The sequence below is a fragment of the Aquarana catesbeiana genome, linkage group LG02, assembly GCF_042186555.1.
Source record: "Aquarana catesbeiana isolate 2022-GZ linkage group LG02, ASM4218655v1, whole genome shotgun sequence".
NCBI classification, from domain to species: Eukaryota; Metazoa; Chordata; class Amphibia; order Anura; family Ranidae; genus Aquarana; species Aquarana catesbeiana.
The window spans coordinates 769,902,962-770,170,316 of record NC_133325.1 but is presented as its reverse complement, the minus strand read 5'-3'; the positions used below and the strand labels follow the sequence as shown (position 1 = coordinate 770,170,316).

At 44.4% G+C, this 267,355-nt stretch overlaps 4 protein-coding genes across 6 annotated transcripts; 2 read left to right on the top strand and 2 right to left on the bottom strand.

The window, feature by feature from the left end:
- The first annotated feature begins 16,423 nt into the window (after positions 1 to 16,423).
- Positions 16,424 to 66,889, top strand: PDZK1 (PDZ domain containing 1). 3 transcript variants are annotated; one of them, XM_073617309.1, is made up of 9 exons: positions 16,424 to 16,564; positions 40,173 to 40,384; positions 43,684 to 43,957; positions 51,318 to 51,454; positions 55,300 to 55,495; positions 57,086 to 57,282; positions 59,618 to 59,878; positions 62,522 to 63,181; positions 66,359 to 66,889. In XM_073617309.1, the coding sequence occupies exons 2-9, from the start codon at positions 40,175 to 40,177 to the stop codon at positions 66,419 to 66,421; spliced, it is 1,998 nt and encodes a 665-aa protein (XP_073473410.1). In that variant the 5' UTR covers positions 16,424 to 16,564; positions 40,173 to 40,174; the 3' UTR covers positions 66,422 to 66,889. The 3 variants fall into 3 exon arrangements, with proteins under 3 accessions (XP_073473410.1, XP_073473409.1, XP_073473411.1); XM_073617308.1 differs by having other exon boundaries at positions 16,445 to 16,623; XM_073617310.1 differs by lacking the exon at positions 16,424 to 16,564 and adding an exon at positions 17,231 to 17,252.
- A 19,307-nt stretch (positions 66,890 to 86,196) lies between these two features.
- Positions 86,197 to 184,303, bottom strand: GPR89B (G protein-coupled receptor 89B). Its single transcript, XM_073617306.1, has 15 exons — positions 184,168 to 184,303; positions 182,375 to 182,539; positions 181,300 to 181,359; positions 178,032 to 178,135; positions 168,994 to 169,100; positions 166,809 to 166,910; positions 165,266 to 165,386; positions 156,275 to 156,355; positions 112,982 to 113,091; positions 110,366 to 110,454; positions 109,433 to 109,525; positions 107,632 to 107,727; positions 107,088 to 107,177; positions 97,677 to 97,742; positions 86,197 to 86,781 (listed from the first exon to the last, which is right to left on the bottom strand). The coding sequence occupies exons 2-15, from the start codon at positions 182,414 to 182,416 to the stop codon at positions 86,575 to 86,577; spliced, it is 1,368 nt and encodes a 455-aa protein (XP_073473407.1). The 5' UTR covers positions 182,417 to 182,539; positions 184,168 to 184,303; the 3' UTR covers positions 86,197 to 86,574.
- Positions 184,304 to 184,869: 566 nt separating this feature from the next.
- On the top strand, positions 184,870 to 206,236 carry GTPBP8 (GTP binding protein 8). Its single transcript, XM_073617307.1, has 7 exons — positions 184,870 to 185,153; positions 186,457 to 186,790; positions 190,466 to 190,564; positions 193,152 to 193,282; positions 193,819 to 193,918; positions 197,927 to 198,045; positions 203,741 to 206,236. Exons 2-7 carry the CDS (start codon positions 186,464 to 186,466, stop codon positions 203,817 to 203,819), a joined length of 855 nt encoding a protein of 284 aa, XP_073473408.1. The 5' UTR covers positions 184,870 to 185,153; positions 186,457 to 186,463; the 3' UTR covers positions 203,820 to 206,236.
- A 44-nt stretch (positions 206,237 to 206,280) lies between these two features.
- LOC141129333 (aquaporin-3-like) lies at positions 206,281 to 228,781 on the bottom strand. The gene is made up of 6 exons (XM_073617305.1): positions 228,659 to 228,781; positions 224,283 to 224,409; positions 221,310 to 221,447; positions 220,392 to 220,510; positions 217,867 to 218,084; positions 206,281 to 206,594 (listed from the first exon to the last, which is right to left on the bottom strand). Exons 1-6 carry the CDS (start codon positions 228,758 to 228,760, stop codon positions 206,411 to 206,413), a joined length of 888 nt encoding a protein of 295 aa, XP_073473406.1. The 5' UTR covers positions 228,761 to 228,781; the 3' UTR covers positions 206,281 to 206,410.
- Positions 228,782 to 267,355: the final 38,574 nt, after the last annotated feature.

The window sequence follows — 267,355 nt, the reverse complement described above, 5'->3', positions numbered from 1 at the left end:
TACATTGGTGGTCAGTGGGAAGAATGTTCCTTACATTGGTGGTCAGTGGGAAGAATGTTCCTTACATTGGTGGTCAGTGGGAAGAATGTTCCTTACATTGGTGGTCAGTGAGAAGAATGTTTCTATACATTGGTGGTCAGTGGGAAGAATGTTCCTTACATTGGTGGTCAGTGAGAAGAATGTTTCTATACATTGGTGGTCAGTGGGAAGAATGTTCCTTACATTGGTGGTCAGTGGGAAGAATGTTCCTTACATTGGTGGTCAGTGGGAAGAACGTTCCTTACATTGGTGATCAGTGAGAAGAATGTTCCTTACATTGGTGGTCAGTGAGAAGAATGTTTCTATACATTGGTGGTCAGTGGGAAGAATGTTCCTTACATTGGTGGTCAGTGGGAAGAATGTTCCTTACATTGGTGGTCAGTGAGAAGAATGTTTCTATACATTGGAGGTCAGTGAGAAGAATGTTCCTTACATTGGTGGTCAGTGAGAAGAATGTTCCTTACATTGGTGGTCAGTGAGAAGAATGTTTCTATACATTGGTGGTCAGTGGGAAGAATGTTCCTTACATTGGTGGTCAGTGGGAAGAATGTTCCTTACATTGGTGGTCAGTGGGAAGAATGTTCCTTACATTGGTGGTCAGTGGGAAGAATGTTCCTTACATTGGTGGTCAGTGAGAAGAATGTTTCTATACATTGGATGTCAGTGAGAAGAATGTTCCTTACATTGGTGGTCAGTGGGAAGAATGTTCCTTACATTGGTGGTCAGTGGGAAGAATGTTCCTTACATTGGTGGTCAGTGGGAAGAATGTTCCTTACATTGGTGGTCAGTGAGAAGAATGTTTCTATACATTGGTGATCAGTGGGAAGAATGTTCCTTACATTGGTGGTCAGTGAGAAGAATGTTCCTTACATTGGTGGTCAGTGAGAAGAATGTTTCTATACATTGGTGATCAGTGGGAAGAATGCTCCTTACATTGGTGATCAGTGGGAAGAATGCTCCTTACATTGGTGATCAGTGAAAATGATATAAAGTTAATAAAAATAATAAAAAAAAAAATGTAAAGCAACCCAATGATCCCCACACATGCTCTATATGAAAAGCTTTATGTAGGATGAGCACATGTATGTAAACGTGTCTATAGACGCAAATGCTGGACACGGGAGCCCACCTGCAAGGTAACCCCACCCCCGGGAGAGCGCTTCTCCTAGGGAGTTATCTGATGTGGGGAGGAGCCGCAAGAGCCACTCCCAGATGTCAAGGTTCGGGGCCATTCTGTGCAAAACGAGCTGCACAGTGGAAGCAAGTATGATATGTTTGTTATTTAAAAAAAAAAAAAAAAAAAGAGCCTTTACAATCACTTTAATTTTGGAAAGGTACCATTGTTGCACTTTCTTTAATGTAATTCTGTGACGAACGCATGTAGTGTGGGCAGTGCAAAATGTAGGTGGGGATTTGTGTGGGTGTGGCTTGAGTGTGGGTGGGAACACATGAGCGGGGACAGGGGGCCCCAGGATCTCCTATTGCCCGGGGGCCCCATGAGTTGTCAGTCCGCCCCTGACGCTGCGTGTCTTTTCAGTAATAAATGCTTCTTACCTGTGTGTAGCCCTCACCCCTGAAAGGGCCAGATGGGTTGGTCCAAGATTCTTTCCCCAGCAGATGCACTAGCAGCCATGCATACAGTCTCAGTCACTCTTACAGCTCAATGATCAGTCTAGGGCAGTGATGGCGAACCTTGGCACCCCAGATGGTTTGGAACTACATTTCCCATGATGCTCATGCACTCTGCAGTGTAGATGAGCAGCATGGGAAATGTAGTTCCAAAACATCTGAGGTGCCAAGGTTCACCATCACTTGTCTAGGGGTATTCTTTTTGATGCTTTATTGAAAAAACTTGAACTTGAGGATCGGGGATCTCACAAACCAGTCTATAGTGACTAATATCCTTGGATAGTTGGATGCCTCCTTCCAATATCAGCCAGACACATCAGTGAATTCTTCAGACCAGATCCCAAAAAGAAGTCCCTCAGTTAGCTAAAGCAGAGTTCACTAGAACAGCTAGTACAGCTGTGACCTCGTACAGCAAAATAAAAAAGCACAGCTTGGACTGGCCAGAAGGGCATTAGCCCTTCAGGCTGGGACCTCCTCCTCCTGGACAAGAACAGGACAGCTCCAGGCTTCAGACTATTTATGCTCATTCCAAGCCACCAATTGGGCACCCTCCCCCAGGGATTGGCTGGGGCCACATAAATATCCATACTGTAGATTTAACTCTCCTAGCCCACTACTTTCCAGAACCATCCAGAAAACAGGGGGAAGCAGCTACACCCATAGCCCATGAAACTCAGATTAGACTTGAGCAAGCATCAGCAGCTCTACTGATTACAGGAGAGATAAACACTAAATTTACCTAACCTAGCACCTATCTAGGAGGGTCCTACATCAAGTTTCTTCAGATTGTACAATGAATCAATGAATTGCACATGCTCAACGCAGTGTACATTCTCAACATGCCTCGGGTGCCTAAATGAATTGACGCTTGCTCAGAAGTTAGAACATACTGGCCGGACTGTAGGCAGGTGCAGTTAGTCTTCCCTCCTGTAGGTGGTCTTGTGCCATTGCTGCATGGAAAGAGGAGATTTTGTAGGGGAATTGGTCCCTTAGAGATTCCATCTAATGCCTCGAGGGGAGAAGTTGTCCCACTGGACACAGAACTCTTGGGAAGCTGGCGACCACTTTGAGTGAGGGAGACTTTAAAATAATGGAACTCACATAATGTTGGTGCACTTTAGGAGAGTGGTTGGACACAGGCAGGAACCTGCTTGTCGGGGACAATGTTTAGCGCAGAAAACAAGTAAAAATTTGCGCTGAACTGTAAAAAGCAAGCGGCCAGCAAAGTTCGTAGATAACAAACAAAAAGTGACATGCATAAAAATTATTGCGGCACTGAAGAGTTCAAAATGAAATTGAAGAGTGGGAGGAATCCAATCACCAAATATATTGTGCAGATGTAGAAAGAGTCACTCGTCACCACGTGGTAATGTAGTCTGCTTACCAGAAGGTGTTAAGGATTAGGCATAGATGATAAATTCTCAATAGCATCCAACAAATCCAGCCCACTGGAACCCCTCATCAGACCACAACATCCGTGGGATTTCCTTCACATATAAACATCTCCCAATGGTCAAGTTGAAGCTTAAAACAGCATGCATCAATGATAGGAACAAACGGCTGCAGCAATCAGCGTAAGGATGTCAGCCTCCTTACATGTTTCATCATAACAGATGTCTTCAGAGGCATGAATGTTTAGCGCAGGGAGAGGTTCCAGTCGAGTAAGGAAAGCTCAGAGAAGGCTGCCTTTTTATAACTCCTCTCTGGTGTCTGGCCCAGTTGCATGGAGCTAGTGTAGTTTGCTCAAATTACTCCTACGGTTTTCCGCCAAGGAACACTACTCCCTGTAACTGCAGATGTCTTCTGGTTACATGTTTTGAAATATGATGAGACTGATTATTCAATGATGTGTTGTACAAAGAAGACTACTCAGGATTTATTTAACCAGTTACCAACCGGCCCATAGCCGAATGACGGCTGCAGGGCGGTTGGATAACTCTGGGAGGACGTACTATGACGTCCTCCCAGAATTTCCCTCTCGCGCGCCCCCTGGGGCGCGCACCCGAACACATCCGTGACCCGCTGATCGCGGCCGTTTACCATGTGATCGCGCCGTCAAATGACGGCGCGATCACATGTAAACAGACCGGCGTCATCTGATGACGCCGGTTCCTCTCCTGCCCTCCTGTGTACCGATCGGTACACAGTGAGCAGGGAGGGGGATGGATGGATGTCTGCAGCGCTGTGGGCTGTATGTGTAGTGCCCACAGAGCTGCACAGAGACATCCATCCATCCATCCATGCTCAGCCATCCCTCACTACTATGCAATGCTGTGCAATACTCTGCAATACCCCCACAATACTCTGCAATACCCCCACAATACTCTGCAATGCTGTGCAATACTCTGCAATACCCCCACAATACTCTGCAATACCCCCACAATACTCTGCAATGCTGTGCAATACTCTGCAATACCCCCACAATACTCTGCAATACCCCCACAATACTCTGCAATGCTGTGCAATACTCTGCAATACCCCCACAATACTCTGCAATGCTGTGCAATACTCTGCAATACCCCCACAATACTCTGCAATGCTGTGCAATACTCTGCAATGCTGTGCAATACTCTGCAATACTGTGCAATACTCTGCAATGCCCCCACAATACTCTGCAATGCTGTGCAATACTCTGCAATGCCCCCACAATACTCTGCAATGCCCCCACAATACTCTGCAATGCTGTGCAATACTCTGCAATGCCCCCGCCATACTCTACAATGCCCCCCGCCATACTCTGCAATGCCCCCCGCCATACTCTGCAATGCCCCCCGCCATACTCTGCCATGCCCCCGCCATAATCTGCCATGCCCCCGCCATACCCCGCCATACTCCGCAATACCCCGCCATACTCCGCCATACCCCGCCATACCCCGCCATACTCCGCCATACCCCGCAATACCCTGCCATACCCCGCCATACTCCGCAATACCCCGCCATACCCTGCCATGCTGAGCCATGCTCAGCTGTACTCGCCCTCTGTATGTGACCAGGCTGTGGAAGTCTCACACATGTGGTATCGCCGTACTCAGGAGGAGCAGGAGAATCTATTTTGGGGTGTCATTTTTGGTATGTACATGTTATGTGGTAGAAATATTGTATAAATGGACAACTTTGTGTTAAAAAAAAAAAAAGCGTTTTAACCACTTCCCGCCCGCCGGCCGTCATACAACATCCTTGACTTTGTGCGGAGATATCTGAATGGTGGTTGCAGCTACAGGCATCATTCAGATATCAGCTTTTTCAGCCGGCGATTCCCTACACCATGAGAATGATCATAGCGGCTGTTCCACTGCTTGATCGTTCTTACGGGAGGCGAGAGGGGATGACCCCCCCTCCCGCGCTTCTACCGACTCACCGCTACGATCGAAGCCAGGATCGTTTTTTTTTTTTTTTTAATTTCAGGCTTCCCAGCCTAGAGGTGAGATGTGGGGTCTTATTGACCCCATATCTCACTGTAAAGAGGACCTGTCATGCCATATTCCTATTACAAGGATGTTTATATTCCTTGTAATAGGAATAAAAGTGGTCAAAAATTTTTTTTTTTTTGGAAAAAAGCATCAAACTAAAATAAATAAAGTAAAATTAACAATAAAAAAAAAAAAAAATTTTAAAGCGCCCCTGTCCCTGTGTGCTCGCATGCAGAAGCGAACGCATATGTAAGTCCCGCCCACATATGAAAACGGTGTTCAAACCACACATGTGAGGTATCGCTGCGATCGGTAGAGTGAGAGCAATAGTTTTGGCCCTAGACCTCCTCTGTAACTCAAAACATGTAACCAGTAAAAAATTTTAAAGTGTCTCCTATGGGGATTTTTGAGTAGCAAAGTTTGGCGCCATTCCACAAGCGCGTGCAATTTTGAAAGGTGACATGTTGGGTATCTATTTACTCGGCGTAACTTCATCTTTCACATTATGCAAAAACATTAGGCTAACTTTACTGTTTTGGTTTTTGTAAAGCACAAAACTTTTTTTTTTCCCAAAAAAACGCGTTAAAAAAATTGCTGCGCAAATACCGTGCGAGATAAAAAGTTGCAACGACCGCCATTGTATTCTCTAGGGTCTTTGCTAAAAAAACATATATAATGTTTTGGGGTTCTATGTAATTTTCTAGCTAATAAATGATGATTTTTACATGTAGGAGAGAAATGTCAGAATTGGCCTGGGTGCTCCAGAACGCCTGAAGGTGCTCCCCTGCATGTTGGGTCTCTGTATGTGGCCACGCTGTGTAAAAGTCTCACACATGTGGTATCGCCGTACTCGGGAGTAATAGTAGAATGTGTTTTGGGGTGTAATTTGTGGTATGCATATGCGGTGTGTGAGAAATAACCTGCTAATATGACAATTTTGTGGGAAAAAAAAAAGTAAAAAAAAAACCTTGATTTTGCAAAGAATTGTGGGAAAAAATGACAACTTCAAAAAACTCACCATGCATCTTTCTAAATACCTTGGAATGTCTTCTTTCCAAATAGGGGTCATTTGGGGGGTATTTGTACTTTTCTGGAATGTTAGGGTCTCAAGAAATTAGATAGGCCGTCAGTACTTCAGGTGTGATCAATTTTCAGATATTCGCACTATAGCTTTTGGACTCTATAGCTTTCACAAAGACCAAATAATATCCACGGATTTGGGTTCATTTTACCAAAGATATGTAGCGGTATAAATTTTGGCCAAAATATATGAAGAAAAATTACTAATTTGCAAAATATTATAACAGAAATGAAGAAAAATTTATTTTTTTACAGATTTTTCGGACTTTTTTCTTTTACGGCGCAAAAAATAAAGAACCCAGCGGTGATTAAATACCACCAAAAGAAAGCTCCATTTGTGTGAAAAAAAGGACAAAAATTTCATATAGATACAGTGTTGCATGACTGAGTAATTGTCATTCAAAATGTGAGCGCACCAAAAGCTGAAAATTGGTCTGGTTAGGAAGGGGGTTTAAGTGCCCAGTTGTCAAGTGGTTAAAAATACCTCAGTGCATCACATTGTGTGTGTGTTTCCTACCAGACAAGGTACTGAACTGAGACCCTACCTACAGGACAATCAAGATGGCTGAAGACACCAAAATCAGAAAAAAATTGGACAAAGATTTCAGTGGCAAGCAAATATCTGGCAGACATTGCATTGCTAGAATGAAGGTAAGAGCGTTTTATAGACATGTACCTTTCAGTCTTTGTAACTTCTGAACAAGGGCAGCATACTTTTGCCCTACTCTATAGCACCGGGCTGGTGACCCCTTTGCAAAAGGTATCAAACTTACAGAGCAAGATGAGATTGAGGAGGACCAGCTCTTATAAGGCCCAATTCACAAAGCCTTAAAGCAGAAGTAAACTCCACAATTACCTTCCCTTCCAACAATCTGACATCCGTGAAGCGTGTTCTCCTGAATGCAGGGTCTTCGGCCAACTTGATTGCCAGGCACAGGATAATGTAGCTCTGCTGCATTCACAGGAGTTTATTCAACACATGGGCATAGCTCATGTCCCTGATTTCGAGGGACTGTCCCTGATTTGGAGCAATGTCCCTCATTCCTCCTCATTTGTCCCTCATTTTGGTCTGATCTATATAAATGTATAGAAAATGCACTTTTTATCTTTCAAAAAGTGTTTTTCAGTGCTAAACCTTCCATCTGATTTCTAAATTGGTGCAAATGTAAATTCCAAAAAGCCAATATAAAGGAATAGTAGTGGTAAAAAAAGCACTTGTGGGTTTAACCAATCTTGTTTGTCTGTACAATTATCCTTTAAGGGGGCATGGCAGGGGGTGTGTCCTATGCCTGCATACTTTTGCTGATGAGTGTCCCTCATTCCCATCTCAAAAAGTTGGGAGGTATGCATGGGCACCATGCTGAGAATGTACCCTGAGCTGCACATATGTACATTTTAAACAAGACTGCAAACAGGCAGGTACATTTTTTTATTGCAGAAGAGACAAAGCATGTTTCTTTTACAATAAAGATCCTGCCTGTTCTCAATGGGTTATTTTTTAATAGGTTTAGCTCTGCTTTAAGACAAGGATATTTATTTTTAGCCATGTGACCATAATTTTCAAATGTTTTGGCTTTAACATGAAAATAGCTGTCATTTTTAAAAATAAGGAACCTTATCCTGGTGTGTTAGCTTCATAATTTGAGCCTATAGTTTGTGGCCAGTACACAATAGGCTTCATTAGCAAAGCTTTAGGAGCTTCTGAGAACGTCCCCTGGGACGTAACGCGTAAAGCTGGTAAGTGGAGCGTCGCAAGTCACCTTTCAGGAGGACAATGTTAACCACTGGCTGATGAATCCAGTGTGGCTGCCAGCTGCTTCCCTTACATGCTTTGTTTTCAAGTTGACAAAATGTGAGTATAATTCTGTGTTTTACAATAAATAACAATATACTGTGTACAGAGAGCACTAGATATTCCTTCTGTTTATTTGTGAGTGTTTATGAACTATCTGAAAGAAAGTCAGGAGGAGGTGGACTTACCATAAGGAAGGGATCGCTGTTTTTTCCGCCAGTGAGTTGGCACCAATAAGGACAGATGATGTTATCCTATGTGGGCTTTATTTAAGAGGTCAACATCTGAGGCTAAGCAACCATTTGCTACACAAGGGTTCTGATGGAGGACACAAAAAGTTGGTGATTGCCTAAAAAGAACACCTGACTATCACTAATATATCACTGTATATATTTTTTTATGAGAAATTGGTGTATGGTTTGTGTTTGGATTGATGGGCTTTTCACAATAAGCATATTGTTCATTTGTTTAATGCTCCTATTGATGATCATGGACTGCACTGTAGTGCAGTATTGGACATTTTTGTAAATAATTATGTATGATTGTTAAGTAATTTATATTTTATTTGTAATATATTATCAAGTATTTGTGTGCATAGCTGTACATTGCACTTTTTAATGTTTTTTAATTTTAATTTGCAAAGCTAATGCACCAGGACAAGTATTCCTTTTTTATTAATTACAGTTATTTACTATTAGGATCCAGTGAGGTTTGAAAATTCATGCCGTTGCTGCAAAAACAGGAAAAGACCTAATCCCTGTGTTAACTTTGGTTCACACCTATGTGTTTTTTTTAGCGTGTTTTGCATTTTGCAGAAACGCACTAAAAGTCAATTTAACGTGGTTTCCTATGGGACACGTTCTCTTTTTTGGGGGGGGGGGGGGGGGGCGTGCACATGACACCAAATGGTGATGTCACTGACTGCCCATCATGCTGATGAGATCATTTATGGATGTGTTTTTGGCACCAATAGTGGATATATATAGGGCTCAGGAAGTGTGGGCCTGCAGATGGTGGTGTGTTGCCGTAGAGGTGTTTTGAGGTAGGTTTTTTACCACAGTTTAAAGAGCAAGTGCTGCATCCATAGTATGTGGGGATCTAGATGCTAGTGTGGCTTTTTTTTTGATTTTAGGAGGCCCGGTGTGTGGAACTGGGTGGTTTTTCATGCCTGTTGAGATTGAGGGTGCACTTTGCAGCTGTTCCGGTGGAGCAGATTGACAGATGTGCATCAGGTATAAACTGGAATGGGACTCTGTAATAAGGCTCTATCATATATCACTTGATATACTTTCTTGTAAAGCCTAATGGTTTTACTGTGTCTTTTGCAGCTAATATCCATAATCTGGACTGGCTGTAAAACTAATATCATTTGCAGGTAACCTTGCTGGGATTGATCAGTTAAACAGTTTTTGCTGATTATATGATGTAGTATGGATCTTATGATTTTGTTACTATTCTAGATGGGAACTGCATATTAGCCCAGACTGATGTGAAGCATTTCCCTGCATTGAATATGGTTTGCCCCCATATCAGAGATTGTTCATCAGAGATTGTTAGAAGTAAGTAATGTAATTTATGCTGGGCTTGGTTTTTATCAATGCTTACCAATACCCTGTTCTTACACACGATCCTTCCCTCTTGCTTCCCTTTGCAGTGTAGACAAGGTCAGCTATTCAAAATCCAGAGGTGTGTCAATACCTGTTGAATTTAGACTGTGGTTGATGTTATTATAAATTTGTTAGCAACCTTTTCTTCTCACCAAGTTTTTAGGGTGGATATCTCCATGTCTTTGGGGACCAAAGAGTTCAAGTGGGGGGGGGGGGATGTAGCCAAGGTCAGCTATTATGCTTTTAAATTAGAGACATTTTCTGTGTTGTTAATGTGGGGTTGGCTCCCTCTAGTGTTTGCTGGACTCTATGTGTGAATTTCTTCTTTTCCTGTGTGAGGACCCAGCGCAAAGCATCATGGAACGTGTAGTTCAGAATGCTAAAGTGACACTGCCAGCAGGACTGATCTGAACTACAAGGAACAGAATGCTGAGTGCACAGAAAAGACTGCTGGGAGAGGATATAAAAAGGGCTGGCGCAGCCTAGATCAGTCTGTGTGACAGGGGGTTGCTGACGATTTGTGGCCTACACAGCGGGGAGCCGGACAGCTTTACCCAGAGGGATCTCTGCGGACAGCATCACTTCTTCAGTGCAGTGGACCAGTGAGTGTTTCAGGTCATCGAGGGGCACCTGCAATTCAGATTCCAGTGAGCTACAGCGTTGAGCGGCGGCCACCATTTTCCAGAGCAAAGACAGAGAGAGAGAGTTCTGGCTGGAGTCTTCTCATCATCTGGACTGTTATCTAATCCACCTGAGACTTGGAGTGGTGAGCTGGCATAGCCCTTGTTATAGTTAAGGACACTCCTGTTAAACAACACTCACACAGTTTAGCTGGTGGTACTTGTAGTCCCATGGAAGTTAAACTCTCTGTTATAACGGACACAGCCAGTAGATGCCTATGCTCAGTACACATTACTGATTTCAGTAGCCATATCAGATGAAATCTTTAGGATTATAAAAATAAGGAAGCTATACTACTACCAGGATAAATCACAGCTTTGCAAACTTTGCTACACCTTGCCTTTTTGGATTACTTTATTTACAACTTAAAAGAGGCTAGCTGAAGACATCTGGATTTCAAGGAATACCCTTTCTCACCTTTTTTATAATTTTCTCTCCTCATCTGCTCAAATTGCATTGAACTGCTAAAGGGAGCCATTCTATTGAATATAATATTGTTTATACTGTTTTCAATATTGTGCAGGATTGCTGGCCTGTGAGTTGAGGAGGCAGAAGGGAGAGATCTGACACATAAGATATTGCGCCAGGTGTCTAATCTCCTGTTAACCTGTTCACATAGGTCCCTGTATTGAGTTAATATTTGTGTTCATTCACAGTTCTGGGAACTTTACGCCAATATATTGTGTTTACTAGATAAGCTTGAGATAAAGGGCGGTGTATACAGGAGTGTTTCCATTATTGACCAAAGTTGATATACATATGCATCTTGTGTTTTGATACTACAGTAAACATATTTGAACTTTTTTGTTTAATATTGTGTGAGTCTCTATTTTCTACCACAGCTGGTGACATGATGGTACCAGGGTGTCAGAGGTAAGGTAGGATTTGTAGAGTCGAGGTAATCAGTGGGGTACAGAGTCTATTAGCAGCCCTTACGGGGGTACCGCTACAGGAGTGTACTCAGATATCTACCATCTACTACCTTTATAATCAAGAACCACCAATAATACTGTGTATGGCCGCCCTACTGACCACGTAGGTGCAATGCTGATATCCACCATTGAGTCTCCTTCTCTATGCTGGGCTTTCTGAAAGCGATGTGTAAGTGGCACAGATGATAGTCTATGATGTTGAAAATGTTGTCATGCTAGCAGAGAAATACACTATATTGTCAAAAGTATTGGGACACCTGCCTTTACACGCACATGAACTTTAATGGCATCCCAGTCTTAGTCCGTAGGGTTCAATATTGAGTTGGCCCACCCTTTGCAGCTATAACAGCTTCAACTCTTCTGGGAAGGCTGTCCACAAGGTTTAGGAGGGTGTCTATGGGAATGTTTGACCATTCTTCCAGAAGTGCATTTGTGAGGGCAGGCACTGATGTTGGACCAGAAGGCCTGGCTCGAAGTTTCCGCTCTAATTTACCCCAAAGATGTTCTATTGGGTTGAGGTCAGGACTCTGTGCAGGCCGGTCAAGTTCCTTCCAAACTCGCTTATCCATGTCTTCATAGACCTTGCTTTGTGCACTGGTGCACAGTCATGTTGGAACAGGAAGGGGCCATCCCCAAACTGTTCCCACAAAGTTGGGAGCATGAAATTGTCCAAAATGTCTTGGTTTGCTGACGCCTTAAGAGTTCCCTTCACTGGAACTAAGGGGCCAAGCCCAATCCCTGAAAAGCAACCCCACGCCATAATCCCCCCTCCACCAAATGAGTTGGACCAGTGAACTGGTGGACTAAGACTGGGATGCCATTAAAGTTCATGTGCGTGTAAAGGCAGGTGTCCCAATACTTTTGACAATATATTGTATATTTATTTCATATGTTTTTTCAGTTAGGCAATTTTTCTTTGTCATCAAGATTTAAAGGTCCTCAGGAAGTTAATTGACGTGAAACACGTTGACCTCTTGGGATACTTCAGCATACTATATATGGTCTATATCGTCTTGAAGGGATCCTAATCCCGTGTTATTTAAACATGTTTTTAAGCTTTGTGATACAATTGTTTGTCATTTTTATATATTCATGTGTCTGTCCTCTTTGGTACCAGCAAAGTCCGACATATATGGTTTTTTGAGGTTGTAATAACATTGGATGTGACACATTACAAATAGCCAATTTACTCTCTTTTTCCTTTTTTTCATATAGTTTACATCTGTGCGTTTTTTCAGCCACTGCATTTTTGGAAAGGGTCAGGGACTTTTTTTCCCCAGCAGGCTGCATTTTGCGTGTAACAGACTTTAATGCACCCGCACCAAAAACCCAAGTTACATTTTTGACGCATTTTTTAGCCTAAGGGCTAGGGTTAGGATTAAGGGCTTGGGTTAGGGTTAGACATAGGGTTAGGGTAATAGATATAGTTAAGGTTAGAGTTAATGTTAGGGTAAGAGATAGATTTAGGGTTAGAGATAGGGTTAAGGTTAGAGATAGAGTTAGGGTTAGAGATAAAGTTAGGGTTAGGCTAAGAGATAGAGTTAGGGTAAGGGATAGGGTTAGGGTACAGAGATAAAGTTAGGCTTAGAAATAGGGTTAGGTTTAGAGGTAGAGTTAGAGGTAGAGTTTGGGTTAGAGAGAGGGTTAGGGTAAGAAATAGAGTTAGGGTTAGGGTTAGAGGTGGGGTAAGGGTAAGAGATAAGGTTGGGGTAAGAGATAGAGTTAGGGTTAGAGATAGGGTTAGGATTAGAGATAGAGTTAGGGTTGTAGATAGGGATAGGGTTAGAGATAGAGTTAGGGTTAGAGATAGGGTTAGGGTAAGAGATAGGGTTAGGGTTAGAGTTAGGGTTAGAGATAGGGTTAGAGATAGAGTTACGGTTAGAGAAAGGGTTAGGGTAAGAGATAGAGTTAGGGTTGGAGATAGGGTTAGGGAAAGAAATAGAGTAAGAGATAGGGTTAGGGTAAGAGGTATAGTTAGGATTAGCAATAGGGTTAGGGTTAGAGATAGAGTTAAGGTTAGAGCTAGGGTTAGGGCAAGAGATAGAGTTAGGGTTAGAGATAGAGTTAGGATTAGGGTCTTTCAAAACCCTCAGATCAAGCTAGCCACGATCGGTCATACACTCAGTTCCAACAGATAAAAGGTTTGTTCCTATTTATTTGATCTTTAATCCACTTAATCTACAAAAAGGAACTCCTCCTTATTAATTTGAATATTCAACTGAATTGTCATGACAAATGACCTTCTAATTGTAATGTAAAATTAATATAATTTATTATTTTTAAATTCTACCTACTTAAATAATTATTTGATATATTTTTTGATATCTCAATCTTTCCATACAAAAATATAGACTTTATTTTTACCAACACTTTATCATTCCGTAGGGCTCACTTGTAGCTGTGTTGAGGTGGTCATTCGGTGGGGACCCTTGTGTGGGCTGCTTCAAGCAAGGACGGGGTTTATCGGCTTTGATAGAAGGAGGAATACAGAGGAGCCAATTTCTTGTACCCCAGAGTGGGAAGAGCATGATTTGACCCGGGTTGACAGGTCAAATGTGGAGGGGAGCGCAATTTTGAACGTCGGCACTGTTATAACTTATCATGGATTGGCACAAAGTGTGGACTTTACCAATTTATGAACTATATCACTATTTGGAGTAAAAAGGACACTTGAAGAGTTCTTATATGTTTTTTTATTTATCATTTTTTCATATGTTTTTTTCTTATTTTTATATGTGGTTTTGATGTGATCAATATAAGTTATATATACATTGTAAAGTATACAAATAAGGACACAAGGAAGGGTTGGAATATATGGTTTATTCACATCACAGGAGAATTCAACACATATGCACATTTAAGGGGTAGGCGCACTAACAGTTACAGTGGAACCTTGGATTACGAGCATAATCCGTTCCAGGAGAATGCTTGTAGTCCAAAGCACTCGCATATCAAAGCGAGTTTTCCCCACAGAAGTCAATGGAAACAAAGATAATTTGTTCCGCATTGACTTCTATTGCATGCAATACCGCATGTGGCCAGAGGTAGGGGGGGTGCCGGAAAGCTTCAGAAATACTCAGGGAGAGCTCGGCTGAACTCGTAAACCCTCGGAAAGGCTTAGAAACACTCGGGAATGGAGTATTTCCGAGTATTTCTGAACGGCTCCGAACCGTTCCGAGTGTCACCAGCGCCCCTGCACCTTTGGCCAAATGCGGTACTGCACATCACATTAACTTGAATTCTGCTTGTTTTGCGAGACAACACTCAGTCAGGATTTTTTCTTTTTAAAGTTGCTCGTCTTTCAAAACGCTCGTTAACCAAGGTGATTGCCAATATTGTGGGAACACAATTTTGTTGCTCGCAGCCACCTATTCGATTTATATTGTATACACAGATAGCATAGGAAGTGCGGGATAGCACTCACCTTTTATAATGAAACCACATATGTAACAAAAAAAGGTGCATTGTAAAAAAAGGATGGATGGTACTACCTTATGAGAGGTGTATTTGTTGTTGTTTTTATTAATTTTTTAGAACAGACAAACATTTATTACATAACAATCAAACATCTCGACATACAAAAAATACATAACTAGTTGCATAACATTCACAAATCATAATAAACATGATATATGACATTCCTAAGGGTATATAAATCATACAGTATTCCCCTTTCCCAAGTGTGGACATACAATTCTGAGGTCCCCCCTTCCATAGTTTTGTGTTCTCATACCCCCCAAAAAAATATATATTTAATTTGGGGGTGGGTCTAGAGATGGCTGCACAAAGGCCCCCACCCTAGTTCCACCCGAATTCCGTGCACCTTTTCCCACCCCTCTTTCCTTCCCCAATTCTATTTATACCCCCTTCTCCCCCCCCCCCAACCCTTTAAACTCCACTCTTCCAGTGCAGAAAAAAAATGAGAGGTGTACTTGATAAATGTAGCTATTAACCCCTTGCTTACCAGCGCATGATGACATACGTCGGCACAATGGCACGGCTGGCCAAATGGCCCTTTTAAATCGCGGCATAGTGGGCACACGCGTGCCAACGGCGGGGCGTGCATGCCGCGTACTCCGTGAACGTGCCTACGGGTCCCGCAGACTCGATGTCCACCGGGGGCCCGCGATCGTGTCACGGAGAAAAAAATGAAAGGTGTATTTGATAAAAATAGCTATTAACCCCTTGCTGACCAGCGCATGACGATATACTTCGGCACAATGGCACGGCTGGGCAAATGGGCGTACAGGTACATCCCCTTTAAATTGCAGCATAGTGGGTGCACGGCTGCCAACGGCGGGGCGTGCGCGCCGCGTACTCCGTGAGCATGCCCGCGGGTCCCGCAGACTCGATGTCCGACGTGGGCCCGCGATCGTGTCACGGAGCGGCAGAACGGGGAGATGCCTATGTAAACAAGGCATTTCCCTGTTCTGCCTAGTGACATGACAGAGATCATCGCTCCCTGTCATCGGGAGCAGTGATCGCTGTCATGTTGTAGTAAGTCCATCCCCCCCACAGTTAGAATCACTCCTTAGGACACACTTAACCCCTTGATCGCCCCCTAGTGTTTAACCCCTTTCCTGCCAGTGTCATTTACGCAGTAATCAGTGCATTTTTATAGCACTGATCGCTGTATAAATGACAATGGTCCCAAAATAGTGTCAAAAGTGATAGTGTCCGATGTGTCCGCCATAATGTCGCAGTCATGATAAAAATCGCAGATCGCCGCCATTACTAATAAAAAATAAAAAAAATAAAAATGCCATAAATCTATCCCCTATTTTGTAGACGCTATAACTTTTGCGCAAACCAATCAATATACGCTTATTGCGATTTTTTTTAACCAAAAATATGTAGAATAATACATATCGGCCTAAACTGAGAAAGAAATTTGTTTTTTTTGTTATATTTTTGGGGGATATTTATTATAGCAAAAAGTAAAACATATTGCTTTTTTTTTTTTTAATTGACGCTCTTTTTTTGTTTATGGCGCAAAAAATAAAATCCGCAGAGCTGATCAAATACCACCATAAGGAAGCTCTATTTGTGGGAATAAAAGGACGTCAATTTTGTTTGGGTGCAGCGTCGCACGACCGCGCAATTGTCAGTTAAAGCGACGCAGTGCCGAATCGCAAAAGTGCTCTGGTCAGGAAGTGGGTAAATCCTTCCGGGGCTGAAGTGGTTAAAATCCAGGGGAGCGGCTTTGTAACAACGTCACCTATAAAATCATAAATAGCGAATGCTTTTTAAAGTATAACAGAAAAGAAAAATGTAGCATGATCAGATCCACAGTGGATATAAATTGCAGGTTATCCACTAGAGTAGAGTTAAATAGATCATCTTTTAAATCAACCTTTGACCAACCAAAGTCCAAGTGATCGGTGCCAACTCAAGGTAAGACTTCTCTTCGTCTCTAAGAGAGCTCAGCCAGCCTCCCCCCGGACATCTGAAAGGTAAGTCTGATTTTCTGCTCAGCTTATGCAGAGAGGGGATAGAATTTGTTTTTTTTTTAGTTTTGCATATTGAGTAATTATAATTTGCAGATCATTAAACTGAGTGCAGTGTTTTGTTATTACACAATAAGAGCATTAAAAACCAAAGAGCTATAAAATAGAGCAAAGCTATAATGCACATGTTGAGGATTTTTTAGAAATATCAAATATTCATATTTAATGTATTTATACTAATGGACTATTTATATTGTGCTTTGTATGTTTCTAACATTGTACCTTTTTTTTATATTGTTAACTGACAAAATAACCCCTTTCATCAGGTCAGCTCTACTCCAAAGCATTTATGTGTTCAGTACAATACTAAGGTTAGAGTCCAGTAAAAAAACAACTGAGATGACCTGTCACCCTTTTTCAGTTGTTGCATCCAAGAGTTCTATATTGCTGTCTTCAGTGCTAAAATTACTGGTGAATTCTTGTATGATGCCTTTTGAAAAAAAATTAAGCTTGCCCTGTTGTAAAACTATACTATCCAGGGGCGGAATGACCACTGAGCCACTCGGCACTGCCTGAGGGCCCTGGGCCACTAGGGGGCCCCATCAGGGTTGCCAGCCTCCTTAAAACCAGGGACAGTATGTATAAATCTGTGTTTTGTTACATCTGTCTGTGTATACATGTATGTGTATGTGTATACTGTGTGATTGTATACTGTGTGTGTGTGTGTATACTGTGTGGCCCCATAATCTCTGATTGCCCGGGGGCCCCATAATCTCCTATTGCCCAGGGGCCCCATGAGTTATCAGTCCGCCCCTGATACTATCCCTCTAGAAACCACATATTGAAGATGTATCTTAACATGAATGTAAAAACATTTAAATATAGACCGTGAATATTTTCGAATGTACACTATATTACCAAAAGTATTGTGACGCCTGCCTTTACACTCACATGAACTTTAATGGCATACCAGTCTTAGTCCGTAGGGTTCAATATTGAGTTGGCCCACCCTTTGCAGATATAACAGCTTCAACTCTTCTGGGAAGGCTGTCCACAAGGTTTAGGAGTGTGTCTATGGCAATGTTTGACCATTCTTCCAGAAGAACATTTGTGAGGTCAGGCGCTGATGTTGGACGAGAAGGCCTGGCTCACAGTCTTTGCTCTAAGTCATCCCAAAGGTGTTCTATCAGGTTGACTCTCTACAGGTCAGTCAAGTTCCTCCACCCCAAACTCACTCATCCATGTCTTTTTGAACACAGGAAGTACCGACGCAGAAGTGATGTTAGTGGTTAGCGAGAGTGACAACCAAAGCCCGCCTCAACGCGTTTTGCCAGTTGGCATCCTCAGGAAGCTTCCTGAGGATGCCGATTGGCAAAATGCATTGAGAAAACCAGTGCGCTCCAAACACAGGAAGCATTGGCCCAGATTTGACATCAGTGGTTACCGAAAGTGACGGCCAATGCCCACCTCAACACTTTTCTCCAATTAGCATCCTCAGGAAGCTTCCTGTCTCAATGTGTTTCACCAATCAGCATCCTCAGAAGCTTCCTGAGGATGCCGATTGGTGAAACACGTCGAGGCGGACTTTGGTCGTCACTTCCAGTAAGCACTGGTGTCATGTGCAGGGTGGTACTTCCTGTATTTGGATCGCATGCAGACTCCAGTGGGAGCGGAGCGGCATGGCCTCCTATTACTGACTATATATTTTTAGTGCCCTTATCGGCTTCAATACATGTAAGTGTTATAAATGCTGCTTTCAACTGGATTTTTATGGTAATAAAGAATATTACACTATGAGTATTTCTCCTGTTTGGTATCTCCTTTGAGCTGTGGAGGAGCGATGGAGGTTTATACTGGGCAACCTTTACTGGGAATCCAATGGGAAGAGCATGTAACCAGAGCACTGGAAATTCTTCTGTTGTCATATAAAGCGCCTATTGACCTTCCTGGGTTCAGGGGTCAACATTTTCTGGTGAATGAGCACTTCACACTTTATGTGGTGGCACCAGCGGCTGGTTTTAAGTGAAAAATTGTCACAAGAATTCCTTCCATCCAGGTGTTGGGGAATCACCAACTCTTTGCTATGGACTTTTCTTTATCTACGGACTATTGCATTTGATTGTTGAGCACGCATATTGTTGTCAATGTATAATTTGAAAATTGCAGGTGCCTACTTTATATATTTTCTGGGCAGCGGAAAATGACTTGTTTTTTTTTGATTCCTTGACACTCAGTACTACATTGGTTTTGTTTCTGTGATAGCGCCTTACTTTTCTTCTTTAATTACGTTGCAACATTATTATTAGATGTATTTATGAATGACAGCTGCTGTTGCTTGTTGGCTATTATCACACACGGTCTGTGCTCATTATACTCAAAGCAGGACACGTATATCATTCTTAAGTTGGCCATGCACTATACAATTTGATTGCATAATTTAATTTAGACTCCCGTAATATGACAAACTAAACAATCTATTCAAATAGCAGGAAAACGCTGGCCACACAGTACACCGCTGTAGCGCACCCCCTAAGGAGACGCAAGCGTAAAGGGATCCCCATCCGGCACTGCCAGGCACACTGCATCTTCACAGCACACTTGAGTCCGAAGAACAGTCCAGTGCTTTGTTTTTTTTATGTTTTATTGAGGGGAATAAACTTGGATATGGGGTATTTTGGGATGCCCACTTGACTTTTAGCAAAATAACTCTTCAGGGACACAACTATATACAGTCCATATATACACATCTCCTCTGCCTCCTGCACAAATCTTGATTGCAGCACTACAACTCCCAGAACCAGCTGACACATTGTTAGAAGATCTGACTATAGGGCTCAGTCAGATTAATAGCAAAGGCCCTTTACAGGCAGGGACCACGGGCCCCTTGTTTGTGTAGCAAAGTCCTAGTGCCCAGCTGTCCTCCTGTGGCTACCGCTCCCAGTACCACCTCTTCAGGCACTGCCAGCCCACCTGGCTGCAGCTGCCCCTTTCACTAGCCCTCCTGGCTACTCTTCCACAGTCCTCCCAGCCTGACTCAGTCCTCTCAGGATACCTTTCCGTCCTCCCAATTGTCTCACTCACCAGCCACCCGGCTGTCTTCCTCCCTGGAGATTTGCCCGGCAGCGTTCTCCTCCTGCTGTCCTTCTCTTGCTCCCGTGCCTCTGATCAGGACATCCCTGTGTGACATAAAAAGAGGGTCCCTTCTGCAACAGAGTCCAGGCCCAAGGTCACCCCCCAGACTAGGGGGTTACCCTCAAGAGCCACCGACAGCCTAACACTCCATCTCCAGCTTCTACCCGAACTCCACTGCCCTAGCTGGGCTGACCCTGGGTATTTGGGGGGGCCTGCCCCCTGTCAGCCCATCTGTTGGGGATTGGTCAGTGCCCTCAAAATACTACAGACAGCTCCTCCTCACCTTCATTCCTATTCTTCTGGAAGTTTCCAGCAAATTCCAGAAGTGGGGGGAGATCTCGGAGATGCTGCCTGTGAGTCATCCAGCCCTCCCTGAGTCACTCTCCCAACCCAGATGACAGCCAAGCCTAACAATTTACATACACTACAGAAAAATCCTATTCTAGCACACTAGAGGGTGCTGCACTCCTCTTGCCACTCTTTATTGTTACACACTGTGTTCCCAACATATAACCAATAAAGAGTGATAGGAGGAGTGTACCATGTGCCCAGCTTTTTTCTGCTATTAACTATATGGAGAGTTGAACATCCCAGCTTGTGCACCTGGCTTCAGCATCTACATTTCAGGTATAAGCAGTTGAGCTTAGGTGTTTTCTTTCTGTGCAAATCTATTCAAATAGTACCAGGTCAGAAAGACCGTTCCACTACAGTGATGGTAGACCTAAAGGAGATTGTTCAATCAGATTGTATAGTGTATGAATCATCAGGAACCGGCCAAGATTCCAAGATTCAAACCATATATGGGCAGGCTGAATATACCTAAGTTGATCGATTTGGTTGAGAAAGCAAGAGCTGTTTGAGGTGAATGGGAGCTGATGGTGGAAAGGGGGAGATGGGAGTTTAATGGGAGTTGATGGTGGTGGAGCACTGGCTTAGGATAATGGCAGTGGCGGCTGGTGCTCAATATTTTGGGGGGATGGCAAACCAACGCCAACCCCAACCCCCCCTCCATGTGGGAGACAAACGGGAATGCAGTGAATATCCCCCCCTTCAGGGAAACGGACGGGAATGCGGCGACCCCCCCCCCCCGCTGGAGACGGACGGGAATGCGGCGGCGATCAGAGGCCTCATTACCTTAGGAAGGAGGCAGATATGGATCTGGGCTGCAGCTCCTCGCTTCGGGGCCGTCGCTTCTCCTCCAGGCCGAACAGGAAGTGGGTCCTGACTGAGACCCGATTGGCTGTGAGAGCTAAGACTCCCTGACCAATCGGGTCTCAGGAATTGCTTCCTGATTGGCCGGGAGGAGAATCAGGAAGACAATAGCAAATATGAATTCGCTATTGTCACACAAGTGGGTGGTCCACCCTTTTTTTAAGCCAATTAGAGCCTCAGGCTCTAATCACGTGCTTAAAAAATAATCCCATTGGAATCCATGCGTCTGGCACCCCACATGTAGATTAGGGGGCTGGACGCATGCATGGGGGGGGGCGTGCACCCTGCATGAGCGGCCACCACTGGATGATGGTAATAGGGTGTTAGGAACAGGAGCTGACACTGGAAGAGGGGATGGGAGTTATAGGTCATAATATTTGGTGGAAAGGGGGAGATGGGAGGCATCCATGAGTGCAACAGATATTTGGGATTTTTGTTATGCTGACAAGCCCTTATCTTGTTTAACGAATCTTTAGGTAAAGGGTGTTTGTAGTTGGTGCACAAGAGACATGGCCAACTGGAGAGTTGATTATACTACCTATTCCCTTGCAGGGGAGTGCTGGTTTGGTTTCTTTGGGGACATGACAGGGTCTCTTTATAAGGTACAGTATTAACTACTAGGTAACTATATGGAAATCATGTTATCTTTAGATAACTCTAGTATATTGATAACACTTAGTAACTGATTAATAATACTTGTATAGAGAGGCAACTAATTAACTAGTTATGGTTAATCTATAGGCTTAATTCACTTACAGTAGCCATAACTTATGTTAGCAGTCTGTGTTGGCTGATATTTGCAGCACACGTTTGCTGTCAGTTTTTTAATGAGGGTCAAGTAACGATCATTATTGTTCAATACATTCGGCCTTATATCTGCAAATTTTTCAAGCACTTTAGACTTTGTAGTGAGCTATGATAAGCTGCATATTTTTTGCCGAAGTGTCACTTTCAAGCCTAGGATTATATAAAGGCCAAAGATCAGGCACATCGAAACTTGCGTGATTCTTCTTATGTAAGTCTTAAAGGAAAATTCTAATGGAAAGCAGAATATGGTTTTAGAATGACAATTCTGAAGCAAAACAAAAAATAAGTTGCACTTCCATCTCTCTTTATCGTGAAGGTGAATGAAGTGAACCCATGTGTGAACAGATGATGTGGGATCCCCCTCCAGGGTGCAAAGTTTAAAGTGGTTGTAAACCCTTACATATACCCAGTGAAGTGACTGGCCTTGGGTGATACACAAAGATGAAACAAATCCTGCTACATAAGTTGTGCCTGTGTATCTGCAGCCTTCTCTTCTCTACTAGGACAGGACCAAAATATATGGAAGAAAATGCCATCAGAGGAATGACAACGGGTGTTGAGAAAACTTGTCAGAAATGACTCATGCAGATCGAAGAGGAAGGAGGCAGCAGACAGAAATTACACTTAGTGCATTGGATTGAGACAAGTAAAAAACTATAGAGGGATATGATATGATATGTGAAAATGTAGGGCTAATGGTGAAAAAACAGTGATGATAAACAACTGTGCAATACTCAAATAAATAACGTTCTGAGTCCCAACTATGTGTGAATAAGAGAACAAAAAATAAGTCCCAGGTGGGTCAATCCAAACAGAAGGTGAGATTCACCCCGGCCGAATAGTTGTTCTCATAGGGAAGCAGGTGAATGGGTTGACTATGTACAACATCCAAAGAAACGTGACATCCAAAGAAAGATAAGATTGGTTACTCTTACCAGAACCAGTGGACCTGGATGTCAGCGACACCAGGTCAGTCAGGCATGGATATCCAGACCAACGGATCCACAGGAATGATCCAAGGGGTCCAGGGAGGTCCAAATCCACAGATCCAAAGGAGCAATCCAAGAGGTCCAGGGGGGTCCAGGGATCTTTCGATGTGGTCTTGATGGTAACGACAACCACTGAGCTGTTGGTGACCGGTTTGAAAGGCCAAACAAACTCACATCCCAGAAGGTATGCAAAGAAAAGAAGGGGGCTTCCAATGGTGCAGGTCAAAAAAGGTTGTTTTTTTATTCTTAAAAAACAGCATACACAGAAAAATGTGATCACAAGTAAAAGCAATATGAGGAGCAGTGAAACCAAGCCCGATGCGTTTCGTCCTACTAGGAAGCCCCCTTCTTTTCTTTTCTTTCTTACCATCGAGACCCTATCGAAAGATCTCTGAACCCCCCTGGACCTCTTAGGTTTGCTCCTTTGGATCTGTGGATCTGGACCTCCCTGGACCCCTTGGATCGTTCCCTTTGGATCCGTTGATCTGGATATACATGCCTGACTGACCTGGTGTCGCTGACATCCAGGTCCACTGGTTCTGGTAAGAGTAACCAATCTTATCTTTCTTTGGATGTCACATTTATTTGGATGTTGTACATAGTCAACCCATTCACCTGCCTCCCTATGGGAACAACTATTCGGCCGGGGTGAATCTCGCCTTCTGTTTGTGACCCACCTGGGACTTTTTTTTTTTTCTCTTATTCACACATAGTTGGGACTCAGAATGTTATTTATTTGAGTATTGCACAGTTGTTTATCATCACTGTTTTTTAACCATTAGTGCTACATTTTCACATATCCTAACTTTATGAATTTTTGTCACATTCTTATGTAGCTGCTCACCATTTTCTTTTTTAGGTTAGCACAATAATTATTTGCACTTTATATAGAGGGATATGTTTTGTTCATATTTCATGTCTGGGGTTTAAAACCACTTTAAGGGGCGAGTCAGTGTTTTATTAGGAACACGCAGGTTTGGACTCAGCTGTGTGCTGACCCCAGAACACGAACCTTGGATTTACCCTGCACTAACATGTGGATTCAAACTCACACTTTCAAAAGCAGAAGAGCGCAGGGGCATCTAGTGGCAGGTGGTTTCTACCAATGATCATAAGCACATTGTACACCAGAATGTCCAGAAAGTTTAGAATCATCTGCCCAACTTGTTCCCTGGGAGAACATGGGAGTGCTAGAAATGAAAAGTGGCAGAATCAGGTTGGGAGGAATCTTAGGTTGCGGGTTGAAGTGACTCTTTGAAGCATCAATGTCAAAGGACAGACCATCAGCAGACCAAAAGCTAATGTCAAAATGAAATCTGGCAAAGAAGAGTGCCCATTCAACCACCAAGCTGATTGCAGATAATAAGATTTTATTAGTAGATATCACAATTCTTGCAAGTCAAGTTTAATAGCCAAAAGTCTCAGTCCCCAATGGGGTGGTTTCTCTTAGCATCCGAAAACTTTTGAGAGAGAAACGCACAGAGCTGGGAAAAGGCATTTCTCCAAACTGGCATAGAGATTGTTGCCGCAAAGCCATGGTAGGACAATTTTCAAATAAAGACAATGGGTGCACAGGTCTGGGGAGAAGACAACACTTTCATCTAAGTATGCTATAACACAAATATACAGGAGGTCATGGTAGACCTCAGTGATAAAGTTCCAAAAACACTATCAGTGTATAGCAAAACCCGAAGAACATCACAAGGTACTTGTAATTTCCATCCCTGGTGTTGAAGGCCATTTTATGCATGTCACCTTCCTAGATGCTAATTAGATTAAATGCACCTCTCCTCTAACTTCTAGACTGACAAAATTTGATCACCCCAGAATCTGTTGAAGAGTTCCAAAATGAGAGACGAGGATAGGAGAGAGATGGGGGATATTGTGGATATCATAGTACTCTGTAATGAATGCAAGGCCAGAGTGAACCATTTTTTTCTCTACAAAGAAAAAGCCCAGCTCCATCGTGTGAACTGGAAACCCTTTCTTCAACTCCTAGGTTCATCCTGCTTTATCGTGTGGAGATTAACCTGCACTTGTAGAAGGAAATAAGTAGTACAAGGGAGTTCTAGTGGCAGCTGTGGAGAAGGGAACTGTGCTTTGGAGAGAGACTTAAAACTGCAGAGCACTCTAGAGTGTGCTGTATCATGGAACAGAAGAGTAGAGGAGGAAACAGAGAACCAGACCAGGCAAGCAGGACTGCTGAACTCAAGTCAGGAATATACTGAATGAATGACAAATTGGACCAAGGAGTGGGACTGTGGACCCCAGCACAGTAGTGCACCATGTGAACAGCATATACATTGTTGCAATAAATGCACATTTCCCTATGTTTGATTACAGACAAAAAAAAAAAAAAAACACCCATAGATCCTGACAGATTCTGAAGATCCTGAGCTTCTGTAGTAAACTGACAACTGCCTCAGTTCTCCTCAATGGACAATAGTTTTTGTTGCTGTGACCTACTTCAGTCCTCAAATTCAAAGTGTCACCAGATGTCATAAAGAGCAAAATGAAACAATTATTTGCCACTACCATAGTGCAAAGTATAACGTTTCAGGGCCTCTAAAGCTCCCTTGCTCACGTTACAGTGACGCCTCCTGTTTTTTACTTTATGGAGTGCTTGTGGGTGGGTGCAGCGTAGTGGGGCGGCAATACCACACACACAGTCCCAGTGCAGATAGTAGAACCTGTATTGAAGTAAAGACAAACAGTTCACAGCCAACCCGGTGGTAGAAGGCCCAACCTAGAACACTCACAGATGGCAACAGCGTGTAGCGGAGCAGGTATCAGCCGAACGGACAGCATCTGTCTGCAGGGGCGGAATCCAGCCTGGCCGTTATATGCCCAAATGGGAAGATGTATAAGAAAATTGTGGAGTCCTAAGCATTCCCTACTCACCTGGAACCTTTCCCTGCTACTAATGCTGTCCCTGACAGACGAGTGACCTACCCACACATGAATGCATGCCAAATCCAGGGTCTTAAATAAACTCTTCTACACCTAAGATGGCCGCCAGAGTCACATGGGCAACCAGCATCCAATCGGATTACTGCCCCAGTGACTCGGGAAACCATAGAGGAACCATGTTCTTCAAGATTTTTCTCTCCCTCTGCATTGCCACTGCGGTTGAGCACCATCTGCAGTGGAAACAACAGACTGCACCTGCCTACATGCTGGTAACACTTTAAATTCTGCACTTTTTGATAAGCATCTTTTATGTTTACTTATAGCACCCATGTTTATTTAGGTTCTATACTGTAAGGTGTGCACTGGATTCAGTAGACTTTTTATTTCAATCCTCTTCCAGATTTGTGAAAGGATGGAGGTAGCACAAATGTGTTCAAGGCTTTCTTTCTTTTCTCTATTAAAAACAGAACGTTCATATTAGAATATGTCTTTGTGCAATAACAATTGCTTGATTTTATTAAGTCATCTATGAGCAGCCAAAAGGTTAAAGCCACTGCAGGAAATCTAAAACTGAAGAGTCTCTTTAAACACACCCCAGCTTTTAATTTGTGCATTGCCATTTCTGAACTCCTTCTAAAACTGCTTGCTACCTATTTGCTTTTAAAGCTCCGAGTTGATGATCCGAAAACAAGAATGCATTAAGGCACATATAACAGATGATAGATGTGTGCCTAGGTGTGCCTTATTCTTGGTCAGTGATGTAGAATAGACCAGCACATATTCCAGGCAAGTAGCATTTTTAGAAGGAGAGATCAACAATGGCAAACAGCTCAGGCTTCCATTAATAGCACTTTAACATAGACACTTCCTGTGGTCTTTCTATGTATATTTATTTAAAGGGACCCTATCCTAATAGTAACATTTTTAAATTAAGCCGAACCTGTAGAAGAAGACAGTGAATATTTCCTGAGTGAGCATTCCTCTTGCTTCAATCCTGAGAAATCTTCTGTTGAAGTCTGCAAGCAAACTGACACTTCCACAAGTGTCAATTGTCTGGGTCACCAACAGGTCTGGATGGTGCCTCCTGCTGACCTCTACATCATTACTCTCTTCTGTAGTGACATAGACATCAGCAGGAGGAACCTGTGAGGGTTGGAGGGTCCCAGGAGGTCAACACTCCCAGATGTCCTGTGGACTTACAAAATTTCTCTAAGAATGATGCTTAGCGGCACAGGCAGCAGGTAAGTTAAGTATTTACCAGGCTTCTTTTATAGGTATTGCTTCATTAACTATGTAAATTGTTATTATATGGACAGTAAATCTGTCATGTTACTCTATCAGAGGTTTTGTAATTAGAGTGGCTGTCAGAAACCATGAAATCAGACCGAGACAGAAGTACGGTTACATCACACTTGTTTAATAATAAAAGTAAATAGAACAAACATAGTCAAAACATAGCCAAAGTTCAGGAACCGGAACGAATAGTCAGACAAGTCAAACGTCAGGTGGCCGGAGGTGAGCATAGTAAAACAGCAAACAGGATCTGGAGCCAGAAGGGATGTCAGCCAAGCAAGTCTTTTAACAAGATTGCAGGAGAGCGTCTCTGTGATGTTGACCAAGGCGAAGGCAGAGATCCTCTGGGCTGGACAGCTTAAGTAGGCAGGACTGAAGAGCAGGATATCATCAACAGCTGAGTACCTGTTCACGACTGCACTGGGACAGACCTCACGTGAGGGGAGGGGTCGGATGCGGAAGTCGGGCTGACCTCATCCTCTCGCTCTGGGATGCCGGGTTTCTCCTTCCTCCCCATGGTCGGCGGTGGGGTGACGCTGACCACGGCTCCCGTATCTCTGGTGCGGGCGGCCGCCCCCTAGCTCCGTATACCCGAGATTAGCCGCGGGACTTAGGTCCCTGTAAGAACGCGGCTGCAGCTCTCCCTCCCCCCCCGTTGCGCCCCCCCTCCCCCCTGCCGCGTCTGTGTTGGATATCCCCCCCGCCGCGTCTGTGATGGATATACCTCCCGGAGCCTGAGTAGAGCAGGGACCGAGGAGGTGAGAGGAGAAACAGCAAGCAGGGGAGCCCTGAGACAGCATCGTAAAGCACTGACACAAGCCCATGGAGTGTGGCAAACAGATAGAGCGACTGACAGACAGCAAGTGTCACAGAAGCTGCTGAAGAAAGGAGAGACAGGCAACCCTCAGATAAGTGTTATGGTCTTTTGAATAGACGGCCAGAGAGGGTAAGTGCCTTTTACACATCAACATGGTGGGAGCCCCCAATGTGAAATCCGTATTGTCATTTGAGAGATAAAGGTGAAAGTTAAAGTCCTAGCGGTATAGGCACGGACTTGGATGTATATATCACTATTCAGATTTTTCCTAGTGCAATGTACCATTGAAAGTGTTTTCCATTTAAAGGAGAAGACGCGTTGGTTTGTATTCAGAATCAGACCCCCTTTCTTGTATTCGTTTCTCTCTAGAGTAGCTGAAGCCCATATGGAGATCTGGTATATACAATAAGTGAACTATCGCGAGTACCTCCGCTAGAAGGGTTTGTGAAGGGACTGTTTGGTTTTGAAGTCTGCTGAATCAAACGGCTATATTAATATTTGGAATGACTTAACCCTCTTCTGGAGAACTTTTGAAAGTGGCTCTATGTGTATATAATCTATATGTAAAAATCTAATTATCCGCCGCCCTGGGATTCTGGGATAAGATCTAAGATAAGGGCTGTACTTCATTTTCCCAGGGATAATGTAATGTACTGACAATAAGAACAACTTCACCCGTTACTTGCCTAAGTGAAGATACCCATCCAGTGTCTGGAGAAATATCTAAACAATAAAGGATTAGATTAGTTTAAATAGACAAGTAAGGACGTCACGGGGGGTACAGGCCCTGAAAAACCCCAAGATAAGTGTAGCAAGTCTAGCTTTTTGGTCCCTCATTAAGGGGGGGGGGGTGCTGACATATTGGTGGCTTAACCTCAGTTGTTGGTGGAGTAAAATAAAGTCAAGGGGGTGAAAAGATAATAAGAATGAGAGGGAAAACAAGCAGGGGGGGAACAACAACGAACCCAACTGGGGCACCCGCCAGATTAAGTGCAAGTCCAGGAACGATAAGGAAATATATGGTACAGGAGAACATTACAAGTCCGGGCAAGGGTCCGGGAGCTAAAGGCAAAATCTCGGACGGTCCGCCCAAAGTTAATACAAGGAGGCAGGCTGCAGAAGAATCCCTAGGTCTAAATGCAGCGACGTTGGCAACCTTAGATGAAGTTCCAATGGAGAGTCAAAGGGAAGGAGTTATGCCAACAAAGAATGATATAGCGGAGATGTTCGCCAGGCTGGAAACTTTCATTAGAGCGGAAACAGAGGCCATAAGAGGGGATATGGGCCACATTTTGAGAAGAGTGGAAGAGGCCGAGTTGGCAGTGGAGAGCCAGAGAACTGAAATAGGAACACTGAGATCCCAGTTAGAGGAGATGCAGCGGGAACAAAGGGACTTAAGATATAAATTGGAAGATCAGGAAAACCGAAGTAGACGAAAAAACTTGAGAATTAGAGGCCTCCCAGAACCACAAGGGGAGGGTGAAGACCTACAGGAAAAGATGGATCAAATATTTGGAGGCCTAATCAATCTGGAGGACAAGCCCGTTAAACTAGATAGAGTGCACAGGCTTAGGAAACCTGCTCAGATCAGCAGGGAAACGCCTCGTGATGTGATAGTGAGGTTTCATAACTATCAAGACAAAGAAAGAATCAGGGCAAGTCTGAGAAACAATCATTCAGTGAAATACGGGGAATCCAGTCTACAAATTTACCCAGATCTGGCGAATGAGACACGGTCAAGAAAAAGAGTCCTCAGACCTCTACTGGATCTACTCAAAGCGCGAGAAGTGCACTACTCTTGGGGCTTCCCAGCATGTTTGATTGGGAAAAAAGATGGGCGTTCAGCGACATTAAGGTTCCCAGAGGAGACCCAAAACTTCTGCCGCAAGTTGGACATTCCACTCATAGAAATCCCGGGATGGTGGGAGAGAGGGGGAGGCCAAAATGTTGCTGAAGACACACAAAATTGGAAGCCTGTGTACAATAGGAGGGGGGTATAGGGGTGAAGTTGTAGCTAGTTATCCCTTGTCTAGTAGGTCAGATTCTTGTGCGGTTGGGGGGTGAGGGGGGGGGGGGACGGGGGGCAATGGGCTAAGGGCCCGGAGTCTTGGGGGGGGGGGAGCTCTGGGGGGGTGATGGGGAATGGGGGGGAGGGGGGGGCCGGATAGTTCCTGGGGCGGGATGGGAGATGCATGGCTCTCGCACTGGGCTCAACCCTTGAGGGGCCATCCATAGGGCTGGGTGGAGAAGGCGAGGCCACGGTCAGTAGGGCTATAGGGAGATGGGGTGCTCCTAAGTGTGGGGGGGGAGGGAGGGTGGGGGGGTGTGGTGGAGGGGGGGAGGGGGGGCAAGGGAGGGGTGAGACCAGTACAACCTTATTTGTATCCTGTGGTAGCTGCGATGGGGTATTGAAAAGAAAATAAATGGCTGGAATCAATTTGATAACTTATAATGTGAGGGGGCTCAACTCGCCCATAAAATGCGCGAATGTGATGAGTGAGCTGAGAGCCAATAAAGCTGAGGTGGTCTTCCTCCAGGAGACACACCTATACCTGGGGAGAAACCAGAGGATTCTGTCGAGGGACTACCCGTTGTGGTTCTATAGCGATTCCCCGATAAGGGGCGCAAAAGGGGTAGCGATCGGCTTTGCTAGGGAAACCCGTTTCCAGATAGAAGAGAGAATGTCTGACCCTGAGGGCCGATTACTATTCTTGAGGGGAAAATTAAATGGTGAGTTATATACATTAGCTAACATCTACTGCCCTAATAACAATCCAAGTAAATATCTAATCGGAGCCTTACTAAAGCTAGAGGGTTTCAGGAGAGGGAGGACGGTCTTAGCAGGAGATCTGAATCTATGCCTTGAGCCGGGCAGGGATAGTGCGTCGCGTGCTCGGGGGACAGGAGGAGTTTGGTTGAATAAACTTAAAAAAAAACTACATCAGCTTCAACTAGTCGATGTTTGGAGGATGCAACACCAAAAAATATTGGATTTTACATACTACTCCCCCGTGCACGCGACGTACTCAAGACTTGACTATTTCTTCATAGACCACAGGGGTCTAGAGGAGGTCGATAGTACAAATATTGGCTCCATAACATTCTCGGACCACGCCCCGGTGACATTACGGATAAAGCAAAACAAGCAATTTCCCCCGTTCCATAATTGGAGACTAAATGAAGATCTCCTTCACGATAAGGAAATAGACAAATTAATAAATGAAGAACTGGAATTTTATTTTAGAACCAACTCCTCCGAAGAATTATCAGAAGCAATGGTATGGGAGGCCCACAAGGCATATATTAGGGGGATAATAATAAAGGCGGGAGTGGAGAAAGAGAGAAGGCAGAAAAAAACCTTGAGCACTCTCCAGGAAGAAGTCAAAAAACTAGAAAGGCAGCATAAGGATACGGGGGAAGGAGGGACCTTGGGAAAATTATATGGGGCTAGGGAGGCCTTGAGACAGCAGATTGAGGCAGAAAACCGTAAGAAATAAAATCTAGTCAAGAAAGAAAGATATGTATCTGGGAATAAACCAGGCCGGGTGCTGGCTAGGGCATTGTGTAGAAAGAAAAACAAAAACTACATCGACAAGATAAAGACGAAATCAGGAGAATACAATTATAATGATAAGGATATAGCAAAAACCTTCCAGGAGTTCTATGGGGAACTCTACTCAATAAATATAAAGGACAATGATAAAACGAGAGAGCAAAAGCGAGAAAAAATAAACAACTACCTAAAAAATACTGGGATGAGTAAGATAACAAAAGAGGAGAGTCTCGTGCTAGATGCCCCCATTACAGAGGCTGAGGTAAGGAAAGCTATTAAGGAGACCCAGACAGGAAAGAGCCCTGGTCCGGACGGACTGACGGTATTATATTATAAGAAATATCAGGAGCAGTTAGTACCAAAATTATGTACTTATATAAATGAGATAGGAACGAGAGGGGAAATGAGTAGAGATGCATTGGCAGCTACTATAGTGCTCATTCATAAGGAGGGTAAGGACAAAACATTATGCTCTAGTTTCAGGCCTATATCCCTTTTAAACAATGACACAAAAATCTTTGCAAAAGTTATTGCGGGTAGAGTAAAGCAAATAATTAAAAACATTATCCATCCTGATCAGGTGGGATTCATACCAGGTAGGCAAGGAAGGGACAATAGTATCAAGACGCTACTGATAACCCAGGAAATTAAAAAGAGTGGGGTCCCAGGTCTACTGCTATCCATAGATGCTGAAAAAGCATTTGATAGAGTAGACTGGGACTTCATGATGGAAACACTCAAACAAGTAGGTTATGGGGAGAGGATCTGTAGCTGGATAAAGGCGCTTTATACAAAACCATCAGCGAGAGTAAAAATAAACGGGATCTTGTCCGAGCCTTTCAGTATGTACAATGGCACAAGACAGGGGTGTCCAATCTCCCCAATGCTCTTCCTGATGGTTCTGGAGCCCCTCCTTGTCAGGATAAGACAGAACCCGGACATTGGTGGGGTCAATATAGGGGGAATTGAGTACAAGCTGGCTGCTTTTGCGGACGATATTCTCCTTTATATAACCAATCCAAGAATCTCTCTTCCGAACGTCCTAGCTACATTAGAAGAGTACGGGAAACTGTCTAATTTTAAAGTAAACACCACCAAATCAGAAGTACTAGACATCAACCCAAATAAGACAAGTGATTTCGCTTATCAAAAACATTTTCCTTTTAGGTGGGAGAGGGAAGCCTTAAACTATCTAGGAATCAAAATCACAACCTCAGTAGAAGAGCTATTCCAGGCCAATTTCATCCCGCTTCTGAATGAGGTTAAAGTAGGACTAAAGAGATTACAGCAGGGGCAACTGTCGTGGTCGGGTAGAATTAGCTCACTTAAAATGGTTTTATTACCAAAAATTACATATACATTGCAAATGCTCCCAGTGGCTCTTCCGCCTGGCTATCTTAAGAGGTTGCACTCAATGATATTAAAATTCATATGGAAAGGGAAAACCCCACGGATAAAATATGACCAATTAATAAACACTAAAAACAAAGGGGGATGGGAAGCACCTGATATTAGTAAATATTATGAAGCTATTGCACTGGGGAGGGTAATAGATTGGTTTAAAAATAAAGGTAAACAATGGGTAGAAATTGAAAATAATATCAGTAAGATAAAACTTCACAAAATAATATGGTACGCACCAAAATTAAGAAAACAAGACACAAAAATGCACGAAATCACTAGACATGCACTTGGAGTATGGGATCGGGTCCACAAAAGGGAACACTGGCAATACAACTCACCACTAATGTCATTGAAGGAAGTAGATTACTTCCCACCGGGAAAGGAAGAGTGGTTTGGGAAATGGCTTTTAGACGAGAATTTGCAGTTAAGGGATGTAATGGACCGGGGGAAAATCTGTTCATTGCAGGAGCTCAAGAAAAGAGGAGATAGGATGATTATTAACCCATGGCGTTACGCTCAGTTAAAACACTTCGTAGCATCTTTGCCGCAACCTATTAGAACAATGAATAGCCTACTCCCATTGGAAAAAATATGCATAGAACGGAACGAAAAAAGTGGTTTCTCTAGAATATATAAAATATTAGTTGAGCTGAAGAGGGTAGACACCCTGTCCTTTATAAGTAAATGGGAGAAGGAGTTGGGTTTAACATTTGCAGAGACAGAAGTGGACCTGATAGTAAAGCGTCTTTTGACCACGTCAGTTAATTATAAAGTCCTAGAGTTAAATTACAAGTGTTTAACTAGAATGTACATGACCCCGGATAAGATGCATAAAATCGATAAGGATAAATCTCGGCTTTGTTGGAGGGGATGTGGCGAAATTGGGACGATGGCCCATGTGTGGTGGTTGTGTCCTGAGATAGTGATTTTCTGGGATGAGATCAGAAATATATCAAAGAGATTACTAAATATGATTTGCCAAGGGATCCCAGGGTCCTTCTGTTCCACCTGAGTGAGATGCATACTAAGACCTACCTCAGATCACTCCTTCCTCACCTTATTGACGCAGCTAAGAGCCTAATCCCCAATAACTGGAATAGAAAAGAAAGGCCAACCATGAGGGAATGGTTCAATAAAATAAATGAGACACAGGACATGGAATATCTAAGATTCAGTGAGGGGATGAAAATGGAGGTGTTTAGGTCCAAGTGGGGAGAATGGGAAAGATTTAGAAATTCTATTAAAGCAGCTGAGATATGGTTGTCGTGAAGGGCTTCCTATAGAACATAATAGAACACAATATTAGATATAATTATATTATAATAAAAAAAAAAAAAAAAAACAGGAGACATGAGGGAGTATGGTCTCGGGGGGGGGGGGGGGGGGATAGGGGGGGTGGTGAGGGGTGGTGGAGGGTGGTTAGTAAGGAATTAATGGCTTATGTTGGAATAGCGGAGGGAGTTGTAAGTATGGATTAGGTATGTTAAGTAATCCCCCAATCAATGCAATACTTTAAAGCCATAATGATGTGACGGAAAAAGGGAGGTATTTTTCTTGATCGTCAACTTGAAAAAAAGCTACTCCCATGGTGCATCCTTTCGCTGATGTGGCAAAAAAAAAAAAAAACAGCTGAGTACCTGTGGAGAGATAGGAGCTGGCAATTAGCCGACAGCTGAGCGGCCAGCTCAGAGAAGGAAGGGCTGAGCCCAGCCCTGACAGTGGCTCATGTAGGTATAAAAGCAAAGTTGAAAGTCCTGACTTGATACGAATAAGTTGCTATTGCACTTTGTTCCATTAAAGGGGTTGTAAAGGTAAAATTTTTTTCACCTTAATGCATTCTATGCATTAAGGTGAAAAAACTACTAACAATACCGCCGCCCCCAGCCCCACCGTTTTACTTACCTGACGCCTCGAATCTTCGCTGCTCGTTCTCGTCATCTTCATTGCAGCTCAGCCTGGTCGCTGATTGGCTGCAGTGGATGGATTGAAAGCAGCGCAGCCATTGGCTCGCGCTGCTATCAATCACATCCGATGATGCGGCGCGCCGGGGGGCGGGGCCGAGTGATACAGCGAGCGGCTATAGCCGCCGGCTGTATCACGGGAGCGCGCCCGCAAGCACTCACCACCATGCGAGGGAGCTCGCATTAAGGTGGTTAATGCTTGCGGGGAGGAGCTGAAACAGCCGCCGAGGGACCCCAGAAGACCAGGTTCGGGGCCACTCTGTGCAGAACGAGCTGCACAGTGAAGGTAAGTATAACATATTTGTTATTTAAAAAAAAAAAAAAATTTACCTTTACAACCCCTTTAATGCCAAGACAACAAAGAGTACCATTTAAATACAAATGTAGCACTACCCCCCGCTGGAGGGCTGCTGGTAACTGGTTCCCCTACTCCTGCACAGTCAGGCAACAGGCATTTTTCACTTCCATCCAGACACAAGAAACAGTCTCTAAACTTGGTTTTGTTGTTTTATTAGGGGTAATAACTTGGATAGGGAATAGGAATTATGGGATGCCCAACTTGACCGAAACAATAAACGGGGACAACTTCCTTCCTATGTACAAGATCCTGAACTGTTCTCCTTCCTGGACACTGACAGTCTTTAGTAATCAAAAGCAAAAGCCCCTTGAGGATTAGGAACCCTCAGTCCCTTTAGTAAATAGCACAGTATGTTGTGAACTGCATACAGGAGTATCAACTCTCCTCTGCAGACACTGCTTTCCAGCTCTGCTGCCTGCAGGCAATACCAGACCTCCTGGCTGCTTGTCCACCAGCCCACCTAGATGCTCCGAAGATCTCCCAGGGCAAGGAATAGGAAGGGTTAAGCACAGCTACATATTGCAGTCTCTCCCCTTGTGAATCCCTGGGTGTGTTGATGTACTCACACTGTCCTCTTTGCTCCCTAGGCAAGATTCCTCCTAAAACCGAGATGCTGATATTCCCAAGCCCAGCCTCAGGGTTCCCCTCCTAGGCCACCAACAGTCTCCTCAGCGCTCCATCTTCCCCAGACTCTCCTGCTAGCATGGCTAAACCATATTTATGGGCTGACTCAGCCACCCTGCCAGGACTTTCTGCCTGGGGATTGGCCAAGTTCCCTCAATTATGCAGATCAGGTCTTCCTAGTCTCCATCCACTAACTTCTAGAAGTTTCTCCAAACATCTAGGAGGAGGTACCAGAGACCTGCCTCTATACTGCATTTTTCGATGTGGTGGCTGCATTTGCTTTCATTTTTTCAGAATGTTTTCAGCAAGTACAGAAAATTCCTGTGTAACCTAGCCGGAAATGCTGTGTCTGTGTCTCTTCTTGTGAGCCGAAAAAGATAATGATAAAAATAATCCTAATCTTTATTATGTAAACTACTTTTCCCATAAACCAACCACATAGCTCCCAACTGTCCCTGATTTTGAGGGACTGTCCCTGATTTGGAGCAATGTCCCTCTGTCCCTCTGTCCCTCTGTCCCTCTTTGTCCCTCATTTTGGTCTGATCTATATAGATGTATATAAAATGCACTTTTTATCTTTCAAAAAGTGTTTCCCAGTGCCAAACCTTTCATCCGACTTCTAAATTGCCGCCTTTGTACATTTTAAAAGCCAATATAAAGTTATAGTAGAGGTAAAAAAAAAGTCCTTGTGGATTTAATTAACCATTTTTTGGTTAATCCTCTTTTAAGGGGGTGTGGCAGGGGGCGTGTCCTAAGCCTACATACATTTGTTAGTAGGTGTCCCTAATTTCCATCTCAAAATGTTGGGAGGTATGCAACCATGCAATGGTGATGAACAAATGGAGACAGTTTGAAGCCCAGGGTGTGTAGCAGCCATGGCTTCCTCGATAGATACAGTGGAAATAAGTGTAGCCATAAAGCCAGACAGGAAGTGTGTTGTTTGCAGGATCACCAGATAAAAACAAAGGGCAAAAAAGCCTGAAAATAAGAAAATTTAATGCAGCCACCACATCTGAGGACTGGAAATATGATAGATATTGCATTGTTGTTTTTGGGTTTAGATATGCTTGTAAGTGTCTCTATAGCCAACACATTTTGTTGTTGTTGTTGTTTTGTAATCATTACACCAAGTTTGGGGTTACCCCAGAGCAGGACCCTGATATAGGACTATGCACTAAATCCTATTACCTACTATTTTCGTAAATCAGCTTATATAAAAGTTATGGATTCCACAGCACAGCCTTTCAGAATTTAAAAGTGTAAACCTTCACGATTACCTTCTGGATGGTGAAGATCAGTGGCGGCTGGTGCTGCATTTTTTGGGGGGGCCGGCAAACAAACAAAAAAAGGCCACTTTAATCACTGACAGTACTTGTCCTGGCCGGCCAAGACCCGTTTTTTACCTTCTTCCAACACTGGCTCTACACTACCCTACAGTGATTAGACACAAGAGGCGGGATTTATGTTTTCTCCAATCACAAGCAGGGAGCGAGGGTTGTGCCTCTCTGGCATTCCCGGCCAGGTCAAGTACTGTCAGTGAGTAAAACGGCATGTGGCAGCCTTTTCTGGGGGCATGTCAGTTTCAGGGGTGGTTGTGTCAGTTTCATTCTGGGAAGCTGTATTGTCCTGGAATGAAGGTGGTCGGGACTGACCTGCAAAATGCGGGACTATCCCGGGCAATCCAGGACACGTGGTCACCCTACTTTAAAGCCCTATCAAATTGTTTTTTTTTTCTGCCTGTGTGCCACTGGGAAAATTTGCTGTTCTGCTCAACTTTCATGTATTTTTCTGTATTGTATTGAACTTCATTAGGTTATTTCTCTGTAGTATGCTGACATCTAGTGGCAGTTTTGGGCCACTGCAATTTGTTTACTATTGTGATATTGGTTTCTCTCTCTATCCACCCCTCCTGTTTGGTGCTAGTTAGTTTAGTCCTAGCTGGACCCTACCCACATCTCCCATGTTCCCTCAGTCAGTGTCAGTTCTTCTTAGAGACAGGGCTTAAGAAAGTCATTGTCTTCTTACACTTCAAAGGACTGGAAAAACATCTTCTGTACTGCAATTAGCTGAAGTAAAAATGTGTTGAATTCAACTTCTGTGTCTTATTGAAGAGTTAATAAATCAAAAACCTTTTTGTGCTCACTCCTCAAAATGTGAAATAATATTAAAAACTAAAATCGACACTCAAAATCAACCACACACAATCAAGCTGCAGCATCAAAGGTGTCCAACCTCCACATTTTATACACTATATTACCAAAAGTATTGGGATGCCCGCCTTTACATGCACATGAACTTCAATGACATCCCAGTCTTAGTCCGTAGGGTTCAATATTGGGTTGGCCCACCCTTTGCAGCTATAACCATGTTGTAAAGCGCTGCGCAAACTGTTGGCGCTATATAAATCCTGTATAATAATAATAATAATAATAATAAATAACAGCTTCAACTCTTCTGGGAAGGCTGTCCACAAGGTTTAGGAGTGTGTCTATGGGAATGTTTGACCATTCTTCCAGAAGCGCATTTGTAAGATCAGGCACTGATGTTGGACGAGAAGGCCTAGCTCGCAGTTTCCGCTCCAGTTCATCCCAAAGGTGTTCTATCAGGTTGAGGTCAGGACTCTGTGCAGTCAAGTTCCTCCACCCTAAACTCGCTCATCCATGTCTTTATGGACCTTGCTTTGTGCACTGGTCCAAATCATTTGGTGGAGGGGGGATTATGGTGTGGGGTTGTTTTTCAAGGGTCGAGCTTGGCCCAGTGAAGGGAACTCTTAACTGCATGCCGACCAGCCACCACAGTATAATATATACTGCAATACAATATATATATATATATATATATATATATATACAATATATATACTGCAGCAACATGACTCAGCTGCGCGAATTGCCGTCATGGTACGTCGGTACCATAGACGGCAACTAGGGGGCGCCTGCTTGCCCACAGAGCCGATGTGAGTGCCCGGCGGTCTCAATCACCGCTGGGCTCCGGCGATCGCTCGGAGCACATGGAGAACCAGGATCACACACAGTTTCCGGTTCTCTGAGGGGAGAACAGACAGATTGTCTGTTTATACAGAGTATGAACACCGATCTGTCATCTCCCCTACACAGTCCCCTCCCCCCTTCAGTTAGAACACACACTAGAACACACTAACAACCCCTTCACTGCCCCCTAGTGGTTAACCCCTTCACTGTCAGTGACATTTTTACAGTAATCAATGCCAGTGGTCCCAAAAATGTGCCAAAATTGTCCAGCGTGTCCGCCATAATGTCGCAATCCCGATAAAAATCACAGATCACCACCATTACTAGTAAAAAAAAAAATAATAATAAAAAAGCCATAAAACTATCTCCTATTTTGTAGATGCTATAACTTTTTCGCAAACCAATCAATAAACATTTATTGAAATGTATTTTTACCAAAAATATGTAGAAGAATACTTATCAGTCTAAACTGAGGAAAAAAATGTTTTTTTATATATTTTTGGGGGGATATTTAATCTAGCAAAAAAGTAAAAAATATTGCGTTTTTTTCAAAATTGTCGCTCTTTTTTTGTTTAAAGCGCAAAAAATAAAAATAGCAGAGGTGATCAAATACCACCAAAAGCAAGCTCTATTTGTGGGAAAAAAAGGACGTCAATTTTGTTTGGGTGCAACGTCACACGACCGCACAATTGTCAGTTAAAGCGACGCAATGCCGAATCGCAAAAAGTGCTCTGGTCTTTGACCAGCCAAATGGTCCGGGTATTAAGTGGTTAAGGCGTCAGCAAATCAAGACATTTTTGGGCAAGTTCATGTTCCCAACTATGTGGGAACAGTTTGGGGATGGCCCCTTCCTGTGTCCAACATGACTGCACACCAGTGCACAAAGCAACGTCCATAGGGACATGGATGAGTGAGTTTGGGGTGGAGGAACTTGACTGGCTTGCACAACCCAAGTCAGCAGGTGATCATACTGTCCAGCTAGACTTAGTGTAAGGTGGTATGTCAAAGCATAAAAAACATTTTATTTCCTGTCCTGGAGACTCAATAAATGAGAGAAAATCTGTGCAGAATTTTCACCTTAGAGAGTTGTTATATAATATAAACAGGTTTCTGCAATAGAAGATATTTCCTTATTTCTTGCTCTGACAACATTTTTGAAATTTTCCATCACTTTCTGTTCTGGTGACAATGGTCAATGGGGAAACAGACAGCAATAAAAACCTGATAAAGGGTCTAACCCGTCTCGTACTGTATACAAAATTAAATAATACATTTTTGCCTGTTTGTACACTTCAATGACTTGATGGGTTGGTGAACGTTCACTGGAATAAGGAAGATAGAAGGTGAGAGAGAAGAAATGAAAGTTGAAAAGATGAAACAGAACTAAAAAAAACAAAGATAGAAACTATTTGGACTCCACAGATTTTTCAGGTTAACTGGGCTGTAACTTGATAGGGGTGTATTTGAAAACATTTTCTTACCTCTAGTTTTGACATTTATTGTAGAAATGGCCTCCACCGTCCAGCCTCGGGAATGTACCGTAAACAAAGTAGAAGGAAAGGGCTATGGATTTTTCCTACGCGTTGAACAAGGTGAACAAGGCCACCTTGTCCGGTCAATTGAAAAGGGGAGTGCTGCAGACAAAGCTGGGCTAAAAGACGGAGACAGAGTAATGAAGGTCAACGGAGTATTCGTAGATGACAAAGAACACCCTGAGGTAATTTCATTGCTAATTTGGATGATTACAGTGAACAAATGGATAGGCTGCATTGCCAGTGCTTTTACTGGTATCTAGTGATTGGATAGGCTGCATTCTCAGTGATGTCACCGGTCTCTAGTGAATGGATAGGCTGCATTCTCAATGATGTCACTGGTCTCTAGTGAATGGATAGGCTGTATTCTCTGTGATGTCACCGGTCTCTAGTGAATGGATAGGCTGTATTCTCTGTGATGTCACCGGTATCTAGTGAATGGATAGGCTGCATTCTCAGTGATGTCACCGCTTTCTAGTGAATGGATAGGCTGCATTCTCAGTGATGTCACCGGTATCTAGTGAATGGATAGGCTGCATTCTCAGTGATGTCACCGGTCTCTAGTGAATGGATAGGCTACATTCTCAGTGATGTCCCCGGTCTCTAGTGAATGGATAGGCTGCATTCTCAGTGATGTCACCGGTCTCTAGTGAATGGATAGGCTGCATTCTCAGTGATGTCACCGGTCTCTAGTGAATGGATAGGCTGCATTCTCAGTGATGTCACTGGTCTCTAGTGAATGGATAGGCTGCATTCTCAGTGATGTCAATGGTCTCTAGTGAATGGATAGGCTGCATTCTCAGTGATGTCACCAGTCTCTAGTGAATGGATAGGCTGCATTCTCAGTGATGTCACCAGTCTCTAGTGAATGGATAGGCTGCATTCTCAGTGATGTCACCACTCTCTAGTGAATGGATAGGCTGCATTCTCAGTGATGTCACCGCTCTCTAGTGAATGAATAGGCTGCATTCTCAGTGATGTCACCAGTCTCTAGTGAATTGATAGGCTGCATTCTCAGTGATGTCACCACTCTCTAGTGAATGGATAGGCTGCATTCTCAGTGATGTCACCGGTATCTAATGAATGGATAGGCTGCATTCTCAGTGATGTCACCGCTCTCTAGTGAATGGATAGGCTGCATTCTCAGTGATGTCACCAGTCTCTAGTGAATGGATAGGCTGCATTCTCAGTGATGTCACCGGTCTCAATTGAATGGATAGGCTACATTCTCAGTGATGTCACTGGTCTCTAGTGAATGGATAGGCTGCATTCTCAGTGATGTCACTGGTCTCAAGTGAATGGATAGGCTGCATTCTCAGTGATGTCACTGGTCTCTGGTGAATGGATAAGCTGCATTCTCAGTGATGTCACCGGTATCTAATGAATGGATAGGCTGCATTCTCAGTGATGTCACCGCTCTCTAGTGAATGGATAGGCTGCATTCTCAGTGATGTCACCAGTCTCTAGTGAATGGATAGGCTGCATTCTCAGTGATGTCACCACTCTCTAGTGAATGGATAGGCTGCATTCTCAGTGATGTCACCGGTATCTAGTGAATGGATAGGCTGCATTCTCAGTGATGTCACCGCTCTCTAGTGAATGGATAGGCTGCATTCTCAGTGATGTCACCGGTCTCTAGTAAATGGATAGGCTACATTCTCAGTGATGTCACCGGTATCTAGTGAATGGATAGGCTGTATTCTCAGTGATGTCACCGCTCTCTAGTGAATGGATAGGCTACATTCTCAGTGATGTCACCACTCTCTAGTGAATGGATAGGCTAAATTCTCAGTGATGTCACCGCTCTCTAGTGAATGGATAGGCTACATTCTCAGTGATGTCACCGGTATCTAGTGAATGGATAGGCTGCATTCTCCGTGATGTCACTGGTCTCTAGTGAATGGATAGGCTGCATTCTCAGTGATGTCACTGGTCTCTAGTGAATGGATAGGCTGCATTCTCAGTGACGTCACCGGTATCTAGTGAATGGATAGGCTGCATTCTCAGTGATGTTACTGGTCTCTGGTGAATGGATAGGCTACATTCTCAGTGATGTCACTGGTCTCTAGTGAATGGATAGGCTGCATTCTCAGTGATGTCACTGGTCTCTGGTGAATGGATAGGCTACATTCTCAGTGATGTCACTGGTCTCAAGTGAATGGATAGGCTGCATTCTCAGTGATGTCACTGGTCTCTGGTGAATGGATAGGCTACATTCTCAGTGATGTCACTGGTCTCTAGTGAATGGATAGGCTGCATTCTCAGTGATGTCACTGGTCTCTGGTGAATGGATAGGCTACATTCTCAGTGATGTCACTGGTCTCTAGTGAATGGATAGGCTGCATTCTCAGTGATGTCACTGGTCTCTGGTGAATGGATAGGCTACATTCTCAGTGATGTCACCGGTCTCAAGTGAATGGATAGGCTACATTCTCAGTGATGCCACTGGTCCCTGGTGAATGGATAGGCTGCATTCTCAGTGATGTCACTGGTCTCAAGTGAATGGATAGGCTGCATTCTCAGTGATGTCACTGGTCTCAAGTGAATGGATAGGCTACATTCTCAGTGATGTCACTGGTCTCTAGTGAATGGATAGGCTACATTCTCAGTGATGTCAGCGGTCTCTAGTGAATGGATAGGCTGCATTCTCAGTGATGTCAGCAGTCTCTAGTGAATGGATAGGCTGCATTCTCAGTGATGTCACCGGTATCTAGTGAATGGATAGGCTGCATTCTCAGTGATGTCACTGGTCTCTAGTGAATGGATAGGCTGCATTCTCAGTGACGTCACTGGTCTCTAGTGAATGGATAGGCTGCATTCTCAGTGACATCACCGGTTTCTAATGAATGGATAGGCTGCATTCTCAGTGATGTCACTGGTCTCTGGTGAATGGATAGGCTACATTCTCAGTGATGTCACCGGTCTCAATTGAATGGATAGGCTACATTCTCAGTGATGTCACTGGTCTCTAGTGAATGGATAGGCTGCATTCTCAGTGATGTCACTGGTCTCAAGTGAATGGATAGGCTGCATTCTCAGTGATGTCACTGGTCTCTGGTGAATGGATAAGCTGCATTCTCAGTGATGTCACTGGTCTCTGGTGAATGGATAAGCTGCATTCTCAGTGATGTCACTGGTCTCAAGTGAATGGATAGGCTGCATTCTCAGTGATGTCACTGGTCTCTAGTGAATGGATAGGCTGCATTCTCAGTGATGTCACTGGTCTCTAGTGAATGGATAGGCTACATTCTCAGTGATGTCACTGGTCTCTAGTGAATGGATAGGCTACATTCTCAGTGATGTCAGCGGTCTCTAGTGAATGGATAGGCTGCATCTCAGTGACGTCAGCAGTCTCTAGTGAATGGATAGGCTGCATTCTCAGTGATGTCACTGGTCTCTAGTGAATGGATAGGCTGCATTCTCAGTGATGTCACCGGTCTCTAGTGAATACTGATTTTTATTTTTTTCTTATTTTGACCAACAGGTTGTAGAACTTATTAAGGCCAGTGGAAATTCAGTCAGCTTGTCAGTTCTAGATAAAGATTCCTACAAGAAGTCGAAGCAAAATAGTGTGGAGCATTTTGATGGTAAACCACCTTCATACGAATCTGTTTCTTCAAAACCAAGTGAATCCTCCACAACAAAACCCAGTGAATCCTCTACACCAAAACCCAGCGAATCCTCTACACTAAAGCCTAGACTATGCTATTTGGTGAAAGACAATGGATCCTTTGGATTTTCCCTAAAGTGCATAAAAGGTAGGGAAAAATCCAAATCTGAACTGTGAGTTGGCAAGTTCCAAGTTCTTAGTCTGAGGGTCAGAGGTATGGAAAAAAACTGGAAGTTTTAGGGACAGAGTTAGGAAACGTAATTCTTATGTGTCTTATGTGCAGTGAAGAATCTAAAATCCAAAGATTTTTTAAAAAAGGAAGTGACCTAAATACACACACACACAAAATGTGCTTTTAGTTTACTGCCAACACAACAGATCTATTACAATAACATGGCCGAAAAATGACATTGACACAATATGGCCATGCGCCCATACTAGGTAAATGATGTCACAGGAATAACCACCCCCTTGTGTACATAAGCTGCGGGGCAGGGAATCTCATACCCACAGCTCATTGCCCCAGCAATGACAGCTAACTTCCAGGTTTGGAGGACATTGGGTTTGGACTAGACATGTACAGGTCGGATAAAATTGTTTTGTTTCATTTCGGATATATTCGTTATGTCACTAATTTCATTTCGTTATGGAATTTGTTTAGTTTAGTTTCCATTAAATTTAGTTTAATTTATTAATTTTCTAACAAACTCCAACTTTTCAAAACGATTAGAATTCGGATCGGTCGAAAAACGATCAACCAAATCGAATTCTGTGTGAAGAAATAGCTGGTTGTTAAGCAGCGGGCCGGGAAGCCGGCCATCCGTTTCGACAACAACCATGAGTCAACCATGATGCTTCCCCACTGACAGATGAATGTAGAAATACAGAATTCGGCAATTGCTCGGCAATAGATACATGTTAAAAAAAACACGGCGTAGGGCTCCCCCCCCACCCCCACCCCCAGTCCATACCAGGCCCTTCGGGTCTGGTATGGTTTTTGAAGGGGAACCCTATGCCAAAATGTAAAAAAAAAACGGCGTGTGGCTCCCCCCAAAATCCATACCAGACCCTTATCCAAGCATGCAGCCTGGCAGGTCAGGAAAGGGGGGGGACAAGCGAGTGCCCCCCCCTGAACCATACCAGGCCAGATGCCCTCAACATGGGGGGGTCAGTGCTTAGGGGCAGGGGGGCTGTGCTCCCACCACCCCAAATCACCTTGTGCTGTGGTTGTTGGGGTCTGCAGGTGGGGGGCTTATCGGAATCTGGAAGCCCCCAGATCCCGACCCCCCCCCCCCATGTGAATGGGTATTGAGTACAGGGTACCCATTCACCCACCCATTCAAGACAGGAAACAGTTTATGCAAAGACCTTAATTAAAATAAAAAAATTACCCACAGACCGTGACACCCACAACCACAGCCCAGGGTTGTCGGTAAGAGGCCCTTGTCTGCAACATGCAGAGCCCCCCCATGCCCCAAAGCCTCCACACCCATCCATGTTAAGGGCATGTAGCCTGATATGGTTCAGGAGGTGCTCGCTCGCACCCCCCCCCCCCCCCACACGCTTTCCTGACCTGCCAGGCTGCGTGCTTGGATAAGGGTCTGGTATGGATTTTGAGGGGGGACCCTACGCCGTTTTTTTTACATCTTTCTTCTTTATCTTTACATTCATCTGTCAGTGTTGAAGCCCGCTGACAGATGATGACTCATGGTTGTTAAGGATGCGGGCAACCGGCTTCCCACACAGAATTCAAATTGGTCGGTCGTTTTTTAACTGATCCGAATTCTAATTGTTCTGAAAAGTTGGAATTCATTAGAAAACTAATAATTTTGATTAATTTTAACAGATTTCAACTAAATTCATTACTATTTGTTTCTATTTCATTCAGAGATTCGGATACATCAGAATCCCTGAATAACCAAAAATTTGTATTCGGACAGAAACAAATTGCACGTGTCTAGTTTGGACTTAACCCAAGCCTGAACCAAAGCTTGAACCCAAGCTCATTGCAACACATGGTATCATTCAGAAGAAATTCAGGATAAAAGATTTTTTTCTTATGGGAAGGCTTAGGCATGATTACCATTTCTAGATACCATACATTGCCAAAATTATTGGAACACCTGTCTTTAAGTGCACGTGAAAGTTAATGGAATCCCATTCTTAGTCCGTAGGGTTCAATAATGAGTTGACCCACCCTTTGCAGCTATAACAGCTTCAACTCTTCTGGGAAGGCTGTCCACAAGGTTTAGGAATATGTCTATGGGAATGTTTGACCATTCTTCCAGAAGCGCAATTGTGAGGTCAGGCACTGATGTTGGACAAGAAGGCCTGGCTCACAGTCTCCGCTCTAATTCATTCCAAAGGTGTTCTATCGGGTTGAGGTCAGGACTCTTTGCAGGCCAGTCAAGTTCCTCCACCCCAAACTCACTCATCCATGTCTTTATGGACCTTGCTTTGTGCACTGGGCCAAATCATTTGGTGGAGGGGGGATTATGGTGTAGGGTTGTTTTTCAGGGGTTGGGCTTGTCCCCTTAGTTCCAGTGAAGGGAACTCTTAAGGTGTCAGTATACCAAGACATTTTGTACAATTTCATGTTTCCAACTCTGTGGGAACAGTTTGGGGATGGCCCCTTCCTGTTCCAACATGACTGCGCACCAATAAATTTAGATGAATTAGAGTGGAGACTACGAGCCAGGCCTTCTCGTCAACATAAGTGCCTGACCTCACAAATGCGCTTCTGGATGAATGGTCAAACATTCCCATAGACACACTCCTAAACCTTGTGGACAGCCTTGCCAGAAGAGTTGAAGTTGTTATAGCTGCAAAGGGTGGGCCAACTCAATATTGAACCCTACGGACTAAGACTGGGATGCCATTAAATTTCATGTGCGTTTGAAGGCGGGTGTCCCAATACTTTTGCCAATATAGTGTATAGGCAAATCTTCACATTTAGAATTTACTGCAAGTCTCTTGTGTCTGAAAAAAGTCAACATCTTATAGGAACAAATGTGATGCCGCGTACACACGAGCGGTTTTGCCGTCGGAATAAACTCTGAAGGTTTCTCCGACAGAATTTGAACGGAATTCCGCTCAAGCTGTCTTGCATACACACGGTCACACCAAAGTTCGACCGTCAAGAATGCGGTGACGTATAACACGTACGACGGAACTAGAAAAAGGAAGTGCAATAGCCAGTGCGCCACCCTTTGGGCTCCTTCTGCTAATCTCGTCGGAACAGAATACAGACGAGCGTTTTTTCCGATAGTAATTAGTTCCGTCGGAAAAATATAGAACATGTTCTCTGTATCTAAGTCCGCCTGAATTTTCGACGGAAAAAGTCCAATGGGGCATACACATGGTCGGAATATATGATGAAAAGCTCCCATCGGACTTTTTCTGATGGAAATTCCACTCATGTGTACGCGGCATAAGAAGCTTTCACTATGGCCTTAGTCATCAAAGGTTAAATGTGACCGACAGCTTACATTATGAAATTTCCCTTAGGGTAACGTGTGATGATCATATGTTGTGCAGCAATAGGAACATCTTTCTGTCATGAAATCCTTAATGCACATGGTGAAAAACCTTAAACCCTTGGCGCCGACTGTACACAATAATGCAGGCCTCTCTGCGCCTGGTCCTTAGCGCTGAAGGGCCGCATATTTGTATGAATTGCTGGCAATACACCAGCGCTGTGCGCTCCCGGCACAGTTACCGTCACCTAACTGAAAGCTCCCGATTGATCCTTGCAATCAGGAGTTTCTCGGTCACGTGATCTTAAGGCGCGCCCCGCCTTCTGGCATCATAAACCTCTTAAAGGGCCGGGAGGCGCCGGCACTAAGAGGTTAGAGTGGTTGTAAAGGCAGCAGGTTTTTTTTTTATCTTAATGCATTCTAGAGATAGGGGGTGGGGCCGAACCGCAGCTACTTATAGGGTTGCCACCCGTCCAGGATTCACCTGTGCAGTCCGGGTTTTGAAGTGTGTTTCTAGGCTTGAAACCTGGACACAATATTCAGAATGGACAGTGGCTCCTAGACATGTGCAATTCGTTTCGTAATGAATGGAAATTCAGCCGAATTTTGCATCTTTCGGATGTATCCGAATAAAAAATTAACGAATTTCAACTAATACGAAAGAAATTAAAGCGAATATAACAAATGAATTCGACATGATTCAGTAGTTCGTTAAAGATCTAATGAAACAAAAGGTCAACTCAAAGTAAATCTTACAGTCCAATTAGCTGATTAATTTTGTGCTGGAGTTTGGATTACTGGCAAAGTGCATTCCTGAGAACTGAGTGAGAAGGGTGTTGTATTGTATTTGAGCAGAGGAGAAGAGATATTGTCATTGTGTGTGTTAAAAGGTTCAATAAACAAACGACTTTCCAAACTACAAATCATTATCACAAATCAATATACATACATAAATATCCAATTTCAACTAATACGAACGTAATTATAGCGGATATAACGAATGAATTCGACATGATTCGAGATTCAGTATAACAAATATCGACACTCTACGAATAATAACGAATTATCCGAAAACAAATTAACGTAACATAATATTTTACGAACGACAACAAACCAAAACTAAACAAAATTTCCCGTTGTGCACAAGTCTAGAGACTCCCAAGTAACCAAGTACCACAACCACCGGGTGCATAGGTGTGCGCACGGGCCCCATCCCCATACACAGACAGGAGAGGAGAGAGGGCTTGATATGCTCCTCCTCTTCCCACCCCTACCCCTCTGTCTGCCCACACTCCAATCTGCAGCATTCTGTGCCTAAGCAAACGGATGTGTGGGTGGAAATTTGAAGCTCAGCAACCAGCAGATACTTTGTGGCTGAAAGGTGTTGATGCCTGTGCCTCCATCCTTGGGTGAGTGAGCTCACCACCCAATGTCTGTGACCGAAATCTCCTCCCTTCCTTCTCACTCCTGCCTCCAAGTGAGTAAGTACACTAAGATAATGGGTACCCTGTGGACTCTGATGTAAGGGGGGGCTTTGGGAACCCTAATTTAATGGAGAATGCTGGGAACTCTGATGTAAGTGGTAGGTTTGGTGAGCAGAAACCCCCTTATATCATAGTTCACCTTTACACCAGTGTTCCACCTAAAAAAAAAAAAAAAAATTTGCTGTGCGCCGCTAAAGTGTTTGGGTTTGGCTTGAAGAAAAGGTGGCAACCCTAGCTCCGTGTCTGATCGGACACACAGAGCTGCAGGCCAGCTTGGGTGATCCCCGTAGCAAGCTGCTGGCTGTAGGGCACTTGACAGGAGGGAGGAGCCAGGATCACCTAAGAGGGACCCGAGAAGAGGAGGATCGGGGCATCTCTGTGCAAAACCAACCGCACAGGGCAGGTGAGTATAACATGTTTGTTATTTTTAAAGAAAAAAAAAAAAACAAGACTTTAGTATCACTTTAAGGCTTTAGAACCAATTTAATTAAAATGACAGCTGAGGCTGTGTGCAGGAAAAATGTCTCCTGATCACAGCCTCAGCCAATGTAAACAAAGAGAACTGAGGACTGTGATCTGTACACAACCTCAGAACAAGTTAAATGAGGGCTGAGGCTGTGTTCAGAGAGAAGCTCCCAATCACAGTCTCAGCAATTCCCAAATAGATTAGCAACAAGATTTCAGATATTGCTGGAATGGGAGTTAAAAATTGTCATATTATCATTATTTTTATTTTTATACAGGATTTGCATGGAGTCAACAGTTTTCACAGTGCTTTACAAAATAAAGGGTGTGAGTACAGCTACAGTACAAGAGTTCTAAGTGCATAAGAGCTTACAATACCCCCACCCTCCATCCCTATTACCATGATCACATTGCAATCTTTATTGCTCTTCAAACCTTACATTACTATAGCTCCATGCTTCACATGCATTCAAGAGCTGCACTAGTTACTTAACAGAACATTATCAGGGTTTGCCATAGAAGGCTGCAATTGTGATTTATAAACCTTTACACACATACTAGCCAATTAACCCACCATCATGTCTTGGGGGGTAACCCACATAAATATAGTTGCATAGTAGGTGAGGTTGAAAAAAGACACAAGTCCATCAAGTCCAACCTATGTGTGTGATTATGTGTCAGTATTACATTATATATCCCTGTATGTTGCGGTCGTTCAGGTGTCTAATAGTTTCTTGAAGCTATCAATGCTCCCCGCTGAGACCACCGCCTGTGGAAGGGAATTCCACATCCGTGCTGCTCTTACAGTAAAGAACCCCCTACGTAGTTTAAGGTTACACCTCTTTTCTTCTAATTTTAATGAGTGGCCACGAGTCTTGTTAAACTCCCTTCCGCAAAAAAGTTTTGTCCCTATTGTGGGGTCACCAGTACAGTATTTATAAATTGAAATCATATCCCCTCTCAAGCGTTTCTTCTCCAGAGAGAATAAGTTCAGTGCTCGCAACCTTTCCTCGTAACTAAGATCCTCCAGACCCTTTATTAAAGTGGAGTTCCACCCACTTTTACAAATCTTCAGCATCCCTCACTAAACTGTGCACTGTAAACAAATTGGATATTTTTAATTTTTTTTTCTTAGCACCTACTGTATATCTGCTGTATTCATTTTTCACTTTCTCCTCCCTGGCCGCGGCCCATCGCATCATTTCCTGTTTGCAATGCATTCTGGGAAGGGGCGGCACCTTCCTCTGAAACTGCTGTTGCTATGGAAACCTGACCTGAAACCTATTACACTGCTTGTGCTGCACTGAGCATGTGCGAGATCTGCAAGGATGAGATCCAGGAAGAAATACAGTCTGGCTTCAGATGCCCACACTTAAGATGGCCACGGCCTGCTGTAAATGTATAAAATAACAAACTACTGCTATAAACTAACAAAACAGCCCTTAGTTTACAGACTAACTTTACTAGAATACATTAAGATTGTGTATTATAGGAGTATTTTTATTTAAAAAGTATCATTTCGGCCGGAACACCACTTTAACTTTGTTGCCCTTCTTTGTACTCGCTCCATTTCCAGTACATCTTTCCTCAGGACTGGTGCCCAGAACTGGACAGCATACTCCAGGTGCGGCCGGACCAGAGTCTTGTAGAGCAGGAGAATTATCATTTTATTTCTGGAGTTGATCCCCCTTTTTAATGTCAATATTCTGTTTGCTTTGTTAGCAGTAGCTTGGCATTGCATGCCATTGCTGAGCCTATCATCTACTAGGACCCCCAGGTACTTTTCCATCCTAGATTCCCCCAGAGGTTCTCCCCCCAGTGTATAGATTGCATTCATATTTTTGCCACCAAAATGCATTATTTTACATTTTTTTACATTAAACCTCATTTAGACACAGGGAGAACATGCAAACTCCATGCAGATCCTGGCCAGGAAACCAAAGAACCCCATTGTTGCTGTAAGGATTAAACATTGAGCCACTGTGCTGCCCTATTCAAATGTTTTTGGATGTGAATTGAACTAATAATGCGTATAAATACACCGTCTCTCACCACCAATGTTCATCTGTTTTTACCTTTCAAGGCACCACTGGTGTATTCCTGGATAACCTGGCACCTAGTGGACCTGCTGTAAAGGCCGGAGTCCAAACAGGCGACCGAATAATTGAAATAAATGGCAAGAACGTGATTAGTGACTCCTATGATCAGATTGTCAAATTGGTAAGTCCTAGTTGTCTGATCCGCCCGTCAATGTACAGACGTTGGAGAAGTTTCTAGTGAGCTCTATTGTGGTCACACCAATTCACACTTTGTCATTAAAGGAAAACTTAAAGCGTAACTCCAGGCAAAGTGGAAAGGAGTGACATACCAAGCGTATACCAAGTGTATATGTGTATACCAAGCGTATACCAAGTGTATATGTGTATACCAAGCGTATACCAAGTGTATATGTGTATACCAAGCGTATACCAAGTGTATATGTGTATACCAAGCGTATACCAAGTGTATATGTGTATACCAAGCGTATACCAAGTGTATATGTGTATACCAAGCGTATACCAAGTGTATATGTGTATACCAAGCAAAAAATGTCTAATGGAGAAGTAAAAACCCAACAGGGTTTTTTATTCTTTACTATTCTATCTGAAACTAAAAACTAAGAAAAAAAGTTTTTGCCTTTACATACATAAAAAAATTGGGGAGATTTAAAAAAAAAAAAATGGAAAAATTGGGGAGATTTTCACTCCCTACTTGTACACTGGGGATACCCTGCCATAAGCCGACATGGAGGGCAACCTATTATAATGAATGGGCTGCCCTTAATGTGACTTGCAAAATCGTGCAAAAACATGTAGGCACATAGATGTAGAGTTTAAAGCTTAAAGTGATTGTAAAGGTTTTTTTTTTTTTTGTTTTTTTAACCACTTCAGCCCCGGAAGATTTTACCCCCTTCCCGACCAGAGCACTTTTTTGCGATTCGGCACTGCGTCCATTTCACTGACAATTGCGCGGTCGTGCGACGTTGCACCCAAACAAAATTGACGTCCTTTTTTTCACACAAATAGAGCTTTCTTTTGGTGGTATTTGATCACCTCTGCGGTTTTTATTTTTTGCGCTATAAACAAAAAAAGAGCTACAATTTTGCAAAAAAACGCAATATTTTGAAATTTTTGCTATAATAAATACCCCCAAAAATATAAAAAAACGATTTTTTTCCTCAGTTCAGGCCGATATGTATTATGCTACATATTTTTGGAAAAAAAAATCGCAATAAGCGTATATTGATTGGTTTGCGCAAAAGTTATAGCCTCTACAAAATCGGGGATAGATTTATGGCATTTTTATTATTATTATTTTTTTATTAGTAATGGCGGCGATCTGTGATTTTTATCAGGACTGCGACATCATGGCGGACACATCGGACACTTTTGACACTATTTTGGGACCATTGTCATTTATACAGCGATCAGTGCTATAAAAATGCATTGATTACTGTGTAAATCACACTGGCAGTAAAGGGGTTAATCACTAAGGGACGATGAAGGGGTTAAGTGTGTCCTAGGGAGTGATTCTAACTGTGGGGAGGGGGTGGGCTACTAGTCACATGACAGCGATCACTGCTCTCGATGACAGGGAGCAGTGATCTCTGTCATGTCACAAGCCAGAACGGGGAAATGCCATGTTTACATAGGTACTTCCCCATTCTGAGGCTCCGTGATACGATCACCGGGAGAGAGGCGGACATCGAGTCCTCCGGTCCCGCGGGCACGGTCACGCTGCGCGCGGTGGGCATGTGCGCGCCTACTACCCCTGCCTCTTAAAGGGGGCGTACAGGTACGCCCATTTGCCGACCGCTGCCATTGTGCCGACGTATATTGGCGTGCGGCGGTCGGCAAGTGGTTAAATAACAAACATGTTATACTTACCTGCTCTGTGCAAGAGTGTGCAAGAGAGTTTTGCACAGAGTGGCCCCGATCCTCTTTTTCTGGGGTCCCCTGGCGGCGCTCCTCCTCTTCATTGAGTGCCCCCACGGAGAGCCGATTTCCATGGCGGCACTGTGTGGGCGCACTCCCGAGTCCTGCTGCTGCGTCTATTGACACAGACAGCGGGACTCAGCCCCGCCCTCTGGCTCCCGTGTCACTGGATTTGATTGACAGCAGCGAGAGCCAATGGCTCCTGCTGCTATCAATCTATCCAACGAGGACCCGAGACAGCGACTGGAGCTGCCGTGCTTGTCCCTATTGCTGGAACGATCGGGCTCAGGTAAGAAAAAGGGGGGCTCTGGGGGGCAGCTGCAGCACAGAAGGTTTTTCACCTTAAAATAGAACTATAGGCAAAACTTTTTTTTTTTTCATTTTGGATAGAGCAAGGAAGGGTTATAAACCCTGTGAGGTTTATTTTTGCCATCTGTGCCCCATTGCAGAGATGTCCCTTGATTTCATGTCCCATAGCCAAACAGGAAGTGAGAGGAAATTAAGGGAATTTCTTGGGGACCCCAGGTCACCAGAACTAGTGTCCCCATTGGAAGATTTCCCCTCTATTACTTTTCTGGGGACAACCCAAAATGTGGGATTTCCTTTCACTTTCACTGATAATGGTAAACAGGACATATAAACAGGGCAAATCTCCCTAACAGGGGCACAGACAGCAATAAAAACTGACAGTGAAGTGAAGTCTCACACTGGATTACTGCACAGATCCGGGAAGAAATACACAAAGCACACCAAGATTAAATGATTGTAGTGCATACCCCTGCAGGAGCCACTGGTGATGATGGGTCCTCTGTTCTGCCATGACTCTTAAGGCTGCTCTGTCCCCACTGACATATTCGGTTATAGGTAGAGGGCCGCTCACACCTGGTAAATGTTAGTAAACTATCACTCTAGAATAATGCACAGAAATTAGGCCACAGACTACCAAATGGTAGTTCAAGTAAATGTATGATATCAAGGCAGGTAAACAGTGCATGAATTAACAAACAACCACTAGAAAATTTTAATTTGCAGAACTAGGTAAAGTGAACAGTGGCCTATAACAGGATGATTTAATTGAACTGTGGAAATGTTAAATCAAGTTTTATCTGAGGTAACTAATAATGAGCAGAATCAGTCAACACAATGTTCATGTTTTTCAGTGCACTCTATACTTATACCCCAGATGTAGGTATGTGTGAGTGCGTGAATGTTCCTGAACAGGGTACCCCTAGAAAATGTTTGCAAAGTACCTGGCACCTTGATGTTAGTGCTGGCTGGCTTGTGGTGGGGCCCTTCTATAAGTGGTCCACATGAAGCTGTCCCTTTAAGAGTATGTAATGGATAGCTGAAGGGCTGCTACGTAAAGAGTAATCTCTCTGTAAGAGTAATCTCTGTTGCACTGTGTACAGTGAGGAAGAGTAAGGGATAGTGAGGGAGGGAGTTGTATCTTCGCTCATCACTCCTGACAGGCAACAGGTCTGATTGCATACACTTGGCGGTCAGCAGTTTCAGATGTCAAATCCCCGCCGCTCTGTCCCTCGGCTCTGGTGCACACAACCAAGCAGGGGAGTCCACACAGAAGCAATCCAGCTTATACAGCAGCCCAGCTGGGGGGGGGGGGGGGGGGGGGGGGGTAGCGTGCAGGGGCAGAAGATTACACAGCCGGCGGCATCCAGCCCCATGAAATGTTTTTATCCTTAAGTTCAGCTTTAATGCAATTTTGCTGCATTTTTAAAAAGTATCAATAAAAATAAAAATATCTTCACAAAATTGGAGAACAAAGCCACCAGCAGAATTTTAAATGTGACACACACCCAGTTGCCTGCCTAGTAATGTAGGGTATGCATAGAATCATAGTTCGCACCTGGGGAAAATTCTGCTGGAAATTTCGCTCTGCCAGATTCCAAAAAAAAGACAATTAACTTTTGCGGGGTCCCTGCAGATCCAACATAGACATGCAGAAAAGTTTTTAAAAAATTGGCAGCCAAGTTTGGCCTCTTCTGAACTTCAATGCACTTCATGTCAATGGTGACAGCACAGGCACAGAGTAACACATACACACTTCTATGTCTTGTTCTCCATGGCCTCTAGGTGAGGGAATCGGGAGATTCGGTAATGTACCTGGTAGTAGACGAAGCTACGTACAAACACTTTCGGGAGAACAAAAACCGCATCACAGCAGATCAGGCCACGACCAGCCTCCTGCCCCATCTTCCCCGGATCGTGGAGCTGACCAAGGGACCAGATGGATATGGGTTCTATCTCAGGCAAGAGAAAAATCGCAAAGGTAATAATAAGATTCCTAAAAAAAGTTCAATGATCATCTAACTGTATAACACAGGCAGTGCGTTACCAAAGTTCACTGCGAATGAATCCTAATATCCTTGTTGGCCCATTTACGCTTGTTGTTATGTGTTGTGGTAACGCGCCCATTGACCACAACACATGGCAAAGCCTGTTTGTGAGCAAGGTGCAGCGTGGTGTGTAGGGTTGCCACCTGTCCGGAATTCACCCGGACAGTCCCGGTTTTGAATCTTGTGTCCGGGTTTCCGGTGGACTGAATTTTGGTCTGCAAATGAAGTAAAGTTTCAAGGAACCTGGTCAAGTGAAAAAATATATTTTTTTTAGTTTTTATTAAATTGTTGCTCTGTTTAAACCCTTATTATCCCTTAATTTACTTTAATCAGCCTTATTAAAGTGGAGGGCTACCCTAAAATACAAAATGTGCATCAATATTTTTTTAAAAATTAAAAAAAAAAAACATTTGAAAAAAAAAAAAATTCTAACTTACCTGAAACCCCTGTTGCTAGGCAGTCTTCCTAATCTGCCTCTTCCTATTCCGTGGCCCTTCCTCCTCTTCGGCGAGCGGCCCCGTTGCCTTCTGTGACATGTGCGTGTCCCAGAAACCAACGGGGCCATTCACAGAGCGCCGCTCGACTCGCGCATGCGCAGTAGGAAACTGGCAGTGAAGCCGCCAGGCCCCACTGCCTGTTTCCCTTAGTTAGGATGGCGGCGCCAGCAGCCGTTTCGATAGACAGATCGGCCTCGAGGGGCTGACATCGCGGGCTCGCTGGACAGGTAAGTGTTCTTATTAAAAGTCAGCAGCTACAGTGTTTGTAGCTGCTGACTTTAAAAAAAAAAAAAAACGGCCGAGACACCCCTTTAACTCCTTATTCTCCTTCTCCATTTAATTAGTATTTTCCTGCTGATTTTTTATTTACTTCTATGTTATAAACTTTTTTTTTTATTTGCTTTGTTCATTAATATTTTTACACCATATATTTACACATTTCACATTGAAAAAAGCGCAAAATGAAAAAAAAATACATTTATTTAATTTGTAAAATAACTTTTCAATGCTTTGTACCATTGCCGACAGCTGAAGTGTAAACAAAAAAGTTGCAGTAGGTATCGGTAATTGGTATCGGCGAGTACTAAAAAAAAAAGACCCTAATATAACTTAATGGTAATTTATTTATTAACACATTACATTATTTTTCATTACATTTCCTTTAAATTTGATTCAAGCAAAGAGTTTTATGTTTTGGTTTATGGCCATCTTGTTTGATTGAAGCAATGAGTATTGGGTCTTATTTTATGGCCACCTTGTTTGATTGAAGCAATGAGTATTATCTCTTATTTTATTGCCATCTTGTTTTATAACCTCATGTTCAGGGGTTGTAAATCTTTAAAATAAAAAATTTCTTCAGAATCGTGATCTTTATTCCAAGCAAAATTGTGATTCTCATTTTATCCAGAATCGTGCACCTCTAGTTTGGGTGATGTCCTGCATATTTTCCTAAGCAAGACTTATTTATAGTATAATGATCCTGAGCCTTTTTTATCAAATAATAAAGTTTTTGTCTGATGCCCACAGGTCACTACATTGTGGAAATTGACCCACAAAGTCCAGCTGATAAAGCCAAGCTGAAAGACTTTGACCGCGTTGTGGCTGTTAATGGACAAAGTGTGGAGCAGATGCAGCATGAACAGGTGGTGGAGACCATCCGGAAGGGAGGAGATAAGACCATGCTGCTGATATCTGACAAGACGGTTGATGATCTGTACTCTAAGGTGAGGGTTAGCAACAAGACCACAAGGTACAACTACACTGTTTTTTTTTTTTTGGGGGGGGGGTTTACACAGTGTTCCACAACACACATATGAGCATTGCAATGCTCTACAAGTACATTGTACTGCACTGCCCAAGCGTGTTGGGTTGCCATTTAAAATTCATGTCACCTCATTGCCTTGCATTTTGTATCCAAACCCAAAACCAAAAACTTTACATTTTGCAACTTACCAGACACTAGATGTAATGGCTGTATTAGTTTTTGTTTCTGTGATGGACCTCCTGGCACCCTGCCTGGGTGACGTCGCCAAACAGTGCCTCCTGCCCTCCAAACCCTTCCAGCCGACGGATAGCGAATACCAGCCCTTAACCACAAGCATCATACACAGACAAGATGTTGAGGTAAAAACCAAAGGAACGACTTTTTATTAAATCTCAGACACATACTTTATACCCCCCCCCCCCCCCATTAGCATGACAATGCAAACTTCAAACAGCAATCCAATTAACAGCTAACAACTAATAATGATCTTAATTAAACAGTAAGCAAGTCACCTAGACCAGTGGTTCTCAACCCTGTCCTCGAGTACCCCCAACAGGCCATGTTTGCAGCTTTTCCTTTATCTTGCACAGGTGCTTTAAATCAGAGTCAATGGCTTGGTTTTTTGGACAGCTATTTTATCTAAGAGAAATTCCCCAAACATGGCCTGTTGGGGATACTTGAGGACAGGGTTGAGAACCACTGACCTAGACAAGCCTAGGTGACTCACCCAGACCGTTCGGCACCAGTTCCCCAGAAAGAAGACCCAGGGCTATCCAAATATCATTACCAGCTTTCATTTGTGTAATCTGTTCACTAGAAAAGTCATCATAAGACAAAACTCATACAATGTTCCAGCAGTCTTGAAAAAAGTGGAATTAAAGTGGTTGCAAAGGCACAAGATTTTTTACCTTCATGCATTCTATGCGTGAAGGTAAAAAACCTTCTGTGTGCAGTAGTCCCCTGAGTCCCCTCTCGATCCAGCAATGTCCATGACAGCTTTGTCTCTCCTGGGACTTGCACTCCTGATTGGCTTTTGGCAACAGTGGGAGCCTCTCCGGGGCTCCATGTGTGAATGGACACACAGAACCGCTGCTTGGGAGTTTACCTGCTTGGGTGCCCCCCTTGCAAGCTGCTTGCTGTGCGGACACCCGGCAGGAGGGAGGAGCCAGGAGTACGGTAAGGGACCCGAGAAGAGGAGGATCCGGGTTGCTCAGTGCAAAACCGCTGGACAGAGCAGGTAAGTATGACATGTTTGTTATCTTTTTTTTAAAATGAGACTTTAAAATCACTTTAATTTATCTTCAGAGATTTCTTGAGGAAGATTGTTGATAAATATTTCTGTCCCAAGTGGAGGAGCTTCTCCCGGCCAGTCTGCAGAACGGCCACCACATTCTCTCTGTCCATTAACCTGTACAAGATTAATATTTAACCTTTCCATCCACTCCAGAACAGAAGCCTTATTGTCTTTATTCAGAGAAGTAATCCAAGCCTCGCTCTCAGTGTTCATCATGTTGTTGTCCATCATTAGAGAATGATCTGCTCTCTCCAAGGGATCAGAGGCTGAACTGAGGTCTTCACCACGCTCTGACCAGGAAAAGCAGACAAAATCCCTGGTCTCCTCCATGGGCCATAAGCAGTGGGTAGGAGGCTTCCCCCTAGTCCCCTCCAAAAACCCCTGTCCAGGTTGGGTCTGTCACAGTTTCCGTTATTTATATGTGGTGATTCTGTCGGTTAACACATTACCAGTCTTAGGATAATTTTTTCTTGCCCTTTTCTATTAGAACAACAGAAACAAGATAGGACCACAGTTTGACCCTCTTCTACTGCCCTTAATAGAGAGGGGCCTAGTTCTCCAGTTCTAAGAGAATCATGTCATTGATATGAGTCTACACAGAGCACAGGAAGTTCGTAGCAAGATTAACTGGTATTTTTTTAACTTATCAGATAAGTTATGCTTTTGATTGTATATTTAACAGAAGACACACAATAATTGAAGTTCATTGTTAGGATTTACATACGGTAGATCATATCCCTCAAGGGGTACAAAGAAACAGTGAGGGTCTGGGTAGAAGGAACCCATATATTGACATCTACTGAGTCCATGACATTTAAAGGACCTTGAAAGTCTGATGGAAGGCCAAAGCCAGACAGAGGCAAGCCTAACTGAAGACCGCTTTGCCTTGAGCCTGTAGAATCCACATTTCATAAGCTGAACCTTGAGTGTCAACAAAGAATGAACAGGAAGCATGGAATAAAGATGCTCACATTTTTTTTCTTTTTAATTCTTTATTCAGGCTGGACTCTCTCCATTTGTGTATCTAAAAGAAACTAAGACACCTTCACCAGCAAAGACAGAAACTTCAAAACCAGTGGAAAAGCCAAAACCAGTGGAAACTCCATTGACCAAACCAGCTCCTGCTCCACAGCCCGCTGCCTCCACCCCCACCCCGGACCCCAAACAAAAACCCAGACTCTGCAGAGTGCAGAAAGGGGACAAGGGATTTGGATTCAACCTGAATGCGATTAAGGATGTACCGGGCCAGTATATCAAGCAGGTAAATACAGAGTGACTCTGGAGTAAGGGAAAGAAAGTAGAAATGATTGAATGTTACTGTAAAGGTTTAAAAGGTTTACTACAAATATTGACTGCAAGACCTGGGGTACCCTTGGTCATGAGACTTGTTCATGTGGGTGTCCATCAGAGCAGCTGCACATCCTCTGTTAGCGGAATAGTTGATCAAAAAGAATAGAAAATGTATCTCCGTTGCTATTGTTGCCTTTCTGTAGGTTCTCAACCCCATACCCTCCCCAAACCTGTAAGCTGAGCCTACAGAATTGACCACATGCTTAGCAGATGGCTGTAATATTCTCTAGGCTAGGGGTGTCAAACTCAGTTTCATCGTGGGCTGCATCAGCATTATGGTTGCCCTCTGTGAGGCTAAAAAAAGTGTCTACTCTTTATCATATTAAATCATTTTGATTATTACTGGTTTTAGTAAAAACTTAAGGCTTAACGTGGTAGTAAATCCCTCTTAACTGACTTGTACCTACCCTACAAGTAAGCCTATGATAAGGCTTACCTGTAGGTAGAGTAAATATTTTCTAAACGTGCACTGTTTAGGAGATATTTACTATAGTAGCAGCTGGTGACGTCACCGGCGCATGTGCACTGCGCTGCAGCCATGACTCCCGGGTGCAACCACGGGAGTGATGTCATCACTGCTTGGCCAGTCAGCCCGCGAACCCGGAAAGGAAGACCGAGTAAAGATGAAAGTGCCAAAGAGAGTTGACTGTGCACCGCTGGAGGGCTTTGATGCATACCAGCACATTATGCTATTATCCTGCAGGGGCCCAATTTTTTTAATTTTTATTTGCCGTTTACTAACGCTTTAAGCTGTGAAGGGCAGGTGCAGACCGGCACAGAATACGCATCTTCACTTCAAGAGGGAAGTTTCAGGAAACAAACATAAATTTTAAATAAAGAACTGTGAAGCAAAATAAGGGTCAGTGCCCATCTGCAACCCCACCGTTGCCATGAATGCAGCACTACCGTTGCCATGAATGCAGCCCCACCACTGCCATGAATGCAGCCCCACCGTTGCACTGAATGCAGCCCCACAGTTGCACTGAATGCAGCCCCACCGCTCCATTGAATGCAGCCCCACCATTGCATTGAATGCAGCCCCACCTTTGCATTGAATGAAGCCCCACCTTTGCATTGAATGCAGCCTTACCATTGCCATGAATGCAGCACCACCATTGCAGCACCCCCATTGCCATGAATGCAGCACCCCCATTGCCATGAATGCAGCACCACCATTGCAGCACCCCCCTTGCCATGAATGCAGCACCACCATTGCAGAACCCCCATTGCCATGAATGCAGCACCCCCATTGCCATGAATGCAGCACCACCATTGCAGCACCCCCATTGCCATGAATGCAGCCCCCCCATTGCCATGAATTCAGCCCCACCATTGCTATTAATGCAGCCCCACCATTGCATTGAATGCAGCCCCACTGTTGCATTGAATGCAGCCTTACTCTTGCCATGAATGCAGCCTTACCCTTGCCATGAATGCAGCACCACCATTGCCATGAATGCAGCACCACCATTGCAGCACCCCATTGCCATGAATGCAGCACCACCATTGCAGCACCCCCATTGCCATGAATGCAGCCCCACTGTTGCCATGAATGCAGCCCTGCCATTGCCATGAATGCAGCCCCACAGTTGCATGGAATGCAGCTCCACTGTTGCATTGAATGCAGCCCCACCGTTGCACTGAATGCAGCCCCACCGTTGCATTGAATGCAGCCCCACCGTTGCTTTTAAATGCAGCCCCATTGTTGCATTGAATGCAGCCCCACCATTGCCATGAATGCAGCCCCACCATTGCCATGAATGCAACCCCACCGTTGCATTGAATGCAGCCCCACCATTGCCATGAATGCAGCCCCACCATTGCCATGAATGCAGCCTCACCATCGCCATGAATGCAACCCCACCGTTGCATTGAATGCAGCCCCAACATTGCTTTGAATGCAGCCCCACCATAGCATTGAATGCAGCCCCACCACTGCATTGAATGCAGCCTTACCCTTGCCATGAATGCAGCCTTACCATTGCCATGAATGCAGCACCACCATTGCAGCACCCCATTGCCATGAATGTAGCACTACCATTGCAACACCCCCATTGCCATGAATGCAGACTCACCATTGTCATTGCCCATCTGCAGCCTGGGAGGGGGCAGGACGAGTGCCGTACACACAGGAGTATTTCCTGTTTATGAGGCAGCCTCTTTAATACAAAGTCCCACCTCCTATGATGGACAGAACAGTCGTCCAATGGCAGGGCAGGAGATGGGACTTCCTATTACAGAGGCCGCCTCGTAAACAGGAAATACTCCTGTGTGTACGGCACTTGTCCCGCCCCCTCCCTGTCCCCTCCAAGGCAGCCAGCATATATATCTTTTGTGGCCCCCGGCGCTCGGGGATTCTTAGGGGGCCACAAAGGATATACATGTCCAAATTACCAGGAGTGCCATTCGAAACCAGAAGAAAAAAAACAAACAACAAACAAAAGTTTGAATCTCTCCCCACTCTATCCAAAACTAAATAAAACATGGTGGTTGGTTTTTGACCTTAAGGAAAATGGTTTGGCTTTTTGACCAATCTAACTATTGACTTTGTTAGGTGTTGGCGGGTGGCCCAGGAGACAAGGCGGGAATTAAAGAAGATGACGTGTTGGTGGAAGTGAATGGTGTCAACGTAGAGAAGGAAAGCTATGATGAAGTCATAGTGAGAATCAAAAATGCAGGAGCGTCCGTTACACTTCTGGTGGTTTCCAAAGAAGGCAGCGAATACTACAAATCCCAGAAGATCCAGATCACAGCATCCTTGGCAGACCCACTGACCGAAAATAAAAACACACCTGACAACAAAACTAAACCAACACCTGACGACAAAACTAAACCAACACCTGACGACAAAACTAAACCAACACCTGACGACAAAACTAAACCAACACCTGACGACAAAACTAAACCAACACCTGATGACAAAACTAAACCTACACCTGACGACAAAACTAAACCTACACCTGACGACAAAACTAAACCCACACCTGACGACAAAATTCAACCTACACCTGAAGACAAATCTAAACCCACACCTGAAGACAAAACTAAACCCACACCTGAAGACAAAACTAAACCCACACCTGACGAAAAAACGAAACCCACACCTGAAGACAAAACTAAACCCACACCTGAAGACAAAACTAAAAACACACCGGATGACAGCCAAAAGACACCTCCAAGCAAAGCAAGATCAGCTCCTGAACCTATTGAACTGGTAAGTCAACCTCCTAAAGTTGAATTTATTGAAAACACCAACAGGTAGCAGATGCTCACCTTCTTTTGTGACCAATAGGGAACAAATTTTGAACTTGCTGAAATTTGACAATACATATTAGAAGAAAATGTATAAAAAAAGAGCAGTGGGATTTTTAGGGTGCCATAATTAACATTAACAAAATTTTTTTATATAAAAGATCAAATTTTATTATAATATATAAATGTTAAAAACAACAATTTGATAAAAATCATCACCGAAAATCCATGTGGTCATAGCATGTATGCAGTAAATGCAGCTCAACATGTTTTGCCAATGATTGGCTTCCTCAGGAGACTTCTAAATATGCAGTAAATGCAGCTCAACATGTTTCGCCAATGATTGACTTCCTCAGGAGACTTCTAAATATGCAGTAAATGCAGCTCAACATATTTGGGCAATGATTGACTTCCTCAGGAGACTTCTAAAGTACTATGCCACTATAGATAGAAACATAGTATTATAAGTAAACAATACATACATGTAACACAACATAGATTATCAAAGCAGTATCAACATAGTGCCACTATACATATTCAAACATAAACATACAATATACAATAGGTGTCGGTCAGCTGAAGGACATCTGGCAGATTAGTATATTGTTTCTATACATTTTACAAAGAGATTGTACAACCTACAATAATTCACCTAAAGTGTATAACACAATGGTCACCTAAACATGGTCGGCGATAATCTGATGTTTTTCAGATTAACGTTGATCCCCCAGTTCTTCCATATAAGTGCAGAACCATTGTGCCCACGGAGAACCGCATATGTATGTACTGCCCTCTGCAAATCTGCACACACATATTGAGAAGAACTAGGTTCATGCTAGCTTGCACGATAAAACAGAACCTTTTACTGTGTGCGCCAGTGATAGTACTGGCTCCAGCAGAGAGCAGTGTGTTGCCTGTTTCAGCTCATCGCACAGCTTACTTATTTTTTTTTCTTAACTTTATTGTGTCGCTTCATTCATTTCAGTACACAGCAGCGCAATGCGTTGCAACTGCTGTGTGATAACATACGGTGCCCTCTGGTGTACAGCGGAAAAAATGCATATATGCTGCAGCTCACCAATGTTTATGTGCGCATGGAGCACATAGAAAACAATTGGTGTCTATAGGCCCTAGTGGTCACCGCTGATAGTCATACTGTATGCAGTGAAGTTAATTTTTCCTCACTGCATCAATACAGGTCACTGCAAGGATACATTGAAAACAATTTCTATGTACCTCATTGACACCACAATATTGTTTACATGTACATTTCATTAATATGCAATCTGTCTGCATTTTAACGTATTGCAGGCAAGTGCAATGCAATTGAAAGTAAAGATAAAAAAAAAAGAAATTGTTAGTGTTTTGACCCTTCCAAGGACCTGTCATTTCAAAACGGATTACATAAAACACGTATGCCAATGCACATAAAAACGCAAAGTAATGCAATGCAATTAGAAATAAATCTGCCCCAAGCTCAACTGCTGTATTGGAAGTGACCGGTGCTATGGCTAGGGCGTTCATTTTGCACAACATAATGATGTTAGCCGGGATGCTTCGTAATATAAATTCTTTATTGGTTACAAAATAGCTGACAAGATTCTAACACGTTTCGGCCCACAAAACCTTCCTCATAGCATCAGGAGGAAGGCTTTGTGGGACGAAACACGTTAGCATCTTGTTTTTTTCTATCAGCCGTTATGCATTAGCATCTTGTTTTCTGTATCAGCTGTTATCTAACCAATAAAGAATAACCAATAAAGAATTTATATTAAGAAGCAATAATGCAATACAACGCACGTGAAAATACATGCTAAACACGCATCAATATTTAAGCATGAAACCCCCACTCTCTATAGCTGAACCTGGTGTAAATGTATAAAACAATCAATGAATAATAATTTTTGATGTATTGTGTTGGGTTTTTATATGTATGGTGTGAAAGGACCCACAAGGCTGTGACCTGCATTTTTCCACATTGGATAAATACAAGGGATCACTAAGACACATAGACAACAATTGTTCCCCGTTCACACCACAACACTTATATGGTTTGCTGTGTGTTGCACTGTGGAAAAATATTGCATGTGTGTAATTTTTCTGCACTGCACTGGATGGCATTGTATGTAACCAAACAGTAGCGTGATGCACCACTTTGCTGTGCAATGACATGAATGTAGTGTACACTTCAAATAAAGTTTAAAAAAAAAAGAAATGTGCATCACACTGCTCACTACTGCAACCAACAGTGCACTGGCCTTCATGATAGGGCTCGGTTCACACTGCCGCGACCTGAAATTTGCTCGACTTTGCCAGGCGACTTCAGCGTGATTTTGGGAGCACCTCCTCCCAGGTCTCTTCTGCTCTCTGGATTCAGCTTGTGACATCCCAGGCTGAGTTGACAGGAGTAGTGATCGTGCTGTCACTATGCTGTCACTACTCATGTAAGTTTGTAGTGGCAGGAACTCTCGGCATGGTGCCCCCAACCACACACAATGCCAGCACCAGGGGAAGCCCCCCTCCTCCATCCTGGCCCTGCTGTTATGCATGCGATTGTTACGTTTATTTTCTTCAGGATTTTCCGGGTCATACGTAGCATGCGCGGTCTTTCGCATCTGAATTTTGTCGTACGAAAACAGTAGACACTTAATGAAAATCATTAGTTCTGTTCACGTACGAGGAAAATTTTGGCGTTTGCCATTTCAGAATTTTTCATTTGGATAGTCTGAATCAGATGTGGAAAGTTGTGTACATACTATATCAGTGATGGCGAACCTCGGCACCACAGATGTTTTTGAACTACATTTCCCATGATGCTCAACCACACTGCAGGGTGCATGAGCATCATGGGAAATGTAGTTCCAAAACATCTGGGGTGCCAAGGTTCACCATCACTGTACTATATGAATATCGAATGATCATGCCCCGTACGGAATTACACTTCTGATTTTTCATAGTGTGAACCCAGCTTTAGAGGTAGCCTTGGACAGATGCAGCATCGGGTCAATGGTGCATCCACCTAGGTGAGTATGTAGGTTTGTTTTTTTTTAAACCCCATACTGCTCTTTTAACCAGCTATGCCCCATCCCTATGAATAATTACCCCCTCCCACAAATAACTGTATTTTCACCTTCTCCAGGATAATCAGACAAAGGAAGAGGTGAAAGCACAACCAAAGGACGATGATGACACGGCACTGTAAGCTGAGGGAACCACCATCACTCTTTGGCCAAGTTTCCGACACATGGATTAAATTATAAAGACTGGAACATGGCACGAGACAATTCAGCCAATCCCATTCTGTGGAAATTGTGATACTCTTATAATTGAACTGGATACCGCCATGAAATGGATCACCTGTAGGATTAGGCTCTGACGGAGGCAGCCATTGACTAACTTGTGGTGCCACCTTCTAGTTCTAGGGTGGGCAGGATTCAGGAAGGTGGAACATCTCTGCCACAAAGCTAGCATGAAGTACCTCGGGAGTTGGAAAAGGAATGCTTCCATCACAGCCTAATCTCACAGGTACTGCACTTTGTGACCGATTCCCTTTCATCCTGGAGTTTGCAGGTTACTGATTATCTACTAACTGTGAAATGAGATGATTGTGTGATAATTAACTCCGCACTCTTCATTCCTAGGTAGACCTGCAATAAAATATTTAACTTTATGGCTTGTTTACATCCTTGAGTTTGCCATGAGCTTCAACCCAGGCATTCTTATCAATCACTTATCAGCCCATTAGGGAAATTGATGGCGCTGTATAAAGTGTAATTCCTGGGCATGACGCCATTTGTCACCCATGTTTTTGAATTATATAATGGTATGTCCAAATGGCAAATTCAACAGTTACTCACACTCCCCGTGTCTGCTAGAGCAGTGGTCTCCAAACTGCGGCCCTTTGCTTGTTTTTATCTGGCCCTTGGGGCACTGTTTTCATCCACTGATACCAACAATGGAACATAATTCCCCCAATGACACCAATGATGGGGCACAATGACACCAATGATGGGGCACAATTCCTCCCGATGACACCAACCATGGGGCACAATTCCTCCACAATGACACCAATGATGGGTCCCAATGACACCAATGACGGGGCACAATTCCTCCCGATAACACTAATGATGGGGCACATTTCCTCCCACTGACACCAACAATGGGGCCCAATGACACCAACGAAGGGGCACAATTCCTCCCAATGACAGTAATGATGGGGCACATTTCCTCCCACTGACACCAACGATGGGGCCCAATGACACCAATGAAGGGGCACCATTCCTCCCAATGACACCAATGATGGGGCCCAATGACACTAACAAAGGGGCACAATTCCTCCCAATGATGGGTCCCAATGACACCAATGATGGGGCACAATTCCTCCCGATGACACCAACCATGGTGCACAATTCCTCCCAATGACACCAATGATGGGTCCCAATAACACCAATGATGGGGCACATTTCCTCCCACTGATACCAACAATAGGGCCCAATGACACCAACGAAGGGGCACAATTCCTCCCAATGACACCAACCATGGGGCACAATTCCTCCCAATGACACCAATGATGGGGCCCAATGACACCAACAAAGGGGCACATTTCCTACCACTGACACCAACGATGGGGCTCAATGACATCAACAAAGGGGCACAATTCCTCCCGATGACACCAATGATGGAACCTAATGACACCAATGATGGGGCACAATTCCTCCCGATGACACCAACTATGGGGCACAATTCCTCCCAATGACACCAATGATGGGTCCCAATGACACCAACAGAGGGGCACAATTGCTCCCAATTCCACTGCCAATGGCCACAGTCCAGCCCGCCTTAAGTCTAAAGGACAGTAAACCGGCCCTTTGGTTAGAAAGTTTGGAGACCCCTGTGCTAGAGGATGACTAAAGAATTCAACCCAAAATGTTGATGTATTAATTATTAACATTAATTATTGATATTATTATTAAGCACTTCAGGTCAGGAAGGTTTTACCCCCTTCATGACTAGGGCATTTTTTTTTGCTACTCAGCACTGTGCTACTATAACTGGGAATTGTGCGGTCTTGCAACACTATACCCAAATTAAATTTACGTATATAATTTTTTTCACACAAATAGAGCATTCTTTTGGTGATATTTAATCACCACTGGGTTTTTTTATTTTTTGCGCTATAAACAGAAAAACCCAACATTTTGAAAAAAAAAAAAAAAAAATTCTACTTTCTTGTATAAAACATATGCAATAAAAAAAAATCTAATTTCATACATTTTGGCCAAAATGTATTCTGCTACATTTCTTTGGTAAAAAAAAAAAAAAAATTCCAATAAGTGAATATTGATTGGTTTGCATGAAAGTTATACAAACTATGGGATATATACTGGAATTGTATTTAATTTTTTTATACCAGGAATAGTGGTGATCAGTGACTTATAATTGGACTGCTATAGTGCAGCGGGCAATCTGACCCTGACGCTGGGGGGGGGGGGGGCATCACCAGTGACACTAATACAGTGATTAGTGATAATAATATACAATGTATTGTACTAATGACACTGGCTGGGAAGGGGTTAAATGTGTGCCTACCAATGGTTAGTGTGTGTACTGTGTGATGATTTTGCTAGGCTATGTGAAAATAAACGGCACATCGATTCTGTCTGTAGAGAGCCCTGTGTTGTTAGGGCTCTTTTCTGTCATTCGCTCAACCAATCAGCGGGTCCCGGCCATTGGTCAGGCTTGTGCTGCAGCGAATGTCAGTACGGTCTTTTCGGGTCCGCGCGCATGCGGACCCGGAAGAGAGCCACGGTGTAAGGGTACGTGACTGTGCCTGTACGAGCCGACTTGGGTGCAGGATATGTACAGTGGCAGGTCCACAATCAATATTGATAACAATGTTTGAGGCATTGCTGTTTTAATGATTGGTGCAAGAGCTGCTTAACCCTTGACACCATAGGTGAACAAGTCCTCAACACATTGTTAGAAAACGACTTCCTGAAGAGTACTGTCTACTCTATGCCAACAAAGTAACAGCAACATAATATGGTACTCAAAGCTGAACTCCAGGCAAACAGATGAAACACTGTGTGTGTATATATATATATATATATATATATATATATATATATATATATACAGGGCTTTTTTGCAGGGGGAACTTGGTGGAACTCAGTTCCACCACCTCTGGCTCAGACCCTTTGGTGTCTGCTCACCACAATCACTTGTAAACATAGAAGTCTGGTTTCTGTGTTTACAAGTGACAGCTCTGCACTCTGTATGTAATACAATCCTGGTATTTAATGCCCCTTTAAGACTCTCCTACTATTTTCGTGAAATTTGAGTGACCACACCCACTATTTGATGTGATTTGGAGGGTGTGTGTAGGGGGAGGGGTTTTGTGGGGCCATGGTTAAGTTCCAGCGCCTATTGTTTGAGAAAAAAAAGCCCTGTGTAAATATATATATATATATACACACAGCGAAACCTTGGTTTACGAGTAACGTGGTTACCCAGCATTTTGAAAGACGAGCAACCTTTTTAAAAAAATCCTGACTCGGTTTGCGAGTGTTGTCTCGCAAAACTAGCAGAATTCAAGCTAATGGGGTGTGCAGTACCGCAGTTGGCCAGAGGTGCGGGGACGCCGGGGGAAACTCAGAACAGTTCTGAGACTTTCGGAAATACTCGGAATCACTCGGAAATACTCGGAAACACTCGGAAGTACTCCGTTCCCGAGTGTTTCCGAGACTTTCCGAGTTCAGCCGAGCTGTCACCGAGTATTTCCGAGGCTCTTCTGCGCCCCCTCACCTCTGGCCACATGCCATTGCAGAACGAATTATCTTCGTTTCTATTGACTTCTATGGGGAAACGCACTTTGATATGCGAGTGCTTTGGATTACAAGCATTCTCCTGGAACGGATTATGCTCGTAATCCAAGGTTCCACTACATATATATATAGAGAGAGAGAGAGAGAGAGAGAGAGAGGGAGAGGGAGAGGGAGAGAGAGAGAGAGAGAGAGAGAGAGAGAGAGAGAGAGAGAGAGAGAGAGAGAGAGAGAGAGAGAGAGAGAGAGAGAGAGAGAGAGAGAGAGAGAGAGAGAGAGCTGTTTTACCTAATAAAGGATTTGTATTTCTGTCCATCCAGTCCTTAGATTTATACAGCTGCCTGGCAGGGAGGGAGACCTAATTTGTTACTGCCGTTTTGTAACACTTACAGGTCTTGTCCCTCCCCCAGTCTGTGATTGGACAGTGAAAGGAGAAGCAGCAGCAGACTGAGGAACTCATCTCTCTGCTCTCTCCTCCAATCGGCATGTTCTTTGTAAGCATATGAGCACTGTAGCACACCTGATTGGCTCTTTGGCTCTTCTCCCTCCAGGTTGCTGATACCAGGAAAAATGTTTTGGTACTTACAGACAATATATTCTTTTTAATGAACACGGAGCATCATTCATTTTTGTCTTTTAAATTTAGTTCATGCCAATATCCTAGGCTACTTCAAAATCTGCAGCTGGTTGGTTTTGCTCCACTGTGATAAAATCTTATGTCAATGGTATATATATTATTTATTTTTTGGTAGGACTTTGTCTTATTTAGAAATAGTCTCTGTAGCAAGGTCTCTGGCCTTGCCCAGTCTAATGAGAACTTTCCAAACACACTTCTTGGATGTTAAAGAGGTTTTATTTCTCTTAACAGTCCTTTTTGTATTTTTGGGAGGAAGAGGGTTAGGGCCAGGGCATCTTAAGTAGTTGTAGATTCAATTGGCAGACTCCGAGACTTCATCAGGAGGACAGCCGTGCAGGGAAAGACCCAGTGGTGTATTTAGGTTTTGTGCTGCCCTAGGCCTGACTAAACGCATGCACCCCCCTAATTTAAATACGACCCACCCCATCCTGCCGAGGCCACACCCCTTCCTGTTTAAAACCCACCCTATCATCTGTAAACACCACCCCTTCCTCTTTAGGCTCATTTGGCACCTTTCAGGGGGGAACGGGTACCTGTTTCTGACAGGTACCCTTCCCCACTTCCGGGAGACTGCGCTGTCCCCTCTGAAGTTTGCCCCCCTCCTCCTTCCTCCGCTGGGCCATTCAGAAAGTGCAACGCGCTTCGCACATGTGCAGTAGGGAACCGGTCGGTTTCCCTTACCATGAATGATAGTGGCAAAACCCGAGAGCCAATCCGAAAATCGGCTGAGGTGTCGACATCGCTGAATCCCTGGACAGGTAAGTGTCCTACTATTAAAAGTCAGCAGCTACAGTATTTTTAGCTGCTGAGTTTTAATGCTATCACGGGGGGGGGGGGGTGTGTCTCACTGTGCCCCATCAAACGCAGTCACTGTGCCCATCAAATGCAGCCACTGTGCCCCATCAAACGCAGCCACTGCCCCATCAAACGTAGCCATTGTGCCATCAAACATAGCCATTATGCCCTCAAACGCAGCCACTGTGCCCTCAAACGCAGCCACTGTGCCCCAAACGTAGCCATTGTGCCATCAAACATAGCCATTGTGCCCTCAAACGCAGCCACTGTGCCCATCAAATGCTGCCACTGTGCCCATCAAACGCAGCCACTGTGCCATCAAACGCAGCCACTGTGCCCATCAAACGCAGCCACTGTGCCATCAAACGCAGCCACTGTGCCCTCAAACGCAGCCACTGTGCCCTCAAACGCAGCCACTGTGCCCATCAAATGCTGCCACTGTGCCCATCAATTGCAGCCACTGTGCCCATCAAACGTAGCCATTGTGCCATCAAACGTAGCCACTGTGCCCTCAAACGCAGCCACTGTGCCCATCAAATGCTGCCACTGTGCCCATCAAACGCAGCCACTGTGCCATCAAACGCAGCCACTGTGCCATCAAACGCAGCCACTGTGCCCTCAAACGCAGCCACTGTGCCCTCAAACGCAGCCACTGTGCCCATCAAATTCTGCCAGTGCCCATCAAATGCTGCCAGTGCCCATCAAATGCTGCCAGTGCCCATAATACTGATATACTTTATCATTGTACCTGCTGTCCTGGGGGTTTCCCTCGTGCTCCTCTCTCTCCTCCTGACGTCACAGCCCCAGGGCCGAGGAGACGATTCACTGCAGGAAAGCAGTGCAGGGGAGGGTAGTCGGAGCTTAAGGCTCCACCTGTCACTTATGGGGGGCGCGAGTGACACACGCCGCCCCCCCCGCATGAGAGAAAGCCCCCCCACCCGTCTGACTGATTCCCGGCTCCCGCTGCCGCCTCCCGCACACTTGCAGCCCACGGCGGCCGGCTTTCTGTAGCGGCGCCGCTGTGTATGGGCGTGCTTGTCAGAGAGTAGGGGGCGTGAGATACACGCCCTCACCCCCCTGCCAAGCACGCCCATACACAGCGGCGCCGCTACAGAAAGCCGGCCGCCGTGGGCTGCAAGTGTGCGGGAGGCGGCAGCGGGAGCCGGGGAATCAGTCAGACGGGTGGGGGGCTTTCTCTCATGCGGGGGGGCGGCCTATTTTGCCGCCCCCCGCAAAGTGCCGCCCTAGGCCTAGGCCTTGTTGGCCTAGGCCAAAACACAGCCCTGGAAAGACCCCAGCGAGGTGCCACATCTGCACATGCAGGAATGCTGTCTCCTATGGCTACAGTCTTTAACAGTTCCTAACTGAAATGTAACAGTTCCTTCATCTTCACTACAACTGCCTCTTGTAGTTTTTCAATACTGAGCTCCCGGTCTCTCACTAGACTCTCTGATTTACTGACTCTGAACCCTTGAGCTCCTCCAAGGTTTGCAGTGGTATCTTCCTCAAGCATCACCCCGATTCCCTGCTGGATCCCTAGCTTGGCACTCCAGATACTTCTCAAGCTTCACCACTGCTGACCGGCTCAGTCCCTGGCTTGACACACAAGGTTGCTCTGCAAGCGTCACCTCCGCTGGCTGGGTCCCTGACTTGATCAACGCCTGAAGTTTCCAGATTCTCCTCCGTGCCCGTTCGGTGAGAATACTGCTCCGGTATTTGCTTCAGTTACTCACTGTGGTCCCTGGTAACAAGGTGGTCGGTCCCTTTGTGGCGACAGCTTCCCCCCAACTTCTGACCACGGCAGGTTCTCCGGCCGGCAGAACCGTCCACATTTGGTTGGATTGCCAGCCGCAATCCCAACCCTGTGCTGCTCTCCTGCTTCTGGATAGGCCCTCAGACAGCCTAGCAGCCAGATGCCCCTGGGATAGCCCCAATCTCTGGCCTAGCAGCCTGGGGCAGACAACACATGTCCACCCAGACAGCCGTCCGGGTGGCACAGAACACAGATCACCTGACTCCACCCAAATATATAGGTTCTCCCAGCAGGCCAAGGGATTCAAGAAAATCCCTGCCCATTGGCTGAGATACCCCACATACCCATAACCTGACCTTGGGTTGCCCTTCTCATATCTAATACCACCAAGTACCCGGCCACCTAGTGGTAGAAGAGAAAAGTGCAACAAGGCCGAACTTAGGGAGAAATCAATGGATCTCTATCAATCAACCAGGATAACTACTCCTGGCAATTTGTGAGTAGCTCCCTGCCTAAGCTACAGGGTGCTACAGTCTTTATTGCTTGTTTCACTCAATAATGACTCTTCTGAATAGGACAGGAAGAAGAAAGAGAGGCCTAAAACTCTATTTAAAGTAGAACTATAGTCAATTTTTTTTCCCTTTTGAATAGAGTAAGGGAGGGTTATAACACCTGTCAGTTTATTTTCGCTATCTTTGTTCTATTGCGGAGATTTCCCTTCACTTCCTGTCCCTCCAATATAAGGGAAACCGTTGGAGCACCCCCTCTCTCAGGTCTCCAGAACTAGTGTCCTCATTGGAAGATTTTCCCTTTATTACTTTTCTAGGGACAACTCAAAATTTGGCATTTTCTTTTACTTTCTCTTTCAATGATAACGGTAAACAGGACAAATAGGGAGGGTGACTGTCCCTAATAGGGACACAGACAGCAAAAAATAAAACTGACAGGTGTTCTAATCACCCCTCTCCACTGTATCCAAAACAAAAAGAAAAGTTTTGCCTTTAGTTATACTTTAACCTAGTTAGTAAAAATAGGTATCTATAGAAATGACAGATGTTACATAGTCGGTAAGGATGAAAAAAGACAATAGTCAATCCAGGTCAACCTGTGTAGGTGCATGTATCAGTGTCTATAATGATTTCCCATATCCCTGTATGTTGTGTCCTTTAAGATGGACAGTGGGGACGGAAAGTATTCAGACCCCCTTAAATTTTTCACTCTTTGTTATATTGCAGCCATTTGCTAAAATCATTTCAGTTCATTTTTTTCCTCATTAATGTACACACAGCACCCCATATTGACAGAAAAACACAGAATTGTTGACATTTTTGCAGATTTATTAAAAAAAAAAAAACTGAAATATCACATGGTCCTAAGTATTCAGACCCTTTGCTGTGACACTCATATATTTAACTCAGGTGCTGTCCATTTCTTCTGATCATCCTTGAGATGGTTCTACACCTTCATTTGAGTCCAGCTGTGTTTGATTATACTGATTGGACTTGATTAGTAAAGCCACACACCTGTCTATATAAGACCTTACAGCTCACAGTGCATGTCAGAGCAAATGAGAATCATGAGGTCAAAGGAGCTGCCTGAAGAGCTCAGAGACAGAATTGTGGCAAGGCACAGATCTGGCCAAGGTTACAAAAAAAATTCTGCTGCACTTAAGGTTCCTAAGAGCACAGTGGCCTCCATAATCCTTAAATGGAAGACGTTTGGGACAACCAGAACCCTTCCTAGAGCTGGCCGTTCGGCCAAACTGAGCTATCGAGGGAGAAGAGCCTTGGTGAGAGAGGTAAAGAAGAACCCAAAGATCACTGTGGCTGAGCTCCAGAGATGCAGTTGGGAGATGGGAGAAAGTTGTAGAAAGTCAACCATCACTGCAGCCCTCCACCAGTCGGGGCTTTATGGCAGAGTGGCCCGACGGAAGCCTCTCCTCAGTACAGGACACATGAAAGCCCGCATGGAGTTTGCTAAAAAAACACCTGAAGGACTCCAAGATGGTGAGAAATAAGATTCTCTGGTCTGATGAGAGCAAGATAGAACTTTTTGGCCTTAATTCTAAGCGGTATGTGTGGAATAAAACAGGCACTGCTCATCACCTGTCCAATACAGTCCCAACAGTGAAGCATGGTGGTGGCAGCATCATGCTGTGGGGGTGTTTTTCACCTGCAGGGACAGGACGACTGGTTGCAATCGAGGGAAAGATGAATGCGGCCAAGTACAGGTATATCCTGACGAAAACCTTCTCCAGAGTGCTCGGGACCTCAGACTGGGCCAAAGGTTTACCTTCCAACAAGACAATGACCCTAAGCACACAGCTAAAATAACGAAGGAGTGGCTTCACAACAACTCTGTGACTGTTCTTGAATGGCCCAGCCAGAGCCCTGACTTAAACCCAATTGAGCATCTCTGGAGAGACCTAAAAATGGCTGTCCACCAATGTTTACCATCCAACCTGACAGAACTGGAGAGGATCTGCAAGGAGGAATGGCAGAGGATCCCCAAATCCAGGTGTGAAAAACTTGTTGCATCTTTCCCAAAAAGACTCATGGCTGTATTAGATCAAAAGGGTGCTTCTACTAAATACTGAGCAAAGGGTCTGAATACTTAGGACCATGTGATATTTCAGTTTTTCTTTTTTAATAAATCTGAAAAAATGTCAACAATTCTGTGTTTTTCTGTCAATATGGGGTGCTGTGTGTACATTGATGAGGAAAAAAATGAACTTAAATGATTTTAGCAAATGGCTGCAATATAACAAAGAGTGAAAAATTTAAGGGGGTCTGAATACTTTCTGTCCCCACTGTATATCTAAAGCCCCGTACACATGATTAGATTTTCCGACAGGAGATGTTGGATGTCAGGCTGTTGGCGGAAAAGTCGCTCCATCGGACAATTGTTGTTGGCTAGCATGTTCTCAAATTTTCCGCCAACAAATGTGTTTTGTCGGACATTCCGATCGCGTGTACACAAGACCGTCGGACAAAGGTCCAAAGTACAAACACGCATGCTCGGAATCAAGGATGAGCCGGAAGCACTCGGTCTTGCAAAACTAGCGTTGGTAATGGAGACATCACATCGGCTCGCCGTACGTCTTGTACGTCACTATGTTCGTAAATGTTGGCCAACATTTGTGTTACCGTGTGTATGCAAGACAAGTTGGAGCCAACACCCTTTGAACAAAATTCTACGGTTTTGTTGTCGGAAAGTCCGATTGTGTGTACGAGGCATAAGAGTCTTCCAAAGATATCCATACTCCCTGCAGCCACCACCATTGTGGCAGAGAATTCCACATCTTTATTGCCCTGACAGTAATGCTGTTTAAGGTTAAACCGCTTCTTCCCCAGTCTCATTGTGTGGCCTTGTGTCCTTTTACACTCCCAAGGACTGAATAGTTTATTTCCTATGCTGGGATCTCCATTGAGATATTTGTAGATCTCTATCATGTCCCCTCTCAAGCGTCTTTTCTCCAGCGAGAAGAAATTTAGTGTTTGCAGCCGTTCTTCATAATTGAGGTCCTCTAGTCCCCTTATTAGTTTTGTTGCCCTTCTTTGAACTCTCTCCAGCTCCAGCACATCCCTTCGGAGGACTAATGACCAGAACTGAACGGAAAACTCCAGATGAGGCCTAACCAGAGTTTTATAAAGTGTCAGAATTATAGTTTTGTCCCTGGAGTGTATCCCCTTTTTTATGCATACTAACATTCTGCCTGCTTTGGTAGCTGCAGCTTTGCACTGCATGCTGTTGCTCAAACTGCCATCTATTAGCACCCCTAGATCCTTCTCCATCCTTGATTCTACCAGCTGTTCTCCACCTAGTGTATATTTTGCATTTGTTTTTTGACCCCAAGTGTATTACTTTACATTACTCCACAAACCTCATTTGCCATGTTCACCAGCTTGATCTGGGATTTTTTAATGTTCGTAGGATTTCCCTGAAGCCTGATAGCCAAGTCTGCTCTGGGGAAGTATTAACTGAGGTTCTCCCCCAGCACTTTCCATATGCAAAAACACAAGTTCACCCAATGCAAACTTGCATATCTATACAATAATCATTTAGTGGCCATATTGCCCAAGCATTACCTTCGACCTACCTAGCACCAGTAAGTGCTTTGAAACTTTTGATTTATCACAGCCCACAAATTCCTTGATAAAGTCCCGCAATCCGTATAATACAACATAGGTCAAATGTTTTAGTAGCCTATGCAGCCTCAACAAAGAACATATAGGGATTGTGAAACCATTATTTGGGTTTTTATTTGACATAGCAGTTGGGTGGAAATGGAAATTGTGATGGAGCCTCTGAGATATAGAAAGCTTGCATGACAGTCAACTTGCAAGAAACCAGGCACAATGAAAATATTGGCTTTGGGTGGAACAATCCAGCACAGTTTGTATGGACAGCTGCAACTGCATCTGTATCAAAATCCAATGCCATAAAATTATTTTTGAGCCTTAGTTCCTACAATGTTTAATATACAAGTATTACAAGTTAAAATTCTTTATTAAAACTCCATGGGAACCAACTGCATGGAATACTTAGTCCTGTTCTGCAGTTGTCAAGCAGCATGGTCGGACAGCTGCCCCCCTCCACTGCTGTCCGATCACACTGCGAGCAAGGAGACAAATATCTAATTAGGTGTTAGTAACAGTGCAGAAGGAGAGGGGGAGGTGTTTACATCACATTGGGGTGGATTTACTATCTATGCAAACAGACTGTGCCCTTTGCAAGTGTAGTTGTGTCAAGTACAAGTAACCTATGGAGGAGGCGGTGCTGTACTTTGGCCTAGGCTGACAAGGCCCAGGCCTAGGGCAGCACTTTGTAGGGGGCGGCAAAAAAGCCACCCCTGCCTCTACCTGAGACTCTATTGGACACTGGTTGCTAGAGCCGCCTGGCGTCTAGCAACCAGTGATGTCATGGGTGTGAATCCCTGGCCCTGCCCATAATTCAAAGAGGAGGAGGATTTAACTTCCATCTCCTCCTCCTCCGCACCTAGTGCTCATGGGACCCAAAGAGTCCCGCTGGTCCGGTGAGTGCGGGGTGCAGGGAAGTGGAGTAAAGTCCACCAATCTGATGCCAACAGCAGCGTCTGCACAGAGTGAGCGGGTGGCTGGCGACCCCCCGAAGGCTGGCTAGAACCGAGAGCCTGGGAGAGAGAAGACCTCCACTGCCACGGCGCCACCCTGTCCTAAGCAGCAGCGGGCACAGCATGCCTGGAGCCTCCCAGAGCCTGCACTCCTTCTCCAACCTCCTCTCCGCTCCCAGCTGGGACATCAACAGGTAGACAGGCTGACCAAGGACCCAGAGGATGGGGACGGGCAAGAGGTAGGTGCATCACACACACCTACTCACAGACAGGGGGGCTTAGGAGGGACTGCGGGCAGGGCTAGGGGGTCTCCCACCCCCCTCTCTCCCTCCTCCCACCCCCTCGCTCTGTCTCTCTCTCTCCCATCCCCCCTCTCTCTCTCCCACCCCTTCTCTCTCTCCCAAATCCCTCTCTTTCTCTCACCCCACACCCTCTCACCACCCCCTCCCCCTCTCAACCCCCCTCTTGTGAGATCTCAGGGGTTTATGCTAGGACTTGTAGTCCTTCAATTTTGGAGGGAGTCACATCCATTAAACAGGAAGGGGAGGGGCACATTTACATAGGTGGGCACATTTACATAGGAGGGGGAGCACCCAATTTAAGCCATTGCCTAGGGCAGCACAAAACCATAATACACCACTGGGAGGAGGGCCAGCCTTGGTTGGAGCTCATGCACTCTCACAACGCCCCCTCTGCCCTGGGAAGAGATTCCAAGGCTTTATTCCAGCAGTTGTGTACCCTGTGCATGCATGCTCTTCTAGGGATGGGTGATTGGGCTGTCTCTTTCTCCAAGACTTGGTAAGTCCCATTTAGAAGGAGAAGAAACTATAAAAGGGGGCTGCAGCAAGTCATCACAAAAGGACAGGGTTGGCAGCCCTCTGGGATGGATAGGCGCGGGGATTCTAGCTGTGTTCTGGTGACATTCTGGCTGCAGCAGCTGATGGCAGAGAAGAGACTTGCACTTGAGAATGTGCTGCTGAAGGTCCCTTTTCAGCCAAAAGCATGTGTTCCATTTATTTTTATGCACAGCCTGGGGAAGGCACACATCATACCACCCAGTGACTTAAAATCCCTGTTCTGTTTAGTGCTTGTCTGTGTGTGCAAGACTTGCAGTAGAGTAGTAGATGAAGGACATGCATATGTTATATGTATGAGGAGCATCTCTGCACTATTTACTTGGGGGAACTTCACAGCAAGGAAAGGAGGCAGTGACTACATTGCTGTGGTTTACCTCCCCCATAGGAACACCCAGAATTTGGGCTCCAGTCTGGGGCTGAGCTACAGCACAGAACAAACACATTTATATAGTTAGTCTGGTTTGACTAGCATGATCCAAATTGCTCCAGCAGGGGAAAAAAACTCCTTCCTGTTCCTCCAAGAGGCAATCGGATATTCCCTGGATCTACTTTACCTATACATGTTAGTATCCAGTTATATTATGTCCATTTTGGAAAGAATCCAGACCTTTTTTAAACACTAAACCACCGCCAACCGTCATATGACGGCAGAACGAGGCATCTCTCGTTCTTGGCGGACGTCATATGACGTGATTGCCCTCCTGAGCCACTAGGGGGCGCGCACGCGTGCCCGCTGCATCGCTCGGGACCCAGTGCGCATGCCTGGCGGCCGCGATGTCCGCCAGGCACCCGCGATTGGCGGGTAACAGAGCAGGACCATGGATCTGTGCATGTAAGCACAGATCTACGTCCTGTCAGAGAGGAGAGGAGACCAATGGTGTGTCCCTTGTACATAGGGGCACCGATTGGTCACCTCCCCCAGTCAGTCCCCTCCCCCCACAGTTAGAATCACCTCCCTAGGTCATACATTAACCCCTCGATCACCCCCTAGTGTTAACCCCTTCCCTGCCAGTCACATTTACACAGTAATCAATGCATTTTTATAGCACTGATCGCTGTATAAATGTGAATGGTCCCAAAAATATGTCAAAAGTGTCCGATATGTCCGCTGCAATAAATAAAAATGTTATAAATCTATCCCCTATTTTGTAGACGCTATAACTTTTGCGCAAACCAATCAATATACACTTATTGCGATTTTTTTTTACCAAAAATATGTAGAAGAATACATATCGGCCTAAACTGAGGAAAAAATTTGTTAAATAAAAAAAATAAATAAATAAATTGGATATTTATTATAGCAAAAAGTAAAAAATATTGTGTTTTTTCAAAATTGTCTTTCTTCTTTTGTTTATAGCGCAATAAATAAAAACCACAGAGGTGATCAAATACCACCAAAAGAAAGCTCTATTTGTGGGGAAAAAAATGATAAAAATTTCATTAGGGTGCAGTGTAACATGACTGCGCAATTGTCATTCAAAGTGCGACAGCGCTGAAAACTGAAAAATGGCCTGGGCAGGAAGGGGGTGAAAGTGCCCGGTATTGAGGTGGTTAAAGCAATCTACTGAGCTGGACAGAACCACCTCTGGAGGGAGTCTATTCCACATTTTCACAGCTCTTACTGTGAAGAAGCCTTTCCGTATTTGGAGATTAAATCTATTTTCCTCCAGACGTTAAGAGTGCCCCCTTGTCCTCTGTGATGACCCTTATGTATTTGTACATGGTGATCATATCCCCCCTTAATCTCCTCTTCTCAAGAGAGAATAAATTTGGTTCCTCTAATCTTTCCTCATAGCTGAGCTCCTCCATGCCTCTTATCAGTTTGGTTGCCCTTCTCTGCACTTTCTCCAGTTCCCCGATATCCTTTTTTGAGAACTGGAGCCCAAAACTGAACTGCATATTCCAGATGAGGTCTTACTAATGATTTGTACAGGGGGGCAAAATGATACCTCTATCTCTGGAGTCCATACCTCTCTTAAAACAAGAAAAGACTTTGCTCGCTTTTGAAACAGCAGCTTGGCACTGCATGCTAGTATTAAGCCTATGATCCACCAGATCCTTCTCCACCATAGATCCCCCCCCCCAGTTGTACTCCCCCTAGTATGTATGATGCATGCATATTCTTAGCCCCCAAGTGCATAACTTTATATTTATCAACATTAAACCTCATTTGCCACATAGTTGCTCAATTAGACATTCCATTGAGGTCGGCTTTTAAGTTGGAGACATCCTGTAAGGACGTTATTCCACTGCATAGACAGAAATGGTACTTTTAATCCCAGACCCAATATCATTTATAAAGATATTAAAAAGTAAGGGTCCCAGCACTGAACCTTGGGGTACACCACTGATAACCTTAGACCACTCAGAGTAAGAATCATTGACTCCTACTCTCTGAATTCAGTTTTCTATCCTGTGGTGTAGTGGGTAGCACTTTCACCTAGCAGCAAAAGGGTCGCTGGCTCGAATCCCGACCATGACACTACCTGCTTGGAGTTTGCATGTTCTCCCTGTGCCTGCGTGGGTTTCCTCCGGGTACTCCGGTTTCCTCCCACAATCCAAAGACATGCTGGTAGGTTAATCAGGTCTTGTCTAAATTGGCCCTAGTATATGTATATATGAAAGTGAGTTAGGCACCTTAGATTGTAAGCTCCTTGGGTGCAGGGACTGATGTGAATGTACAATGTATATGTAAAGCGCTGCGTAAATTGATGGCGCTATATACAGTATCTCACAAAAGGGAGTACACCCCTCACATTTTTGGAAATATTTTATTCTATCTTTTCATGTGACAACACTGAAGAAATGACACTTTGCTACAATGTAAAGTAGTGAGTGTACAGCTTGTATAACAGTGTAAATTTGCTGTCCCCTCAAAATAACTCAACACACAGACATTAATGTCTAAACTGCTGCCAACAAGAGTACACACCTAAGTGAAAATGTCCAAATTGGGCCCAAAGTTTCAATATTTTGTGTGGCCACCATTATTTTCCAGCACTGCCTTAACCCCCATGGGCATGGAGCTCACCAGAGCATTGCAGGTTGCCACTGGAGTCCTCTTCCACTCCTCCATGATGACATCACGGAGCTGGTGGATGTTAGAGACCTTGCGCTCCTCCACCTTCCAGTTGAGGATGCCCCACAGATGCTCAATAGGGTTTAGGTCTGGAGACATGCTTGACCAGTCCATCACCTTTATCCTCAGCTTCTTTAGCAAGGCAGTAGTAATTTGGAGGTGTGTTTGGGGTCGTTATCATGTTGAAATACTGCCCTGCGGCCCAATCTCCATAGGGAGGGGATCATGCTCTGCTTCTGTATGTCACAGTACATGTTGACATTCATGGTTCCCTCAATGATCTGTAGCTCCCCAGTGCCGGCAGCACTCATGCAGCCCCAGACCATGACACTCCCACCACCATGCTTGACTGTAGGCAAGAAACACTTGTCTTTGTACTCCTCACCTGGTTGCCGCCACACGCGCTTGACACCATCTGAACCAAATATGTTTATCTTGGTCTCATCAGACCACAGGACATGGTTCCAGTAATCCATGTCCTTAGTCTGCTTGTCTTCAGCAAACTGTTTGCAGGCTTTCTTGTACATCATCTTTAGAAGAGGCTTCCTTCTGGGACGACAGCCATGCAGATCAATTTGATGCAGTGTGCAGTGTATAGTCTGAGCACTGACAGGCTGACCCCCCACCCCTTCAACCTCTGCAGCAATGCTGGCAGCACTCATACGTCTATTTCCCAAAGACAACCTCTGGATATGATGCTGAGCACGTGCACTCAACTTCTTTGGTCGACCATGGCGAGGCCTGTTCTGAGTGGAACCTGTCCTGTTAAACCACTGTATGGTCTTGGCCACCATGCTGAAGCTCTGATTCAGGGTCTTGCCAATCTTCTTATAGCCTAGGCCATCTTTATGTAGAGCAACATTTCTTTTTCTCAGATCCTCAGAGAGTTCTTTGCCATGAGGTGCCATGTTGAACTTCCAGTGACCAGTATGAGAGAGTGAGAGCGATAACACCAAATTTAACACACCTGCTCCCCATTCACACCTGGGACCTTGTAACACTAATGAGTCACATGACACCAGGGAGGAAAAATGGCTTATTGGCCCCAATTCGGACATTTTTACTTAGGGGTGTACTCACTTTTGTTGCCAGCAGTTTAGACATTAATGGCTGTGTGTTGAGTTATTTTGAGGGGACAGCAAATTTACACTGTTATACAAGCTGTACACTCACTACTTTACATTGTAGCAAAGTGTCATTTCTTCAGTGTTGTCACATGAAAATATATAATAAAATATTTACAAAAATGTGAGGGGTGTACTCACTTTTGTTAGATACTGAAGGTACCTGAAATAAATACATTTACAAACTGATTTTTCCAAGTCTGTAGACTTTATCTTACACATCAGCCATGTGTGAAGAACAGAAAAGATGTGCTTTTATCCCATGCCATGGATCAGATTGGGACCAAGTATTACAAGCAGTTGGCCCCCTGAGGGATTCAGCAACAATTTCTAATTTCTGTTAATAAGTAGACAATTTTGCACACTTTTATGATGGACCTCAATGAACGTAGTCTGGATCGTAACAATGGCCATGTAATCAATCAAGGGTAAGCTGTGCTGCGGTTTTCTTCACCAACATTAACCCACCTCTCCGGGCATCTATGTATGGCAACCTAAACTGGTCCCCTTTCTTTTTTAGGTCTGTCCTACTGGGACTGTGAGCCCTACCTGCTCAGGACAGCCCATATTTTGGGTTGGAGTTCTGCATTGGAGTGTGCCTGCAAAATAATAATCTACCCCTCCCTAGTAGCATGTACCTACCTTATTGTTGCTCAATTGCCTCTTTATGCAGCTGCTAGGAGTAGAAGACAGACTTGTGTAAGGTAAAAAATTACTAAAGGTGTAGCTTACACAAGGCTATGAACTGATATTGCTGATTGGCCCAAAACTATCACATGGGGTTAGTCACATGTTCCTCAATACCAGGCGGTACCAGATATTTGCTCCCAGCTCTAAAGGGATTAGCATAGGAGTGAAGGATATGCAAGTATATGGCACTTTTAATTGTTATTAACTCCTTCTATCAAATAATATAATAATATAATATATAAAATAATACAGGTTGCAGACCTCAGCACTTACTATGGTCGCTGTGTGCTTTCCTTTTGAAGACTATCACTGCTTGACATTCTGGGGGAGATTTACTAAAACTGGTGCACATGGAATCTGGTGCAGCTGTGCAAAGTAACCAATCAGCTTCTAATTTCAGCTTGTTCAATTAAGCTTTGACAATAAAACATGGAAGCTGATTGGTCACTATGCACAGCTGCACCAGATTCCATTTGGACCAGTGTCTGAAAATCCTCTCTCTTCCAGGGTTCCATCGTAGCCATCCTCGACAGGGACCACAGCCAGACCTCCCAACTTTACGTGTGTGCACTGACATGCACAGATACACTATATTGTCAAAAGTATTGGGACGCCTGCCCTTACACGCACATGAACTTTAATGGCATCCCAGTCTTAGTCCGTAGGGTTCAGTATTGAGTTGGCCCACCCTTTGCAGCTATAACAGCTTTAACTCTTCTGGGAAGGCCGCCCACAAGGTTTAGCAGTGTGTCTATGGGAATGTTTGACCATTCTTCCAGAAGTGCATTTGTGAGGTCATGCACTGATGTTGGACGAGAAGGCCTGGCTTGCAGTCTACACTCAAATTCATCCCAAAGGTGTTCAATCGGGGTCTGGCCTAGAGGAAGTGACGGATTGTGGTACTTAGCTAATAGGAACTCACGATCTGTCACTCCTCTCAGAACAGAACAGGGATTTGTGTGTTTACACACACTCGTCCCTGTTCTGCCTCTTGTGGCCGGCGGTCATCGCGATCGTCGTCTACGAGCATCGGCACCCCCGCTGTGCAGCAGGCCTGCTATCCCAATCCCGCGAGCCAGCGTATCTATACGGGATTGTGCCGACCTGCCGCAGTAAGATGACGGCGGCTGGTCTGCAATCGGTTAATCTCCGTGAATCATCTGAGGCTGTTCACTTCACTGGGTATATGTGAGGGTTTACATGCACTTTAAACAAATCCTCCAGCATAACTTGTACCTATTGCTCTGCATGTTCTCTTCTCTGTATCTGTTAAAAATCCAGAATTAAAAAAACTTGTCTGAGCTTTCATAAAATAAAAAAAAGGGGGCGGAGAGCTGAAGTCGCACTCTGCAGAGCTCAGGGAGGAGAGTTCTGTGGGCTGATGGGAGGGAAGGGACACAAAGCTTCACACAGCACACAGGAACAGCACTGAGGCTTTCAATCACAGGCTGTGTGTTGGAGGCCCCTCCCCTGTCACCTTTTTTGTCTTGGTGTGAGGAAAACTTGTCAGAATTGATTCATACTGATAGCAGAGGAATGAAGCATCAGCCAGAAATGGCACTTAGTGCTCTGGACTAAGACGAGTACACACTATAGAGGGATATGCTTTGTTCATATTTCATGTCTGAGGTTTACAACCGCTTTAAATCAGCTCAATACATCACAGGTGCAGCCAAAGAAAAGGTGCAAAGTCTTATAGTTTTTTTTTTTTTATTTCCAGATGCAGCCACAGCCTAAAAAAAAAACATGTGTCCCCAGCCAGCATGCTGCAGAGAAGGATCCTTGCTATCTGTGTGTAGGCCGTAGTTTGTCTGCAGAGGTCAGGGAAAGAGCTCTCTCCATTCAGCAGGGAGCATGAGCTTTGCTGAAACCTTTAGATCTGATTAGCAGGGAGGGTCATATCTCTATAGAGAGATCGCTTCGTCTACACTGTGAGCAAGGTTCCTTATTTACAGAATGCTGGCAGGGGACAGACTTTTTTTTTTCCATAGGCTCTGGCTGCTTTGTAAAGAAAATAAACTACTGCAAGACCTTTAGCACCTTTGCTTCACATTATTTGGTGTTTAGCTGATTTAAACTGAAAGTGCAATTGTGCTTTAATGTTAAAATAAAAAAAAAAGGCTTTAAAATCCTTATTTGCCCAACTTCTAGGGCATCCGTTCGTAAAATTAAAACTTTTATTAGAAGAAAAAAAAACTGGTGTTGATGGCTTTCACATAAAACCTTGACAGTGCAGACATCCATTCAAGACCTAAAAGTTTATAAAAATAACTAAACACAAGTGTTGAAGGTCTTTACTAGAAGCTCTGTCATTGTAATGGTCAAGGTTCAGAATCTCTTCTTCGGTCACAGTGGACAACAGAGGTACAGAAGACGTAATGCCTATTGGGTTAGGTGGTTCCATCAAATTATTTCCCAAGTTCACCTTGACTGGAAAGAACCTCCGCCCGGCCTCTCAATGTCAATCACGCCATGAAACAAAATGAGGTATCTTTAGGCAGCCGTTGTTATAAGGCCATGTGCTTCTCCGGGGCCTGCTTGTGTGCCAAGTACAGGAAGAGGATGCTGGACAAGGCGCTGACCAAGAAGATGACGTCAAACCAACGGTGGTAGAAGTTAAATTGAAGCTCCCCCAAGACCTCAGTGATGATGGTGCGATATTCCAAAGGCATACTCATCCGGATGAGGAGTACTGAGGACACAAAGTACATGCCCTGCAACAACAAGGGAGATGGGTCAATTGTGTTGAGTGCCAACATACTGTGTACATTGCTGGAGTTTATGGTGCCTTTTATTATGTAGGCCAGGAGCCTCTAAACTAGGGCCTGTGGGCCACATCCAGCCCACTACAAAATGTTATCTGGCCTACAGCTAGGGTCAGTGGTGTATCCACAGTGTGTAGACTGGCGATTCAGGTCAGCAGAGGGTGCTTATGGTCTCTGCTTCTTGCCCCTTCTCCCTCGTCCTCCATCCCCCCACCCTGAAGTCTCCAACACAGCTTCCTGCCAGCATCTTAGTAACCAATGACGTACTTGCCCTAGCACTTATGGTAGAACGCACCTTACTCTGTCCAGACCTGCTCTGCCTCCCAGCTTCCCTTTGCTGCTGTAGCATACTGTAAGCCTTACAGTGGTAAGGGGGACTCTGATGGGGACCCTGATGAAGGGGGGGTTCTGATGGGGACCCTGATGAAGGGGGTAGGATTCTGATGGGAACCCTGATGTGTGGGAGGATTCTGATGGGGACCCAGATATAAGGGGGAATTCCGATAGGTACCCTGATGTAAGGGGGGAATTCGGATAGGGACCCCGATGTGGGAGGGGATTCTGATGGGGACCCTGATGTAAGGGGGGGGATTCTGATAGGGACCCTCAAATAAGAGGGGATTCTGATGGGGACCCTGATGTATGGGGCGCTCTGATGTAAGAATGACTCTGATGAGCACCCTAATGTGGGGGGTTGGGACCCTGATGTAGATCCCAAATCCACAAAGACAGTATCTAACTTTTCCTAATTTTTTTCATTGTTGCCAACTGAAGACTAGTTTTCTGAATAATTAAATTCAACACATACTTCAGCTTTAAAGTGATTCACTATGCAATGCAGGTAGATCACGGCTGATAGGAGGGGCCAGCAGGGACTGTACATATCGACTTGAAAACATCACAGCACCCTGCCTCAGTACTCCTCTCCAGAGTCCTCAGCCAGTATGCAAGCAGTGGGCTGGCTCTAGAGAGGAGCTAGGCAAATATCTAAATACCTTGATGGGTGGATGTCAGTGTGCAGAAGTGGGCATTCTAAGGCAGCCTGTATCTGCATGCAGACCACGCTAGGCAATACCTACATGTGATGCTGAGCCTCCATGATTGAAAGTTCTTACATCCAATGAATGAAAGCGGCAGGCCAGTGACAATCAGGCTGGGGAGGAAAAAGGTAGATGATGCTGGATGTCTTCCATCCAGGAAATGAGGCGGGCTCTATCGGACTTGTTGTGGCTTCTAATGCACATTGTGAGAAGCTCATAGTGTGCAGTGAAATCAGCGTACACAATTTCAGTACAGGAGAGGACACCCCTGACGATGTCACCATAAGACAGATCGCGTTGGGTGGAGTAACGTGACGTCATCATGCTTAGGACTGTGCCCATCTTGTTGGCAATTTGTTTGGGATCTTATGATATGCATATCAGTTCTACTACAATGTGAGTTTATTTATTTTTAATAAATGTTGGGTTTTTATACTGCACCAGGGGGCTGTTTTTTTTGCATGAGTGGATTATACATGGGAGCCTTTAGATCGCTAGTGAGAAACAAAATGTGAAAGGAATCCAGCTAAATCTGTGTAGATGGATGAGGTCTGGCGGAGGCTGTGCAACCTTGAATGTGATGCTGGACATCTATAAATAACAAGTGCTATAGAACCGATCGTTCTATAGAATGTCAATATATTTCGGTAAGAGGCTTTATGTGCTCACCAGTGGTGGATGGTGTGGAAAGCCAACACTGAAGTCTATCACTTTCTGGGCAAGGAGGTGATCCTGATTTCTGGACTTTATATTGGGACTCTTTGAATTTAGACACCATTTTTATATTTATTTATTTAAAGCACTGCGCCTTATTGCTTATATGTTTATGTTTATGTTTATATGTGTATGTTTATGTTTATGCTTATGAGTTTGTAGTCAACAAATTGTGTAAAGCCCCATTCATACTTGTGCGACTTTGGACCCCAAAGGACTTGTCAAAAAGTCGTATAGTGTCTTTACTCACTTTTTATACTTTTGTGGTGAATGGGTAGGGGTAAAAAGTACCCCATACTCATTCACATGGGGGGGGGCAGGATCTGGGAGCCTCTTTGTCAAAGGGGGCTTCCAGATTCCGATAAGCCCCCAGTCTGCAGACTAGGGTTGTGGAGAAGAGGCCCTTGTCCCCATCAACATGGGCAAGGTGCTTTGGTGAGGGGGGGGCCGAGACCCTCGGCCCCAAGCCCCCCCCATGTTGAAGGCATGTGGCCTGGTATGGTTCAGGGGGGGGGGGAAGCACTCGCTCATCCCCTCCTTTCTCGACCTGCTGGGCTGCATGCTTGGATAAGGGTCTGGTATGGATAATAGGGGGGAACCCACACCGTTTTTTAATTTGTTTAAAAAAATTTTGCCATGGGGTTCCCCTTAACCCCTTGCCGCACAGAGAAGTACGTCGGCAGAATAGCACAGGCAGGCAAATGGGCAAACAGGTACGTCCCTTTAAATTTGCCGCCTTTCGGGCGCGAGCGTCCGCCGCACGAGCGTGCCTGCAGGTCCCGGGAACTCGATGTTCTCCGGCGGCCCGCGATTGTGGTGTGGAGAGGTAGAACGGGGAGATGTAAACAAGGCATTTCCCCGTTCTGCCTTGTGTTATCACAGAAATCTACTGCTCCCTGTGATCAGCAGCAGTGATCGCTGTCATGTCTTAGGTAGCCCCTCCCCCCCCAGTTAGAATCACTCCCTAGGACACACTTAACCCCTTCATCACCCCTTAGTGGTTAACCCCTTCCCTGCCAGTGTCATTTACACAGTAATCAATGCATTTTTATAGCACTGATCGCTGTATAAGTGACAATGGTCCCAAAATTGTGTCAAAAGTGTCTGATGTGTCCGTCATAATGTCGCAGTCACGATAAAAAATTTGCAGATCGCCGCCATTACTAATAGAAAAAAATTAATAATAAAAATGCCATAAATCTATCCCCTATTTTGTAGACGGTATAACTTTTGCGCAAACCAATCAATATACGCTTATTGCGATTTTTTTTACCAAAAATATGTAGAAGAATACATATCTGCCTAAACTGAGGAAAAATTTTTTTTTTTAATATATATTTTTGGGGGATATTTATTATAGCAAAAAGTAAAAAATAATGCGTTTTCTTCAAAATTGTTGCTCTTTTTTTGTTTATAGCGCAAAAAATAAAAACCACAGAGGTGATCAAATACCACCAAAAGAAAGCTCTATTTGTGGGAAAAAAAGGACATCAATTTTGTTTGGGTACAACATCGCACGACTGCGCAATTGTCAATTAAAGCGACGCAGTGCCGAATCGCAAAATGTGCTCTGGTCAGGAAGGGGGTAAAATCTTCCGGGGCTGAAGTGGTTAAAATCCATACCAGATCCAAAGGGCCTGGTAAGGATTGGGGGGGACCCCACGCTGTTTTTTTTTTCTGTGCCGCCATTCTTTTTTTTTACATTTAGCTGTCAGTGGGGAAACCCGCTGACAGCCGATGAGTCATTGGTCGTTAAGGACGCGGTGGTCAGCTTCCCGGTCAGCTCCTTAACAACCAGCACAGAATTCGAATTGGTCGATCAATTTTCGAATTCGAATCGTTCTGGAAATTTGGAATTCGTTAGAAAATAAAGAAACCAGAGGAAACTAAATGAATTTTTCCATTCTGCACATGTCTAGTGACTTTGTTGAGCGCAAACAAAATGATCACATTTTATCAAAGCCAAAGTCGTAACAACATCGCTCACTTACTCAAAATCGCATCAAGTCGTATATGAAATTGCACGATTTTTAAGTCACACAGGTGTGAATGGACCCTAAGCTGCTACCCTGTTTCCTCGAAAATAAGACCTAGCCGTGATTGTCGGTGATGGCTGCAATATAAGCCCTACCCCCCAAATAAGCCCTAGTTAAAGTCCTTGTAGGTCTTATTTTCAGGGTAGGGCTTATTTGGGGGGTAGGGCTTATATTGCAGCCAACGCCGACAATCACGCTAGGTCTTATTTTCGGGGGAAACAGGATATCAGAATTTTACAGAACCAAGGGTGTGTGATTAGGAATTTTTCCATTGCAGGAGATGAGCCTGTACAACTGTGCGAGACTTGGGTTTAGATATGATCCACTAATACAGGGGGGTACACAGCCGCAGCAAAGTGTGTGGCAAATTTGGGAAACAGGAGATGGCAGGATGAAGGGTATAACTCACCGACATTACACAATCTATGCAATTTCACGGAATTCTGACCTAAAGGGCACTCCATAATAAAGTCCAGGTATTGGACTCCCCACCAAGATGGATTAAAGGGCTCAATGTGCGGCATTTCTAGTCTGTAGCCTACAAGAACATCACAACAAGAAGATAACTGCAGGATGCATCTGCTGAAAACGGGCATTCCAGGTCTCAGGGTACATAGTGCTGATCCGGTGGGACGGGAGACTCGCAATCAAAGTCAATCATTAACGGGAACTGTGCTGATTATCAAGGCAAAGTACAGCACATATCTACAGAGCAGAGAGCTGGGATATTATCACATGACAGAAGAGTGTGGAACATCACAACATCATCATAATGACGGGCTAAGTGGCCAAGCTGACATACACTATATCACCAAAAGTATTGGGACACCTGCCTTTACACGCACATGAACTTTAATTGCATCCCAGTCTTGGCCTGTAGGGTTCAATATTGACTTGGCCCAACCTTTGCAGCTATAACAGCTTCAACTCTTCTGGGAAGGCTGTCCACAAGGTTTAGGAGTGTGTCTATGGGAATGTTTGATCATTCTTCCAAAAGCGCATTTGTGAGGTCAGGCAATGATGTTGGACGAGAAGGCCCGTCTCGCAGTCTTCACTCTTATTCATCCAAAAGGTGTTCTGTCAGGTTGAGGTCAGGACTCTGTGCAGGCCAGTTAAGTTCCTCCACCCCAAACTCGCTCATCCATGTCTTTATGGACCTTGCTTTGTGCACTGGTGCAAATCATTTGGTGGAGGGGGGTTGGGTTGGGCTAGGCCCCTTTGTTCCAGTGAAGGGAACACTAATGCCGAAAAATCTTGGATGGTTTTTCCAATGGAATTCCGCTCAAGCTTGCCTTTTATACACATGGTCACACAAAAGTTCGCTGAACTTTCGACCGTCAAGAATGCGGTGATGTACAACACTACGATGAGCCGAGAAAATGAAGTTCAATGCTTCCGAGCATGCGTAGGAATTTTGCGCGTCGGAATTGCTGCAGACGATCGGAATTTCCGATCAGAACTTCTCCCGCGAAAAATTGAGAACCTGCTCTCAATCTTTTGCTGGCTGGAATTCGGCCAGCAAAAGTCCGATGGAGCATACACACGGTCGCATTTTCCGACTAAAAGCTCTTATTGGTCTTTTGCTGGCCGAATTTCCGATCGTGTGTACGCGGCATTAAGGCGTCAGCATACCAAGACATTTTGGACAATTTCATGCTCCAAACTTTGTGGGAACAGTTTGGGGATGGCCCCTTCCTGTTCCAACATGACTGCGCACCAGTGCACAAAGCAAGGTCCATAAAGACATGGATGAGTGAGTTTGGGGTGGAGGAACTTGACTGGCCTGCACAGAGTCCTGACCTCAACCCGATAAAACACCTTTGGGGTGAATTAGAGCGGAGACTGCGAGCCAGGCCTTCTCATCCAACATCAGTGCCTGACCTCACAAATGTGCTTCTGGAAGAATGGTCAAACATTCCCATAGACACACTCCTAAACCTTGTGGACAGCCTTCCCAGAAGAGTTGAAGCTGTTATATAGGATGGGCCAACTCAATATTGAACCCTACAGAATAAGACTAGGATGCCATTAAAGTTCATGTGCGTGTAAAGGCAGGCGCCCCAATATTTTTGACAATATATGTGTGTCTGGCCCATTCTCCAAAGTCGCTCTGTAAAGTTAATACATCCATCCTACCACTAGAGGGCGCCTTCTGAAGGCTTATATCTGCCCCTACAGTCTGATCCTTGTTCCTCACTTAAAGTAGAATTCCTGCTTTGATTTCAATTTAAATAGTTGATTTGCAAAAAATAAAAAATAAATTGTTCATTTGGGCCAAGGTGGCAGAAAAATATTAATTCCATGATATCACTTTGAGGTCACTGTATATACTGTATCATACTCTTGCAGCACTAGCTACATACAGTAGGGGGTGCTGTGTTCCAGCAGCAGTATGGGTGACTTCCCGCTTGCTGCCGGAACAAAACAGAGTCGGCTTGAGTGCCATTCAGGAGAAGCCTTGTATTTTTTTCAATGAATACAAAGCTTCCTCTGATTGGCCAAGATGGAGAGGTGGCTGGATGACGTCACGATTTCCACCTTGGCCAATCAGAAATAGGCTTGTATTCACTGATAAATAGACAAGGCTTTTCCTGAATGGTGGAGAATGATTCAGCCCGACTCTCTTTTAATTTCGGCAGCAAATGATATGGTATGATGCAGCACACACAACAGCCGCATAGTTGGATACTTCTGGTAATGGAATGGAAATAGTCACCTTGGCGCTAATGAACTATTTAAATTCAAATGAAAGCTGAAATTCTACTTTAAGGTCTTATTTATGAACACAATGAAGGTAAATTCCAGATACAAAGAAAAATGTTCATAACGCTGCAGCACAACATACTGCAGGACTAGGAAAGCAGATCAAAAAGCTATAGCTGAGAACAGACCGCATGGGCCAGTTCATACCTGTGCATTGTATTAATGCATTATAAAATGGGCATTTTATTCAGGCCTGGATACCGGGGGTGCGCTGCTCCCCACCCCCCTCCCGACAGCTTTCTGGGAGTGCGTCCACTGATCCATAATCCAGTATGATGGGGGTCAACTGATGTAAGGGGGAATTCCAATGAGGACAATTATTGTAAGGGAGCACTCTGATGGGGACAATTGATGTAAGGCGGCACTCTGATGGGGACAATTGATCAGGGGAGTACTCTGATGTGGACAATTGATGTAAGGCGGCACTCTGATGGGGACAATTGATGTAAGACGGCACTCTGATGGGGACAATTGATGTAAGGCGGCACTCTGATGGGGACAATTGATGTAAGGCGGCACTCTGATGGGGACAATTGATGTAAGGCGGCACTCTGATGTGGACAATTGATGTAAGGCGGCACTCTGATGGGGACAATTGATCAGGGGAGTACTCTGATGTGGACAATTGATGTAAGGCGGCACTCTGATGGGGACAATTGATGTAAGGCGGCACTCTGATGGGGACAATTGATGTAAGGCGGCACTCTGATAGGGACAATTGATGTAAGGCGGCACTCTGATGGGGACAATTGATGTAAGGCGGCACTCTGATGGGGACAATTGATGTAGGGCGGCACTCTGATGGGGACAATTGATGTAAGGCGGCACTCTGATAGGGACAATTGGTGTAAGGCGGCACTCTGATGGGGACACTTGATGTAAGACGGCACTCTGATGGAGACAATTGATGTAAGGCGGCACTCTGATGGGGACACTTGATGTAAGGTGGCACTCTGATGGGGACAATTGATGTAAGGCGGCACTCTGATGGGGACACTTGATCAGGGGAGTACTCTGATGTGGACAATTGATGTAAGGTGGCATTCTGATGGGGACAATTGATGTAAGGCGGCACTCTGATGGGGACAATTGATGTAGGGCGGCACTCTGATGGGGACAATTGATGTAGGGCGGCACTCTGATGGGGACAATTGATGTAAGGTGGCACTCTGATGGGGACAATTGATGTAAGACGGCACTCTGATGGGGACAATTGATGTAAGGCGGCACTCTGATGGGGACAATTGATGTAAGGCGGCACTCTGATGGGGACAATTGATGTAAGGCGGCACTCTGATGTGGACAATTGATGTAAGGCGGCACTCTGATGGGGACAATTGATCAGGGGAGTACTCTGATGTGGACAATTGATGTAAGGCGGCACTCTGATGGGGACAATTGATGTAAGGCGGCACTCTGATGGGGACAATTGATGTAAGGCGGCACTCTGATAGGGACAATTGATGTAAGGCGGCACTCTGATGGGGACAATTGATGTAGGGCGGCACTCTGATGGGGACAATTGATGTAGGGCAGCACTCTGATGGGGACAATTGATGTAAGGCGGCACTCTGATAGGGACAATTGGTGTAAGGCGGCACTCTGATGGGGACACTTGATGTAAGACGGCACTCTGATGGGGACACTTGATGTAAGGTGGCACTCTGATGGAGACAATTGATGTAAGGCGGCACTCTGATGGGGACACTTGATGTAAGGTGGCACTCTGATGGGGACAATTGATGTAAGGCGGCACTCTGATGGGGACACTTGATCAGGGGAGTACTCTGATGTGGACAATTGATGTAAGGTGGCATTCTGATGGGGACAATTGATATAAGGCGGCACTCTGATGGGGACAATTGATGTAGGGCGGCACTCTGATGGGGACAATTGATGTAGGGCGGCACTCTGATGGGGACAATTGATGTAAGGTGGCACTCTGATGGGGACAATTGATGTAAGGCGGCACTCTGATGGGGACAATTGATGTAAGGCGGCACTCTGATGTGGACAATTGATGTAAGGCGGCACTCTGATGGGGACAATTGATCAGGGGAGTACTCTGATGTGGACAATTGATGTAAGGCGGCACTCTGATGGGGACAATTGATGTAAGGCGGCACTCTGATAGGGACAATTGATGTAGGGCGGCACTCTGATGGGGACAATTGATGTAAGGCAGCACTCTGATAGGGACAATTGATGTAAGGCGGCACTCTGATGGGGACAATTGATGTAGGGCGGCACTCTGATGGGGACAATTGATGTAGGGCAGCACTCTGATGGGGACAATTGATGTAAGGCGGCACTCTGATAGGGACAATTGGTGTAAGGCGGCACTCTGATGGGGACACTTGATGTAAGACGGCACTCTGATGGGGACACTTGATGTAAGGTGGCACTCTGAAGGAGACAATTGATGTAAGGCGGCACTCTGATGGGGACACTTGATGTAAGGTGGCACTCTGATGGGGACAATTGATGTAAGGCGGCACTCTGATGGGGACACTTGATCAGGGGAGTACTCTGATGTGGACAACTGATGTAAGGTGGCATTCTGATGGGGACAATTGATGTAAGGCGGCACTCTGATGGGGACAATTGATGTAGGGCGGCACTCTGATGGGGACAATTGATGTAAGGCGGCACTCTGATGGGGACAATTGATGTAGGGCGGCACTCTGATGGGGACAATTGATGTAGGGCAGCACTCTGATAGGGACAATTGGTGTAAGGCGGCACTCTGATGGGGACACTTGATGTAAGACGGCACTCTGATGGGGACACTTGATGTAAGGTGGCACTCTGATGGAGACAATTGATGTAAGGCGGCACTCTGATGGGGACACTTGATGTAAGGTGGCACTCTGATGGGGACAATTGATGTAAGGCGGCACTCTGATGGGGACACTTGATCAGGGGAGTACTCTGATGTGGACAATTGATGTAAGGTGGCATTCTGATGGGGACAATTGATGTAAGGCGGCACTCTGATGGGGACAATTGATGTAGGGCGGCACTCTGATGGGGACAATTGATGTAAGGCGGCACTCTGATAGGGACAATTGATGTAAGGCGGCACTCTGATGGGGACAATTGATGTAGGGCGGCACTCTGATGGGGACAATTGATGTAGGGCGGCACTCTGATGGGGACAATTGATGTAAGGCGGCACTCTGATGGGGACAATTGATGTAAGGCGGCACTCTGATGGGGACACTTGATGTAAGGTGGCACTCTGATGGGGACACTTGATGTAAGACGGCACTCTGATGGGGACACTTGATGTAAGGTGGCACTCTGATGGAGACAATTGGTGTAAGGCGGCACTCTGATGGGGACAATTGGTGTAAGGCGGCACTCTGATGGGGACAATTGATGTAAGGGGGCACTCTGATGGGGACAATTGATGTAAGGCGGCACTCTGATGGGGACAATTGATGTAAGGGGGCACTCTGATGGGGACAATTGATGTAAGGCGGCACTCTGATGGGGACAATTGGTGTAAGGTGGCACTCTATTGGGGACAATTGACGTAACATGGGGACAAATGACAATTGTTACATGAGGACAATTGATGTGGGGGGGGGGCATTCTGATGGGGACAATTGATGTAGGGGGGCACTCTGATGGGGACAATTGATAAACTGATATATGATGTAACAGGGACTTTGATGGGGATATCTGATGTAAGGGGACTCTGGTGGGGACCCTGTTGCGAACTCTGATGAGGCCTTCTAATGTGAGGGGGACTTTGATAGGGACATCTATCCAGTTTGTGACTCATAATACAAGTGCACAGGGAATACTGCATCTCTGTGACACCGTGTGACAGACTGTCATTGAGTCTCATACTTTGTTGACACTGCCTACTGACTTTTTATTTTTATTTTACTGCAATTCCATATCAAGAAGGGTTTAATCCAACCCTGAGTTTACCACTTATTACCACAAACACACAGCAACGTGTGTACTGCAGTGCAAGGTGTTGTCATTCATTTTGAATAGCACCCCAAACACACAACACTGCAATGCCTGTGCACTGTAACACACCATGGTGTACAGATGTGGGTGATCTGTGTATTGCAGTGCCTTGGCTTAGGAAAAAAGTGGTGTACAGCATCCTTGTGATCCATTCAAAATGAACAGGCCTCTTAAAACATAATGCATGATAGGGCTCAGTACTGCATGTGCTTAAAAGCAACACACAGGTATGAATGGGCCCCCCTTTTTTAAGCATTCAGTGTCAATACATGGCCAACAGATGGCGCACACTCAGACTACTCACCATAATCTGAGCCAGAAGCAGGACGATGACATTGGAGGACTTACTGCTGGAGATAGCATAGAAAAACTGCAACGAAAACAAAAAGCTGTGGGTCTTAAAGCATATAGAGAAACGTTAAGTCATGTAGGTACAGAAAGATGGGGACAGATGGCATCTTCTGGGGAACAAGTAGACACTTCCAATACCAGAGATCACCATGTTTATTTCATACCTGTAACTTATCTGTTAAGCTTTCATCGTTGTATTGTGAGATAAATACAGTATCTCACAAAAGTGAGTACACCCCTCACATTTTTTGTAAATATTATATTATATCTTTTCATGTGACAACACTGAAGAAATGACACTTTGCTACAATGTAAAGTAGTGAGTGTACAGCTTGTATAACAGTGTAAATGTGCTGTCCCCTCAAAATAACTCAACACACAGCCATTAATGTCCAAATTGGGCCTAATTAGCCATTTTCCCTCCCCGATGTCATGTGACTCGTTAGTGTTACAAGGTCTCAGGTGTGAATGGGGAGCAGGTGTGTTAAATTTGGTGTTATCGCTCTCACATACTGGTCACTGGGAGTTCAACATGGCACCTCATGGCAAAGAACTCTCTGACGATCCGAAAAAAAGAATGGTTTTTCTACTTAAAGATGGCCTAGGCTATAAGAAGATTGCCAAGACCCTGAAACTGTGTTGCAGCACGGTGGCCAAGACCATACAGCGGTTTAACAAGACAGGTTCCACTCAGAACAGGCCTCGGCATCAAAGTAGTTCAGTGCACTTGCTCAGCGTCATATCCAGAGGTTGTCTTTGGGAAATAGACATATGAGGGCTGCCAGCATTGCTGCAGAGGTTGAAGGGGTGGGGGGTCAGCCTGTCAGTGCTCAGACCATACGCCGCACACTGCATCAAATTGGTCTGTATGGCTGTTGTCCCACAAGGAAGCCTCTTCTAAAGATGATGCGCAAGAAAGTCTGCAAACAGTTTGCTGAAGACAAGCAGACTAAGGACACCGGAACCATGTCCTGTGGTCTGAAGAGACCAAGATAAACGTATTTGGTTCAGATGGTGTCAAGCATGTGCGGTGGCAACCAGAGTACAAAAACAAGCATGGTGGTGGGAGTGTTATGGTCTGGGGCTACATGAGTGCTGCCGGCACTGGGGAGCTACAGTTCATTGAGGGAACCATGAATGCCAACATGTACTGTGACATACTGAAGCAGAGCATGATCCCCTCCCTTCGGAGATTGGGCCGCAGGGCAGTATTCCAACATGATAACGACCCCAAACACACCTCCAAGACGACCACTGCCATGCTAAAGAGGCTGAGGGTAAAGGTGATGGACTGGCCAAGCATGTCTCCAGACCTAAACCCTATTGAGCACCTGTGGGGCATCCTCAAACGGAAGGTGAAGGAGCGCAAGGTCTCTAACATCCACCAGCTCTGTGATGTCATCATGGTGAAGTGAGGTGAAGTAAGTGACTAATATTGATTATCTCAGGCAGCAAGTGAAAGTGATGTGTTGAAAGAAGAAAAAAACGGGCAAGCGTAAGGGTTTGATCAACTTTGACAAGGGCCAAATATAATGTAAAGGGTCAGAGCAACTCAAAACTGCAGCTTTTGTGGGATGTTCCCAGTCTGCAGTGATCAGGACCAACCAAAAGTGGTCCAAGGAAGGAAAACTGGCAACAGGGTCATGGGAGGCAATGGCTCAATAATGCTTGTGTCGAGTGAAGGCTGGTCTGTGTAGTCCGATCCATAAGAAGAGCTCCTGGAGCTCAAATTGCTGAAAAAGTTAATGTGGGTTCTGATAGAAAGGTGTCAGAACACACAGAGCACCACAGTTTGTTGTGTATGGGGCTGCGTAGCCGCAGACCAGTCAGTTTGCCCATGCTGACCCGTGTCCAAAGCCAAAAGCACCTACATCTACACAGAGTATCAGAACTGGACCACAGAGCAATGGAAGAAGATGACCTGGTCTGAAGAATTCAAGAATGATTTAAGGAACACGAGCGTGAGTGGTGACTTGACCCCAAAATTCTCCAGATCTCAGTCCAATCAAGCATCTGTGGAATGTGCTGGAAAAACAAGTCTGATCATGGAAGCCCCACCTCACAGCTTACAGGATTTAATGGATCTTCTACTGACAACTTGGTGCCAGATACCACCGCATACCTTCAGAGATCTAGTGGAGTCTATGCCTCGATGTGTCAGGGCTGTTTTAGCATCAAGAGGGAGACATACTCAATGGTAGGTGGGTGGTCATAAAGGTGTGGCTGATCGGTGTGTGTATATATGTATTTTTTATTTGGTCCGCATCATTTTTTCAGGTAGTGACAGGGTCACTTTAAAGTCAAGTACTGAGCCCAATATTTATTTCCAGCAGAGGTTACATAATACTATCTCTAATACACAATCAGTATGAGTGTCTGCTTGAACAGCTGTGACAAACATCAGCTAGGTTACGCAGTCTATCACAAGCCATAAATGATAAAGCTGTATCTGAGAATGGTGGCCTTGATAGGACTTTTCCATCACTGGCGGCAATAAAGATAATGAGGTTCACAGTTTCCCTTAAACTATGACGTGTAGCTGTCACTCATCTATAGGGGAGACTAAGAGGTAATTATATACAGCATCAACTCTTCAGGAAGAAGTGACCTCACCATTTGAGAAATCGAAAGGATTAGAGCGCTATGGAACTAGCATGAGTCCAGTAGGCCTTTATTGAGCATGACAACAGATAAAATACAACACGTTTTGGAAGATCAAATCTCCCTTCATCAGGGCTCAAAATGCTGGCAGTGATCCTGATTAAAACTGGTCAAAAATATCTTTTTGCGTAAAAGCATGTGTGTCTTAGCAGCTTCTGGTCACTGTTTAGGCAGTTGGCTGCCGGCTAAAGATTATATCATAAGCTCTCAGGAGCAGGGCCCTCCAAACCCTCTTGTGTTGAAGCCGTACTGTCTTCCTTTATATTGTAAAGCGATGCACAAACTGTTGGCGTTATATAACGCCTGTATTATAATAATAAAATACATATGTTCTTACTTACAAAGAAAATAGGATTTTTTCGTCATACTTACCTATAAAATCCTTTTCTTTGAGTACATCATAGGACACAGAGTTAGGCTAATATTCATTACCTGCTGGGTTATACTTCATCTCCAGGTGAATGGGCACTGGTAGACCAAAGGTCTTTAGACAGGAAGTGATCCCCTATATAACCCCTCCCATACAGGAAGTACTTCAATTTTGTAGCAAGCACTGAATCCTTAAAAAGAGGGGAGGGACCTCTGTGTCCCATGATGTACTCAAAGAAAAGGATTTTACATTTAAGTATGACGAAAAAATCCTATTTTCTTTTTCTTACATCATGGGACACAGTGTTAGGCTAATATTCGTTACCTGCTGGGATGTCCTAGAGCAAAGATGTCCCAGAGATGTCCCTTGAGGGGAGGGAGACACCCTGCCAAACAATAGCCATCAGACCTTATACGCAGTGGTGTATTTAGGTTTTGTGCTGCCCTAGGCCTGACTAAACGCATGCACCCCCCTAATTTAAATACGACCCACCCCATCCTGCCGAGGCCACACCCCTTCCTGTTTAAGACCCACCCTATCATCTGTAAACAACACCCCTTCCTCTTTAGGCTTATTTGGCACCTTTCAGGGGGGAACGGGTACCTGTTTCTGACAGGTACCCTTCCCCATTTCCGGGAGACTGCGCTGTCCCCTCTGAAGTTTGCCCCCCTCCTCCTTCCTCCACTGGGCCATTCAGAAAGTGCAACGCGCTTCGCACATGTGCAGTAGGGAACCGGTCAGTTTCCCTTACCATGAATGATAGTGGCAAAACCCGAGAGCCAATCCGAAAATCGGCTGAGGGTTCGACATCGCTGGATCCCTGGACAGGTAAGTGTCCTAATATTAAAAGTCAGCAGCTACAGTATTTTTAGCTGCTGAGTTTTAATGCTATCACGGGGGGGGTCTCACTGTGCCCATCAATTGCAGCCTCACTGTGCCCCATCAAAGCAGTCACTGTGCCCATCAAATGCAGCCACTGTGCCCATCAAATGCTGCCACTGTGCCCTCAAACGCAGCCACTGTGCCCATCAAATGCTGCCACTGTGCTATCAAACGCTGCCACTGTGCTATCAAATGCAGCCACTGTGCCCTCAAATGCAGTCACTGTGCCCATCAAATGCAGCCACTGTGCCCTCAAACGCAGCCACTGTGCCCATCAAATGCTGCCACTGTGCTATCAAACGCAGTCACTGTGCCCATCAAATGCAGCTACTGTGCCCTCAAACGCAGCCACTGTGCCCATCAAATGCTGCCACTGTGCTATCAAACGCAGCCCCTGTGCCCATCAATTGCAGCCACTGTGCCTCATCATGGCAGCCACTGTGCCCATCAAACGCAGCCACTGTGCCCATCAAACGCAGCCACTGTGCCCATCAATCGCAGCCACTGTGCCCCATCAAACGCAGCCACTGTGCCATCAAACGTAGCCATTGTGCCATCAAACGTAGCCATTGTGCCCTCAAACGCAGCCACTGTGCCCATCAATTGCAGCCACTGTGCCCCATCAAACGCTGCCACTGTGCCCCATCAAACGCTGCCACTGTGCCCCATCAAACGCTGCCACTGTGCCATAAAATGCAGCCACTGTGCCATCAAATGCTCCCACTGTGCCCATCAAATGCTGCCACTGTGCCCATCAAATTCTGCCAGTGCCCATCAAATGCTGCCACTGTGCCCATCAAATTCTGCCAGTGCCCATAACACTGATATACTTTATTTAATCATTGTACCTGCTGTCCTGGGGGTTTCTCTCGTGCTCCTCTCTCTCCTCCTCACAGCTAGATCCTGCCCCAGGGCCGAGGAGAAGATTCACTGCAGGAAAGCAGTGCAGGGGAGGGTAGGCGGAGCTTAAGGCTCCACCTGTCACCGCTGCTTATGGGGGCGCGAGTGACACACGCCGCCCCCCCGCATGAGATAAAGCCCCCCCACGCGTCTTGCCGATACCAGATAGGAGCAGCGGCTCAGATTGCCCGAAAGCCTCTGGTCCTTCAGGGGATACAACACTAGGGATACGACTAGGTTCATCAGGAAGTACTGATGACATAGGTGTGCCCCTCCCTGTATAGTGTTAGTCTCGCTCCTCTTTTTTGAAGACATTTACTAGCCAAAAAAAGAGAGTACCTGGGTGTAATATTAACACACCTCAGAAGGGAGACGGTTTAATAGGGCTCACCAAGCCCCTATGCAACAATCCTGCTAAGCACCTTTAGCCTGCAAAGTAATACCTGGTGACTCACGTGACAAGGGTAAAAAGAACTGTACTGCTGCAAATGCCTGGTTCAGAGCCTGCTCTGTGTCCCACAGCTGCCTTTCGGAAGCACTGCATGCTTGGCATACACAGCTTAAATAAGCTGGCTGTGCACCAGAACATTCTGTGCATGTATTCACGTATGACGCAAATCTTTGTACATCCAGATAAAGGCTATGGCGCATGTGCGGTGAAGCCGCATGCGTCATGGCCGGCAAACAAACTGCTAAGCCCAGCGGCGCTCTTGCGAACACACGTGCACCATGGCGAACCAAGGTGAAATGGCGCACCGTTGTGCGCCATCATACAGGTTAAAAGAAACCGCCAGACACAAGCAAAAAAAAGGTACGCTTTGCAAACACCCACAGCTAGCCAAAAACGACCCCGTATGGTCACCGCACACAGGTGTCCAGCCTCTAGCTAGCTTGACTGATTGTTACAATCACTGGGGCACCCCACAATAAGTAAATAAAGGGGTTTCACTTAGGCACGGGACAGCTTAGAAACTAAAAGCCCAATCTTCACCCTTCACAGTGGGTTCCTGTCAACTGAGGACCTTCAAGGACTGGGTACCCTTTTCATGTTTAGGGTCCACTCCCTTGGACCTGTACAGCACCCTGCCGGAATGCCTTAGCGATGTGGTGTCCAGGATTCTACTTTGCGGGGTCCAGCGCCCCGAAGGCCGCATTACAGGCAAAACCTCACAGGATCTTGAGTCTTCTTTGCGAGGTCTCAGGTACCATTTATCTAAGCATATAAATCCTGTGTCAGATGGATCCGATCGGTCAATCTCTTGATTCATTTAGGAACCGTTTGTGGGACTAGAGACCTGAAGCTCAGAGAGCTCAAACAACCGTGCCATCCACCTTGCAGACACTGGTAAAAAACTGAAGTACTTCCTGTATGTATAGGAGGGGTTATATAGGGGATTACTTCTTGTCTAAAGACCTTTGGTCTACCAGTGTCCATTCACCTGGAGATGAAGTATAACCCAGCAGGTAATGAATATTAGCCTAACTCTGTGTCCCGTGATATATGAAAAAGAAATGTATGTCCTGTTTTATTTTTAGTCACTGCTGGCACCTTATGCCTGGATGAAGGGAGCTTTGATCCCCTGAAATATGTTGGATTTTTTCTGTTGTCATGCCCAATAAAAATAACCTACTGGACTCATACTGGTTCCAAAGAACTTCCATCCATTTTACATGTCTCAGACTGTTCTGGGGACCATAAAGGATATCCTAATTAACAAAGAGTTGACCTTTAAGGTTTGAGTTGAAGCCTTAACCTATTTCAAGCCTCTAACACGTTTAATGTATCACTGAGGCACACTGAACCTCCTATATGGAGCAGCAACCATTTTGCCTCCATATGTTTCCATTTTTAATCCAATTTAAAAATGAAAAGCAAAAGATGACTGATACAAGTACTCTAGCCAGGATAACATATAAGATCAGGTTATGTGCACAAGGCACTTCCTTGTTGTAGCAGTAATTCTACTAATGGTAATAAATCAGTTCCTTGCAGCTGAGGGAAGTTTTTAATCAACACATTCAGCGAACAAGTGAAAGCCAAAAACTGCTTTGTGTGTCATGACTTGCTGAAGTCCAGACCCTTTAGAACTAAAGCAACTTAAAGCGTTTGTTAACCCAAAAAAAATGGATTCTGCTCCTTTAAAGCATGCTATATGACACAGTGCATGTCCTGTGTTATTTGGCCCCCTGTAACATCTAAAAAAACCTGACTGATCCTGCCAGTTTGTCCCAACTCCTCTATAAACTGACCACGGTGTATCATGGCTGCTCAGACCAGACACCGTGGTCAGTTTATGTGCCTCCATCTTCAGCAGCCTGCTATCTGTTCTCCTCTCTGCTCCTGTGTCCCCCCTATGTCTGTGTGTGAGCTGCCCCTCCCCCCTCATACTGCTCTCATAACACTAACCTGTATACACCATCAGCACTGCCTCCTATTGCAGTGTCCCCCTCTGTGTGTGATTTATAAATATAAATGCTGTAAATACCTCATTTAAGAAGCGATATTGCGATTACATGACCATCCAGCTCTCTCCACCTCCCTTCCTCCTCCCCTCCAGACTGACGTCAGCAGAGGAATCTCAGCCCCGCCCACTGCATCTCTCAGAGGAGAAAAGGAGAAAGCTGGCCAGTCATGTGATCGCAATCTTGCCAGTGAGATGAGGTATTTGCAGCATTAATTTTAATAAATCACACACAGAAGGGGATACTTCTATAGGAGGCAGTGCTGATGGTGTATACAGGTTAGAATGGCTTACCAACCACTTTAAAAAGTGGCCACAGATAGCTGTGTGTTTGGTGAAATTATCCTTAGGCGATAGATCACAGACTTAATACCAGCATAAAATGCCAACAGCGAGCAAATTATGGTACTTTCTTGTCTAGACAAAGGGGGCGCTGCTCCTGAAACACTTAGTCAGGCCCATTTACCCTCCTGGAGTGTGTGACATCATGAGGCCTCCCTGTTGTACTTGGCTATAATGTGTGATCTGCTTTCTGGTAAAGGCGAGCCCCTTCAGCAAATAGTGGTGTCACTTCTGGCGGACAGTTTGAAATGGAGTGGCGTCCTCACCGTTGATGGATTTTTTTATGCTTACTTGGCTTTTAAATCATTTCAGTGGTCATTTGGATGTATTATTATACTTGTTAAAAGTTTCTCATTTACTGCACTTAGTCTATGCAGAGGATCAGCAACCAGTAGATCGCGGCCAGATGACTGGTAGATCGCGGTCTGGTCTTGCTGACCCGCCATCCCAGAGCATCAGAGTGCAATGCAGAGGGACTACTTGTAAAGTTGGAGCTGTAGTAGAAAGCAAGAGCTGCAAGAGCTGCATAAGCCGATGCCTCCTCCGTAGTGCTGGCTCCTGTCCTATGCGGAAGTGATACCAACTGCACTCCACCTCTTATCCCGGCTTGCGGTCTCCAGAGTGGTGCCAGCAGCGGGAAAGAAGAGATCTTCAGGTCAGTGTGAAGCAATATACTGAGCATAATAGTATAGGGCTGCTTTCACACTGATGCGCTGTGGTTTACCCACACTGTGGGTTTGCTGAGCTTAGCCATAGACTTCTATTACAGTATATCCTGTGGGTTTGGTGCACTTTCTGAATGCAGGAAATTTGTTGCACTTTCAGAAGGTGCAGCATACCTGCAGGATATAATAGAAGTCTATGGCAAAGCACAGCTAAACCAGGGAAGTTGCAGATGCACAGTGTTGCACCCGAGGTGAAGGTTAAACGCAGCACATCAGTGTGAAAGTAGCCTTATAGGGGACTTAGAAACAGTAAGTGTTTATGTACTGTAGTTTGGAGGGTGGCAAATCTCCATAGTGAAGATGTGTTTTTACCACCCCTGCCCCAACTGCACCCCCTTTAGCTGCAGTAGCCAGGAGTGTACACATGTCAAGGCGCAGCAGGAGTTATGGTTGGTGGGTGTAGCATTTAGTAAGCATGACCTATTCAAGTGAATGAGGCTGTTCTCAAAAGCCCTGCAACATTGTGCAGTTCAGCAAGCAAGGGGTTAAAGCAGGCAGCATTGTGTTGCTTTAACCCCTTGGACCCCGCAGAGGCATGCAGTTGTGGGACGCTTGCAGAGTTGAATGGGTCGTGATTGGCCAGCGGTAGCACTCACCAAAAGCAACAATGCGCCCTGCTGCAGCATGTGTACACCTTTGGCTACTGCTACAGCAGCTAATGGGGGGGTGGGGACTGAGGGCAGTAAATGCACAACCCAACTGCAGGGTTTTACCACCCCCAAACGTTACATGTGAATGAGCCCAAAGGGTGCCGCTGCCGAATGCAACTAAGGGCTCATTCACAAGTGCAGCAGGCACTGAAAAGCAATCTGAGTGTGTGTGACAGGTGGTGAAGAGGCGATATGTTGTCTCCTCACCACCTGATTTAAACCCATGATTGTCGTGCAATGCACACGATTGCGATAAGGTAGTACGACAATTAGAGGTTTAGATTTGACTATGGAACTTTTTACTGACCCCCAATTTCCTCATATTTCCCAATAGAAGATACATTGTGGGAGGCATAGAGCCTATAGCGGTACCTTGGTGAGTGTGATAAGCAGCCCTCTGATTGAGGTGACAATGATGATTCCCACCAAAATGAAGGAGATGTGCTGGGACCAGAACTTCACCTGAGCAAGACACAGAACAAAAAAGATAGATAAAGTATATAATGAATTCAGTTATATAGCACCTAAACATGTTATTGGCCATCTTAAAGTGGAATTAACCCATCAATTTAACGGTTTCCAGTGACATTCAAGGCATGCTGTGAATGATAACTGTCACAACTGCTTATTCTTTCAATTAAACCGTCAAGCCATAAAATGGCTAGTGTCACATGTTCAGCACCATGTCAACTGCAGATCAAACAGAGGCTAAGATGGCAGCTTCGTTGGCTGTAAAGTATAGGAGCGTTTAGATCCCCTTTAAGACATGAAGCAGAAGTCTACATCCACATGAGCGTAAATGTTGGAGCTGCTGACCAATCCTGCTACCTAAAGGTAGTGGGATCACACATGCATGTCTGGCCACCTTTTTAAGTCTTTGGGGGCATTTACTGTTTAAAGACAAGAAACATCTTACATCAAATTGAATGCCCAGGTAGTTCACAGTGATCTCGATCCCTCTGGTCACAGGGTCAGTCTTTCCAACTCTGTCAAATACGATGTTGATTGTAGCCTGCAATTGCATGAAGAAAAGACAGAATTTTATGAAGAGCAAATCCAGGAAAAGCTTGATGCAAAGCTTAGGTGACCCAAAGACACGAGACAATGCTCGCTGGATCTGTGAATGCTAATAACTTTCATGAACAAGTGGGGTGAAGCTATGGAAGGTAAGCACAGGCTCCATAAAACGCATGCTATCCAGAAAATAAATTACATTCCTTGAGTGGTACAGAATCTAAATTTGTTGGTAAAAAAGCATCTTCCATCATACTTGATTTGATTGTAGCCGTATTAGTGCAATTGTGACAGAGAAAATTGAGTACTGTCCGTGATACTTTTTTTATTTGCACTAACATACAATTTTTCAGGGCAAGCTTTCGGGGTATGTCCCCTTCTTCAAGGTCCAAGCAGTACTGATTCACAAATTTTTAAGCAGAATGTTAAAGAAGAAGAAAAAAAAAAAAAAAAAAGAGAAAACCAAACACATACAAATCAATGGTAATAAAGATAGCAGCAGAGTTAGTGAGATAAGACAGAGGGAGAGCTAGGGGGGAATGCAGGGGGGGATACTAGTCACAGAGCGGTCGTAAAACTTTAGCATAATGTGTAAGGAAACCAATATCTAAATTCAGGCCATTATTCTTCGTGTCAAAAAGAAGTATCATTCTTAGTTCAAAAGTTTTCCTTTCCTGGATAGTTCTGAAATTCCCTTTAAGAACTAAGACATTGAGGTCTTCTATAGTGTGGTCTGATTGTGAGAAATCACCTGTGGGACATCATTTCTCACAATCAGACCACACTATAGAAGACCTCAATGTCTTAGTTCTTAAAGGGAATTTCAGAACTATCCAGGAAAGGAAAACTTTTGAACTAAGAATGATACTTCTTTTTGACACGAAGAATAATGGCCTGAATTTAGATATTGGTTTCCTTACACATTATGCTAAAGTTTTACGACCGCTCTGTGACTAGTATCCCCCCCCTGCATCCCCCCCTAGCTCTCCCTCTGTCTTATCTTACTAACTCTGCTGCTATCTTTATTACCATTGATTTGTATGTGTTTGGTTTTCTCTTTTTTTTTTTCTTCTTCTTTAACATTCTGCTTAAAAATTTGTGAATCAGTACTGCTTGGACCTTGAAGAAGGGGACATACCCCGAAAGCTTGTCCTGAAAAATTGTATGTTAGTGCAAATAAAAAAAAGTATCACGGACAGTACTCAATTTTCTTTGGTAAAAAAGAGAAGAGTTATGAAACGTACCAGTCGTGCCCCCAGTGACTCCGCTTTTCACCCTCTTGCAGAGCTACAAAGGCTGAACAATCTTCAGCATCCAACACTTCCAGGTGTGTCTGTTGCTTGCATCTCCTACTATGTGACTGTTGTGTCCTCTGCAGAGCCAAAGTGCTATAGAAGCCAGTGGAGGGGCAACAACAACTTGTGGTGGAGAATGTGGGCAACACTTCCAGACATGGAGGCTGAAGATTCCTCAGAAGGTGTCACTCTGCAAGCGCACAAAGATTGGAGTCATCAGGGGTGGGACTGGTAAGCATTATCTCTCATTAGAAATCTCACATATGTGGGGACTGATATGGCAATCTTCAGACATTAAAATCTATATAAAGCAAAAAATGGGATTTGCATCGATACTTTGATTAAAAAGAGGATAAAAACTGTTCAGACAATGTTATATGAAGGGCAACACTGACCAAATCCACTTACCATAAATATCTTCCAAACGCAGTAAATAGAGAAAAAGTAACCCAGGAAATTGAAGTATTTGCCTTGGAAGGTTTTAGAATATTCAATTCTCTCCTAGAACAGAGACATGAATGAACACGCATTAAAGACCTCCAGGACATCCTCCAAACCAGAACAGAGCCAGATATCACATGGGTCGGGATGACAAATGAGGTTAAACAATAGGCCTCTGGGGTTTGCATATTTTTAAAGACATTTATTCACCAGGTTCTGTTACAATCATATGTATTTAAAACAATATAAATAAAATATAGATACAATATGATGATCTTGGCATCCAACTGTAAAACTCATACAAAAGTTGACTTACTTTTTAAACACAAACTCCAGCCTTCCTTTAGCATTCAATAGATCTATTAGGAATCAGAACTTCTGTCAACATTTTATTGCTGCCTGTATTCTCCTTGGGGAGATTTCCCCTCACTTCCTGTCTCTAAGGCACCAGTACAGGAAATAAGGGGGTGTGGGTGCCACTGGGACAAGAAGATACAGAGAGCAATACAAAACCCAGATGTTCTAACCTCTTGTCACCCTTTTTAAGTAAAAGTGCTGTTGTTGCTCTCTCTGTCCCTATAAGAGAGATATCCCATCACTTCCTGTCCAGGGAGGTCACTTGTGATAGCCTATTATTAAAGACAGGAAGCAGGAGTTAATCTCCTTAATGGGGGCCCAGTAGCAATAAAAACCCTACAAAAGTTTTAAATCTTACCACCTCTGTGCAAAACTTTAAAAACCTTTTTGGGCACAGTTTGGCTTTACTTTATAAGACAGGAAAGTGGCATGTTGTTGAAATGTAAAGGGCTTCCATTTAGGACGTTCCACAATAGTACAACAAAGGTGTTGGATATAATTGGATTGTTCCTGTGTTGGCGTGTTTCTCGGGGATCTTCTCACCTTAGTGGCATAAAGGTCCACAGTCTCCAAAAAGAGTTGCCGGCTCAGTTCCTCCAGAGCGTCCACCTCCTGTTGGATCTGAGAGAGGTCTATGGACAGAGTTAAGGAAGCAGTAACACAACAGGACTCGGGAACTTTCGGATTTGTCCTCCAACAATCAACAAGATTCAAACATTCACTCTCCAGCTGCCACTTTCCAGAGCAAGTTCAATCTAGTAACTATTTAGGTTAGCTTAGATCCATGGTGCCCAACCTACAGCCCAAGGGCCACATGAAACCCCCCTTTTCTCCTTGTTGTGTGGCCCTTGGAGCCTAGCAGTTAGTTATGGGATCATTTATTTGTAAAGGGGTAATAGCAGTGATCTTTACAAGCTTCATGCATCCAAACCTGTAGCATGTACCCAGTCTCTGACCAACATTCTGCTAGTATGTCTGCACTCTATGACCATCATTCTTCTAGTAAGTGTGCAGCCTCTGACCATTTCCTCTAGTATGTTAGCAATCTCTGACCATCGTTTCCGCTAGTATTTTTGCAATCTCTGGCCTTCATTCCTCTAGGATGTCCCCAGTCTCTGGCCATCATTTCCTCTATGTCCCCAGTCTCTGGCCATTGTTTCCTCTAGTATGTTAGCAATCTCTGGCCATCATTCCTCTAGTATGTCTGCAGTCTCTAACCATCATTTCCTCTATTGTCCACACTCTCTAACCATCATTACCTCTAGTATGTCTGCAGTCTCTTGCCGTAATTTCCTCTAACGTTCATAATCTCTGACCATCCTTTCCTCTAGTATGTTCAAAATCTTTGACCTCCATTTCCTCTAGTTTGCCTGCAGTTTCTGACCATCATTTCCTCTGGTATGTCTGTAGTTTCTGATCATCTTTTCTTTTAAGTATGTCTGCATTGTCTGACCATTATCTCCTCTAGTATGTCTGGAGTTTGTAACACTTATTTTCTCTAGTATGTTCACACTCTTTGACTACCCTTTCTTCTAGTTGTACACACTCTCTGACTATCCTTTCCTCTACTATGTCCCCAATCTTTAGCACATAAATTGACAATCACTGGTTTGGAGAGTAGCTTAGACAGTCCCTATTTCATAAACTTTGAAAGGCAACCTTGTATATTTCACTTTTGGGTGGGTGTAAAAGTATACAGAAAGCATCATGTAAATTATTGAAAAAAAAAAAAAAACCTGAGCAGTTGCTGGATACTATTTGTAGCTCAATGGTTGTTTTCATTGGTTACCTAAAATCTGAGGTCATTAAAAATTAGAGTTGCAACTGTACCATTTTTTTTTTACCGGTGACCGATACTTTAGTTCAAGTATTCGCTAAAATTGACTACAGATACCTTTGCAGTGTGATTTGAGCCCATACAATATGAATGGCCTCAAACTGCAATGCAAAGAATCATATATGCGATTTGAACAGGATTCCTGTCCGAATCGCATGAGGTTTCCCGCACCAATCCTGTGTGAACACAGATCGAAATCACTATGACAAGCCTGAGTGGTTCGGGAAACCGCATGCGATTTGGACAGGAATCGCACCACATTCCTGTTCAAATTGTATGCGATTCTTTGCAGTGTGATTTGAGCCCATTCGTTTTGTATGGGCTCAAATTGTATGGCAAAGGTATCAGTTTTGGGTATCGGAACATTTACTTGGTATCGGCACCGGTACCAGTGTCGGTGCAATCTTAATAAAAATAAGTTTAGCTGAATTTAATTACCCCTAGAAAAAAAGAGGTTTAATACTTTCCTTTAATGGGCATTGAGTCAAATGGTCACTTTTTCTAAGAGCTGCACACACATCTGGTGTTCACAACTTCTGAGTGTGTAGGATAGTGCACCTCCCCCCACTGGGTTCTGAGGTTCCTCCCACTTGGTCACTACTGTGTGGTATAACAGCCAGCAGGAGAAACTACAGCGCACAGTAATGGACCAGGTATCCATTACCCTAAAGTGTTGGATACCAATGGGGCCTGTAATACTCGAGAGCGAAGATCTGACTCTCTACCCAGTGGAAAGGTAAGAGATTCTGTTAAGGAAAAAATCCTGGACAAAGGTGCCCTGCAATAGAAGAGGTACTACACTCAACTCTCTAGTTGGACAGTGTCTCCTACTTTCACTCCACTGCAGGTTCTGTCACACTATATTTAGCATTCAACACTTCCAGGAAAGTTGGATGCCTATGTCCCCCTGCTGTGCACCATGGTTCCATCCTCTGGCCTCCATGATTTTACAGAGTCTTGACCTAGGGGTTGGAGGAAGGAACCACTATGTGGCAGGGGTCAAAGGAATCCGAAACTGCCAAAAGTGTTGAACGCTGAAGAGACAGACAGAGGCTGCAGTTCTGTAATGGAGAGAATGTAAAAAACAGGGGCTGCTGGAGAGGGGGCAATGATACCTCTTCTCTTGCTGTGCAACTTTTTTTTTGTACCTTTTGCTACCCTGACAGGGTTACTTTAAACATCTTTTTTTTTATATGGTGGTTATAATTTAATTCTTTTACCCTAGTGATAGGGTTACAGGATTTACATTATTGTTGCCATATATTAGATGTCTTGGCCACCTCCCAGATACAACCAGACAGACGAAGAGCGGCTTAGGATACTTTCACTGCCAGGAGCCGAAGACGTGACACTCTTTATCATCCCCCAGAATCCACCAGGGCGGCTTTGTACCTCTCCCTTCTGGAACATATTCCTTCGTACCGTTGCTATCCTATAAAGACAGATAACATTCTCATACAAACATAAATTGACAGCCCCTGTTACAGTGATTCTATGGTGTTCAAAAAAGTCCACTGAGTACCGTCTGTCTGCAGGTACACTGGCCACACACCCACCCTATACATCATTTTGGAAGACTAACTTTCCTAAAAATGTTTAGTGTCTTCTGGATATATTCCAGGTGCATCATAACAAAAGGTGTGCAAATTCTTACATTTTGTTTTCTTTATAAAGCAGCCATGGCCTAAGTAGAAAAGCCTGTCCCTTGCCAGCATAATGTAGAGAAAGACCCTTGCTCTGTGTGTGGAAACAGTGGTCTCTGACCCCTACTGACTCACGTCTAGACCTCCCGAATAAGTATATCTGGCCATAAATGGATCAAAATTCAGCCGGTTCAGCAGGAACCGGACAAATTTGAATCCATCAATGGGCAGGCTGGGTGTACTGATGTCAATCTATCTGTCAGGTTTTTCTCATTAGATCTCTATCTGCGTCCATAGCCATCAGCGGTGATCATTGTATCCCTCCCGCTGCCAGAACACAATAGTGCAGCGAGAGGGAATCCCCCCTTCAACACTGATGGGAGAATCAAGCGATTTCCTTTCCTTCAACCCATTGATTTAGCAAGAGAGTCTTGTTTCCAGGTCTATACACATGCTGGGCCTATTATGAGAGATTTCTACCATCCCATACTGGAGAGCACACAAAACTTCCAAAACTTCTGAAAAGAGTCAGAAACCATGAGAGAGAGAGAGAGATCTCAGAAATGGACACCCCAACAGACACAGGAAAGGAGCAGGTCATTAAATACACTATACTGTACCTACACAAAATGGCCAAAAATATGTGAACACCTGACCATCACACCCCTATGAGCTTGTTGGACATCCCATTCCAAAACCATGGACGGTAATATGGAGTTAGCCTTCCTTTATGGCTTTAACCGATTCCACTCTTCTGGAAAGGCTTTCCACAAGATTTTGGATTGTGTCTTTGGAGTGTGAAGATTTGTGTCCATTCAGTCAAATATTTGTGAGGTGAGGTACTGATGTTGGGTGAGAAGATTTAATGGATAGTGATCAGTAGGGTTGAGGTAAAGACTCTGTGAAGGCTACCGAGGTTCCTCCACACCAAACCCATCAAACCATGTCTTTATGGATGGTGATCAGTAGGCTGAGGTCAGGGCTCTGTGAAGGCCACCCAAGTTCCTCCACACCAAACTCATCAAACCATGTATTTATGGATGGTGTTCAGTAGGGTTTAGACCAGGGCTCTGTGAAGGCCACCAAAGTCCCTTCACATCAAACTCATCAAACAATGTGTTTATGGATGGTGATCAGTAGGGTTGAGGTCAGGGCTCTATGAATGCCACCCAAGTTCCTCCACACCAAATTCATCAAACTATGTCTTTATGGATGATGATCAGTAGGGTTGAGGTGAGGGCTCTGCGAAGGCCACCCAAGTTCCTCCACACCAAACTCATTAAACCATGTCTTTATGGATGGTGATTAGTAGGGTTGAGGTCAGGGCTCTGTGAAGGCCACCCAAGTTCTTCCACACCGAACTCATTAAACCAGGTCTTTTTGGTGGTGATCAGTGCGGTTGAAGCCAGGGCTCTGTGAAGGCCACCTAAGTTCCTCCACACCAATCTCATCAAACCATGTCTTTATGGATGGTGATCAGTAAGGTTGAGGTCAGGGCTCTGTAAAGGCCACCCAAGTTCTTCCACACCAAACTCATTAAACCATGTCTTTATGGATCTGACTTTGTACAGAGGGGCACAGCCATGCTGGAAGAGAAAACGACCTTCACCAAACTGTTACCGCAAGGTTGGAAAAATACTATTGTCTGTGTATGTTGTAGTATTAACAGAACCCTTCACTGGAAACACCTGAACTCAATCATTTTGAGAGGTGTTCCCATACTTTTGGCTAAATAGGTAGGTGTGATGGTCCACAATCCTTGGGCTGTATAGTGTATATAAAAAAAAAAGTATCATCCCTTTTGGGTGGACTGCCCCCCTTAAACTGCTTCATATTGTGGGAAACAGGAACTAGGGTTTGGCATATTGCCTAAAAACTATATAATCAACTTGAAATAAATGAGATAAACATTGCGGGAAAATGAAAATGAAATATATAACTCCATCTAATGAATTAATCATGGAAAAGGGAAGCAGAGAACAATGAGATTGCATTATGAGGGAAACAATCGATAAGTGGATTATTAATAGCAGCAGCTGCAACTTAGTAAGTGACACATGGTAGGACGGAGGCAGAGCGCCAACACTGCCCACAGGATTCACTCAGGGCCCCAGGGCAGATGGTAGAACCCCCCCCCCCCCCTCAAGCACCCATCTAAACAAAGACATTCTGCAGCAAAAATGAAACTCATGACGCATTTAGCAGGCAGTAGTGACGCTGATGGGGCTGCTCCACACCGCCCTGCAATAGGTGCGGCGCAATGGTTTGGCCTTTTTTGGGGTTAAAAAAGGCAGTGAGGAGGGGATATATCCCCTCCTCAATTCCTGTCAACTGCCCTCTGTAAAGCAATCCACCATGAATCAAGGGGAGACAGGTGCTGAGAAAGCCCTTAAGGTGGGACTCTGACTGACAGCATGATGTGTGCCAGAAATACAAGCGGCAAAAACCAGAAACAACACTTTTTATGATGTTCCATTCAACTTCCTGTAATAAAGACCGGTCACTGCTGCTCTCTCTCACTGTGCAGGGTGACTGGTCTCGTCTCCGCCCCTTCTGTAGTTTTCTGCAGGAAACTTGTAGTAGGTGGAGCCTGCTGGGCCCCTCCCACAGCTCTGCTCCCTGCAAAGGCAATGTACAGCATGGTGATGATGTCATTGCTATTTTTACAAGGTAATATCTTGGTGTACATCGAAAAAGAAAAGAAAAAAGGAAACACACATCCACATAGCTACCTCTTCAGAAAATGTATTAGTATAAAGAACATACAAGTAAAAATATTGCAGCACAGGTCCCGCCGTCCATACTCCACCCCCTGGACCCCCAAGCCACCAGACCAATACCAGCTCCTCTGAAGGATAAACATCTCATATGAAGGAGGTCAGTTTGCTGGATAAAGTTCAGGACATGAACCACAGTCTCTACAGTACTGAGCTCATTCTACAAATACACCCCTCTGAAAAAGTGCTAGTGCGTATACAGTGAGGGAAAAAAGTATTTGATCCCCTGCTGATTTTGTACAATTCCCCACTGACAAAGAAATGATCAGTCTATTATTTTAATAGTCGGTTTATTTTAACAGTGAGAGACAGAATAACAACAAAAGTATAAAGAAAAACGCATTTCAAAAAAGTTATATATTGATTTTCATTTTAATGAGTGAAATAAGTATTTGATCCCCTATCAATAAGCAAGATTTCTGGCTCCCAGGTGTCTTTTATACAGGTAACGAGCTGAGATTGGGACCATTCTCTTAAAGGGAGTGCTCCTAATCTCAGCTTGTTACCTGTATAAAAGACCCCTGTCCACAGAAGCAATTAATCAGATTCCAATCTCTCCACCATGGCCGGGACCAAAGAGCTGTCCAAGGATGTCAGGGACAAGATAGTAGACCTACACAAGGCTGGAATGGGCTACAAGACAATCGCCAAGAAGCTTGGTGAGAGGGTGACAACAGTTGGTGCGATTATTCGCAAATGGAAGAAATACAAAATAACTGTCAATCTCCCTCGGTTGGAGCTCCATGCAAGATCTCATCTCGTGGAGTTTCAATGATCATGAGAACGGTGAGGAATCAGCCCAGAACTACACGGGAGAATCTTGTCAATGATCTCAAGGCAGCTGGGACCATAGTCACCAAGAAAACAATTGGTAACACGCTACGCCGTGAAGGACTGAAATCCTGCAGCGCCCGCAAGGTCCCCCTGCTCAAGGATGCACATGTACAGGCCTGTCTGAAGTTTGCCAATTAACATCTGAATGATTTAGAGAACAGGGTTGTGGTCAGATGAGACCAAAATCAAGCTCTTTGGCATCAACTGATCTCACCATGTTTGTAGGAGGAAGAATGCTGCCTATGACCCTAAGAATACCATCCCCACCGTCAAACAAGGAGGTGGAAACATTATGCTTTGGGGGTGTTGCAGGACAACTTCACTGCATCAAAGGGGCGATGGACGGGGCCATGTACAATCAAATCCTGGGTGAGAACCTCCTTCCCTCAGCCAGAACATTGAAAATGGGCCATTAATGAGTATTCCAGCATGACAATGACCCAAAACACACGGCCAAGGCAACAAAGGAGTGGCTCAAGAAGAAGCACATTAAGGTCCTGAAGTGGCCAAGCCAGTCTCCTGACCTTAATCCCATAGAAAATATGTGGTGGGAGCTGAAGGTTTGAGTTACCATACATCAGCCTCGAAACTTTAAAGCGGAGTTCCACCCACTTTCTGAAGTCCTCTGCATCCCATGCCACTGTGTGTGCTGAAAACGATTTGGCATATCTATTTTCTTTTTTTAAAACTCACTGTTATAATTAAGATTGAAATCTTCACTTCCTCCTCTCGGCCGCGGCCAACCACTTCATTTCCTGTCTGCAATGCCTCCTGGGAGATGTTTGTCATCAATCCCAGGAGCCAATAGGCATAGCTGGGCCGTAGCATCGCGTTATTTCAAAACCGGAAATGACGCAATGCAAGGCGGTGGCCAGCATCATTTTTAAAAAGGGGTAACCAGGCTTTTGTTGCGATGGTCACCAAAGCTTCTTATACACAGTGATGGGCAGTGGGGGAGGCGGCTGGAACATCTTAGCTCTGATTACATACAGAGCCCGGGGGACAGCACAGCCTCTACTAATCATTTATAAAAGAGTACTATGATGGGGCAAATTTGATTAGGGCAGTATGATGGGGCAATTTTGATGGTGGCAATTTTGATGGGGCAATTTTGATGATGGCAGTATGATGGGGCAGTATGATGGGGGCATTTTTATGGGGGGCAGTATTAAGGGGCAATTTTGATGGGGGAAGTTTTGATGGGGCAATTTTGATGGGGGCAGTATGATGGGGCAATTTGATGGGGCAGTATGATGAGGCAATTTTGATGGTGGCAGTATGATGGGGGCAATTTGATGGGGGCAGTATGATTGTGCAATTTTGATAGGGCAATTTTGATGGTGGCAGTATGATGGGGCAATTTTAATGGGGGCAGTATGATGGGGCAGTTTTGATGGGGCAATTTTGACAGGTGGCAATTTTGATGGGGCAGTATGATGGGGGCAATTTGATGGGGCAGTTTTGATGGGGCAGTTTTGATGGGGGCAGTATGAAGGGGTAATTTTTACGGGGGAAGTTTTGATGGGGCAATCTTGATGGGGGCAGTATGATGGGGCAATTTGATGGTGGTAGCATGATGGGGGCAGTTTTGATGGGGCAATTTTGATGTGGCAATTTGGGGCAGCACCTGCAAAAGGTAATTACTTTTTAAAAGATGCTAATTGTAAATGATATCCCTTGTTTCTGTGCATATATATATATATATATATATATATATATATATATATATATATATATATATGCACAGCAGTGTAATAAGTTGTAGGTTGGGTTTCCATAGCAACAGCAGTGTCAAAGGAAGTTGCCTCCCCTTAGCTATGGGAACCTCTCCTCCCCCTCCAGGAACCAGAAAGATTATCTACATTTACAAAGATTATAAAAGATGGTAATTGTAAATGGTATACCTTTTTATATATACGGTATATATATATATATCAAGGGATACCATTTACAATTACCATCTTTTATAATCTTTGTAAATGTAGATAATCTTTCTGGTTCCTGGAGGGGGAGGAGAGGTTCCCATAGCTAAGGGGAGGCAACTTCCTTTGACACTGCTGTTGCTATGGAAACCCGACCTACAACCTATTACACTGCTCGTGCTGTTCTGAGCATGTGCAAGATCTGGAGGTGCATGCTGGGTAACCAGCATGCATGGAATACAGGAAGAGATACTGTCTGGCTCACAGATGAGATGGCCGCGGGCTGCTGGGACTTACAAAAGTAAGAAAACAATGGTGCAAAAATACAAAACGGACCTTAGTTTACAGCATACCTTTACTAGAATACATTAAGCAGGGGGATTTTTATCTAAAAAGTAAAATTTTGGCCAAAACACCGCTTTAACCACTTCAATACCGGGCACTTATACACCTTCCTTCCTGCCCCGACCAATTTTCGGCTTTCAGCGCTGTCGCACTTTGAATGACAATTGAGCGGTCATACAACACTGTACACAAAGTAATTTTTTTTTTCGTTTTGTTCCCACAAATAGAGCTTTCTTTTGGTGGTATTTGGTCACCTCTGCTGGGTTTTTATTTTCTGCTAAACAAATAAAAAAAAAGACTGAAAATTCTGAAAAAAAAAAAAAAATTTTTTTTTTGTTTCTGTTACAAAAATTTGTAAATAAGTAAGTTTTCTCCTTCACTGATGGGCACTGATAAAGCGGCACTGATGAGCACCGATGAGGTGGCACCAATGGGCACTAATATGCGGCACTGATAAGCAGTACTGATGGGCACTGATAGGTGGCACTGATATGCAGCACTGATGGGTATACATAGGTGGCACAGATGGGCACTGATAGGTGGCATGGATGGGCACTGATAGGCGGCAAGGATGTACACTAATAGATGGTACTGATGGATGCCAATCAATAATGCCTGCCAATCAGTGATGCCCATTGTGGGCACTGATTGGCATCCATTGTGGGCACTGATTGGCATCCCTGGTGGTCTAGGGTGGCATACCTGGTGGTGACATCCCTGGTGGTCCAATGCAGGCATCCTCGGGGGGGGGGGCTGCTCTGATAAACACTCAGCACAGACCCCCCCCTGTCAGGAGAGCAGCTGTTCGGCTCTCCTCTACTCATGTCTGTCAGACGCGAGCGAGGAAAAGCCGATCAACGGCTCTTCCTGTTTACATCGTGATCAGCCGTGATTGGACACGGCTGGTCATGTGGTAAAGAGTCTCCGTCAGAGACTCTTTACCTAGATCGGAGTTGTGGTGTGTCAGACTGACACACCGCCACAACGATCGCTGCAATGCGCGCCCCCCGGGGGTGCGCATCGGCTCGATATCCTGGCGACGTAATATGACGTCCGGTCAGGATATCAGAACCACTTTGCCAACGTCATTTTGCTATATGGCGGGCGGCAATTGGTTAATGACTTGGAGAGGATCTGCAAAGAGGAGTGGGGCAAATTCCCTCCTGAGTAGGGATGAGCTCCGGCGTGTTCGCACAGCCCACATGCAGAGCCCGCCAGGAAGTCGGCAAGGCGCTGCGCTAATCACAAGCAGTGAGACATTTTCCTGATGTGCGGCTGTAGAGATCGTGAAATGTCTCACTGCCTGTGATTAGCGCAGTGCCGTGCCGACTTCCTGGCGGGCTCGGTACATGGAGTGTGCAAACACGCCGGAGCTCATCCCTACTCCTGAGATTCGTGCAAACCTGGTGGCCAACTACAAGAAACGTCTGACCTCTGTGATTGCCAACAAGGGTTTTACCACCAAGTCATGTTTTGTGAAGGGGTCAAATACTTATTTCACTCATTAAAATGCAAATCAATTGATAACTTTTTTTGAAATGCGTTTTTATGGATATTTTTGTTGTGATTCTGTCTCTCACTGTTAAAATAGAACGACCATTAAAATTATAGACGGATCGTTTCTTTGTCAGCGGGCAAACGTACAAAATCAGCAGGGGATCAAATACTTTTTTCCCTCACTGTACCCCCTGTCAGTCCAAACAAGTAAAACTCCTATCACATCAGACTACAGATGGACGTTTTAATAAAACATGAATAATATAAGGATGGATGGATGGGCATCCCTGGGCATATGATACACATCAGTGGGTGAAGCTGGAAATTCTGCTAAATCAATAGGCTATGATCATAAAGAAATAAAGGATAAACTCCTCAGCCCAAGTATGATGCAATGCAAATGGACAAGTCGTTCCCAAATTCTGGATGGATAAATGGGCTGCAGTCAAGCCGTGGATGGGAAAGTGAGTAGTTGTGTTTTACATTCTATCCAAAAACTTAAAAAAAAAAAAAAAAAAAAAAAAAAAAAAAACACTTTGGCTTCACAATGACTGTTTTAATATTTTCATTAACCCCGTGCCGACCAGCACAGGACGGTATACGTCGGCACAATGACACGGCTGGGCAAATGGGCGTACAGGTACGTCCCCTTTAAGATGCGGCATTGTGGGCGCCGTGACCGCGGACTCGATGTCCGCTGGGTGCCCGCGATCCTGTCATGGAGCCGCAGAACGGAGAGATGCCTATGTAAACAAGGAATTTCCCCGTTCTGCCTAGTCACAAGACAGAGATCACCTCTCCCTGTCATCGGGAGCAGTGATCGCTGTCATGTGAGTGGAAGCCCCCCCCCCCCCCCCCCCCACAGTTAGAATCACTCCCTAGGACTCCCTTAACCCCTCAATCGCCCCTTTGTGTTTAACCCTTTCTCTGCCAGTGTCATTTACACAGTAATCAATGCATTTTTATAGCACTGATCACTGTATAAATGATAATGGTCCCAAAATAGTGTTAGATGTGTCCGCCATAATGTCGCAGTCACGATAAAAATCGCAGATCGCCGCCATTACTAATAAAAAACAATTATAATAAAAATGCCATAAATCTATCCCCTATTTTGTAGACGCTATAACTTTTGCGCAAACCAATCAATATACGCTTACTGCGATTTTTTTTTACCAAAAATATGTAGTATCGGCCTAAACTGAGAAAGAAAATATTTTTTTTTAAATATATTTTTGGGGGATATTTATTATAGCAAAAAGTAAAAAAATATTGCTTTTTTTTTTCAAAATTGTCGCATTTTTTTGTTTATAGCGCAAAAAATAGAAACCACAGAGGTGATCAAATACCACCAAAAGAAAGCTCTATTTGTGGGGAAAAAAGGATTTGGTTTGGGTGCAACATCGGACGACCGCGCAATTGTCCCTTAAAGCGACGCAGTGCCAAATCGCAAAAAGTGCTCTGGTCAGGAAGGGGGTAAAATCTTCTGGGGCTGAAGTGGTTAAAGTTTCAAGAATCAGGAATCATAGCATGCCGTGGTTTGCCCACACAGGGGCATCTTCAGACAAGCATGTGAAGAAACAGCGTATGAACGTGTAATGCGTAACATAACGAAAAACTGTTACAAGGACCATAGAGGACCAAGTTAGGTATTGGGTGGACATCACAGGCTAAAAGAGAATAGTAATCTGTAGTGATAGTCTTCATATTAAGAATGAAGGGAAAAAAGGAGGAAACAGAGAAAGAGAAGAAAAGAGAGAGAAAAGAGAGAGAAAGAAAAGAGAAAAGGAGAGCGCCCCCAGGAGAGGGCGAGCACCACGGACGCGGCTTTACATACAATTTAGAACTTCAACAAGGCTGGTTATTATAAGATATGCTTCCTCCCAGTCCTCAATCTTCTGCAGGGATGAACAGTGCCCTCATCTGCACAGCTATGGAACTGCAGTCTCTCTCTCTACCCCCTCCTCCTCCCCTCTGGGTTTTCTCCTGTTAAATTGTTCAGATTTAGAAATTTCGACCTATCAGAAGTAAACTCTTCTTTAAGATACGGATCTATAAGGCGTAATATAACTGTTATGCACTAAAAGTAAAATTTACCAAGGTGGTTTCCCTTTTTTTTAACCACTTGCCGACCAGCCGCCGTCATTATACTGCGGCAAGGTGGCCTGATACGGCCAATCGCCGTAGGTGTACGTCGGCTCGTGCACCCGCTTTTGTGGGCGTGCACGTGCGCTCCCATAAGCCAGCGGGGGGTACCAATCAGCGGGTGGGGGCAGGCCCGATGTCCGCCCAGTCACACGCGATCATTCCCCGCAGTGACAGAACGAGGATCTGCCTGCTTAACCACTTGCCACCAGCCCACCGTCAATTGATGGCGGGATGGTGCGGCTCTCGTTCTGGGTGGACGTCATATGGCGGAGCACCTGAACTGACCCTACTGCGCGCCCGCGAGGGAGCGTAGCGCGGCGATCGCGCCGTGTTGCTAGGACACGGCGAGACCCTGATCTCTGTAAAGAGCTTACGCGGCTCTTTAATTATGTGATCGGCTGTGTCCAATGTCCCGGTAATCGTCTCTCCTCGCCTCACACTGACAGAGTGTGTGGTGAGGAGAGCCGATCAGCGGCATTTCCTCGCAGGGAACAGTGAGAGATGTAATCAGGGCACTGATCAGTGCCCTGATTACATTAGAGGGCCACAAGTGCCAGCAACCCATGCTAACCAGTGCCAACCAGTGCCAGCAATCAATGCCCTCTAGTGCCAACAATCAGTGCCCACCACAGCCAGAAATCAGTGTCCATTAGTGATGCCAGTCAGTGCTGGCTTTCAGTGCCACCTATCAGTGATTCCCATCAATGCCCATCAGTAAAATACATCAATGCCCATCAGTGCCACCCATTAATGCCCATCAGTGCCGTCTATCAGGGCCTGTCAGTGCCACCTATTAGTGCCAACCAGTGCCACTCATCAGTGCTGCCTATCAGTGCCCATAAGTGCAGAATATTAGTGCCTCCTCATCAGTGCCACCTAATCAGTACCCATCAGTGCAGCCTATTAGTGCCCATCAGTGCCGCCTGATCAGCACACATTGAAGGAGAAAATTACTTATATACAAAATTTACTGACAAAAACTAAGAAAAACTTTTTTTTTTTTCAACATTTTCGGTCTTTTTTTTTTTCTTTTAGGAAAAAAATTAAAATCCCAGCAGTGATTAAAAACCACCAAAAGAAAGCTCTATTTGTGTGAAGAAAATGATAAAAGATTTCACATTGTTACAGTGTAGTATGACCGCGCAATTGTCATTCAAAGTGTGACAGCGCTGAAAGCTGAAAAATGGCCTGGGCAGGAAGGGGGTGAAAGTTCCCTGTAGATAAGTGGTTAAACAAGGTAAATTACCGTTCTGACAGGGGAGATTCACACAGATCCTGTCTTTTTGCTATGCAAGACGACGAATCTGTGCGTTTCCCACGGCAGCCCATCCCCCCATACAGTTAGAAAACACAAACAGGGAAGACACTTAACCCCTTGATCGCCCCTAATATTAACCCCTTCCCTGCCAGCGTCATTAGTACAATAACAATAACATATTTTAGCACTGATCACTGTAGTAATGTTGCTGGTTCCCCCAAAAAAATTTCAAAAATGTGCGTTAGGTGTCCGATCTGTCGCAGTCCCACTAAAAATCACTGACCATTACTAGTAAAAAATAACTAAAAAAAAATGCCATAAATCTATCCCATAGTTTGTAGACACGATAACTTTTGCACAAACCAATCAATATACGCTTATTGCAATTTATTTTTAACAAAAATATGAAGAATGAATGAAGAAATTAGATTTTTTTAATTTTTTTTATTGAATATGTTTTATAGCAGAATGTAAAATATATTGGTTTATTTTTGTTTCAAAATTGTTGCTCTTTTTTTGTTTATGGCGCAAAAAATAAAGACCGCAGAGGTGATCAAATACCACCAAAAGAAAGCTCTATTTGCGGGGGGAAAAAAAAGGACGTCAATTTTGTTTGGGTACAATGTCGCAGAACCGCGCAATTGTCAGTTAACCACTTAAGGACCGAGCCTCTTTCTGAGATTTGTTGTTTACAAGTTAAAAACATTTTTTTTTTGCTTAGAATCCCTAAACATTATACATTTTTTTCTAACACCCTAGAGAATAAAATGGCGGTCGTTGCAATACTTTCTGTCAGCAGCAGTCTTACAAGCGCATTTTAAAAAAAAAAATATCATTTTTTTAATGTAAAAAAAATAAGACAACAGTAAAGTTAGCTCAATTATTTTTTTAAAGTGTGAAAGATAATGTTACGCCGAGTAAATTGATACCCAACATGTCACGCTTCAAAATTGCGCCCGATCGTGGAATGGTGACAAACTTTCACCCTTAAAAATCTCCATAGACGACGTTTAAAAAATTCTACAGGTTGCATGTTTTAAGCTACAGAGGAGGTCTAGTGCTAGAATTATTGCTCTCGCTCTAACGATCACGGTTATACCTCACATGTGTGATTTGAACACAGTTTTCATATGCGGGCGCTACTCGCATATGCGTTCACTTCTGCACGCGAGCTCGGCAAGACGGGGAGCATTTAAAAATATTTATTTATTTTTCTTATTTATTTTACCTTTTATTTTTACACTGTTCTTTTAAAAAAAATAAAAAATGTGTCACTTTTATTCCTATTACAAGGAATGCAAACACCCCTTGTAATAGAAAAAAAGCATGACAGGTCCTCTTAATTATGATATCTGGGGCAAAAAGACCTCAAGACCTCAGATCTCATATTTACACTTGGGATACAATATATACTAGAGAGAAGTGGAGATACAACTCGCCTCTAGTCCCGATTAAGGATAAGGTCTTCCAAGGACATAGTGGAACATACAGCCTTTTCTCAAGAATAGAAACAGATCCTTCCAATCCCGAGTCTCCCTTCTGATGCTGCAGCGGGCGGATCGGTTGGATCAGCTCGAAGTTGGCGGTGCACGCTAACAGGACCTGGACACTAACATTCCATCTGTCCCCGCAGAGGGTTATATCTGCAGGCCCGTATGACCTCGCTATAGAGGAGGTCCAACGAATGGGGTAAGGGCACATCCATTACTCCTCTCCTGCAATCAATGGTGGTTTGGAAGCGTTTTTGCATCTTTTCACTTCTCTGCTTCTGATGTGATACACCGAAGGAACGTCTCCCTTTCTCCTTTTCACTTGGCTTCATGGACTGAATGTGGTGTTCTTTAAAGGATTGAGTGATCAATCGTACCTTCAGAACTTTCACCTCTTTTTAATTTTTATATATATATATATTTTTTCACTTTCATTTTTCATTGAGACATGATGTAATGCACTCGTTTGTTATTTACTGTTCTTGTATTTTTATGCTGGGTTTCAAGCATATTGTGGCTCTAGATATCATCTCTAGGAGCTTCTGTATTGTATCACTTCACTATATTTTGCTAGCGCACAAAATTTTAATTTATATTTAATTTATAAACCGATTAAGGATACGGATTATTTTCCCCCCGGGGAGGGAGGACATGGCTGGGAGATGGATTTTGAGTGAAGAGGTCCAGCTTAAAGATATCACCAGTCAGGGAACATTGCGTACCTACCAGGAACTCAAGGCAAAAGATAATTGGTTTGTTTTGGATAATTGGAAATACAGGCAATTGAAACACTTTGTAGAATCCCTCCCGCAGCCAATCAGGTCGATGGAAGACCTCTACCCCCTTGAAAAAGTTTGTATAAAGAAAAATAGGAGAGGAGGAATGTCCAGGATCTATAGAACTTTGATAGGAATGGGAGAGGCCGAGCGCCCAGGATTTCTCAAGAAATGGGAGGAGGAAATAAGATCAGTGACAATGAGGTGAAGAGGGTCCTGAGCAGAGTAAACGCTACATCAGTAAACTACAAGATAGCGGAAATGAATTTTAGAATCCTGGCCAGAATGTACGTCACCCCGGATCTAGCGCATAAAATTCAGGATGAGACCTCACAGTATTGCTGGAGGGGGTGCGGGGAAATAGGGACAATGTTGCACATTTGGTGGACGTGTCCGGTAATGAAAACATTTTGGGAGGAGATAAGGAGGACCACATATCTGATTACTAACAAGATTGTACCAGATGATCCCTGGGTATGTCTGCACCACGGCAGCAACGTCCCCTCCAAGCGTTATCGGAAAATATTGCTACCGCACCTCCTCAATGCAGCTAAGAGTCTCATCCCCAGACACTGGCGGGACACTAGGAGGCCTTCAATGCGGGAGTGGTTCGGCAAAATAGATGAAATTTACTGCATGGAATACCTAAGATACAGTGAAGGGTTGGAGATGGAGGAGTACGAGGAGACATGGAGAGATTGGGTTAGGTTCAAAACCTCCAACCAGTTGGCGGAGGTGTGGGAGGAAGAGTCAGACAACTCGCCTTAAATAAAATATTAAAATATAAAAATGTATAAAATATAAAAATTTATAAAAATTTAAAATCGAGTTAGGCACCTAAACAGGCTTCAGGAATAGTTGGTAGACAAGGAGAGGCGACGTTGGGACTCTCGGGGGAGGTGCGGGGGTGGGGGGGCGGAGATGGGTGGGTTGGGGGATCATGGATGAGGGGGAGGGGGATGGGGGGGGAGGGATATAGAGGTATTGTAATGAGGAATCAGTAATGGTAGAGGGTAATATTTTTATATCTTATATTATTTGGAAAATAAAGATTATGTGCAAAAAGAAAAGGCCACAATGATGTGAAAGTATTGAGGGATAAGGTTGACTGGAAAGTTGATACATTTTCCCACGAATTGTACTTGGCTGAAGTGGCAGAAAAAAAAAAAAAAGATCTCATATTTACACTTATGCCGCGTACACACGGTCGGACTTTCCGGCATACTTGGTCCGGCGGACCAGAGTGTGCCGGACAATCCGCCCGTGTGTGGGCGGCGGCGGACTTTTCCGGCGGACTTCTTCCCAAAAGCCCGCCGGACCTAGATTTGAAACAAGTTTTAAATCTTTCCGTAGGACTCAGTTTCGGGCGGAAAGTCCGCTCGTGTGTGTGCTGGTCCGACGGAAAGCCCGCTCGTGTGTAGGCTGGTCCTACGGACCAGATACGACGCGAGGGCAGGGTATTGCATCTCGCGCTCTCTGCAATAGGAAAAACAAATTTTCCTATTGCGGTGAGCGCGGTGCATGCCAGGCCCTTAGGTCTGGTATGGATTATAAAGGGAACCCCGCTACGCCGAAAAAACGGCGTGGGGTCCCCCCTAAAATCCATACCAGACCCCCGATCCGAGCACGCAGCCTGGCCGGTCAGGAAAGGGGGTGGGGACGAGCGAGCGTCCCCCCCCCCTCCTGAACCGTACCAGGCCGCATGCCCTCAACATGGGGGGTGGGTACTTTGGGGGAGGGGGGGGCCCCGCGGGGCCCCCCCCTCCCCCAAAGCACCTTGTCCCCATGTTGATGAGGACAAGGGCCTCTTCCCGACAACCCTGGCCGTTGGTTGTCGGGGTCTGTGGGCGGGGGGCTTATCGGAATCCGAGAGCCCCTTTTAATAAGGGGGCCCCCAGATCCCGGCCCCCCACCCTATGTGAATGAGTATGGGGTACATGGTACCCCTACCCATTCACCTAGGGAAAAAGTGTAAGTAATAAAACACACTACACAGGTTTTTAAAATATTTTATTAAACAGCTCCGGGGGGGATCTTCCTCCGGCTTCGGGGGTCTTCTTCCGGCTTCGGGGGTCCCTCCGCTTCATCTTCTCCCGGCGTCCGGTTGGTTCTTCTCCGCTCTCTTCTCCCGGTGTTCCTGTTCTTCGGCCGGCTCCTCTGCTATCTTCAAGTAGCTCTCTTGCCAGCAGAGGTCCGGACTTCTGGGCTTCTGGGCTTCTCTTCCCCAGATGTTGACACGACGCTCTCTCCTGCTGGACTGCTCTCCGAGGGCTGCGTTGTGACTTATATAGGCGGAGACCCCGCCCCCTTTTGATGTCACAGTCCCTGGGCATGCTGGGACTGTGACGTTTTAGGGGGCGTGGTCAACATCACCCAGTGACCACGCCCCCTAAAACGTCACAGTCCCAGCATGCCCAGGGACTGTGACATCAAAAGGGGGCGGGGTCTCCGCCTATATAAGTCACAACGCAGCCCTCGGAGAGCAGTCCAGCAGGAGAGAGCGTCGTGTCAACATCTGGGGAAGAGAAGACAAGAAGCCCAGAAGCCCAGAAGTCCGGACCTCTGCTGGCAAGAGAGCTACTTGAAGACAGCAGAGGAGCCGGCCGAAGAACAGGAACACCGGGAGAAGAGAGCGGAGAAGAACCAACCGGACGCCGGGAGAAGATGAAGCGGAGGGACCCCCGAAGCCGGAAGAAGACCCCCGAAGCCGGAGGAAGATCCCCCCCCCGGAGCTGTTTAATAAAATATTTTAAAAACCTGTGTAGTGTGTTTTATTACTTACACTTTTTCCCTAGGTGAATGGGTAGGGGTACCATGTACCCCATACTCATTCACATAGGGTGGGGGGCCGGGATCTGGGGGCCCCCTTATTAAAGGGGGCTCCCAGATTCCGATAAGCCCCCGCCCGCAGACCCCGACAACCAACGGCCAGGGTTGTCGGGAAGAGGCCCTTGTCCTCATCAACATGGGGACAAGGTGCTTTGGGGTGGGGGGGCCCCGCAGGGCGCCCCCCTCCCCCAAAGCACCCACCCCCCATGTTGAGGGCATGCGGCCTGGTACGGTTCAGGAGGGGGGGGGCGCTCGCTCGTCCCCACCCCCTTTCCTGACCGGCCAGGCTGCGTGCTCGGATCGGGGTCTGGTATGGATTTTAGGGGGGACCCCACGCCGTTTTTTCGGCGTAGGGGGTTCCCTTTATAATCCATACCAGACCTAAGGGCCTGGTATGCCCCGCGACGGGGCTCGCAAGGTGTCAATCTCGCCGATAAAAGCGGCAAGATTGACATCCTTTTCTAGTCCCGTCGCACCTGAGTCACGTTCAAAATGAACGGACTTGTCCGTGTGTGGGCAAGTCCGTTCATTCTGAAAGTCCGCCGGAACTCCGGCGAAAGTCCGTCGGAAAGACGGGCGGACTTAGCCTGCCGGAAAGTCCGGGTGTGTGTGGGCAAGTCCGTCCGTTTTAAAGTCCGGCGCACCTGGCGGACAAAGTCCGTCGGAAAGTGTGCCGGACCAAGTAGGATAGAAAGTCCGACCGTGTGTACGCGGCATAAGAGACCTTTCACACTGGGGCGGTTTGCAGACGCCATTACGCTATTGCGCCAATAACAGCACCTGCAAACCGACCCGAAACAGCCGCTGCTGTGTCTCCGGTGTGAAAGCCCCGAGGGCTTTCACACTGGAGCGGTGCGCTAGCAGGACGGGAAAAAAAAGTCCTGCTAGCAGCATCTTCGGAGTGGTGAAGGAGCGGAGTATATACACCGCTCCTGCCCATTGAAATCAATGGGACAGCGCGGCTATACCGCCGGCAAAGCGCCTCCACAGAGGCGCTTTGCGGTGGTTTTTAACCCTTTCTCGGCCGCTAGTGGGGGGTAAAACAATAGCGGCGCTTTACCGCCGACGTCAATCCCACCCCAGTGTGAAAGGGGCCTAAAATGCAATAAAAAAAAATGTAAAAAAAAATGTAAAAAAAAAATGTTGTCATTTGAAAAAAAAATTAAATAAAAAAAAATGTCCCTTTAAGAGCTATGGGCGGAAGTGACGTTGTGACGTCGCTTCCGCCCTGAAATGATATGGAGACGGGTGGGGGCCATCTTCCCTTCACTCATCTCCATACCCAGGAAGGACAAGGATCTGATCACCTCCGCAGCTGCCGACGGCTCCGGTAAATGGCGGAGGGCACCAGAGAGTGAAAGGAGGGCCCCTCTCCCGCCGCCGATAAAAGTGATCTCGCGGTGAATCCGCTGCAGAGACCACTAATATTGGACACTGGCCCGCCCGCTGAAGAAGAGGATACCGGGGTTATGGCAGCTAGCTGCTGCCATATTGAAGATATCCCTCTTCAAAGTTAGGACGTATATCGGCGTGCGGCGGTCCAGAAGTGGTTAAAGCGACGCAGTGCCGTATCGCAAAAAATGACCTGGTCATGAAGGGGGGGGTAAATCCTTCTGGGCTGAGGTGGTTAATGTTATGTCCTGAGTGTTCCTTCTATAAGGTCAGAGCCTGGAAATTTGGTGAGAACGCTTATCTCTGTCAGAGAATGATTAAGAAGGAGAAAGATAAGATACTAAATGGTAACCTTTGCAATGGAGATATCAGTATCTCAAACTCCAATACCAAAGTTCAAACAGAAAGGTACAAAATAGAAAGGAAAGACGACAGCACAAGACCGGACTTTATATATATTTATAATAAAACTTAATCCTGTGGTTCTTCTGAGCATGCATTTGGAATTATTCCAGTGTTAACTATAAAAGTATATAATGATGTTACATTCTTTACAAGATTGTGCATTTATATATATAGTTTAGTATTAAATAGAAAGAGCTGTGGATTGGCCACTAGATGGCGATCTGTATTTGACTTCATTTAGTATCCCAGTTTTAAAGCGTAACTCCACTTTTGTTAAAAAAAAAACATTTCCCTCTGGGTGATCGATGTACATTGCAAGGATTATAACATCCTTTGTTGCAAATTCCTACCTTTTGTTATTCTGAAGAAATCCCTGTGTGTTTCTCTGTGCCTCTGTGGGAAAGTGAGTCTAATGGGAGTGGTTTCATAATTATCAATCAGCTGTGCAGCTGCAGAGCTCTAATGAGGAAATCTGCTGGGCCTGCATCCCTTTAGACGTTATTTCCTATTGGGAGTATCTCGGCAAAAAGAACATTTTTTTGTTGCAGGGGATGTCTGAAATCTGACTTGTACCTTAGTGCAGACTTCTGGGAAAAGCAGTAAGCCAATCACATAGCTCCCAACTGTCCCTGATTTGTAGCAATGTATCTCTGTCCCTCATTCCTCCTCCTTTGTCCCTCATTTTGGTCTGATCTATATAGTTGTATATAAAATGCAATTTTTATCTATCAAAAAGTGTTTTCCAGAGCTAAACCTTTCATCTGATTTCTAAATTGCTGCATTTGTAAATTCCAAAAGCCAATATAAAGGAATAGTAGTGGTAAAAAAAAGCACTTGTGGGTTTAACAAATCTTGTTTTTTTGTACAATTCCCCTTTAAGGAGGCGTGGCAAGGGGTGTGTCCTATGCCTGCATACTTTTGCTGATAGGTTTCCCTCATTCCCATCTCAAAAAGTTGGGAGGTATGTAATCACACAAGCAGGAAATGACATATCTGGGGAGGAGGGGCTCTGTATACCATGTACAGAACACCTCCAGGTAGCCATATTGGATTGCATTTTCAGAAAATTGCAGCAGCTGCAGATTGAAAAGGAAAGGTAATTTTTAATAACATTCAATTACAATATGACTTTTGTCGCAACTGTATACGCTATATTATTATTTTTTTCTTTATTTGCTGTTTTTTTTTTTCCCCCATGAAAGTGGAGTTACTGTTTAACAACTTCAACCCCAGAAGATTTCACCCCCTTCCTGACCAGAGCATTTTTTGCAATACGGCACTGCGTCAATTTAACTGACAATTACGCTGTCATACGATGCTGTAGCCAAGTAAAATTGACGTAATTTTTTCCCACAAATAGAGCTTTCTTTTGGTGGTATTTCACCTCTGCAGACTTTATTTTTTTTTTTCGTGCTATAAACAAAAAAAGACAGACAATTCTGAAAAAAAAAGTATATATATATATATATATATATATATATATATATATATATATATATATATATACTTTTTTTTTACTAGCAATGGCGGCGATTAACAATTTTTATCGGGACTGCGCAATTGCGGCAGATAAATCTGACACTAAGTGACACTTTTTGGGGACCAGTGACACCAATACAGTGATCAGTGCTAAAAAAAAGTGCACTGTCACTGTATAAATGACACTGGCAAAGAAGGGGATTAACATCAGGGGCGATCAAAGGGTTAAAGTGGTTGTATACCCCCCCCCCCCCACTGTGGAAGTTGTGCCTAGAATAAGGCTTACCTATAGGTACTGTAAATATCTCCTAAACGTGCGCCGTTTAGGAGATATCTACCTTGAAGTGCGATGCATACTAGCCCATTATGCTTTTATTTTGCGGGGGGGGGGGAGAGAACGTAAAACCCATCAGGGCTTACTTCCTCTTTAAGTGTGCTCCTAGAGAGGGATTTCGAACTGAGTGGGGGGGACAGAGATCTGTGTTTCTGCTTAGCAATATATATATATATATATAGATATATATATATATATATCTATATATATATATATATATATATGAATATATAAATAAATATATATATCTATCTATATATATATATATATATATATATATATATATATATATATATAGATATACATACGGTATATAAATAAGAGAGAGAGATTTATATATATATATATATATATATATATATATATATATATATATATATATATATATATATATATATATATATATTTTTTTTTTTTTTATTTAGATTTATTTACTTTTTAACAATACATTTTTATTGAAAGTTGCTTTACATATATATTGTACATTTACATCAGTTCCTGCCTTCAAGGAACTTAAAATTCCAAAGTCCCTAACATCCATTCATATAAATACTAGGTCTAATATAGACAGGAACCAATTAACCTCCCAGTACTGTATGTATTTGGAGTGTTGGAGGAAACTGGAGTACCCAGAGAAAACCCGCACAGGCCCAGGGAGACCATTATACAGTATATATATATATATATATATATATATATATATATATATATATATACTGTTTATACATTCAGTACATCTCTGCAATACATGCACATTTCCCCTTAAAATACTGCAAACACAATAAAAACACCTGTTGATCCTGCCAGAAATTGCGACATGGTGTGCTGACATGTTTTTGTGTAAAGTGCTGCATAAATAAATGCATTTAAGCAATGCAGACCCAACACACGTATATGGGGTGAAGAGGGTACAAAGAGAACAATTGTATTCTCTATTCTCCGTGTCCTCGCTTTAAGCCTACATTGGTCAATGTTGATCCAAGCAGCTCTATGCACCCGCCATGAATGGAGCCCAACTAACCTCACCTTATATGTCAGCAAGGAAGCCTAATCTAATTTCTGCCAATCCACCTCCTTCAAGGGAAAGCTGGGGCTCTGATCTCTCTGACAGGTTGACTTAACTGCATCCCCTTCGACAGGTGGGCCGCATATTTGCATGCATTAGTGCAAATAGCGCTGTGCGTTCCTGCGCCAGTTACCGGCGGCTAACAGAAAACCCCCAATCACTGCTTGCGATCGGGAGCTTTCCGATTATGTGACAGCCAATCGCGGCGGTCACATGACCTTAAGCCCCGCCCAACTTCCCGGCATTCTAAATACCTTAAGGGACCAGCAGGTGCCGACTCCAAGGGGTTAAGAAAAACCCCAAAAATTCAAGTTTTGTTACGTCAATAAACGTGCAAAAACGTGTCGTTCAAAAATGCGCCAAAGTCAGTTTAAGGCCTCATTCACCCCTGAGCGTAGCAGAAAATGCGCTTTTTTGCTCCGCTCAGAAAACGCAGAACTCGCGCAACTAAAATGCAGAACTAGAGCTTGGATACCATTCATTCTTAACGGGCACCCCAACCACGCACAGCAAAGCATGGAATACATGTTTGGGTGCCATGCATACTTAATGGCACCCCAAACATACTTAATACAAAACAAACAAAAGAAAAAAAAAAAAAAAGGGGGCGTTTTGTTGTGTGACAAAATACGCAAAAAATGCCCAAAAACCTGCTGTACAAAAAAGCGCAAAAGTCAGCTTCAGACCTCGTTTACCCCTGGTGTTTCGCTCTGCTCAAAAAACACCACTAAACGCAGAACGTGTGCTTGGAGGCCATTCATTCCTAATGGCACCCCAACAGGCTGTTCAAAAATGCGCAAAAGTCAGCTTCAGGCCTTACTCACCTCTGAGCGTAACGGAAACCCACATTTTCACTCCGCTCAAAAAAAAGGCGACTAAAGACAGAATTGCGCGCTTGGATGCCATTCATCCTTAGGCCTCATGCACACAGGACGTTTTTGGACGTTTTTTACAGCAGCTGTTTTTGGCTGTAGACATTTTTTTCTACAGTCATTAAACTCTCCATCATGTTATCCTATGTGTCCCATGCACACACAGGCTGTTATCAGCAGTTTTGGGCAGTGGTGTTTTTGAGCAGAAAAAAAACCCCCCAAAACTAGCGGGTTCTGAGAGACGTTTTTCAGCTGTAAAAACGCTCCAATGCTGATAAACATCGATAAACACTCAAAAACGTCGCTAACCAGCGTTTTTTTTAACGTTTTTGATCCGCTGAAAGGCTCCATGCACACCGGAGCTCAAAAAAGATTTTTCTGGATGCCAGATTGCTGGCAGAAAAACAAGCTTTTAACTACTTCCCACCCAGCCACTGTACATAAACGGCCGGGTGGGCTATCTCTCCTTCTGAGTGGACGTTCAGGAACGTCCCTCAGAAGGAGGGGGATCGCAAGCGCAGCGGCGAGATTCCGATGCGTTCGTGTCACCCGGACACGGCGCATCTCCGATCGGCAGGAGGGCTCTGTGATTGGCCCTCCTGATCACATGACGGCTGTGTCCAATCACAGGCGTCATGTGATGTAAATACAGAGCCAGTTGCTAGGCAATTGGCTCTCCTCTTCCTTATGCGGAAGTTGTCAGTGAGGAGAGGAGAGCGGATCTCTGCAGCCGGCTGGTGATCAGTGAGTATGAGGTGTTTTTTACAGCTTTTTATTCACTAATCACCAGTCTAGTGTCCCCACAGTGTAAACACACAAAGTTAACACACATGTCCCCAAAACACGTCCCCAAAACACATGTCCCCACATAGTAAAAACACCTGTCCCTCACATAAGTAACAGTAAAAGTAAAATGTCCCAATGATTATCCGCACACACATGTCCATGATCACATGCGCACATCTGTACATGATCATTTGCGTACATCTGTCCGTGATCACACGAACCAATTATTAAACACTTAACGGGACTTTTTTTTACCAAAAATATGTAACAGAATACATTTTGGCTTAAATTTATGACAAAATTCGATTTTATTGGATATCTTTTACAATAGAAAGAAGAAAATATTGTTTTTTTTTCCAAATTTCCGCTCTTTTTTCGCTTATATCGCAAAAAATAAAAAACGGAGTCGTGAATAAATACCACCAAAAGAAAGCTCTATTTGTGTGAACAAAATGATAAAAATTTCATTTGGGTACAGCGTAGCATGACCACGCAATTGTCATTGAAAGTGCGAGAGCGCTGAAAGCTGAAAAATTGGTTTGGGAAGGAAAGGGGGTGAAAGTGCCCGGTATTGATGTGGTTAACAGCGTTTTGTACTAGCACATTTTTTAGAGTTAGCGTTTATGGGCGTTTTTAATAGAAATACACAGAGGACACTCCAAAAATCCCACAATGCATTCCCAAACTCCCACAATGCATTGAAAAAATAGAATGCCGAAGGCTAATTAAAGCACATTTACCGGCGCTTGGCGTTTTTTGTGGTCAGAAAAACGGCACTTTGAACGCGATTTTATGGCGTTCAGAGAACAGCCCATAAACTCCACTGCTGATAAAAGCTAAAAAACGTCCATGTGTGCATGGGCACATAGGATAACATAGAGTGGAGTCCATGTGTGCATGGGCACATAGGATAACATAGAGTGGAGTCCATGTGTGCATGGGCACATAGGATAACATAGAGTGGAGTTTATGGGCTGTTAAAAAAAATGTCCAAACTCCAGAAAAATGGTTGTTTATGAGCTCCAGTGTGCATGGAGCCAAAAAAAAAAAATTTTATTAAAAAACAAAACAAAAAAACCCCGCTAAAATGCTAACGTAGAAAAACACTAAAAACCGCTAATAAACGCTAAAACCGATATTGCAAAAACATTGAAAAAAGTTGAAAAACTCACTGCAAAGCTACTGACGTTTTTATAACTTTATTTTAACGTCCAGTGTGCAGGAGGCCTAAATGGCACCCCAACCGTGCACAGCAAAACATGGAATACATGTTTGGGTGCCATTCATTCTTAATGGCACCCCATACATACTTAAAAAAAAAAAACAGGAGTTTTGCTGTATTACAAAATACACAAAAAACACGCAAAAACCTGCTGTTCAAAAATGCTCCAGAGTCAGCTTCGGGCCTTATTCACTGAGCGTAGCGGAAACGCACATTTTCGCTCTGCTCAAAAAAAACGCAATAAACGCAGAACGTGTGTTTGGGTGCCATTCATTCTTAACGGCACCCCAACATTCTGTTCAAAAATGCTCCAAAGTAGCTTCAGACCCCGTTCATGCCTGAGTGTAGAGAAACCGCGTGTTTCTGTAATGCTCAAAATCATGGAATGTGTGTTTGGGTGTCATTCATTGTTAATGGCACCCCAGATGCAGTAAAAAAAAACAAAAAAAAAAAACAAAAAAAAAAAACCAGCTTTTTTAATGTAAAAAAGTGCAAAAACATGCTGTTTTTAAAAAGTCAGCTCCAAAAAAAGTGTACAGGAGCTACTTTGGCACATTTTTTTTTAATGTGTAGGACAGCCCAATCAAAAAAAAAAATGAATAAAAACAAAAAAAAAACGCAGCAAGAAAAAACGCATGCGAGTTCTCGCTATGTGAAGTGTGAATGCGGCCTTGTATAGATTTCATTGGTGTAATTAGGGGTCTGCCGGCGGTTCAGATTTAAGGTTATATAAGACTCCATTATTGGGCTCATTCACTCGGCTAACACACAGATTGAAAAAAAAAAAATCTGTGATTCAATGCAGCTAAAAATATCTTCTATTCAAAAAAACTGTCAGTTATTTTGAATAGGAGTTACTTTTAGCTGCATTCAATCCTTGTGCTAAAACTGTAAATTACACCCACAGCCTACAGCACATCATTTTATATTGATGTAGCTTAAATAATCCTAGACTGATATCTATTAATTAGGGAGAAGAGATAAGGAAATAAAAAGGAAATGAAGATAAATGTATAACATTTAATTTCCTATGATAATAAAAGCCATGTAATATTCCCTATATGGTGTAATGTCATCTGTGTGCAGTTAGGCAGCCTCTTTCTGGGAGCATTTTCAAACCAGCCAATGAGGATGCAGCACACAGCTAGTCATGTGATCTGTGATGTCATAGTGGGTGGAGCTTGTATAAACAGTGCTGTCACTCTAGTGTTACACAGAACAGTTGTATCAGTGCACTGTACAGGTGTTCAGCGTTTCCATATTAAATATGGGATTACACGCATTCTACCCGAAATACGCGATTATTTTTCTTCTTACCGTGACATCATTTGTACAGCCTTCCTATGGGAGACCAAGTAAGATTTTTTTTTTTATTCTAATTTTATTATTAAACTCTCTATATCCAACATTATAAATTATGTTCTACGATCTTCATAAAGGTTTTCTATGGCGCATAATGTAAAGTCATATAGATTTTATAGTATTGTTACTGTTTCTATAAAATCAATATGAAATGCCATAGAAAAGCATTATGAAGCATTAATAAACCCAATTATAAAGTTGGGATCATGATTGTCTTTAGTTGAGTTGGTAGAATCAGGAATATGAATTTAGATCACAGAGCTACAATTTCATGATAAAGATTTTAATTAAAAAAAAAAAACAGACACCCCCCCTCCCCCCACCCTCTTCTTGCATACACTTCTCTCTAGCTTGACCTTTCTTTAGCTGAGCAACTGCCATTTGTTTAATCCTCTCTCCCCCCACTGGTTGCTAGGTTACCAACTGCCACCTGCTATAGCTGCCCATGTTGGTGGATTGCAGGTGTTGTTTGCAGTCCCATACAAGTCTATAGGAAAGCAAAACCCGCTTTACCACCTCAATACTCATCTGTTACACCCCCCCCCCCCCCCCTTCCTATCCAGGCCATTTTCCAGGGCTGTGATTGTTTGACTGACAGTTATTCCATCATGCAAAACTGTATCCAAAATGTATTTTATATAATCTATTTGTTTGTTTTTTTTAATTGGGGAAAAATTCCCTTACTTGCCAGGAAACACACCCAAAATACCCCCCCCCCAGCAAAACTATATCCAAAATGTATTTTATATCATTTTATGAATTGCACATGTCCAATGGCCGCAGCTGAGCGTGAATACCTGGCCATACCCGCCGCAGAAATACGCCGATCTAGGCAGTGCAGGGCAATGAACGGTCATGTGAACGAGCCAGTCAATAAATAAATAAGAATTTAATGTATGATAGCAAACCGTACTGTAGGAACTCTAATGTTATTGACATTTTTTTTTTTCTATTTAGTTCCTGGTCTACCATTGGAAGAGCAAACTCATGATGGCTTTAGAAAAACCGAGGATGACTATGGCTGGGGCTTTACACCCCAAGAGCCAAGACCAATGGAAGCCGATGTCTATGCTTCCTGGGGCGTTACACCCCAAGAGGAGCTAACAACACCAATAGCAGACGTCTACGCTTCCTGGGGTGTTACACCCCAAGAAGACCTAAAACCAACAGAAGCAGTTGTCTCCACCACAAATGGTAAGGGTATTGTTTGTTTCTCTTTATTCTACTTTCTATTCCTTTAAGGGCCCATTTACACGAGGAACTACATGCGAATCATACAGGAACGCTGTGCGGTTCATATGCAGTTTCTGTGCACTGCGATTTTAGCCCCATTCATTTTTGAATGAGCGAAATGGCACCGCACCAAAAGTAGTGTAAGCACTACTTTTTTTAAACGCGTTGCAACCGCGATCCGGTATGGGCCGGCGCAGACAAATGCACCGTGTTTGGTAATTGCAACCTGAATTTGGGGTGTCATTAGATTTGCACTGACACCCGCTACAGATTGGGCAGTGCCACTGGAATGTGGTGCGGGGAAACCACATGGGAACGCGGCTTTTCCGCACCGTATTCTAGTTAGAACCGGCCCTAAAAGAGAAGTTTGGGGTTCTTAAAGTGACACTAAAGGTTGTTTCTTTTTTGTTTGTTTTTTTAAATAACAAACATATCATACTTACCTGCACTGTGCAAAACGGAGTGGCCCTGATCCTTGACTTCTGGGGTCCCCCGGGGGCTCTCGCGGCTCCTCCCCTCAGCAGATAACCCCCCTAGGAGAAGCGTTCTCCCGGGGGGTTACTTTGCGGGCGCTCCTGAGTCCAGCATTTGGCGTTAATAGAGGCGGAATGCAGGACTCGGCCCCGCCTCCCGGCGCTCGCATCATTTGATTTGATTGAGAGCAGCGGGAGCCAATGGCTGCGCTGCTATCAATCTATCCAATCAACAGCTGAGAACCCCGGGCAGAGAGGCAGCGCGTCCCCGTCGGTCAAGTTCGAGGGTTCAGGTAAGTAAAACGTGGGGGCTGGGGGGCCGGTCACTGACAGATCTTTTTTCACCTTAATGCATAGGATGCATTAAGGTGAAAAAACGCAAAGCTTTACAACCCCTTTTAAAAAAAAAAAAAAAAAAAAAAAGATTCTGCTCACCTAGCGGGTGCAGCATCGATCAGCTTCCAAGACTGAGAACTGAGCAATCAAAGACCGATTGTTCCACTGAGCAGAGAACGGTGACTGTTAGTCAATGGCTCTCTGCTCTGCCCCTCCCACAGGTGGGAGCGGCTGGCTCAGGCTCTCAGCAGCTCACTGAGAGGCGGAGCCAGCTGCCATTCCAGGCATCTGGGTGGACCCCGACTTTAACCACTTACGGACTGCCCGCCGTCGTTATACGTCGGCTGCTTGACGTTGCATACCCATGTTATGGCAGCAGATAGCTGTTATAACCCCGGGATTTTTTAAAACAGCGGAGGTCCGCTTTCAGATAAAAGTGGTCTCTGTGGCAGGTTCGCCACAAGATCCCTTTTATTGGCGGTGGGAGAGGTGACCCCACCCCCCTTTCTGCCGCTCCCCAGTGGTCTCCATCACTTACTGGAGCCGCTGGTAGGGGTGGTGACGATCGGGTCCTTTCTCCTGTGAGGCATGGAGTCGAATGAGGGAAAGATGGCCCCCACTCAGTTCCATAACATTGGATGATGGAAGCGACGTCAAATGTCACTTCCACCCAATGGTCTTAAAAGAAATTTTTTTTTTTTATTGAAAAAAAAAAAAACACTTTGTTTATTGCGGTAAGTGTAAATATGAGATCTGAGGTCTTTTTGATCCCAGATCTGCCATTAAAGAGGTCCTGTCATGCTTTTTTTTCTATTACAAGGGATGGTTACATTCCTTGTAATAGGAATAAAAGTGACCCAAATATTTTTTTTTTTAAGTGGACAGTGTAAAGATAAAAAGTAAAATAAATAATTAAAAAAAAAAAATGTAAAGCGCCCTGTCCCGCCGAGCAAACGCGCATAAGCGAACGCATACAGAAATCGCACCCACATATGAAAATGATGTTGAAACCACACATGTGAGGTATCGCCGCGATCGTTGGAGCGAGAGCAAGAATTCTAGCCCTAGACCTCCTCTGTAACTCAAAACTGGTAACCTGTAGAAAATTTTAAACATCGCAGATGGAGATTTTTAAGTTTGTCGCGGTTCCACGAGCGGGCGCAAATTTGAAGCATGACATGTTGGGTATACGTTTACTCGGCGTAACATTATTTTTCACAATATGAAAAAAAATTGGGCTAACTTTACTGTTGTCTTATTTTTATTTCCAAAAATTTGCGCTTGTAAGACCGCTGCGCAAATTCGGTGTGGTTGAGTATTGCAACGACAACCATTTTATTTTCTAGGGTGTCTGAAAAAAAAATGTGTATATATATATATATATATATATATATATATATATATATATATATAAATAAAATGTTTGCGGGTTCTAAGTAATTTTCTAGCAAAAAAAACCAAACCTGATTTTAACTTGTAAACAACAGAGCTCAAAAAGAGGCTCAGTCCTTAAGTGGTTAAAGTCGGGATCAATCCAGAGCCTGGACCGGCTAGGTGACGGAGCAGAGGGCTGAAAATGGGGGTCACATTAGTGCAGAACTAACTGCACTCTCGTGATCCATAGGGGAAGTACAGCTAAAAAAGCTTTGGCCTTTCTTCTCCTTTAAAGTGCTCCTCAAAACGCAAAAGAAGCCATGCCTGTAAAAGAAGAGGCTATGTATTTACCTCTCCCATGGTGGGTGTGTTGAGACCCCATCATGTTGCTGATCCTTAGCCGTTAGGTCAAATGCTTGCCCCCCCACCCTTCCCCACCTCATGCAGAGGTTCTATTCGCCGGCATGTCTGTCCTGTAATAAAATACAAACTGGCAATAGAAACCACAATATACAACAGAAGTGGCAGGTATTCATCCATTTATTTATACAGGCCTCTGGCAGAAGCCGAAGGAACACACTTGGCCGTACATGCCGCAGTTTTGGGTGATGTACCGCAATGTGAATGAGCCCTTACATGATAAAAAAAAAAAATAGAAAGATATAAATTTAGCAAATGACTGTAAAATGTACTTTAATACTAATGCCATCTTTTCCTATTTAGTTGGCTTTGATGCCTTCAGAGCTCTGCTTAGACCCAAAGTCCGTGACGAGGACGAAGATGAGGACGAAGATGACTACAACGGCAATGGTAAGGAGATTGTTTCTTTTTGTTATACTTTCCATTTCTTTCAAGTGCTCCCCAAAACTCAAAAAAATCCATGCCTGTAAAAGAGGCTATAGACTTACCTTTTCCGTGGTGGGTGTGTTGAAACCCCACCGTGTTGCTGATCCATAACCCCTGGGTCAAATGCTTGCCCCCCACCCCACGCCGTGGTTCTTTCCGCCGGCATGTATTTCCTGTATTAAAATCTGAGCTGGTGGGAGAAACCGCAGCATGTGGCAGGAGGAGCGGGTATTCATACACCCAGCATTGATTTATACAGGCTTCTGGCAGCACCTGAATATAAACACCTGGCCGTACCTAACTATTCTGGAATATGCAATTCAGTTTTGGGCACCAGTTCTCAAAAAGGTTATCAGGGAACTGGAGAAAGTGCAGAGAAGGGCAACCAAACTGATAAGAGGCATGGAGGAGCTCAGCTATGAGGAAAGATTAGAGGAACTGAATTTATTCTCTCTTGAGAAGTGGAGATTAAAGGGGAATATGATCAACATGTACAAATATATAAGGGGTCCATATAGTGAACTTGGTGTTGAGTTATTCACTTTATGGTCAACACAAAGGACAAGGGGGCACTCTTTACATCTAGAGGAAAAGAGATTTCACCTCCAACTACAGAAAGGTTTCTTCACAGTAAGAGCTGTGAAAATGTGGAATAGACTCCCTCCAGAGGTGGTTCTGGCCAGCTCAGTAGATTGCTTTAAGAAAGGCCTGGATACTTTCCTAAATGTACATAATCTAACTGGGTACTGACATTTATATTTAAAGTTGATCCAGGGAAAATCCTCTCGGGGGATCAGGAAGGAATTTTTTCCCCTTTTGTAGCAAATTGGAGCATGCTCTGCTGGGGTTTTTTGCCTTCCTCTGGATCAACAGCGGGTATAGAATTGGGTATATTGGATTGTACGATATTTTTTATTTTATTTATTTATTTTTTTATGGTTGAACTAGATGGACTTGTGTCTTTTTTCAACCTGACTAACTACGTAACCTGCCGCAAAAATACATTGTTGTGGGCGGTGTATGGCCATGCGTAACTTAAAGGGGTTATAAACCTTCATGGTTTTTTCACCTTAATGCATCCTATGTATTAAGGTGAAAAAACACCTGGCAGTGACTGGCCCCCATCCCCCCCCCCCCCTGTCTTACTTACCTGAACCCTGGAACTTGACCCACGGGGACGCGCTGTCTCTCTGCCCGGAGTTCTCGGCTCTTGATTGGATAGACTGATAGCAGCGCAGCCATTGGCTCCTGCTGCTGTCAATCAAATCCAATGACGCGGGCGCCGGTGGGGGGCGGGGCCGAGTCCTGCATTTGGCCTATATGGACGGCGAATGCTGGACTCGGGAGTGCACCCACAAGGTAACCCCCCCGGGAGAGCGCTTCTCCTAGGGGGTTATCTGATGTGGGGAGGAGCCGGGAGAGCCGCCAAGGGACCCCACAAGAGCAGGTTCGGGGGCCACTCTGTGCAAAATGAGCTGCACAGTGGAGGTAATAGTAAGTATGATATGTTGTTTATTTATTTTTTAAAACGAACCCTTACAATCACTTTAAAAGGTAATAAATGAAAAGACACTAATTTAGCGTATGATTGCAAAATGTACTATAATACTAATGGCATTTTTTTTTTTCTCTTTAGAACCCAAAAACCCCTTTGGGATGCTTCGTTCGCTTGGAGGAGATGAGAACGGGGAAAATACTTTATCCGGACGAGACACAGATGGTAAGATTATTATTTCTCTTTATTCTACTTTCTATTTCTTTAAAGCGGCCCTCAAAAGTTAAAGCGGAGCTCCAGTCTGAAAAAAAAAATTAAAAGTCAGCAGCTACAGATACCCATGTAATGTCCAGGAATCCCGCGATGTCGGCACCCCAAGCTGATTCGTCGATTGGCTTTGGGTGCAGGCGCAGGATTGTAAGTAAGGGAAACCGGCAGTGAAGGCTTCAGGCTTCATAGCCGGTTTCCTACTGGGCATTGGCGGGTCACGCTGCACTTTCTGAATGGTCCCGGTGTCTTCTAGGACCCTTGTGTGTCCCAGAAGGCAGCGGGGGGGAAGGAGGAGGGGCCAGACATGTTGTAGTTTGCTGATTTTACCCGGAAGTGGGAGCAGGGGGCCTGTCAAAATCAGGTACCCCCCACCACCACAAAAAAATCCAAATGCCACAGTGGAGGGGGTAGAATGCAAACAAGCAAAGCTTCCCCTTTTGGGTGGAGCTCCGCTTTAACCACTTCAGCCCCAGGACCATTTGGCTGCCCAAAGACCAGAGCATTTTTTGCGATTCGGCACTGCGTCGCTTTAACTGACAATTGCGCGGTCGTGCTCGCAAACAAAATTGACGTTCTTTTTTCCCCACAGATAGAGCTTTCTTTTGGTGGTATTTCTTGCGCTATAAACAAAAAAAGAGCGAGAATTTTGAAAAAAAAGCAATATTTTTTACTTTTTGCTATAATAAACATCCCCAAAAATATATAAAAAAAACTATTTTTCCTCAGTTTAGGCCGATACGTATTCTTCTACATATTTTTGGTAAAAAAGAAAAAAAAAAAATCGCAATAAACTTTTATTGATTGGTTTGCGCAAAAGTTATAGCGTCTACAAAATTGGGGATAGTTTTATGGCATTTTTTAAATAATTTTTTTTTTTTTTACTAGTAATGGCGGTGATCGCGATATTTATTGTGCGACATTATGGCGGACATATCGGACAATTTTGACGCCATTTTGGGACCATTGTCATTTATACAGCGATCAGTGCTATACATTGCACCTATTACTGTAAAAATGACACTGGCAGTGAAGGGGTTAACCAGTAGCGGGGCGGTTAAGTGTGTCCTAGGGATGTGTTCTAACTGTGGGGGGGATGGGCTACGTGTGACATGACACTGATCACTGCTCCAGGAAGCTGTGATCAGTGTCCTGTCACTAGGCAGAATGGAGAATTCCTTGTTTACATCAGCATTTCCCCGTTCTTCCTCTCCGTGAGACGATCGCGGGACTCCTGGCGGACATCGAGTCTGCGGGACTCGCGGTCACACTCACGGAGCTCGCGCCGGGCACGCCCCCACAATGGCACGTCTTAAAGGCGAGGTACCCGTATGTTGATATGCCCAGCCGTGCCATTCTGCCAATGTATATCGGCGTGACACGGTCCTTAAGTGGTTAAGGAAGTTATGTAAAAGAAGAGGCTATATACTTACTTTTCCTGTGGGGCATGTGTTGAAACCCCACCACATTACCGATTCCTAGCCTCTGGGTCAAATGCATGAACCCCCCCCCAACGCTGTGGTATCATTCACCGGCATCTGTATTAAAGTGATTCTAAAGGCAGAAGCTTTTTTTACCTTAGAGCCCTTTCACGCTGGGGCGGTTTGCAGGCGCTATTGCGCTAATAATAGCGGCTGCAAACCGAACCGAAAGTGCCGCTGCTGTGTATCCAGTGTGAAAGCCCCGAGGGCTTTCACACTGGAGCGATGCGCTGGCAGGACGGTAAAAAAAGTCCTGCCAGCAGCATCTTCGGAGCGGTGAAGGAGCGGTGTGTATACCGCTCCCTTACCGCTCCTGCCCATTGAAATCAATTGGACGGCGCGGCTATACCGCCGGCAAAGCGCCTCTGCAGATGCGCTTTGCGGTGGTATTTAACCCTTTCTCGGCCGCTAGCGGGGGGTAAAACCGCCCCGCTAGCGGCCGCATACCGGCGGTAAAACGCCGCTAATAATAGCGGCGTTTTACCGCCGCCGCCGCCCCCGCCCTAGTGTGAAAGGGCTCTTACTGCAGTCTCTGCATTAAGATAAAAAACCTTCTATGTGCAACTCCTCCTAAATACATACCTGAGCCCGATCCCGATCCAGCTATGTGAATGAGAGCCAAGGCTCTGGCTCCTCACTGGCTCAGATGCATCAAGCAGGAGCCGCTGGGTTCTGCTGCTGTGAATCAAAACCAGTGACGAGGGGGGCGGGGCCGAGTCTCGGGAGCGAGCGCGCATGAGTGCCACCTATAGCAAGTGCATATGAGCCCTTAAAAGTTAATAAATAAAATTATACTAGTTTAGCATATACAAGCAAAATGTACAGCAATACTAATGGTATATTCTTCTATTTAGCTAAAAATAGATACCTGGAAGAGGTGCTCCGTTCTATTGAAGAAGCCAGACACAACGAACACTTGGCTGGTACAGTCCTGGCAGAGCTGAAACCAGCTAATACCGCCACCACTCCCGAAAAGGATTATGGTAAGGATAATATTTCTCTTTATTTTACTTTTCTCAAAACTCAAAGAAGCCATGCCTTGTAAAAGAAGAGGTTATGGATTTACCTTTCTGGTGGTCCCAAGCCGCTGGGTCAGATGCTGTGGTTCCATAAGCCCGCATGTATTTCCTGTAGTGAAGTACGAGCGAGAGAAACCATAACATGTGATGGGAGGAGAAAGTATTCATACACCTAGCGGTGTTCATACACATAGGCCACCGGAAAGGTAAGTATATACAGCCGCTTCTTTTACAGGAATGACTTCTGACCCTGTAGTGGCAGAGCGACTATAACACGCTCCCACACCAGTGGTGATGTATCTACACTGCCACGCGTTCCACCAGTATGACTCTACATCTCTAACTTACTAGATTAAAGAATAGTGATTATAACGAGAGTAAACCACCACTATGGGGCAATACCAAACCCCTCCAGGCTCATGCGCATTGATTCTGCTCACTTCTAGAGTGGCCAAAAAAACTGATGTTTCATCATTCAAATGTTACCAGCTCACATTCGGCGGGTTACCGAGCACCGTGATCCGCTGTGACCGGTCACAGGATCCCACCACTGCATGCCCAAGGGCACACCAGTGCGCATGTACTGAGCGATGTACCAGTGTGTCATTTAGCCTGCAGCTGCCGCCCACCACCCACATTAAATGTACTGTAAGCGGGCAGCAAGTGGTTGATGGGAAAGCTGAGTTCTGATCTAACGGTGCGGTGACCGGCACGGTTCTGCACTGGAAGAACACCAGCCGCCGATAAAACCCACAGAAACCAATTGTCTGTGTCCTACACCGTGCTGCAGCCGAAATGCAGACATCCTGTATTTTAGCACAGCACACTGAACAGGATCGCATGTCACTGTACAGAACCGTACAGTGACATTAAAGATCTATCACTTTTGTACACTTCGAATAAAGTTTTTAAAGAAAAAAGGAACTGAGTGATGTGATGAATTGTGCACCACACCACCCCCTTCTGCCAGCTCATTGCAACTGCAATGGACAGCTGCGGTTTACTGTGTAGCAGCTGTCCATTTATATGTTAAAGGGCCCTTAGAAAGGCTTTATATATATATATATATATATATATATATATATATATATAGATAGATAGATAGATAGATAGATAGATAGATAGATAGATAGATAGATAGATAGATAGGTAGATAGATAGTTAGATATAGAGAGAGAGAGAGAGAGAGAGAGAGAGAGATAGATAGATAGATCGATCGATCTATATACACGTTATCTCACAAAAGTAAGTACACCCCTCACATTTTTGTAAATATTTTATTCTATCTTTTCGTGTGACAACACTGAAGAAATGACACTTTGCTACAATGTAAAGTAGTGAGTGTACAGCTTGTATAACAGTGTAAATTTGTTGTCCCATCAAAATAACTCAACACACAGCCATTCATGTCTAAACCACTGGCAACAAAAGTGAGTACACCCCTAAGTGAAAATGTCCAAATTGGGCCCAAAGTGTCAATACTTTGTGTGGCCACCATTATTTTCCAGCACTGCCTTAACCCTCTTGGGCATGGAGTTCACCAGAACTTCACAGGTTGCCACTGGATTCCTCTTCCACTCCTCCATGATGACATCACAGAGCTGGTGGATGTTAGAGACCTTGCACTCCTCCACCTTCCATTTGAGGATGCCCCACAGATGCTCCATAGGGTTCAGGTCTGGAGACATACTTGGCCAGTCCATCACCTTTACCCTCAGCTTCTTTAGCAAGGCAGTGGTCATCTTTGAGGTGTGTTTGGGGTCGTTATCATGTTGGAATAATGCCCTGCTGCCCAGTCTCTGAAGGGAGGGGATCATGCTCTGCTTCAGTATGTCACAGTACATGTTGGTATTCATGGTTCCCTCAATGAACTGTAGCTCCCCAGTGTCGGCAGCCCCAGACCATGACACTCCCACCACCATGCTTCACTGTAGGCAAGACACACTTGTCTTTGTACTCCTCACCTGGTTGACACCACACACGCTTGACACCATCAGAGCCAAATAAGTTTATCTTGGTCTCATAAGACCACAGGACATGGTTCCAGTAATCCATGTCCTTAGTCTGCTTGTCTTCAGCAAACTGTTTGTGGACTTTCCTGTGCATCATCTTTAGAAGAGGCTTCCTTCTGGGACGACAGCCATGCAGACCAATTTCATACAGTGTGTGGCGTATGGTCTGAGCCTTTCAAAGTCAGAAGGACAACTCTACTTCCCAGTGCCTTGTGTCTCTGCATTGGGTGGCTTATGTGATGCCAAGGTATAAAGTTGTAGCATTAGGGGTTTATTTACTAAAGCTAGAGAGGGCAAAATTCTGCAGAGAAACCAATCAGCTTCGAACCTCAGCTAGTTAAATTAAGCTTTAGCAATAAAACCTGGAAGGTGATTGGTTTCTTTGCAGAATTGTGACTAATTTTGCACTTTCTAGTAAATAAACCCCTTTGTTAGGAATAAAGTGTGAATTGCCTGGCCTATAAGGGGTCGGGTAAGTGTCTTCATCCTCTGCCTCACCCAATACGGTGGGTTGGGGGGTGGTTGGTAGGCAGCTCACTGCTTGAAATAAAGACACGTTGGGGGGAGATTTACTAAAACTGGTGCACACAGAATCTTTTGCAGCTGTCCACAGTAACCAATCAGCTTCTAAAATGTATTGCCAAAGCGTAAAGGAACAAGATGAAGTTAGAATCTGATTGGCTACTATGCACAGCTGCAGCAGTTTTCGTAAATCCCCACCGCAGTGTTCACTATGACTAATACTAGATAATTAAAACTGACAATTCAAATGTAATTCTTTCGTATGGTCTAACATCTGTTCTTTTTCTTTTCTTTTATAGAGACAACGACACGAACACCCCGGAGCCCTGAAGAACGGAGGGTGCGTGAAAAAAGTAAGAATAAAATTCCAAATTGAATTTAATATATCATTGCATGTCTGGTTGTTGATGCCACAATGGAGATTTCTATAGTTAAACACGTAACACTTGGGGGTAGGAATTGGATTGGAGATAACTGACCTGCTGGGGAGAAAAAAAATTTGTATAAATTAAAAAGTTGCTCCCTTGTTGGCCAAAATGTGGCAGAGTCTCGCCTGCAGGTGGCCACGGAGCGACACTTTGCTGGTTCTGTTAGTAAGATAGCGGCACCATAGGAGCAGGTGAGCTCTATTAGGGGTCTTGTGGCTGTCAAGTTGCTGACAGGATAGCAAGTCCAGGATGGTCATTGAAAAGTTAGGAGATTTTAGTAAAAGTCATCATGTTACACTTTGGGGTTGATTTACTAAAACTGGAGAGTGCAAAATCTGATGCAGAAGTGCATGTCAGCCAATCAGCTTCTAACTTCAGCTTGTTCAATTAAGCTTTGACAATAAAACTTGGAAGCTGATTGGTTTCTATGCAGAGCTGCACCAGGATTTGCACTCTCTAGTTTTAATAAAATCTCCCCCCATTGGCTTCCTTACTAGAAAAGCTTGCCTAATCTTCTCCATCAGAGATTTTCCCTGGATCGGTGCTCTGCTCCCAGCTTTTTTTTTAATCTCCCATTCATTTTTTATTTTTTGCTCACACAAAACAGCAATGCACATTTGTGAAGCACTGCTTTTCATAAATGTGTAGAATGATTTTATTAAAGCCCCACTCTGAAATAAAAATTTCAGTCGGGCTGCACTGCAAGGGTTAAATGATCGGTCATGTCTGGGGGGGGTGGGGAAGCAGTTTTACTCACCCTTCCTCCGCTACCCTGGTAGACGGCGCTCCACTATGCTCCGGCGGTGGACTGACACCCGGCATTCTTAGGCCCCATTCACACTTGGCAAATTAAAGTCACAGGCGGAATCACCCACGATTCCAAATCGCATCACTCTAAATGGCACCCCCCCCCAAAACAGCAGTGCGACGGGCGGAATCACCCCGATTCCAAATCGCATCACTCTAAATGGCACCCCCCCCCCCAAAACAGCAGTGCGACGGGCGGAATCACCCCGATTCCAAATCGCATCACTCTAAATGGCACCCCCCCCCAAAACGGCAGTGCGACGGGCGGAATCACCCCGATTCCAAATCGCATCACTCTAAATGGCACCCCCCCCCAAAACGGCAGTGCGACGGGCGGACTCACCCCGATTCCAAATCGCATCACTCTAAATGGCGCCCCCCCCAAAACGGCAGTGCGACGGGCAGACTCACCCCGATTCCAAATCGCATCACTCTAAATGGCGCCCCCCCCAAAACGGCAGTGCGACGGGCGTACTCACCCTGATTCCAAATCGCATCACTCTAAATGGCGCCCCCCCCCCCCAAAATGGCAGTGCGATTGCAATTGTGTCTCAACTGAATCGCGCTGCGATTGTCTCACAACAGAATAACGCTGAGATTGCGGCCAAACGTGCCTTTAAAAATGGCGTGAAGCTTGTCGCCTAAAAAGGAGCAGGAGCTTCTTTAGGGCGGCAAACGCGCCCATTGAAGTGAATGCGTCACATGTGGAATCACGTGAAAATTGTCCACACAATTTGGAAGGGCAGCATCCACAGAGGATGCTGCCCTGGACAATTTTCCCGTGATTCCACATGTGACGCATTCACTTCAATGGGCGCGTTTGCTGCCCTAAAGAAGCTCCTGCGAGTGGGAAAGCTAGTTCACGCTACGTGAAGTGTGAATGGAGCCTTAAAGCAGATGAATGGCTGTGGCAAAGCTGATGTAGAGGAAGGGGCCGTTCGCACCAGAACGCGGTGTGGGAAATCCACGTTCTGCGCGCGTTTCCCAAACCGCGTACAAAAAAAGCACTGCGCTTATGATATGCAGCGGGTGTCAATGCAATGCTAATGATACCCCAAATGTAGGATGCGTTTGCCTGCACCTGGTTACATGGTATAGAAGTGCAATGCAACAAAGTTTCAGTGCGTTTCCAAAAGCGGTGCGTGTCTGTTTCAAATGAGCGGGCTGAAAAAGCACTGCACTCAAATCTCGTAGGAATCGCATAGCATACCTGTGCGATTCCTGGTGTGAACCGGCCTGACAGCAAGCTATAGAGTGATGATAAATTCATATCAATCTTCTTACAAAGCCGTTTTCTCATCATTTTTTTTCCCCTGTTCTTCTACAGAAGCAAGATTTCTCTCCAAAATCAAAAAATTCTTTTCCCAGGAGTCGGAAGAAACAGAGAACTCGGATTCATTGGAGCCCCAATTTGAAAATATAGAGCCAGGTAAGATGCGCAAAATCAGATTTGTATAAATTTCTCTCTTTTCTTACTTCATTTTTCTTGTACATCTGTCTATATAGATCTCAATGATTGTATTCATTTTATTTTCTCTATCTGTTCCACAGTGCGACCCGCAAGACCTCCCAATGAGGATACTTCACTAACAGGTAAGTTGTATCGGATTTCCTTTATAAATACAGAAATGTATTTCTATCCATTCATTCCCTTTTTCTTTCATTTCATGTTTTATCAAATTTGATGAATAAGCTGGACGTTGCCAAAAAATATTCCTGTTTCGTTCATAAAATTTTCGATTCCTTGTCTAGCTAAAAACTTTCTTTCCAATTTTGGACAGAATGGGGAAAGATTAGATCCCCTGTCAAGTTTTTACTATTATCGGAGATGCCCCCTCCCCCTCCCTTCTTGTCCCGCTGACAATGGATTCCCCAGACAGGAAGTGATGGAAATCTCTCCCTTCCATTCCTCTCTACAATGCATTTTCTAGTTCAGTTAGAAATAATTTGTTATTAGGTGATTCTAACGTGTCTTTTTTTTCTCTTCTTCTTTAGATGAGCTCAAGCGTGGCTTGGTTTTGAAGGAAGAAATATTTTCAAAACAGATCTCATCCAACATTCAAGTTGCACTTGCTATGACTGGGACATTCGTTATGATCGTCATCATCATCGTAGTGCTTCTCCTCTACCGCTTTGTAAGTATTGGCATCTACAGTGTGGGGTCTGTTTATAAAAAGGAGGGTGATTATTACATGCGTTCACCCAACCATCACAAATTATGGCCATATTTTGCCTAATTCCGTATGATCGCCAGCGCCATCTAGTGGTCATAATGCTGTATTTTCCTCATTAAAATATCTCAGGAAAAAAAAAAAACGCATTATGACCACTAAATGGAACTGATGATCACAGGGGCATCAACATACAGGGGCTGATTTACTAAAGTGCAGTTGCTCCAGAGCTTAGTAAATGAGGTAAAGCCTCACTTTGTAAAGAATACCCAATCACATCAAAGAAAATAAATAAACAGCAGTTTTGCTCGCACATGATTAGGTGATGGAAGTGAGCAGAACTCCCCTCATATACTAAAGCTCTGGAACAGGGGTAGGCAGCGTCGGCCCTCCAGCTGTGGTGAAACTACAAATCCCATCATGCCTCTGCCTCGAGGAGTCATGCCTGTGATGGTCAGGGTCTTGCAATGTCTCATGGGACTTGTAGTTTCACCACAGCTGGAGGGCCGAGGTTGCCTACCCCTGCTCTGGAGTAACTGCACTTTGCAAAGTGCACAGTCTATTTGCCTTTAGTAAATCAACCCCCCATGTATTGGGCATAATATGGTCAGAATTCTTGTTGGCCGGACGAATGCTTGTGACGTTCATCCAAATATTTTTTTTATTTCAGAAATAGACCTCCTATATATGATTTACTTATTTTCGTAAAAGAACGACTTTTAATATTGTTTCTATTTTTTTAATTTTATCAGAGAAAAAAGCTGATCCCGAAAGAGATTGATGTGGAAAAGGGCGAAGGAGAGTATTCGGGAGGACAGGAGTGGACTGATCCGGAACAGCCATATGCTGATAACGCAGAAGGGATCTATTCGGGAGGACAGGAGTGGACTGATCCGGAACAGCCTGATGCGGAATATGGAAGCGATTCAGGAGCAGCAGGAATAACTCCTCCAGAACAGCCTGCTGCAAATGACCAGAAAGCAAGCCAGCCCGGGGAAAGCAGCGGCTCCAGTCCAGGGAAAGTGGCATCTCCAGTCCAGGGAAAGCAGCGGCTCCAGTCCGGGGAAAGCAGCGGCTCCAGTCCAGGAAAGCGGCATCTCCAGTCCAGGGAAAGCAGGGGCTCCAGTCCAGGGAAAGCGGCATCTCCAGTCCAGGGAAAGCAGCGGCGCCAGTCCAGGGAAAGTGGCATCTCCAGTCCAGGGAAAGCAGCGGCGCCAGTCCAGGGAAAGCGGCATCTCCAGTCCAGGGAAAGCAGCGGCGCCAGTCCAGGGAAAGCAGCGGCGCCAGTCCAGGGAAAGCAGCATCTCCAGTCCAGGGAAAGCAGCATCTCCAGTCCGGGGAAAGCAGCGGCACCAGTCCAGGGAAAGCAGCGGCGCCGGTCCAGGGAAAGCAGCGGCGCCAGTCCGGGGAAAGCAGTGGCTCCAGTCCAGGGAAAGCGGCATCTCCAGTCCAGGGAAAGCAGCGGCGCCAGTCCAGGAAAGCGGCATCTCCAGTCCAGGGAAAGCAGCGGCGCCAGTCCAAGGAAAGCGGCATCTCCAGTCCAGGGAAAGCAGCGGCGCCAGTCCAGGGAAAGCGGCATCTCCAGTCCAGGAAAGCAGCGGCTCCAGTCCAGGGAAAGCAGCGGCTCCAGTCCGGGAAAGCAGCGGCTCCAGTCCGGGGAAAGCAGCGGCTCCAGTCCGGGGAAAGCAGCGGCTCCAGTCCGGGGAAAGCAGCGGCTCCAGTCCGGGGAAAGCAGCGGCGCCAGTCCAGGAAAAGCAGCGGCGCCAGACCAGGGAAAGCAGCGGCTCCAGCGACCAAAGCTGGCATTCGGCACAATAAGTGTTGAAAGACCAAACACTGCTTCTGATTGGATGCGGGACCCAGCGGAGGTTCCCACCATTAGCTGCAAGAGGCAGCCCCATAAAACAACCAATGGGAGACTGCAGGTTCTTGGAGCTAATCGTGGCCACTTGCATGTAATCGTTCATGCTGCGGGGAAGGATCATTCATGCAGCGATCGGCCAAGGCCAATCAATCAAATATGATCCTTGCATGGGCAATTACATGCGAGTAGCCACAATTACCTGCGAAAGCCGACAGTCTCCCATTGCTTTCAATGAGGCTGCCTCTCACAGCTAATTCAGAGAACCCCCGGGGGGAGGGGGTTCCGGCATCCCATCGGAGGCGGGTGTGAATGCACCCTAATGCAGAATGTTATACTATCCAGGCCACGTATTCCACCTGGTAAGCATGGAAAGACAAGCCTTGTAAACAGGTCTCATATCCAGGGTGTATACCGACTGCCACATTTGGAGTCAGGAAGGAATTTTTTTCCCCTTTTGGACATTGCTGACTAGCATGTTTTAGGGGTTTTTCGCCTTCCTCTGGATATCTGCATAGCGGCACCTGGTGCAGCATGAAAGCAGTCTAAGGGTGCATTCACACCTGCCTCCAATTAGATTGGGGGCCTAGGGGGGGGGGTACCAGCATCTCAGTAGAGGCGGGTGTGAATGCACCCTAAAGCAGATTGCTATACTATCCAGGCCATGTACATACTTACCAACATTCTCAAAACATTTTCATTAGTGACAGGCATTCATTTGTAGGGTGTGGTCTAGTAGATGAAAGAGGGATGGAGGGAGGGGGAGAGATAAAAAGGGGTAGCGAGGAGAGAGAGGGAGAAAGAGAGAGAGGGGGGGAGAGAGAGAGAGAGAGGGAGAGAGAGAGAGAGAGGGAGAGAGAGAGAGAGAGGAGAGAGAGAGAGGGGGGGGGAGAGGGGGATAGAGAGAGGAGGGAGAGAGGGGGAGAGAGAGAGGAGGGAGAGAGGGGGGAGAGAGAGAGATGGGAGAGAGAGAGATGGGAGAGAGAGAGAGGGGAGAGAGAGGGGGGGAGAGGGAGAGAGAGGGGGGAGGGAGGGAGGGAGAGAGGGGGGGAGAGAGAGAGAGAGAGAGAGAGAGAGAGAGAGAGAGAGAGAGAGAGAGAGAGAGAGAGAGAGAGAGAGAGAGAGAGAGAGAGGGGGGAGGAGGGAGAGAGGGGAGAGAGAGGGGAGAGAGAGAGAGGGGAGAGAGGGGGGGGTGGAGAGGGGGAGAGAGAGGGGGGAGGGGGGGAGAGAGAGGGGGAGAGAGAGAGAGGGGAGAGAGAGGGGGGAGGGAGGGAGAGAGAGAGAGAGAGGGAGAGAGGGAGAGAGAGAGAGAGAGAGAGAGAGAGAGAGAGAGAGAGAGAGAGAGAGAGAGAGAGAGAGAGAGAGAGAGAGAGAAGAAAAATGGATGGAGGGACAGCAGTGTGAATAAAGTGCAATCCTATTATCTCTATTAAAGGGATGGTAAACATTGCCTTGTAAAACAACCCATTCAGTTTAAAATACAAATGATATAGCTATAAAAAAAAGGTGTTTTAAAAGGTATTTAGCAGTTTTTTTATTTACTAAATTGATTGCATTTCATCATGTCCTGTGTATTTTGGGGGACCAGATATAGTGAATGCAGGGTCCTGGGTTTAGTAACCCTCCTCCTGTTAAGGAGCATCAGCCCTGCTCCTTAACAACCGGCTTGGGCACAGCTGAGATCTCTTAAAGTTGGCATTGGAATCGCATCTGACAAACAGAAATCGCTCTGCAGGTGTCCACAAATTTGGCCATATAGCGTGACTTTTTGTATGGCTAACATTAGTAATGAGCTGGAATGGACGGTTTAAAACACTGTGTGCTGCTGCCCTCTAGAGGACATTTTGTATTACCTCTTCTTCTTGCTGACAATCATGTCCATCGTTTGCAGCAATCTTCGCTCTAGGGCCTGAATGTCTGCTTCTGTCACATTCCTTCAAACAAAAACAAAAATGAAACAGAATTAGAGTAAATCTTGTAGTTCTGCCTAAATATTTTATTTTAAGGTAGAGCTAAAGGTAAAGGTTTTTTATTGTGTATAGAGTAAGGGAGGGTTATAACCCCTGACATTTTTTTTTGCCAACTGTGTCCTATTGGGAGATATCACTTCACTTTCTGTCCCATAGACAAAATAGGAAGATGAGAGGAAATCCCTCCAAAGTGAGGGAAACCCTGGTTGTCACCAGAATGAGTGTCTCCATTGGAAGGTATTCCTGTTCTGGGGATGATAACAGTAAACAGAAGAAATAGAGAGGGGTGAATCGCCTTAATGGGGCACAGACAGCAATAAAAAAAATCTGACAGGTGCTCTAATCCCTCTCCACTCTATCCAAAACGAAAAAAAAAAAAAAAAAAAAAAAAAGTTTATAATAGTTATAATATAAAAGTTATCATTTTTTTAAAATTTTGTTTTTATTTCTTAACCGGTTCCCGACCGGCGCACGCCGATGTACGTCGGCAGGATGGCACGGCTGGGCAAATGGGGCGTACCGGTACGTCCATTTGAATTCCCCGCCGTGCCATTGCGCGCGCGCCGGCCGGGAACTCCGTGAGTCGGGTCGCGGGTCCCGCGGACTCTATCGCTCTGGGGATACCCGCGATCGGCTCACGGAGAGGACGAACGGGGAGATGCTGATGTAAACAAGCATCTCCCCGTTCTGCCTAGTGACAAGTGTCACTGATCACTGCTCCCTGTCATCGGGAGCAGAGATCAGAATAATGACACTGCTAGCCCATCCCCCTACAGTTAGCAATCACTCCCCTAGGACACACTTAACCCCTCCCCGCCCCCTAGTGGTTAACCCCTTCACTGCCAGTGTCATGTACACAGTAATCAGTGCATTTTTAATCGCACTGATCGCTGTATAAATGACAATGGTCCAAAAATGTGTCAAAAATGTCGGTCATGTCCGCCATAACGTCGCAGTCACAATAAAAATCGCTGATCGCCGCCATTACTAGTAAAAAAAAAAAATATTAATAAAAATGCCATAAAACTATCCCCTATTTAGTAAACGCTATAACTTTTGCGCAAACCAATCAATAAACGCTCATTGCGATTTTTTAGCAAAATCTAAAAAGTAATGCGTTTTTTTCAAAATTGTCGCTATTATTTTGTTTATAGTGCAAAAAATAAAAATCGCAGAGGCGATCAAATACCACCAAAAGAAAGCTCTATTTGTGGGAAAAAAAGGACGTCAATTTTGTTTGGGAGCCACGTCACACGACCACGCAATTGTCAGTTAAAGCGACGCAGTTGCGAATCGCAAAAAACGCTCTGGTCAGGAAGGGGGTAAAATCTTCCGGGGCTGAAGCGGTTAATTATATATTTTTTCTTAACACACTGTGACCAGAGCAATATAATTTTACCATAGAAACACTGTACTGCTCTGAGTAAGGGATCAGGATCTTTTTACACAATATTTTTGCTTATAGCAATGTATTACATTGCTATAAGCAAGCATTTTACTGAATGTAACCGATTCATTCAGTCTGTTTTGTTGTGATTAGCTGTGATTGATCACAGCCAATCACATGGTACAGATGGGCTGTGATTGGCCTGTCTGTACCATGTGATCAAATTGACCAATCACAGCTAGCAACACCTTTCTACACATTAGATGGCTTGAAAGGAAGCCATCTATTGTGTCCAACTGTCATGTGACCTGCTGTGATTCCTCACGGCGGTCACATGGTACCGTGAACGCGGTCGGTGACTGATCGCGCTGCTGATTGGCGCATCCTGACAGGACATCATATGACATCCAGTCAGGATGGGAAAGCACCCGCCCGGCCGTCAATCTGCTATTGGCCGGGTGGGAACTAGTTAAAAACTTTTATTCACTCACTTTTATTGCTGTCACAAAGAATGTAAACATACCTTGTGACAGTAATAGGCAGTGACAGGTCCTCTTTATGGAGAGATCTGAGGTCTTTGAGACCCCAAATCCCTCCTCTGCCCCTATAAGCATTCAAAACACCAAGATCGATGTTTCCAAATGCTTTTGATTTTTGAAAATGGCACCGTTGACCAGTGTTAATGTTAGTCTTAGGACTAAAATGGCATTTTAGTTTTAGTCCCATTTTAGTCTTCTGCAATTGTTTTAGTTTTAGTTTTAGTCGTATTTAGTAGACTAAATCTCCAGTATATTTCAGTAATTGCAATTTAGTTGTAGTCAAAGTCTTTTGACTAAAATGGCTTTTAGTTTTAGTCGTATTTTAGTCATCTTAATTGTTTTAGTCGTATTTTAGTCATCTCAATTGTTTTAGTTGTATTTTAGTCGACTAAAATAGTATTTATTTAGTCGACTAAAATGTTTTAGTCATTTTAGTCGACTAAATTAACACTGCCGTTGACATCCGGGTAAACCGGAAGCGATATCAGGTCATCGCTTCCGAGTTACCATAGCGGAGAGCTGTTTAAAGCTGATCCGGGCTTTGCTCTCTGATCAGACCGGTCACTCGAGTGGCCCGGTGGGACGGGAGAGCCAGAGAAAGCCGCGGAAGGTGGCAGGAGGAGGGGGTGGGTATGTCCCTTCCCGCTGCTTGTAAAAGCGATCCAGCAGCTAGTTGGCTGTTAGGATTGCTTTTACAAAATGACTGTCAGCTCTGAAAAACGGCAGCTGCAGGAATCATTCCAGTATGACCACTATATGGGTACATCACTGGTCCGCACAGGGCCATCTTTAATATTGATTGGACCCTGGGCAAACATTTTCTTGGGCCCTCCCACTTGTCAACTATTTTCAGGCAGTGTAGGCTCAAGGGGCAGCTGCTTTGGGCTCCACAACAATGACTGGGCCCGGGGCAGCTGCCCCTTTTGCCCTGCCTTAAAGACGGCTCTGGGTCCGCAACTGGTTAACTCCGCTCTCCACTACCCTAGGAAAAAACAAGCAGTTAACCCGTGCAGTGCATGGGAAAAATACAATTTTGCCTGGAATTCAGCTTTTTTCCCCCTTTAGTTTCATCTGGTGATCCTGCCAGTAAGGCTTTGTTCACACGGGCATATTTAAGCCTACACCCGTGCAAAGGGCTTTGTGTGCCCACACTGGGATGCATAGGAGTTCTGTGCATCTGCATATAGGCAGCCCCAGTGAATGTCATTTGGGATGCAGCGACATAGCCACTGCTCCCCATCTGACATCCGTGTGGGTGCGGGTGCATGCAGGCATGTGTCCCTGAATGCAGACAGGAGGAGTTCGGGCACAAGCACCCTCACCCACACAACGTTCTAACTGGGAGCAGCTGCTGTACTTATTATACAGCTGAAATAAATGTAGAACCTAAACAACTAAATCGATTAATTGACAACTAAACGATTATGAAAATAGTTGTCAACTATTTTCATAATCGATTAAACATTCAGCCGATTAGTCGGCCTGCATACAGAATGCATTATTTGTTTACATATCAGGAAATACAGTGCAGCACACATACAGCTCAGTACACCGTCCATACATGTCAGGAAGTGCCTGAGAACCTGCGAATGTGTGAGGAGCAATGCCTCATGGGACATGTAGTCCTGGGCAGGAAGTGAGTGGTTCTAAAGGCAGAAGTTTTCTTTACCTTGCTATAGGGGCGCGCTATACTATACTTTGCAGCTTGCAACTGGGGCACTCTGAGGGCAGGAGGAGCCAGAAGTGTCAGTGGGGGACCCCAGAAGAGGAGGATCGGGGCTGCTCTGTGCAAAACCATTACACAGAGCCAGCAAGTATAACATGTTTGTTATTTAGAAAAAAAAAAAATCACTTTAAAGACTCTGTGCAGGGAAGATCAGCTTCTGAACCCAGAGAAGGTGGAAGCTGATAGACTGGAGGTAATAGAAGGGATTACAATTATATTTAAAGTTTACCAGTATTGTGCATTATATTCAAAATGATCATATCCATGAAAAAAAAAAGTCTCAGCTTTTAATACTACTTTAACCACTTCAGCCCCGGAAGAATTTACCCCCTTCCCGACCAGGTCATTTTTTGGAATACGGCACTGCGTCGCTTTAACTGACAATGCTGTACCCAAACAAAATTTAAGTCCTTTTTTCCCCCACAAATAGAGCTTTCTTTTGGTGGTATTTGATCACCTCTGCGGTTTTAATTTTTTTGCACTATAAACAAAAGAGCAACAATTTTGAAAAAAAAAAAACACAATATTTTGTACTTTTTGCTATAATAAATAGAATTTTAATTAAAAAAAAAACACAAATTTTTTCCTCAGTTTAGGCCGATATGTATTCTTCTACATATTTTTATTAAAAAAAAAATAAAAAATTGCAATAAGCGCATATTGAGTGGTTTGTGCAAAAGTTATAGCGTCTACAAAACAGGGGATAGATTTTAGGCATTTATTTTTTTACTAGTAATGGCGGCGATCAGCTATTTTTATCGGGACTGCAATATTGCGGCAGACAAATCAGACACTTTTTTAGGACTATTGACATTTATATAGCGAACAGAGCTAAAAATAGCCACTGATTACTGTATAAATGTCACTGGCAGGGAATGGGTTAACACTAGGGGGCGATCAAGGGGTTAACTGTGTTCCCTAGGTTTGTTCTAACTGTGAGGGGTTGGGACTGACTTACTAGTAACACACAATCTGTTTCTTCTCTCCTGACAGGACAGGGATTTGTGCGTTTACACACAAAAATCCCCGTTCCTGCTCTCATTCCCACAATCGCGGGTGGCCGGCGGGGATCATGCCCACCGGCCACGTGCCTGCTACGGCTCTTAAAGCAGCTGCATTATATATACGGCGATTCGTTCAGCAGAGCCATTCTGCCACCGTATATATATATATATATATATATATATATATATATATATATATATACACACACACACACGAGCCGGTCGGCAAGAGGATATTATAACAGATTTCTATCTCTCTTCCACCCTTCATATAGCTTCATGTCTGATTACTAGTTATAATGCCCATATATCCTACTTCTGGGTGTATTTATTATAAATATATATATATATGATATAATATATATTATTACTGTAACTGTTTGACAGTATAAATTAATCCCTCTAAAAAAAGAGCATATATGCCAAAGCATAGGGGCAGGGGTGGAGGGGCAATTTGCCCCTAACATTAGGGGCGGATTGCCCCCATGCTTCGGCATATATTTTTTAGGCATAGATTGCGTTAAAAAATGTTTTATTTTTACTATGTTTTATTGTATTTGCTTGGCAGGTATGATATGTCTTACTGTCATACTGTAATTTTACTTTGTTTTATTGTTAACCATCATTTACTTAGCAGGTACGCCATTAAGCTGCAGCACGGATTCATTTATCTTGACAGCAACAGCATTTGCTCCCACTATACGTAAATCAGCAACTCCAGCGCTGTAGGAGGTGATTTCACCACCACAGTAAAAAAAAAATGGTGCACGTATGCCCATCATTAGAAGTGGGTGGATGAAGGGCGGTATGCTAATGTTGGGCATACCCACCGATCAATCTCTTTTTTTCCTTCGTAAATGCCCAACAAGGACCAGCAACGTACTGGTATGTTGCTGGACTTTAATGCCTGCAGGTTTAGATATCATCTTGGTATCATTCTGTTCAGCCAGCGAACGGCCTTCATGTAAAAGCAATCCTAGCGGCTAATTAGCCTCTAGACTGCTTTTACAAGCAGTGGGAGGGAACGCCCCCCCCCCCCACACCATCCTATCCTAACAGGGAACCCGAGAATGCAGCCAGTGGTTCCGCCAGCTGACCATAGAGCTGATCAGAAACCAGAATGGCCCCAATCATCTCCATCGCCTAAGAAACCGGAAGCTACGAGCATTTCATGACTTAGGTTTTGCCGGATATAAACAGCGCCGTTGGGAAATTGGCAAAGCATTTTATCACACCGATCTTGGTGTGGTCAGATGCTTTGAGGGCAGAGGAGAGATCTAGGGTCTATTAGACCCCAATTTTTTCATAAAAAGAGTACTTGTCACTATCTATTGCTATCATATCATAGGGGATATTGACATTCCCTGAGATAACAATAAAAATGATTAAAAAAAAAAATGAAAGGAACAGTTTAAAAATATAATAAAAAGCAAAATAAATATTTAAAAAAAAGCACCAACGCGCAAAGGTGAACGCAAGCATCGGTCTGGTGTCATATGTAAACAGCAATTGCACCATGCATGTGAGGTAGCACCGCGAAGGTCAGATCGAGGACAGTCATTTTAGCAGTAGACCTCCTCTGTAAATCTAAAGTGGTAACCTGTAATGGCTGTTAAAGGCTTTTAAAAATGTATTTAGTTTGTTGCCGCTGCACGTTTGTGCGCAATTTTAAAGCATGTCGTGTTTGGTATCCATGTACTCGGCATAAGAACGTCTTTTTTATTTCATCAAACATTTGGGCAGTATAGTTTTGCTCCCTCCAGTCATCTGCCCTTCATCTATTCATTAGAATACATGTGCTCCCACTGTGGAGACTCTTCAAAGTTAGATCTAGGGTCTGCAGGATACAGGGTGCCTTGCCGTGGCCTGCAGCTTACGCATGTATTTGCAAATGTGTGCAACTAAACCCCTGTTTTTAAGGCATACTGTTAGATGGGTTAATTTGGTTGGTCGCAGGCTGGTTGGTAAGTTGAGCTTGGAAATTCTTTGGTTTTATTTGACATGCGTTTGCCCTTCCAGTGCTCCTTGCTATGAAGACCAGTTATAGGAGGGGGCAGTGACCTTTTTTTGTATTGTTGACATATTGGTCAGGCAACGCACTGACACCTTTGTTGCCATTGTGCAATTTGCTGGGTGTTCAGTGTGTTCCTGCACCTTTAAGGAGGGTTGGGCTCCCTCCAGTCATCTGCCCTTCATCTATCCATTAGAATACATGTGCTCCCAATGTGGAGACTCTTCAAAGTTAGAGTTAGGGTCTGCAGGATACAGGGTGCCTTGCCGTGGCCTGCAGCTTATGCATGCATTTGCAAATGTGTGCAACTAAACCCCTGTTTTTAACGCATACTATTAGACAGGTTAAATCGGTTGGTCGCAGGCTGGTTGGTAAGTTGAGCTTGGAAATTCTTTGGTTTTGTTTGACACGCAAATGCCTATCAGCAAATAGCTTGGGGTGTCTACGTTCCAAAATGGGGTCATTTTGGGGGGGGGGGGGGGTTCTATCTTGGCATTTTATGGCCTCCGAAACTGTTATAGGTAGTGAGGAGTAAAATCAAAAATTTACGCCCTTAGAAATCCTGAAGGCGGTGATTGGTTTTCGGGGTGCTGTACCCGGCTAGGCTTCCAAAAAGTCCCACACATGTGGTATCCCCGTACTCAGGAGAAGCAGCAGAATGTATTTTGGGGTGTAATTCCACATATAACATGTGTGAGCAATATATCATTTAGTGACAACTATGTGTAATTTTTTTTTTTTTGTAATTTTCAATCACTTGTGACAAAAAAAATAAATATTCAATGGGCTCAACATGCCTCTCAGCAATTTCCTTGGGGTGTCTACTTTCCAAAATGGGGTCATTTGGGGGGTTGTACTGCCCTGCCATTTTAGCACCTCAAGAAATGACATGGGCAGTCATAAACTAAAAGCGGCGTAAATTCCAGAAAATGTACCCTAGTTTGTAGACGCTAAAACTTTTACGCAAACCAATAGATATACGCTTATTGACATTTTTTTTTACAAAAGTCATGTGGCTGAGTACATTTTGGCCTAAATGTATGACTAAAATTGAGTTTATTAAAACTATTTTATAACAAAAAGTAGAAAATATAATTTTTTTCAAAATTTTCGGTCTTTTTCCGTTTATAATCACAAAAAAAAAAAAATCGCAGAGGCAATCAAATACCATCAAAAGAAAGCTCTATTTGTGGGAAGAAAAGGACGCAAATTTCGTTCGGGTACAACATTGCATGACCGCGCAATTAGCAGTTAAAGCAGCGCAGAGCCAAATTGTAAAAAGTGCTCTGGTCACTGAACAGCCAAATCCTCCGGGGCTGGTTAATGAATGTAATTTCTGAACGAAAACCACATACATGGTCTGAAAATTCCTTTCACCAAGAAGTTTTCTATTCGGCTCCTTCAAGTTTTCCCATCACTGTGGTTGAAAATGAACGTCGATTTAACCTAACGATTAGAAAATCGAATGAACATTCTTGAAATTAATTGTTTTTGTATGGCCAGCACTAGTGGCAGCAGGCGCAGGTAGCTTTTATCATCTGCCTATGACAAGGTAGTCTGTCATACATACTCTTTTAGAGTTCTGTCCGAAAAAAAGCAAAACAGTCTTTCATTTTTTTTGCTTTAAATAAAAGTTAATCCTCTGCATTGTGTAAAAAGACTGCTTGATCCTGTCTTCTTTGATCTTCCCCTTCTTCCACTGTCCCCTAATTTCCTGATAACACAGAGTCTATGGAGTCAGGCTGCACATGCTCAGTTTGGTGTGTATTGCTAGAGAGGTTTTTTTTTTTTCTTGGGAGGGTGCATGTGGTCAGCTCAGGGCCAATCAACACAGTCCAGACAGAGGGCCAGGGGTCCTGCAGTCTCATAGGACAGTGAGAAAACTCCTCCTACAAGCTTTAACCAGACACTGATAGAAGTCACAAGACTGCTATATACTGCTGATGAGAAAAGGTATTTAGCGGTTTATATTTACTAAAATATTTGCATTTCCATGTTCTGTGTACTGTTGGAGACCAGATATAGTGAATGCAGGGTCCTGGGTTTAGTAACACATTAATTGTTCAGACTAAACAGAAGTCAGGTAGCAGGACACTGACTGTCCACTGAGCCCAATAAAGCAGTGATTAAGCAAAGCTCAGAAAGTATGACAAAAAGCTCAGAAGAATCAGACTTGGACTGGCAATATCATAGGGACAACAACGTACCTTAAGAAGTAAGACATATAGGTGTAAGGACAATTCACAGCACCAAAACCAGACAGTAAGGCCATCAGTGTCACCCCAATGACTCCCACCCGGCTGATCAGCTGCTCAATGGAAAGGATTCCTGCGGAGAAAAGTCACAATCTAAGTACAGCTCTGAAACCCATCTATAGCCATGTTATACAAGTGAAGTGTTATCAGTGCAAAGACCCCAAATCAACAAAATATAAACACTAAATATCTAAATAAAATAGATGTGTATATATATATATATATCTATATATCTATATATATATATATCTATATATATATATATATATATATATATCTATATATATATATAGATATAGATAGATAGATAGGCAGGCAGACAGACAGACACACACAGTATCTCACAAAAGTGAGTACACCCCTCACATTTTTGTAAATATTTTATTCTATCTTTTCATGTGACAACACTGAAGAAATGACACTTTGCTACAATGTAAAGTAGTGAGTGTACAACTTGTATAACAGTGTTAATTTGCTGTCCCCTCAAAATAACTCAACACACAGCCATTAATGTCTAAACCACTAGCAACAAAAGTGAGTACACCCCTAAGTGAAAATGTCCAAATTGGGCCCAATTAGCCATTTTCCCTCCTCGGTGTCATGTGACTCGTTAGTGTTACAAGGTCTCAGGTGTGAATCGGGAGCAGGTGTATTAAATTTGGTCACTGTAAGTCCAACATGGCACCTCATGGCAAAGAACTCTCTGAGGATCTGAAAAAAAGAATTGTTGCTCTACATAAAGATGGCCTAGGCTATAAGAAGATTGCCAAGACCCTGAAACTGAGCTGCAGCACGGTGGCCAAGACCATACAGAGGTTTAACAGGACAGGTTCCACTCAGAACAGGCCTCGCCATGGTCCACCAAAGAAGTTGAGTGCACACGCTCAGCATCATATCCAGAGGTTGTCTTTGGGAAATAGACGTATGAGTGCTGCCAGCATTGCTACAGAGGTTGAAGGGGTGGGGGGGTCAGCCTGTCAGTGCTCAGACCATACGCCGCACACTGCATCAAATTGGTCTGCATGGCTGTCATCCCAGAAGATAGCTTCTTCTAAAGATGATGCACAAGAAAGTCCACCAGCAAAGTGATGTCATCATGGAGGAGTGGAAGAGGACTCCAGTGACAACCTGTGAAGCTCTGGTGAACTCCATGCCCAAGAGGGTTAAGGCAGTGCTGGAAAATAATGGTGGCCACACAAAATATTGATACTTTGGGCCCAATTTGGACATTTTCACTTTTGTTGCCAGCGGTTTAGACATTAATGGCTGTGTGTTGAGTTATTTTGAGGGGACAGCAAATTTACACTGTTATACAAGATGTACACTCACTACTTTACATTGTAGCAAAGTGTCATTTCTTCAGTGTTGTCACATGAAAAGATAGAATAAAATATTTACAAAAATGTGAGGGGTGTACTCACTTTTGTGAGATACTGTATATATATTTTTTTCACTGAATGTAATTAGTAAGGACATAAAATATATAAATAGATACCGTGCTTTGGGCTGAGAATGGGGAAGGGGTCCCCCAGTTTCCAGAAGAAGTACATAAACGTCAACCACACGACACAGGCGAAGAGTAACCTCTGCCGATGCACTGCAGAGAGGGAGAGAAGGGGTTAACAGCGGGCACTCAACATATTACACGGAATGGCTCCAATTGAACAAGAATAAAACAGAAAAATAATCAAAAAACATTCCGAACCCTCCACCTAAACCCATCTGCAGATTTCAGACAAATCTTATAGTGTAATGAAGTACAATAAAGTACCACACTGGCAATTAGTATTTTTATTTCTTTTTAATTTCATTTTGTGTTTCTATAGCGCTTTTTCTTTCCCTGGAGACGAACCCTTACAATCACTTTAATGAAAATGCTGCTTATGTAAAAGTAATATAAGATTAATATTTGCTACCATTTAAACCAATAATGAATTTTATTAAGCAATAACGTGACACAAAATGATATTCTTGTTCTCACATATCCACTTCTTTATAGCTCTGTAATCTATTTTTCATGAAATAATTTCTTACTTATTACAATTTCTTCCTTAGGCCTCATATATACAGACATTTAAAAAAAACAAGCTGTTAAGCTAGTACTGACACCAGGAAAAAAACGGTGTTAAAAACTTGATTTTATCAGCGTTTTGCATTGGCGTCAATGCTCGTTTAGCAGCGCTAGCTCTCAGCTGCATTTCTCTACTTCTATTCAAAATCAATGGTTTCCTATGGGAGTCCATTGCTTTGAATAGAAGTCGCACCAGAAGTCAGATCAAGATAATCCAACTTGCGGTGCGACTTGTGTGCTGAGAATCTTGAAGGGGAAATCCTCCAAAATGTGGTCTGGTATGGATCTCAAAAGTATGGCATGGGCGCCCCGCCCCAAGATCCATATCAGACCCTTATCCGAGCACACAGCCCAGCAGGTCAGGAAAGGGGGGGGGGGGGACGAGTTAGCGCCCCCCTCCCCCCCTGGACCATACCAGGCCACATGCCCTCTCTGCACCCCCCACCCCAAAGCACCTTGTCCCCATGTTGATAAGGACAAGGGCCTCTTCCCGACAACCCTTGCCGTTGGTTGTCGGTGTCTGCGGGCGGGGCTTATCGGAATCTGGAAGCCCCTATAACGAGGGGGCCCCTAGATTCCGGCCCCCCACCCTAGGTGAATGAGTATGGGGTACATCGTACCCCTACCCATTCACCTAAAAAAAAGTGTCAAAAATAAACACATTACACAGGTTTTTAACATATTTTATTAAGGCAGTTCAGGCTCTACTCCCTCTTCTGGAGATGTCTTCTCCCCTCTTCGGTTCTTCTCCTCTCTGCGCTGTCTTCTTGCTCTTTTGCTGAGTCTTCTCCGACTGCTCTTCTTCCGATGTTGACTCGACGCGATCTCCCAGTGTAATGCTGGGTGCAGAGAGGAGAAGGACCGGAGAGGGGAAAAGGACCAAAAAGGGGAGGAGGACCGGCGAGGGAGAAGACGTCACCAGAAGAGGGAGAAGAGCCGGAACTGCCTTAATAAAATATGTTAAAAACCTGTGTAGTGTGTTTATTTTTGACACTTTTCTTTAGGTGATTGGGTAAGGGTATGATGTACCCCGTACTCATTCACCTGGGGTGGGGGGGCCGATATCTGGGGGCCCCCTTGTTAAAGGAGGTTTCCAGATTCTGATAAGCCCCCGCCCGCAGACCTCGACGACCTTTTTGTCGGGGTCCCCCTTCAAGATTCTCAGCACACAAGTCGCACCGCAAGTCTGATCATCTTAATCCGATTTCTGGTGCAACTTCTATTCAAATCAATGGGCTTCCATAGGGAACCATTGATTTTGAATAGGGGCAGAGAAACGGCGGACAAGGTTTAATGCTCTGTATACAGCGCTAAGCCTTGTTAAACCGCGTTTAACACCTTTTACTGATGTCTGGCATTTTTACAGCTCTAGCGCTGGAGCCTCAGAACGCGCTGGTCCTGTTTTTTTTTTTGGAGCTTAAAAAAGCCATGGTGTGTATGAGGCCACTGAATAACGTGGAGTGGCGTTTTCAAGCTGCAAAAAAAGCTCAAAAACGCCACTGTAAAAAAGTCCGTGTGTATGAGGCCTTAAGATACTGTAAATAAGAACACTCTTATCATATGGTCATCATTTCTATGAATTTAGGGCATTTAGTAGCTTTGTACTCACACAGTCGAATATTGCTCACCACAAAGTAGCCAATGTAAAATGGGACCACAAAGACCAGGACCAATAGGATCACACAGAGATTGAGCTTCCAGTGGAAGTATCTGGAGCTGGAACACAATCATTAATACATAATAAGTTAATAAAAACACTCCAATCCATAGACAAAAACACTCCAATCCATAGACATCCTCTCCCTGCTACACACTAAGTAATAAGCTTATAAATAATGCAGGACTGAGATCAAAAATCAGGATGGATATAAATCAATGATTTAATAAAAAAAAAAAAAAATCAAAGAAATCAGATTTTTTATTGTATTTACCGTATATACTTGAGTATAAGCTGAGTTTCTCAGCACATTTTTTTGTGCTGAAAGTGCCCCCCTCGGCTTATACTCGAGTCACTGCCATCTCTGCCTACCTGATCAGCCCGGGTCATGCAGTCAGACGACAGACGACCAGTGTACAGAAGCCACACCTCCTCCTTGTCCTCGTTCGTGATAGGGGAACACTCAGTTTCCCAGCAGTCAGTGTTTAGTGTTCCACCTATCACGGACGTCCTCTCGTCCTCATCCCACAGACGAGGATGAGAGGACGTCCGTGATAGGCGGAACACTAAACACTGACTGCTGGGAAACTGAGTGTTCAGCCTATCACGAACGAGGACAAGGAGGAGGCGCGGCTTTTGTACACTGGATGGCCGCCGTCTGACTGCATGACACGGGCTGATCAGGTAGGCAGATCGTCACAGGGGAGGCTGCAATGTAATGGACACAGGGAAGTTCTGATATCGCTGTTTTACTAACCTGACAGCTTATTATTCTAAAAAGGAAACCTTCATTTTGTTTTCAAATATTAAAGATTCTAACTACCAGCAAGAATAAGTCCTTACATTTAAAGAGCACCTGTCATTTCAGATCCATCATGGCAGCGCCTGTTAGCGGCATCCACTCACTTGCTACCGCCACATCCCTCACCTTGTTGTGTCACTGCCACATCACCAGCCCTCCCATTAAAGTGAATGGGACTATCGGTGAGTCAACAGCGGATCAGAGGAGGAGCCTCTCCGGGACAGAGATGACAGCTGCCCTTTAAAAATTATGATTTGAATCAAATCCACCCTGTCAATAATAGTATGAAAAGTGCAGCAATCCACAGCCAGCGCTTGGATTTCAGTTTTCTGGAGCAGTAAAGCCGAGGTGCAACTTCCCCCCTCTCTGTACTTTAACCACTTCAATACGGGGCACTTATACACCTTCCTGCCCAGGCCAATTTTCAGCTTTCAGCACTGTCGCAATTTGAATCACAATTGCGCGGTCATGCAACACTGTACCCAAACAAATTTTTTATCATTCTGTTCCCACAAATAGAGCTTTCTTTTGGTGGTATTTGATCACTTCTGCGATTTTTATTTTTTGCACAACAAATAAAAAAAAAAAACGAAATAAAAAAAAAAAAAAAAAAAAAGTTTCTCTTTGTTTCTGTTAAAAATTTTTGTAAATAAGTACATTTTCTTCTTCAATGATGTGCACTGATAAGGCGGCACTGATGGGCACCGATGAGGTGACACTGGTATGCGGCACTGATGGGCACTCATGGGTACTTATGGGTGGCACTGATAGGTGGCACGGATGGGCACTGATAGGTGGGCACAGATGGGCACTGATAGGTGGGCACAGATGGGTGGCACTGTTGACACAGATGGGTGGCACTGATGACACTGATAGGTGGCACTGATGACACTGATGGGTGGCATTGCTGGGCACCACTGATTTTATTTGTGCTATAGAGGTGCCAGTCAGTGCCCATTTGTGGGCACTGATTGGCATATGATGGGCATTAATTTGCACAAGTGGATGGCCATGGGGGATGTACCTGGCCATCCACATGTTAGGTGCTTCCCTGGTGATCCTGGTGGCTTCCCTGGTGGTCCAGTGTGGGCATCCGAGGGGGGGCTGCGCTGATAAACAATCAGCACAGACCCCCCCTTTTAGGAGAGCCGCTGATCGGCTCTCCTCTACTCATGTCTTTCAGACGCGAGTGAGGAAAAGCCGATCAACGGCTCCTCCTGTTTACATTGTGGTCAGCCGTGATTGGACACGGCTGATCACGTGGTAAACAGCCTCCATCGGAGGCTCTTTACTGAGATCGGTGTAGTGGTGTGTCAGACTCACACACCGCACCACCGATCGCCGCGATGTGTGCCCCCACGGGCGCGCGGCGGCTGTTATCCTGAAGGACGTCATATGACGCCCAGTCAGGATAATTGAACCACCTCCCAGGCGTCATTCTGCTATAGGCCTGGCGGGAAGTGGTTAAAGGGCTTGTAAAGGTTTGTGTTTTTTCACCTTAATGCATAGTATGCATTAAGGTGAAAAAACACCTGGCAGTGACTGGCCCCCCAGCCCCCCGTTTTAGTTACCCGAGCCCCGAATTTCCGCTGGCGCGTCCCCGCCATCCCTCTCTCCATGGGTTCCCGGATCTTGATTGGATAGATTGATAGCAGTGCAGCCATTGGCTCCCGCTGCTGCCAATCAAATCCAATGACACGAGCGCCGGGGGGCGGGGCCGAGTCCTGCATTCGGCCTCTATGGATGCAAATGCTGGACTCGAGAGTGCACCCCCAATGTAACCCTATTGGGAGAGCGCTTCTCCTAGGGGGTTATCTGATGCGGGGAGGAGCCGCCGAGGGACCCCAGAAATGGATGTTCAGGGCCACTCTGTGCAAAACCAACTGCACAGTGGAGGTAAGTATGACATGTTTGTTATAAAAAAAAAAAAAAAAAAAAAGATCCTTTAGTATCACTTTAAAGAGTTACTAAACCCTCGTTGTTATTTAAAAAAAAAAAATAACGAGGATTTAGTAACCCTTTAAAGTGATACTAAAGGATTTTTTTTTTAATAACAAACATGTCATACTTACCTCGATTGTGCAGTTGGTTTTTGCACCGATCCTCGACTTCTGGGGTCCCTCAGCGGCGCTCCTGGCTCCTCCTCTTCTCGAGTGCCCTGTCGGAGAAGCGCTCTACTCCGGGACACCCGTGAGGGCGTACTCCCGTGTCCTGCTTTGCATTGATTGACACAGAAAGCAGGACACGGCCCCGCCTCCCGTGTCATTGGATTTGATTGACAGCAGCGGGAGCCAATGGCTGCGCTGCTATCAATCCATCCAATCTGGACACGAGACACCAGCCAGGTAAGTAAAATGGGGGGGGGAGTCTGGTGGGCAGCAGCATGAGAGAAGGTGAAAAACCACGAGGGTTTACAACCCCTTTAAAACATTTCAGTATACACACTTTACACACTTCAATACCGGGCACTTTTCCCTCCTTCCTGCCCAGACCAATTTTCAGCTTTCACCGCTGTTACATTTTGAATGACAGTTGTGTGGTCATACAACACTATAACCAAACTACATTTTTAAACCTTTTTTTTTTTTTTAAACAGATAGAGCTTTTCATTTGATGGTATTTTATCACCACTGAGTTTTTTATTTTTTGCTAAACAAATTAACCACATGCCGATCGGGCCATAGCCGAAAGACGGCTACAGCGAGGTCGGCTTATTCTGGGTGGGCCCACCTGCGGCGCGCACCCGGGAACATCCGTGACCACGGATGACGGTAAATGGCCACTGATAGCGGCCATTTACCATGTGATTGCTCCGTCAAATGACGGAGCATCACTTGTAAACAAACCGGCGTCATATCAAATTTTAACAGTCTTTTTTGATTTATAGAGCAAAAAATAGAAAACCCAGCTGTGATTAAATACCACCAAAAGAAAGCTCTATTTGTGTGAAAAAGAGGACAAAAATTTCATATGGGTACAGTGTTGCATGACTGAGTAATTGTCATTCAAAGTGTGAGAGCACCGAAAGCTGAAAATTGGTCTGGTTAGATAGGGGGTTTAAGTGCCCAGTGGTCAAGTGGTTAAAAAAGACCGAAAAAAAAAAAAAGTTATTGTGTTATAAAATTTTAGCCGCATAGTCGCCCAATTAGACAGAGCCTTGAGGTCGGCTTGTAAATTGGAGACATCCTGTAAGGACGTTATTCCACTGCATAGCTTGGTGTCATCTGTAAACACTGAAATTGTACTTTTAATTTCCAGACCCTATATAATTTATAAAGATAATTAAGAGTCCCAACACTGAACCTTGACCACTGATGACTTTAGACCATTCAGAGTAATAATCATTAACCACTACTCTCTGAATTCTGTCATCTAGCCAGTCTTCTATTTTACAAACTGATCTTTCCAGGCCTGTAGGGGTGGTGGGGTCCTCTTCTCCAGCACCAGGGATGGGCGGTTCTCACTCCTGGATAGAACAGTGGCGTGTGAGTTCTGTTCCATGCAGCACCCAGCTTCACAATGACGCACCTCCAGGGGGGTGTAAACATTACACCCTGGGCTCACAAGTGGTTGAATGAAACTGGGCATAATGGGACATCATCAAAGAGAAGGCCAGTATTGCAGTGAATGCAAAAAGGAACACAGGGTGAAAAATGGCCCTTTAAGAGCTATGGGCGGAAGTAACGTTTTGACGTCACTTCTGCCCTGCAATGTCATGGAGACGGGTGGGGGCCATCTTCCCCTCACTCGTCTCCATACCAAGGAAGGAGCAACATCCGATCGCCTCCGCCGGCGGCTCCGGTAAGCGGAGAGGGGGAGGAGTGCAACGAGAGGAACGAGAGGGGGAGGCCCTCCCCCACCGCCGGTTAAAGTGATCTCGCGGCGAATTCGTCGCAGAGACCACTCTTATCGGAAAGCGAACCGCCGGCTGAAGTAGAGGATACCGGGGTTATGGCAGCTAGCTGCTGCCATAACGATATTCCTCTTCAAAGTTATGCCCCGTACACACGATTTTTTTTTTTTGGACGGATGTTGGCTCAAACTTGTCTTGCGTACACACGGTCACACAAAGTTGGTCGGACACTCCGAACGTCAAGAACGCGTGTACAACGAGCCGAGAAAAATGAATTTCAATAGCCAGTGCGGCTCTTCTGCTTGATTCCGAGCATGTGTGGAACTTTGTGCGTCGGAATTGTGTACACACGATCGGAATTTCCGACAACGGATTTTGGTCGGAAAATTTGAGATCCAGATCTCAAAATTTGTGTGACGGAAATTCCGATGGAAAATGTCCGACGGAGCCCACACACGGTCGGAATTTCCGACAACACGCTCCCATCGAACATTTTCCATCGGAAAATCCGACCGTGTGTACGGGGCATCAGGATGTATATCAGCGTGCGGCGGTCCGTAAGTGGTTAAAAAGCCAGATGAAAACTCACAGAAATATAAAAGATGATTTGCAGCCAGGCCACAGTGGATGGAAGCCGTCCACCGGAAGAGCCGCTTGGGACAGCAAACCGCATGTTGTCAGTGAGGAAACCAATTCCAGTGTTCCAGGAAGTGAGGAGAACCACTGTGGGACACAGGGCAGGATGTGACGTCATACCCGGGGCGGGCTGGCTGCTATGGTAAGGCAATTCTAAACTCCTATTGGCGCCTTTCTTAAGCCACTGAAATATTGGAATGGGTTTCCTCACCGACACCACACGATTTGCTGTCACAAGCTTCTCTTCTGATGGACGGCTTCCATCCAATGTGGCAAGGGTGCAGATAAGCTCTTTAATTTTATATTTTGATATGAGTTTGTATTTGGCTTTTTAACCATAATAAGCCTGTTGATGCTGCACTTAGCTGGTGCCCCCTTGTGTTCCTTTTAGCATTCACCTATTTTACACGGGTGGATGTCATATGTTGTCCTGGACTTTAAGTGGTGATATCTGGATGATGGGTGCAGCTACAGGCATTATCCAGATATCTTTTTTTTTCAGCCTGTGATTCCCTACAGTGTTAAAGCCATCTTAGCAGCTGTTTAGCCTCTTGATTACTTTTACAGGCGGCAGGAGGGGACGTCCGCCCCCCCACCCTCCGGTGCTCCTCCGGTCTCTCTCGTGCGATCAGGGAGCCGGAGAATAGATCCGGCGGTGTACCATAGAGCTGGCCGGGGACCATCTGGTCCCTGGCCAGCTCTATGACCCTTGGAGGCCAGAAGCGATGTCATGACGTCACTTCAGATGTAAACACTACCATTTTTTGTTTGCTGGAAAGCCTGAGATTGTTTTTTTGTTTGTTTTTTTTTTTTTGGCTCTCAGGCTTTCCAGCATAGTGGAGTGATATGGGGTCTTACATGCAGAAGTGAACACATAGGTAGGTCCCGCCTGCATATGTAAACGTTGTTTAAACCAGGCATGTGAGGTATCGCTATGATTGTTAGCATGAGAGCAATATTTCTAGTGCTAGACCTCCTCTTTAACCACTTCAGGCCCGGAAGGATTTACCCCCTTCCTGATCAGAGCACTTTTTGCGATACGGCACTGCGTCGCTTTAACTGACAATTGCGCGGTCGTGCGACGTTGCACCCAAACAAAATTCACGTCCTATTTTTCCCACAAATAGAGCTTTCTTTTGGTGGTCTTTGATCACCTTTGCGGTTTTTATTTTTTGCGCTATAAACATAAAACAAAAAAAGAGCGACAATTTTGAAAAATAAAAAAGCAATATTTTTTGTTATAATAAATATCCCCAAAAATATATATAAAAAAACAAAATTTCTTTCTCAGTTTAGGCCGATATGTATTCTTCTACACATTTTTGGTAAAAAAAAAAAAAAATCGCAATAAGTGTATATTGATTGGTTTGCGCAAAAGTTAACGTCTAGAAACTGTGGAAAAGATTTATGGCATTTTTTAAAATTTTTTTTACTAGTAATGGCGGTGATCTGTGATTTTTAGCAGCACTGCGACACTGCGGTGGACAGATTGGACACTTTTGACACATTTTGGAACCACTGACATCTATACAGTGATCAGTGCTACAAAAATGCACTGATTACTGTGTAAATGTCAGTGGCAGGGAAGGGGATAACACTAGGTGGCGATCAAGGGGTTAAATGTGTGTTCCCTGGGTGTGTTCTAACTGTATGGGGATGGGACTGACTGGGGGAGAAGACAGATCGTTGTTCCTACTTAGTAGGAACAAACGATCTGTCTCCTCTTCCCTGACAAAACAGGGATAATTAGCCACTCAAATCTCTTCTGCCTTACTGGGAATCACCGGTTGAAAAGATCATCCTGGTATAACTACAGAAATCCGAGGACGTCCTATGGGAGGCAATAAAAGAGACATGGTCATCTTGCCCATATAGGGCAAATTTACTGTCCCTGGAAAGGACTTCCTTCACTGCTTCACCATGGTCATTGGCCCTTTTTCACCTCTGACATTACTAGTTTACACTCCTATGGTCACATAACATTTATCTAATTCCACACAATTTAGAGGTCCTTATAACCATGAAGATTTCCTATACATCATGCACCCTTTTTAGGATTGCAAGTGTGCTCTCGGCTTCTCCACTGGGTCTCTTTCCTTTAGCTAACGGGACAGACATGTTTGGCCAGCCCTTTTTTGCGGTACCACATTGTCATGATTCCAGCTGACACGTGAGTATTTTCAAGCATGGCCGGCCATTTTATTCTACCCTATTTTCCCTATGTTTGGTTGTTACATTAGATCACGCTGGTTATTTATATCCCTTTTCCAGATTATCGATGTATCCGCTACTGATGAGTGGATTGAGTCCATGAAACGCGTCGAGCCTATTCAGATGCACTCATTCACACCAAAATTTTTAGATGGTTTAACCATCTTTATTAAACCATATCCTGCAAATCCATATAATTTTGTTCACCTCACAACATGGGGGGGGGGCTAATATGTACATCTCATATTGCAATGTGCCATGCTGTCATCACCTTTTTACACTTTTTAATTTTATATTGTCATTCTTTTTTTAACATGTATGTAATACTGTATATGTCATGCCATTTATTGGTTTAGAAATAAACATACAGATTTTTTTCATACTCATACGAATTCTCTTGGTTTCGCTATACACACTTCTTTTAAAGTCCCCCATCCCCCCTTGTTGCATAGAAGCTGATTAATGGGTGAATGTATTGCTGCGCCCTGCATGAACTGAGCACAGGTTCACTTCAAAAGCTGAATTTCAGGAATTTAGCTCCTTTGTAAAAAGTGAAGTCCAATGAGGTGCATAACATCTCCTGGACGTATCTCTATTATTTACAGTATCTCACAAAAGTGAGTACACCCCTCACATTTTTGTAAATATTTCATTATATCTTGACACTTTGCTACAATGTAAAGTAGTGAACACTTTCACAAAATACAAAGGCTTCTGTGAATAGGCAGCAGAGGGGACAGGCAGGCAAAGCTGTTCTGTGTGCTTCTATCCTCTTAGATCCCAGAGTGTCTCTCCAGCAAAGCAATAAACCGGTCAGATATAAATAATAGGAATATGTCCAGGAGGTGTCATGCACCTTGGACTTAACTCTTATAACCCGTACACACGGTCGGATTTTCCGATGGAAAATGTCCGATCGGAGCGTGTTGTCGGATATTCCGACCGTGTGTGGGCTCCATCGGACATTTTCCATCGGATTTTCCGACACACAAAGTTGGAGAGCAGGAGATAAAATTTTCCGACAACAAAATCCGTTGTCGGAAATTCCGATCGTGTGTACACAAATCCGACGGACAAAGTGCCACGCATGCTCAGAATAAATAAAGAGATGAAAGCTATTGGCCACTGCCCCGTTTATAGTCCCGACGTACGTGTTTTACGTCACCGCGTTTAGAACGATCGGATTTTCCGACAACTTTGTGTGACCGTGTGTATGCAAGACAAGTTTGAGCCAACATCCGTCAGAAAAAATCCTAGGATTTTGTTGTCGGAATGTCCGAACAAAGTCCGACCGTGTGTACGGGGCATTAGTGTGCCGTCACTTTTTACAATGTGAATGAATTCCTAGAATTTAGTGAAAACTTTACTAAACCCAAAACGACATGTGAATCAGTCAGGTATAAGATTGCGGGAACAATACATGAAAAACATAAAAAGAAATCTCTAACAGGCCAGGGATTTTTTTGTAGGTTGATGATTTTTACTCACCTGCTACTTAACAGTCCCAGGATCTCAAAAATAATCAGTTCAAACATAGTGCAGGAGAAAGCGAAAGTCACAGAGAAGACGACTTGAACGACATACTGCCGCACCTAAAGAGAGAACAGAAATCGATTGGTCACCGCCATGACTGTACACCCAGAAGGCTTTCTCTATGATTATCATAAGGCAGGACAGGGCAGAACGATGCCATAGCTGGTCACACACAATACAAAGTTAATCTGTGCTACTGTTAGATTTACCAACAGCAATATAGCATGAGGGCCTGTCTATCTATCTATCTACAGTGAGGGAAAAAAGTATTTGATCCCCTGCTGATTTTGTACGTTTGCCCGCTGACAAAGAAATGATCAGTCTATAATTTTAATGGTCGGTTTATTTTAACAGTGAGAGACAAAATAACAACAACAATATCCAAAAAAATGCATTTCAAAAAAGTTATAAATTGATTTGCATTTTAATGAGTGAAATAAGTACATGACTTAGTACTTGGTGGCAAAACCTTTGTTGGCAATCACAGAGGTCAGACGTTTCTTGTTTGCACACATCTCAGGAGGGATTTCGTCCCACTCCTCTTTGCAGATCCTCTCCAAGTCATTAAGGTTTGGAGGCTGACTCGTTTGATAGCTCGAAACTTCAGCTCCCTCCACATATTTTCTATGGGATTGGCTAGGCCACTCCAGGACCTTAATGTGCTTATTCTTGAGCCACTCCTTTGTTGCCTTGGTCGTGTGTTTTGGGTCATTGTCATGCTGGAATACCTATCCACGACCCATTTTCAATGCCCTGGCATCCAGGGAAGTAGGTCTTTACCCAAGATTTGATGGTACATGGCCCTGTCCATTGTCCCTTTGATGCAGGGAAGTTGTCCTGTCCCCTTAGCAGAAAAACACCCCCAAAGCATAAATGTTTCCACCTCCATGTTTGACGATGGGGATGGTGTTCTTGGGGTCACAGGCAGCATTCCTCCTCCTCCTCCTCCAAACTCGGCGAGTTGAGTTGATGCCAAAGAGCTTGATTTTGGTCTCATCTGATCACAACACTTTCACCCAGTTTTCTTCTGAATCATTCAGATGTTCATTAGCGAACTTCAGACAGGCCTGTACATGTGCTTTCTTGAGCAGGGGGACCTTGCGGGCGCTGCAGGATTTCAGTCCTTCACGGCGTAGTGTGTCACCAATTGTTTTCTTGGTGACTATGGTCCCAGCTGCCTTGAGATCAATGACAAGATTCTCCTGTGTAGTTCTGGGCTGATTCCTCACCGTTCTCATGATCATTGAAACTCCACGAGGTGAGATCTTGCATGGAGCCCCAGACCGAGGGAGATTAATAGTTATTTTGTGTTTCTTTCATTTGCGAATAATCGCAACTGTTGTCACCCTCTCACCAAGCTTCTTAGCGATGGTCTTGTAGCCCATTCCAGCCTTGTGTAGGTCTACTATCTTGTCCCTGACATCCTTGGACAACTCTTTGGTCTTGGCCATGGTGGAGAGATTGGAATCTCCAATCACATAGGTTGGACTTGATGGACTTGTGTCTTTTTTCAACCTCACCTACTATGTAACTATGTAATCTGATTGATTGATTCTGTGGACAGGTGCCTTATATACAGGTAACAAGAAGAGATTAGGAGCAGGAGAGAGTGCTCCTAATCTCAGCTTGTTACCTGTATATAAGGCACCTGGGAGCCAGAAATCTTGCTGATTGATAGGGGATCAAATACTTATTTCACTCATTAAAATGCTAATCAACTTTTTTGAAATGCGTTTTTAGTTGTGATTCTGTCTCTCACTGTTAAAATAAACCTACCATTAAAATAATAGACTGATCATTACTTTGTCAGTGGGCAAATATACGAAAACAGCAAGGGATGAAATACTTTTTTCCCCTCACTGTATCGATCTAATATATCTATCCTATCAGATAGACCCTCATACTTAGAGGGTACTAGTACAGTTAGATGGGAACTTATTTGGCAATCCTGAACCAATCTTATCACCTTACTTCATACAAAAAATCCTCCAATCATGCCCCCCCCCCCATTTCCACTGGGAAACCAACTCGTCCAAAAGTTTCAGGAGCCCAGGAGATTGCTACTCCTAGAAGTGTCAGTCTCCTGGCAGACCGGCGATTTTACAGCTTCAGATCAGCGTTTGCACCTTCCCCGTTTGTTCTTCTTGCAATTTAACATTCGATTTCCCTATCTGAGTGTCAGGGCTGGGCTCAGCCCTTCCTTCTCAGAGCTGGCCGCTCAGCTGTCGGCTAATTGCCAGCTCTTATCTCTCCAACAGTTACTCAGCTGTTGATGATATCCTGCTCGTCAGTCCTGCCTACTTAAGCCGTTCAGCCCAGTGGAGCTCTGCCTTCGCCTTGGTCAACATCACAAGAGACATCTCCTGCTTTCCTGTTTAAAGACTTGCTTTGCTAATATGCCTTCTGGCTGCAGATCCTGCTTGCTGTTCCACTACATTGATCCCTGACTTCTGGCTTGGCTGACTATCCGTTCTGGTTACTGAACTTTGGCTATGTTTTGACTACGTTTGTTCTTTTTACTTTTATTATTAAACAAGTGTGATTTAACTGTACTTCTGTCTCGGCCTGATTTCATGGTTTCTGACACTGAGGAGGGTTGCATTTACCAAACATTGGGGTTGTTTATGGGTGTGTTGCCTGTTAAGCCTTATCTCTCTGTGGAAGACCTCTGAGCGCTGGGTGTGACTGTTTTTTTTTCTTGTGTTTACCAGTATGACTGACTTTGATTCATATTTCTGATATAGTCACCAGCTACTCTAGAAAAAGAGGATTACCTAGGAATGCTCCAAAGAAGGCAAGTCTGTAGATGGGCTAAGAGAAGTCTTACTCCAAGGCAGAAAGTCACTTTGTGCCCTGGAGTGAGAGAAAACCCACATAGGCCTTAAAATAGAGGAGGAGGAGGAATCAGATTCTGCATAAGGAATGAATAAATATGGCTGATCCCATGTACATATACAGGAATTGTGCAATCATTTTACAACCATATACATCATCCCTGTCTGGTCAATTGGGAAGGATAGAGACACAGAACCCGGAGGGCCGAGAGAAGATGGCAGCATAGGGAAGAGACTGACAAGGGGGAGCTCAGACCTCACATTGCTGGGGGAGGGTACCTTCGGAGTTAAAAGAAGTTCTATGGTCCCATCACTTTCATTTGATAACATCAGCATTGTAGTTTACCCTCTTCAAGGATCGCTACACAATTCTCTATGGAGGAACTCACCTCGTAGTCTTTGAAGAGTTGCCGCATGAAAAACAGCCAACCAAAGCCAAAGAACAGCAGCTGGGAGGACACAAAAAAAAGAGAGACATGGCGATGTTAAGGTGTTGGGAGAAACATGAAAGCTACAGAGAGTATAAAGAAGAACGGCTGCACTCTGATGTCATCGCTCATTTAGGAAAGAAAAACATTTTTCTAGGTCCATAATGCAGTAGTCTGTAACCATAGCCACACCACCGACGCGTTTAACCCTGGTTGGGCTTAGTAGTGGAAAGTGACTAAGTCCAATCAGGGCGAAGCGCATCAGTGGGGTGTGGCTATAGGCAGGGACCGTTGTTGTTGTTTTTTTTTTTTTTTTTTCAAACGACGAGCAACATCAGACTGCGGCCAATCGCACATAACCTCTAAGGCAACAGAGGACTGACACTGGGGAGTCTGAAATCTGGAGCAGTGCTAAACAGAGCGGACATCAGCCTACAGAACATGGGAAGCACAGTCACTAAGTGGTCAGCACCGGGGTCATCGGTTCCAAACCCAATCACAACTACCTGCATGGAGTTTGCATGTTCTCCCTGTGTGGGTTTCCTCCACACTCCAAAGACATGCTGATAGGGTAATTGGCTCCTGTCTAAATTGGCCCCAGTATGTGTGTATGTATGTATGCGAGTTCATACAACCTTAGGGACTGATGTGTATGCACAATATATACACTATATTACCAAAAGTATTGGGACGCCTGCCTTTACACGCACATGAACTTTAATGGTATCCCAGTCTTAGTCCGTAGGGTTCAATATTGAGTTGGCCTATCCTTTGCAGCTATAACAGCTTCAACTGTTCTGGGAAGGCTGTCCACAAGGTTTAGGAGTGTGTCTATGGAAATGTTTATGGACCTTGCTTTGTGCACTGGTGCGCAGTCATGTTGGAACAGGAAGGGGCCGTCCCCCAAACTGTTCCCACAAAGTCTAAAGTCTTAGGGTGACAACGCTTACTGTACTGTGTCTATGGAGGAGCAGCGTTGTCACCTTAGGAGAGGACTACAGAAAACCCCTCCAAATAACCTATTCCAGAGCCTCACCTGAGAAATGACCATAAGGATGGAGTCGAAGAGGAAGCTCATGGTTGATTGGTATGCAAGTCCGTTGATTGTCCTGATTGTAGAGACCCCACAGTCCAGGGGGACCTTCAGTAGAGGAAGAGGTGGGCGGGACCTTCACATGCCGCGTCCAATCCTTGCATGGCACTGTGGAAGTAAAGTACACATTATGAGTGGATTCAATTAAAGCAATCCTGCACTGAAATCTACCCAACCTTCCCAATATAGACTACATCTCTCCCTAATATATATATATACACACACACACACATTATATATATATATATATATATATATACAGTACTAACTTTTCCTTACAAATCAGAGCTCTGAGCCCCATCCAATGCTGGTTACTAATTATGTTATATTATTATTATTCAGTATTTATATAGCGTCAACAGTTTGCTCAGCGCTTTACAACTTGAGGGCAGACAGTACAAATACAATACACTTTAATACAGTAGGGATCAGAGGGCCCTGCTCCTTAGAGCTTACAATCTAAGAGGGAAGGTCAAGAGAAACAAGGAGGTAATAACTGTGTGTTCTGTTTTAAATGGCATCGACACACCTCCTCAGATCCGGGTCTGTCACAGATATTATTATGGTCACCGGCTGACTCGGCACCATCCACAGGCAGCTCAACTCTTCAATAAAGTCACAGAAGTTGAATCCAAAACAAGATTTTATTTCAGCTGATCGCAGTACATTGAATTCAGTTTTTTTTTTTTTTTGGGGGGGTGGGGGGGGAGTCTAGCTAGGACTGAACTAAGTAGCACTAAACGGAAGCGGAGGATAGAGGAAAACACCAAAATCACATAGTAAACAATGAAGAATGACGGGGTGCAAGGAGAGGACAGCTCCCCAAACGGAGTCTCCGAAGCCGGGATGAGGAGCAAGGGGGGGGGGGAATTCTTGTGATTTATCCGAAGTCTTATCTGTCCTGGGTACCGAGTCCATTTTTTTTCCTTCATCCCCTTCCCCGCTCCGGAGACTCCGTTTGGGGAACAGTCTTCTTGCACCCCATCATTCTTCATTGTTTGTTGGATGATGGAACCCCTTATGATCTCTTAAATCACGTTTAATTGGGAGGTTACCTCACTATATTCACATAGTAAACAGGTTGTAGAGGGCCCAAGCCAAATGGCCATATTAGGGCAATGATGTCATAAAGTGACCTTAGATTGTAAGCTCCTTGAGGGTAGGGACTGATGTGAATGTACAATGTATATGTAAAGCACTGCGTAAATTGACGGCGCTATATAAGTACCTTAAATAATAATAAGCATTGTATAGATGGGGGGATTCCCAGAGCTGCGACTGATTGAGCACTGATTTGGCAGAAGTGACAGATTGCTTCCAGGTTAAGTAGAGACCACGCCCCCTGCTTATCCCTAGAGAGCCAATCAGGTCTGTGGCGGTGCACCTCATCAATTTGCTGCTTCTCCTTTACCGTCCAATCACAGGCTTGGGGGGGGGGGGAGGGACAAGCCCTGTAAATGTTACTGAAGTTTTGCAGAAAAAAAAAAATCAATCAGGGCTCCTGTCCTGCCAAGCAGGGTTGTGCACTGTGGGGCGGAGCAGTGTAAATCTCAGGACTGGATGGAGAGGAATACAACCCCGCCCCCCCCATGTATGTATTCCATGGAAGTATTCAGCTGTCTGGAGTTCAGACATTTTAATAAATCAGACCCTCTGTGGGCCCCTCAGTCCCAGAAATCAATGCCCCCCCCCCCAGTACACTGTTACAATGTATCCAATGTATCCTCAGCACTCACCTGATCCACACTGTCACTTCTACCCTTCCTCTCCCAACAACCACATCATCCTCCTCAGGAGAAAGAGATCAGCACACAAGACAGACACAAAGGTGTCCTCATTTCCTGCACCGAGTGGTAATGATCTGGGCAGAACCTCGGAGCCCTCCGCGTCCATTGAACGTAATGAAGATTGAGCTAAAGAAAAATGGCCGCAATATGGAGACGTACAATAAAAGGAACTCTTTGTTCTCTAGTGTTTGTGCTGTTCTTGGTTTTGGATTGGCTGGCGGGAGAAACGTCTTCACATCAGATGTTTCGTCAGATTTCGCGACCCGTCAGAATGGGCAACGGAAGTGACGTTTCGTCGCCGCCATCTAGCTACACCCCGCATTCCTCCACAGTAAGGCTACAGCGAGAAGGTGGGAAAGCGGACATGTTGTTACACCCACCGGAGTTTTGCATTTTACACTTATTTTTAACAGTAAAGTGAGTTTATATAGTGAAATACAGTACTTAGAACTCCGTCTGACTGGTTAGATGTTAAATTTTAAAAGCAGCAAATTTCAGTCAAATTAGCAAACCTGTGAGATGAGCAGGGTTGCCGCTGCTTTTGAAATTCAACATCTAACTAGTCAGACGGAGTTCTAAGTACTGTATTTCACTATATAAACTCACTTTACTGTTATAAATAAGTGTAAAATGCAAAATTCCGCTGGGTGCAACAAGATGTCCGCTTTCCCCCTCCTCACTGTATCCTTACTGAGGACGAGTGTGGGGTGTAGCAAGATGGCGGCAACGTGACGTCACTTCCGTTACACGTTCTGACGGGTCGCCTAATCTGACGCAACATCGGTTTGGGAAGTACGGTATGACTAGTAGCCAATCAGCGTGGGACATTACAAAGGAGGCCATTGATTGGGTAAAAAAAGAAGGATGGGCATTTCATATAGAGGCTTGGGACGCAGCCATGTGCAGCGAATGAGGAAGGGACACTGGAGATAGAGGTGAGTGCTGCTAGGTGTGTGATATATGGGGGATTAAAGGGAAGGCAGTGGATGGGAATTTCCCCAGACATTCCCTAGAAGTGAACCAATTCGTTGTCATTTAAAACACATGAACCAGGAGGATTCACATGCAGTGAATGTTGGTTGAATGTCGGAGTGACTGCTTTATAAATGTGCTGACCTCCTGAAAATGCCGGTTGCCTGGCTGTCCCGGGCTTCAATACATTGTACCACCGACCTGGAGATCAGAAAAGCCAAAGTCGTAAAAAATTGACTGGAACAACCAGGAAATCGGCATTTTCCTGGCTGCTCTGGTGACATTTTATAACAGCCAATTTCCTGAAAATGCTAATTTTCTGGCTGTTCTGGTGAAAGGGGTTTTTTTTTCATGACTTTTTGGCTTTTCTGATCTCCAGGTTGGTGTTACAAGGTATTGAAGCCAGAGACAGCCAGGCAATCAGCACTTTCAGATTCCTCCCGTCTTTATTTCTCTTCCATTATAGGTTTAATGAATGGGTCACTCCGCCCTAAAGTCATCTCCTAAAAAAGTAGAACTTCTTCCCTTTTTTTTTTTTTGGACAGAGTACATATAACACGGCTAAACGTGTGTCAACATTGTATACAGCGTTTAACCGCGTCAAGTGTTTTTAAGCTGTAGTAATTGGATTTGGGAGTGGAAAATAGAAGAGGGCAGAGAAACGCGGCTAAACGTGCACTGACACCAATGCAAAACACTTCTAAAAGTGCGTTTTTTTTAGCTGCGTTTTTTTTTTTTTTTACGCTCTGCATGCATAGTTAAAATTCAGGGGTTTTTTGGTTTTATTTTTATTTATTTTTTTAGTTTAGCCTAAACATATTTTTTTTAAAAAATGCTGGATTTCAGCAATATTTTGTTTCCATAATACAGAAAAGAAAAATAATTATCTCTAATATTTATTATTATTATTTAGCTGTGACTATAATAAACAAGCTGGTTTTCTATTATAATTTTTTTTTGTTTTCTTGACGATAAAAAAAAAAGAAGAAAAAGTTGACTTTCAGGCTATAAATGTGTGTGTAAATAAAAAAAAAAAAAAAAAAAAAGTGTGTGTGTGTGTGTGTGTGTGTATGTGTGTGTGTGTGTGTGTATATATATATATATATATATATATATATATATATATATATATATATATATATATATATATATATATATATATATATATATATATATATATATGTATATTCTACATTTTTTTTTTTTTTATTTCTTTTTTCCTCTGTATAATAATTGTTCCACTTCCAATCTTTTATTCTCCGGTAGCTGAGCTATGAGGACCATACTACAGAGGAGCGGGGGGTTGTTCAGCAGACATTTTCCAGCATGCGGGTCGTGTAGGAATGGCGGGAGCCATGCTTCCTTCCAGGAGGTGTCCAGGCTGCAGGAGAAGAAGATGAAGAGTATTTTGTATCCGGTGACAGATCTGGAGAGGGTAGCCAGTCCCAGTGTGGACCGGAATAATTTTAGGCTGTTTGATCCTCCCATCGAGGAAATCTCCGCGGCAGAGAGCGTGTTCAGATCGTCTGGAAAGCACGTGATTGATTATGTCTCATCAGCTGTCAGAATGGATCACACACCGGACCTGCAGCAGCCTGAGGTTGGTAATGGCAAGTTAAAGGGAACTGCATTTTAATGGGGAAAAAAAATGCTAATAAAAAAAAAAAAACAACAATAATAATCCCCTTCCCGCCGAGCGTACGCGATGTGCGGTCTCGGCTTTCGGGGGTTATACCGGGATGATGCCCGCAGACGCGGGCATCATCCCGGTACCGTTTTTTAGTGCCGTTGATCGGCTTTCCAGGGATAACAACCGATGTGCCTAAAAGCCGCTTGGCTGTTATCCCGAAAACGGCGATCTGAATACTTTGAAGTGCAAAGGAGGGATCGGGGGACCCCCGATCCCTCCATAAAGAGTACCTGTCACCACCTATTACTGTCACAAGGGATGTTTACATTCCTTGTGACAGCAATAAAAGTCATCAAATTTTTTTTTTTTTTTTTTTTTAAATGCAATTTATTTATATAAAAATAAATAAGAAAAAAAAAATTTTTAAAGCACCCCCTGTCCCCGCGAGCTCGCGCAGCAAAGGAAGCGCATGCGGAAGTCGCACCCGCATATGTATACGGTGTTCAAATCACACATGTTGGGTATCGCCGCGATCGTCAGAGCGAGAGCAATAATTCTAGCACTAGACCTCCTCTGTAACTCTAACCTGGTAACCATAAAAAAAAAAAAAAAATTTAAAGCGTCGCCTATGGAGATTTTTAGGTACCGTAGTTTGTCGCCATTCCACGAGTGCGTGCAATGATAAAACGTGACATGTTTGGTGTCTATTTACTCGGTGTGACATCATCTTTCACATTATATAAAAAAAAATTGGGCTAACTTTACTGTTTTTTTTTTTTGTTTTTTTTTTAAATTCAAGAAAGTGTCCCTTTTCCCAAAAAGTTGCGTTTAAAACACCGCTGCACAAATACCGTGTGATATAAAATATTGCAACAATCGCCATTTTATTCTCTAGATTCTCTGCTAAAAAAAAAAAATGATATATATATATATATATTTTTTAGCAGAGAATCTAGAGAATAAAATGGCGATTGTTGGAATATTTTATATCGCACATATACATATGTATGTGTGTGTGTGTGTGTGTGTTCTAAGTAATTTTCTAGCAAAACATACAGATTTTAACTTGTAAACACCAAATGTCAGAAATGGGCTTAGTCACGAAAGGGATAATATAGTGTATGCAATTGCGTCACAATTTTAATTGAGTGTAATTAAAAATGACCTTTCCTTTTCAAGCTGTAGCATTGAAACTGTAAAATGCAATATGGCAACCTGGAGGGGTTCTGTACACAGATGGTATACAGAATGCCCCCACTAACCCCCCAACCCCCCCAGAAACCTAATTTCCCGCTTGTGTGATTGGCTCACTGATTTTTCCCAAAAGTCTACACTAAGATACAAGTCAGATCTGGGGCATGGCCTGCAACAAAAATTTGTCATTTTTTTTTGTGAGGTACTCCTTAAAGGAAAATCGCATCTAAAGGAACACAGTCCCTGCCACTTTCCTCATTCGAGCCCTGCAGGTGCAGCAGCTGATTGATAATTCTAAAACCACTCCTATACAGATTCACTCCACACATGGACACAGACAAACAAACGGCTATTTATTTAGAATAACAAAAGGTAGGAATCTGCAACAAAGTTTGTTTTTTTTTTTTTTTTTTTTTTTTTCCTCACCAAATTGGAGTTACACTTTTAAGCAATAATAATTATATTCATATACAGTAAAACCTTGGTTTGAGAGCGTTTTGCAAGACAAGCAACATTTTTAAATAAATTGTGACTTGATATGCAAGTAGCCTCATGTCACAACTGACTATAAAAGAGAAGAGAGGAGCCTCTAAGTGTAGAAATATAGTTACATTTAACCCCTTCAGATCTGTGCTATAGCCGAATGACGGCTACAGCGCAGATCTACTTTGCCGGGAGGCCATCAATAGATGTCCTCCCCATTGCACAGGCCTGCGGCGTGCGCTGTGATCACCGAGTCACTGAGAATTGGGGTGATCAGAGTAGGGGGTCGATCCCGGCCCCTTACCACGTGATCAGCTGTCAGCCAATGACAGCTGATCATGTGATGTAAACAGAAGATCGGTAATCGTGTTGGTTTTTTTTTTTTTTTTTTCTCGCGCTAACAGCATGAGGAGAAAAAGAAGCTGATCACTGGCTTCTGTTGAAGGGACATCAGTCCTGAAGAGGAAGAGGCACAGTCACCTCATCTGTGCTCACCAGTACTGCCTGCCAGTGCCACGAATCCGTGCCCACCTGTACATAACAGTGCTAGCAATCAGTGCTACCTATCAATGCCCACGTGTGCCACTTATCAATGCCCACCGGTAGTGCCACCTAGCAGTGCTGCCATCCACCAATGCCACCTTATCAGTGGCCATCAGTGCAGCCTCATCAGCGTACATCAATGAAGGAGAAAAATGACCTGTTTGCAATATTTTTAACAAAATATAAAACGGTTTTCTACTTTTTTTTTTTTTTTTTTTTTTTTTTTTAATTTTGGTCTTTAATTTTTTTCTTTTTTTTACAAAAAATAAAAAACCCAGAGGTGATCAAATACCACCAAAAGAAAGTTGTATTTGTGGGGTATGACCGCGCAGTTGTCGTTCAAAGAGTGACAGCACTAAAAGCTGAAAATTGGTCTGGGCAGGAGGGGGGGGGGGGGGGGGGTTCTAGGTGCCCAGTAAGCAAGTGGTTAATGAAGGTACAACATTTAGCAACTTACATGGTTGATGATTAATAGAGGCACATCTAAGTATGCAGGCATCCGGGGCAAAGCTGTCCACATAGACCATCCCCCGCACCGCCATCAACGTCATCCCTTCCATGCTCCCTGGGAGCTTCAAGCCTCACTTTCAGATCGCTCTACTGCAGGGTAGTCTTGCCGGTCACGATTGCTCCACCGATTCTCACTGCTGTAAGGGGATGGAGGGAGATGACAGGAAGCGTTTGAGGGGATGGAGGGAGAGGGCAGGGAGGGGTTGACGGGGTGGAGGGAGAGGGCAGGGAGGGGTTGACGGGGTGGAGGGAGAGGGCAGGGAGGGGTTGACGGGGTGGAGGGAGAGGGCAGGGAGGGGTTGACGGGGTGGAGGGAGAGGGCAGGGAGGGGTTAACGGGGTGGAGGGAGAGGGCAGGGAGGGGTTGAGGGGATGGAGGGAGAGGGCAGGGAGGGGTTGAGGGGATGGAGGGAGAGGGCAGGGAGGGGTTGAGGGGGTGGAGGGAGAGGGCAGGGAGGGGTTGAGGGGGTGGAGGGAGAGGGCAGGGAGGGGTTGAGGGGATGGAGGGAGAGGGCAGGGAGGGGTTGAGGGGATGGAGGGAGAGGGCAGGGAGGGGTTGAGGGGGTGGAGGGAGAGGGCAGGGAGGGGTTGAGGGGGTGGAGGGAGAGGGCAGGGAGGGGTTGAGGGGATGGAGGGAGAGGGCAGGAAGGGGTTGATCTTTTCCCGGTGGTGAGCTTTACATTTAATATTTTAGATGAGGACAAAGGTCCTTCTGTACTATAGATGCCTCGGTCTTCATCATACTTATTTGCCTATACAGTACCCTGTTGATTAATATTGGTTGATATCTACACTGAAATGTGTAAATGTGATATTAAAAAAAAAACACAATCGGGCAGAACTGACAGCAGTAAGTGTGACTTTGTACTTGGTAAATCATGCTTTGGTTTCTGATAAAGTGTTTGTCTCTTCGTAGGTTTGTTTCATAGGAAGAAGCAATGTGGGAAAATCTTCGCTCATCAAGTCGCTGTTTGCGCTGGTCCCTGGAATTGATGTGCGCATCTCCAAAACACCAGTATGTGATCACAGGGACCCCAGTATGTTTTTAAAGGATACCAGAATGTCATTACAGGGACAACCAGTGTGTCTTTGATCCCTTGATCTCATCTGGCTGGATCCATATTGGATGTGCAAAGTCTGTAAGAGAATTAAAGTGTACCTAAACCCCAACAATGGATAATTTTCTCCATTTTGGTCTGTTAACTATTTCAGCTCCGGGAGGTTTACCCCCCCCCGCATGACCAGGCCATTTTTTGTGATACTGTACCTGAATAAAATTTGTCTCCCCCCCCCCCTCCCCCCCCACACAAATAGAGCTTTCTTTTGGTGGTATTTAATCACCTCAGCGTTTTTTGTTTTTATATATATATATATATATATATATATATATATACACACACACACCGACAATTTTGGAAAAAAAAAATTTTTACTACAAACTATGGTATATATTTATTTTATTTTTACCAGTAATGGTGACGATCAGCGACTTATAGTAGGACAGCGATATTGCGGTGGACACATCGGACACCTAACTGACACTTTGCGGGAACCCGTGACACTAATAGACATCTGCAGTTCGTTTCATTCCGAATTATTTTTTTTATTTTTTTTTTTTTATTTCGACAAACTAAAACCTGTTTGATTAATTTTTCTGAATATTTGGAAATGAAAAAATTTGGAAACATGAACATTTGAAAATCTGAAATAACTAACTATTAAATTATAGGTATTGGAATGTCCTTTCAAATATGGCTGTTTGTGAACGTAACAAATACGAATTTACCTGAAGTTACGAATTATCCGAAATGACGAATGCCGCATCTAAACTAATGGAACGTAACAAATTAATAATAATAAATAATAACGTTTTATTATTAATTAGTTCTGTTGCATTTGTTTAGATGCGGCATTATTTTTTTCAAATTTTCTTTCTTTTTGAATTTTCAAATTCAAACAAATTATATGTTTCTTCTTCCTTGACAGCACAGGGATTTGTGCGTTTACACACACAAATCCCTGTGCAGGCAATCGTGCATGGCCGGCGGCGATTGTGCCCGCCGGCCATGCGCATCGGGTCCCCCCGCCGTGCAGCTGGCGTGCCCTCTGGTGGCTGAAAAGCGGAAGGACGTGCCCGTAAGGAGTTTCGCCCAGGAGAGCCATTCTGCCGCAGTATATCTGCGTGAGCTGGTTGGGAACCGGCTAGACACTAATACAGTCATCAGTGCTAAAAATATACGCTGTCACTGTACTAATGACACTGGCTGGGAAGGGGTTAACATCAGGGGCGATCAAAGGGTTAAATGTGTTCCCTAGGAGTGCTTGCTAACTGTAGGGGAGGAGTGCCTTGACTGGGGGAATGTAAAGATCCGTGTTCCTGCTTAGCAGGAACACAGGATCAGCACATTCCCCTCTCACAGAACGGTGGTCTGCCCATGTCCAACATCAGTGCCTGACCTCACAAATGCTCTTCTGGAAGAATGGTCAAACATTCCCATAGACACACTCCTAAACCTTGTGGACGGCCTTCCCAGAAGAGTTGAAGCTGTTATAGCTGCAAAGGGTGGGCCAACTCAATATTGAACCCTACAGACTAAGACTGGGATACCATTAAAGTTCACATGCGTGTAAAGGCAGGCGTCCCAATACTTTTGACAATCTAGTGTATAATACAGACATTAAATGTAATTATTTTTGTAGATAAGAACATTTTGTCAACATGCGCGAGAGGTGTGGGTCCTGAAAAGCGGAGTTCCACCCATTGGATTCCTCCCCCCCTCTGGTGGCACAATTGGCACCTTTCAGGGGGGAGGGGGGTGCAGATACCTGTATAATACAGGTATCTGCACCCACTTCTGGGAATAGCTAGCCCCAGATGCGCGCCCCCCCCCCCCCCCCGTTCTGTTCTGGGAAACACACAGTTTGCACAGCACAACGGGGACCAGTGAAGAGGCGCAGCGCATCATGCGCAGTAGGTAACCTGGGCAGTGAACCTGCAACGCTTCACTTCCTGATTCCCTGACCGAGGATGGCGGTGGGGGCAGCTGAGAAACGAGCGATTGCTCGTCATCTGCTGCCAACATCGCGGGCACCCTGGACAGGTAAGTGGCCATCTATTAAAAGTCAGCAGCTGCAGTATTTGTAGCTGCTGGCTTTTAATTTTTTTTTTTTTTTTTTTTTTTTTTTTTTTTAAGGTGGAGCTCCTCTTGAAGGAGCGAATCTTTCACGAAACGCATTGATTTTTAAAATGCCAATTGCTATATGGATATTGGACTATTTGTGCATGCGACATATGCAATTTGGTGTTTTTTTTTGTTTTTTATTGTATTTTAACTCTAATAAATATCTATGGTATTTTTATATTATATGTACTCTTTTTGGTGGCAAATTGTAAAATCTCAAATTATCCCGATGGGGGGCTGGGGGAGAATTTTCTGCTCTCTACAATTTAGGAATGATGCCCCAGAGAGCTAATAAGTGTTTTATAATTGGAGGGTCCCACCATCAGTTTTATCTTGAACCACTTCAAATCGAATCTTTCAGTGACTTAGCTCATTGTATTACTCCAGTGTTCATTATGCCTCTTCCTCTCTCTCCCTGAGGGCCACACGAAGAAAATGAACTTTTTCAAAGTGGGAAAAGCCTTCACCCTGGTGGACATGCCGGGCTATGGGTACAGAGCGCCCGAGGACTTTGCTGAAATGGTGGAAACCTACATACAGGAGAGACGCAAGTATGTTCCCTGGACCAGCGGCTTTGTAATCCATAAGGGCTGTGTACATACTAAAGACAGATGTTACTTATGGATAGATACTTCTGGGGTAAGCTGTACACTGGCTTGTTAGATCACTTTGGCGCTCAGGTCTTGAATCTTCTTGAAGCAAGAAGTTGATCTGGACAGCCAAGGAATGGCCATTTTTATAAGGAGAGCAATAGTAAACTCCATATTTCAAGCACAACAAATTAAAAAAAAAAAGTGTGTGTGTGTGTGTATGTATGTATGTATGTATGTATATATATATAATTCTAAACATTGCAAGGGGACATAAACATATATTTTCCAAGGGTCTTCTGACCAGTCAAATGATCTCTTCTTAAACAAAGATGCAGCTGGTGTCCGTAGCTGCTAATGAGGTTACACACAAAAAAAAAAATGAACCTTTTGGATAGGATTGCTCCAATTTTGCAGTATTTTTATTTTACTATATTTTTGATGTTATCCTTCTAGTACTCTTACCTTGTATAAATTTTTTTTTTTTTTTTTTTTAGTTTGAAAAGGACATTTCTATTGGTGGACAGTTCCATCGGAATTCAGCAGGCGGATCGGATCGCGGTAGAAATGTGCGAGGAGTTAGGAATTCCTTACGTTGTAAGTCTGTCCCAACACAAGCATCATCTGTGTTTTATAGTAGTAGTAGTCATAAAGTAACTGCCTCAGAACTCAGCACCTATGGCTTAAAAAAAATATGAAAAATAATTTATTGCAATATGCCATACAGTATCATATGCGAAATGTGTATATACTGAATATATTTGTGTATGTGTATCTATATATATATATATATATATATATATATATATATATATATATATATATATATATATATATATATATATATAATTATAATCTATATATCTATATCGTATTTAATCGGCGTATAACACGCACTTTTTTCCCCTTAAAATCAGGGGAAAGTCGCAGGTGCGTGTTATACGCCGATCCCCTGCGATCCCGAGCTGTCACAATTTTAAAATCGCCGACTGCGATTTGAAAATGGCGCCGCCGGCGCCGAAATACACCGAGCCGGTCCTCGGCTCTTTCCGGCGGCTCTCGTTTACTTTCGGCTCCACTCGTAGTCCCGAGCGGAGCTATCCGAACCTACTCGGCTAGGTTCGGATAGCTCCGCTCGGGACTACGAGTGGAGCCGAAAGTAAACGAGAGCCGCCGGAAAGAGCCGAGGACCGGCTCGGTGTATTTCGGCGCCGGCGGCGCCATTTTCAAATCGCGGTCGGCGATTTTAAAATTGTGACAGGGGATCGAAGGCTGCACTGGGGAAGGCTGCACTGACATGGCTGCACTGACCGGCATTTAAATGTAAGTTTTTTTTTTCCTTCAACTTCCCTCCTAAAAGTTTTTTTTTCCTTAAAATTCCCTCCGAAATTGGGGTGCGTGTTATACGCCGATAAATACGGTATATATTTTCTCTCTCTATTCAGCATTCTTGCTAGGAACAGACACAAATAGATGGGAGTACAGGTGATACTCGAAAAATTAGAATATTGTGCAAAAGTTCATTTATTTCACTAATATGCAACTTAAAAGGTGAAACTAATATATGAGATAGACTCATTACATGCAAAGCAAGATAGTTCAAGCCGTGATTTGTCATAATTGTGATTATGGCTTACAGCTCATGAAAACCCCAAATCCACAATCTCAGGAAATTAGAATATTACATGCAATCAATAAAACAAGGATTGTACATAGAACAATATCGGACCTCTGAAAAGTATAAGCATGCATATGTACTCAGTACTTGGTTTGGGCCCCTTTTGGTTTGGCGTGGCACGGAAGCTATCAGCCTGTGGCACTGCTGAGGTGTTATGGAAGGCCAGGATGTTTCAATAGCGGTCTTCAGCTCCTCTGCATTGTTCGGTCTCATGTCTCATCTTTCTCTTGGCAACGCCCCATAGATTCTCTATGGGGTTCAGGTCAGGCAAGTTTGCTGGCCAATCAAGCACAGTAATCCCACGGTCATTGAACCAGGTTTTGGTGATTTTAGCAGTGTGGGCAGGTGCCAAGTCCTGCTGGAAAATGAAGTCAGCATCCCCATAGAGCTAGTCTGTGGAAGGAAGCATGAAGTGCTCCAAAATCTCCTTGTAGACGGCTGTGTTGACCCTGGAATTAATGAAGCACAGTGGACCAACACCAGCAGATGACATGGCTCCCCAAATCAACACAGACTGTGGAAACTTCTCACTGGACTTCAAGCATCTTGCAGTGTGTGCCTCTCCATTCTTCCTCCATACTCTGAGTCCTTGGTTTCCAAATGAGATGCAAAATTTGCTCTCATCAGAAAAGAGGACTTTGGACCACTGAGCAACAGACCAGGTCTGTTTTTTGTTAGCCCAGGAAAGACGCTTCTGACGTTGTTTGTTGTTCAGGAGTGGCTTGACAAGAGGAATACGACATTTGAAGCCCATGTCCAGGATCCGTCTGTGTGTGGTGCCTCTTCAGTCCACTCCTTGTGAAAGTCCCCAACACTTTTGAATGGCCTTTTCCTGACAATCCTCTCCAAGCTGCGGTCATCCCTGCTGCTTGTGCACCTTTTTCTTCCACACTTTTCCCTTCCACATAACTTTCTATTAATGTGCTTTGATACAGCACTTTGGGGACATCCACCTTCTTTTGCAATTACCTTTTTGAGGCTTTCCCTTCCTTATGGAGGGTGTCAATGATGGTTTTCTGCACAACTGTCAGGTCAGCAGTCTTTCCCATGATTGTGATTCCTACTGAACAAGACTGAGAGACCATTTAAAGGCTCAGGAACCCTTTGCAGGTGTTATGGCTTAATTAGCTGATTAGAGTGGGACACTTTGAGCCTAGAATATTGCACCTTTTCACAATATTCTTATTTTCTGAGATTGTGGATTTGGGGTTTTCATGAGCTGTAAGCCATAATCATCACAATTATGACAAATCACGGCTTGAACTATCTTGTTTTGCATGTAATGAGTCTATCTCATATATTAGTTTCACCTTTTTAAGTTGCATTAGTGAAATAAATGAACTTTTGTGCGATATTACTTTTTCAACATATTTGAACTGGAAAACATTTATTTCTTCATTCAAACAGTGCCAACAGAAAGGTGATTTACTTGAACAAATTACAATTTCTAAAAAATTTTATTTTCATAGTGGTCTTTCACAGTGGTCTCCAAACTGCAGCCAGCGGGCCAGAAGCAGCCCTTTGCATGCCTTTATCCGGCCCTTGGGGCACTGTTCCTACCACCGATTCGAGGCTCTGTTATTCCACTGACACCAGTGATAGGGCACTGTTCCTTCCTTCTACTGACGCCAAGTATAGGGCACTATTCCTTCTACTGACGCCAACGATGGGGCGCTGTTCCTTCCTTCCACTGACGCTAACTATAGGGCACTATTCCTTCCACTGATGCCAGTGATAGGGCACTATTCCTCCACCTGCTGACCACCAGGTCTGAGACATTGTCTACTTCCACAGGCGTTGGGGCATTTTCTACCCTCACTTGCTGCAGTCAAGCCCTCCTAAAGTCTAAGGGACAGTAATCTGGCCCATATATATGTAAAGTTTGGAGACCTCTGGTCTATATTAATAAAAAGCCAGATTTGTCATATGGGAAAAGCAAGTACCACCCTACATTTCCCACCTCTTCAGATCCATGAAAATAGAACTCAATGTTCCAAATTTAGGTGTCATTGATTAGAACCTCCCTAGGGAGTATGCAGGTGGAACCTGTCTTATATTAACTTTAGATATCTTTATTATTAATATCTAGGGTCTGGTGTTCTCTTTGCTATGGATGTGTGTGTGGGGTGTCATCATTCCAAGATTTATAAAGCTCTCGAAGTCCTTCAGAAATTACGTTGTGGAGTCTAGCAAGGGATTTAAAAAAGATCACCAAATTATTTGAAATCAATCATTTCACTGTAAGGAAATTAATCTACAAGTGGCATAAATTTCAGTCACCTAATTTGTTGTTTCAAGACTGGCTTGCTGATCACATTGCACCCAAGAGCTGACCATCTAATGCTATCTGGCCATCTGATGCTATAACAAGTTTACAAGAACCCCAAATTTCCTGTGTTGTTCAGGTTACTCTAGCAAAAGTTGATGTTAAAGTAAATACATCTACAACCAGGAGGAGATTGCACCAAATTGACCTGCATGTGAGGTGTGTTAAGAAAAAGCATTTGGAGTCCAAAAAGATCATTAGAGTAGGACTACAGTTTGTTATTGAACATATTGGCAGGGACCAGGTCTTGTGGAACAATGTACCAGAGATTGATCAGTCAAAGTTGGACGGTAGACGTGTTTGCTGCAAAACAAAGAAGGAACTTCGGGAGAAGAATACCAACTGTGAAGCATGGTGGTGAAAATGTTATGGTTTGGGGTTGTTGCTTCAGCCTGGATAGCTTGCAGTCCTTGAGTCAACTAGGAATTTTGCATTATATCAGTGTTTTCAAATAAAAGGTGTTGCACTGTTTATAAAATTAAATCTCATCAAGAAACTTAACTATAAAAAAAAAAAAACAAAAACAGATTAATGTAAATATCAAGAATGCAGTGCAGCATTACTTACTTTTTTGTTAACTTGTTGAAATTATTTTCTGTAGTTTGTGATGACAAAGATCGACCGGTCTCGGGCCGCTGTGCTGCTGATGCAGTTCCTGCAGCTACAGGAATTTATAAAGGCCAAGACAATGGGGTGCTTCCCTCAGCCCTTCCTGGCCAGGTAATGTGCTCTACTGCGGATGAAACTGGTAACTTCCTGTTGGAATATAGAGCATAGAAATATTCTCCAGCAGGCTGGAATAACACCATAAGTAGTTAAAGCGGAAGAAAAGCCTCACTGTAATTCTTAAAAATGTGCGAATTCTGGGAGCCATAACATCACCCATGGCCCAGTCTTAGCTCCTTCTCCCCTGCAGCAGCCACTTACTGATACCGATACAGGGGAGCCGGAGCTGTGAGATTACATGACTGGACCGGAGCGGATTAAAAAGTGGTTGAAAAGGCAGAAGGTTATTACCTGATTGCATTCTATGCATTAAGGTAAAAAAAAAAAAAAATAAAACTTCTGCATGCGCCCCCCCCCCTCGTGATGTGAATGAGTATGGGGTACAATGTATTCATTCACCTAAAAAAAAAAAAAAAAAAAAAAATAAAAAGTGTCAGAAATAAAACACAGTACACAGATTTTTAAACTAATTATTAGGCAGCTCCGGGGTCTCTTCGGACGTCTTCTCCCTCTTCTGGCAAAATCTTCTACCTGCGCCGCTGATGTCTTCTGCCAGTTCTTCTCCCCTCTCCGGGTCTTCCCTGCTCTCCTCTGATGTCTTCTAGCCCTCTCTGGTTCTTCTCCCCCTGTCCGCTCTCTTCTGCCTCTGCCGGGTCTTCTCCGCTGCCTTCTCTTTTGCCCGGTCTTCTCCCTCTGTTCTTTTTCCGATGTTGACTCCACGCTTTCTCCCGCTCCAATGCTGGGTGCGCGGTGTGCTTATAGTGGCATGGGGTGGAGTCACCGGAGGCCTGCCCCTTATGACATAACCGCCCATCATGCCCCGGGCGGTGATGTCATAAGGGGCGGGCCTCTGGATGACGTCACCCAGTGACCCTGCCCCATTCCAATATAAGTAGTGCCGCACCCAGCATTAGAGCAGGAGAGAGTCAACATCGGAAGAACAGACCGAGGAGATAGCGGAGAAGACCGGGCAAAAGAGCGAGGAGACAGCGGATAAGAACCGGCAGAGGAGACCGAAGAGCTGGAGAGGGGAGAAGAAGTCGGAAGAGATGCCGGAGTTGCTTAATTAATTACTTTAAAAACCTGTGTTTTATTTTTGACACTTTTTTTTTTTATTTGGTGAATGGCTAGGGGTACCCCCTACTCATTCACATAGAGTGGGGGCCCCTTGTTAAAGGGGGGGCTACCAGATTCCGATAAGCTCCCCACCCGCAGACCCCGACAACCAACGGCCAGGGTTGTCGGGAAGAGGCCCTTGTCCTCATCAACATGGGGACAAGGTGCCTTGGGCATGCATGGTCCCACCCGGGGGCGCTTGCTCGTCCCCACCCCCTTTCCTGACCTGCCAAGCTGTGTGCTTGGATAAGGGTCTGGAATGGATTGGGGGGGGGGGGACCCCCCAAGTTTTTTTGTTTGTTTGTTTTTTTTTGTGGCGTGGGGTCCCCTTACGGTGATCCAAATTTAGTGATATTCAATGGGCTGAAGTAGGATCAGAGTAGTGCAGGGACTACTTTGAAGTCGTACTAATATAAATGGTAGTCATTGGAAATCATGGGGAACGACTTATCATTTGACTTTGCAGTCCCAAATCGTAGGACAAGTTGTACAAGTGTGAAACAGGCCTAAGACTCAATAAACTACCACAATGCTCAACAGTGCCCAGTGTTAGTTCATTGAGAACTACAAGCCATCAGCCGCAGAGGCTGTTGGTGCTTGTAGTTCTTCCATTCACAGAATTCTTCTTTTTAAATTGTGACAGCGAGTGCGGGGTGAAGATCCCCGGCCCGCTGTCACAACAGGGGATGGGAGGGTTTTTTGTTGTTTTATATCTGCAGTGCTTTTTAAAGGAATAACGTGCCATATATCATAGAAATGTACTGGATATGTTTTTTTTGCACTGACATACAATTTTGAAACAGGGACTTTAGTCCCCTTTCATTTGGCTCCCCGCCATCCCCTCCACTTCAGTATTTCTGGCACATGTGCAGAAACCGGAAGAGGGGCTCAGAGACAAGAATGTCCTCCTTGTCTAGGCGAGAGAAAATACAAAAAAAAAAGAAGGGGAGAGGAAGCAGTGCAAAATTATTTTAGAGTGAAGGTCCGCTTTTAACCACCAAAGTATTGGCCCGCAGTGCTGCATCTTAATGCATTCTATGATTAATAAAAACCTTCTGTGTGTAGCAGCCTCCCCAGCACCGCCCTAATTGCCTACCTGAGCCCCTTTTCTTTCTCTCTTCAGCGATGTCCACGATCCACTCAGGCATCCAGTACACTCCTCCTGATTGGCTGAGACAGAGCAGCAGCGCCATTGGCTCCCACGGCTGTCAATCATATTCAGTGAGCCAATCAGGGGAGAGAGAGCGTGAGACCAGGGCCAGGTCGGGGCTCTGTGTCTGAATGGATACACGGAGCTGTGACTCGGCTTGGGTGCCCCCTGTAGCTGGCTGAGGGACACTCAAAGGAGGGAGGGGCTAGGAGCAGCAAAGAGGGACCTGAGAAGAGGAGGATCCGGGCTGCTCTGTGCAAAACCAACTGCACAGAGGGAAGTATAACATCATTGTTATTTAAAAAAAAAAAAAAAAGCCTTTACGATCACTTTAAGTTTGTGAGGACATGCCAGGTGTCAGCTGACATACATAAATAGGCAGTTGGGGGGGAAATTATTTGCAGATAATCAAGTTAAGAGGACCTTTGTACGTTTTGAAGTGTCTAGGACAACATTGCATATTTTATGGTTTTTTTGTTTTTTTTTTTTTTGTTTTGTTTTGTTTTTTTTTTTTTGTTTTGTTTTGTTTTTTTTTCCCCTTTTTATGAGGAATTCATGTCTATTTGCTCATGGGATGGTGATTGTAGCTGTTGGCAGACCTTGCACACTGCTCATCTACCGGTCTGGAATGGAAATTTGGAAGGGGGAAGATTGTCTCCCTGGCCACTCCAGTGTTTTTTTTTTTTTTTTTTTTTTTTTTTTAAATCACCCCCCCCTGTGAAATTATGGATTAACAGTCAGCATATGCTGCATCTGTCTAAGTCAGGGATCCTCAAACTATGGCCCTCCAGCTGTTGCAGAACTACACATCCCATGAGGCATTGTAAAACGCTGACATTCACAGACATGAGTAGGCATGATGGGAATTGTAGTTCCTGAACAACTGGAGGGCCATAGTTTGAAGACCCCTGGTCTAAGTTTTCGAGTGTTAGTAAAAGTATTGGTACTTACTATACCCTCCTGATCCAACAAGCGTCCACCCTGAGTTTTGGCATCTGAAGCCCACTAGGAGTCTCTTCCGGGATTAGGTGCTGCTGGCTACCCAGCAAACACCTCCCGATCTCGCACATGTGCAGTGGAAACTTCTCACAGCCCACTATATGTATAGCAGGTTTGGAAATAATGTGATGCTAGCAGTGGAGGATGCCCATTGACTCCTGGGATTGATTACACTGGTATCCCAGGAGCCAAGGCAAAAAAAAAAAAAAGGATAGGACGTACCTCGCTGCAGAGCATTTTCAAACAAAAAAGAACGGTGTAGTGATTGGCAGCAAATGCGGACGAGCATTCAAATTAGGGTGGAACTCCGCTCGCTTTAAAGTGAATCCGAAGAGAAGTTACAAGGAGATCACAGGCTATACTGACGTCTAATCCTTTGCCCTCTGCCGGCCTTTTTTTTTTTTTGGGCACAGCTTCCAGAGTACAGATCCCCTTTATTAGGGAAGAACCCTGCATAATGTGTTGTACATTTTAACTACTCTGAATTGTTTTTTGGAAAATGTATTTCATGCTGTTTAATGAACAGGCACACTTATGCCAGGGTGTTAAAGTGGTAGTAAAGTCCACTTTGCAACTTTTATCTACAGGCAAGCTTGTAGCACAAGGCTTACAGTGTATTGAAAAGTATTCATACCCCTTTGAAATTTTCCATATTTTGTCATGTTACAACTAAAAACGTAAATGTATTTTATGTGATAGACCAACACAAAGTGGCACATAATTGTGAAGTGGAAGGAAAATTATTTCAAATTTTTTTTTTTTTTTTACAAATATCTGAAAAGTGTGGGGTACATTTGTATTCAGAACATGAAACATGTTGGTGGCATCATGTTGTGGGGATGCTTTTCTTCAGCAGGGACAGCAAAGCTGGTCAGAGTTGATTGATGGAGCCAAATACAGGGCAATCTTATAAGAAAACCTGTTAGAGTCTGCAAAAGACTTGAGACTGGGGTGGAGATTCACCTTCTAGCAGGAGAACGACCCCAAACATACAGCCAGCCAAATGGTTTAGATCAAAGAATTTTCATGTGTTAGAATGGCCCAGTCAGTCAAAGTCCAGACCTAAATCCAATTGAGATTCTGTGGCAAGACTTGAGAAATTGCTATTCAGACGCTCTCCATCCAGTCTGACAGAGCTTTAGATATTTTGCAAAGAAGAATGGGCAAAAATGTCTCTCTAGATGTGCAAAGTTAGAAGTGATATCCCCAAAAAGACTTGCAGATATAATTGCAGCAAAAGGTGGTTCTACAATGTATTGACTCAGGGGGGCTGAATACAAATGTACCCCACACTTTTCACATATTTGTAAAAAATAAAATTTGAAAACCATTTTTCTTCCACTTCACAATTATGTGCCACTTTGTGTTGGTCGAACACAAAAAAGTGGAAATTTTCAAAGCACTGTACCTGCAGGTAAAATGAATATCTACTAAACATGCAGTTTAGGAGATAGTCACTACTTCTGCAGCCATTGACATCACCAGGGCATGCCCACTGTCCTCTGAAGGGACAGTATACCGGGTATGCTTCCATGTTCATGCATGGGAGTGATGTCATTCTAGCTTGGCGCTTCAAACAGTCGGAGCCCATAAACTTAGAAGGAAGACTGGTTGAAGATTGAAGCCTTCGTCTCAAAAGGCAAGTCTGTCATAATGTGGTAGTATTCGATGTGTACTACCACATTATGCCATTACCTTGGCAGGATTTACTGCCACTTTAAAATGGAAACTTGGACCTGCTTAGTCATCAGATCACTTTTATGCAGTGCCTGGGACAACACCGTGGCTTAGTGGATAGCATTTCTGCCTTGCAGCACTGGGGTCCTCAGTTTTGAATCCCAACCAGGACACTACCTGCAGAAGTCTGCATGTTCTCCCTGTGCTTGCATGGATTTGCTCCCATACTCAAAATGATAGGAGCTCATTAACCTGCCAACATGTCTAAATTGGCATGCGTGTTACGATTTGGACTTTAGATATGTCCCTGCCCTCAAGGAGGAGAAAATAAATAATCTTTAATTGTATACGACAATTTTTTGATTTGAAGGTAAAGGGATGTATTTGTAAGAAAAAAAAATTGCATATCAATTTGCACCGTGAACGTGCATATACCTTGTTCAGTGTGAAGGAGCAAAAAAAAAAAAAACCCAAATATTGTTAGGCTATTTCCTGTGCTGGACAAATGTTTTTCATCGAATTAAAAATGGAAAATAAGGCATTTGGGCGCCAAATATCATTGAATAATCCTGATTGCTCCATCTACTGGCCAAATGCAGTATTCATCTGGCACAGAAAATAGAACAAATGTACATGCACCATCATTGGCTGAATTGCTATATGAAATTTCATAAATATACCCCATTTTAATAAAAAAAAGAAAAAAAAATTGTATTTTAAACAGTGACCTTTTTCTTCCTTTTACAGCTCTCTGAATTTCTCAGGAATACACCTCCTCCGATGCTTCATAGTTCATGTAACAGGAACCCTGCCTAAAATCAGATGACCACCGCTCCCCACAATCATGTGAAGTTCTGTAGCCCTTTACTAAAAGACGTGGTCGGTACATTTGTTTTATGGACCTCCCAAGCGGGCTCAAAAAGTGTGGGCCTACACCAATGGACAATGTATTATTGAGGGGGATGTTGGAGTGGAGCTGGAGCTGAGACCCCCCCATTCCTATTATACCAAATGCTAGGTCACCATTTGTTCCGTTTCAAAATGTGGCACTACTCAAATCAAGATCAGACTCTCAGATGTTCAGTTTTATAGTTGGCAGGCCTTTTTCCCCTGCTTAACCCAATGGATTCCTATTCAACGGACCCAGTAAAAGAAATGCTTAGATCAATGAATCGAATGTTTGCTGCAGACAATTGTTGAGTGCCAGGTGCTTACCTACATGGCATCTTTTCCATGATAAAACATGTGTTGTGACGGCAGCATCGTTTGTTGTCCATCTGCAATCCCTGTGTATTACTTCAACTGAAAAGGTGGCTGGCAAAAAAAGTGGACCTTCTGCACCTTGGGTGGCCTCACAGACACAGATTCCGATGATCAGAGAAAAAAAAAAAAAAGATTCTTCTCCTGTGCCAAGACATTCCATCTGTTCCCCATTAGGAGGTCCACCAGGTGCAGCTACTATACCAAATTCTCAATAAGGACTGTAGAGCAATCAAGGAAAAACGAGGGAAGTGATTCTTGTATTGGGACGCAACATAAAAGAAATACAATGTTCATACACCAGTCACAAAGTGTGTAGTCTGTCATTCCGATCCATCCATCCTTGCTATGTGGCTGCTGGCTAATCCTCCAGATCCAGACTGAAAAGAGTCAGAGTAGGTTTACAAATTTGTCTCCTCCGGGTCAGTCTTTTCAGTCTGCATCTGGAGGATTAGACAGCAACCACATAGCAAGGATGGATCAGAAAGAAAGACTAAACACTTAGACAGGTGTGTACATTGTATTTCTTTTATGTTGTGGCCTCAATACAGGAAGCTTTTACACCAAGGGAGCGCTTCCCTTGCTACAGATTCTGATGAAACCGAGACTCTAGGGCAGTGATGGCGAACTTTGGCACCCCAGATGTTTTGGAACTACATTTCCCATGATGCTCATGCACTCTGCAGTGTAGTTGGGAATCATGGGAAATGTACTTCCAAAATATCTGGGGTGTCAAGGTTCGCCATCACTGCTCTAGGGCAGGAGTCTTCAAACTATGGCCCTCCAGTTGCTTAGGAACTAAAATTCCCGTCATGTCTGAATGTCAGTTTTACAATGTCTCATGGGACATGTAGTTCCGCAACAGCTGGAGGTCCGTAGTTTGAAGATCCCTGCTCTAGGGTCTCCTAGTACAACCTCAGCCAACTTAGATTCCATGTCCAGATGAAAGAATACCTTAAGCCCTTAATCTCACCAGTGAGATTTGACAGTTCAGCTGATCACATGCACTCTGCCAGGAAAAAAAAAAAAAAAAACAAAAAAAAAAAACACAACCTCTAGCAACAAACACCAAACTGAGGATGTGCAACCTGACTGCAGTAACTCTTGTCTTATCCGGACATGTTTTGATGAATGTGTAAACAGTTCCGAATCGCATGACAAGTCTCGTCACATTGCCGGCCATGAAATGGTTCATGTTGCAGCATTTAAAAAATTAAAAAAAAAAAAAAAAAAGAAGAAGGGAGGAGGAGGTTCTTGCACTACTTTACGATTTCATTGCAACTTGGTCTTTTAAATGAAATTGCAAGCCATAGTTAAATCAGCAGTGCAAATTGCAAACACTGATCTGCGGGTTTGAAATAGTGCTAAAATAGTGAACTCTGCCCTTAGCAAGCTGGGTGCCTTGGTAAAATTGCCCAAAAATTGTATGCAAGCCAATGGGTAGATCTACCCTGGTGTCTGCACCTTTGTCTCCACGCCCCTCTGTGCTGGCCCCTGCCGCTTACGTTCCCCCAACTCTCCTTTGGAAAGTTCCCGGACTACACAAACTTTGGCACACATTGTCATTTTGACTTTATTTGACCCGATAAATACAAAAAAAGCTAAAAATTAAACTGCAAGGCTTGGTACAGCCTTGGGAATGACTACAAATACAATTTATTCTGTACATTAATCCAGATATTACAAATTTACAAACTTTTAGACAATTAAAAAACTAAAATCTCTCATTAGGACATCAAAAAAGGTGTAACGATTCCTTTTCAGTAAACTTCTTGGATTAAAAAAAAAAAAAAGCACATAGGAGCAATATCTACAAACAAGGATTTCCAAGACCCAGCGAGTCAGATGTCAACTTACTGGGGTCAGACTAAACACCATTTCTGGATTGGCTGCTGTAGATTACAGCCTCTTGTACATTGCTGTTGGCTCTGCTTGTTAGAAGACCTAAAAGGTCAAGGCCATTTTTTTCTGGTTGGGCCCCCCCCCCCCCCCCCCCAAGGCAAAAAAAAAAAAAAAAAAAATTCTGGTTGCTGGACAAAATGCTTACAAAACTTTAACAGTTGTTGGGTAAAGTCATATATGGCTTCTAGGGCAAAGTACGGCTTTTAGACACAGACCTTGATATCTGGTCAAGTTTGGTGAAACTAGATGTCCAAGTTAAGCATGAGACTGAACCAATTCATACTGTGGGGCGTGGTTCTCCTCACCATCCTCTTCAGGCTCATCCTTCTTGTGAAGCACAGGGTGGTGAATTCCAACCAGCAGTTCATAAGTAAACGTCCCCACCACTGCCCCTACCATTGGTCCCAGCACTGGCACCCACCACCAGTGCCCACCCGCCCTGCAAGAAAAAGAAATTTGTTTAAGGTCATGTGCAATACAGGCTTAGCATTAGAGTATTATAGTAGTTAAGATCAAGCTAAACTCCAGGCAAACTACTAAAATATACACAGTGATATGTAAAAAAACAAAAAAAAAAAAAAAAAAAAACACCCCTTCTGCCTTTAGAACCAGGAGGTGAAAGGTTTATAGATTAAAAAAAATAAATAAAATACAACACCTTTTTTCAACCCTTTATTATAAGGGATCATATACCCTTTGTTCTCAGCTGCATAAGGTGCTCAGAAAGCTGGGGAGAAAAACGGCACACTGATCTTCCCAGGGAATGGCTGTGTTGGTGGTGGAGGGAGGGGTGTCAGGACAAGTCTAATCATTGGAGGAGAGCACACAGTTCCCAGCACTGTGAGAAAACCAACCATGATGTGCTCTCATGCTTAGTGTGGTTAGTTTTTAACGGAAAAGAAGAAGGACTGGCAGGAACACCAGGGATTTCATGTAAAGGAAGCAATACAAAGAACAGGATTTTTTTTTTTCCATAAAAGTACATGATACAGCAGGCATATCAGGACTATGAAATGTATTTACATATTCTTTAATACCCCTAAATACATGCATAATGCACACTTTGAAACTATTGGTGTATTTTAATTTAGGATTATGTGCACACATTTAGGGGTATTAAAATGGAGTACAGCCAAAAGCTTGTTTGGTTGTACTAGTGCCGTTCGTTCTGCACTCCTGTTACCAGTTTTCAGCCCGCTGGCCGACGTCACAAAGCCGGTCCTGACTGGGGCAAGATTGCGATAATAAAGTCGGGATCCGCCCACAACCCTGGACTGGCACCTTGCTCAGCAAGCTGCTGAACACCTGAGGCGGCCACTCCACAGCCCAGCACTCCAGTGGGCGCGGGGAGGATGGCAGAGTATGGAGCTCTGAGAACTAAGCCATCGGCGGTCTTTGATCGTTCAGTTTTCAATGTTAGAGCCGGGGGGGGAGCTACAAATACTGCAGATGCTGACTTTTAATAATCGGACACTTACCTGTTCCAGGGTCCAGCGATGCGGGGGATTGGAAGCCCCGCTAGTCTCCCCCTCCGTTTGGAGGTGCCAACATTGCAACTGTGGGCACTCTGCTGTGGCTTCACAGCCGGGCACCCACTGTGCATGTGCGAGTGGCGCCGCGATTGGCCGTGCAATAATATGAGACCTGTCACGTGTCCCATATGATTGGGAAGAGGGAGGGGGCAGAGCTGAGCCCTTCCTGCACCGAGGGGGAAGTGATGTCACCAGCCCAGGCACTGAAGGAGACAGACTAGGAGGGACCCCCTAGCAACAGGCATTTAGAGGCGAGTAAAAAAAAAAAAAAATTCCAATTTTTTTTTTTGGCACATTTATGCATTTTTCTTTGGATGGACCACTTTAAGTAGTATCACCCCATTTAGAGTTTTACACTAAGTATTTTGCAGATTTGCACTACAGTCCATTTAACATGGTTTCCTATGGAACATGTTCAGTAGTGCAAGTCTGCAAAATGCATAGGTGTGAATCAAGCCTTAAAAAGGTATTTAATTCTGTTCAACCAGGCTTAATGTATGTGCTGCTACTGGACAAAACAGCAAGGGTCTCATCCTTTATTGGCCGGCCATAGAGTATAACCAACCCCCAGGTTGCTAATGAGCGCATCTTTCTAGTCCATCTTCAGTCAACTCCCTGACTGGCAGCACTGTGTAATCCTTTAAAGTCAAATTGATTTCTAACCCAAGTCCTGCTATGAATGGGCTTACATAAAAGTCAATACAACGAAAAAAAAAATATATACTAGCTAGGAGGATTGTTCTTTTACAGAACAGTTTTATTTATCAGTAATAAAAGCATATGACCTGATTGGACCCCAACATAACAAACAAGCCTCCGTCCCTATACTTCTAAAAAACGAAAAAAGTGGGTTGTGGGACTTTAAATGAGGTGTGGATATGTATTTGGAATTGTCAAGGATACCTAAAATTCGATTTAATGTCACCGCCCCTGATGGGAAAATCTGTAACTATAGAGAGTTGCTAATCAATCCAGGAATAGTAAATGTATAATGTATCATAATATATAAATAATGCAAGATGAAGCATAATAAAATATAGTAGTAATCATATTGACATATTTAATGTTTATAATGGATAGACATAATTGGTACAAGCAATCACAATAGAAAAACATGCTTTCAATTTTTTTTATTTGAGACTTTATTAACCTATTGATTCATTTATTCCACCTTTTAGCCATTATTGATGCATTCCACTCCTGATTGGCTTTAAACGCCAGGAAACGCGTAGAGTCCATACTCAGGGATGTCAAGTTAAGTCTGCTCCAATCATGAATTTTATCGAATGCACTTTATTTCTACACTCATCAGGATAACTATGTTCACTTGTCTGTATATACATTCAATTTTTTTTTTTATTGTGATTGCTTGTACCAATTATGTCTATCCATTATAAAACATTAAATATGTCAATATGATTACTACTATATTTTATTATGCTTCATCTTACATTATTTATGTATTATGATACATTATACATTTACTATTCCTGAATTGATTCTAATGTATTGGATTGATTAGCAACTCTATAGTTACACAGATTTTCCCATCAGGGACAGTGACATTAAATCGAATTTTAGGTATCCTTGACAACTCAAAATACATATCCACGCCTCATTTAAAGTCCCACAACCCACTTTTTTCGTTTGCTAATGGCTATAGCCGCTTGCAATAAATCGCATATAAAAATCTGGCATGCTGGTTGTACCCAGGTCGATTGACTTTGGTACAATCAAGCTACCCATAGATGGCTAAAATCTTGGCCGGTCCCTGCTGAACCAGCCAAGAATCAAACCACCCAAGGCCAGCTTTAGTAGGTATAAAATGTACCTATAATTAAAAAAAAAAAAAAAAAGTCATTTACCCTACCCCCATCTTTCGCATCCCTGATAATGAGATCAATGTCCTTCCTTAACCACATGTCAATCAGCCACCGCTGTTGTACTGCAGCAGAATGGCATGGCTGGACGAAACAACGTTATGCAACGTCGCTTTGCCCTGTGATCACTAGGGTGTGCTTGCGCCCCCCCCCCCCCCGAGCCGATGCGAGTGCCTGGCAGACACGATCACCACTGGGCTCCTGTGATCGCCGCTGACAGTCCCCTCCCCCCTTCAGTTAGAACACACTAGGGAACACATTAACCCCTTGATCGCCTCCTAGTGTTAACCTGTGCACTGCCAGTGATATTTTTAAAGTAATCAATGCATTTTTATAGCACTGATCGCTGTTTAAATGCCAGTGGTCCCAAAAATGTTTAATGTGTCCATGTCGAAGTCCTGATAAAAAAAAAAATATAAAAAAAATACGCGTTTTCTTATATATTTTTGGGGGATATTATAGCAAAAAGTAAAAAATGCATTTTTCAAAATTGTCATTCTTTTGTGTTTATAGCGCAAAAAATAACCACAGAGGTGGTTAAATACCGCCAAAAGAAAGCTCTATTTGTGGGGGGGGGGAGAAACACGTCAATTTTGTTTGGGTGCAACATCGCATAATTGTCAGTTAAAGTGACGCAGTACCGAATCGCAAAAACTGCTCTGGTCAGGAAGGGGGTAAAATCTTCCGGGGCTGAAGCGGTTAGAGATTAGGACTGTAACGCAGACATTCCAGTCCATTGCTCTGTACTCCCCAGATCTCACTAGGAAGTGTAAATTCACAAGTTTTGCATAATGCTAGTTAAGGCCCCTTTCACACCAGCCGACCGATCAGGTCCACCTGCCGTTTTTTTTTCTCTGTGGGGGCGGCGGATGTACGTGGACGCGTCTGCTGTCAGCCACTGATCCATTCTGCTAAAAACAGATGGATGGGGGATACGTTTGCCATCCGTCCAGCAGATCGGACAATCAGATGGAAATGGACATGCATAAAGAGCAGCGGGTAGTCAGCCACCTGCTCAGCGGAGAGATACCCTGCTGTGTGAAAGAGGCCCAAGTGTTAACAGCCAGCTCCATAGAAAAACCATGTTTGCATGGATGGGCAAAGTTGAATCGTAGGCTGCCAGTGTTTTTCAGTGTTGATCTTTTACCCCCTTTGGATTCAACCCACTGTTGAGCGCCAAAAAAAAGAAACAGTTACACTTACCGGTAACGGTGTTTCTGGGAAGTCTTCCAGGACGGCACCCTGAGAGATGACTGGTCCACCTGACAGGAAACACAATCAAGAGGTTAAAGGCCCCCGCCCCTCCCGATGCTCCTCAGTTGTGACAAAGTATTGACCCACACCAGTGCATGAGAGTGAAAAACATAACCACCACCATACTCTAAACATTACATGTTTCCTAAATAGAACGGGTGGGAAGTAGGCCTGCCGTCCTGGAAGACTTCCTAGATACACCGTTACCGGTAAGTGTAACTGGTTCTTTTCTCAAGTCGTCTTCCAGGACGGCACCCTGAGAGAAGAGCAAGTAGCTCAGGCCTACCTTTAGGGCGGGACCACCGCTTGCAGGACTTTCCTGCCAAATGCCAGGTCCTGAGGAGATAGTAACTCCACTCTATAATGCCTCAGGAACGTGTTCTGGCTTGACCATCTAGCGGCTCTACATATCTGCTCCACCGAAGCTCCGGCCCTTTCCGCCCAGGAGGTTGCCAGAGATCGCGTGGAATGCGCTCTAAGATTTCTAGGAGCTGCTTTACCTGACTGCTCATAGGCTAACGAAATGGTATGTTTAATCCATCTAGCTATAGAAGCCTTGGATGCCTGTTGGCCCTTCTTTTGGCCAGAAAAATTAACTAAAAGATGGCTGGACCTTCTGAATTCCTTAACCCTTTCTAGGTAGGATAATAGACAGCGTCTGACGTCCAGACAATGAAAAGAAACTTCCCCTTCACTTTTGGGGTTACTACAAAAGGAAGGCAGCAGCACCACTTCTTGAGTCCTATGGAACTTTGATGCTACCTTAGGGAGGTACAGGGGATCCTGCCTAAGTATAACCCTGTCCTCGAATAAAGAAAAAAATGGTTCTTTAATAGAAAAAGCCTGAATGTCACCTACTCTCCTAGCTGAGGTGATTGCTAGTAAAAAGGCTAATTTAAAGGTCAGGATCCTAAGGGGGATCTGATCTATCAGTTCAAATGGGGCCTTTGTTAACCCCTCCAGTACTAGTGTAAGGTCCCAAGGAGGACACCTGGACATTTGAACAGGGGACAACCTCTCCCTGACCAAGAGAAATCTCTTGATCAGGGGGTGTAATGCCAAACGTTTCTCAAGGAAACAGGACAGGGCTGAAACCTGCGCCTTCAGGGTCTTGGTTGCCAAACCTAGATCTGCTCCATCCTGGAGAAATTCTAAGATAGCAGGGATCTCTCTTTGAGAAGTCCCTCTCTCCTGGTACCAGCGAGAGAAAATCGCCCACGTCTTGGCGTAAATACGCCTTGTGACTGGCTTCCTACTAAGGAGCAGTGTATCCACTACTCTGTCCGACAGCCCCTTCTCCCACAGGTTCAGCCTTTCAAGAGCCAGGCCGTCAGCTTGAAGAAGCTGGGGACAGGACCCTGAAGGAGAAGATCGCCCCGGACCGGGAGGTGAAGCGGTGGGGCTATGGACCAACCCTGCAGGGTTGGAAACCAGACTCTCTTGGGCCACCAAGGGGCTATTAGAATCAATTTGCTTTCCGAGAGGAACAGTTTTTGAAGGGTCCTCGGAATTAGTCCCAGAGGGGGAAAGGCATAGGCCAGTCGGAAGTCCCAGACCTGTGCCAACGCGTCTATCCCCTCTGAGCCTCTCTCTCGAGCAAGGGAAAAGAATCTCTTTACCCTTCTGCTCTTCCTGCGGGCAAAGAGATCTATCTCTGGAACGCCGAATTGCCGGCTTACCAGGGAAAAGACCTCTGGATTCAGTTCCCATTCCCCCTGCAGAATCGGCTGCCGACTGAGGTAGTCTGCCTCTACATTTAATGTCCCCTTTATGTGGAATGCGGAGATGGAAGGAGCCTGACTTTCCGCCCAGGACAGGATCTCTGCAGATAGGGATAGGAGTGCTGTAGATCTGGTACCCCCCTGATGATTCAGGAACGCCACTGCCGTGGCATTGTCTGACAAGACCTGCAGCTCCTGGCCCCTGATCCTTCCCTCGAAAGCCTTTAGTGCTTCTCCTATGGCCAACAGCTCTCGAAAGTTGGAGGAGGCCCTTCTCTGTTCTGAATTCCAGGACCCCTGAGCTATTAGTTCCTCTAGGTGGGCTCCCCACCCCCAGGAACTTGCGTCTGTAGTTAACCTGAGAGGCTGAAGTTGGCTCCAAAGGAGGCCCCCTTGAAGCCTCTGAGGAATGAGCCACCAGTGAAGGGAGTTCTTTACTTTGACCGGAATGGCTATCTCTATGTCCAGAGAGTCTCTTCTTCTGTCCCAAGAGGATAGAAGGAAGTGCTGGAGGGGCCTGGAGTGTAGCTGTGCCCAAGGAACTGCTGGGATAGCTGACGTCATTAGACCCAGAACTCTCATGATACCTCTGTAGGAGATGGTGCTTGCCTGTAACAGCGACCTGACAGCTGATATGAGGCCCACTACCTTGCCCCGAGGTAGAATTAACTTTTGTTCTGAGGAGTCCACCAGGAACCCTAGATACAACTTTGTCTGAGCAGGAGTCAGTGAGGACTTTTCCCTGCTGACAATCCATCCCAGGTCTTCTAAGGTCTGCATTACTCTGGATAGATCCAGAAGTAGTTGATCCCGACTTAGACTGTAAATCAAAATGTCGTTCAGGTAGGGAATCAATGCCACTCCCTGGAGGTGCAAAAAAGCCACCACCTCGGCCATGACCTTTGTGAAGACTCTCGGACTGGATGCCAGTCCAAAGGGGAGGGCTGTGAACTGCCAGTGTTGCACTCCCTCTGGAAAAGCGATCGCAAATCTCAGGAAGCTTTGATGGCCCTGAAAAATGGGGACCTGAAGGTAGGAGTCTTTTAAATCCAAGGTTACCATAAACCCTTCCTTGAGGAGATGTCTCCTGAGGGATTAGACACTCTCCATGCGGAACTTGTAACGAAGAAAAACATTGAGGTTCCTTAGATTTATAATAAGACGATACCTTCCTGAGGGTTTTGGCATCACGAAAATGTGGGAATAAAACCCCTGACCCTGCTGGTCCACTGGAACAGGTATTATAACCTCCTGACTGGCCAGCTCTCTTATATTCTGAAAGATTCCTACCACCTTGCAGGGATCCCTGGGAAGGTAGGTCAAGAGAAACTTGTAGGGTGGAGGGGAGAGAAACTCCAATCTGTAACCCTCTCTTATGATCCGAAGTACATAGGGGCTTTGGGTGATCCTTTCCCACTGAGAGGCAAAGTGGGAAAGTCTGCCCCCTACCGGAAAGTCATTTGGGGGTCTTGTCAACTGACTTCTGGCTGGAAAAGAGAACACCAATTTTTTGTTTGTCTTTTCCTGCGCCCCAACGTCTATTAGGGGAGACCTTTTTCTCGGAGAAGTGATTCCTTGCCTGGGGGCCACAAAAAAAACGCTTCCTCTCTCTCCTAGGTTTGGTAGGAAATTTTTTCCCCTTCTCGGTAGATCTGGCTAGAGCCTGATCTAGGCCAGCACCAAAAAGGAGCGTCCCTTCAAAAGGGAGACCACATAGATGGGTCTTGGATGAGCTATCCCCATCCCAGGTTTTAACCCAGAGGGCTCGCCTGGCTGAGTTTAGTAAGGCACCTGTCTTAGCGGTTGTACGCACTGTCTCAACCGCAGCATCTGCTAAATATGTGACAGCATTCCCTATGACCTCCAGAGAATCCAGGACCTCCTTGGATTTTGAGGTTCGGGATACATGGTCCATTAATTTACAGACCCACGTGTTGGCATTCCTTGCGATGCAAGCTGAGGCCAATGCGGGGCTCATAGCCGCAGCATTAGCTTCCCAGGCTCTGCGTAAAATGGTTTCAGCCCTGCGATCCATTTGATCCTTTAAGCAGTCGGATCTTTCCTTTGAAGATACCGGTAACTTAGAGACCTATGCTAAGGAGGTGTCTAGTCTAGGAGTTTTGAAAAACTTTTCCTCATTCTCCTCAGAGAAGGGGCATCTACGCTTCCAGGTTTTATATTTCAGAAGCCTTCTTTCTGGTTTTTTCCATTCCCTTAAGATGACTTCCTTAAGGGCGGAATGTACTGGAAGGACCCTGGCCTGAGGTTTAATCAAGCCTCTATACATCCTATCCTGAGCGGACACCTGTGAAGCAGGCTCCTGAATCTCTTCTGAGGCATAAATAGCTTTAAGAAGATCTTCCATGTCGTCGGCAGAAAATATATGTCTGCTAGACCTAGATTCCTCCCTCTCATCCTCCTCTTGGCTGTCCACCACCCCTTCATCAGAAAACTCCTGATTAGGAACTTCTAAATCACACTCTTCCTCTGAATCGTGGGGGAGTGGATACTTCAGTACCTCCGCCCGATACCTCCTAGAGGAGGCGGAGCTCTCCTGGGAAGAGGCATCCTTACTAGAGTGAGCCTCTGAATCCCTAGGCTTAAGGGTGGCCTGAAAAGACTTTAAGGTGGACAGCATCTCAGTTTGCACAGTAAGAAATTCTCTCATTATCTGAGATGTCTCCTTCCCTGTCAACTTCTGTATGCATTTAAAACAGAAGGGCTTTGGATGTTCTGGGGGAAGCCTGTCATTACAGTTCCCACATCGTTTGGAGCGGGTGGAGGATTTCACAGGACGGCTGGCAACCTCACGGGCAATAGCGTCGTCCCCTGAAAAAAAAAAAACAAACACACAGGCATACACTGTGAGAGTCGGAGGAGAAGAGTTGGGGTACCCTCCCCCTCAACCTCTGAAGGCCGGTCCGACTCACCCCCTGTGGTCTCTTCCATGGCCGCAGACCCTGCAGGTCTCTCCTTTTCATGTTCCATGCTACTTCCAATCTCTCCCTGGAGGTGCTGCATACAGGAACGCAGAGGCGACATAGGCGCCTGTTCCCTGTGGCTTTTTATATCCTCTGTATGCTGGCTGCAACTCGCCACCACCATCTTGCCGAAGACAGGAAGTGATACTGGACCTGAGGTCACTTCCTGCTGCAGCCCTTCCCACTCCCTCCTCTTAGAGGAGGAAGTGATGTAATTTCCTGATCTTCAGGAGAATGGTGCTGAGCTACACTCAGCAAGGTCCCTGGAAGAAAAGCTCTCCAGGTATAGCTTCTTGCCGCGCGACCTCCCGTGAACGGTCGTTCCGGTCGGTGGACAGGCGGACGGACAAGCGGACGAACGGCAGCCCTGGCCAGACCCCAGAACGGGTCCCAGACTCACCTCCTGTGGTCTTGTAGCCAGTAGAAGGAAAACCACCAACTCCTGCAACTGCGCGGCCACCGCACAGGTAAGGAAGGGCAACAGGAAATTTGGCCCCTGAAGTTCTGGGTACACCACCGCACCCAGGGTTCTTCAGCACTCGGGGGGCTCTTCCATGGAAAGAAACACGGTTCTCCTCCCCCCCCCCCCCGAGACACGGATTGGGAAACCCCCCAGGAAGGATGAGAACCATCTGGCTGGACCCAGAGGTTTCCCAGGCATTCCCCCCCAGGGGGAGACCACCAGCCCCAGGCTTTTAGGTCAACAGAAAAATAACAAACGGTTTCGCTGTGGGGAAACACAATCAAAAACTGAGGAGCATCGGGAGGGGCGGGGGCCTTTAACCTCTTGATTGATTGCGTTTCCTGTCAGGTGGACCAGTCATCTCTCAGGGTGCCGTCCTGGAAGACGACTTGAGAAAAATATTTTAAAGTCATGTGAAAGCATGCAGCCAGTAACTGCTTTTGCATCAATAGCAAACCTTTCTACTTTGGGGTAGAGTTATGAATGTTTTCCATTAAAAAGAGATTTCACATTTTTCCAATTGGATTCAATTGCAAAAAAGTGTGTACCCTGGGTGAAAACTGTAGGAAGCTTAGGGTATACTAAACTAACCCCAGGTATGCTCAACCCCATCTGATGTGGCCCCACGACCTCAAACCGATGGCAACCTGCACAACCTCCTTTTGGGTCCACACCACTCTACTGAATGATTGCCGGTCCTCCATAATCCCGGTGGCTGTCATACAAAAGCTACTATTGCAGCTGGCTGCCTGCTCTTCCCTTTCTGTCCCAAGGGACAGACACAGGAAGAGGAGCATTGAGCTGAGTGGATTACATCTAGTGGCTTCTATACAGGGGTCCAGAAGGTGGATTCTCAGTTGTGTGATAAGCTTGGTGTCATTTTATTTTTGCTTAAAAGGGGTTGTAAACCCTCGTGTTTTTTTTTCACCTTAATGCATCCTATGCATTTAAGGTGGGAAAAAAAAACAAAAAAAAACACCACACACAACTGGCAGTCACCAGCCCCACAGCGCCCCTCCCAGTTTTACCTACCCGAGCCCCTTCATCTCCACGGCAGAGATGCGCTGTCCCTCTCTCCAGGGGGTCCCGGCTCTTAATTGGATAGATTGATGGCAGCCAAGCCATTGGCTCCCGCTGCTGTCAATCAAATCCAATGGTGCGGGCGACGGGGCCTGAGTCCAGCATTCGTGTCTGTAGACGCAAGTGCTGGACTCAGGAGCGTGCCCGCAAGGTAACCCCTCTCGGGAGAGCGCTTTTCCTAGGGAGAGACCTGATGCAGGGAGGAGCCGCTGGGGGACCCCAGAAGAGGATGTTCGGGGCCACTGTGCAAAACGAGCTGCACAGTGGAAGTATGACATGTTATCTAAAAAAAAAAAAAATTAAAAAACGATCCTTTACAATGACTTGAAGAAGTTTATTGCACTACTAGGGCATGTGCTTCCCTGGTTTGTTTAGATTGTTCAGTCCTTCGTTTTGGCAATTCAAATGATGGCTGCAAAGACCCCAATATGGTGGAGACCAACACTGGTTTAGAGGGGTTTTTTTGGCTAGTCACACCTGAGCGAGATAGTGGGATTACTAAAGATCTAGTTAAGATAAAAAAAAATAAAAAAAAAGTTCATTTGTTATTTAACAGTGGCTAAGCATCCAAGGGGGATTGGTCCCATGGAAAACGATGATCCTGATTGTTTAAAATCTTCGTTATTCAAAATACAAAATGTGAAAACCTGAACTATTTCATTCCATTTTGGGCCACGACCGATTACCAAATCACTTAAGTGGCCCCCGCTCTTCAAAAAGGTTGCCCTAGCCCTTTTTTTTTTTTAAATATATAAAAATGCTTGAGTGAAAAAAGGGGTTTCATCAAAACCAAACATTACCTGAAGACTTCCAGGCCCCAGCCAGCCATTGCAGTGAAGATACGAGGTGCCAAGTCTCTGGCAGGATTTATTGGGTACCCACAGTTGAAGCCCATCGATAGACCAACCAGAAGAACCACAAGACCAATCACAAAAGGCTGGAGTCCTTGAGGAGCAGCATTGTTGGCTTCATCTACTACTGCCAGGATACAGATCATCAAGGCAGCAGTGGCAATCACCTGTGACCAGATATGTAGAATAGGTCAACATGGCCAACAGAAGGAAACAAGTAGATCTACATAAGTTAGGATATTCAAGAGAACAAAATCAATAGCCATTAAGCAGAATCAAAATCAAGTGGAGCTGTTACCAGGACACAATTTTGTTGTGTGGGTTTCCTCCAATGACATCTTTTAGGTCTTTGTCAAGTTGAAATGCTGATTTATGTACTTTATTTTTAGTGGGACTTCCTGTCCCACTTCCTCCTTCCTCTTTTTTGGCCGACTAGGCGACTCCTCTCGCTCTAGGCAGCCCCTCCCTGACCGCGCTCTTCTGGGAAACAACACAGGTCCCAGAAGATTAGCTGACCAATAGCAGCGCGCAGTGCATGCCTGGCCGTAAGCCGTCATGGCCGGGTGCCCACAGTTGCTATGATGGCTCAGAAGGGAAAAGGAGCGAGGCCCCGGATGGCTGCATCGCTGACTGTGGGACAGGCGAGTGTCTGTTTATTAAAAATCAGCAACTATGCTTTTTATAGCCAACTTAAGCTTAAAAAAAAAAAAAAAAACAAAACCCACACACAGGTGGAACTCCGCTTTAAAGCTAATCAGTGGAAACAAGCTTTTCAAGACATTTACCTTCAGTGAGTAAAGAGAAATGTCTTGAAAAGCTTGAACTCCAGGCAAACTGCTAAATACATAGATGAAATTACATATACATAAGCGGTTTTACCTGCCAAATTTGCACTTAGATCCATCCAGTTCTGAGCTTTATATAGCTGCCACATGGCACAGTCCCACCTAGTAGGTCAGAAGACCCGATTTTTCGTTTCAGGTCTTGTACCACCCTAACCTGGACCTAATCTGTGCCCGGACAGCAAAGAAATCTTATTTCACTCTACTGACCTATCACTTGCCTCTTCTCTTACCAAGCTGTTCTGAGCACTACACTGAATTGTTCCTTGTGCTACCTCTCCTTCCCCAGTCTGGACTGCAAGCCAATGCCAAGCCAAATGTAGCTACATGTGCTACACGGCTATTAAAACTAGCCATGATTCTTCTACAGTTAGCTATTTGAGGCCGTATGATACTTGGATATTGGAAAGACCAGAGTTGTCAATACATTAAGGCCATGTAGCACCCTGGTGTTTATGCATGGTTGCTCCTAAATTTACCTGCCAGGTATAGCTGCCCAGGCTACTTGTTGAGGATCAATTGATTTCACTCCAAGTCTGTAATTGCTGCACTTTTGCCGCTAGGTGGCCGGGTACCTGGTGGCATTAGATATGAGATACGATCACACCTATAACACGCCTAGTGCTCATGCATATTCATACGTATATATTGTATAACCTGTAGATGTAAGCGCAGAGACACTTCCTGCTGTTGCGTTCCGCCTGGTAGAGATGGAAGTCGGTCTGTGTTGCGTCTCTCCACTGCAGTGTTTGTATACAATAAAAGCACCTACTTATCGTATCTTATCTTAAGATCTGGACTCACTATCATCATCTTGTCTTGTTTGGAGACCCCTAAATCGGATTTAACAGCGGGAATCTTTGGCCACTAAAAGGGACCAGCCACCTTCTTAGTACCAGGGACCACAGTGAGTAGCTGAAGTACCGGAGCAGTATTCTCCCCAACCGGGGACAGTGAAAAATCTGGAAACTTCAGTGGGTATCAAGCCAGGGACCCAGCCAGTGGAGGTGATGCTTGCTGAGCAGCCTTGTGTGTCAAGCCAGGGACCAAGCAGGCCAGTGGGGTGAAGCTTGAGAAGTATCTTGAGTGCTAAGCTAGGGACCCAGCAGAGAGGCGGGGGTGACACTTGAAGATTGGAGGACCTCAAGGGATTCAGTGGCAGTGAATCAACTAGTCTACTGAGAGACTGGGAGCTCAGTGGGCTGAAGAACTACAAGAAGCGATTGTAATGGAAGCAAAGGAACTGTTAAAGACTGTGCCATAGGAGACGGCATTCCTGCACATGTAGATGTGTGGTGTCTTGATGGATGCCTTTCCCTGCATGGCTGTCCTGTTGAAGTCCGAGTCTGCCAATTAATTTTGCAACTACCTAAGGGTGTCCTAGCCCTAACCCTCTCTCCCAAAGTTCTGTTAAGAGAAATAAAATCTCTTTTGCATTCAAGAAGTGTCTGGCGCCCAATGACTAACTGCTTTGCACCCGCTATGCCTCACAACCCACCATATACAGAAGGATGTCAGCTATCTCTGGCCCTGGAGGTTCTCATTAGACTGAAGGAGGCCTGGGACTTTGCTACAGCTACTTCTATTAAAAAATATATATATGTATAACACACACAGAATAGAGAACCTTACCTGATCTGAAAGTCCATTAAAAACACTCAGGTGTTCTGATGGGTATGATGCAAATATCCCTGCTGTTGCTTGGGTTCCAGACACTGTCCAGTTACCTCCGCTGTACACATGAAGGGCATCTGGATAACATAATATGCATTTACAACAACACTGTTTGAATACAACAGTGCAGCCCTTGTGAGCCTTTATACTAGTGCATTTCAACTTTTTTTTTAACTGAGGAAGAATTCTTCAGATGGTGTTGGCTTGTAACTGTGCAGGCAGCATCAGGTGAGAGGTCAATCAGCCATAGCACAAGTACCAACCACTGGAGGAACACTAGAGGGACATGGAACCCTGGCTGAAAAAGGACTGTCTCATACTGTGTTCTTTCGAGCCATAAAGAACCATAATACCTGCATAGCTAATGCTGTGCCCTTTTAAAACTACATACCCTGTTCTGGACATGGATCTATCTGTCATCAGATATAAAAAAAAAAAAAAAAAAAAAAAACACAACACACCAACGCTGTTGGCATAAAAAAAAAATGCCAGTAAGGACCTTTGTGTAGGTACAAAGATTTGCGCTCCCAGGTAGCCCTCTAATCCTAGGTGTCTACAACCTATTATACACCGGTATCTGTAGGTGGCTATGTGCTGCTGACCATGCTGAACTATACCACATGTGTTGGCCATATAAAATTTCAACCCAGATTTTGACATACAGTATAAATGATCACCCAGTTCATAGATCCCACACATTAAACTCTATTTGGCTCCACATAGCAGAAGCTCAGATGGTTTAAAACAATTGCTATGCCAAAAGCCCCCCCCCCCCCCAATGATCTGGCCATAGGATAGCTTTCTAGGATAACAAAAATTGTGCAACAAATAATTTCAGCCCAACGGTTGCTAGCAGCAAGGGTGTTCCATGCTTACCAAAATAAAGAGCAAAGACCAGAGCAGCCCCAATGAAGCATCCAATGAACTGGGCCAAGAAGTAGACCAGCATCATCCTACAATTCATCCTCTGGAGGAGGTACATGGATAGAGACACGGCTGGGTTGAGGTGGGCACCTGTGGATTGTAGGATTAGATCAGTGTTTCTCAACTCCAGTCCTCAAGGCGCCCCAACAGGTCATGTTTTCAGGATTTCCCTCAGATTAAACAGCTGTGGTAATTACTAAGGCAGTGAAACTGATCAAATCACTTGTGCAGAGTAATGGAAAGCCTGAAAACATGACCTGTTGGGGCACCTTGAGGACTGGAGTTGAGAAACACTGGATTAGATAACAGAGCAGAACTCCATGCCAAACACCTGAACATCATTGAAATTCATTAATTGGAGTGGTTTTGCATGACTGCATTTGTAGTATGTGGAAAAACCTTCAATGCTACGCAATATAAACAGAGTGTGACACTTTTTAGTACCTGCAGCTTCCTGTATCCCCTTTCAGCCTCCAGGTTGCACAGTGTACTAGGAAGCACCCTACTAGTGATAAGCGCTTTTAGCACCCAAGGTGAAATAGACCAAAGTGTGACACACACACTAGCTGTGAACTAGCATCAGCATACACTATATCGTTAAACATATTGGGATGCCTTTACAAGCTCATGAATTTTAATGGTATCCCAGTCTTAGTCCGTAGGGTTCAATATTGAGTTGGCCCACCCTTTGCAGGTAGAACAGCTTCAACTCTTCTAGGAAGGCTGTCCACAGAAATATTTGACCATTCTTCCAGAAGCACATTTGTGAGGTCAGGCACTGATATGGATGAGAAGGCCTGGCTCAGTCTCCACTCCAACTCATCCCAAAGGTGTTCCATCAGCTAGAGGTCAGGATAGTCAAGTTCCTTCACCCCAAACTCACTCATACATGTCTTTATGGACCTTGCTTTGTGTACTGGTCCAAATCATTTTTAGGATTATGGTTTGGGATTATGGTGGGGGGGGGGGGCTTGGCCCCTTAGTTCCAGTGAAGGGAACTCTTAAGGCATCATCATACAAAGACGTTTTGGACAATTTCATGCTCCCAACTTCATGGGAATAGTTTGGGGATGACCCCTTCCTGTTCCAACATGACTGCACACCAGTGCACAAAGCAAGGTCCATAAAGACATGGATTAGCGGGTTTGGGGTTGAGAAACTTGACTGGCCTGCACAGAGTCCTCACCTCAACCCGATCGAATACCTTTGGGATGTATTAGAGCAGAGACTGTGACCCAGGCCTTCCCGTTTATCAGCGCCTGACCTCACAAATGGGCTTCTGGAAGAATGGTCAAACATTCCCATAGACACACTCCTAAACCTTGTGGACAGCTTTCCCAGAAGAGTTGAAGCCATTATAGCTGCAAAGGGTGTGCCAACTCAATGTTGAACCCTACCGACTAAGACTGGGGTGCTATTAAAGTTAATGTGTGTGTAAGGGCAGGCGTCCCAATACTTTTGACAATATAGTGTAGATTGCAGGTCCTGCCCTTTTTAAGCTCCCTCCTGCTGAAGGGCCCAAGGTGGCCACTTCTGCCTACTCCTTGGCCAGGCCTTGCCAGTGAAGTCCTTCCCATGTTTTCCTCCAGCAAGCTGTCCAGTTAGCAGTTCTGGAAACCATTAGAACAGCAAGTGTAGTGCAATCTTATTCTGTCTCACTTAGACCCCTATCACCCTGGGGCGTTTTTCAGGCGCTTTAGGGTTAAAAAAAGCAAATGTAAAGCGCCTGAAAGAAGCCTCATCTGCAATCCCAATGTGAAAGCCTGAGCCCTTTCACACTGCCAGCGCCCCGAAAAACGCTGGTAAAGCGCCACTTAAGACCCTTTTCACACTGGAGCGTTTCAGGCGTTTTTTCGGGCGCTGGCAGTGTGAAAGGGCTCGGGCCATCGGCACACCCAGCCCGGTGGCAAAAACATGGAAGCGCTGTAAAGAAGCTGCTTGCAGGACTTTTTTTGACGCCCTGCCAGCGCAGCGCCCCAGTGTGAAAGCACTCGGGCTTCCACATTGGGATTGCAGATGAGGCTTCTTTAGGGCGCTTTACAGGCGCTTTTTTTAATGCTAAAGCACCTGAAAAACGCCCCAGTGTGAAAGGGGTCTTAGGGGTGTTCAGGAGATTTTAGGAAGTGATTTCAAGCAGTTATGTACAAAATCATTAAGGGGCATATTTATAAAACTGTAAATCTGATCGTCCTGAAGACATTCACTCTAACCTTTTGGAATTAATCTTGCTGAAAGAAAACAAAGGGAACTGCAATAGCAGTAATCTCTAGTCACATGTAACCTTCCTGCAGTCTGTAGAGTCCAGATATCCAGCCTTTGGTTGAGTGACAGATATAAAAAACACACACACAGCGAGTATGGTGGATTGTTTACGTTGGTGTTGTAGTCCTGCACATTAAAGTGGTTGCAAACCTCTGAAATGAAAAATGAACAAAGCATATCCCTCTGTAGTGTGCGAATAGCCTCAATCCAAAGCACCAAGTGTGGTTTCCATCTAATATCTCCTCCCTGCATGACTCACTTGTCACGGTCTAACATGGGTGCTCAACCTGTGGCCCTCCAGCTGTTACAGAACTACAAGTCCCATTAGGCACTGCAAGCCTGCCAAATACAAACATGACTCCCAAAGGCAGAAGGCATGATGGGTCTTGTAATTGTACAACAGCTGGAGGGCTACAGGTTGAGCACCCATGGAACTGGACCCCAAGGAATCTTGGGCCGCAGATAAACAGGTACAACAAATGGGAGGACTGTTTCACCTCTGTTTATTACCCAATGCTAGTCACTTAAGTGGGGATATGTAAAGGTTTACAGCCACTTTATGATATGCAAATGATTGCATGTACAATGGTGTAAGAGGCTCGAGCCTTTTTTACTGCACAAAGATGTGGGGGATGCCAAAGACCTCATCAGGAAGCAGCTCACCTGACACCCCAGCACAGATGTAGGCTCCAGCAGTCACTGCAAACCCAAACGCCATGTTGACACTCAGGAACTGCCCCTTAGCAAGACCGCTCAACTCCATCTGAGCTACAGCACCGCAGCCAAATAGCTAGGAGGAAAGGTAAAGAAAAAAAAAAAAAAAAAAATCATAGCAAAAAAATTATGTGCTGCCAACTTGTGTACAGGACAGATTTCTGCACAGCCAGCAACATTATGGCTATTTATGCATATACAAGAAATATGCTTTAAAGCAGTGTTTCTCAACGCCAACCCTCAAGAGTAGAGGTTTTCAGGATTTCCCTCAGATGAAACGGCTGTGGTAATTACTAAGGCAGTGAAACTGATCAAATCACCTGTGCAAAATAATGGAAAACACAAAGTTGGCATAACAGTATGGTCATAGTACAACCAGATCACTGTATATCTAGGGATGGGCTCAGGTTTGGCTTGGGTCTGACCTAGCCCTTCCAGTAAGCGGTCAAAGCCGACAGCCAATCACAGGCGGCGGCAGCCGCAGCATTCCCAGCCCCGCAACTGCACGTATGCAAGGGGTGTGTGCCTGCAGGGTGAGGAATTCCTCCGCCACCCATGATTGGCTGTTGACTTTGATAGCTTCCTTCCTGAGCTCATTACTGGTCTCCACCAGAAGTACAACCAGGGTGACAACATAAAAGCACAATTGAAAGGATGGTCACCCTACCCAGAAGGTGTCTGAGCAAGGACAGTCATGGAAAGCACACCAGTTTCCCCTGGGATATATACTTGAATGTTATATTTTTTTTTTAATACTAGCCATGGCGGCGATCAACGACTTATAGGGGGACTGATACTGTGGCAGACAGCCTGACACTAATGCCGTGTACACACGGGCGGACTTTTCGGCATCAAAGGTCCGACGGACTTTCCTAGACAGGATCACACCAAAGTCCGATGGATTCGAACGTAATGACGTACGACCGGACTAAAAAAGTTCATAGCCAGTAGCTGCCCTAGCGTCGGTTTTAGTCCATCAGACTAGCATACAGATGAACTGATTTTTTGACCGGACTCAAATCCGCCGGAAAGATTTGAAACAGGCTTCAAATCTAAAGTCCGTCTGATTTTTGACCGAAAAAGTCCGCTGAAGTTCCGATGAAGCCCACACATGGTTGGATTGTCCGACGGATTCGTTCCGTCGGACCAGTCCGGTGTGTACACGGCATAACTGACACTTGACACTTTGTGGGAACTGGTGAAACTACACAACATCCATCCATGTTGGGGAAATATTCAACATTTTTATTGGGTAGGCTTATCAATAGTATCTGAGATTTGTGGGGTCATTCATGGTGACCCTCTGGACTTTGGAGCTTTGAGTTATTGGCCCTGGGCTAAAATACAGAATAATCCAGAATTCAGGATAGATATGCTCTGCACTGGATCAGAGACTCCAGATATTCAAGTCAATAGATCAGGATGGGACACAGAGGCTCCAATTGGCATAAAAAAAATAATAAATAAATAAAAAAGGGTGGGCTCGGGGCACAGAGCACTGCTCCCTGAGCCTACCCAGTGGTGCCATAATAGCAACTATTCGCTATTGTCTTCCTGATTGGCTGGGAGGAGAATCAGGTCCCGAGACTCGATGGGCCGAGAGGAGAAGCGAGTGTATTGGCCTTTAAGGGAAGCTGCCGGGGAGACGCAGTGCAAGTGCGGGGCTGGTGGGAGATAACATGCAACTGACAAACGGACCAACCTGGGGGGGGGGTGAGGGGTGTCTCGCCTGCTGCGCCCCCCTCCGACATACAGCACCAGCCGCCACTGGTTTTTCCAGTTTTTTTGTTTGGTACCCAGTTTAGACAGGTACCCACTTCCAGTGGGATTGCCATGGCGATTCAAGCAGAAGTTTGTACCCACCTTCCCGCACAGCCTTCTGGGACACGTCACAGGTCCCAGAAAGCTGCGGGACCATTTACAAAACTGCAGTGTAGCCCATGCATGCGCAGTGGGAAGCCGCAAGCAGTCACAGCTGGCCAAAGTAAACATGCCTGCGCTTGGAATGGAAGACCGGCGAAGAGCCAGCTCAGGTGAGGACAGCGCTGGATCCCTAGACAGCCAAGTGACCTATTAAAGTGTCAGTAGCTACAATATTTGTGGCTGCTGGCTTAAATTTTTGTTTCTAGGGTGAAGAATGTCGTTAAGATGTGTTGTGGTCACATCAGCAGCAACGCACTTTAAATGCATTTCCATTGATTTTGGATAGTACCCCAGTTACAAAGACCTCATACACACTATTAGATTTTCTGCAGATTTTTTGTCTTCAGATTTACCAAAACCATGTAGTACAAGGGCCGGCCTGATTGCATACAAATCGAAACTCTTAAGGTTTGACCTCATATTATATGGTTTTTGGCAAATCTGAAGACAAAAATCTGCAGAAAATGTAATAGTGTGTATGGGGGTCTAAGGCCCCTTTCACATTGATGTTCTGATCAGGTACACCTGTGGGTTTTTTTTTTTTTTAGGCAGACCCAATCGGAACCTCCTCTTCTTTATGGAGCAAACGTGTCCATTTACACCCGCCTACATCCAATCAGATCTGCCAAAAAAAAAAAAAGAATCCATCCAGCGGATCGGATGGCAGTCGGGTGTAAACTAGGGTTGCCATCTCATCCCTTTAAACCCGAACACATATGAATTACACAGGTTCTGAGACTAATTAAGTGCAGATAAGGCACAGAGTTTAATTACAACCCTAATCGGCCACAGAACCTGTGTAATTAATATGTGTTCGGGTTTAAAGGGATGAGGTGGCATCTCAGTGTAAATGGACAGTTGGTTCGTTTACATCCAGCTGCCCACAGAGGACACAGACCGGTCATCCACCTTCTTAGCAAGCAGATCACAGCCACAGTCTGTCCTGTGTGGAAGGGGCCTAAGGCCTGGTTCACACCTATGCAGGTTTTTTTTGCGCATTTTTAGTTTTGCAGAAACACACTACAGTCCATTTAATATTGTTTCCTATGGATGTAGTTCACATCTGTTCAGTTTATGGAAAGGGCCAGGGACGGAGAAAAAAAAAAAAGTGCAAGCTGTATAGGTGTGAATCAGGCCTAAGGAATATATATATATATATATATATATATATATATATATATATATATATATATATATATATATATATATATATATATATACTGATTCACACCTATACAACTTGCAGGTACATTTCGCTTTTTTGCCCTGGAGACAATGTTAAATGGACTACTGTTTCTGCAAAATTAAAAATGTGCAAAATATATATATATATATATATATATATATTATTTTGCACATTTTTAATTTTGCAGAAACAGTAGTCCATTTAACATTGTCTCCAGGGCAAAAAAGCGAAATGTACCTGCAAGTTGTATAGGTGTGAATCAGGAGATATATATATATATATATACACACACACACACACCTTAGACCAGACTTTGTTATATATATTTTTTAAATACAGATAGATTATAATATATACATAATAATAATAATAATAATAATAATAATCACAGTTGTGGCGCCACCCAGTTAATCACCACCCAAACACAGCAGGGAGATGCACCCCAAAACACGCAGAAAAAAATACACATAAAAAGATTTAGAAGGGGGCAGGGTTCTGGAAAGAAGCTGATCGCCATTATTACTAGGGGAAAAAAAAAAAAAAAAAAAAAAAAAAACACCCCACCACACACATTATTATTATAAAAATGCCATAAATCTATCCCCCATTTCGTAGACACGATAACTTTTGTGCAAACCAAATCAGCATACGCTTATTGGAATTTTTTTTACCAAAAATATGTAGCAGAATACATATCGGCCTAAACTGATAAATACATGTTTTTTTTGTTTTTTTTTTTATGGAAATATTTTAATTTTTATCGCACAAAGTAAAGAAAAATGTTTTTCTTCAAAATCGTCACTTTTTTTGTGTATAGTGCAAAAAAATAAAAACTGCAGAGGTGATCAAAAAGCACCAAAAGAAAGCTCTATTTGTGTGAAAAAAAAAAACAAAACAAAAAAAAAAAAAAAAAAAATCATCAATTTTGTTTGGGTACAACTTCGCACGACCGTGCAATTGTCAGTTAAAGCTACGCCAAATCACAAAAAATGGCCTGGTCAGGAAGGGGATAAATCCTTTCCGGGGATGAGTTGGTTAAACCGGCCCTATGGGTTTGTGTGTCTATATAGAGCCATTCAACTCTATGTCCCCCTTTCTGGTTGGGCGCTTGGGTTATCCAGGTACATAAACATTTGATGACTTATGTACTAAGCAATAGTCCTCCAACAACCAGAAATGCAAACGGCACAGAGAAAGGCCATCGATCAATACTTACAATCAATATGAGAGTCCCCAGAAATTCGGCCAGCCCGCAGCGCACATACTGATTATTCGTTCGCAACTTCATTTTCAGTGTTTTTAGGATGAGAGCATACATGTCCAGCAGGATGTGTGACTCCCCAGACCAGCTTCAGATACAACAGGACTTGTTAATCCAATAGCTGCCCCCACAGCTGTCCTATATAGATGAGCTAATACTGCTGATTAGGAGTAACACAAGTCCCTAATCCTTCCGACTCACCCCCCTGGCCAGGCTTTATCAGCTCTGGCATCCAGAGAGGTTGATTATGATTGTCTTAACTGCTTCACTGCCAGATTGATCAATAAGTTCTACATAAACAGAATGATATTAGGGCCCCATTCTTCACCAGCCCGCTCCACTGCGGTATTCTAAATGCACACATTCATTCGAAAAATAGAATAGAATAGAAAAGAATATAACAGAAAATAAAAGAATATAATGGAATAGAATTGAAAGAAATAGAATAAAATGAAAAAAATAATATAATTAAATAGATTATAACCATCTTCTGAAATTCAAATAGGATAGAAAAGAATAGAATTAAAAAAACAATAGAATAGAATTAGAAATATTATAACCATTTTCCAAAACTCGAATAGAATAAATTCGAATTTGAATAGAATAGAAAAGAATAGAGTAAAATGGAGTAGAAATTAACACAATAGTATAAAAATAACAGCAGAATAGTATAGAATGAATATAACCATTTATTTTATTTTCTATTCTATTCTTTTCTATTCAAATTTATTCTATTCGAAATTCGAATTTCGGAAGATGGTTATATTCTTTCTATTCTATCCTGTTGTTTTTTTCTATATCATTCTGTTATTTTTTATTATATTCTAATCTATTCTATTTTTTTTTCAAAGTCTTTTTATTGGTTTTTAAACAAAAACAGAAAAAGAGAACAAACAGTTAAACATACATTGTTCTTATATGATGTCTATGTGATCCTTGCAGGAATCACGCTGTCACCTTATTCATGAAATATATATTATGAAATCAGTCATAGTGGTACAGTTTGCTGGGTCACGAGGTGGTGCTATGTGTGCAGTTGTACATGGTATGATAGCATATTGTAGATTCATTGCGTACACCCGGCACCCGCTTGGGAGCTACTTTGTGATTGGGATCTACTGAGAGGCCTCTGAAGCGGTGGAGGGATCTGCCAGCCACTTAGACCAGACTTTGTTATATTTGTTGGGGCAGCCTCTGTTGTCATATGTGTCTTTATACAGAGGTAAGCTATTGTTAATTAATTGTTTCCACAGGGAGAGAGGAGGGGGGGTTGGTTTGCGCCAGCTAAGGGCTATAGCTTTACGGGCATAGAACAGGAGCAATCCCACCAGTGTGCGTCCCATCACCGTAGGAATTAGTTGTTCTACCAGGCCTAGTATGCAGATTGACATTGATGGTTGTAGTGGCACAGAGGTGATTTGTGTGATATAGTCTAATATCTCCCTCCAGTATCCGACAATTGCCGGACAGGTCCAGAAGATGTGGGTGAAGTCCCCAGGAGTTCCACCACATCTCCAACATCCGGGAGGGGAGTCGGGGTTCATTTTGTGTAGTCTGTGAGGGGTAAAATACGCCCGATGGACTATCTTGAATTGGATCTGGCGATCTCTCAGAGAGACCAGGGAGCTAAATGGGAGATCCCATATGTCATCCCAGTCATCGTCAAAATTGGGGATGTCATGGGACCATTTAGATCTTAGCTTTTCCATAGTCGGGAGGGAGGTGACAGTCAGGTGTGAATATAATTGAGAAGTGGGTTTTTTCGCACAATCTGATCTAAGAAGGTCCTCCAGTGAAGATTGGACTAGTTGAGGATGGGAGTTGGAGAATTGGCGACCGAAGGCATGGGAGAGTTGAAGGAATCTGGAAAAAATAGGACTGTGGTATATTAAAATCGGAGTTTAGTTTGGAGAGTGGGACTAGGGATTGATTGGAGATAATCTGTGCCACCGTTTTGATGTTAAATTTGGTCCAGGCATGAGGCTCAGGTAGTTTATAGATGTGCTTTGGGTTGGGTTTATCCAAAGGGGAGCATTGGGTGAGATTGCCTGTTGAGGGTATTTTTCTAATTTGAGACCTGCCCCCCATGCACGCAGTGTGGTGCGCATGGAGGGTGTCAGTGGATAAGGGGCTCGAGGGCCTCGAAATAGCAGAAATTTGAGCGCCTCTAGTGATCCCAGCACTGCCGTCTCGACCTGGGTAGTTGGGTTGGAGGTGTCCGGATTGAGCCACCAAGCAGCTGTTACTAGCTGGGTGGCTAGATAGTACTTGTATAGATCTGGACATGCCAAGCCACCTTGGGAGGTCGGGCGTATCAGTGTTGACCAGCTGTATCTGGGGGATTGGGACCCCCATAGGAAAGAGGCGAGGAGGCGATGTAGTCGTATGAAAAAGGATTTAGGAATCCACTGTGGAGAATGGCGAAATAAGTATGTAAATTTAGGGAGTATTTTCATTTTAAACAAATTAATGCATCCCAACAGTGAAAGAGGCAACGATTCCCACGCCTTCAGCCGTTGCCGAGTCTCCTGAACCACCAGGGACAAGTTGAGGGGTAAGAACTCAGAAGCCTGCCTGGAGACCACCACCCCTAGGTATTTAAAATTCTCGACCCATTGTAAAGGGATGTCCGTGGGAGCTGTGTCACGGGCTGCAGGATCCACGGGGAACAGGAGAGATTTTGTCCAGTTAACCCTGAGGCCCGTGACAGAGGAAAAGGAGTTGAGGACCTGTAGGGCTCCCTCGAGTGATGGACCCGCGTCATTGAGGAAGAGTAGGAGGTCATCCGCATACAGGGCGACCCTCTCCTCCAGCCAGCCAACCCGCAGTCCCCTAATGTGAGGAGAGGTGCGAAGGGCCTCCGCAAGTGGCTCCATCGCGATGGCAAATAAGGCCAGAGAGAGAGGGCAGCCCTGCCGCGTGCCCCTGGATAGATGGAAGGACTGTGACAGGCCCCCTCCCAGCTTAATAGCCGAGGTGGGGTCACGGTAGAGGACCTTCATCCATTCAATGAAGATCAGGGGGAACCCCATCCTGCGGAGGACCTCCCAAAGAAAAGGCCACTCGACCATGTCGAAGGCCTTTTCAATGTCCAGGGAGGCCACCACTCTAGATCCTTCATTGAGATGTTGTGCCTGTATATTGGTGAACAGGCGCCTCAAGTTAACGTCTGTCGCTCTATTGGCCATGAAACCAGTCTGGTCAGTCTCAATGATAGATGGTAGTAGGGGCTGCAGTCTTGTGGTTAGTAATTTGGTGAGGATCTTGAAGTCTGTATTAAGTAGGGCGATTGGTCTGTAGGAGGCACAAGATGTGGGGTCTTTAGACACTTTATGGATGAGAATGACATGGGCATGGCCCATGGAAGCTGGGAGGGCACCATCAGTCAAACATTGGGAATAGAGCTGGGCCAATTTGGGGGCCAATAGGTCCCCATGAGTTTTGTAGAACTCAATGGGTAGTCCATCTGGGCCTGGAGACTTTCCCGCGGGAAAGAACCTAATCGCTTTCAGTACCTCCTCCGGGGTAATCGGCCTCACTAGGGATTCTCTCTCCCCATCAGACAACCAGCCAAGTGCCATGGGGTCCAGCCAAGGTGCTAGGTCCCGTGACTGGAAGTCTGATGGTAGCACTGAAGTATAGAGAGAGCTGTAGTACTGACGGAAGGCTTCAAGTATGTCTGGCAGGGAAGAGGCCGACTCTCCCGAAGGGGACACCACACTAGAGATCACCGTCAGGGGTCTGTCAGGTTGTGCCAGCATCGCCAGAAGGCAACCGTTGCGGTCTCCTTGTTCAAAGAACCGTTGTTTGTTGCAGTAAAGGTCAAGTCTGGTAACTTCAGGGAGGTGGAGGTGTAGCTCACGTTTCACTGCATTAAGGGAGTCAAAGTGTGCGTCAGTGGGGTCAGCTGCATAGATGTCTGATTGGGATTGCGCAGTGGTCTGTAGGGCAGTAGTGGTAGCCGCTTGTTCTCTCCGGATCCCAGCAATAGAAGAAATGTATTGCCCTCTGGTAAAAGCCTTAAAGGCATCCCAGGTCACCGCTGTGGAGGAGGATCCCGTATTAAGATCCCAGTATTCCACTAAGCGTGGTGGAATGGTTTCTGCAAGGTCAGCATGAGAGATCCAATGGGTCCCCAGGTGCCAAAGGGAGGAGGAACGGGAGGATGGGGAGCGAACAGTAAGGAGTAGGGGGCAGTGATCTGAGAGTCCACTGGGCAAGTATGAGGCATCAAGTACTGTCTGTCAGCATAGTCGGGTTGGCAAAGGCGAGATCGATGCGGGAGGAAGTTTTATGTGTATTGGAGAAACAGGAGTATGCTCTGGTCATGGGTTGTTTCCATCTCCACACCTCAGATACACCTAGCGCCTCTGCCCATGAGAGCAAGTCAGTAGAGAATTGTTTGGGGGGGTAGGTCTGTCCAGGTCCGGGGCCAGAATGGCGTTAAAATCGCCCATTAATAACAGTCTGGCAGGGCAGTATGGAGTGATTTTCTCTAGAATGGTGTATAAGGTGGAGGAGGAAAAAGGATGGGGGATGTATACACCTACTACAATGTACCGGACACCCCAGACAGTGAACACTATTAGTATATATTTACCCTGGGGGTCAGTGTGAACATGTTCCATCACACATGGGAAGGATTTACTAATCAGAATTGCGACCCCTCTGGCATATGTGGAATAGGAAGCATGGAAGGCTCTCTGGATCCATGGCTTTTTCAGCGCCAGTAGTTTGCTGCCCATAAGGTGTGTTTCCTGTAAAATTACTATATGTGGGGAGTGCAATTTGAGGTACTTGAAGAGCACCGCTCTCTTAAATTTAGAATTGAGCCCCCGGACATTCCAGGACAGCGCACTGAAGGTGGGGACGTCACGTCCTGTCATTGTGCGGAGGTCTGGCAGGGGAAGAAAGGAGGAGTGAGGCAGGTGCACGTGCACAGCTCAGGAGCAGCAAGGACCCAGGGAGCCTGTACCAGGTGGAATCATGACCTATGGAAGACCAAATAGACAAACAAACTTGAATAGATATAACACTGATAAACAATACCCGTAATGACACTGAGGTGTCAAACCTGCCCTCATCTGATGACATCCCCAGAAAATTTGGGGAGTGATCAGATCTGGCCTATACCCAAAACTCAAAAACAGTAAACCCTTAAACTTAAATTAGCAACAGTTCCATGTTGTGTTCCAACACTCGTGGAAGCTCTTAGGTAGGGGAAGCAGGTTCCAGACAGTAGCACAGTCAAAAAAAAACAAGAAAAAAAAGGGAAAAGAGGAAAAACAAAATTGTCAGGTCATGTCATTACTAGGATGGGGGGGAGGGGGCGAGGTCATGTCATTACTAGGATGGGGGGAGGGGGCGAGGTCATGTCATTACTAGGATGGGGGGAGGGGGCGAGGTCATATCATTACTAGGATGGGGGGAGGGGGGGGGGGGTCATGTCATTACTAGGATGGGGGGGGGGGTTATGTCATTGCTAGGATGGGAGGAGGCAAGGTCATGCCATTAATAGGTTGGGGTGAGGGACAAGGTCATGTCATTACTAGGATGGGGGGGGGCGAAGTAATTTCATTACTAGGATGGGGGAAGGGGGGCAAGGCCATGTGATTACTAGGATGGTTTCTACAAAATATTTTGAATTATCATCTCAATATGTACATAAATCTCTGAAATAACTCTTTAGCCACTTGGAGTATCTTGGCGCCTAATTGGAGAATCTTGGCACACAGTGGAAGGGGCGGGTAGTAGTGGGGGCCCCCAGGACAACTTTTGCATCGGGGCCCACAAGTTTCAAGCTATGCCTCTGATGGTAATGTATATTGCGTCTGCCTGTTTATTTCCTATGGGCCTATATAGATGAGATAATACTGCTGATTAGGTATTGCTGCTTACTGGTAACTGGTTCAGTTAAAAAAGTATCTGACCCATTTATGAGAAACACAGCACACCATGGGGTGTACTTATATAAAAAAAATGACAGAGCTATTTGTCCTGTGAAACTGAAAATTCTTTTTGTACAAACGGTGGCAATTTATTAAGTTGCTTTCTCTCCAGGTCCAATGTTATTCCTTTACATATTCAGAATAGAGAGTTTCAGGGAAAAAAAACAGCATTCTGGCCACTAGAGGGAGCTGATGATCCTTGTAAATAAGTGTTTCTTATGATCATCAGCTCCATCTAGTGGTCATTATGTGGTATTTTTCCTGATTCACTTAAGTCGACCAGGAGAGAAAATAAACCAGTAACAATCATTTTGGCTCCAATTTGCACTGAATGAATGTACATGCAGCTTCATCGGGATGAATAGCTCTGCAAATTTCCTGTAAATACACCCCATAGTGAATGTTTATTTTCATCTATGGTGCCGTGAGCGGTCAGATGCATTGTTTACTGCGTTTTTGCATGCAACGCGTAGGTGTGAATCCACCCCATAACCTTTTGTAAATTTTTAAATATATAAAAAAACATTAACAGTAGGCCAGACTTTCAGAAACAATGATCTTTATTAATAAACATGTACAAACAGAGGTTATCTTTTGTTGTATGTTCAAGTTAACAAGCCTCATCCTTAAATTTTCCCATCAACCCCTCAAAACTTCACATTCTGAGACGGCCTTCATAAGGCACCGATTGAAGCTTACTGTGATCAGAACTCTTGTTGCGGTACAAGAAAGTCATTTCTAACAAGCGTTTATATATAATAAAAAAAAAAGAGAGATATTATTACTATGCCGATTGCCATCAGTGCTTTGCAGATATGCTGTTTTATAACCCTGTTCCCATAGTCCAGTCTGAGGCTGCCGGCTGTAAACATTAAAAAAAAAGGGAAAAAAAAATCTAAAAATAATATTTTATGTTGTAATAAATATTGAAATATTAGGGACTCTATTCATAAAGCATTTGTTGCACGAATGTCAGAAGCATTCGCGCAAGCTGAACAAAATGTAACCGTAACTTTTGGAAGAGATTGATTCTTGTATCATCAGCGCCATCCAGTGGCCAAAATGTGGTATAGTTTTCTCATTGGGGTATTTTAGAGAACTATACTGAATTTTGGCCACTAGGTGGAGCTGAAGATACAAGAATTAATCTCTTACAAACATGGTGCTGTGCTTGTGTTTTAAACTACAGCGGTTGATTCACCTTCACTGAATGTTTGGTGAAAGTCACATTCACTACTTTATAATTATGTATTCATTGAAATGTATATAAATTTTTTCTTTTTTTTTTTTTTTTTTTGCTTTCTGTCTCCCCACTGTTGAGATTTACCCCTCCTGGTGACCAATTTTACCTTGAAATCCCAAATTTTCATGAGAGCAATCGGGGAGAGGAAACCGTCCAATGAATACAGAGGTTCTGGTGACAACTGCCAATGGCGGGAACTGCCTCTACTTTGGGGAGATTTCCTTTCACTTTCTGCTGCATCATCTCCAAGACAGGCTGCAAAGGGAAATCTACCGCAGGAGAAAAAAAAAAAAAAAGGCCTGATAGGATCTCTAACCCTTTCGGCTATAACTAGGGTTGCCACTTGTCCAGGATTCACCCAGACAGTCCGGGTTTTGAATCATGTGTCCGGGTTTCAGTCTGTCTGAAACCCGGACACATTATTCAGACTGGGCTGTGGCTCCCCAAGTAACTGAGACAGTTACACAAAACTTTGTTCCCACCCGGGAGCTGCAGGCCGCTGCCTGGGGGCAGGTCCAGCATTTCTGGGGGGGAGGAGGGGGGGTGGTGATGATGTCAGCAAGAGCAGTTTGGCCACACCCACTGTTCCAGGTGTCCCAGGTCTTTTAAAATTCTATAGTGTATACTACGGGGGAAAAAAAAAACTTGCCGCTAAAGTGTTCGGGTTAGGCTTGAGAAAAAGGTGGCAACCCTAGCTATAAAAAAAAAAACCAAAAAGTTTGACTTTGCAAACAAAATGACTGAGGCCGCTGTAGTATGCATTAAGTGCAATTTAAGACGCCTTAATCAGTATTATTTGATGAATCCGAACCATTGAGGAAGAATTTAACCCTGTTTAAATAAATAAAAAGCAGGACATTGTTTGAAAAAGCTGAGTTCTTGAAATGACTAAATACATGCAATGAATGTATTTAGATGATCCCCCTTTGATTGCCATGCAGATTGAAAGCAGTACCCGATGGAATGCTACTAGAGCAAGTTTTTTTTTCCTGGTTCAGACTTGCTAAACCTTCAGGAACTGTGTGCATGCACAGACCTAAAATTTTACTTTGTGCACATGTGCTTGAAAGCTATGGATGTGGACTCTGAAAAAGTAATGTGGAATAATCCACTGCACATATAGGTCCACTAATTTACTCGATCCACTATGTTGTCATCCAGTACTTCCCCTGGGTGGAATCAAGGGTAGATGTTTATAGTCTGTCCTGACTGCTAGGGAAAGTTAACGGAGGATAGGGTGGGGTGCTCCTGGGGGATTGGCAGGTTGGGTAGGGGCAGAATGGAGTGGTCATAGTAGATTGGTGAGTTGGGTTGGGAGCAGAGTGGGGTGGTCCTGATGGGTTGGTGGATTGGGAGCAGGGTGGGGTGATCCTGGTGGACTGGTGGGTTGGGTTAGTTTGGGAGCAGGTTGAGGTGATCCTGGTAGATTGGAGGGGTTGGGAGCAGGTTGGGGTGATCTTGGTGGATTGGCGGGTTGGGTAGGGGCAGAATGGGGTGGTCATAGTGGATTGGTGAGTTGGGTTGGGAGCAGAGTGGGGTTGTCCCGGTGGGTTGGTGGATTGGGAGCAGGGTGGGATGATCCTGGTGGACTGGTGGGTTGGGTTAGGTTGGGAGCAGGTTGAGGTGATCCTGGAGGATTGGAGGGGTTGGGAGCAGGTTGGGGTGATCCCGGTGGATTGGCGGGTTGGGTAGGGGCAAAATGGGGTGGTCATAGTGGATTGGTGAGTTGGGTTGGGAGCAGAGTGGGGTGGTCCTAGTGGATTGGAGGGTTGAAAGCAGGGTATGGTGATTATGGTGGACTGGTATGTTGGGTTTGCACAAGTGAAGTTGATTTTCACCACATTCCCTACCACCCATCACTGGGTATGGTTTATCTGAAAATCCTTTGGGCTGGTGGCAAACCTTTCAGATACAAATACTACTCAGAGATGTCCATCTTTCATTTTAACCTATTCAAATACTAACATTTTCTTATGAATGGATCTCTCTTGTAGATCCCACTTATATGCTGATCTTACTCCCTACTGGCTAAAGGGCATAATTACAGACAGCAGACAGCAGCATTCTCTGCCCAGGCTTCCCAAACATAAAAGAAAGGCTTTAGAGGGCAGAGATGTGGACCTCAAAGGCTTCCCTGGGTCTGGAATTCCTTGTTAGCCACAAGATTGGAAAGAAAGTTCAGAAGCTATCAATGCACATTCCCCTCATCCTTCCAATCTGGTGTTTGACAGTACAATGGCGGGTGCGCACAAAACTCCATAGTACGTCCAAGTTTTCTGGAGAACCAGTCCTAGGTTTGCATATATTTGAGGTCCAGGTTTTTATTTTTTTAAGACTTTAATGTTCTATTTGCGGACTGAAAGGAAGTATATTTGTTCCCACAAGCCCTGGTATTGCATTAATGTAGCTACAGCATGGTGACACCATTACATCGGTCAAAATTGGCTACTAGAGAATGCACAGTAGGCCTATCTCCACATTAATACACAATGTTCAATGTCCCATCCCAACTCTTTAAGTACAATACAGCAACAAAGAGTTGGAGACTTGTAGGCACGCTTTAGTGGAGATCAACAAGAGTCACAGTTTGGCCCAGTCCAGTTTTCATCATTGTCCCTCTGTATCTTGATAAGATTGGAATGGGGCAACTCTAAAATAGAGATTCAGCCTCTGAAAGACTGGAGTATGATAAGAAGGCCAGACAATACATTTTGCTTCGCCAGATATTAAATACAATGTCCTTATCAGTCTTTAAAAGGTTGCGTTGTTCAGCTTCCCTCTTGCACCAATCAAGGCGAGAACTGGTGGAAATGTAAACATGCCTCGCCCTTGAGGCTCCAGTGAAGTTCCCATGGAGTGGCGTGTACATGCCGGCCCCTGAGCAGGATCCTGGGAAAGAAAGGCTGACCTTATGGGCTGGGAAAGGAGAAGGCTACGAGAAGAGGGACACTTGACAAAGGCACAGAGAAGATCATCTGTAAGAAAGAAGTACACAGCACGTCACTGTTACACAATAGTCCTTATTGTTTTTAAACTAAAAAAAATCATTTCTCTAAAGGGGATCTATCTCATTTACTCTCTTTGGCCTGTTAAAATACCATTAAATTATTTTTTTATATCTGTTTAAAACCTAATGATCCGACCAGAAATCCAGTGATGTCCTGTGCACTCTGTATGACATCTCAATGTTATTAGGAAGTTTGTTAGGGCTACAGAACCCCCTGTCCCATTTTATGATCAAAAGGAGGAGGTGGGGGTGTTCCAGGTCATACCTCCCAACTGTCCCGGATTCGCCGGGATTGTCCTGTGACTTGATGCAAGTCCCGGCATCCCGGCAGCACTTGGCTCCAGTGACTTGCCTGCGAACGCGCACTCCCGCTGGCACCAGTTACACCCGCCTTGTGGCTTGTGTGGGGTGTCTGGTGTCCTGCATGCCACAAGCATAGCTGTGTAAATGTGAAAGACAGAGATGCTGGCTACCTCATATTCACAGCGGCTTGCGGCTGAATCCGCCTCCTGCTCGGCTGTGATGCTTTCCTGTACACAGACAGGAAGAGGAGGCGGGGAGGGCCTGCCTGGGTGGCAATTGGCCCCCATCCGCTCTGATGCCTGGAAGATAAGGAAGGAGGTAATGCTGAGCGCTATTGTGAGTTGACAGCCCGCCTACTCCTTCTCATGCTAGATGCCCAGCTGGCGGTATGTAATGAGGGGACACTGATGGCGGAGGACAGGTAAGGGGACACTGAAGGTGGGTCACACTGATGGTGAGGGACACTGATGGTGGGGGACACTGATGGTGGGGGCACTGATGGTTGGGGACACTGATGGTGGGGGGCACTGATGGTTGGGGACGCTGATGGTGGAGGCACTGATGTGAGAGACGCTAATGGTGGGGGGCACTGATGGTGGGGGCACTGATGGTGGGGGACACTGATGGTGGGGGCACTGATGGTGTGGGACCCTGATGGTGGGGAGCACTGATGGTGGGGGATGCTGATGGAGGGGCCGCTGATGGTGGAGGACACTGATAGTGGGGGGACACTGATGGTTCGGAACACTGATGGTGGAACACACTGATGGTGTGGGCACTGATGGTAGGGGACGCTGATGGTGGAGGACACAGATGGTGGGGGACACTGATGGTGGGGGACACTGGTGGTGGAAGATACTGATGGTTGGGGACACTGATGATAGGAGACCGATGAGGGGTAAACTGATGCATACATCCCAACTTTTCCCAGCTTACCCCTGTACCCTGCTCTATTGACCCCTGTCTTCCATCCTGTTGACCCCTGTACCCTGCCCTACTGACCTCATCCTGCTGACCCCTGTACCCTGCCCTACTGACCTCATCCTGCTGACCCCTGTACACTGCCCTACTGACCTCATCCTGCTGATCCCTGTACACTGCCCTACTGACCCCCTGTCTTCCATTATGTTGACCCCTGTACCCTGCCCTATTGACCCCCTGTCCTCCATCCTGCTGACCCCTGTACCCTGCCCTACTGACACCCTATCTTCCATCCTACTGACTCCTTTACACTGCCCTATTGACCCCCTATCCTCTGTTCTGCTGATCTCTATCCTCTGTCCTTTGTGACCCATCTTCTCTGCCCTGCAGACCCTTCTCTGCCATGCTGATTCCTGTCCTCCACTTTGCTGACCCCTGTCTTCTGCCCTGATAACCCCTGCTCTCCACCTAGCTGACCCCTGTCTGGGTTTTGGTTAACCACACTCCTTAAGCTGTTAAGAGTTTGGCCACACCCACATTTTGCCGTGGCGCGCGTGCCCCTCATTCTCAAGTTCAAAAGTTGGGAGGTATGGTGTTCTGTAGTCATACTCAGTGGCGGCCCGTCCATTAGGGGTGCTGCCCCCCTAATCCATGCGCCCGGCCCCTAATCTACAGGCAGGGCGCCGGATGCATAGATTCCAGTGGATTTTTTTTTTCTTTTAGAGCACATGGTTAGAGCCTGAAGCTCTAATCGGCTTCAAAAAGTGGTGGGCCTGAGGCGCAGAGCAAGTGGCGGCTGGACGCGTAGGGCATTGCCAGACCGGAAGTGATGTTGGAAGCCTGTATAGTACCTTGTATTTGCTATACCAAGCTGAATGTAAGAGTTACTTTTTAATAAATATTGTGATTTTAAATTACTACACCGTGGGAGGTCAATTTGCTTTACTTTAATATATGAATGCTGCGTGGTGGACGGAGCTTTGAAGGGACCATAACAAGGAAATATCCTAACACACCCAAATGCATTAGAAAGACCAAGAACCAGGCTAGGACTGATGGAACCTCACGCTGAGATTTTCTGTAATCAAAAAGCGCATTTGATTACTTACTAAGGTGAGAGTTCTGTGAGTACAGAGTTGTCACAAGGAGGGAAAATACACCACAAAATTTTTATATGTTCACTTGAGACGTTGGGAATGAGTGATCATTCAGACACACCACCGCTTTAATATGAACTGTCCCATATTTTGAGAGATATTCACTTGCACTTGTAGATGGACTGCACTATATATGCACTTTATATGCTATGGTATATATCACAGTGTATGAAATGGTATATGATTTTATGATACATATTACATTATAGAGTTTGCACAGCGTCATTTTTTACTATTACATAAAAATAAACGTTGACAGTCCCATTGGTGGCATAATAATAAAAAAATGCAACAGATTGTGCAGGAAATATTTTTCATTATGAAACAAAATACATAAAAATGAATCCATGGTACTGTACTTCATGGTCACACGCGGCCTAGGCCCATCACCAGGGGCGGATCCAGAGGGGGGCAACGGGACAATTGCCCCCTCTGAGAATGCGGGGGAGAGAGTGGGCAGGCGGCTCTGTGGGTGAGAGAGTGGGCGGACGGCTCCATGGGTAAGAGCGGGGGCAGTTCCGCAGGCGGGCAGGGCTGCTCGGTCGGTGAGCGGGCGGGTGAGAGAGCGGGGGCGAGAAACTGGGCGTCTCGGTGTATGAGCGGGCTGCTGGCCAATCAGGGAGAAGAGAGATGACATCATCTCTCACCGCCTGCCCTGCATCCCTGCAGTTCCGCCCTCACTGTGCAGGCAGCCGCGGGCAGCAGAGAGATTACATCATCTCTCTGCTGTCTGGCTGGCAATCTGCTGCCTGGCTCTGGGACACAGCAAGAGACCACCTTAGCAGGAAAGTGACACAGCAAAAGACAATTGTAGCAGGCAAGTGACAATCCGCAACATGTGGCAGGTGACAATCTGCAACATGTGGCAGGTGACGTGGCAAGTGACAATCCTCAATGTGTGTCAGGTGACAATCTGCAACCTGTGGCAGGTGATGTGGAGAGTGACAATCTGCAACGTGTGTCAGGTGACAATCCGCAATGTGTGTTAACTGACAATCTGCAACGTGTGGCAGGTGACATGGAGAGTGACAATCCGCAACGTGTGTCAGGTGACAATCCGCAATGTGTGGCAGGTGATGTGGAAAGTGACAATCTGCAACGTGTGTCAGGTGACAATCCGCAGCGTGTGGCGGGTGATATGGCAAGTGACAATCCGCATCCGGGGGCAGGGGACGTGGCAAGTGACAATCCGCAATGTGTGTCAGGTGACAATCTGCAACATGTGGCAGGTGACGTGGCAAGTGACAATCTGGAACGTGTGGCAGGTGACGTGGCAAGTGACAATCCGCATCTGGGGGCAGGTGACGTGGCAGGTGACAATCCAAAACTTGTGGCAGGTGACATTGCAAGTGACACACTCGGGGCTCCCACTGATTTTGCATTATGGTGAGTTGAACTATTTCATTTTATATTACAATGTAATAATAGAAATAATGCACTTCAATCATCCTGACACCATAACAACCATGGTTCCGTGATGATTGAAGCACCAACACCAACCATTGCCCCGATAAATTGCCCCCCAAAAAAACGTATTTTCTGGCAGTGCCCCTCCCGAGACTAGACTCTGGATCCGCCCCTGCCCATCGCTGCCTCCCAGATTGTGGGAGAATTGTATAATTTTAACTTCTTTTAGGTAAATTATATTTAGTCCTTTTCCTTAGCTTCAAAGTAAACAATCATTAATTATATTACGCATCCTTTTTTTCTTCTCAGGGCTTGAGCTACAGAAATGCATACATAATCCATCAGAAAGTAATTGGAATATTGTCAATATAGGTATTTTTTTCAGACACCATAGGGGTTGATTTACTAAAATAAGAGTAAAATCTGGTGCAGCTGTGCATGGTAGACAATCAGCTTCTAACTTTAGCTTGTTCAATTAAACTTTGACAAAAAAAAAAAAACCCTGGAAGCTAAATGGTTTCTATGCAGACCTGCACCAGATTTTGCACTCTCTAGTTTTAGTTAATCAACCTCCTTGATTCCATCATAACGGGATATCTCAATATAGTTACCTCTTCTGTTTTCTAACCCTTCATTACAAAATTATACTGGTGAGAATAAAATTTAAAGTGAAAGGAAGTCCTTCAAGACAGTTGTCACTGGAACAGATATACAGATATCCCCATTGGAGGGCTTCCCCTCTAATTCTCTTCCAGTGACAATGGTAACATTTTGGATTTCAGATCATTTTCTGACCTAGTGATAGTGACCACCAGGAGACATAGAGATGGTAAGTGTCCCCAACAGAGAGACAGACAGCAATGAGAACCACACACCCGCACACAAAGTTTTGGTTTTAGCTATATTTCAAACATTGGCTAAAGAGTTACATATAAATGTTCAAAGACAACCCTTGGAAGCAGGACCACCAAGGGCTCAAGAGCAGGTCTTGAGAAGGCAACTATCAGAAGACGAATGGACTAAATCGTATACTTTAATGCATTCTCTCTCTTTGTCAAACCATAATCAAGAAAAAAATTACAAAATTATGTAGCGCTGGTAGATTTACAATCTACCGTAGGTTAGGTAAATTTAGTAAATTGTGTGATAGGAAGGTTAAAAGTTCGCCTCTGTTCCAGCTTAGCTGACGTTGTGTGTGCTTCCGTGCTGACCGGTGGGTGTCGCTGTTACCACTGGTTAGTGTTGGAAAGGCAACGTGTCGAAGTGTATAGATGCTCCTCTGCCTCGGAGACAAGCTCGGTGGAGGTGGTCCTCCGAGTTGCATTCTGGGAAGAGGGTATTTATGGGACAGACGCCATGTTCTAGGGTTTTTTTTTTTTGCAGCCACCTGCTGGCCCTCCTGGCCGACAAGTGTGCGTTAAGGGGCTACCTCGTGGTCCTCCGATCGGGAGGCCCACGATACAGAGGCGCAGGGGTGGGCCCAGAGGCTTGTCTGGGGCCTACCACCGCGGCCGAGGAATGGTCCTGAGCTATCGGTCCTGTGTGACGAAGCTGGACGGCCGTGGAGAGCCCAGGGGAGGACCCGTCTTGGAGAGATCACGCAGCGTGCTGGTCTGTAGAGGGGCCTGGTGACTCGGTCGAAGGACGTATCCAAAAGAAGTAACCATACAGCATAGTGTTGCCAGTTCGGCTTAAAGGTTCAGGCACTGTGACTGACTTTCACTGCAGAGAAAATCTGATGCATCCTGTGGCAGAGGATCGTACGGATTTACCCCCCAAACAAGTCTGTGGCAGAGACTTTTGATTCGTGCTGCGTGCTGGCTGCTAGACCGGTGAGAGAGGCCTATCCAGACAAGCAAGGAGTGTGTCCCACGAGGGGAGCGCATTCCATCTAATTATCTGAACTCTATCAGGACATTTATTGCTAAGATTCTATAAGAAGATATTTGAGTTTCTCCTGAAAGTTTCCTTTTCCGCCTCTTTCCTGCTACTTCCTAAAGTTTTATTTGTTCATTAAAGCATTGAAAACGTACTCCAGTGTTGGTGCGTGTGTCGTCCAGAAGTATACTCAACAGAACCCTAGACCCGGTGCCAGTAGCGTCACTAGGGTTGGTGTCACCCGGTGCTGAAAAAATTGGTGTCACCCCCCTCCCCCCCGCCCTCCACCAAATATAGTCCTCCCTCAGTACAGACTCCCCTCCGCTAACTACAGATCCCGCAGTATAGATCCCCCTCCCTCAGTATAGATTACCCTCACTAAGAACAGACCTCCACCCTCAGTACAGACCCCCCCATCAGTACAGACACCCCTCATCAGTATAGACCTCCAACCTCAGTGCAGACCCCCCATCAGGGTAGAATCCACCCTCTTAGTGCAGACCCCCCCATCAGTATAGAATCCCCCTCAGTGCAGACCCCCACAGTTTAGACACCCCCCCTTTAGTGCAGACCCCCCATCAGTATAGAATCACCCCCTTAGTGCAGACCCCCTATCAGTATATAACCTCCCCTTAATGCAGACCCCCCATCAGTATAGAATCACCCCTTAGTGCAGACCCCCCATCAATATAGACACCACCCTCTTAGTGCAGACCCCCCCATCAGTATAGAATCCCCCTTAGTGCAGACCCCCATCAGTATAGAATTCCCCTTAGTGCAGACCCCCATCTGTATAGAATCCCCTCTCGTGCAGACCCCCCATCAGTATAGAATCCCCCCTCGTGCAGACCACCCATCAGTATAGAATCCCCCCTAGTGCAAACCCCCCATCAGTATAAAATCCCCCCTAGTGCAGACCCCCCATCAGTATAGAATCTCCCCTAGTGCAGACCCCCCATCAGTATAGAATCCCCTTAGTGCAGACCCCCATCAGTATAAGCACCCCTCTCCCCTCTCATAGCGCCCCCCCTGCACATGTCCATCTACTAATCTACTTAGAGTGTACAGTACAGTACCTCAGTACAGCGTGGTCGCGGACGTATACATACACAGAGGTGTGTGTCACTCGCACTCCTCCTCCTCACTGGATGTAAACAGAGGAGGAGGCAGCTTCAGTCCGCTCCACGGGGGACACAGAGCGAGCGAGAGGCACAGAGCAGCGGGTAGCGGGCAGTGTCAGCGGCTGCGGTTCTGCTATACACGGGTGTCACCCCTCTGGCGGGTGTCACCCGGGTGCGGCCCACACCCCCCGCCCCCACCTTGCAACGCCACTGCCCGGTGCCGGTAAAGCCAAGGGAAGCAAGGTGAAGGTAACAGACCTGCTTAAACTAGCAGCTCCACAGTGAGTTAGTGCTACAATTATATCCAGGTAATAAAGATGCCTGATCACCTTGAAATGGATGTTCATATCGTCCTCTGATACTTGCTGGAGATGCTAACAAGAATAAGGGAGTTATCTCAACATCTGGTAGAGCTGGCAAAAATCATACTGTTCTGTCACTTAAAATATTTCAGGTATATAATTAAATGCAATTGACAAATCAAAAAGGCACACAAGAGGTCGCTTTATTGTTAATATTCCCATGCTCTCTGCAATCCATAAAACAAGATATCCTGAAACACTGTCTAGGAGCACACATAACAATATCCAGACACTGGGTGCTTGGAAGCAGGACCACCAGGAGGTTGGGAGCAGGTCCTGGAAGGCCAACTATCAGAAGACGAATGGGCTAAGTGGTATATTTTAATGCACTCCCTCTCTTTGTCAAACCATTATCAAGAAAATAATTGCAAAATTATATCCAGGTGGTAAAGATGTCTGATCACTTTGAAACAGATGTTTGCATCATCCTCTGATACCTACTGGAATTGCTACTAAGAACAAAGCAGTTATCTCAACAACCATTAAAGCTGCCAAAAACCCAAGTGTTTTGTCACCTAAAATCTTTCAAGTATATAATGACGTGCAATTAACAAATCTAAAGGGCACACCACAGGTAGATTTATTGTCAAAAATCCCAGGCTCTCTGCAACCCATAAAACAAGATATCCTGAACCACTGTCTATCGAGACACTGGGTTCTTGGGAGCAGGTCCTGGGAAGGAAACTATCAGAAGACAAATGGTCTAAGTTGTATATTTTAATGCATTCCCTCTCTTTGTCAAACCATTATCAAGAACAAAATAGCAAAATTATATCCAGGTGGTAAAGATGCCCGACCACTTTGAAACGAATGTTCACTTCATCCTCTGATACTTGCTGGAGATGCCATCAAGAACAAGGAAGTTATCTCAACATCTAGCAGTGCTGCCCAAAAATCCAACCATTCTGTCACTTAAAATCTTTTAGGTATATAATGACATGCAATGGACAAATCTAAAGGGCACACCAGAAGTAGCTTTACTGTCTATACTGCAAGGCTTTCTGCGATCCGTAAAACAAGATATCCTGAAACACTGTCTAGGAGCACACATCACAATATTCAGGCACTGGATGCTTGGGAGCAGGACCACCAAGGGCTTGGGAGCAGGTCCTGGGAAGGCAACTATCAGAGGATGAACAGGCTAAGTCGTATATTTTAATGCATTCCCTCTCTTTGTCAATGCATTATCAAGAACAAAATTACAAAATTATATCCAGGTGGTAAAGATGTCTGATCACTTTGAAACAGATGTTTGCATCATCCTCTGATACCTGCTGGAGATGCTACCAAGAACAAAGCAGTTATCTCAACAACTGGTAGACCTGCCCAAAACCCAAGTGTTTTGTCACCTAAAATCTTTCAATTATATAATGACATGCAATTAACAAATCTAAAGGGCACACCACAGGTAGATTTATTGTCAATAATCCCAGGCTCTCTGCAACCCACAAAACTAGATATTCGGAATCACTGACTAGGAGGACACATCACAATATCTAGACACTGGATGCTTGGGAGCAGGACCACCAAACGTTTGGGAGCAGGTTCTGGGAAGGCAACTATCAGAAAACGAATGGGCTAAGTCCTGTATTTTGATGCGTTCCCTCTCTTTGTCAAACTGTTATCAAGAAAAAAAAATGATATCCAGGTGGTAAAGATGCCTGATCACTTTGAAACGGATGTTCACGATGTCCTCTGATACTCAATGGAGATGCTACCAAGAACAAGGGAGTTATCCCAACATCTGGTAGCACTGCCCAAAAATCCAACCGTTCTGTCACTTAAAATCTTTCAGGTGTGTAATGACATGTAATCGACAAATCCAAAGGGCACATCAGAGGTAGCTTTATTGTCAATACTCCCAGGCTCTCTGCAATCCATAAAACAAGATATGCTGAAACACTGTCTAGTAACAGCGCACATGACAATATCCAGACACTGGACACCAGACACCATACCACCACTGCCAGTCTGGAGCCAGAATTATAAATGACTTGATAATTATGGAGAACCTGATAGCAAGGGACTCTGACGGAAGATGGATCTTTTCATCTCACATGGTGGAGCTGAGCCATGTTAAAGTGGTTGTAAACCTGAGACATGAAATACAAACAAAGCATATCCCTCTATAATGTGTACTTGTCTCAAATAACTAAACTATACTTTTGTCTACTGCTTCATTCCTTCCTCTGCTATCAGCATGAATCACTTCTGACAAATGTTTCTGACACCAAGAGAAAAATGGTGACAGGGGAGGGACCTCCAGATGATTGACAGCCTCAGCTCTGTTCCTGTGTGCTGTGTGGGGGAGTCTGTGTCACTTTCCTCCAATCAGCTCTCAGAGCTCTCCTCAGTGTGCTCTGCAAAGAGTAAATTCAGCTCTCCACCCCCTTTTTCTCAACTCTCAGAAAAGCTTTAAAATTCAGCACTTCAGGCTTTAGAGAAGAACGTGCTATAGATAAACAGGTACAACGTATGTAGGAGAATCTCTGTGTATCAACTGTGGCCGGTCACTTCACTGGGTATATGTGAGGGTTTACAATCACTTTAAGGACCTCTCAGTCATTCCAAAACCTCTTGACATCCTAACTACCTACCAGCTATTATTGACATCATATATCTACCCCTCAGGCCTGTTCCACATGGCTTCAGCTTGTATAAGAGCAGTGTGAACAGCAAACTTTTTCAAAGCATTTGCAGAGCTTTCATCAAGCTTTGTTGAAGCTTTTAACTTACCATTTAGCTCCAGTTTGTAAATGTTGAACACAGATCCTAATGGGTGCTGGTTGCCACTTTAAGCAAGCTGCTAGCAGGCTTCAGCACTTCTTGAAGCTTGTTGAAAGCCTATTTTCAAATAAATTTGTGTCTTGGACTTTCTCAGTTGCAAACAAAGGAGATAGTTGATATGCTTTGGTAAAAAATCAGCCCAGAATTCAGATACCTAGTGCGAACATAATTACAACTCCTCTAAGCAATGGGATAATCCTAAGGTCCCAGAATATTTGTCTGATGCTGTGTACACACGAGCGGACTTCTCGTCCGCCTGAACTGAAGTCCGAAGGACTTTTCGACGGAGTTGCGACGGAGTTCCAACAAAACGGACTTGCCTACACACAAGCACACCAAAGTCTGATCGTTTGGAACGTGTTGACGTACGACCGGACTAGAATATGGAAGTTGATAGCCAGTAGCCAATTGCTGCCCTAGCGTCGTTTTTGAACTAGCATACAGGTGAACGGATTTTTCGATCAGACTCGAGTCCGTCGGAAAGATTTGAAACATGTTCCATTTCTAGGTCTGTCGGAATTTTCGACACAAAAGGTCCAATGAAGGTCCGACGAAGCCCACACACGATCGGAATGTCACATGGATTCCTTCCGTCGGACCAGTTCGGTCGAAAAGTCCGGTCGTGTGTACACGGCATTAAGTTACTACTATATCCAAGCACAGCCTTGCCATATGCCATATCAACTCTTTATCTACAGCCACCTCACTGGGCAACAAACCAGCATCATCACACCGGAGAGCCATTGTCCAGTGAGTGGACATGTGACACAGAAAGCCGTGAAGCCAAACCAGGAATGGACTTGCCTACCTGGCTATGCTCCAGGTGTGTGAATTACAAGACTGGTTGAACAAATTTTCTGGTTGATTAAAATATTCAAATCTAGGGTACCTATTTAGTGTAGACCTTTACTCTCTCCATCATCATTAACTATTTTTAAACTATATGCTGTTGTTTTTTTACATTTTTTCAGTTGCTTCCTGGTTTCTGGCCTAGGCCAAAATGATGTCATACATCCCAGGAGTCTTCATGGGCTTTTTTTTTCCTTTCATCTGGAGGAGCTTTCCCAGCTATATGCATCCTCCTGTCTGCATGCCTGAGCTAAGGGCAAGATGTATTCCAGGAAGTAACTGCTATATGAATCATCTGTTCTTAATCAAGATGCAAGAAAGTGTTTCAATTAGCGCTTGGATCCAAATTGTGTAGTCTATGAATGGATAGAATGTGATAAATGCATAGTCTGATGACACATCAAATTCTATAAAATCATAAGTTTATTCGATGGTGTACATGTTAAAAAGCTTCACCCAGGACAAGGGTCAGATGCATACAATCACAGAGGCTAAGCCTGCTTACTGTTATCCAACAGAGAAGGTCCAAGATGTGTCTGGGTGGTGAGCCTCAGTACTGGTTTCCAGGGCGGTGGATCTATATCGTGGAGCCACTCAGCGGACAAAGGGGGCTGTCATGACAACTGCAAGGCCCATGGATGTAACCAGGAGAATTTAAGCCAGGCTATTCAACCGCGTAGGTGCCGCCTGCGTGTGGTGACTTGCGAAGAAGTCAATCGCAGCGCCAGATGAACTGCAGGTGGAAGTCACTGATGTGTGGGCGCTTGTAGGGTCAACTGGTGGGTGAAGTCCCATCACAGTGTCATGTTGTTACTGTGACGGGACTTCACCCACCAGCTCGCCCTACAAGTGCCCACACACCAGTCCGCCCTTGTCTGCCGAGTGGCTCCACGATATAGATCCACTGCCCTGGAAACCAGTACTGAGGCTTACCACCCAGACACATCTTGGACCTTCTCTGTTGGATAACAGTAAGCAGGCTAATGCCGCGTACACACGAGCGGACTTTACGGCAGACTTTGCCCGGCGGACTTTTCGACGGACTTTATGACTGACTTTCTGAATGAACTGACTTGCCTACACACAATCCACCAAAGTCCGTTGAATTTGTACGTGATGACGTACGACCCGACTAAAACAAGGAAGTTCATAGCCAGTAGCCAATAGCTGCCCTAGCGTGGCTTTTTGTCCGTCGAACTAGCATACAGACGAGCGGACTTTTCGACCGGACTCGAGTTCGACGGATAGATTTAAAACATGTTTCAAATCTAAGTCCGTCCAACTTTTGAGAAAACAAAGTCCACTGGAGCCCACACACGATCGAATTGTCCGACTAAATCCCGTCCGCCGGGCAAAGTCTGCCGTAAAGTCCGCTCGTGTGTACGCGGCATTAGCCTCTGTGGTTGTATGCATCTGACACTTGTCCTGGGTGAAGCTTTTTAACATGTACACCATTGAATAAACGTATGGTTTTATAGAATTTGATGTGTCATCTGACTATGCATTTATCACATTCTATCCATGCATAGACTACACAATTTGGATCCAAGTGCTAATTGGAACACTTTCTTGCTTTGTTTGAACACTCTTTGCCAGGAGTTTATTCCCAGCAGCTATGATCCATAAGATTGACACTAAAAACCACACCCTTATTGATTCCCTTCAACAGGCGCCTAATCAACTTTTTGCAGATTCTTAATCAAGATGGCCTTGGCCAGAAATGCTAGGGGGGGGGAAGTTTTTGAGAGTGATTTCTCAGGAGAATAAAGTGTGGAGACATGGATGGATGGGGGAGTTTGAATATAAAAAACAAATTAAATAGCGTTTTCAGATTGTGGTGCTCAGATACAGTTAAGATTCAGTTACACTTTCATGGAAAAAATATTAATACTACAGCATATACAAATGCTACACAAGTCATATTGTAATTTGATGTTATTAAAAGCTACCTTTCCTCCACAAACTGCAGCCACTGTCATGGAAAATTCAGTGCAATACAGCAACCCAGGCAAGGCCGGTGTTAGACTATTTTCCAGGCAAGACCAGCTACTTGCAAACACCCCCCCCCCCCACCAAAAAAATGCAGTACATGCAGGGATGCTTTCTCACCTCCTTGCCAATGTTAGCTCTGCGTGGAGACTGGGGAGCTGGGAGGGAGTGATGCGTGCAGTACAGCTTGCATGGCACCTCATTGGCTGGATACCTCTTCTTCATGGATTGGCTGAAGTTTGCAGAAGACGGCTAACATCATTCAATCCTGCAGCGGTATGTGAAACGTCGGTGCCGTGTGTGTGGGAAACAGGGCAGCCATCAGACATTTTGGGACCCCTTACACAGCGTTAGACCTGGCCCCTTACATCAGAGTTTACCCCTTTCATTAGGGTCCCCAAAGTTCCTCCCTTACATCAGGGTCCCCAGAGTCCCTCCTCTTTTCATCAGTGTCCCCAGAGTCATCCCCCCTTACATCAGTGTCCCCAGAGTTCACCGTTACATCAGAGACACCACTTTCATTAGGTTCCCAACGTCTCCCCTTACATTAGGATCCCTAAAGCCCCCTTACATCAGGGTCCCTAAAGCCCCCTTACATCAGGGTCCCTAAAGCCCCTTTACATCAGGGTCCCCAGAGCCCCCCTTACATCAGGGTCCCCAAAGCCCCCTTACATCAGGGTCCCCAGAGCCCCCCTTACATCAGGGTCCCCAAAGCCCCCTTACATCAGGGTCCCCAGAGCCCCCCTTACATCAGGGTCCCCAGAGCCCCCCTTACATCAGGCTCCCCAAAGCCCCCTTACATCAAGGTCCCTAAAGCCCCTTTACATCAGGGTCCCCAGAGCCCCCCTTACATCAGGGTCCCCAAAGCCCCCTTACATCAGGGTCCCCAGAGCCCCCTTTACAACAGGATCCCAAGAGCGTACTTATATGTGTCCCTAAAGTGACCTTACATCAGGGTCCTTAAAGCCCCCTTACATCATGGTCCCTAAAGCGACCTTACATCAGGGTCCCCCATTCATTCCTACTCATTGCAGTAGTTGGCTACAGAACAGATGGAAGCTGGAAGGCTGGGCACTGGGACCGGATAGGTTTGGAGGAGGAACTTCCTCCTACTCTGAATTTTCGGTGCCTGAGGGAGAAGCAAGCACAGGATTAGACCGCCCATGTCCTAGCAACCAAACCCTAGCGCTGAAAACAGGGGGCAAGGGTTGGCAGTGGATGCTGTCAGCCTCCATACATTCAGGGACAGCCCCGATGGCTACACAGCCTACGCTATTGCTTAGCAGGGACGCTGACTGCGTATTTGGGCAGGATGCTCTGGGGGCGCCCTAAGCAGCAGTGCACCCAAGGTAGCTGCCTAGTTCGCCTAGTGGTAGCACTGGCCCTGAACCCGGAGGCATTCTGTACACAGTTATGCCCCGTACACACGGTCGGATTTTCCGATGGAAAATGTCCGATCGGAGCGTGTTGTCGGAAATTCCGACCGTGTGTGGGCTCCATCGGACATTTTCCATCGGATATTCCGACACACAAAGTTGGAGAGCAGGAGATAAAATTTTCCGACAACAAAATCCGTTGTCGGAAATTCCGATCGCGTGTACACAAATCCGACGGACAAAGTGCCACGCATGCTCAGAATAAATAAAGAGATGAAAGCTATTGGCCACTGCCCCGTTTATAGTCCCGACGTACATGTTTTACGTCACCGCGTTTAGAACGATCGGATTTTCCGACAACTTTGTGTGACCGTGTGTATGCAAGACAAGTTTGAGCCAACATCCGTCGGAAAAAATCCTAGGATTTTGTTGTCAGAATGTCTGAACAAAGTCCGACCGTGTGTACGCCCTATTAGTGTATAAAATGCCTCCAGAAATGTAACTTCCTGTTTAGGTGAAGCACTCCAGATTTTAGGCATCTTCTGTAATTTTTGGTGAGATATTCCTTAAGGGTTAATAACTTCTAGAGGGATGCAGACATTGCAACTTTTCTCATCAGAACACAAAAAGTGCACCAGCTGATTAAAATGAAGTAGCCGCTCCCATTCAGGATCAGCATCCAAAGGTACAAGAGAAACAAATGTAGAAACGCCCAAATCTGCAACAAGGTTTGATAAAATCCATGCAATGTACGGCCTTGGCTAAAAGTTTTGAGAATGACACAAATATTAATTTTCACAAAGTCTGCTGCCTCCGTTTTTATATGATGGCAATTTGCATATACTCCAGAATGTTATTTAGAGAGATCAGATGAAGTGCAATTAATTGCAAAGTCCCTCTTCGCCGTGAAAATAAACTTAATCCCATAAAACACATTTCCACTGTATATGTGAAGAGGGCTTCAGGGCACACAAGAAAGTCCAGTAAGTGCCAGGACCGTCTCCTACAGTTGATTCAGCTGCGGGATCGGGGGCACCACCAGTGCAGAGCTTGCTCAGGAATGGCAGCAGGCAGGTGTGAGGGCATCTACACACACGGTGAGGAGAAGACTTTTGGAGGATGGCCTGGTGTCAAGAAGGGCAGCAAAGAAGCCATTTCTCTCCAGGAAAAACATCAGGGACAGACTGATATTCAGCAAAATGGTACAGGGATTGGACTGCTGAGGACTGGGGTAAAGTCACTTTCTCTGATGAATCCCCTTTCCGATTGTTTGGGGGCATCCAGAAAAAACCTTGTCTGGAGAAGAAAAGGTGAGCACTACCATCAGTCCTGTGTCATGCCAACAGTAAAGCATCTTGCCACTATTCATGTGTGGGGTTGCTTCTCAGCCATGGGAGTGGGCTCACTCACTATTTTGCCTAAGAACACAGCCATGAATAAAGAATGGTACAAAAACATCCTCCGAGAGCAACTTCTCCAACCATTCAAGAACAGTTTGGTGAGGAACAATGCCTTTTCCAGCATGATGGAGCACCTTGCATTGAAGCAAAAGTGATAACTATAGTGCCTTGAAAAAGTATTCACACCCCTTGAAAATTTCCACAATTTGTCATGTTACAACCAAAAACGTAAATGTACTTTATTGGAATTTTATATGATAGACCAACACAAAGTGGCACATAATTGTGAAGTGGACGGAAAATGATAAATGGCTTTTAAAATTTTCTACAAATAAATATGTGAAAAGTGTGGGGGGTACATTTGTATGGCGACCCCCTGAGTCAATACTTTGTAGAACCACCTTTCACTGCAATTACAGCTGCAAGTCTTTTTGGGGATGTCTCTACCAGCTTTGCACATCTAGAGAGTGACATTTTTGCCCATTCTTCTTTGCAAAATATCTCAAGCTCTGTCAGATTGGATGGCGAGCGTCTGTGAACAGCAATTTTCATGTCTTGCCACAGATTCTCAATTGGATTTAGGTCTGGACTTTGACTGGGCCATTCTAACACATGAATATCCTTTGATTTAAACCATTTCATTGTAGCTCTGGCTGTATGCTTAGGGTCGTTGTCCTGCTGAAAGGTGAACCTCCGCCCCAGTCTCAAGTCTTTTGCAGACTCTAACAGGTTTTCTTCTAAGATTGCCCTGTATTTGGCTCCATCCATCTTCCCATCAACTCTGATCAACTTCCCTGTCCCTGTTGAAGAAAAGCATCCCCACAACATGATGCTGCCACCATCATGTTTCACGGTGGGGATGGTGTGTTCAGGGTGATGTGCAGTGTTAGTTTTCCGCCACACATAATGTTTTCCTTTTAGGCCAAAAAGTAAAATTTTGGTCTCATCTGACCAGAGAATCTTCTTCCACATGTTTTCTGTGTCCCCCACATGGCTTCTCGCAACCTGCAAACGGGATTTCTTATGGCTTTCTTTCAACAATGGCTTTCTTCTTGTCACTCTTCCATAAAGGTCAGATTTGTGGAGTGCACAACTAATAGTTGTCCTGTGAACATATTTTCCCACTTGAGCTGTGGATCTCTGCAGCTCCTCCAGAGTTACCATGGACCTCTTGGCTGCTTCTCTGATGAATGTTCTCCTTGCCCGGCCTGTCAGTTTAGGTGGACGGCCATGTCTTGGTAGGTTTGCAGTTGTGCCATACTCTTTCCATTTTTGGATGATGGATTAAACAGTGCTCCATGAGATGTTCAAAGCTTGGGATATTTTTTTATAACCTAACCCTGCTTTAAACTTCTCCACAATGTTATCCCTGACCTGTCTGTTGTGTTCCTTGGCCTTCATGATGCTGTTTGTTCACTAAGGTTATCTAACAAACAAATCAATACAGAACAGTTATATTTATACTGAGATTAAATTACACACAGGTCAACTCTATTTACTAATTAGGTGACTTTTGAAGGCAATTGATTCCACTAGATTTTAGTTAGGGGTATCAGAGTAAAGGGGGCTGAATACAAATGTACCCCACACTTTTCACATATTTATTTGTAAAATTTTTTAAAAACCATTTTCTTTCCACTTCACAATTATGTGCCACTTTGTGTTGGTCTATCACAAAAAATTCCAATAAAAGGCATTTATGTTTTTGGTTGTTACATGACAAAATGTGGAAAATTTCAAGGGATATGAATACTCTTTCAAGGCACTTTAAGCTGCTCAGGGAACAAAACATCGAAATTTTCGGTCCATAGCCAGGAAACCCATCCAGACCTTAATCCCATTGAGATGAATCCTTAAGAGGCGTTGAACAAAACCCCCCCCCCCACAAATTCAGGACTGATTATGACTTATAAAAGAATGGGCTGCCATCAGTCAGGATGTGGCCCAGAAGTTGATTGACAACATACCAGGGCGAGTTGCAGAGGTCTTGAAAAAGAAGGGTCATCACTGCAAATATTGATTCTTTGCAAATCTATTGTAATTGTCAATAAAAACCTTTGACACTTATGAAATGCTTGTAATTCAGTGGTGTCACTAGGGTTGTTGTCACCCTGTGTGGAAAAAATTGGTGTCACTCTCCCTCCACCAACTATAGTCCCTCCTCAGTGCAGACCCCCCTCCATCAGTGCAGACCCCCCTCCATCAGTGCAGACCCCCCTCAGTGCAGACCCCCCTCCATCAGTGCAGACCCCCCTCAGTGCAGACCTCCCCTCTCCCCTTTCATAGCGCCCCCCCCAGCACATGTCCATTTGCATTACATTGCAAACTTTACAGACCTCAGAACAGAACGGGATAGAGAGGTGTGTCCCTTAGCCTCCCTTCTCCCTCTCACACAGCGGAGCAGACCAAAGTCACCTCCCTCTCCTGTAGATGTAAACAGAGAGGAGGGGGAGGCAGCTTTTGTCCGCTCCGCTGTGTGAGACAGCCGGCGAGACGCGAGAGATCAGTGTAGGGGTGAAGACCGTGCAGCATTAGCGGTTTCTGCTGCCCACAGGTGTCACCCCTCTGGCAGGTGTCACCCCGTGCGGCACGCACCCCCCCCTATCGACGCCACTGTTGTAATTATTTTTCAGTATCCCATAGTAACATCTAACAATAAGATCTAAAAACACTAAAGCAGCAGACTTTGTGAAAATTAATATTTGTGTCATTCTCAAAACGTTTGGCTATGGCTGTATATTCAATACCCAAGGGGATGGCTTTTCTCAACAAAAGTGGAGTAAGGCAATTTATAAAGTAATTTATCTAGAGTCCTTCTTTATCAGAAAATTGCAGCAAAATATTTCTGAAATTTGTAAAATGATACAGGCCCAAGGCTGTCTTATTTGTAATGTTTTTGCTGCTCTCTTACTTTGCTTTATCTGCCCAAAATGTGTCTCTGCTCAGAGCTCCTGTAAAAACATTGCAGTCTAGTCCCTCTGATACGCTGACCAAAGCAAATGTTTCCATTGTTCATGAAGCGCCCAGTGGGTATGCTTTAAAATCCTAGAGACAGTCAGACTACAAAAGCACCCTAATGTATAACTGGACTTATAAAAGGCTCAGAGCTATGCGCTCTTTTCTCTTCGCAGTGAATAGTTTCTCTATAAATTCACATACTGACAGGATAAAGCTTTAATCTACTGGAATGAAATGTGGCAGAGACCCACATACTCATTTAAAAACTAAAGCAAGGATCAATAAAAGGCCAGAGCAGAGAAAAAAATGTAAAACCAGAGCAAAGAGAAAATGAAAAACCAGAGCAAAGAAAAAATTAAAAACCAAAGCAAAGAAAAAAAATAAAAACCAGAGCAAAGAAAAAAAATAAACACCAAAGCAAAGAAAAAAATGAAAAACCAGAGCAAAGAAAAAATTAAAAACCAAAGCAAAGAAAAAAAATAAAAACCAGAGCAAAGAAAAAAAATAAACACCAAAGCAAAGAAAAAAATGAAAAACCAGAGCAAAGACAAAATTATAAACCAAAGCAAAGAAAAAAAAATAAAAACCAGAGCAAAGAAAAAAAATGTAAAACCAGAGCAAAGAAAAAAATTAAAAACCAGAGCAAAGAAAAAAAATGAAAAACCAGAGCAAAGAAAAAATAAAATAAAAACCAGAGCAAAGAAAAAATAAAATAAAAATCAGAGCAAAGAAAAAAAATTTAAAACCAAAGCAAAGACAAAAAATTCAAAACCAGAGCAAAGGAAAAAATGAAAAACCAAAGCAAAGAAAAAAAAAAGAAAAACCAGAGCAAAGAAAAAATTAAGAAACCAGAGCAAAGAAGAAAAAGCTTTTTTTTTTTTTTTTGCATATTAGAGGCATTTATTAGAAAATATTGGGTATAACTTTCTCACCTGCCTCCCCATTAAATGTATTTTTCTTTCTTAACACTAGTCACTTTCGCCACAATCCAGCGCTACCCTTTGCGTTGTCCTTCACCACTCTTCACCACCCACTTCCAGGTTGAATGATGAACAGCATTGTTCGACCCCTTCCTGGGAGTCCAGGCTATCACCGACACAACCCCTGGGGGGGGGGGACCGCCCATCATGAAACTTGCATCACACTATTGCTGCACTTAATGACATGTCATTATATAAGGGCTGTTCAATGCTGCAATAAAGACCGCCCACCACCGATACCGGGCAAGAAGAGGAGGAACCTGTGTCACTAGACCAGTCAGAAGACAAATAGCTCAAGGCAAAACTTTGTTTTAGTTTTGGACAGAGAGGAGAGGGATTAGAACCTCTGTCAGTTTTTTTTTTTTTTTGCTGTCTGTACCCCCTCATTGAAAGTGAAAGTAAAAGAAAATTCCAAATTTTGGGTTGTCTCCAGAAAAGTAATAGAGGGGAAATCAAATCAAACTTGTAAAATCATGTAATCCGTTCTGTAAAAAGATTATAAAAAAATTGCAGTGTGTCTCCTTGTGTAACGTTATTGTGGAAAATTTTAGCCACTGGGCGCTCATGTGATCCGCCGGAGCTTTTCTTCCCCGCTCCGAATACTGCAGGGGGAGGGGCCGAGATCCCCACTGACGTCAGAAGGGAGGAGAGGAGAAGAGCTAAAGGCGGGTCACGCTGTAAATAAAGCCTGTAGCTCTTCTCCTCTCCTCCCGGCTGACGTCAGCAGCCCCTCCCTCTGCAGTGCTCGGTGCGGGACTGACGTCAGCAAGGATCTCGGCCCCTCTCTCTGCAGTGTTCAGAGTGGGGAAGAAAAGCTCTGGCAGGTCACGTGAGCACCCAGCGGCTCTGTAAATAAGGTATTTTCCACAATAATGTTACACAAGACGACACACTGCACATTATATCATCTTTTTACAGAACGGATTACATGATTTTTACAAGGAATTTAACTAGGGCTTATTTTTGGGGTAGGGCTTATGTTGCAGCCATCCCAGAAACTCACGCTAGATTTTATTTTTGGTATAAGGTTTATTTTTGGGGGAAAATGGTAGTATGTATTTAGAGAATTAAAAAAAATGTGGAGGGGGGGGTTTAGGAATGGAAGTGGAGAATGTTTTGGAGGATTGCTAAACATTGGTTTCTTACCTTTGCAAATTTACTAAATTGATTTAAAGTTTTTTTTCTGTAGGGATCCCAGCCCCCCTACACTTACTTCTTCCTCGATCCAATGGGACATTGGGGGTTCATTTACTAAAAGCACATAGGTTGGTTACTTGGCAAGGGAAGTTACAGTTGGCATGGGACTCATCCCTAGAGCTTAGGGAAATTTTCAAGAATACAAATTTTTGCCTGAACATGATTGGATGATGGAAGTTAGTATAGCTTTACCTAATTCACTAAACTCTAGGGAACATTCCCATGCAAAGTGCAACTTCCCTTGCAAAAGTGCAATTACTCCTGCAAAAAGAACAGTGTATTTGTTTTTAGTAAAAAAACACCTATGGCTGTGCACGTTGTCGATGCTTGTCAAATCCGGCTGCCAGGCCCATGCATGCACTGTCCATTGTCTATTGCATTGGTGCGCCCCTCCAGCTGTTACAGAACTACAAGTCCCATGTGCCTCAGTGATGACTAACTGTCATGCCTCTGCCTCTGAAAGTCATGCTTGTAACCAGTGGTGGCCGGTCAATAAGGGGTGCCCCACCCCAAAGTTTTGACCAATAGGAAAGCGATTTATAGAAGTATTTTTAAATTTTTTTTCATAAATCTTTTTATTCAATTTCTTAGACAAACAGACAAAACATCATACACATTGAACCTAACAAGGTAGGAGAACAAGTTTTCTTCCAGTGCAAAGCAATGGCTTTTCTTGCATAGAATAATGTATTAACAAATATTCGCTCGGTCACTGTAGGGATAATAGCTTCTACCAAACCCAGCAGGCAAACAGACTTTGAAACCGGTAAAGGAGCAGAGGTGATAGAATTCAATAAATCCACCACTTCCACCCAAAAAATAACTATATATGGGCAAGTCCAAAAGATGTGTGCAAAATCCCCCTGAGATACTCCACACCTCCAACGCTTAGAAGAGGACCCAGGATTTATCTTTTGAAGCCTATAAGGCGTAATATATGCTCTATGTACCAATTTAAATTGGATCATGCGGTCTCTCAAGGATACCAAAGATCGCAGAGAGAAATCCCACACACCACTCCAATCCTCCATATCTAAATCTGGTATATCTGGCATCCACCCAGCTCAAAGACCCTCTATTGGCAAAAAAGAAATTAAAGTAAGATGAGAGTACAGTCTAGAGGTAGGCTTATCCACTCAGACCTAAGTACTGATTCCAGAGTTGATTGTATCATCATTAAACTATCCTGGGGAAACTGTGCATGAAAATGTGGAGAAGCTGGAAATATGTAAATAGATGGGAACTAGGTAAAATAAAAGTTGAGGTACTGTAAGTGTAGACAAAGTAGATAGCTGCCGATTAGTATTAAATATAATACTATATTTAGTCCATGCAATAGGCTCTGGCACTTTAAAAAAAAATGAGGAAGAGTAGGATTAAACCATAGAGGGGCATTTGGAGAAATCGTACCCTTTGGATAACACTCGCATCTAAGACCAGCCTCCCAGGCTCAAATAGTATTAAGCATGTGAGTAGGCACCTGGTAGGGTGCCCTACGGCCCCTAAATAAAAGTACCTTAAGAGCTTCGATGGAACCTACCACTGCTGCTTCCAGCCAAGTAGAGGAGTTATATAAATCTGGGCTTAGCCACCATACGGCCGTAACCAGCTGAGTGGTCAAAAAGTATTTATATAAATCCGGAAAATCTAAGCCTCCCCGTTCACATGGGCGCATCAGGGTGCTTAATTTATACCTGGGGTTCTTCAAACCCCATAAAAAAGATTAAAAAAGCTGATTTAATCTTGTGAAAAAGGATACAGGGAGCCACTGAGGAGAATGTCTAAAAAAATACATAAATCTTGGTATAATTTTCATTTTTAAAAGATTAATACGTCCCAATAAGGACAATGGTAGAGACTTCCATGCTTTCAATTTTGACCCAATGTCTCCCAGAATCTGAGTCAAATTCAAAGAAATAAATTCAGAAGCTTGGCGTGAAATTACAACTCCTAAATACTTGAAATTCTCTACCCACTGCAGTGGAATATCATTCAAAGCCGTGCTACGGGCCTCCATGTCTATTGGAAACAACAAGGACTTAGTCCAATTTACCTTCAACCCTGTAACCGTTGAAAATGATGCAGAGTATATATATATATATATATATATATATATATATATATATATATATTAGACTGACTGTATATATATATATATATCAAATACACTGCCTGAAGTAGATTACAAATAGTACACCACTGAATGCACTGTAGAAAGTAGATCTAGGCTACACTGTCTGGATGCTGCAGAGTATATATATATATATATATATATATATATATATATAATATAAATAAATAAAATATATATATATATATATATATATACTAGACCAGTGTTTCTCAACTCCAGTCCTCAAGGCGCCCCAACAGGTCATGTTTTCAAGATTGCCCTCAGATGAAACAGCTGTGGTAATTACTAAGGCAGTGAATCTGATCAAATCACCTGCACAAAATAATAGAGCGCCTGAAAACATGACCTGTTGGGGCGCCTTGAGGACTGGAGCTGAGAAACGCTGTACTAGACTGACTGCATATATATATATATCAAATACACTGCCACTAACTGAATAACCTGCCTGCTTAATCTAAATCACACTATCTCTCCGTCCACGCCAACAACACTACACAGGGCCGCCGTGCAGGCAGCCTTATATAGTGTGGGGCGTGGACTTAGTCCCCCTAAAGCCGTGATTGGCCAAAGGCATGCTGCCTTTGGCCAATTATGGCTTTCTTAGCAGAGGGCGCTGGGATTGTCCAAAGCATGCAGGTCATGGTGCATGCTTTGGCCAATCATCATACAGCAATGCACTGCGATCCCGCAGTGCATTATGGGGCATCCCGCGGGCGCTCTAATTTCCCGCGAACGCCCCATAATGTTCGTTCTTCGGCGAACAGGCGAACACTCGGTGTTCGAGTCGAACTCATATTCGACCCGAACATCAAGCTCTTCCCACCCCAGGAGACAGTTAAGAACTGAAGTTGCCCACCCCTGGTCTATTGATTCTTATGGGCAAGTTATACTCTGGCAGTGTGCTCTGGTAGATGTACAGTCCGGTTGGCAGGAATTTGATAAACGGTTGTGCAGACCCGATGACCTGCACATTCCAGATATTGCTGTATAAGGAACAGGTAGTAAAAAAATTGGGAAGGAGGACAGGGAGTTAGAAGGCCATACAGAATATGTGCATCTCTGTCAAAGGTGCAGCAACACTTTAACCACTTTTCTTAGGCAGACGTCATATGACGTCCTGGACTTTAAGTGGTGTTATCTGAATGATGACTGCAGGCATCATCCAGATATCTTTTTTTTTTTTCGTTTGTTCTGTTTTGTTTAGCCACTTGATTGCTTTTACAGGGCGGCAGGAGGCCACCCTCCGGTGCTTCTCCCGGCTCGCCCACAGAATTGATCCACCACTGGCTGCGGTTTACCATAGAGAATCCCTAAGACCCTCGGAGGCTGAAAGCGACGTCATGAAAAAACACTGCTGTTTTTTTTGCTGGAAAGCCTGAGATCGATTTATTTTTCTTTGATCTCAGACTTTCCAGCATAGAGGAGAGATCTGGGGACTCATAGACACCAGATCTCTCCATAAAGAGGACCTGTCATGTCCTATTCCTGTTACAAGGGATGTTTACATATAAAATTGTAAAGCACCTCATCCCCTCGTGCTCACACGCAGAAGCGAACGCATACATAGGTCGCGCCTCCATATGTAAACGGTGTTCAAACCACACATGTAAAAAAATTTACAGCGTAGCCTATGGAGATTTTTAAGTGCCGAAGTTTGGCGCCATTCCGCGCAATTTTAAAGCGTGACATGTTAGGTATCTATTTACTCGGCAAAACATCATCTTTCACATTATATAAAAAAATTGGGGTAAATACTGTGTTTTGTTTTTTTTTAAATTTATGAAAGTGTTTTTTTCCCCCAAAAAAATTGCGTTTGAAAAATTGCTGCGTGCCTTCACACCGCACAACCCTCATTTTATTCCTTAGGGTGTCTGCTAAATAATATATATAATGTTTGGGGGTTCTGAGTATTTTTCTAGTAAAAAAATTTGGATTTTTTCATGTAAGAGAGGAATGCAAGAATTGGTTTGGGCTGGAAGAGGTTAAAGCCTAACTTCAACTTTTATTAATATATATACGGTAGATATTATTTTTTTTACAGTGGGGAAAAGTTAATATTTTTGTTGGGTTTCTGTCACTGTTTGTGACTCCAAATGGGGGGATTTTCCTCACTTCCTGTTCCTGTAACTCCAATATAAGCAATAAAAAAAAACCCTTCTCTTAATACAAATGTGTTGTTTTCTTTTTCCCTTGACACCCAACTGCTTCTAACTCTTCCCCACAGAATAAAAAGTTCTGGCTTGAGTTAGGCTTTAACCTTCTTACTCCTGGAGCCTTTGTCCTCTTTGAACGGCGGTGGCAGATTGCTGTTCTGTTAGTAGGGGAGACAGAGATCCTGTGTTTCTGCTAAGCAGGAACACGCATCTCTGTTTAACCACAGTTAACGCACATCCCCCACACAGTTAGGGACACATTTAACCCTTTGATCGCCCCTGATGTTAACCCCTTCCCTGCCAGTGTCATTAGTACAGTGACAGTGCATTTTTTTTTTTAGCACTGATCACTGTATTAGTGTCACTGGTCCCCAAAAGTGTCACTTAGTGTCCAATTTGTCTGCCACAATGTTGCAGTCCCGCTATAAGATGCTGATTGCCGCCATTACTAGTAAAAGAAAAAAAAAAAGAAAAGAAAATGCCATAAATCTATCCCCTGCTTTGTAGACTCTATAACTTTTGCGCAAAACCAATCAATATACGCTTATTGGGATTTTTTTTTACCAAAAACATATAGCAAAATACATATTGGCTTAAATTGATGAAGAAATTCGATTTTTTTTACATTTTGTTATTGGATATGTTTTAAAGCAGAAAGTAAAAAATATATATTTTTTTTTCCAAAATTGTACTTTTTTGTTTATAGCGCAAAAAATAAAAACCGCAGAGGGGATCAAATTACCACCAAAAGAAAGCTCTATTTGTGGGAAAAAAAGGACATCCATTTTATTTGTGTAAAGCGCCGCACGACGGCGCAATTGTCAGTTAAAGTAATGCAGTCCTGTATCGCAAAAAATAGCCTGGCCATGAAGGGAGTAAAAGCTTCCGGAGCTGAAGTGGTTAATGCAGACCGTTCATTTTGAATGTTTTGAAAATACACCCCAGCACCACCAAAAATGGACCTGACTCTTTTGCCCAATGGAGAGCATGGTAGTGCATTACCATGCTTTGCACTGCAACACAGGTTTGTTGCCTATATTAATTGGAGTGCCACTAGGACCCCAACTCAAATGTGTGAACCCAACCTTAACAAGCCTTCAATTACCTGGTTGGTTAGGATGGAAAAAAAAATGCCCATCCATTGAGTATAACCGTAAGAAAAAATTAAAAATGTAAAAAAAAATCAAAAAAATCTTGCATCCTAAGACCCCTCAATCCCTTGTTGATAAAGGGTTAGGAAAACATTCACACAGCAACTAGCATTTTCAGAAATAGCAATGAACACCTCCATATGCTCTCAGTCTAGCTTTTCTCTAAGGAAGATCATCTGTGCACTAAAATAAGGTCCACATATCTGACCGTTTCCACCCTCTGTTCACAAAACACTTTATAATGGAAATTAAAAAAAAAAAAACACATTAAAGGAAAATTCATTAAAAATATTTGCCTTTCTCCCAGGTTCCGTCTGCTTCCTGAAGCTGATGTCACTGGGCTTCACAGAGGGATCTTGGAAAAGCTCAGGGTCCCAATTCTTACGTGAGGACCCTACTGTGCTTCACAAGAGTGTGTTCCGGAAGTATCTGGGGTTCTCAACTTTTCCAGGATTCTGCAAGAAGACCCATTGATGTCACCTTGCCTAGATGAGCCCACCGGAAGCCTGAGAGTAAAGTAAGTATTTTTTTTTTCTTTTTATTACCCAAAGTTTTTTTTCCCCCATAATGTTGCATTTTGGCAGCAGTGGGTGGAAGACCATATAAAAGGACCTTGCATTTTATTTTAAGGTCTGCTTTATCTATCTGTACATTCTATCTATCTCTCACTGTTCTCTCCCTCTATCCTATCTATCTCATCTTAAACTGACAATCTAAGGTATGCAATCTATTATATTTCAGTCAATCTTAACTAGATTTCTCTATCCTTTCTTTGATTTCTGCCCTTGAACAGTATAAATAATTAAATTATGGCAGAGTTGTGTGACAAGATTTCCTTACCTGGAAGTGTTGTTATTATCTGTAACACTGCAAGAGTATTGAGCAAATGTAAAATTGCCTTGTACAGTGCCATCTTTGATATTGATTGGATCTTGGTCAAACCCTCCCTTTGGGCCCCCCCCAGCTTCCAAGCCCCCCCCGCTCTGAGACATACAATAAATAGCAGCTAGGCTCAAAATCAGGTCAGGCAGCGATTGTGATTGGTTGCCAGAGGTTACAGCATATAATTACTGCTTATTGACTGGATGCTAGAGGTTACAGCACACATTATGACTCATCGATTAGTTGCCACAGGTTACAGCACATAATTTCTGCTAACCAATTGGTTGCTAGAGGTTACTGCACATCCTTACCGCTCACTGATTGGTTGCTAGAGGTTACTTGCTTACTGCTCACTCATTGGTTGCTAGAGGTTAAATGCTATCTATCTATCCATCTATCTATCTACCTATCTATCTATCTATCTATCTATCTATCTATCTATCTATCTATCTATCTATCTATCTATATATATATATATATACTGTATATATATATACACTTTTTTTAATCTATCTACATATAACACTTTAAAAAAACTATATATATATATATATATATATATATATATATATATATATATATATATAGCATTCCTTTTCTTAATTTTTTTTTATGGGTTTAATACATATGTCCTTTATGCCTTTTTTATCGGGAGGGGGCATCCTCTGAAAAACTATGTGTTAAATGCACATAAAACACATGCATTGTGCTTTTTACATTCACTTCTGTGCATAACTCGGGAAGATGTGCTTACTAGAACTTAAAGGCTTTTTTCTTATTAAACAGCAACATTGAATCTAATGGCCCGTGCCCTATAGATGCAGTTTTAGTTTTTAGGCTGGTTTAGGTGAGAAAAATAAAAAAATGTAATAACCATGAGCTTAGAGCTCATGCGCTAGCTACCTTCTTGCAAAGGCATACATAGGAAAATCTGTATAAAATAAGCATAAGCAACAACCTGAAGCATGTACAGTTAGTAATTTAGCATTTGTATAATAGCTTTTCTGTGGATGAACCAAACAGCAACATGGGGAAGTCTTTAAATAAACTTTCTATTTCAATGTTTTTTCATTATTTCAATAGCGATGCATCTTTCAACCCACCAGTTATATATTGTTTACCTGCCCAGCATAGATAGGGCTTACTTTAGTTTCTTGTCAAATTAACAGCTCATATTTTTAAATATATTTTCTTGTTGCCGTTTTGTGATATTAGCAAAAAACAACTGCAATAAAATACATAAATCCTTTTCACCTATTTAATTATGAAAAAAGAAAGCTATCCAAATGTTTTAAAATATATATTTTTTTTATTTTAAGTATAAAAGTAAGGTATTCATTTTTAAATTAAACAAAAGTGTCCTATTTATTTTGACTTTGATTATAGTGATAATTATTGTTGAAATGATGATATCTTATTTAATTCCATATAATATTATATTAATATAAG

Coding starts and splice junctions, on each gene's coding strand:
- GTPBP8 (XM_073617307.1), top strand. CDS start 186,464: ATGAGGACCATACTACAGAGGAGCGGGGGGTTGTTCAGCAGACATTTT. Junction 186,791..190,465: donor CGGACCTGCAGCAGCCTGAG/GTTGGTAATGGC, acceptor GTCTCTTCGTAG/GTTTGTTTCATAGGAAGAAG. Junction 193,283..193,818: donor TACATACAGGAGAGACGCAA/GTATGTTCCCTG, acceptor TTTTTTTTTTAG/TTTGAAAAGGACATTTCTAT.
- PDZK1 (XM_073617309.1), top strand. CDS start 40,175: ATGGCCTCCACCGTCCAGCCTCGGGAATGTACCGTAAACAAAGTAGAA. Junction 40,385..43,683: donor ATGACAAAGAACACCCTGAG/GTAATTTCATTG, acceptor TTTGACCAACAG/GTTGTAGAACTTATTAAGGC. Junction 55,496..57,085: donor GCAAGAGAAAAATCGCAAAG/GTAATAATAAGA, acceptor TGATGCCCACAG/GTCACTACATTGTGGAAATT.
- LOC141129333 (XM_073617305.1), bottom strand. CDS start 228,760: ATGTATGCTCTCATCCTAAAAACACTGAAAATGAAGTTGCGAACGAAT. Junction 220,511..221,309: donor GGTCTTTGCTCTTTATTTTG/GTAAGCATGGAA, acceptor TATGTTATCCAG/ATGCCCTTCATGTGTACAGC. Junction 218,085..220,391: donor TTAATGGACTTTCAGATCAG/GTAAGGTTCTCT, acceptor ATCTGGTCACAG/GTGATTGCCACTGCTGCCTT.
- GPR89B (XM_073617306.1), bottom strand. CDS start 182,416: ATGAGCTTCCTCTTCGACTCCATCCTTATGGTCATTTCTCAG. Junction 181,360..182,374: donor TCCTTATGGTCATTTCTCAG/GTGAGGCTCTGG, acceptor GTGTCCTCCCAG/CTGCTGTTCTTTGGCTTTGG. Junction 110,455..112,981: donor TTCGGCTCCTGGCAGTGAAA/GTATCCTAAGCC, acceptor CTCTGTCCATAG/ACCTCTCTCAGATCCAACAG.